This window comes from Leptopilina boulardi, unplaced genomic scaffold (genome assembly GCF_019393585.1).
Source record: "Leptopilina boulardi isolate dan_hultmark-lab unplaced genomic scaffold, ZJU_Lbou_2.1 LbouV2_280, whole genome shotgun sequence".
NCBI lineage: Eukaryota > Metazoa > Arthropoda > Insecta > Hymenoptera > Figitidae > Leptopilina > Leptopilina boulardi.
This window is the reverse complement of record NW_026137841.1, coordinates 358827-647184: the sequence shown is the minus strand read 5'-3', so window position 1 is coordinate 647184 and position 288358 is coordinate 358827. Positions and strand designations below refer to the sequence as shown.

At 30.0% G+C, this 288358-nt stretch overlaps 3 protein-coding genes across 7 annotated transcripts; 1 reads left to right on the top strand and 2 right to left on the bottom strand.

Moving 5' to 3' along the window:
- Positions 1 to 4949: 4949 nt before the first annotated feature.
- LOC127282091 (radial spoke head protein 4 homolog A) lies at positions 4950 to 58104 on the bottom strand. 2 transcript variants are annotated; one of them, XM_051306173.1, is made up of 11 exons: positions 57916 to 58104; positions 57594 to 57783; positions 57007 to 57212; positions 56557 to 56644; positions 54493 to 54765; positions 54261 to 54383; positions 42885 to 43047; positions 36310 to 36458; positions 26424 to 26641; positions 10059 to 10249; positions 4950 to 5169 (listed from the first exon to the last, which is right to left on the bottom strand). In XM_051306173.1, exons 1-11 carry the CDS (start codon positions 58032 to 58034, stop codon positions 5123 to 5125), a joined length of 1767 nt encoding a protein of 588 aa, XP_051162130.1. In that variant the 5' UTR covers positions 58035 to 58104; the 3' UTR covers positions 4950 to 5122. The 2 variants fall into 2 exon arrangements, with proteins under 2 accessions (XP_051162130.1, XP_051162131.1); XM_051306174.1 differs by lacking the exon at positions 10059 to 10249.
- Positions 58105 to 84681: 26577 nt separating this feature from the next.
- LOC127282090 (papilin) lies at positions 84682 to 217441 on the top strand. 4 transcript variants are annotated; one of them, XM_051306169.1, is made up of 39 exons: positions 84682 to 84914; positions 169009 to 169069; positions 180467 to 180654; positions 184926 to 184986; positions 190373 to 190455; positions 191232 to 191382; positions 192157 to 192280; positions 192355 to 192435; positions 192742 to 192914; positions 193004 to 193139; positions 195190 to 195527; positions 198354 to 198533; positions 198646 to 198819; positions 199008 to 199196; positions 199350 to 199491; positions 199636 to 199766; positions 199843 to 200224; positions 200303 to 200653; positions 200739 to 201224; positions 201291 to 201648; positions 201718 to 201842; positions 201913 to 202113; positions 202450 to 202848; positions 203070 to 203426; positions 203502 to 203678; positions 203799 to 203978; positions 204363 to 204533; positions 204678 to 204890; positions 204966 to 205136; positions 205207 to 205608; positions 205743 to 205955; positions 206166 to 206333; positions 206903 to 207142; positions 208459 to 208781; positions 208875 to 209025; positions 209331 to 209825; positions 210836 to 210991; positions 211092 to 211205; positions 213316 to 217441. In XM_051306169.1, the coding sequence occupies exons 1-39, from the start codon at positions 84895 to 84897 to the stop codon at positions 213510 to 213512; spliced, it is 8262 nt and encodes a 2753-aa protein (XP_051162126.1). In that variant the 5' UTR covers positions 84682 to 84894; the 3' UTR covers positions 213513 to 217441. The 4 variants fall into 4 exon arrangements, with proteins under 4 accessions (XP_051162126.1, XP_051162129.1, XP_051162128.1 ...); XM_051306172.1 differs by lacking the exon at positions 209331 to 209825; XM_051306171.1 differs by lacking the exon at positions 204363 to 204533 and having other exon boundaries at positions 84683 to 84914.
- LOC127282092 (potassium/sodium hyperpolarization-activated cyclic nucleotide-gated channel 2-like) lies at positions 216883 to 287515 on the bottom strand. Its single transcript, XM_051306175.1, has 8 exons — positions 287334 to 287515; positions 269507 to 269728; positions 260025 to 260211; positions 259820 to 259948; positions 255797 to 255989; positions 255312 to 255503; positions 254852 to 255075; positions 216883 to 217760 (listed from the first exon to the last, which is right to left on the bottom strand). Exons 1-8 carry the CDS (start codon positions 287471 to 287473, stop codon positions 217542 to 217544), a joined length of 1506 nt encoding a protein of 501 aa, XP_051162132.1. The 5' UTR covers positions 287474 to 287515; the 3' UTR covers positions 216883 to 217541.
- Between the last annotated feature and the right edge of the window lie 843 nt (positions 287516 to 288358).

Below are 288358 nucleotides of genomic sequence, written 5' to 3'. Positions count from 1 at the left end.
TTTTTTAAAGCTACGTTAAAATTATATATCTTCTCTTATTTTGTTCTAGTGTAATTCAATTGTAAAAATTAAAATTTATTTAAATGGTCATATCGTGTTGATATAACATTAAAATATTTTATTTTAAAATTTGACAATTCATTGAAAATAAATTAAAAAAATTTTAAATCTTAAATTAAATATATTCCAGATGAATATTTTTTCTATTTTATTTGCGTAAGTTAGTGTTTTTGCTTTGCTCTCATGAATAATAAATTTTCGTTATAAAACTCATCGATTTCAAGTATTTCGCAAAAAATTAATTTTTTTGTTTCAATACTCCTCTTTTAGTTAAAAGTTAAAGATGCAATGAAATGTCCGCCTATAAGAAATATTGCAGTTCCGATTGTACTAAAAATTTCAGCAAAATGTTCAGGAAATGTGAGGATGAAAAATTACTGACATATTATTTTTTAATATTTGCAAAATAAAAAAATGAAATATGTTACAAATTTTTAAGTGAAATATTTTGAAAAGATTATTCATTCAAATTCTAGAAATATCGAAAGGAAATATTTCTAAATTGTTAAAAATACATATTTAGGCAATAAGATCCGGATATATTGGTGAAAAATAAAAAAAAATGAATTACAGAAATAAATTGCGGTAGTGATTGTGAAAATAAAGGACAAAATATTTCACCGATAGTAAACCTTTGTAAAAGAAAAAAATTTTCGATAATAATGCCTTAAATTATAACTTACAAATGAATCTTAAATTTAACATATCGCAAAATGTCTTAAATCGACGTATGCCGTCTTTCCGGCGATCGGTTCATATCTACCTTTTGTCATTTGCAATTTTAGACAAATTAAATTTTAAACATTTGAATACTCTGAAAAATAGAAATGTTATCAAATGAAAATTCTGCGAAACAAATTTTTTGTTCAATAATAATTATGCAGTAAATTAAGAATTCAATTAAAAAGTTACGAATATTGAAAGTCCAGTCAAGTAAAATTTGTAACAAATTTTCTTTTATAGTATATTCTTGCGTACCTGAGCGGATCTTATTTATTTTAAGTATTCTATTTTTATACTTACTGTTCATATATATTAATCTTGTTTCGCTTGTTGCATCTTATGTGTAATAATTTCTTTATAATAAATAAATTGTCACTATTTAACTAAATACACAAATTTTGTCCTTTATTTTCACAATCACTACCGCAATTTATTTCTGTAATTCATTTTTTTTTATTTTTCACCAATATATCCGGATCTTATTGCCTAAATATGTATTTTTAACAATTTAGAAATATTTCCTTTCGATATTTCTAGAATTTGAATGAATAATCTTTTCAAAATATTTCACTTAAAAATTTGTAACATATTTCATTTTTTTATTTTGCAAATATTAAAAAATAATATGTCAGTAATTTTTCATCCTCACATTTCCTGAACATTTTGCTGAAATTTTTAGTACAATCGGAACTGCAATATTTCTTATAGGCGGACATTTCATTGCTTGCCTCAAAATCTCATGGACCTTTCATTGAAATATTTCGAAGCTTTCAATGAAATATTCAGGACAAATTCAGGAAATTTTATGTGCTGTGTGAGTACTTTCCATCAACTTCTTTTGACACTCATGAGACTACGATTAAATATGTCAATCAATCTTTGATTTTTTGGCCTGATAGGGATACTCTTCATTCTTCTATGCCGCAATTTTTTATGAAACATTCAGAAAAAACGTATTAGTAATAATTGACTGTTTTGAAGTATTTCTCCCTCTAATGCCGAGGGTGTTTTAAAGTTAGTATTTAATTTTTTTAAGGCTTAAGTTCTCTAATTGTTGGAATTGAATAAAAACGTTAAATTCACTGTTTTTTGTTATTGGATTTAAAAATCCCACCAGGTCTTTATAATCTGAAATATTTTAAATAAAATCCAACAAAAATTATTAAGCACAAATTTATTTTGTAATATCATGAATTTGAAATATGTGTAATTATTTTATCATAAAAGATATTAACACTTACTTTCTTGTATAAAAGTTATCTCATCAAACTTGATCAAATCACTTAACTTTGAAATGTATTGACAATTATGATATTTTTAATGTTAAAACAATTGAATAATGATTTTTGATGGTACAGGAACATTCTTCTTTATCTACTAAAACCTACTGTAGGTATTAGATATTTCTTTCTTCAGTAAAATTGTAAAAAAATATTTTTTAAATTCGATTTTTTATACAAGGGAAGGTGACAGCGAAATTTCATCCCATCGAAATTTATATTATGTTTTGTGGTTACAATTTTTTTCTTACAATATTTAGTATTTAAAATTTAAATATAATACGAAAAATTAAAAACAAATTCTTTCCTTAATAATTTTGTAAATATAAGTCGAGATTTTAGAAAAATTTAATTTTCAACTTACAATCTCATTAATTTATTGTAACATTGAACGATAAGACCTTGATTTCAGTACACATGTAAAATTATTGTTTTTAAATGTAACCTATTTTAAACAATTTAAAAAATTGAAATCAAATTGCCTTTTCTGAATAAAAAAATTGTTTATAGGAAAAGATCAATAATAATGGCTTGAGTTTTATCTGGATTAATGCTTAGTTTATTTTCATTCGCCCATATAATGACACTAAGTCAATGTCCCTCTGTACTAATTGAAAGAGATCACATGGAGATGACAGTGGCCCCTATAGGTAAAGTTTAAAGTCGTCAGGAAATTTGATATACTTACACGATTTGAGCTGGCGCCCGAGGTCAGCAATATGTACGTTGAAAAGAAAAGAAGTAAGAGGGGAATCCTGAGGTACTCCGCATTTGATAATTTCCCATTCGGATTGATCACCTTTGTTATTTATAATACTCTGGTATCGTTCAGTAAGATAGGATCTGATCCAGTCACATGAGATGAGAGAAAGCTTGTAAGATAACAATTTTTTTAAAAGTAAATTATGACCAACTAAATCAAAATTCATTACACTAAAACGTCAATCGAGAACAGACGAATGTTGTTGCGGACCCGGGCACCAAGATGGGTAAGGGTCCTTCAGTGGAGCTAGAAATAGTGGGGGAAAGGGACGAGGAAAAGGGACGGAAAGGATCGGGAAGTCAGTGACCGATGAAAGCCCGTTGTTGTATGATTTGCGAAGCTGAAACGTGAATAATAAAGTTGAATTATTTAATTTGATTGTTAATTTGTGTTGTATAATTTAATTTTGTGACGAACTTCAAACGGAATTGAACCATTAAATTAAATTGAGGGATCGGTAAGTTGATTTGCATTAATATCAAATAATTCTGAATACCCACGTCGTGGGTGAATCAATTGAATAACTATCCGAATATCCATGTAGTGGATGACTAAATAATTGTGTGTCCACGTGGTAGACGATCTTGATGATGGCTTGTGTGATGAGTGTTGAGTCCGTTTAGTTTTATTTAATATGTTTGATAGTTTATTGCATTACTTGATTGTTGTTAATAAAGATATTCATTCTAATATTATATGTCTATAATTCCTCATCATCATTTTCTATAAAATAAATTAAATCATTTGCGAAACAAGTAACAAAATGGTGGAGGCGCCGGGTAATGTTACAATAAGATGACGATTAAAATGATGTAAAAATATATTTCAAGAGAACGTTCCAAATAAAACGAATGAATTGAATAATAGAACAGTCATAAAAGTTGCTACCTGAGTTGACCCCTTCATAGTTTGTAAACAGTCAATAAGTGTGATATACCGAAAGTTCATCATGTTTAAATGAAATAAAAATTAAATGAAATATTATCAAAACGGTGCATCCACCCTAATAAAAATGAATACCTTTGTTTAAAATTCAGCAACTTATTGTACGCTAGTTAATTATTTACTAATAAATGTCCATTTCATTGTTTAGTATGTTTAGCATTTATTTACGTATAAATATGTACATACAGGTATTCTATTTAATATTGATAATAAAAATTCACCTCTTCAATAGATGTCGAGCATAACCGAAAGGGGGAATTCACGGAGAGTAATGGAGGGAGGTCAGGAAGTAAGACACCGGAGTAGGGAGGAATTAGACCACGAAGATTCAATCAGTGGGGGAAATTCCAATGTCGAATCGCTCTCGGAGAAGTCACTCTCGGAATGATCGTTACAGTAGAAGAGATCGCGTTGATTTTGTTCGAGATAGAAGCAGAAGTCACTCCTCTAGGAATAGTCATTGGGATAGAGAATATGAGATAAATTCAGTCAGTGTTAGGTCGAAATTAGGGATAGGGAAGAAAGCTGGCGAAACTTTTAAAATAATTCTAAAATTTCCGTATCTACTAATATGGCATGCGATTTACAAATCGATGCGGCACGTAGACGTCACGAGATTCAACTGCGGATGATTGAAGAGAAGGCACGCTTAGAAACGGAGTTGGTAAATGAAGAGTTAGCAGCGAAACTAGCGGTAAATAATGACGAGAATGAAGACCTTCGTTCGGTATTGTCTCGTAGATCTCTTTGACGTGAACAGGAGGAAATACGCATAGGAGAAAACATTTAAAGGTGGTTAGAAGGTCGATCCCCAAAAGAGCACCCAATGGATTTTTCTGGACCAACACCAAACTTTAACGAGAATATAACCCATCGATTAAAGTTTGTTGATTATTATCGCCTGACTGACGATTTCTGACGATAACTGTCTTTAGCAAAGGTAGAAAGTTAAAGTGGCCACGACTGGGTCATTCACAGAAAATTAAAAGGCATTAAAATAAGCTGGAACGCTTATTAATTTAATCCAATTTTGCTTATTTTAATACCAAAATGGATTAAAATAATAAGCGTTGCAGCTTATTTTAATACCTTATAATTTTCTGTGTTTGCCTTACGTTTATTTTTATAAATATCTATTTCAAAAAGTAATGTAGATATTAAAGCAAAAGAAGGTGAGTAAAGGGAAAACAATAATTTTTTATTTTTGTAAAATTTTCATCACTGTTTAACATAAATTCACAATAAAATAATGTTTTCTTGATGATTCCTCGCATAATTAAATTACGTTCCCACAATGTAAAATTTTGATAAACGTTATTCAGAAATCAAATTTATAAATTTGCAGATACTTTTAAATATCCTCTTCATTTTCATAATCTTGCATTTCATTGTCTTCGCCTTAAATAAAAAACAATTTTTAACTTATGATTTATCTGTAGTAATTATAAATTGGTAAAATTGGTTTGTGTAAGCATAGAGAAATATGAAAATAAAACCCTTTCACTCACACATTTTTCTTTTCACTGAATTCGTATAAAACTCGTTACTGGGGGTTTTTTGGGGTCGCTAAATACGAATTTGATGACATTTACAAAAAATTCAAAATGGTGAATACAATATGGCGGACATGAAAATTGAATTTAAAAAGAATGAATAAAATTTTTTTTGTTTTTAACCCCTTATGCTTCCTTTCTATGGTAACAGAATCCAGCTCATGTATCTTAGTGATGTTGAAAATAATTATTAACTTTTCAAATGTTTCATCTATCATTAAAACTTTTTTTTCTTATTTTTAATGTATAAATTACATTTACTGTTGGATGACTTATGTTACTGGACTATTGAGTTTATATTATTTTCTCTTTTTTATTTTTATGTCAAATATTACTGATGATGATTGATGATTTGTAAATCATAGTTTGACCACACCCAAAAAAAAGTAATCTTAAATTTAGAGGAAAATTCCTCTTCTAAAATCCTCTGAATATTTCCTCTTAAAATACGAATATTCCATTTCACTGTAGAATATTTTTATTCTTTGTTGTAATGGAACAATGACAAAAGGAGTACTTTTGCATTTTCCTCTTCAATTACGATTTTCCTGTTTAAATTTAGTATATTTGAAAAAAGGAAAAGTAAATACATGATATCAATTACATTTTTTTCCTGTTTGACATTTGCGCATTTGTTTTTCGAAACTGTCAATTTTCGTATTTTGTCATAATAGTGTTGTGTTATAAATCGAAAGACTAAAATGGAAAAGAGACTTAAAGATTTACTAAATGATTAAAATCTGGGTGGATATATTGAATGGAGGTGTAAATACAGAAAATATAACCTCTCGATTTATCTTCATTTCTTACTAATTTCCTTAAATATTTGCGTCGAACTTCTTTGATATTTGCCACTGGCTGTAGCATTTTTTATTATTATTGTAATTAAATCTAATGTATTGATGCTCAGCAAAAAGCAAGAAATTTTTTTCAGAAATGTTTAATTAATAACCAATATTTAATTCTTTATTCCAGGAATCTATTATAATTTACTTTTTTTGAATGTAAATAATTAAATCTTATTAAATATTTATTATATTATTCAAATTTAAAAAAATTATTGGTTCTCTTGACATTAATAACACTAGGAATTTTTTTTGTTGAAGTTTTGATATCAACATTTAATTCAATGTGTCAAAACTGTACTTTATTATCAATACATAACCATTATTGTCTAATAATTTATTCAAAACCTGTGTATTACGGTTATTTTCAACTTGTCAAAATATTAGAATATTATTCTTCCTTTAAGAGGATTTTTTCTAGAGGAAAATCCTTCCAAATTAAGATTATTACTTTTGATACCAAAATTAAGAGGAAAATATGCATTACATTTAGAGGAATCCTCTAGAATGAAGATTACTTTTTTTAAGGTGCATAAAACCTGTTCCCTATTAAAAATCCCTGTACAAGATCTTGTACAAGAAAATGTACATTTTCATCAGCTGTACTTGTACCTGTTCTGTTGAGAACATGTACAAGATCTTGTAAAATTTTGGCACCAGAACTTGTACTAGATTTTGTACAAGTAAATATATTTAATATTTGCATACAAGGAAATGTACATGTTATTGTACTGATTTATTTATGTCTTAGTTTAGCTAAAATTAAAAACTTTAAAGGGTGCGCAGTAGTTTTCTTAAGACTTTACAGCTGAGCAATAATTTTTAAGCATTCATAAGTAAAAAATACTAATGATTCTATATTATTAAAATTTCAAATTTTTGTTTAAATCTCTTTTTAAATGAACTTGTACAAGAACATGAACGATTTTATGTGTAAATACTTGTACATGAACCTGCACAAAAATATGTACAAGAACATGTGCATTTTTCTGTATACAAATATTAAATACCCGTGCAGAAATTTCCATACTTAGTGCTACTTTAAGTAAGACTCTCTCATGGCCCTTGCCAGTTTTTCCACAAGTCTGTCATTTCCCAGATTAAACGGCAGTTACTTGGTTATGGCATGTTTGCAATATAACCTAGAAAACTACATATCAAGACAGTGAAAAGGCTCTTGCCAGTTTGTCCACAAGTATGGCATTCCTTAGAGCAACTTGGTCTTGCCATGGTTTTATGACATAACTTCAAAGTAAAAAGTAATTTTTAACATTAAAAATAAATTATAATTTATATATAATTATTGTTTCTTTACTGTTCTGCATCCAAAGTCTTCTTTTTCCTCAGTCGCAATTTATCAAATCAATTTTGTATTTATTTTCTCACGTTAAGTTGGCGTAATGGTTAGCGCGTTAGATTACGGAGCGTTAGGTTAAGGGGTTCGATCCCAGATAGCGTTAAATATTTTTCAAAGTTTATGTAATCGATTGCGTTAAATAATAATAGGTAGGGGTAAATATAAGGTCTCCAGTAATAAATAATGTGTTAATTGTATAATTAATTCCATATTTAATTTTTTTGTTTAGTGTTGGTGTTACTACATATTTGAAGTTGGGTCGACTTTGGGATTATTGTTTGTCAGGCTAGAATTGTGCATTCTTCTGTTTTTGTTTTATTACAAGTTTTTGTTGCTTACTGATTCAATCAATTATTCATTACAACTGATTATCAGCCTGTAGTACATTTTTTACTGATTGCTTATTTTTGTCACAAAATATAGGGTAATTCTCAGGAAAACTCTCATGGCCCTGGCAAGTTCATCCCTAAGTAGGGCAAATCCTTGCAAACCGTTTCAAGCCATTACTAGGGCCTTGCCAGTTTGCCATGCCAGGCCCTTGCCAGAATCCAGGCGTACTGGGAAGGACCTTGAGAGGCCCACACCATAATTTCTGCACGGATATATTTACTTGTACAAAAAATTGTAAATTTTAAGAAATGCTGCTCAGTCGTTCCATTGGAACAACAATCAAGTATCTATTCATACAGCTGTGTGCTACTAGGTTAAAAATCTGAAAATTGAACATCATAGTATGTTAGTCCTTTCTGATGATCTCACCCATAATTCAGTAGCCGTTGCATGCATTCCAAAAAAATTCTTATAACACATATAAAGGAGCAAAATCTATCAATAAATAAAATAATATTTTTCACTGATAGAGCAGCAAAACAATATAACAATCAATTTAATTTTGCTAATTTATTGAGTGATAAGAAAGATTTTGAAGTTTATGCTGAATGTCTCTTCCATGAAACCGCACTTAGAAAAGGTATAGGTGTGATGGTATAGATGGAAATTTTAAAAGATTGGCAGCTCAAGCGAGCATACAATTACCACCTTCCAAACAAATTCTGACAGCAGAAGCTCTATTTAATTGGACAAAAGAGAAATTAGTATATTTTTAATTTTTGCGGTACGTAGTTTAAAAGTTTTGGAAATTCTGCAAAAAAAACTTTTTGGGTGTTTTAAAATTCATTCATTTTAAAGTTGTAGCGGTTTGAAAATTATTTTTCAAAAAAGTTTTACCCCTGCCAGTATGGCAACCCCGCATTACACGGACCTGAAATCATGTCTTTTATTTTAGTTTTTATATATACTAAGACATATATCTTTGCCAAAAAAAAATTTTCTTAAGTGGCTTTTTTTCCGAGAATGACTCATATGCTAATACAGATAATAAAATTCTATGAATTTTTGATGTTATAAAATCATTTTGAATTCACTATAATCGTAATTGTTATTCTTCCTTTTTACTTTTTTTATTATTCTATTGACATATGTTAGGAAAGCAAAGCATTTGCTCCGATTAAGAGTGTTGCGCTGAACTGGTTTTTAATTTATAACTGATATAATATTGCTCTGTCAAAATTCCCTTTGAATGTCACATATTACACCAACGCTACAGTCTGGCATAGATCTGACCGAGACAGTTAATAGCATTTTTGAAGGTATATATTTATAATTCAAAAATCTTATATTAGCTCTAAAAAACAATTACTATCTAAAAGCTTAAGACTTCTACAACCGCAAACTTTAAACGCGTTGTTCTTAAAATCTTGTTGCTTAAACTGACGGGATTCATATCTCCTCAAATTTTCATCCAATTTTCTTTGTTAAAAACTTAAAATAAAGATAATATAATTTATATGCGGTTGAACCTCCTATATACAATAAGGAAAATAAGTATTTTGAATTCGAATTAGTTTTCGCTTTTTGCGAAATACATGTTGGTATTTATCGACTATCGGTGATTAGTAAGTTATCGCCTTCATGAATCTGTGAGTTATACTATGTTAGGTTAGCCGTGCGCAACTCTATGCAGTACTGGTTGGGTAAATATTATACAAACCAGACTGTTGTCCAGAATCCACATAATTGTTAGTAACTAATTACATATTATATTATAGCAGTGGATGAGGTTAACCTCCTACCCATTCTCCTGGAGGAGGAGGACCCCGGGTGTTACGAACTGGACCTGTCGGATAACTACGAGGATTCTCCACCGGTCACCCCACTCAATGACTTCACCACCAAGGAAAAGTTTGATGACTCCCAATCCTGAGCCAACCAACTTATTAGTGAGTAGGGCAGGTTAGGGGCATCGTCATCATCATAACCACCACCTTTGCCACTCTCATCCCTAATATTATCTTCCCCAGGATGGTTATACCATAACTAACTGAACGGTGTTGAGGAGGGTGACAACCACGACGATGGCTTCATAACTGTTAGACTTAAATACAGTAAATTTAAAGAGATATTAATATAATATCTAGTTCTTTAAACGAATTTTACCATTTTTATACATATTCGATTAATTTGATTGCAAACCTGAATTTTCATTTGAAGACGGAGAAAATTGATCAAGGCGGTAAGCTTCCTCCTGTTGGGATGGGGGATCATTAACTTCAATCACTTCAGGTCCAATTTTATACTGATCTTGAACTTCTGGCATTAGCGATGGTATATAATGGTATGCATATTTTTTGTTACCAAAACCAATGTACAAATTAACTAATCTTCTGTTAGTATAAAAAAATTGATTAATTGTTACTCTTAAACTAGAAAAGTTATTAAATGGTAAATTTATAAAAAATCAAGTTAACTTTCTTCAAAATAAGAGAAATGATCAAGTCTTCTCGATATAACAAGTCATTGAAAAAATGAAAACTAATCAATCAGTTTGATCTACGTGTAAGTTTCCTAACATAAAATAGTTAATGAATACAAGTTAAGCCTTTCTGTTTACGTCCTCGACAAATTGATCCCTAATCAAGAAAACGTACATGTTCAACAGATGAACTTGTACCAGTTCTAGTAAAGAAAATGTGCAATTTCGGCACCTGAATTTTGGAATAATCTTGAATTAGAGGGTCAATTACGTAACTTTTTACAGATACCAGATTCCGAATCCTACATTCCAGATATTACATTCAGGATACCACATTCTGGATAACGCATTCCAGATACCACATTCCAGCTACCACATTCCAGATACCACATTCCGGTTTCCATATTCAGGATTTTAAATTTCGGTTTTTTAAAAATTTACACCCTATTGTGTATTATAAAAAAAGGAAATATTATTTTTATAAATTAATACACAAGTTATTACATCACTAAAGGCTTCGATGATGAAATTACTTTATTTCTTACATAAATTCTATGCTCAAGGAAACTATTAAAACATTTGTTCGTAAAACAAAATTAACCCTTAAAGTAGACACTGGGTACAGAACTCCTCGATGTTTTTTAAAACTGCGTGCCAAATTTAAACTCATGCATTTAAGCTCATCGTAAAAAATTAGTAGGCAATCTTAAAGTGACATCTATTTGTGTCGGCTATAAAGGAAACCTTGGAGTGGGAGTTTCGGATATAGCCGAAAGTATTCTGCGGACAAAGTCGGGTGGGAGCATAAAAGTTATTATAATAGAAAAAAGTGAAGTTTTTAAAAGTAAATATTTTAGAGAAGTTTATTAGTTATAACAATTACGGATAGAGGGGTAGGCCACAGAGTGGGGGAACGGGCCGGTACGAAATTCCATCACCGGGCAGGTATACGGGGACGAGTAGGCGGCGAATCGTGAATCGCCCTTTTTATTTTAATAATATTATATTATATCTGTTCAGTGTTGTGTTAAATCGCGTAATGGGTTTTTAAATTGCGTTCACCGCATGGTGCTTTCATCAAGCCAACCAAGCTGAGTACTCTTACGTACGCCTCACTAATTCGACGGTCGAAGTAGATATAATTAAATTCTCGAGATTACAATCTAAGTTTGTCGGTACCTTTCGCAGGCAAGACGCGGATATTCTCTAAATAATAATAATCGTTCACAAATCAAAGTGTTTTCAATTGTTTTAATTAAACTTTAAAAGGACGCTCTCAAACCCAAAGTAAATCACCACGCCGCAAATCACGTTGTACAAAGCAGTGTAATTTAAATAGATTATAAAATAAATTAAGTTAAATTTTTGTGTTAAACCTTGACATTCTCTGCACCCTTTCTCATCTCACTAATTCCCGATTTCTCATTTTAATTTAAAGAACCATCCCCTCATTAAGGCTTTTCTCAAACATTATGGTCCTTCGAGCCGGATAATCGGTTAAAAGTGAGTGAGAGTTTCAGTGCAAAACATTGTGGTGCTCATTTTAGTGCAACAGGTTCGCGTCACGTGGTAACCGGCGTGCACGCCTTGGCATTTCTCTCAGTGCTCGCCATATTGGCTTTCTCGCCCCCCACGGCACAGTCTCTCAGACGCTTCCCCTTGACTCTCTGCGCGAACGCCGTGCGTACCATCACGTACAGTGATCCGTTCCTCAGGCAGCAGTTCTCGACATCTTGGACTCTCTCTCCCTACTCTCGTGGTGCCGCCTGTACAAGTTAAGTGCGCGCTCAGCAGTAAGACTCTCTAATTGTAAGATCTCTAGTGTCCCCTCTCACGAACATTGCGCTTCTCTCTCTGGCGCGTGTGATCGGACGTCTCAACTACTCTCTCTCATGTGAAAAGTGACAGCTGAGTTTCTCAAAGTAATACAGTGTTCAATTCGGTTTCTTCTCATCAGACTTACAAATAATTAATTCTAACGGTACTCTCTCATCATGTCGACTTACGGGGATGATAGCCATTCTCACTCAGCCAACAATTCGAGTGATGAAAAGGAGGAATTCATCGACACAAAGGAAACTCCCAAAGAGCAAGAAATCAAATTGATTGTCAACCCCACCAAGCAACTGGCTATTGACATCAATCAATTGACTCAAGTTTCCACCTCACATCACACTCAACAGCAAGAACTGATTGTTCCGGTCCCATCAAGGCAAGGCTCACTCTCAAATCTCTCTGATCAAGGAATAGGCAAGGAATCTACCTCAACCAAAATGACCAGTGCTCAACTTGATCTCAAGGTGCTGTCTCAAAGAACTCGATTCAGGCAAATCGAAGAAATCTGTACTTTGGCAGAAAGTAGACATTACTGCGACGCAATGGACTACCTCGAATTGAAACTCGACACTCTAGCGGAGGTATGGGACCAATTCTACCAGACGCATGAGTTTCTCATCTCTCAAGGCTCGGCAAAACTCCTCCGTCATGCATACTTTCAAGAGGACTTGTTTGACCAAGGTTTTCGCTGTTATATCAAGGCCAAGGAATCATTGCTTGTGCAGCAAAGGCAACTCGAAAGGTCTCGTTTCGTCACTCCTGGTCCACCGATAGTTACTCAATCTCGTCAACGACTACCGGAAATCACATTGCCAACCTTCTCTGGAGATTACTCTAGCTGGGCCTCATTCAAGGATCTCTTCTCATCAATGGTGATAAGCAACGAGCAAATCACCAACGTTGAGAAGATGCATTATCTCAAAACCAGTCTCACAGGGGAGGCTGCAAGGATTATCTCAAATCTCCCGGTCTCAGGAGATTCATTTACCTCTGCCTGGAACACTTTTGTGTCCAGGTACGAGAACAAAAGACTTCTCATCTCGTCTCATCTCGATCGCTTGATGGCGACCACGGTGATCACTCCAAAGTCGGCGGATAGTCTCAACGCTCTTCTCACTTCTACTACGGAAGCACTTGATGCTCTCTCAGTTCTCGGTGCTCCTGTAACTAAGTGGGATCATATTTTGGTCCATCATATCACCAGGAGATTGGACACTCACACGAGAGAAGGGTGGGAGGTGAAATTAGGATCTAGTACTGACCCCCCCACCTACAAGCAGCTTAAGGAGTTTCTCACTGGGAGGGCTCGTGCTCTGGAGAGCATATCAAACTATTCGCAAGCAACAAAGACCACTTCATCGGCAAACACTAAGGTTTCGCAAAAAGGGTCGCCTCACAAGGCATTCACCGCATCAACTCAAGGATCAGACTCAACCGGCAATTATATCTGCTCTGCTTGTGGACAAGGGCATTACATCGTGCATTGTGAAAAGTTCCGAGATATGAGCACCAAGGCAAGAAGGACTTCGTCATCAAGCAGCGTCTCTGCTTCAATTGTCTCGGAAGGCACAATGCCAATTCTTGCCAAACAACGAAGAGATGTCAAGAGTGTGATGGTAAGCATCACACAATGATCCACTAGGCTAATCCTCTTCAACTCAAGGGCAACACCTCAACTTCTCAAGAACAAGGAACTTCTCATCATGGATCATCTCGCAACTCATCTCAACAGTCCAAGGACCAATGACAAACTCAACCTTCTCATCAGGACGATAAGGGTTTTCAAACAAGACCAGTGGTTCTCCTCGCCACTGCTCGAGCACTTTTCCTCTCTACACAAGCAACTCCTCATCCGGTACGCATATTAATTGATACGGGATCGGAGCTCTCATTCATTGCAGAATCTACGGTTCATTTTCTCAATTTAACCAAAGAAAAATCAACAATCTCAATCATCGGAATCGGAGCAACTCAATCAGGACATACTCGAGGTTCAGTATCCTTTACCCTCAAATCAATAATTTCCTCAAACTCAGTTTTCATCAAAGCCCACATCCTGCGAAAATTGTCGTCCACTCTCCCTTCCAGCAATATTCCCTCTTCCAATTGGCCTGACTTCCAAAATCTGCAACTTGCTGATCCTGAATTCTCAACACCTAGTTCGGTCAACCTCATTATCGTAGCTGGTTATTATGGGCAAATAATCAAAACTAAAATCATTAAAGGTCCTTCTTTTGCTCCCATTGCACAGCTCACCATCTTTGGATGGGTCATTTTAGGCCCTACCCAGTTGTATTCTCAACAAGGAATCAGTGTCCATCATTTGGTGGTGGATCAACAAAATGATCATCTGCAAAATTTTCTCACAAAATTCTGGATTCAGGAAGAAGTCCCTCAATCGGAAGCAACTCTACTGACCAATCAAGAGCAGGAATGCGAGGAGCATTTCAAGGTCACTCACTCAAGGGATTCAATGGGGCGATACATTGTTCGACTCCCAATCTCAACATCTCCGAGTCAACTTGGCGACTCTTATTTCAAGGCTCAACGGTGTCTACAGCGACTTCTCAAACGGTTTTCAACACAGCAAAACTACAAGGAACGCTACTTCTCATTTCTCAAGGAATATGAATCTGATGGTCATATGGTTAAGGCTTCACCAAGAGATAGTAGCCTTACAACCTACTATCTTCCTCATCATGGCATACTAAGGGAGTAAAGTACCACCACAAAATTAAGGGTTATCTTCAATGGATCAAGTCCATCAACAACAGGCGCTTTGCTCAACTCTATCTCTCATACTGGTGCGAAATTACAAAGGGACATCTCAGACATTCCCTTTGGCTGTCCCGGCGCTTCTCAATGGCAGATACATGGATGATATCTACGGTGCATAATGGCAAAGCAATCATCCAGACTTCTTCGACGCTGTAAAGGGCAAAGGTAGCACCAACCATCCTCACTTAATCGATCACTCTCAAACCAAGGTTCTGGGTCTCTCATGGTTTCCAAGGTCGGACGAATTTAAGTTTTTATTTGAGCCAACTTCTCTACCGGGTCATGGAATCTCAAAAAGGTCCATTCTTTCTGAGGTATCTCAATTATTTGATCCTTTGGGCTTCCTCTCTCCAGTCACCATCCGAGCCAAAATGTTACTGCAGGAACTTTGGCTCCACAAGTTGGGTTGGGACGACCCACTTCCAGAGACGATCTCCTCAAGGTGGATCAAATTCAAGGAAGAGCTAGCTCAACTTCCTCAACTCTCAATTCCTCGATGGCACTCACAGATATGTACGAATATGTACGAAATAGGGTTTCCTCCATCCACGATCTCGTCCCTCAAGGTCGGTGGAAATTCATCAAAGGAAAGGAAAACCCTGCTGACTGTGCATCAAGGGGCCTATGTGTTCAACATCTGGCTTCGCACTCACTGTGGTGGAACGGACCACCTTGGTTAAAGGACTGGTCGGAATTCTGGCCAACCTCACCATCAACCCCGGATTCATCATCTCTAGTCGAAGAAAAACCTGGAATGGTGTTTAAAACCACCACGGCTCACCAAGGTTGGGATCTCATACAAACATACTCATCACTCAATCGATTGTTAAGGATTACTGCCCTGTGCTGTCGATTTTTGGCTATTCTCAAAGGTACACCTCAATCCTCACTAAGGAATCCAATCAACACCAAGGACTTGGACGCAGCTATGATTTATTGAATCAAGTTTTCTCAGGCCAGCTACTTCCCAGCTGAACTGAAGGATCTCACCCGGGGAGTCAAGTTTCGAAAATCTCATCCTTTCGCAAGACTCACTGCATTCATAGATGCAGAAGGTGTTCTCAGAGTCGGAGGTTGACTCAACCATTCGGATCTTGAATTCAAAAGTAAACACCCAGCGATACTCCCCAAGGATTGTACTCTTTCGCAATTAATCATTGACAATGCTCATCGGAAACTCCTCCATGGTGGAACTCAACTCACCCTGTCCTTCATTCGAAGACATTTTTGGATTCTGGACGAAAGGCGTTTAGTAAAATCTCATATTCTACGCTGTGTAAAATGTGCTCGTCAACGTGCAGTTCGAGCTGAGCAGTTGATGGGTCAACTGCCCAAGGAACGTGTTAATCCTTCAAGGCCATTCTCTGAAACTGGAGTAGATTATGCTGGACCATTCACTCTCTTAACTTGGAAAGGAAGAGGAACAAAAACGATGAAGGGCTGGCTATGCCTATTTGTCTGCTTCTCAACTTCTGCTCTCCATCTCGAAGCAGTCTCTGATTATTCAACAGAAGGATTCATCGCAGCTTTTAGAAGGTTTACCTCAAGAAGGGGAATTCCTCAAACACTCTTCAGCGACTGTGGAACTAACTTCCAAGGTGCCAACAAGGCTCTTCAAGACCTTTTCAAAAAAGGAACTCAAGAATTCAAGGAATTAGCTCAACAATTGTCTCAAGATGGCACCAACTGGAGTTTCAACCCCCCTTCTGCTCCACACATGGGAGGAAGCGGTGCTCAATTCACGACCACTGGAACCATTATCTGATGATCCAGATGATCTTTCCGTTCTCACACCAGGGCATTTCCTCATCGGACAGGCGCTCGTCACATACCCGGAACCTACTCTATTGGATTTCTCAAGGTCAAGGTTGTCGAGATGGGAATTTGTTCAACAAAGGATGCAGTATTTCTGGCGAAGATGGTCTTCCAGTTATCTGCAACAACAACTCACTATTTCGAAATGGCACCATCCCTCTCATCAAATCAAGGTTGGTTTTCTTGTCCTTCTCTCGGACGAGCGCTTCCCACCCTCAAAATGGCCCTTAGCCAGGGTCACTGTACTACACCCTGACCAGGATGGACTCACGAGAGTTGTTACACTAAGGACCTCATCATCAACTCTGAAACGACCGATCACTAAATTAGTGCTTCTCCTAATTCCCAAGGACGACAACACTTAAGGACCTTTCACCACAAGGACATCGTCAACTCCGTCGCCGATGGGGGGGGGGAAATGTTCAGTGTTGTGTTAAATCGCGTAATGGGTTTTTAAATTACGTTTACCGCATGGTGGCAGCAGCTCGTGGTCATGTATCGGTGTCGGTGTGCCTCGTGCTTTCATCAAGCCAACCAAGCTGAGTACTCTTACGGACGCCTCACTAATTCGACGGTCGAAGTAGATATAATTAAATTCTCGAGATTACAATCTAAGTTTGTCGGTACCTTTCACAGGCAAGACGCGGATATTCTCTAAATAATAATAATCGTTCACAAATCAAAGTGTTTTCAATTGTTTTAATTAAACTTTAAAAGGACGCTCTCAAACCCAAAGTAAATCACTACGCCGCAAATCACGTTGTACAAAGCAGTGTAATTTAAATAGATTATAAAATAAATTAAGTTAAATTTTTGTGTTAAACCTTGACATTCTCTGCACCCTTTCCCATCTCACTAATTCCCGATTTCTCATTTTAATTTAAAGAACCATAATAATAAATTCTTCGCTCGAAATCGTGACTACTCTCCTCACAGCTCTGAGAACTGTGTAGAATTATTTTTTAGGATTAAAAAAGTAAAAGAATATTTAACCTTTAATAAAAAATAAATATCAATTTTAAACAAGCGTTCAAGACAATTTTAATCAATTTTAGATGTTTTCTTACATTTTTATAAAAAACAGATTATTTGACTAAAATTATTTATATTTAATTAAATAAGAAGTAATAAACTTTAATAATATTAAACAAATTACTGTTAATTAATAAACGTAAGAAATAATAATTTTTTTACTTCACGAGATAAATATTTAAAATAATAATGTTGAAATTTAATATTTTTTAATCATAATTATCTATAAATTTAGATTAGGTTGTAATTTGATATTAGCTAAGAAATCTTAAAATCTTAAAACTTATGAAATACAAGTAAATATTTTAAATTTACCTATAATAATTCATTTTAAAAATAATTATTTATTATTTCATTATTGTATAATAACTTTATTTGCTATATAACTGAAAAAATTAAAAAAAGCGATAGTTTTTAAAAAGACTTTTTGAAGTCTTCATTTCTTTATTTCTGTTATTCATTAACTGTTTATAAACATGTCAATTAAAATAAATATTTAAAAAGAAAAAATGACCATGGCTATTTTCTTTTTTATTGACGTTAAACGTTCCTTTGTTTTCTAGATTTTAAAAAATAATTCTACACAGTACTCAGAGCTGTGAGAACAGCAGTCACGACTTCGAGCAAAGTATTTATTGCTACATTTGTAGTTCTGAATAATCTGTTGTCAACTAATATGAAACAAAACTCTGTTTACTGTCAAAAAAAGTTGTGATTATTTTTTGCAGAGCATTCAGTGCTGTGTGGAGAACATTCAGAGTTTTGATACTTAATTTTTTGGTTTACACAGTAGCCAGGGCTATGAGAAAAAATACTCATTGCTTTCAGATTTTCTCCGTGCAGTTTAGTCCAAAAACTGAGGTAGCACGTTATTCACTTTTATTGTAAGATAGAACAGTTTCACACTCAGGTATCGATATAATTTAAATAAGTAAATTTTAACATATTTATTTATATTACTCATTATTATTTAATAATTATTATTGGTTATTGCGTGTACTTAATATGCGGTAGGAAAAAAAAGATTTCAAAAAATTTTTTTGTCTCTGTTTATTTCTAAAAATTTTAACAAATTATTTTTATACCAATAAAATTATTTTTTCATATTCCTGAGAAAATTTCCTATCGAATAAAAAGACAGAGTCGAATGAATTTAATTAATTTCAGCGAAAGATAAAAGCTTTAAAAATATCCTGGGGTACGTATCGCCTATGTGTGTATCGAAAGTAAGTTTTTTTAAGGAGGCACTCGCAGTTGTAACTTTCATAAAAACAATTTTTTTTTCTTGCATTTTCTTATAGTATATGTTGTCAGAAATGTGTCTACAAAATTTTAAAATGATCCGGTGAAAATTGAATGAGATATACTGTCATTTTGCCAAATATATTTTTTTAAATCCTTTGATTAAAGACTAGATAATCTTTCAATAAATGTAAAACCGTTTTAATTTTTGATTTCAGACGAACCAGATTTCCATCGTGTTAGTCACCGCAAACCATGTTTTTCAGAAGGACGTCACTTTGACGAGACATAACTTTGGAACTATTCATATACTTGTGCACACATTTTTGTAAATGAAAGTACAACTATAATTGCAATCTGATGAGTCATTTAGTAAAACTCACTACCTGACTAAAAATCAAGAGGCGTGGAGTTTTTAACAATGCGAGTAAGTAAGTAAGCTTACATAATAAAGCTAAGGTAAGCTTACACAGTAAGGTGTGTTAAGTTTGCACCGTAAGGTTGTTGTAAGCTTCCTTCCAGGAAATACAGCTGCACAGTAACTTTTATTTAACAAACCCTATTGGGTTTCGTGTACCAAATTCATCTCGCTCCTGCGGAGGGTTGGCGCGGGCGTGGGTTGGCTTGCAGTCTTGCACATGTTTAGCACTCGTAATGTTCAGGTGGCGACTGTGCCGGGATGGGTCGATCTGTGGTCGCTCTGGCGTTCTGCGGGGTCGTGATGAAGGTATCGCAAACGGAGACTCTGAGACACCAGACGAAATCTCAGTAGTATTTAGCCTTATCCTTGCATAAGGAGCTCTGTGACGATGGACCTTCTGTTCCCCTGTACTCGTGGGATCTATATTAATACTACAGACAATAAAAATAAAAGTGTTTCGCCCGAGAATACCAAACACTCTTCGAAGAGTCGGGTTTCAGGGCCGGATATTTTGCCGCAGGAAGAAAGGGCACCTTTAACGGTACCTTCAACCTCGGCAATTTCGCCTCACAACGAAATGGAATCTGAAAGAGAACCATTAAGTTCTGAGGCTCGGACGCAGAGCAGTTCGGGACCGTCCCATGGTTCCACTGTTCCTGTGGTTGAAGACCTAATGGCGAGCTTATCCGTTAAGGGTAAAAAGCTCAGTGGCAGCGCAAGAAGAAGCCGACAAGACTCAGACGCTTTTCCACAACAGGAGAAGAGAAGGAGGCAGGGACCCCTGGTAGGAACCGCCTCTTTCTCTTAAGTAGCAAGATCGTATCTTTCGGGACCAATTATTGCGGAGGGGTACCCGGAGGTTGGGCTGACTCTTGATCAGCTGGGCCTATTTAGGGTATCCGTCTTTAATGAAATCACGAGGTCCACTGCTGAGGCTGCACCTCGTTTTGGTGAAGTTTGCCTCGTAGGAGGGGCGATCTTAATCGAGTGCCTGGACTCTGACTCTAGGGAGTAGTTAAATGCCCACGTACCGGAAATCAGTCAGGCAATAGAGGGTGTGTCACTTAAAGTGACAGATCCTTCCAACCGCATTAAGAGGGTCAGGGCGAGAGCTTGGGTACAAGATCCAAGGGTGGACCAGGCTGCAGCCCTGACTAACCTTAGGAGACAGAAGGGTTAGTCCTAAACTTGACGGGCCACGGAATCCAATGTTCGCAGATTAACTTGCATCACTGTAAGAGAGCAACGGCAATTCTAGCCAAGAGCTTGGCAGCGATGCATACAGCTATTGTCTTTATTTAAGAACCTTGGGTTTAGAAGGGTAAGATTAGAGGTTTGAGTAACTGTGGGGAGGTAGTGAGTTCACCACAGGAATTGGCATCCAGAACGTGTATCGCCTATAAGGGAGAAAATGCGTTTCCTCTTTTAGAGTTAACTAGTCGAGATCTGGCAGTTATAAAAGTCATGTATAGAGATAAAAATGGAAGTAACAAAGAGGTGATTGTTGCCTCTGGTTACTTTCCAGGATCAGAAAATGAACCTTCACCACCAGAAGAGGTGTTAAGACTGGTGGAGTACTGTCATCAGGAGGGACTTTTTATGATTCTGGGTTGTGATGCCAACGCACACCATGTTATTTGAAGTAGTACAGACATCAATGATAGAGGTGTGAAACTTCTAGACTTTTTAGTTGATTCAGACCTAGATTTCCTTAATCAGGGAAACGAGCCTACCTTTGTTACTAAAACAGGAGGGAGGTTTTGGATATTACTATCTGTTCGAAGTCATTGTGGGAGGAAGTGCAGGATTGGAAAGTGTCGGATGAAGACTCACTTTCAGACCACAGACTTATAACGTTCAGAATAGAGTCAGCTGCTCGTGAATTTAGGTGGGGTCGTAATCCTAGAAGTACCAATTGGTCTTCATATAGTGAAGACCTTAGGGACCCCATGGAATGCTTTCCTACCAGTTATGGTACAGAAGAGGAGTTGGAACTTGCAGCAAATTTTCTGCAGGATTCAATTATTTCCGCTTTTGAGAGAAATTGAAACCCAAAAAGACTTGAAACTATCAGGAAAACTACTTGGTGGAATGCTGAGTTGGAAAGTCTTAGGGGTAAGGTGAGAAAGTTGCTGCATAGTGCAAAGAAAAATATGAATCAACAGGCATGGGCTTTGTTCAATAACGCTCGTAATTCCTATAAGAAAGGGAGTGACAAGGCTAGAGCATCCGGCTTAAGGGGCTTTTGCAAAGGTATTGAGAAGATACCAGAAGCATCTAGACTTCATAAAATTCTAGCCAGAGATGCCACAACTAAGCTATCTTCAATTGAGCTACCTAACGGACGATTCACCCGTGACAGAGCTGAGTGCCTGAAGCATCTTGTGGGAATTAATTTTCCAGACTTCAGAGAATCAGAGCAGAGCAATGGGGATCGGAATCCACGTAAATCTCGTCCTGGACGAGAACACTGGAAACTTGCATCCGACATTGTGACTCTGGAAAAGATTGATTTAGCTTTAGGCCGGTTTAAGCCATTTAAGGCACCAGGGGGAGACGGCATATGTCCGATTCCCTCACAAAAAGGACTGCGGTATGTTCGTTTACCTTTGGTTAAAATCATGAGAGCAAGTATAACTCTAGGTTACACTCCTGAGCCATGGAAAATGACCAGAGTAGTGTTTATTCCGAAGGCTGGGCGTGGTGGTTATACAGCAGCCAAAGACTTCAGGCCGATCAGTTTAACCTCCTTCATCCTTAAGACGTTGGAGAAACTGATAGATACTTCTATCAGACAGGAATGTCTGATGGAAGTACCATTACATCCGGGACAGCACGCGTATATAGCAGGCTGTTCTGTAGAAACAGCCCTTCATTCAGCGATTAGCAGAATTGAGGACCTGTATTTTATGGAAAAGAAGTGTCTTTTTCCGATTCGGATAAATATCTAGGAGTGATTCTGGATAAGAAGCTGATCTGGAGAAAGCACTTAGAGTATCAATATAGTAGGTTTAGCACTACATTTTGGGTTTGCAGAAGGGCTATTGGATCAGCTTGGGGTCTAAAACCGGATATGGTTCAATGGCTCTATCCTATGGTCCTGTTGCCAAGGTTTCTGCATGCATCAGTTGTTTGGTGGATTAGAAGCCAGTTGAAAACGGTGAAATTGAAACTTGAACAACTGGAAGCAATGGTATTTAGTCGGAAGGTATTGGACGAGCTAGGTTTGAAAAATAAGCTCTCATTAGTCTGGGTACGAGGACACTCGGGAATCAGAGGAAATGAAGAAGCAGATACCTTAGCCCGTAGAGAGTCTGAGATGACTATGATAGGCCCGGAGCCGGCGGTAGGCATTACGCTGCAGCGAGACATGAGTGCTGGGGCCATGCCTTTGTAGACCCAGATAGGATTCGCGACCTCTCGGTGGAAGAGTTACTAGACTTTTGGAATAAGACAGGACACTAAAGAGGGAGACTAGGTTCAAGCTTACCGGGGTTAGGTGCAAAGGGTCTTACGACTTAAGTACCAACACTCGTTCTAGGGGACTTCGGTATAAGCTTATTTTAGATCAGATTAGATTAGATTGTTAAATAAAACAAGCAGGATTACGCTTCTGTAAAAATAATTTATATATTGAAAAATCCAAATTGACAAATAAAATCCGACACGCTGTCTCTTCGATAATTGCACGTGGCATACTAAACTTAGTTAGGCATGTACAAGGAGGAAAAGGTATTGCGGGGTAATGGAAAATTACAATTTTTTGGTTCGGATAGGTAGGGTCACGTATGTACTTACATCCCCACTCTAAACTGTTTTCACTCAAGAAAGCATCTTTCAGAATCTCACAAAATACAATATTATCATTCAGAGCTCAAACTCAACACTCCCACTTATTTTGGAAGATTCAACACACCTAATTTTTCCCGCAAACTACAAAATTGCTTTTTCGGTAGGGGTGTAGTTAGAATGCCTTCCAATTGTTCTTCACTTTTAACATACAGTAATTTAATTTTTTTCTTGCTTACAATGTCGCGAACAAAATGATATTTCACTTCAATATGTTTGGAATGTTTGTGAAACTCATAGTTGTTTGCTAATTTTATTGCAGATTGGTTATCTACCATCAAGGGAATTGATTTACACACAATTTTCAAATTGCACAACATTCGGCGTAACCAAACAGCCTCTTACGTTCCATTAATTAATCTTCTGTCGCGAAGTTGCTGACCCGCAGGTGGGTTTTCGAGAATAACCTGCTGTGATTCTTCTTGATTAACCTCCTCATGTTCATCAGATTCATTTTCAATCTCGTTTTTATCAGATTAATCATCAGACTCATGCATTTCAAGATCCTCTGCATTTCTAAAATTAATCTGGAGTTGATAACTTTTTTTCACCATTTAGGTCAACGCTGTTTTTTCTTTCATTAAAATCTACATCGCTGCTGATATAGATTTTACGTGATTCTGAATCCAATAATCTATCATTTGCTGACTCACCATCGTAGGCAATAACAATCACTATCTTGCTTTTAGGATCAAATTTCTTCCTTTTCTCTTTCAGGATGTTAAGGTACGCTGGTGTACCAAAAACTTGCAGATGTTTAATTATTGATTTACGATTAAATCACTTTTCAAAAGGTGTCTTCGTTTCACCTTATTATAAGACCACTCGATTCAATATATAAGTGGCTGTGTTAATTGCTTCTGTCCATAATTGTTTATCAATGTTCCTTGCTAAGAGCATTTATCTTGCGCTTTCGACGATTGTTCTAATTTCTCGTTCGGCACTACCGTTCTGTTCGTGTATATAAGGTGAAGAAAATTCGTGAACAATATACCTCTTTCTTTGACAAATTGTTGAAAATCTTGGGAAGTATATTCTGTTTCATTATCAGAACGTAAAAACTTGATTTTATTTCCTGTTTGAGTTCTTGAAAAATGCTCAAACTCTCTGAATTTTTCATAAGTTTCTGATTTGTGTCGTAAGAAATATACTTTCCTAAAATAAGTGCAGCCATCCTTAAATAGCAAATAATATTTCGTGCCTCGCGGGGATTTAATGTTGACTGGACCACAGACATCTGTAAATATCTTTTCTCCTAGTTTGAAGTTGCTGCTTCTTTTCACAATGCTGGGCCCATAACCTGTTATATTGTTAAATAAACCAAGCAGGATTACACTTCTGTAATAATAATTTATTTATTGAAAAATCCAAATTGACCCACTCTAAGCTGTTTTCTCTCAAGAAAGCATCTTTCAGAATCTCAGAAAATACAATATTATCATTCAGAGCTCAAATACAACAATATATTATAATATAATTATTTTTAATATATTTTCATATTACTTTATGTTTACAGTAACCTTACCGTAGCTTCACAGCAAGAAGTCGTGCCATGTGGGTTTTTAATAAATAGCGATTTGCTATCTGGTGACGACTCCATTTTATTGGTTATTTTTCGTTTCGTCTCTCTTTTAATACCTACACGAAAAAAATTTCAGCACAGCAGATGCTCTGTTGACAGTGTCAGCAGCAGTACATTTCATAATGCATGTCTGCCGTGCCTTTACCACACTGAAAAAGTCTTGGGCGTTTAGAATTCCCAACGCATGTATGAGAAGCACCAAATAAAGAGATTCTGCACAACTTCATTATGGGGCTAACTGTTTCCCATCTTGGGTGCTCTGAGTGCCCAAGTCTGATGCTGCAGCATCACCAAATCTTGGTAACAATAATGTGGAACATCTGCTCGCCCAACATTTAGCATAGAGGTTGCTCAAAATCATGCTCCAGACACTCCAAAGCAAAGAGCTACTGCATTTCCACTGTTGGAACTGCTGATCGCTTAAGACTTTTTCAGTGCAGGCAGCAGACGTACAGTTTGTCACAAACGTTTTACATAACGTACGGCAGTTACGCAAAAATGGTACAGATGGCGTACAGAATAAATGTACAAAAAATTTTGACACACCGTGTGCAGCTGCGGTACTGAAATATTTTCCGTGTATGTTTAAGAAAGAAAAATAAAATACAGATGTCTGACATCACGATAGACAAAATTCTAATCAACTGATTAAGCTCTACCATGGCTTGTTAAAAATATAAATTTTTGAAGGCTTCTGTAGAAAACCTACCTAAGAAGCTATATTTAAAATTCCAAGTTAATCGAATAAAAATTATTCGACTTCTGCTGCTAGCCGTGTTTAAAAACGATTTTTCAAGAAAGAACGTGTATAAAGTTTGACAATGTGTTTTCTATGTATAATTTTAACCCACCGAGAGTGTGGGAGGAAAGTGTTACACCGAGAATGTGGTTGGATATGACATACCCAAGAATAAAACTGCCTCTAAATGTTTGTAAGTGATTGATTTCGGATAATTATATTATTAAATTATAATTTTTGATATAACTTTTTTAATATAAATTTTTTATTTTCATAAAATTTGAGAGTAAGTGCCTGGACATGAGATAGCCAACCACACTATCGCCGGGTTAAAGACACAGACTTACCAAGTTTTTTAACCTTTACTATACTATATCAGCACCATATAATTTAGATGTTACCCCTTATATTTCGTTTTTCACTACTTTTTATTATACCATATTGTGGTTGAAAAATGATTGTAAAAAGGTGAAGCGTCGGAAAGGGAGTTTTAAGAGTGGCATTAGTGTTGTATGAACGTATTTCATATTGAACGTGCATTCGGTACCCCTCTAGTCAAAATAATGCTTAAGACGGCACCCTCCGAATGATCAAAGTTTATACGGCCTTGACCGTTTATATTTTCGATCGATAAAGATCGCGACAATCGAGAACAGCACTACACATTTGCCTGTTCTCGATCTACGCGCTAGTGTACATGAATAAACATGTTAGAACTATAATGTTACTATGATCCTTTATTCAAAATTGGTTTAAGACCACTGTGATGTCAAATTAATAAGTGAACTTACTCCTGTGATGCAAATGCAAATGCTCCCGGCCAAATATTTGATCGAACAATAGCAACGGCAGAATTATTTTTAACTTTAGACGACTCTCTTGCTGACCAGGAAACCATCAACTTTGATGTTGTATCTTCTGACAAGGGAGTTAACAGCGATATACCCACTTCTGTTTCAAACTTTTCCAATTTTTCTTCTGCAATTTCCTCTTCTGTAATTTCATTCTCCTACGAAAACGATGCAGAGACAAATGTCAGTGGAATTTTATAAAAGTGCAAAATCTTTTACTCAATAATAATTTTATTTATTTATTTTATGGGCTATAATATAGTATAAGTTATACTTCAAAATAGTTATTTTCGTATCAAGGGCGCAAAATAGGTGATTGTGGCGAAGGCGAGATTAGAGAAACCAAGGGGACCCGAAGCGCCCGAGGCGAAGCCGAGGGTGCGTAGGGTCGCCGAGGTTTCTTCATAATCTCGACTGAGACACTATCACCTTTTGCGCCCGTGCTGCGAACAACATTTTTTGTCCTGTCTGCATGGAAAGTGTATTATTGAGTGCATGCAAGTCCGCTTGTTTTAATGTTCCATCAGGGTTGGGAAGATAATATACTTAAGGTAAATTACATGTAGTTGTTTACGTATATTACGTATGTTTATTATGTCACAAAAAATGAAAACAATACATTTTTTAATGGTGCGGGCGCGAATGTATTTTGCGCCCGCTTCTATGACGTCAGCGGGCGCGAATGTACTTTGCGCCCGCATCTATGACGTCAGCGGGCGCGAATGTACTTTGCGCCCGCTCACCCCATCTCTGGGCGGGAATCACTTACTTTGCGACCGCCTCAAGTGCACGAAATAACACACTTTCCGTGCAGGTAGGACAAAAAATAATTTAACCGACACATCGTAGAAGGATATAAAGATTAAAATCGTTGATCCCTACATTGTTTGAAAATGAATAGTATTCTAGAACCTACAATTATATAAACAATTCAAATAAATCAACCAAATAAACAAAATCTCTCCAATTTTTCTTTATTTAATTTAGGAACAAAGTTACTCTTGGTCACTCCACCAATTTCAATTTAACATCAAAAACTCTCAACAAAACAAAATTTCGAACTCTACCAAAAACTTCTTTATACTCTTTATTCGGTACACGCCAACAATACAATGTATAATGTCTCTGACGCGAACATGTGATCTCGGCGTCTTGTTTTCACTTTGTCCGCTAGGCGCCACCTTCTGGACACGACAAATAAGCACGTCAATTAAAAAGGGGATGCTTTGATGATCACTTCGTCACAATACCCCACTATAAGGCTCGTGTCTGACACATATTCTTCGACTTGCTCGTTAGTCTTATTTCTTCGACACCCAGCTGTTCCTATAACTGAAGCGGAGCAGTAGTGACAGTGGCTATCATCTTCTGCGAGACTTGACCACCTCTTCCAACGGCTTCCATGTGCGTCTCGCCTAACATGCCCGAGTGTGTAGGCCACCCTGGACATCGACCACAGCCTTTGGTGTTCCGAGTCGCCTTCTCCACTTAATTTTTCCAATTCTACAAATGTATTACCCTCCAAACCAAACATCGCGCCGCGCAACAGCTAAATACTACTCATATAATCTGCACTCACCAACACCTGGCCTGTCGAACCCCCAATCATTAACATCTTCAGTCTTCGTCACCAACTCCTTTTCGAAGATCCTAATCCCCACCTCAATTTATCAGTAAAGCCAGAAGTCGCGTCATCCAACAACCACCCCACCTCCACGCCCGTGTTATGCCTCATCATCGCGTACCACAACTGGGGATCATCGACCCATGGCCGAACTGCCGCCAGTAGTTGCATGACCACCTCGACGGAATGCCATCTTTGTTATATTGATATTAGTTGTTCTCCAGTCTTCCGTCCCCTGTCTTGAAGAAGTGGGACCACTTCGTATGTATCCAGCTCCTGTGTGCATTGCTCGGGGTTAGGATACCGGTCAGCGTCTGCCCTATCGACGTAACTTCGACGTTCGCAGTCTAACTCCCCGGTATTTGCTTGATAACGAACTCCCGAGCACACCAATTTACGAATGTTCTTGGTTTTCCCACCGCACCACCATCTATCATCATGCTTGTGTATGCTTAAGGTTAACAGTCCATCCAGGATCAAAATAAGTAAAAACATTCAGGAATATGTCTTGGGATCAACTTTTTTACTAAGACTAGAAATTGGAATACAAATACAAAAAAGAACATAGTAACCATCCGTTACATAGTTATGATAATGATATATTTGATTGAATGATCGATGATGGAGAATCGTTTTGGTCAATAAAATAAACAATATCTCCTAAGATTTTCTTTGTTTAATTTATGCACAAAGTTACTCTTGGTCACTCGACCAATCACTTTTAACATCAAAAACTGTCAACAAAACAAAATGTCAAACTCTGACAAAAACTTCTTTACACTCTTTATTCGGCACACACCAACAATACGATGTATAATGTCTCTGACGCGAAAATGTGATCTCGGTGTCCCAGCGACTAGTAACTCTGAATAAAATAACAGTAGGATATTTGCTAATAGCTCAAAAGATGCGTCTTAAACAACTCTACAAAATTAAAAACAAATATTCGTAGGTGTATTTATTAATATGCAATACAAGACTTTACGTATTATTCTATTTTTCAACATTTTGATTGTAAAATGTGAATATTAAACATTTTTTATATAACATGTACGTATTATTATCACATCACAGTTTTTACATAATAAAATGTATTGTACTAAGCAAATAATTTGTAAATAGTATATTTCGATACAAGGGGCCAAGCGAGCGTTTTGCTTATTACAAGTGTAACGGCGTGGCAAGAACTCAATGCGAGGCAAAGCCGAGCTTTGAGTTCGAGCCACGTCGTTACACGAGTAATGGGCATACGCTCGCGAGGCAACGAGTATCGAACCATATTTTTCTTTATAAGTGCAGGCATAACCTCATTTGACAGCTACTTGCAGCTATTCAAAATGTCCGACTCCCTCATTGTGCGCGCGGACGATGAGCAAAATGTTTTGGGCACCGCTTAACGGTGAGCAAAATACTTTGCTCATCGTCCGCGCGTACGGTGAGGGATTCGACTATTTTGGATAGCTGAAAGCGGTTGCCAAACGAGGTTTTTGCATGCACGTATAAAGAAAAAAGAATTATTAGCAGTGGCGCGATTCTGTATTACAAGTAGTAAGGTTGAAATACGGAAAACGAGAATTTACGTATTTGAAGGAGTGGGGAATGAGGAATTCAGGCAGTTGAAATACGTGAGATTTTTAATTAGAGAATAAAAATTAAAAAACGTATGAGTGATAATTAAAAGTTATACATATGTTGTGAGAGAAGCAAGTTAGAAAAATGTAAAAATACCTGTGTTTAGTGAAAATAGTGATGTTTAAAGGAATAAATAAAAGTTAAAACTTAAATATGAGGGGAAATACGTGAAGTGACGGGTTGTAATACGCGACGTGGAAAAAGTGGAAGAGCAAACTTCTTTACCAACATCGGGTATACTATGCTTTGTTGGTAATAGACTGCATCACTATAAATGATAATAACATTTAAACGAATTAAATTTATTAATTGAATTAATTAATTTTATAATTAAAATAAACATGTTTAAATAATTTTATATAAAAACTATTTGAAATTTATTAAAAGCCAATTAATATTTAACAGGTAGGTAAAAATAATAAACTTTAAACCTATTGATTCATTCTAATTTTTCGTTAAACTAATGAGTTTTTGTAAAAATAAATTTAATTTAATTTCTTTAAATTTTATTATCATTTACAGTGAATCAGTTTATTACCAACAAAGCAAAGTATACCCGATGTTGGTATAGAAGTACGCTCGTCCACTTTTTCCACGTCGCGTATTACAACCCGTCACTTCACGTATTTCCACTCATATTTAACTTTTTTTATTCCTTTAAACATTACTATTTTCACTAAACACAGATATTTTTACATTCTGCTAACTTGCTTCCCTCACTACATATAACTATTAATGATCACTCACGCGTTTTTTGATTTTTATTCACTAATTGAAAATCTCACGTATTTCAACTGACCGAATTCCTCATTCCCCATTCCTTCAAATACGTGAATTCTCGTTTTCCCCATTTCAACCGCACTACTTGTAATACGGATTCGCGTCACTGCTAATAATTCTTTTTTACAGGGATGCTGATAATAAAATATAAATTAGAATTTTAAACTTTAATATACATTACGCTTATTTCCTAAAACTTCTGTTGAATTTCGGTTTCGAAGAAATCTTTAATTTTTCAAGTAGTTTCTTGAACAGTTAATATTTTTTTAACTTTTTTTATGCAGGCGATTTTTTATTTTTGTTTTGGGTTTGATGCCCCTTGCGACTGTTTTTTTAATTTATTATTTTCTTCTTAAGTTGTTTTTTCTTGTTGAGGTGTTTTTCTTTGTTGAGTTTTCTTTTCTTGTTGAGTTGCCTTGCCTGTTTTACTGAATTTTCAATGTCATCTTTTTTTTCCATTACCTTAGAAAATTTTCTTAATTTTTGATCTTCTATTTTCGCTTCATTGTATACTTTATAATGCTGCTTACATAAAATTTTTCTTCTGTCAATAGTATAACATTGTATTGAACTTTGTGTTAAACTTTTAGCATGTTCAGTACAACCAATGAATGTTACCGATTCAGTAAGAATGTTTTGAATTATGTGCTGAAACGTGTTAAAGTTAATCTGTTCTTGGTCGACCGTTTGAAGAATTGTTCGATCTACTTCAGAGAGAAGATTAATCGTTAATCGTTAACAACAGTGTCGCAATGAAGAATATTATTAATATCAAGACTGATCTCGACTGCTGTGATTTTGTACTTATATATGAAAAAAGACTCTTGTAGTTTGTAATTTTTTTGTTATCACATAAAAATAAATACTTTTTGAATATTATTCACTTATTTGATTTTTTCTTCAGTACAGTTATTAATTCACACCACCGTGTCCACTTGGAGAAAGATCATTCACAATAGACTAAAACAAAAATTTAAATTTAGACTAATTAGCAATAAAGTAAAAGTGTTTTTAATATTAAAAATAAAACATCGATCATATTTAATTCTTATTAAAGGAATAAAATTTAAATTTTACCTTTGAAAATAATGAAGAAGAATTTCACGTGTGTTTCCATGATCGGGATCTTGAGGACCTTGATTATGAACCTCCTCATTTAAAATAATGTCCCATCGAATATTTAAAGCTTCATCATCTGGTGGCAGTGGCTCACCATTTGTAAGTGCAATGTTATGCAAAACAGCTGTTGCAACGATTATTGCAATAATACGATGTTTTGAGAAACGCATCCCAATTGCTAAGCAAGGAAATCTACGTTTCCAAACTCCAAATGTTCGTTCAACAGGGTTGCGAGTTCTTATTTGTGATTCGTTGAACAACCGTTCAGCGTCAGTTTGTGAATTTGGTAAAGGAGTTATCAAATAAGGTTTCAATGCATATCCTCAGTCTGCAAGAACTAAACCATCACCAAATTCTCCATTTTCCAAGCGAGCGCGTAATTTAGAATAATTAAAAATTGTTGAATCATGGGTAGATCCTGGCCAACGTGATACAATATTTGTAAATTTTAAATGAGCATCACATGTACATTGAACGTTCAATGAAAAGTATCCTTTCCTATTTCTATATAATTCTGCTTGATTTCCACCTGCAAGTATGAAGTAAAATAATACATAAAATAAAATCAGTTACATTTTCTCTGGTATTCGTCTTTATTGGTATAACTAAAAATTGTGTAAAGAACTCACCAAATGATTGAACCTTGATATGCGTACAATCCAATGCGAAAATAATTCGAGGGAAGCGCGAAATACTATAAAAGTCTATTTGTGCACTTGTTATTTCTTGTTGAGTAGAAGGCATCTTTATTATGTTTCGAGATAAGCGAGCAATAGCTGCACTCACTCTATGGATAATCCTAAAGGCACTTGTCTTGCTGACTCCAGAGAAGTCGCCAACAGTGATAAGAAATGATCCAGTTGCATAATATCGCAATGATAGAAGAAGTTGTATCATTGGTGAAATCGCGTGGTTCCTGTAAAAGTGTCAAAATGAAAATCTGTTTCCTATCTATATAGAAAAGTACAAAAAGAAATAAATAATCTCGCTATAATGGAAACTTGTTCAGTAAAAAATAATAATTTTAATAATTTTTTTAACTTACCGTGTAGTAGCATGTTCCAATTCATGTCGAATTTCTTGCAATATATTTTGCACTGATACTTTAGTTATACGAAAACGCACAACAAAATCCACATCGTCTAAAACATCAAAATAGTTTCGTCGCTCATGAATAATTCTTGGCCGACGATGAAGAACCATTTCTTCATCTTCGGAAGATGATGATAAAATTTCATCATAAAATTCAAACATTTCTAATTAATAAAAACCTTTTTGATTTGTAGGTTATTTTTTCATGTCAATATCATTAGTATTAATCGCTGATTAACTTATTAAACGGTCAAACTTGGGCAATTAAGTTAAACTGAGATTACTTTGCTTTAATCAACAATAAAATTATGGTGGAACTCATTCTTATAATTCTAATACTTTAATCAAGAATTCTTACATTAATTTAAGATGGTGCAATAATAGTAAATTCAAATCATTGTTTAAAATATAAACCTAATTATTTAACCACGACATTAATTCCAGTCAGTGAAATCGGCCCTAAAATACATATACTTTAACATGGATATTGTCAGGTGTCAAAGCGTTTTCAAGCTTCCTGATGTCATTGATACAATAAGATTATTTATTTTCGTTAATATGTTTATAGGTGGATTACAGTCTTGTAATAATACGTCAGTCTTTTTGTAAATCTTTAATGCACTTATTACAGGTTTATAATCGTTGTTTATAATGGCTCTAAAATGTTTTTTTTCAATTCACCTTCTAGAGTCTGCAATATAGTAAGAAAGTTACTAAGTACAGTTATAGGCAAATAAACTTATTTACATATAAAAATAGAATAATGAGACATTCTATTTCAAAATTTTATTAAACAGGAAAAATATTTATTAAAAAATTTTCTGATATCGTCCATTGTCTACTAAGGGGTTATTTTAAAATAAAATGTTTTAAGTGTGTATTGTATACATTTATCATTTGTGAATATTCTTACGTAGGTATCTTTACTGTACATCAAAAAGTTCCTCTTTTTAATGAGATGAGAAAAATCTCAGCAAAACCAGTCTTCTCTTGTCAGTTCAGCAGAATCACCTTCTTGGTCAAATGAACTCAAAAATGCTTTGCTCCCATTGTTCCATGAAAAAGTTATAATAGAAAAACAAGAGCGTGGTTTTTTTCGATTCTGGCGTATAATCACATAAATCAGTAAATCCCATTATTGACAGATTTTGTGTCGAATAAAACACCTTTGCTAATTTGCATTTCATCGAAAACAAGTACGAGCTTTCATATTACGGCGATATTTTCTGAGTCACCAAAGTTTGAAGCGGTAAAATGTAGTTGTAATAAATAACTTTTGTTGAATATTATAAAAAATTGTATTTATGATATTATAATTTTATCACTTGCACGGAGAGAAAAATAAAGCGTTTGTAGAATGAAAGTTCTACCTTTAAACGCATGAGACATCAGCATACTACGATTGCAAGAAGTTATGCTTTTTTGGTATAGTTTCATGCAACTGTAGTATAAAGCCGCGCCTCTTAAGCAGGAACGTTCATACAAAATTAACATAGAGGGCTCCCATACTACAAACACTTGATTTTTCTCTCCGTGTGCTTTATCACAAAAAAATTTTAGAGACGCGTCTCAATCACATACATACACATAAGGCAATAAAATTATACAATAAACAATGAAATATTTAAATGTGAAAAGGAATCTGAGAGTTAATTAAATATATTAAATAAAGCAAAAAGCGAATAAAATATTGGGACAAAAGACCATCGAAATTAATTGTTAAAAATCTGTCAGCCCCCCTTCGGGGGGTCGGACGCACTCTCATCGCGCGCGTATTATTCGCTCGTCGCGCAAAAGATTATTGCGATAAATTAGTGCGCAAGATTAATTGTATCGAATTTTTTATTTTCATTGATTTTAGTTTAAATTATGACCATGTAAAACCACTATACCTACATAATTTTGTTGACATATTTTTTTTGCCTTTGATTATTATTTAAGCAAATTGCGTGAACATTTTCTGGTTTTATATGAAAGATCTCTTATCTTTATCTTTGATTTAAAGAAAAAGGCAGATTAATAACAGTAAAATAAAAGTAAATTAGTTAATCTTAAAAATTTTAAGTTCTTGGAAATTACTAAATTTTATGAAATTATTTCAAAGTATTTTTTTATGAGAGAATTATTTCTTTATCAATAGTAAATTATTATAATAATTTGCCTTATATGAACTGATTTCTATTTTCTTAAAGTCACTACGACTTTAAGGATAACATTCTCCTCACGATACTCAAGTTTCACACTAGACAGTTAGTTTTTTTTCTGCATCATGTGGTCTCAAAACATAGAAATTTACAATAATTAGACAATGCTTAAAATCGCACAAATCCAAGACTTTTTCATTATGCTGAAAAACTAATTGACCAATTATGGTCATATTGCGCATAATGTGGACAGTTTTCAGCTGGTAAAAACATTGAACGATTATACCACGTTTTTTCTTTGTTTAACGAAAAAAACTGTTTTCGGCGATTTTCTTCTAATTTTTCCATTTTGTTTGTTTATTCATACTTTTCCTTGGTAAAAAAATTATAAAAGAAAGACAAGCAGAGAAGATTGGTTAGTAGAAAGCATGAAAAATGAGTTCAACGAATACACGTCACATAGTACATGTTCATGACCGAACTTGTACATTTTCTTGTACATGTTCAGGTAGTATTTTTGAACATGTTCAGCATCCGAAAATGAGACATGTTCTTGTATCCAACACAACAAAAGGATATCTTGCTGTATATCCCAGGGATATCTTATACGAGATTTCCCGCAGTTCTGAGGCGGGTTATCTCACATTGGATATCTCATATAGACTATCCAAAATAAATTGAGCTTTTTAAATTTTTAAAATTGAAATAACAAAAATATAAAATGCACAATTATAATTATAATACTGTTTTATTAAATTCTCTTTCCATCAAATATATAAATATAGCTTTACATAGCAACAAATGATTTACATTAAGTATTTTTGGAAAGACGTTCCTGAAACGTTTACACTGTATACATCTTGTCAGCTGTGTGAAACGATTGCAGGGAGTTTCCAGCACATGCGCAAAAATATATATCCCACACGGGAAATCTCAGGGATATCACGTAGGATGTCGCACAGAACGGAAATTTGGATATCCTAGAGATATCTCATGTAGTATATCCATGTACAAGTTCTGGTACGTGAACTTGTATCAGTTCAATTGGTGACTCAAGAAAATGTACATGAACTTGTACAAGAACATCTCTTAATTCCGGATGCTGAACATGTTCAAGAATATTACCTGAACATGTACAAGAAAATGTACAAGTTCGATCATGAACATGTACAAGAACTTGTACATTTTCTTGTACAAGTTTTTAAAGCCGGGACGTTAGACGTGCGTTTATATTCCTATTGTGGACACAATCTGAGACTAATGGCAGTAATTGAATGAATGTTTTGCTTTTGCCTTTCAATTTAATATTTTGAAGGAAAAGTCAAAATATTTTGTACTTATAATCAATGAATAAATAAATTTTTCATTCATTATATGATTTAATTTTTTTAAATATGTTACCATTAAAACACATATGCTTAAAAGTGAAACTCACTTCAACATTATTTCCATTATGATTCCAATGTGAAACTCGTCCTTCCTTTAAAATAAAAGGACTATGATGACACCAATTGGACATGAATGAATGAATCAATTCTTTGACAGGTTGAGGATCATAATGTGGATTTTGAAATATAATTCCATCTAGAGATTGTAAAAAGATTTTTTAACATGGCCTTAAATAATAAGCTTATATTTAAAACTATAAATAAATAACAAATCGAATAGTCTAAACTTTTATATTTATGGTCAGCCCATCTGTATCGATTCGGATGATACTACATTGAAAAAATTTAGTGTCACTGCCTCTACAATTTTTACATTCTCATCATAATGAGAAGGTATTACATTTGGGCGATTTTAAGCTTTCTCTAATTCCAGTAAATTTGGACGTTTTGAGACTTTCTAATGTTGAAAAAATGAGTCTTAAAAAATGTATACAATTTAAGTGTACCAAAATGTCGATTTTTTATAATAGAAGTTATTTTTCTTGACATAGCTGATTTGACGAGAGAGATAACAACGTTGCATTACAACGAAATCTACTGTGCCTACCCAAGCAAAAAGTTGCAGCGACACCGAATTTTTTTCAGTGCAGTATACGGGCGCGGTACGGAATAGGTTTTCGGAATCCAAATCTGCCTTTCTGTACAAGAAAATGTACATGTTTAGCAGCAGAGCTTGTACCAGTTCTGATAAAGAAAATGTATAATTTCGGCACTAGAATTTGGAATTTCTTGTATCAGAACTTATGTACAAGATATTGCACAAGATCTTGTACAAGAAAATATATTTAATATTTGCATGCAAGAAAACGTACATGTTCTTGTATGTATTATTGTACAGGTTCATGTACATTTTCTTGGACCAGATTTGAAACATCTACTTGTACATGTTCATTTATACCTTCGTTTAGTTCAAGTATGTTTTCTTGTGCAAGATCTTGTACAGGATCTAATACAAGAACTTGTTACAAATTCTGGTTCCAAATTTTTACAATTCTTTGTACAGGATCTTGTACAGAGATTTTCAATAGGGTGTGCATAATCGGACTTATTAAAGATTAGACCGGACTTATTCTAGATCACATTACCGCCCCCACAGCACCGAAACTTTCTTAAAGATTTATTTTAAATGTTCGGAATTAATTTAAAAAAATTTCATTTAAATGTTCAGGAAAGTTTCGCGCTAAAAATTTATTCAAGTGGGAATTAAATATTCCGAACATTTTAAATAAATCTTAATGAAAGTTTCGGTGCTGTGAGGGTGATTTGCTTATAAAACTGACAATTTAATTTTATATCAAGTAAGGTCCCTTTTCTCGTGGAAAGTCACATATGTTAAAATATACATAAAAATATGTATATAGGATAGTTTTTATGTATGTGTAATGCATGGTTACCATGTTATCAGGAGCTTAATTTTTTTGCAGGTTAAAATTAAATTAAATGGCAATATAACTTATACCCAAATCAATGGATTTTAAAATTATACCAACGTTTTTGGTAGAGAACTTCCTAAACGTTCAAATGAAATTATTGATTTTTTTCAAACATGCAATTTTGCACAAAAAAGCAACATTTTTTTTTAATTTTCCCACCTATTTCCCCTTTAAATTTTTTCAAAACTATCCTAAAATATTCAATATTTCATACGCCTTTCACCCTTCAAATTATTATATATTTTGAGTCAGCAATGTGCGTACAAGGTACAGATATGGTCTGAAAAACGGTGTTATGGGCCAAAAAATCGATTTTTTATAATGGTTTCTTATAGTTTAAGGTCCTGAAAATACAATCCAACTAGTCTCAAATGTTTTAAAAAAATCTGTTACATCCCGTGTGGAAAAATGGTGAGGGCCCTGCGCGGGACCCCCATGGTTTGCCCTCATCCCGTATGGAATCCATAGGGGCAACGCCTGCAGGGGCCCTTAAAGGCGTGACATGCTTTCCCTCATGGGTGCCCTCATGGAATATCCTCATGGATTCTATATGGATTTTCACGATTGCCCTCATCTTGCCCTCAAGTTTGCCTTAATGTTTTTTAATCAACAATATTAATAATAATAGTTAATATAATAATAAATAAGCTTAAAGTATGAATAAATAACATATTTATTTACTAATTCTTCCATTTCTAAATTAAATTCTTACTCAAATTGAATTTATTAATTAACATTCTAATTAATTAACTGAAATAAACATACAATAAATAAATAAATTAAAAAATATGTAATATCTGCATACTGTTAACGGATATTTTCATTTTTTAACTAATTCATACATAGAATTAATGATTAAATGCATAGCTGAGAAATAAATAAATCTAACGCATGGGGGGAATCGAACCTACGACCTACAGACTATGAGGTAATTTATAATTGTAATATAAACAAAATTTAAGATTTAAAAATTATTGCAGAAAATTTATGCGGTAATTTATAATATATAAATGAAAAACTTGGAAACTAATTTTGGAAATTTATAGGGTAATTTATGGTAATTTATGAAATATTTAAGTTAATTTATAATATATGGAAGAAAATTTTAGAAATTTATAGGGTAATTTATGGAATTTTATGTGGTAATTTAAGAAAATTTAATGGAAATATATGTTGTAATGTTGTAAATTATTTTTAAATATTTTATCGTAATTTTTAAACATCACCATTCCCGCAATACTAGCTAGTGGCTAGAATACAAAATTGTCACAAATGGGAGTAGCGCCATTACAGTGACACAGAAAGCTAGGATGGTGCCATCCTAGCGCCACGATACTTTTCTACAGGGAGTATTACGTGCTTTAATAGGTGTAGTTTTTTTATTTATTCTACATAAAAATCTTTGTTAAATACCTTAAAGTAGTCATTTTTTAACATAAGAGAACATTTTACAAAAATATTAATTTAACAAATATTTTAAGTTGAAAAATTAATTTTTCAATTTTTTTAGATTTACCAATAATTAATGTAAAATTATGTTAAAATGTGACTCAGTGACAATAAAAACATAATTACAAAAAAGTTTCCAGCAATTTAAAAAAAATTGAATAATTTGAAAATTTTCGATTTTTTGAATTTTTTGATAAAGTGACATAACTTTTGTTCTAATTAAAATTTTTCAAATCTCTAAGTTTATAAACCTAACTTGTCAATACCTACTACAGTGCCAAATTTCATGCAAATCGGTTAAGTTGTTTTTGCGTAATTGGCGTACAAAGCTTTGTGACAGACATACATACATACATACATGAAATTTTTGATGCTCATTTTTGGAATTCTTGACGTTCAAAAAGACAAATTATGTAAAAAATTTGAAATTTAAATCAATATACAGACAGACGTATGATTATATATAAAGTCCGGTAGCGAACTAAGTAAAAAAAAAGTTGATCGAATCGGGCTGCAACTTGCAGATAGTTTAACTTTTAAACAGAAAGAAGAAGAAAAATTTGTCTTGTATGTTTTCGAAAGGTTTTTTACTGCTCTTTCAATTGGTACAAAAAAAAATTTCAAAAAATTCAAATTCTGACCCTTTTTTTTGAAAATTAAACTTTTTTTCGAATTTTTTTTTAAGTTCGGTCCTTTTTATTTTTTTTATTTATTTTTTTTTGAAAGCTAAAAGTGTGTATTTTTACCACAAAAAATATTTAAATGTCCTTTTTTGTTATTTTTGAGATATTAATTAATTAATTAATTAATGTTAATCAAAAATGAAGTATTTCACAAATAAATAAAGTTATGACAATCCTGAAGGTACCAATTGAGAGCTAACGTAATTGCGCATCCAACGAGCTCTATTTGAAATACTTTGGGTTAGTGGATTGTTAATAAACAATTGGCTAACATGGCAATTGTTTATTAACAATCCACTAACCCAAAGTACTTCATATAGGGCTCGTTGGATGCGGAATTTTGTCAATTTTCATTTAGTAACGTCAGAATTACGATACCTTTATTGGTTTATAAAATATATAATTTTTTATTAACATTAATTAATTAATTAAGTAATATCTCGAAAATAACAAAAAAGGACATCTCAATATTTTTTGAGGTAAAAATGCACATTTTTAACTTTCATAAAAAAATAAAAATAAATTTAAAAAAAAGACCGAACTTAAAAAAAAATCAAAAAAATTTTTGATTTTCAGAAAAAAGAGTCAAATTTTGAATTTTTTGAAATATTTTTTCACCAATCGTAAGAGCACAAAAAAAATTTGGAAAACATATATGTCAAAATTTTTTTTGTTTACTTACATAATATTTACAATTTTTAGTTAATTAATTAACTATTAAGGACCGAACTTAAAAAAAAAGTCAAAAAAATTTTTGATTTTCAGAAAAAAGGGTTAATTTTTGAATTTTTTGAAATTTTTTTTTCACCAATCGAAAGAGCACAAAAAAACATTTGGAAAAAATTTATATTTCAACATTTTTTTTATTTACTTATATATTATTTACAATTTTTAGTTAATTAATTATCTGTTAAGGTTTATAAAAAATTATATATTTTATAAACCAATAAAGGTATCGTAATTCTGACGTTACTAAATAAAAGATGACAAAATTCCTCATCCAACGAGCTCCATATGAAATACTTTGGGTTAGTGGATTGTTAATAAACAATTGGCTAACATGGCAATTGTTTATTAACAATCCACTAACCCAAAGTACTTCATATAGGGCTCGTTGGATGCGGAATTTTGTCAATTTTTATTTAGTAACGTCAGAAATACGATCCCTTTATTGGTTTATAAAATATATAATTTTTTATTAACATTAATTAATTAATTAACTAATATATCGAAAATAAAAAAAAGGACATCTCAATATTTTTTTTGGTGAAAATACACATTTTTAGCTTTCAAAAAAAAATAAAAATAAAATAAAAAGGACCGAACTTAAAAAAAAATTCGAAAAAAAGTTTAATTTTCAAAAAAATGGGTCAATACCTATTTGAATTTAAAAATTTTTTTTGCACCAATTGAAAGAGCAGGAAAAAACTTTTCGAAAACATATGGGACAAATTTTTTTCTTCTTTCTGTATAAAAGTTACAAGTCTTCAAAAATTCACTGTTTAAATTCGATTCGATCCTGGAGATCTATGAGAAATGGAACGCATGCGTTTGACGGGACGCCGTAAAACTGCGTGCTTGTATTATATATTTTTGTCGACCTTCAGGCGACTGGCGCCCGCGGTAATTTTTCTTAAATTATTAATTTTTGACCCTTGGCGACTTTGAACCCGGCTGCGCCAAGTGAGTGTAAATCTTATTTATTTAATTTTTATATATTTTATTGAAATAAGAAATCTGCCTGTCTCAATATATATATATATATATATATATATATATATATATATATATTCTAAGACAAAAATCGCTCTTGGTATTTTTGCTTAAATTAAAAATTAAAAACTTATACATTTTTCAAAATTAACGAAAACATTGACCTAAATACTCGAAGATATACCAGGTATACCCGCAATCGACGACCTGGTTGTCCAAGTGTTAAGGATATTTTCTCAAACCTCAAATGTGAATGCCAAAACTATTTACAAAAAATTCGAGCTAAATTCTTGGCGATGATCCTTAAGTATGTATACCCATCATCGGCAACCTGGTTCTGTAGGTAAAAAATAACCATGGATTATTGTGCAGTTGTAAGTTCTGAAGGTGCATAAAAAATTTCAGACCTCTAGGACATTAGTAAATCGTTTAAATTAAAATTTAAAATCTCATATTTTGACTTTTGCAAAATAAATTGTTTATAACAATAATACTGAAGTTCAAAAAATTATTTAAGCATAAAAACCGTATTCAGCATAAAAAAATACATAAGGAACACTTATCTAGGTCCTTTGAAATTTAAATAGTTTCAAGAAATCTATTTTAATTAGTAGTAAAACTTTGAACGCGTTTTTCTCGAAAAGTTGATTTTGGTCGATAGCAGCACCGTTTTCTCAGACCCAGTCACATATATGGGAATATATTATACTTGAGCCAATAAATCAAAGAAATTATTACTATTTTCCAATATTTTTGTTCTTTTAATCTTAAATTAAAGAAAGAAAAATAATTTAAGATCACTGGTGAGCATTAGATGCAAATCGGTAAGTTGCTAATCTATATTCATCTGTAATTCGTACGCACTTTGCTGTTCCTTAATAAAATTTGGAGGGTGAAGACCTTAAGAAATAAGGAACATTTTATGGTAGTTTTGAAAACATTTGAAGGGGGGAAAGGGATGAAAAAATTTTAAAAAATAATTTTTTCTTGCTTTCTAAGTCAAAACTTCATTTTTGAAAAAAAAAAAATAATTTCATTACAAATTTTAGGAAATTTTCTACACAAAACGTTCGTAAAATTTTCAACTCCATTGATCCGCGTAAAAGTTATTGCCATTTGAAAATTATGCTGCAAAAATATTGAGCCCCAGATAACATCGCAACTACGAAAACACAGACCTAAAAACCCACCCTATTTATTTTCGTACAATTTCCAGACTAATCCGTACTGATCTGTACGAATTTAATTCTGAATCAGTCAAAAATTTTAACAAGGGTTATTTACTACTTATTGGCTCCTCTTCTTCTATTTCTTCCTCTTCTTCGATTTCGTCTTCTCTGAATGTAAAGTAACCAACTGGAGAAATTAACGTGGAAGAACTTATGCGAGCAATTTGTGCTCTAAGATAATTTGCCTCGTTTCCAGGAAAGGATGGAAATGTAAATATCTAGAACGTTTTAATTATTATTTATGAACTATATTTCAAAATTTAGTTAATTTTCCAATTTTTTCTTTCAGATATTCTCCGTTGAAAGTAAAAAGATAGAAATGGATAAAAATTGCTAGACATAGAAACGCATAACTTTTTCTATCCCTCCCAAGAAAATACTTTGCATCTTTTAAAAATTATCATTTTTAAACGACAAATGTCTATCCATTTGATTTCATTTTATCAATTTCTATCCTTCAGTTATCTTTCTTAATTTTCATCTTTATCTATGCTTATATTTATTCTTTAAAAAATAAAAAATTTTCATTTAAACAATCGCGCTTCCTTACAAAAAGTTTTTAATTCATTCAATACTTACATTTTATATTACATACTTATAAATAATGGAAATTTATAAATACGCTATACGGGGATTTGATCACAAGTCAAATAGATTCTGTAAAGGTACACTCTCATCGTCTTAACTTGTAGCTGCCTGCCTGCAGGAGTTGACATGGCAACGTACAGGAGTAATAGAGATAGTAAATTCAAATTTGAATTTTCTATCTTTCTAACTCCTTCACATTGCCATGACAACTCATGCAGGCAGGCAGACAACCACCGAGGTGTGAGTGCGTCTTAAGAAGTGTAATTCAAAACGCCACTAATTGTTGCTTCATGACAAAAGCTCATGAAGCAAAGTGATTAATACTCATCATGTAGGGAAAATAAGCGAGGGTCAAAGCGACGCGAATGTAAATTCAAATATAGCAACAATGATGTTTGTAAATATGCTTTCGAGTAAGGGTACAAACGAAAAATATTATGGACGGCAGTAAACACTACCGGCAGAAATTGTCGGCACGTTTGACATACGAGGAGTGGAAATTTGATGCTGAATTTAAAGCAAGATATTTTAAGTTGGAAAAAATTTAGAGACTTCTAACTTAGATGGTTGGAAAGCTAATAAAATTCTGCGTCTGAATGTATATAAAAAAAAAAAATTTTTCTTTTTGTCGTATTTATAACACCGAAAAGATTTCAAGAAAAAGGTATGCAATTTTCCAACTTTCGTACTAATGTTTTTGACTCCTGGCATAATCTAGAATAATGTATGGAAAAATTTGTCAATTCTACAACATAATTTTTAAGGTCTTAAGGGGCCGTTTATATACCACGTGGACAATTTTTTACTGATTTTTGACCCCCCCTCCCTTCATTGTGGATAGGAAAATACATTAAATCATGGACAATTTTAAACCCCCCCCTCCCCACAGTGGTTCCAAATTCCAACCCGGCTGAAAAAACTTGTACATGAAAATGTACAAGTTCTTGTACATGTTCATTAATGAACTTGTACATTTTCTTGTACATGTTCCAGTAATGTTCTTGAACAAGTTCAGCATCCGGAATTGACATGTTCTTTTACCAGAACTTGTACATGATCCTGGATAAGGAAATGTACTTGTACAAAAAAATGTACATGTTCTTTTACATATTTTTTGTGCAGGTTTCATGTACAAGTAATTTTACATGAACACGTTTATGTTCTTCTACAAGAACATTTGTTTAAAAACGTTTTTGAAAAAAAAATTAATTTTAATAAGTTATAATTATTAAGACTCTTCACTTATGCATGCTAAAAATTATTGCACAGCTATAAAGGCTTAAGAAAACTACTGCGCAGCCTTTAAAGTTTTTAATTTAAAAAACATAAATGAACATTTACAAGAATATGTTCCACATCTGGTACAAGGAAATGTACATGAAACCTGCACATAAAAATATATACAAGAACATGTATATTTTCTTGTCCAGGATCTTGTACAAGTTCTGGTACAAGAACATGCCTCAATTCCGGATGCTGAACTTGTTCAAGAAAATTACTTGAACATGTACAAGTTCATTAATAAACATGTACAAGAACTTGTACATATTCTTATACAAGTTTTTTCAGCCGGGAAAAACGTGGCCAAAAACGAAAAAATAGTTTTAATTTAAAGATTTTTAACAGCCCCACTTAACATCTTAGTGTTAGTTGTTAAATTAAAAAAATTTTGAATTCAAAAATGAAAAGTCAAAAATCCCACTCTGAAATAATTTTTCCCGTGTTTTATACACATTCATGTTTAATTTAAAAAAAAACTTGCTCCTATTTGCTCCTCTTTCTTTAAATGCTTATTTACTGCACCAATACGTGATTGATGTTATCCCTGGTTAAAATATCGGACTCAACGAGCAGTTAGTCCGAAACAATGCGGTTTATGGTCAGGTATTTGTCACCCGTAATTGATCCGGTTAAGTCAGAAAACAATACTGTTTGTGAATACCTAGTAAATCCAAATATAGTTTGGTCTAATCCGGAATTAGTCCGATTGTACGCAACTAGTGAATCTGAGATTGGTCCGGTCAAATCCGGAACTAATCAGTTATTTGTTACTAGTAAATCCAAAACAATTCCAAAATAATCCGATTTATGATCAGGTTTTTGTCATCCGGAATGAGTCCGGTTAAAACTGAAATCAATATGATTTAAGTATAAGTATTGAATCCGAAATAACTTTGATCGAATCCTGAGTTAGTCCGATTGTATGCAACTATTGAATCAACGGTTAGTCCGGACAAATACGGAGATAATCCGTTTCTTACTATTAAATCAAGAATTATTCCGAACTAATCCGCTTTATGGTCAAGTTCAGGTAATCTGGAATAAGTCCGGTTGAAACTGAAATCAATTCGGTATAAGTATAATTAGTGAATCCGGAATCAGTTTAACCCAATCTGGACTTATTCTGATTGTATACAACTATTGAATAAGGGATTAGTCCGATCAAGTACGAAAATAATCGGATTTCTTACTTTTATATCGAGAATTATTGCAAAATAATCTCTTTTATAATCAAGTTTCCATATTATTTCACTGTTATGTCGGATTAAGTTTTTTGTACGTATTGAATTCGAAATGAAGCGGATTATTATGTTATTTTTCTTACACAATGTTCGTATTTTTCCTTATTAATTGCTGATTAGTTTTTTTCGGTTTTGTATTTGGATTGTTTCGGTCTGATTGCAGTCTGATTTCATAGTCAGTTCAGATTAATGCGATCCGATTTTGGATTTGTCGTTGTGTTCAGTCTGATTCCAAACTAATGCGGATCACTTGCGTAATTATTTCGTACAGTTTTCCCACTTATCCAGTCCAATCTCTCTGAATTTGATACGAAATCAATCTGACTTTTTTATCAGGGAATAATGCAATATAGTAACTGTCTCCTTGGTTGATATCAACTCAACAGAATACAACTTCCAATGCTAAATTAATTAAATTTTTATACTTTATCCATGTTTAAGGATTGTCGCAGAGGTGGTGCAGAATAAAGGCGATTGTTCCCATTACCTCCATGTAAAAGTTCGCAAGTTTACAACCAAAAAAAATTTCCTTTTAATTTTATTGAAATAATCAATTACTTATATTATAAATAGAAAAATACGTTTAAATAAAGTGTAAAAATAGATGATAATTTTTTCTCATTACACGAATAATATAAATTCTGTTTAATTCATTTTTTAAAAATCTGTCATAATTCATGGCAACGTCGTAAACTTTACGCACAGTTAATAGGACTTGTATTGTTATGTATAACAAACTTCAAACACATTGTGTGACAATTTGACAAGTTAACCTATAATTTTTCGTTTTTTAATTGATTTGAAATTTAAACCATGGAAGTTCTGATAAATAAAAAGGAAATAAAGTTGCGTTACAAATAAGAAACCGATTTCTAAAGGTTAAAGTATACTCCTTTTTTCTAAAAATAGTGTGGTGTCAAGGGTTTGAAATAATATTAGATATGGCCACAAGAGGGCTTATAATAATTAGCGTTATGGGGCCTACGGTTTTTTTTTCGTAACACCATATCTCTCTCGACTGGCGAGAGCTGTACCACGCGACACAAAGTTATCTCGTTATCAATATTAACAAAATTAATAAGTTCCTTATCCCTATTTATTATAATTATTATTAGAAGCATAACTCTACATGGTGGCAGCGCGGGATAAATTTATTTTTAATTTTGAAGAAGTAAAAAGTGCGCGAATCAAAATCGTCTGGAAAGTTTTCCGACGGAAATGTAAACGCCATTAACCACTCTCGAGTGGGATAAAACTAAAAGTATATCCTCGGTGGAAAAATGGCTGACAAGGAAGCACCAGAAAACGGGCATCCTGGAGCCGTGCAACCTTGTGCTGGTGGTGGTGCAGAAGGAGTACAACCGATTCTATTAGTTGTGCCGATAAGACCAAGTGTGGTACCCCCAGATCAGTTCAACTTCAAGAATTCGGCATCATGGACAAATTGGAAGAAAAAATTCACGAGGTACATGTCGGTGTCGGGCATGGGTGACCGAGGAGAAGCCGAAAAAATTGATACTTTGATATACATAATGGGAGAAAAAAGTGAGGATATTTATCTCTAGTTCCAGCCGATGCCTGAGCCAACCCAGTGGGCAAAAAACCATGTTCGTTCTAAAAACGTTTTAAGAACGTTTTTAGAGCGTTTCATGTCTGCCAAATAATGTTTTGGAACATTATTCGAACATCCATGTTCTTAAAATGTTCCAGAACATTATTTGTCGGATACGAAACGTTCTAAAAACGTCCTTAAAACGTTTTTAGAACGAACATGGTTTTTTGCCCACTGGGAGTAACATACAACGTCGTGCTGCATGCATTAGAAGACTATTTAATAGAACAGGGGATTCGTTCATCACGAATTTGCACGCACTAGCAGAACAGTGTGAATTCGATGTTTTCAAAGACGTGTGGGCATGTTAGATGCTAAATTGAGTGAACGTTTGCAACTGAAACTAAATTTTACGTTGCAAGATACTATCACGGCAGCCAAACAGTAAGAAATTCAACAAAAACAAAATATGATCATTCGAGAAAAGGAACGAGTGGAACATCACGTCAACGAAGTAAATCGGAATCCAAAACAAGGGAAATCAAGAAAAGGCAATTTCTACAAAGGTGGAAGGCAGAATCAACAATCTTATTCGTCGTAAGGGGCTCAAAGTACAGCGGACGTGGTTGTGGATGTTAGTATTGTGGATCAAAGCAGCCTCATCCTCAAAACATGTGCCCGGCAAGAACCGTGAAAAGCTTCAAGTGTAAATTAAAAGGTCATTTCAGCAAGGTTTGTAAAACAAAATCAGTTCGTATGACAGAGAATGTAGACGACGAAGAGACGAATGACATGTTTGTCGGATGTGTGGAGGTGAGTAAAGAAAGAAACATGTTTACGTAAAATTGAAATTAATGAAATAAATAAAAATATTGATTTTCTCGCCGATACAAGTGCAGACTGCGTGTGTCTGCTTTATGATGTAATTAATTAAAATTAATTAATTAATTAATTAAGCCTCACTTTAAAAGTAAACAAGACTGGTTAAAATATTAAGGGTTTGAACACACGAAAATTGGATGTGATCGGGGCAGTTAACATAACCTTAAGATACAGGGGATCGAGGTGTCAAACGACAGGTTATGTACTCAAGGGTCTTTGTAAACCACTGTTGGGCCACGTTAAATGCGATAAACTGGGAATAGTTAAAATTTTGAAAGAGAAAGCAACAGTTGCATCGATTATTGTGATAAATGGATACTTTTCGAAAATAAATTTCTTGCAGAATTTCCTAAACTCGGTAAAGTACTGGGTGTGCTTCCAGAAAAAATGCCTTTCGCGCAATCAGTCCCTCGCCCAGTAACTTTGGCTATTAAGCCCAAACTAGAAAAAAAATGGGTACACTAGTGGGGATGGAAATACTTAAAAATGTAACAGATGTCACTGATAAGGTTGCTCCGATTGAATGTGTTCCTAGAGGAACGGACGAAATTCGTGTTTTTTGGGGAGATTATTTTCTTGTAAATAAATGCATTTGTCGTACATTTTACTCAATCCCAAAAGTTAAATTAACATTAATTTCACAGCTAGATACATCGAAGATCGCTTAACGAATCTTGAACCTCTCCACAGTTTGCTAAAAAATAACGTAGAATTTATTTGAGGTCCAAGTCAGAAACAAGCTTTTAACGTGTTTAAAAAAGCTCTAATGTTAGCATTTTTCGATCCAACAGAAAAAATTATTATTAGCGCGGATGCTAGTTCGTACGGTATTGGAGGGTGTTTATTTCAAGTGGATTCTAACGAAAATCGCGAATTTGTAGCTTACGCTTGTAAAACACTAACAGTGGCGGAAAAAAGATACGCTCAAATCGAAACTCTTGTACGCGATTGTCAGAAATGTATCGAAGAGCGTTGTAACCCGAAGAAAAATTTTTATGCGACGATTTGCCTACCAGACCTTGGCAAAAAATTTCAGCGGATTTGTTTAAACATTTGTGTTGGTATTTAATAGTGGTAAACTATTTTTCGAGATATATTGAAATTGGAAAGCTCGAAAGCTTCACAGAAAATTAAAAGGCATTAAAATAAGCTGCAACGCTTATTATTTTAATCCAATTTTGCTTAAAATAATCCATTTTGGTATTAAAATAAGCAAAATTGGATTAAAAAAATAAGCGTTGCAGTTTATTTTAATGCCTTTTAATTTTCTGTGTTAGATACAAATGCAGTTATCGAGAAGATAGCAGGCATGTTTTCACGTTTTGGAATTTGCGAGGAACTTCGGTCAGATAATGGTCCTTAATTCAGAGACAAATTCGATCAATTTTGCGAAAGAATTCCATTTCCGTCATGTAACGAGTTCTTCTTATTACAGTCAATCAAGCGGTGAGGTTGAAAATGCCGTAAAGGTAGTAAAAAATTTAATTAAAAAAAATTGTCAAAGTCACTTAGAATTCAAAAATGCCTTGTTATCTTATCGAGCAACTCCACTGGTGAACGGTTATTCTCCAGGTGAATTAATGATGAATCGAAAATTGCGAACAACGTTACCGATATTGTTAAGTAAATTAAAAGAAAGGGAAATTAAGTAAGATGCGTATAAAATAATTTATTGTTGAAAGAAAAACAAGCGCAGGATTATAATTAACTACACAGGTCTAGAGATCTTCCAAAGCTTTGTGTAGGTGATAAAGTTTGGATCACAGACATGAGGCAATACGAAGAAATAGTTAAAAAGCTGAAAGAGCATAGATCTTATTTAGTAAAATCCGAGAACTTAGAATACAGACGTAATCGCGGGCATTTAATTCCTGGACCGTTTTCGAAAAAAAAGGATCGCGGTAAAATTCATCCCGACATGTCTGTGATTGAAACTCCTGCGAATGATAAAAATGTAAAAAGCAGCAAATAATTAACAGTACAATCAGGTCGAAGAAAATTGCTAACTCGAGCTAGGAACAAACCGGAATGGTTGAGATTCTAATGTATTTATAATCGAATTTTTTTCAAGTGGTTTGTGAGTGATTTGATTAAAATAATTTTATAAAAAAAAGGTTTTGTATAGAATCAATGTAACTTTTATTGCTAATAATTAAACGGAAGTTTAGCATCAAAAGAAGGGGGATGTGGTGTCAAGGGTTTGAAATAATATTAGATATGGCCACAAGAGGGCTTATAATAATTAGCGTTATGGGGCGACAATCCTTAAGATATGTGCAGTATATAAATTATTTTTATTTGTTTAATCAATTTATTATTTTTAACTTATTATAACTATTACAATGGGTTAGACTAACCCAGTAATAACTGTATTTTGAACTTTAATTAATCAATAAAAACAATTTTATTTTAAATCAATCGGACATTTTCTAAGAAAAGTGATGGTTTTGTCAGATTTGTGATATTTTTTAATTACTAAAGTTACAGTGGAAAATATACACGGTTTTATTAGAAATTACTTACAAACTTCGCCTGGGTTATGCTAATCCAGTCAGCACCCTGAGGGTTATAATGAAAAGGTCTATGTTAAGAAGATAATTTTGTGATATTTTTATATGCGCAAAGAAGGAATATACGTGAAAACAGTTTGTCCTATGCAAGGTGCGTTTTTTGATTTCGGAAGTATCATAAAATAACCTCAAATAAGTAAGTAATAGTATTTTTTTTCTGTATATGTGAATGTAAATATGTTTCTTTAAGTTTAGTTTATATTAAAATTGCTTTCTTAATTTTTTAAACAAATTTTAATTGAATAAGTTATATATTTTCGAAACATTGAACAATATTATTTAATTTTGAGGTTATATTGTTGATAAAACAACGTAGTTCGTTCTTCTTTGAAATTGAATTTATTTTTAGTTTTATAAAAAAAATGTAATTATATTTGACTTTTTAGATTACTCCAGATAATTTAAATAAATGTCCCTCCTCAGAAGAGAAATTTTTAATATTATTAAAAATAGTATTAACGATTAAAATAACATTCTTTTCCAATAATTAATCAACATTTGACTCATGAAAATGCATTTTGCTTATGTACTAAAATAAAGGTTGATTTAAGAAAGTTATTCATTAAATTTCGTCAAAAGTATAAAGAGAGCAAAATAATTTCAGAAAGATTTTTAAAACAAAATAAATCATGGCTGGCAATAGAAGTTAATTTATGTGAAAAACTTAAGGAGATAAAATCCACCGAAAATACGCAACTGTCTTTGATTACAAAAATCCAAGGACGACCATCTATAAGTTTTGAACATTGTAACGAGAGAAGTAAGCGAAGAAGAACACGGAACCTTCGAGAGCAACACAGCATAAATAAACTAGCATAAATTGGAAAATTGGATGCCGCAAAATTAGTCAAAGACATTTCTGAAGGAAGTCCAACAAAAGTCAGGTCAAAACTGTTCAAGCAAAAATTTTTCCATGATATTAATGCTAATAAAACAGACGGGAATATATTTTTTACATCTCTTGTGCCCTTTCAACTTATATCTGACGATCAATCAGGCAAAACAGTAATTCGGAAAAATCCTAGGCCTTCGTCCCCACGATATTGTCGACCAATTAAAATCGAAATTTTACATGAAACTCCTGAATCTACCCAACTTTCAGTTGATAGCATTAAAGAACAAGAGCAAATTAATTAAAGTTGTTGTGAGATCTTCATCTTCAACATTCTACAACCCTTTAAATGTATTTTCACTAATCTTAAAATTATATTTTGAAAACGATTAAAACTGATAAGTTATTTGGTTTTTAATCGCTTTATGAAAAACAACTGTCAGCTGACTGTTGTTGTCATTCACTGATCACATGTAGACAGAATGCGCAGAAACCAAAAGTCCTTTTAATGCAGCATAGGTTTCAATACAGTCCCACCCAAGCGGTCTTACGATGCAACTTCAAGCTCCCTGTCGAGTAATAGCGAAGTTGACACTTCTGTCTCTAGTCTTCTTGGAACTCCTATATTTTTCCCTTATATAAATCCATATAAAATCCTATGTTGATATTTCAGAATCTACATGAAATCCCATATGATTTCTTATGTTTAATTCTATGTGAAATCATATGTAAGAATCCACATGAAATCCCATATGGTTGTCTACATTAATACATTTATGTAAAATTTTATATAAGGAATTCTTTAGGATTTCATATGATATTTTTTGTAAGATTTAATATGGGTAATTATGAAGGAAACGGACATGGGAATTTGATAAAAAAAATGTAAGAAATTATATAAGAATCCACATGAATTCCTATGTAGAAACACAAATGCAAATTCCCACATGAATTCTTACTCAAAATCGTGTCCCAATTTTACATACGGTTTTTTATGGATTTCCATATAGTTTCCTATAATCAACGTGGGATTTCAGGTGGGGTTTTTAATAGGATTCCATATAGGATCCCATGTAAGATCTTATATAGGAATTTTCAGTAGGGTCAGCCAACCTGAAATCATGTGGCCTAATCAACGACCTGAAATAGTTGAGATGCTAGAAACTCATTCAAACATTATAATGAACAATTTGATTGTCCATAAATGGACCATTTGGAATCGATACTCCTCCTTGACGAAACTGACACGCGTAGTTGCATATTGTTTGCGCTTTTTGCATATTCTATGTAAGAAAATAAAATTAACGGATCCATTGTCTGTGGATCAAATACAAAATTCAATGAAATAAATCATCAAGGTTATACAAAGTAAAGAGTGTCCATCTGAAATACTCAATAACAAGAGCGATTTACCTAAAACATCGAAAATTCTAAGGTTGAATCCTATTATTGAAAATGGATTAATGAGAGTAGAAGGGAGAATAAAGAATTCTGATCTGAATTACAAACACAAGCATCCCATTATCACAAGGAATCATACATGCTTGCATAAAATGTACTCAGGCAAAACCTAAGGAATTATTATATCAGATGGATGATCTTCCCAAGGTCAGAGTCACCGACGCCCTTCCCTTTGAGAATTGTAGGGTAGATTACTGTGGACATTTTTTATAAAGGTCCTATTTTCCAAAAATGTTTGATTTTTTTGTGCAAACTAATGCAGTGATATTTTCACTTCATTTTAAATCTTAGCTAGCTCCATCAGTAAAATTTAACTAATTTTCACAACTAGTCAGTGAACACTGATTATATGACGCAGGCATTGCAGATTAAAGGTATATCCATTAAATCATAACTAAAACTTTAAACGCGTTTTTCTCAAAACTACTTTTTTTTAAATGACCGGAGACATAACTTTCACAAATCTTAACCGATTTTTTAATGATCATTTTTAAAAAACGGTGCAATTGTTCAGAAATTCCAATGATGCAGATTTTAAGAATTATTTTCTAAATAAAATCAGCCATGATTTATTTATTTGTACCAAAGAATACAGCCATTGAAATACCATTATTTAAATCGGTTTATTTTTAAAAAAATTTAAGAAAGGGAAATGATATGATATTAACCCTTAAAGTACACACTTAAAAATTTACGTTTAATACACATATGGCCTTTTACCCCGGGATTCTTTGAAAGTTTATATCTTCAGCTCAAATTGTTGAAATTGAGCCGATAATTTTAATTAGGAAATTTTCTCGGGAATATGAAAAATATAGTTTTATTAATATAAAATTATTTAATTAAAAAAATTAAACAATGATATGTTTTCAAAGAAGGACCACAATTTTAAAAAACACATGGGCAATTTATATTCAGTGTGTAATTTAAGGGTTAAAATTTTGAATTTTTTCGCTTCTTACCAGAAAGGTATGCTTTTATCAAATTTTTTTAATATATTATTTTTTAGTTTTTCTTTACTCACTTCTGTCTTCAAATTTCCTGTAAACATTCTTACAATAGAACGGGATGCAACTATTTGTTGTGGAGTTATGGTAGGTAATTCAATCCATTCATCTAATCCGGGAGAATTGCATACAAAATAAACCTAAGTACAATTTTACTTAAGTGAACAATTTTAAATCTTTAATACGTTGTAGTTATAAATATTTGTTATATTATATGTATAATGTCAAAATTATAATTTTTGTATGTACCATTTTATTGAGACCTGTACCAATTGGTTCTGAAGGAACCTGGACAGGAGATTGCCATACATTTTTTGGAAAATCTGGAAAAAATAACTGCAATCTTTTCTCTGCAGATTTTCCTTCTCGTGGAAGTTCAGTTTGTGAAACTACATCTAAAGCTTTTTTAACAATTGTTTCCTTTAATGTATTAATAGATGTTTCTTTATCTAATAATTCAGTGGCTTTATTAGATACATTATTTTCTTTGTTCTTCAATTTTTCTTCGTCTGCTACAGATTTCTAAAAATAAAAATATTTTATTTTTCAATAATTAAAAATTGTTTTTGAAAACTGAAAAATAATGTTTAATATTTAAAATATTAGTGAAGATAAAGATTTTATAACGGGGGTAAAATTCCTATGGCGAAATAAGTGAAAAAAAAGTTGATCGGATCGGGCTGTAACTTGCACATAGTTTAGCCCTAGGGGTGAGTAATTTAACCACGAAGTATTGTTAGGTTTTTTCAAAAACTGTCGAAGAGGGAGGGGGTTGAATTTTTTTGATAAATTTAAACAGTGAATATTTGAAGACTTGTAACTTTTAAACAGAAAGAAGAAGAAAAATTTGTCGTACGTTTTCGAAAGGTTTTTTCCTGCTCTTTCAAATGGTGTAAAAAAATTTTCAAAAATTTCAAATTTTGATCCTTTCTATTGAAAATTAAACATTTTTTCGAATTTTTTTTTAATTTCCGTACTTTTTATTTATTTTATTTATTTTTTTTTTGATAGCAAAAAATGTGTATTTTCACCACAAAAAATATTGAAATGTCCTTTTTTGTTATTTTCGAGATATTAATTAATTAATTAATTAATGTTAATAAAAAATGAAATATTTCACAAATAAATAAAGTAATTGCAATCCTGAAGGTACCAATTGAAAGCTGAAGTTATGCCGCATCCAACGAGCCCTATATGGACTATTTTGGATTAGAGGATTTCCTATAAACAATTGCCATGTTAGCCAATTGTTTATTAACAATCCACTAACCCAAAGTACTTCATATAGGGCTCGTTAAATGCGGAATTATGTCAACTTTCATTTAGTAACGTCAGAATTACGATACCTTTATTTGTTTGTAAAATATATCATTTTTTATTAACCTTAATAGTTAATTAATTAACTAAAAATTGTAAATATTATGTAAGTAAACAAAAAAAATTTTGACATATATGTTTTCCAAATTTTTTTTGTGCTCTTACGATTGGTGAAAAAATATTTCAAAAAATTCAAAATTTGACTCTTTTTTCTGAAAATCAAAAATTTTTTTGACTTTTTTTTTAAGTTCGGTCTTTTTTTTTAATTTATTTTTATTTTTTTATGAAAGTTAAAAATGTGCATTTTTAACTCAAAAAATATTGAGATGTCCTTTTTTGTTATTTTCGAGATATTAGTTAATTAATTAATTAATGTTAATAAAAAATTTAATATTTTATAAAAGAATAAAGGTATCGTAATTCTGACGTCACTTAATAAAAGTTAAAATAATTCCGCATTCAACGAGCCTTATATGAAGTACTTTAGGTTAATAAACAATTGGCTAACATTAATTAATTAATATCTCAAAAATAACAAAAAAGGACATCTCAATATTTTTTGTGGTGAAAATACACATTTTTTGCTATCAAAAAAAAAAAAATAAAATAAATAAAAAGTACCGAAATTAAAAAAAAATTCGAAAAAATGTTTAATTTTCAATAGAAAGGATCAAAATTTGAATTTTTTGAAAATTTCTTTACACCATTTGAAAGAGCAGGAAAAAACCTTTCGAAAACGTACGACAAATTTATCCTCTTCTTCTTTCTGTTTAAAAGTTACAAGTCTTCAAATATTCACTGTTTAAATTTTTTAAAAAAATTCAACCCCCTCCCTCTTCGACAGTTTTTGAAAAAACCTAACAATACTTCGTGGTTAAATTACTCACCCCTAGGGCTAAACTATGTGCAAGTTACAGCCCGATCCGATCAACTTTTTTTTCACTTAGTTCGCTACAGGAATTTTACCCCCAGTTATAAAATAAGAAAAATAATTACTTTTTGTCTTTTAGTGAGTTCTTCTTCTTTCAAATCTGCTTCAAGAACATAATAATTTTTTGGATTACCCAAAATTTTCCCCCAAAATCTACAATTTTAAAAATATGTTAATTTGTTAGTTAAAATTATCAAACTAAGCACTAACTGAAATACAATTTTATATCAATCTGTATAGCTCAGCACATTAATTGAGGTTACTAAAAGATAACAAAAAATACTAGAAAACAAAATAAATAATTTAATACCAAAAATGTATTCAATTTATATTTTATTCAGGTTAGAGAGTATTTGAACAAATATTATTATATCTGACTTTACAGTATAGTGCATGTAATATAAGACAAATATAATACAGCAAAATAAAAAAATTATAAAGGCAAAAAATAATTGTCATTGTTAATTTATTATTGAAATTAGATAACGGGAGTGAATTTAATAGAAACAACTTACCGGACATTTTCAATTGGAGCCTCAAAAATTAATTTTTGTATACTCAAATTTAATATTGATATTTCAGATCGAGGTAAACCTACATCAGCTTTTTCAATAAAATATAATAGATTCAGTAAATTTTCTCCACTATTTTTAACATTAATTTCTTTCTCTTGTTCTTGATACAATTCTGCTTCTTCTGTTTTCTTTTGAATTTCTGACGTCTATCCAGAAAAAATTAAAAATGTATTTTTCTAAACTACAGCAAGATGCATGAAATAAAAAATGACACATAGAAACTTCAATTGACAAAAAACATCAAATTTTCGTATTTTGATTTATAAATTTTCAATTTCGCCTGTACACACGAAAGTTCATAAAGTTATCATAAAATTTTTGATGACTGAAATTTTAGATTTAAATAAATAAAATAATTATTTTTAATTTTGATTGTCATTTATATCATGTATTATTATAAGTGACTTCATTTTAACAATGTGTTATTTGCAATACTAAAATTAAGAAATTATTTTATTAAATCAATCACTACTTTTTAAATAAGGAAAACAAATTATATAAGTTATAAAAATATTTTGAAACAACACCTTAAAAAGTTTGATTAGTTTTTTTGCATTTTCGTATTGTAATGGAGGAACATAAATATTTCGAAGATGATCAGTTTGAGTTTTAAATCTTTTTTCCTTTAAATTTTTACTATATTCTTCAAAAACATCTAGAGCATTTTCTGGTCTCTCAGAAAGTATTTTATTTATTAATTCACTCAAGTGGTCATATCTAAAAAGTTATTAAAATTTAAATACAATAATTTAAATTATTATTATTATTATTATTATTATTTATAATAAGTAGATTTATAAATTTATATTTTGTTTTGTTATTTTTAATAAACGTAATTAATTAACTTACAAACTGTCACCAGATTCTGGATTGTGTTTCTGTAGATATTCTTTCGCTTTACGTAATTCATGTGAAAGAGAATTGTCTTCTGGTGATGAAATCTCGTCAATATTATACAAACAATTCATATTCAAATTTTTTTTACTATTTTATTCTACTTTATAAAACCATGTGATAACCTTTTGATTTTTATTATCTTTGAAAACAAAAAAGCTGATAGTTAATATGAAACAATTGAAAATCATATAATGGGTAATTTTCAAAATAAATTTTGTAACTCTTGGTATTGTGAAAATGGACATTCAGAAACAATTTTTTGTTTATAATATTTTATTATTATTGATTCATTGGGAAATTAAATCATTCTGAAAATTCACCTATGCAAAAAAATAAAAATTCTGAATTATTTTCAATTACATACTCGCTTCTACCGAGAGTGTAAAGAATATTTCATATTATTTATAATTTTGTTGATTTTATCATTTTAGTTCAAAAAAAAATACTTTTTTAAAATTAAAATTTAATAAAAGAGTTATATGATTAAATAATTAATACGCATCATTTCCATATAATATAACTCATTTCTCAAAAGTGATCCAACTGCGAAAATTTTTTTCTCAAAACGGCCTGTAATTTGAACACGTACTACGAGTGATTTAGTTTAGTATTTAGTACTTCCCCAAAAAACTATTATTAATTTTTATCAAAAAATATAGAAGGGTGAAGAAAATTAAACTTTTTGTCAAATGTGAACAATGAAGTTTTTGATAAATCATAACTATCATATTAAGGAGTGAAAAAAATGTTTACCTATATATGTTTTCGAAAACTTTTTTCCTGTTCTTTCGAACGGTGCAATTTTTTTTAAATAATTCAAAATTTAACCCTTTTTTGAAATTCAAAAATATTTTTGAATTTTTTTTAGAAGGGAATCTTCATTTTCTTTTATTTTCCAATCAAAAATGCGTTACTACGTAATCCGTGAGTTATTGTACGAGATAAGAAAATATCTGCTGTCGGTAAAATTTAAAAAAAATTTAAAATTTTATCGACAGCCGAAATGCAGTTATATTCTTCCTTACCTGTTGTACGTATTCATATAGCATGTTAGTTAGACTTTTTAAAGTGGGAGCTGCTCGTACGCTCTTTGCAGTCCTAAACTAAAATTTGGAGGGTGAAAAGCTTATGAAATAAGGAGAATTTAAGGGTTGATTTAAAAAAATTTGAAAGGGGTAAAAAATAAAAATTTTTTTTTTGCTTTTTTGGGCAAAACTACATTTTTGAAAAAAATCGATATTTTTATTTGAAAGTTCAGGAAATTCTCTATAAAAAAAATTGGTAAAATTTTCAAATCCATTGATTTTTTTTATTTGTATTAGAAAATTAGTTTAAAAAAAATTCAAAATTTTAATTTTTTTGTTAAAAATAAAAATAGCGATCAATTTTATAAATATTGGTAAAATGTAAATTTTATATATATATCAATCGATTTTTTTTGATGCCAGGAATATAACTCTGACAAAATTTATTAAGAATTTTTATGAAGAAAAAAGTTATTTCAAAAAATACGAAAAACGATTTTCTTGAATAATTAAAAAATGATTTAATTTAACAAATAAAAAGAATTAGTATTTACTTAGTATTTTCATCAAGATTGTATGTAAATTGCTCAGAATTCATTTAGATTGCTTAAAAATTATATAAATATTTGATTGTTATTTAAGAAATGCAATGTCAATAAAAACTTATATGTTCCTTAAACTTAAATTCTGATTTAAACTTAATTTTACCAAATTAAATTTTTGTTTTATTAAATTTAAACATTTCAAAGATATTGTTTCCAAGATGCACCACGTAGAGGTAACCAATCATACATCTAACCCACACAGCAACAAAAAATTATCGAATGTTCCATCCCAAAAATACATATTTATATACTCAATAGAATACTATTATTATAAACGACAATATACTGAATTTTCTATGGCTCTTCTATAATATTCGTCGAATTTTTGCTGCTGTATGGGTACAAATCTATAATTTATAATTTCAGATTTGTACAAACAAAATAATTAGGGACGCATAAATTCAATTATTTCCATTATTTACTATTCGATTTTTTTATTCTCAAATTTTTGAATTTTTGAGTCTTTGAATTTGGAATTTTATTATTTTGACGTGAAAATCTTAATCAGAGATCCTAAAAATACCCCTTAATTAAGTTTGAAAGCAATTGGTTACAATAATAGTTCTTTCAATTTTTTAACCCCAAAAACAGTTTTATAGCTATATCTCAGTTTTAGCATGTAATTTTTGTAAAATTATGCTAAAATGTGACTTAATACCCAAGTATAAAAGTTTACAAAACAATCTATTAAGAAATGAATAATTAAAATTTTTTTATTTTTCGAATTTTTAAAAAAGTAGCATATCTTCCATACAAATTAATATTTTTTAATCAGGTATGGTTAAGATTTTAAAGACTGACAAGTTTCACTTCAGTCAGTCAAACAGTTCTTACGTGATGCTGGAATAAAATATTGCTGACATATATACATACATACATACACCAATTTTTTATGAACATTTTTGGACTACTTGTTATTCATAACGACAAACTATGTCAAAATATTTTTATTTTGAGCAATGTACAGGCAAAAGTTTGCGATTTTATTAATATAGATAAATTATTGGTTCAAGTACAGTTTAATTAATTCAAATAAAAATTATTTGGTCCAAGTAAATATTTATTTGGTAATAGGTTTTACAGTTTGGTTTTACAGTTTGGTTTTACAGTTTCCCATATAATTTCGTATATTATAATTTCGCATATTATTTATTATAATTTCAATATAGATGTAGATCATTATAGTTCCACACTTACGCCGTCAGATGGTGATAATATTTTGTCTCTCACAGTTGAGATCAGTCTTGAATACTATTAAAGTTGAGACTCTAACTTAGAAGGTGTATTGCAAATCACAAATTTTTTTCTTTTTAGATGAATTATAATAATATTATTTGATTTTTAATTAAATAATTTTTAATTTTTGAAAACCGCCGTCTGCTTAAAGTATTCAACTGAAAATTCCCATATGTAATCTTATATTGTGTTCTTTAAATCAATGTATCTTCGACAATTATTAATGAATTTGATTCAAATTTGATATGTACATGTATTATTGTCTACTAAGGAGACAAAATAATAAAAAATTATTAATTGTTTAAATTGTTTTTAATAAAAATTGAGACCAGTTGATAATAACGTTTTCTTACTTTCATCGACAAAATGTCTGCGGGGAACTTTGTAGTTCAGAAAACTTCCAGTGAGACATTTGTTTATTTCTATATAAGGAAATTTTCTGTAAAATATTAAATGAATTCATTGAAAACTTTTAAAGTTATTGAAGTTTTAAGAAAGCGCTGTTAGAGCGCTCGCACAAGAAAAGACGGAGCAGTGTGCAGGATGTGTTTCAAATGAGGTAGAAAAGGAAGGAGCGATATTTCTTTTCTTTTCTAACTCATTTTAATCATATCCTGCACACTGCTCCGTCTTTTCTTGTTCGAGCGCTCTTAGCGCGCAAGTAAGTTCAACGCTACTCGCACAGTCAGCTGTTGCGTGCATGAAATATAATTAGTTTTTCACATTGAAATTTAAATATCTACATATATTATTATTATTATTTACTATTCAAAATTAACATTTGTTTACAGTTAATATTGCAATGTTTAATCCAAAATTTCCAATGTTATTTTATTAAAGAGATACATGGAGAGAAATAGATGGTAAGAAATTATGATCTTAAGATGGTATCCGGTACAATCTATATGCTACTCGGTACCATCTAGATGATAAAAAAGTGAGGTTATGTTACCCACTTTACAATCAAGATTATACTCCGTACAATATGTATAGTATCCCGTATAATCTAGATTCCTGTCCGTATATGTAAGATCAAATATGATACCTGATACTATCTAGATAGTACCCCGTACCATCCATTTCTCTCCGTGTATAGGTATAATTTACATATTTTTTGTCATTTTCAATAAATGGTAAAATATATATATATATGTCTCAAATATTACACAAATCATATTTATTTTCTAAAGTTTATAAACCTGGTAAAATCATAAAACCAAAATTTTACAATATTTTATTTTATACTCACCAAATTTGAATATGTCAAAACTCGTCCACGTAAAAAAACAAGTCCATATAAATTTTAAATAAATGAATATACACTTATTTTTTTACATGGGCGATTTTAGAGTTACAATAAGTAAATATTAACCTTTATGGGACTGACGAGGTACCTGGGTACCTTTTGTATTTTCAAATTGGTTTTTTCCGTATTTTTTTTTTTCGTAATTTTCCATATAAAGCGTTTTAATATTATTTATAATGTACCTTTTTTATTTATTTATTCGGAAATAATAAACAAAGTTTTTTCATCCTTAAAAGGCAGACAAGGTACCCGGGTACCTCAGTACATTTTATGCAGATAAATGTAGAACTGTCTATTAAAAAATTATGAAAAATTACATTAAACAATTTTTTTTAATTTTTATAGTAATGCACATAATTTTTTTTATAAAATATGTAAGTTAGTTACTATAGTTAAATAATAATATTCATAAAAAATCGTCAGTTTTTAACTTAAAAATTACCATAAAAATGAAGTTTGAATAGAATTAATTTGTATTAAAAATGAATTTTAAATAATAAAAAATAAATTTCTTACATTTTTATATTTGATTTCATAAATAATCTGCCTAAATATCGATGGCTGGGTGTAAAAACATGATACATCGAATTGGCGTTGAAAAACATGATACGTCGGATTAGCGTTAAAAAACATGATACATCGTCGTTTGATTTGAAGAACATGACACGTCGAAAACGAAATTTTTTTTTCAAATTTCTGTTGGTACCACTGACTGTGAAATTTAAAATGTGTCAAATCTTTGAAACTGTTTTATGAAACAAATGATTTTGCTTCATAATATATCAGTTCAAAGAAAAATTAGGTTAAATAGCTTTTTATAAAGTTTATATTTAGATTCATATAATCTGTGATTTTATAAATAATTCTATTTTATTATAAATATTTATATTGTAAATATTCTATTGCAATTGGTGTTGGTTTAAATATTTGTTTAAAGAGTCAATCATGCATGGAGAGTAAGTAAAGTATATTTTTTAAAACACAATTATTAAATAAATTAAATTAACTTAGGTAAATTTTTTCTAGTAAATCCTCCAATTATTCATTTCCTGGAAGATTTGTCACCCATGACGTTATCATACAGCTGTAAAAGTAATTAATAATACAGACGACCATTTAAATACAGTATTGTAATCCCGTTGATTTAAAACAAATTTCATGTAAAATATTCAAAATTATATGTGTATAGTGCAAGATTTTACTTCTATTATTTTAATATCATCATATATTCTTAAAAAATGTAATATATAACAAACCATTTTAAATTTCGCGGTCAGTGGTACCAACAGAAATTTGAAAAGAAAAATTTCGTTTTCGACGTGTCATGTTTTCCAACGCTAATCCGACGTATCATGTTTTTCAACGCCAATTCGATGTATCATGTTTTTACACCCAGCCATCGATATGTACCTGTTTTGCAATCTAGCAAATATTATATACACGGATACTATTCAATGAAAGATCAATGAAATTGTGAATATATATACAAAATACTTAATACGTAATGGACAGTTTTTTAATAATCAACTAATAATGATAATTTTTTATTAGCAAAAAGAAAATCTTATTTTAAGATAATTCTTAGAATTAGCGCTAGTAGTTGTAATGGAAATTGCATTGCGTAAATTCATCAAAGCTCCCTTAAAAATGTTGCATCTTAAGGAGGGCGCATTGAAATAAATTGATACGAGTTTTTGTGGATGTTTTCTTATATATTTACACCTTCAAAATATAATTTTTTTATTGAAAAAAATAAAATTTAATAATAAAATAAACGTCATATAGGGTAATTGACCCAGTCATTGGCACCTTAAGGCTAAATTTTGATTTCAAGAATTAATTTAAAATATAAAATTAATATAATTCAACAATAATTGTGACATATGTATTCAAAATTTAATGCAGAATACAATGCAGTAATTAATTTAATATGAAAATACACTGCAACTTTATAATTGTTAAATAATTATATGCTAACACAAATTTCCAGTTATTGGCACTGCAAGCACCAGTCATAGGAACTTATGTTCCAGTTATTGGCACCCCTCTAGATAACCTTCAAATTTACTAAATTTTTTATACCTACAAGTAAATAAAAAGCTATTTTTTATGTATTTTTAAAAATAATTCAAATCAACGTAGTAATATTTTGCATAAACTTTAATTAAAACACTTTACATAAAACATAAATATAATTTTATATTATGCATTCATATGTACATATCTTAAATAATTTTTAATTTGTCATGTCATTTCCAGAATTTTGCAGAAACGAAAAAAGAAAATATATCTGACATAAACGTACATTTTCTTAATAACTTTAATTGAACTTCATGTATATAAAAGGTTATATACGACGCATCATATTTTTTAATATATATGTTAGGCTCAAAGACCGAAAACGCTCATTGAGCGAAAAAATCGACCACAACGCGTTGTGGCATAACCAAAAATGCACAGAACGCGTTATGGCAATTCAAAAAGGGTCACAAAGCGAAATTCGTGTTGTGTCTCTTTTAATAATCGACCAAAACGCGTTGTGGCAATCAAGAAATGCCACAACGCGTATTGGCTCTTTTCATATTAAACCACAACGTGTTGTGCTAATTAAGACATGCCACAACGCGGTCTGCCTCTTTTAATATTAAACTACTACGCGTTGTAGTAGTAAATGATACAATTTTTTTTTGCTTATTGATGAACTTTATTTATGATGACAATTATTTATTTTTACATGAGCTATTATTATGACATTTTGAATTGCACGTTACATTATTAAGACTTTTTTTTCAACTGGCATTGTTCGCATAAACTCAAGTACACGTTTATGATTTGTCGAGTAACGTTGGTATATTTTTTTTTAAGTTCGGCTTCCATAACTAGAGATGTCTAATTTTTTTAAGCAATTTTTGGTATACGTAATGTTAAATTTATAAGAAATATAAAACTTACCGTTAAAATCTTACACAGTTTGGTCAATTAAAGATAGTCACAGAACTAACTTGTCAAGTGTTAAATTCAAACTAAAAATATTTTCAAACAAATCTACGTATATATGTATAATATCGTTATTAATACTATTCTATTAATTAAGTATGAAAGTGTGAGATAGGTAATTAAGGATTACCTTGTTTACAAACGACAAAAATTCTATTCTCATTTCTATTAGACGATGAGAGAGCAAATTTTTATTTACAACGCGTTGTGGCATTTCTTGATTGCCACAACGCGTTGTGGTCGATTATTAAAAGAGGCACAACACGAATTTCGCTTTGTGGCCCTTTTTGAATTGCCACAACGCGTTCTGTGCATTTTTGGTCATGCCACAACACGAATTTCGCGTTGTGGCTGAATTGAAACGGCCACAACGCGTTGTGGTCGATTTTTTCGCTCAATGAGCGTTTTCGGTCTTTGAGCCTATAACATATACAAATTATAACTTTTGTATCAAGTCCATATGTATTATTAACAGTCACTCCAAAATTAAGTAGAAATATATTAATTCTAATATATAAATGTTAAAATTACTTACTTTATTTACACCTTTTCTACATATGTGACATTACTATCTTAACGTAAACATCGAATCTAACCACACTTTTCTCCGGAAAACAAAGGGTGCCAATGACTGGAACATGAATGAAATTTGCTTATCTAGTTATTGGCACGGGGATGCCAATGACTAGCGCAATTGCTTTTTTGTACAATTTTATTGGCACCCCCCAAAAAATAAATAAATAATTTTCAAGACTTGGCATCTTATATTATCAATATTTAAGTATTCCCGTATTATATTCGCAAAAAAAAGTAAACATATTAACTTAGAATAGTGGAGAGTATCAAGTTTCAAAATTCTTGTTTCCTTAAGATTTTTTTTAGAAAAACAGAAAAATGCTTGACACTCTGGGAATGATATTTAATTTAATTTTTTAAATACTTAAAATATAATAAATATAAATTATATATATACTACATTTATGTAAAAAATTATGCAGAATTTAATAAACCTATGCAAAAAAGGCTAAAATTTTATTGTTTCTTGTTTTTGTAAGAAAACTAAGAAGGGTGCCAATAACTGGCACAGTGCCAATGACTGGGTCAATTACCCTACTCGCTGCTGAAATTTTACCATTTCGTCCAATCTAGGGTCCACAATTATTCTTATCAAAAACAAAAAATCGGACAAGTGCGAATTACACTCGCATTTAAACCGAGGGTTCCGTACCCTTAAACCTAAAAATTTGAGAGGGTTAAAGTGTGAAGGCCGATGGAAAAATTCCAATTTTGCTTAATTTTTCCTGTAATGTGAGCATGAAAAAAATAGATAGACACATAGATCGAAAATTATCAGTTTTTCCTTGAAAACGCTATGATAATTAACTCCAATCGTTCTCGATAAATTTTTTTTGTAATCTACACGTAAAAATACGTAAAAATAAATTCGTGTGGCCGCTAGGGGGGGGGGTACATGCCTTGCTTTACTAGTCTCATTAATAGGGTTCCCCTTTCGGGTACGAAACCCTAAAAAACATAATTTTTTCTTTAATCGCACATTAGTGCCTTCTGTATGAATAAAATTTTTTTTTAAAGTCGAATTTAAAATTTTGGTTTAAGAAAAAGTAAGTTTTTTTTTGGCGAAAATTAAAATTTTTTTTTAAAGTCATGTAAAATTTTTAATTTTCACTTTCTATCGAAATATTTTAATTAATATAGAAGGTAATAATGTATTCGTGCACCTTAAAAAAAGTAATCTTCATTCTAGAGGATTCCTCTAAATGTAATGCATATTTTCCTCTTAATTTTGGTATCAAAAGTAATAATCTTAATTTGGAAGGATTTTCCTCTAGAAAAAATCCTCTTAAAGGAAGAATAATATTCTAATATTTTGACAAGTTGAAAATAACCGTAATACACAGGTTTTGAATAAATTATTTGACAATAATGGTTATGTATTGATAATAAAGTACAGTTTTGACACATTGAATTAAATGTTGATATCAAAACTTCAACAAAAAAAAATTCCTAGTGTTATTAATGTCAAGAGAACCAATAATTTTTTTAAATTTGAATAATATAATAAATATTTAATAAGATTTAATTATTTACATTCAAAAAAGGTAAATTATAATAGATTCCTGGAATAAAGAATTAAATATTGGTTATTAATTAAACATTTCTGAAAAAAATTTCTTGCTTTTTGCTGAGCATCAATACATTAGATTTAATTACAATAATAATAAAAAATGCTACAGCCAGTTGCAAATATCAAAGAAGTTCGACGCAAATATTTAAGGAAATTAGTAAGAAATGAAGATTAATCGAGAGGTTATATTTTCTGTATTTACACCTCCATTCAATATATCCACCCAGATTTTAATCATTTAGTAAATCTTCAAGTCTCTTTTCCATTTTGGTCTTTCGATTTATAACACAACACTATTATGACAAAATATGAAAATTGACAGTTTCGAAAAACAAATGCGCAAATGTCAAACAGGAAAAAAATGTAATCGATATCATGTATTTACTTTTCCTTTTTTCAAATATACTAAATTTAAACAGGAAAATCGTAATTGAAGAGGAAAATGCAAAAGTACTCCTTTTGTCATTGTTCCATTACAACAAAGAATAAAAATATTCTACAGTGAAATGGAATATTCGTATTTTAAGAGGAAATATTCAGAGGATTTTAGAAGAGGAATTTTCCTCTAAATTTAAGATTACTTTTTTTTGGGTGTGTTATGTGATTATTTCTTTCATTGAAACTTCCACGACACTGAAAGTTAATTGAACTACTTATTTTAATACAAAATCTTCAATGAATGTAACATAGGTACCAGGATGCCTCGTCCGTCCATAGAAGGTGTTTTTTTCCTCAGTCGCATAAAGGTTAACTTATTCAGATTTAGAGAGTATAATTAAAACATACATAAAACAAAAAATTTTAAAGAGCGATATTTTACCATTTATTCAATATGGCAAAAAAACTGTAAATGATGATTGTGAATAGAAAATAATAATAATATAGAAATTTATATTTCAATGTGAAAAACTGCAACAGCTGACTGTGCGAATAGCGTTAAGCTTACTTGCGCGCCAACCGCGCTTTCTTAAAACTTCAATAACTTTAAAAGTTTTCAATGAATTGATTTAATATTTTACAGAAAACTTCCTTATATAGTGATAAACAAATGTCTCACTGGAAGTTTTCTGAACTACAAAGTTCCCCGCAGACATTTTGTCGATAAAAGTAAGAAAACGTTATTATCAACTGGTCTCAATTTTTATTAAAAACAATTTAAAAAATTAATAATTTTTTATCATTTTGTCGCCTTCAGTAGACAATAATACGTGTACATATCAAATTTGAATCAAATTCATTAATAATTGTCGAAGATACGATGATTTATGAAGTTTTAAAACTTAATTAAATTTAACAATTTAAATTTCTCAGTTTTTGGTCTCTAGAAACTAAATTATTCGTTTTATTAAAAAATTTAAAAGAGAAAAAAGATGCGCCTTTTAATTTCCTACGGTGTAGTATTTTTCAAAATTCAAAATTTTGAATTTCAATTTTTATCATTTTTTCGAACGTTTGACTGGCTCTACGGAATTCAACCGAGCGGAGAGCGAGTTCTAATATCCAGCTTCTCATATATGATAACTCCTATGTCATTTCCTACATTAAATCCTGTTTCACTTTCCTATACGAATTTATATGGGATCCTATAAAAATTCCTTTAAAATTGAAGGATTTTATATAGTTTTCTTTCTGGGAAATTTTATCGGATCCTTTATAGGATCCTACATGGGAATTTTCAATAGGGTTTAACACTTAAATTTTTATGACACATCGTTTCAAAAGAGTTAGGGTAAATGTGGGTATTTCTGCGGGTGTACCAATTGCTGCAGTTTTTATAAAGTTATTATTATTTATCATTTAGGAATATATGATTTGTTCAAAATGACTGCAAAAATTATTCTACATCTTACTTGATGAAATAGCCAAGAACACCTATCAGAAAACGTTTATGTTTTCAACATTTTCAATATTATATACAATTTAGTGTTACTATTCAATAAAGTAGGCTTTATTGTTTTAAATAAATATTTAGTTACCCATTTATTATTTGTTTATAATTAATATTCCTTAAAACTGTATTACTAGCAGTATTTTCATTGCTTGTGGGTATTCCTGCGATTTTTAAATGCGTTCACTGCGCAACTTTTCGCAAAGACATAATCTAACTTCTTTGTTGACGTTACCGGTCACTCAGATCATTGTGTCATGCGCAGCCTGATTTTCTGCAGTTATACCCGCACAGTAATTGGTGTTTCGTTAGTAAATGTCACACAGGAATACCGACATCTCAACAGCAATCTCATTTACAATTATTTTTTAATTGATATTTTTAAATGCAGGGAGTGCCCAATAAACCTAACTTTAATTTACAATTAGCAAAATTTAATAATAAAACTTTCATTTGTAATTGAAATAACGACATTTGGTTTAAATATGAGCTCAGACAAGCTTTGCAAAGTTAACCTACACTGAAAATCAGCAGAATTACCCACAGTTACCCTATATTATTTTGAGCAGTGTAGAAAAAGCAAAGTTTAAAAAATTCGCTTATGAAAAAGACAAAATAAATCGGGGACAAATAGGAACAGATTTTAATTTGTTATAAATAAAAGTATAAAACTACTGTTATTATTTATCTCTTTATATTTTTATTTGCCCTTTCAATTACATCCTGAAAAAGTAAACTTCTATTTTTGACCTCTCTCATATGTTTCTTCATTTCCAAAATATAGTCTATTATCGCAACTTGTGGACAGAAATTAAAATAAATTTTAGATAACGATAAGTCCGTCATTTCCTGCATTTGTTTCTAATGAATTCGTTTCCTGCTTCCGGAAGTTTATTTGTAAAAAGTCGTTCTGTTGACCAAAAATCTATTTTTCATTCTTGAAACAAAAATGAAGACAAAATTTTGAAGATTAAAAGAAGTTATTTATGTATTAAAATTGTTTTTTTTTATTACGAATTTATACTTGAATAAATAAGGACGCTCTGTTTTATATCAGCTAGCATCCTGAATTCTGTATATCGGGTGTCCTAAATAAAACCAAAGCTTGGAGGTCGCATGCCATTTCCTTCAACGCCCACCTTTTCAGAAAAAACAGGCATTTGCGACTAGTGCAAAAATTAATTCGACTCTGAAGTTGTCTGATAAGACAATTACAATGAAATAAACAATAAACGGAAGTAGTCGAGGAAAGTTGGACAGTCCACTGATAGCATAACAGTATTATTAAACGCAGGTCCTACGATTTCATAATATGTATTTTAATTAGAAAGCTAGATAATTTTTAATATATATGTTACACACACTATACTTAAAATGATGTTGGGTAATTTTAAGTAATCTATCTGTACAGGAACTGTGTCACTCATGTAAAAAATTTTTTAATTAAATTCATTTCTTAACACTGTTAGAAAAGGTAAAATTAATCCTCTCAACTTCAAATTCTTTTGCATACAACTATATATACGATATACGAAATAATATGCTATCTCCCTAACCCCTTAAAAGCATGCATCTATTTAGAGAGTCGCTGATTAGGAATCTGATATCAGATTTTCAAAATTCAAAATGACGCATTAACAAAAAATGTCGCCTTATTGGATCCGACATTTTGGATTTTGAATATCTGACTTCGAATTCGTAATCAGCGACCTTTCTCTTAAATATTAGAATCAACAAAAAAAATAAAAATCGATTTTTTTTATCGTAAATATCTTTTTTCCAGACGTTGTTACATTTGGCTCCATGAAAATTATACTGAATTTAATAACAAATATTTGTAAATTATGATCAGAAAAAAAGAAAAGCCAAAGTACTAGCTATCTCTCCAGGATATTCCAAGAGTGATATTGGTCAATTGCCTTAATCAAAATACATTAATTTTGCGATTGTTTGCATAACAATATTTTATATTTTTTTTATAGTTTCTTCAAAGTTGATTGTTTACTATTTAATTAACTATAAAAATTCAAACAAAATCTGCTTTGATTTTAATTATTTAATTTAAACTATGCCCCTTTCTGCCGGTTTTATCATGTGAAAAAACACAGAGATGGTGGGTAATGGGAGCTTCTAAATTTCAAGCACTTTGAATTTCGCGGAAATAACTGGGAAAACTTGGACAATCTTCCTGTATGTCATACGAAGACAATCGGTCACATTTCTGATAGATTTATAGAAACTACAAGAAAAAATCAAGTTTTCAAATTCTTCTTCTTAGATGGAATATATTTCTGGAGATTAAAGTAAATATAGTTAAAATTTTATTATTTAATTATGTTTTGTGATTTTATTAGAGATAAATATATGTAAATTTGGAAACAAAACCTTTTTTCCAAACATAGAGAGAAATTCGATTTGAAATATTAGACTTTAATACTAGTAATTTAAGTATCATTCCTAAAGTAGTCTACCTTTCCCGCTCCACGATGAAAAATTTAAAATGAATGATAATAGGGGAAAAACACGTTAATAGACTTTACGTATTAAGGTTCATATGCTTGCTTATAGGCGGTACAAAGCAGATGAACATATCGGTAGGCGCTTCTGGAATAAGTTCTACTCGAGTCTAGTACTGAGTCCTGAACGGACTATAATGTGAGCAAAGCAGTGTGGATCCTGTTATTTTAAACTTAATGCAATAACTAAAATCTTTTTGTAACCTAAATTATTATATTTATTAATCAACACATTCATATTTCTTGCAATTATTAATATACTAACTATTTATCATTATTATTGATTTATATTTCTATCAGAAATGTATATTTACTTTTATTAGAATATTCAATTTGAAATTCAATAAAAAATCTAGAATCAAATAAATAAAACTGTTAGAATATTTTTAATTTTAAAAAACTTTTCAAGATTTTTATTATATCTTTAAAATATTTAAACATCGAATCTCTTTAAAAATTAAATCCATGTTTTTTATAGCATTTTCACTAAAGGCTTTTCTTAAACAGTTTAAAGAAAGATTACATTTTTAAATATATTTATAAAGGTACACAAAAATTTCATATTTTTAAAATTCAAACTGTTCTAACATTTTTATTTATTTGATTTTAGATTTTTTATTGAATTTCCAATTGAACATTCCAAAAAAATGATAATTGCTTTCTCATGAAAGAAGATTCATCCATTTTAGAACAATGAAGCACGCACACTGCACACACTTTTCACAATTTATATAACTACACGAGGACATATATAGACATATATGCGACGTAAGGCCCGTTCCGGTAAGGGTAAGCAACACACGGACGTGAGAGCATAACACAATGCCGGCGCGTCACAGATTTATTCTTGTGCCTATGATTGAACCCTTAACTGCTTAGAAATGAATCTAAAGACTAATCTACTCATTGAAAAACTAAATTAAAATAAATGTAAATGCAATAACTGTATTCAATTTTTTGCAACTTATAATTCATTGCTTTTTAAAAGTACTAAAATGTACACAATTAATGTGACCGCTAATATGAACTTCAATTAAGATTACATTTCACTCTAGAACACAATCATAAAATTTATTTCATAGCAATTCCTTTATGAGTTAAAACAAATCACAAAAACTGATAGCACTCACTTAAAGGAAAATATTAGCGTTTTCTAAGATGTTTAGAATTCCTTTTACTTGATAATCATTACTAAACTTTTTGGGATAGAAACCTAAAATTTTCTATTTATTCCTACGGTAATAGAAATTATTCCAATTGTTCTATACTCAGTCCGAAATTTCAATTTTCATTTTTCTCCGTGAAGGATAAATAATAATTTCTGTTCTTCTATAGAAAAATTATTTCGCCTCATACTTTCGAAAATATTTCCTACCAATATTGATACAGCCCAACCTCTTTATAAGCTTCAAGGTCAGTTGAGTTCTCGACGAGTCCCCCACTCGAGGCCAAAACAAATAAAATCAACAACCTCTTTATAAGCTTTCGATAATTTTTGGCGTTCGCTTGCGTTTGCTTAATAGGAAAGTATCGCAGTAAAGCTTATAAAGAGTTCCAAGCCGTAATACACATACACGTCGTATAGTGAGGGCCCCCTACATTTATTAACTTCTTCCCCTAACCGCCCTTCGAACAGTTATAAAGAGGTTGAGCTGTACAAATATACATTATTTTCGAAAAATGTTCCTAAGTTTGAAGAATAATATCCGTTTTTTGTGGAAAAACTATTTTTCCTACTATATTTTCGTAAATATTTCGTATTATTTAAAAAAAAACAATTTTACCTCTAAATTTAAAAAAAAATGAAATTAATTTTCTTATTATTTTTCACCTATAGAGATTTTTGTGGTCTCTGAAAATATCTATATTTACAGAAAAATTGATCAATCACGTCAGAAATTCAAGAGGTTAAAAAAAAATTTTTTTAAGTTTTTTTGCATAAATTGTGCAAAAATCAGAATCTAAGTCGACTGACATGATAAATAATAAAACGTTGTTACTTATGTCTGTCAAATCATATTTTTAATCCGATTTGTTTACTTAATTTAAGAAATTCAAAAAATTTACAATAAATATTTCATTTTTTCAAAGTGCATTGAGTTTGTTCGTTTGAAGCGATAATTTTAATTCACATTTTCAGAAATTATTATTTGATAACAATTGTCATTTTATTTTTTAATATATTGATTATTTTACTATGTTTAAATATGAATTTCTGACCATACTTAATCTTTAAGACAATTAAAAGTCCGACTGCATTATCTTTTACGCAATGTAAACTTTAATTATTGAACTAAACGATCAATTACAATGTCAACTTACAATATTTTTAAAAATGATTTTTAGACTTCTTGATCTTGTAAACAATTAAATCTTTAGTAGATATTAAGTCCCCTGTGGTGCATACTTTTTAAATTTCCATATGTCGGTAAGAACGTGCTCCTACGATAAACACAAAAAAATCGGACAAGTGCGAGTGTAACTCGCACTGAAATCAAGGGTTCCGTACTCGAAGCGAACTTATTTGGTATAGAAACAAATGTTTAAAAAATATGTGTAGTATGACAAATAATATAACTGATACAAAAAGGAACAATTTTGTAAAATTCAAGAAAATTGTTCCTCTTTGTATCACTTATATTATTTCGATGGCTGGGTGTAAAAACATGATACATCGAATTGGCGTTGAAAAACATGATACGTCGGATTAGCGTTGGAAAACATGACATATCGTCGTTTGATTTGAAGAACATGACACGTCGAAAACGAAATTTTTCTTTTCAAATTTCTGTTGGTACCACTGACCGCGAAATTTAAAATGGTTTGTTATATATTACATTTTTTAAGAATATATGATGATATTAAAATAATAGAAGTAAAATATTGCACTATACACATATAATTTTGAATATTTTACATAAAATTCGTTTTAAATCAACGGGATTACAATACTGTATTTAAATGGTCGTCTATATTATTAATTACTTTTACAGCTGTATGATAACGTCATGGGTGACAAATCTTCCAGGAAATGAATAATTGGAGGATTTACTAGAAAAAATTTACCTAAGTTAATTTAATTTATTTAATAATTGTGTTTTAAAAAATATACTTTACTTACTCTCCATGATTGACTCTTTAAACAAATATTTAAACCAACACCAATTGCAATAGAATATTTACAATATAAATATTTATAATAAAATAGAATTATTTATAAAATCACAGATTATATGAATCTAAATATAAACTTTATAAAAAGCTATTTAACCTAATTTTTCTTTGAACTGATATATTATGAAGCAAAATCATTTGTTTCATAAAACAGTTTCAAAGATTTGACAAATTTTAAATTTCACAGTCAGTGGTACCAACAGAAATTTGAAAAAAAAATTTCGTTTTCGACGTGTCATGTTCTTCAAATCAAACGACGATGTATCATGTTTTTTAACGCTAATCCGACGTATCATGTTTTTCAACGCCAATTCGATGTATCATGTTTTTACACCCTGCCATCGATTTGTCATACAACACATATTTTTTAAACATTTGTTTCTATACCAAATAAGTTCGCTTCGAGTACGGAACCCTTGATTTCAGTGCGAGTGTAACTCGCACTTGTCCGATTTTATTTTCAATTAAAATAAACTTTTTCTTTAAAAAAAAAATGTGAAAAGAATATCGAATTAAAAAAGGAAGAATAGGAGGAAGGGAAAAAAATTAGAAAAAAATAAATAGTACAGAGAAACGAATGAAAAACTTATGGGAAAAGTCCACTTTTTTCAAAAAAATTTTCTGCTTCGAAAAAAACTTAATTAAAACAACTTCTTGTCATGTTTTTTAAATTATTTCTATAATCTACACCCAAAAATGTGTGAAAATGAATAAATTTTTAGCCCTTTAGATAAAATTTTCTTCTTTTTTGGGAGAAAATTCATGATTTTTTCTGTTATTATCAGTTCTTTTCTAACAGCACCAGGACCATTAACTCCAATTGTCCTCGCTATATTTTTTTTGTAATCTACACTTAAAAATATATAAATTTGAATTACTTTAAATAAAATTTTCTTAGTTTTTGGTCGAAAAATACATTTCTTTCCCTAAAATTATGATTTTTCTTTAAAAATTTGATAAAAATTAATCATTAACTCCAATCGTGATAACATCTTTTTCCCTCAAATTTTTACGCAAAAATAAATTTACACACTAAATATGAACTATCTGGGTTGAATATTGTGTGCGCTAGAAGGAAAAAACCGTTTTTTCGAAATTTTTTATTTTTCCTTGACAACGCTATGTAAATCGATCTGAATCAACTTCGGTATATATTTCCTGTAATTTTAAAGGAAAAATACATAAGTGTACCAAATTTGAGCTCTTTATGTCAAAAGATGTATGTAGCCACTAGGGGGGAGGTACATAGTCATTTTTAGATATTTTTCGTAAAAATTCATGGTTTTTCCTTGACAACGCTATGATAATCAACTCCAATCATGCTCGTTATATTTTATTTGTAATCTACATACGTAAAAATACGTCAAAATATATCAATTTGAATTCCTTTATATAAAATTTTCTTCGTTTTTGGTGAAAAAATACATTTTGTTCCTAAAATTGTCATTTTTTCTTGAAAAACTTGATAAAAAGTTAATCATCAACTCTAATCGTGACCGTTTTTTTTCTCCTGTATTTTTCCCGTAAAAATACATTTGTATACTAAATATGAACTGTCTGGGTTGAATATTGTGTGCACTAGGGAGAATAAACCATTTTTTTTGAAATTTTTGATTTTTCCTTGACAACGCTATGTAAATTGATTAAATTAAATTGATTGATTAAATGTATATGTGTACCAAATTTCAACCCTCCAGATAAATTCGTGTGGCCGCTAGGGCGGGTACACGGTTTAAAAAAAACCGATATTAATATTAAACGACTATACGTATACATGTCTGCGTCAAACGTGCCTACACGAAGAAGATAAGAGAACGACTATACGTTTCTATGTGTCTACGTCTAATGTGCCTGTAAGACAAAGACGACGAATATAACTTTGACCAATGGTATACGCGTCTCAGTGACAACCGACCAATGAGATAGGCGTCACTGGGACAGAACTTCGAGAGTTAAGCGTCACCGTGACAAAACTTCGAGAGATTATCGTTTAGAGATTTCTTATGTAGGATATATTATTATACTAATTGTAAGTTTCATAAAAATATAATAAATAAAAAAATACGCCATGTTGGCTCCGCCATATTGAATTTTGAAAAACTAACTTCAGATTCGGGATCAGTGTTAGATAGAAATCACTAAGAGAAATAATGTTTTTAAGATATTTTCGCATGTAAAAAGGGAGTAACAATGAATATAGGTTTACATTGATTATAAATGCTTGAACAATGTAATTAATAATCATCGTAAATAATTATATTAAAATTAATTGAACACGTGCTTTGAATTTCATTTGAATGCATAATAATGTTTACAAGCTATTGGGATCTGACATGGGGGCGGGGCCTAAAGCAATATGGCGTAAATTGGGTAACACTTTTAGTGAATTTACATGGGAATAACATGGGATGCATGTTTAAAAATCGTTTAAAAAATATTGCTTAATTTAATAAATGTATAAGTGAATTTTTTTAATACAAAATTATTATTTACATTCCTATTTACAAACATGAATAAAAATATAAAAGAAATCTTATTTTTATACAAATTATTTTCTCAAATCCAGCGATACATGTGCAAGAAAAGTATAGTATTTTCCTTTATATTTCATGTAATTATATGAAAATTTATAAATGTATGTATTTCATTTTTCATTGTAAAAGTCTGTTAACAAGAAGTGAAAAAAAAATTTATTTATCCGTTTTTACAGTGATAAATTAACTTTCAAAATGTTCACATGCACGGGTAATATGAAAGATTATATAACCTCCAAATTTAAAAATCTTAAACTTACATGGCAAAATGTAATCACTTCTTTTGAAAGGCAGAGAACATACTCTCATAGAAGGCTTTATACTGTTTATTTTTAAAGCATTTTTCCAGGCCTTTAATTGATCGACTTTTTCAAAATTATCGAACGTATATTTCACATCCACTACTCGTTGTTTTGGTTTCGGTTTATGGAAAATTACGCTTAAATTTTTCGCTACAGTACTGCCACAGCCTCTCAGAGAACACTTAATTCTGCAGGAAGATTTCTCACGCGGTAAAAATGTAGCTTCATTCATAATGATAAAATAATTAACAATGACAGCGAAACTACAATTGCAAGTGACACAAACAGTTATCCAAAACTAGTTACATTTTCCAACACCAGATGGCATGTGTACGAATGTCAGATCCCAATACCTATACTTAATTTTATGGAATCAAACAGATACGAAGAGGAAATAGTGAATATTCTAAAATTACGAAACGCATGTTCATCAATATACCGTAGTCGCTTAGGAGGAAAACTATGCCGTTTCAAAAAAATTGTGAATACAACCAACTTCACTGCAAACGTCATTTGAACTGATATTGTTTTCATAACTTTTATTTTTGCTATAATTTTTTATTGTTATTAATAATTAATTAGATAAATAGTTTTATTAATTAAATACTTTCTGTCAGTTAGACCATTAATTATTTAATTACCTTAATAAATAACTAATTCATTTGTCACTTAATAATCTTAAGGGGGAGTGACACCTTTGAGGTCTTTTTTGAACCTGTTTTTCAGGAATTTTTTTAAGTCACAGGAATAAAGTAAACAAAATTTGGTTTCAAGGACTTTATTTGTTAACTTTTTAAGTTTACGAAAATATATTTATACTTAAAAAAAGCATTAGTAAATGACGATCAAAAAAATTTTTTTCCGAAGTCAATCCGATCAAAACTGTTCAAGCTAGACTGCCCACCATTTTGAAAAATGTCATTTCGAGAAAAACGAGTTTAAAGTTTTGACATATGAAAACTTATAAAAAAATGAACTCAACGTTAATCTGCGATGCCTGCACCGTATAATTGGCCTTCTACATTAATATTAGCTTCATCTTTAGTCTTTCGAGCGGTTGTGAGCGTGAAAGAACACAATTTTTACCACAGTAAAAGAGAAAATAACCGATAGAAACTGAGATCAACCAGTGCGCATTATTTAAGTTAAAAATTTCCAAAATATTTCACTGAAATATTTATACAATAAATGCTACTGAAATATTTCTTCAAATTAGGATATTTTCCTGATTTTAGCAATATTTCATGGACTTTGCATTGAAAATTTTCAAATTTTTCAATGAAAGAAATATTTAGGAAACATCTGCTATGTGGGTGATATTTTAGTATACATTAAATACTAAAATATTGAAAATTGGTCAAATTGGAATTGATTATGATAACTTAAAATTCAAAATTAGAGGAATAGAAACTGAATTTATAGAATTGAAAATTACAGAAATTAAAAGTGATTCTAAAATTACATAATTGACCCCCTATTTGAGAATTCTGTTTGCATTGGTTATTGGCGGCTTTTTTAGGGTTCGGTACTCGGTTCGGAACCCTATATTAATATCGGTTTTTTGAAATTTATCTAGAGAGCTGAAATTTGGTACACATGTATTTTCGCGTGTAGATTACAGGAAAAATATAGCCAACCTGATTGGAGTTGATTATCATAGCGTTGTCAAGGAAACACCATGAATTTTTACGAAAAATACCTAAAAATGACTATGTACCTCTCCCCTAGTGGCTACATACATCTTTTGACATAGAGAGCTCAAATTTGGTACACTTATGTATTTTTCCTTTAAAATTATAGTAAATATATGGCGAACTTGATTCGTATTGATTTACATACCGTTGTCAAGGTAAAATAAAAAATTTCGAAAAAAAGGGTTTAATCTCTTTAGTGTAGTTCATATTTGGTGTTTAAATGTATTTTTTTTGTAAAAATTACAAGGAAAAAAATGTGAGCACGATTGGAGATGATGATCAATTTTTATAAAATTTAAAAAAAAAAAATAATTTTAAGAATAAAATGTATTTTTCCAAGATAAACGAAGAAAATTTTATCTAAAGTGATTGAAATTAAACATTTTTACGTATTTTTAAGTGTAGATTACAAAAAAATATGGCGAGGACGATTGGAATTGACGGTCCTTGTGCTGTCAAGAAAAAACTGATAATTATAAAAATTCATGAATTTTCTCCCAATAACGAAGAAAATTTTATCTAAAGGGCTTCAAATTTATTCATTTTTACGTATTTTTATATGAAGAGGAGAGGGCCCCAAGATGGACATTTGATATAAAATTTTCGTATAAGTAAATATCGCCTCGTGATTTTTTTTTTACTGATTTAGTTTGTTTAGATGAAGCTTTTTATATAAACACGGATCGGAAAGAATTATTTTTCTTCCTGTAATACATATCACGTTGATTTTTCGTTTTAAAAAGTTTTTTAACACTGAAATAAAAACTAGTTTTTATTTCAGTGGGTAAAATTATCTATATTTTTTATTCCGAATAGGTGCATATCGTAATAACCTCATTTATTTATCGTATAATAGTATTCTAAAATGATTCGGTTGACACTATGTTTGTAAATAATTTTTATTTACGCCAAAAAATAAGGTCATTGGTCCTAAGATTAAACAATTAGTAAAATTTAACTAATTTTAAAGCATAAAGTGAGTATATCTTAAATTTTACTAATTGTTAGTAAAAGTTACTAATAATTAGTAAAATTTTACTAATTCATAAGCAAAAAGTGAGTCACTAATTTAAATTAGTAAACATTTTTACTAATTCAGATTTAGAGAGTAAACGAAACAATTATTCAAATAATTTTTTACAACTTTTATTTCATTTTCATTTTATAAGGTGTTTTTTAAAATGCAGATTCATAAAATAAAATAATATTGATTAATTTTATTGTTTTATTTATCAATTAGAGATAAATAATTATTATTTATTGAAAATTACAATTACTATAAAGTCGAGCAAAGTACCATGGCCCAGGTCGGGTCCCGACCAGGATTCCAGATCGGACAAAATGGCGAGTGAAACTTCAAAAGAAGTTTATTTCAGCTGAACATTAATTTACATAAAAATCACAATTATCATTAAAAGAACAAGCACAATATAATAGTAATTAAAAGTAAACAAAGATTTAAAAAGAAAAAAAACATATATCAGTCCTATACTTTTATATTACAGTTTTTAAAAAATGATACAACAAGCCCACAGGCCGCAATATTTGGTTCAGTAATTATTGTTTCTATATTTAGTGGTAATTGAAGCTTAATTTTATTAACTCTTGTATCAGACGCTTTCTTTGGAATTCGAAATTTTCACACTGCCATATAATATGATTTAAATCCTCAGAATCGTAGTCACATTTACAATTTGAATTGTTAACAATACCTATTCGAAAAAGGGAAGCAGCCAAGTGATAGTGATTCGTTCTGCACTGGTTTATAGTAGTAACTATATTTCCCGTTTCAATTTTTTGCGTGAGAACCATGGATTGTGTTTTTCATTATTGTAGGAGTCGAAATATTCTTTACCTTTAAAAAGACCCTGTTCTTTAATTACAGATCTAGTACAATACATAGTTTCCTTTTTAAAACATTCATACAAGTCCGTAAAGGGAATTTGCCCTACGTCCATGGTGTTACCAACTGTAGCTGCCTTAGCCAATCTGTCAACCTCCTCATTTCCCCGGATTCCCATGTGAGATGGGATCCAGTAGAATTTAATAAAGTTTAATTTTTTCTTAATGATTTGTAAGTACTTTTTTTTATCTCTAGAACATATGGGTTAGTCTTAACTGTTGTAATATTAGAATGCAAACTTTGTAATAAACTTAAGGAATCCGTGAAAATCAGGCAGCTACAATTCTCATAAGTCAATACAATATGTCAAAAGCATCATTAAGAGCGATACATTCTGCCGTAAAAGTAGAGGCATCACAATGAACAGACTTTTTTAGAATAATGTTGAGTTCGGGACATATACAAGCTGATCCTACATAATCAGAACCTGTCATTTTACTGCCATCAGTATATATAGAGTAAGTCACGGAATTTTTCACTATATCGTTAATTATAATGTTCGGATCATATATACTTTTTAAATTTTCACCCATATCACTCTTAAAGGGAATTGACGTTATCAGAGTTCTGTAATCATGACTATACATACTAAAATTTTATTGAACCTTTATTTCTTTAATAAAAGATTCAATAATCGATATTAAGTTTAAATTGAGGATTCGTTTTGATTTTATAATTTTCTTTTTATGCTTTTGATAAAATTTTGTCATTATATTGCTAGTAAAGGAGCCGCTATTGGATAGTGCTTTAGTTATGAAACATTTACTCAGAAATTTAACACGATCTTCTATTTGTCGAAGCTTTGATTCTGCCAATAAGACATTCGTGGGAGTACTCAGCCTGTATCCAAGAGCGGCTCTTATAGCAGCATATTAAATTTTTTCAAGCTTCTCCCGAACTTTTTTCCTATTTGGGAAATATACAAATCATCCATAGTCAATAATGGGACGAACATAACTTTTGAATAGATACAGCAGCGTTTCCGGGTCAGATCCCCACCATGTTCCACATAGAAATTTTATAATATTTAAAGAGTTCATACATTTTTGCTGGATATAGTTTACGTGATTTGTAAATAACATTCTATAGTCAAAAATTATACCCAAGAAACGGACTGATTATCGCTATAGATCTAATAGAACAGTAATCGATTTTAATATTTACATTTCCTGGCGCAACTTTTTTATTATTAAAATGCATTAAAACTGTTTTACAGGGAGGAAGTTTCAGTCCAATATATAAGAGATTATTTTTAATAATATTTATAGCCCTTTCTAATATTGCTTTGCCTCTTTTTAGGGAAGCAGACTTTAAGTATACGGCTAAATCGTCAGCAAACTGGGAAATCGATATTGATCTGTGCAAATCTTTTGCAACATCTGCAGTGTACAGAATATACAGTAAGGGACTTAGTACCCCTCCCTGGGGGACTCCTTTAAATGCTAATCTTGGAGCACTTTTAGTGAAATTAGTAAATAGAAATCTTTCATATGTTATAAATTTAACAAACTTTAGTATACTATAAGAAACACCCATAGACCCGAGCTTCAATAGCAATATGTTACTGTCAACATTATCAAATGCCCCCTCCACATCCAAAAAGGCTTCTTCCACTTTCAATATTAAGTTTGTCAAGTTGTCAGTACAAGCTCTACCCTTTGTAAATCCTTGTTGATTATCAGGAATAAGGTTATTAGTCTCCGCCCACCATTGAAGTCTATTCTTATGATAAGAGTTTCAAAAAGTTTACAGAGACAGGAAGATAAGGAATGTGGCCTAAAACTATTGCGATCTTCTTTCTCAACAATGTGAATAAAAGTTTGTTTCCATGCATATGGATAATCGTTTTGAAATATCTAAAAGAATTAATTTATTTTTAATGGGTAATTGTTTTAAAATTTCAAAATCAATTCCGTCAATTCCAGGGGCAGATTTTGTGTCCTTGGATTTTAGAGCGATGTTAAATTCTGTGAAATCAAATAAAGAATCAAGAAATATATTATTTTGACAAGTGGGGAAATAACTAGGTTCAGTTTGTACCTAAGGGGGACTGATTTGATTAAGGGCATTATTTAATTTATCAACTGACTGCAGATTTTTATTAGAAGATGGTGCAACAATTTTAGTCCAACTATTTTTAAAAATTTTACACTTATTCCAAACGTAGATTGGAGATCTTTTAAAAAATATAATAAAGAAACAGAAAATTAGTTTAAAAATCCTTACTTAATATTTTATTTTTATTTTACCCGTTTTTTAATGCATTTTATTAAGGAGTCCATCTTGGGGCCACTTTTTTCAAATCGAAATTCACAACAATTTGAAAAAATTCTTTAAAAAATGTTTGTTTTCAAATTAAAATTTTTTCTTTATGGCCAAAGGATACCTTATTTATTGTACTTTCATACGGTATGCACCATTTTTAAATATCCTAAAACGTTTGGATTCTAGAGCACAAAATCAAAACTATGTCCATCTTGGGGCCCTCTCCCCTAGATTATATAGAAATAATTTAACAAACATTATAAGAAGTTGTTTTAATTAAGTTTTTTTCGAAAAGAAAATTTTTTGAAAAAGTGGACTTTTTTTATAACTTTTTATTTGTTTCTCTGTTCCATTTAATTTTTTAAATTTTTTTTCTCTTGCTTCTATTCTTCCTTTTTTAATTCGATATTCTATTCACATATTTTTTAAAGAAAATGTTTATTTTAATTAAAAAAAAAAAATTGGACAAATGCGAGTTACACTCGCACTGAAATCGAGGGTTTCGTACACGAAGCGAATTTATTTGGTTTAACAACAAATGTTAAAAAAATATAAGTTTTGTATGTCAAATAATGTAAGTGATAAGAAGAGGAACAATTTTCTTAAATGTTTTTAAAAAATTGTTTCGCTTTGTATCACTTATATTATTTGACATACAAAACTTATATTTTTTAAACATTTGTTTTTATACCAAATAAGTTCGCTTCGTGTACGGAATCCTCGATTTCAGGGGTTCATCCGTTTTTTTTTAAATATAATATCAATTTGACAGAATATTTATTTTAATAAATAGTTTTAAAATATATTTTTCAGAAAAATATAAATAAAAATTAAATGTTCTCCACTTGTTGAATATTCAAGGAGATATTGATCTTTTAATAATATGTGGAGATGAATTAAAATAAGAATTTGACTGAAAATAGAATTTGTGAAATGTGGAACAGTTTAGCAGGAAAGTGTTATCAGTATATGAAAAGGGTTGAGGGGAGATGGATCGCGGTTGTGGGGGCGTTGGGAACCATGAATGAGAGAGATGTCCCCACCAGATTTTGTTCCTCTCTTTATCACTCTTTCGTTGATTCTCGGTTTTCTCGTTTCCTCGTGGAGCATCGGTATCCTTCGGGGTTCGCTTTTCTCTTGGTGCTCCATGCATCTTTCGGTCAGTTTCTCGTGGGTTGCCGCGCGCGCATTTTCGAACGCCTCGTAAAGGCTTCGTGTATAGGTTTTATTCGCTCGTGAATATTCGAAGGAAGAGACATCATACAGGACCTTGAAATCTCGACACGCCTGTCCCATTGGATATACCAACGATTTTGCGAAGGGATTTTTGATCTCTCAACATGCGCCGGCGATCTATTCGGTTAGTTTTGCAAAAATTTTTATATTTTTTTCTTAATTGCTATCAACCCTTTCCTCAGAAATCTATTTTTACTATTAAATAATTCGTGTCAAATTTCATTAATTTTTTTTAACTACAAAAAAAATTAAACTTTTTTTTACTTATATTTTATTGCATCTTAATTTTTCAAATTTTTTGTCAAATTATTGTTTTACTGTGAAAATTAATAAATATTTATTATTAATTTAAATCTAATGTCGGAGTTCACAGTAAACATTGAAATTTTTCACATAACGTTTTTTCGCAGAAGTGATTTGCCACAGAGGAAAGAGAACATTAATTGAGAAAAAAGTGGAGTAAAAGTTGCGCTTTTGAAACGAAAAAACGTGCGAAACGTTATTCGCTTTACCTTTCATTCACTCACTTTTCATTACGCACCGTCGCATACGAATGAATGAACTTAAGTCCTTACATATTAATGAGTTGCAAGTTCATTCTTTTCTTATAAGTATTCAGCTCACTTATTTTTGTTTTGAAAAAATATATACAGGCATTTATTTTTGCCTTAGGATTACAAACCGAAATTCATTAATATTAATCATTTTTCTCTCATGATTTTAATTTTAATATGAAACATTTAAGAAGAAACGAAAAAATATGTTTAGTAAAGAAAAATACTAAAAGTTTTTTGAAACTTTATTAACAAGACTTGTAACCTCACTCCCTGAAGTGAATATACATTTTTCCCATGTAAGGGTTGGTAATAAAAAAATTGTTTTTTATTTTTATTAGTTGGAATTTTTTTATAAGTGGAAGACATTAAATTATTGTTGATTGTTTTCTCACAAGAAGACAAGTTCTCAGTTACAGATCATATTGTGCAAGGCCAGCTGATTTATTGAAATTATATCCGTATCAATTTAAATTCTAAAGTATCGTTAAAAAATACGAATAACTAAAAAAGTTTCATTTATACTCAATTCATATTAAGAATTTTATTTAGTTAAAAAATAAATATCATTGTTAATGAAAAAGTTCATCAATAAAAATATATAAAAGTATAACATAATCTTTTAATCTGTGACTATTGTTTGAACTAATAATAATAATTTTAAAAATCAATAATATTTTAATAACCAATAATAATAAAAATAAAAAATAGGGAGAAATTTAAATAGAAGAATTTATTTTTTAATTATTACATTTCTGATTCTTTCACACAAGTGAAACTATTGTGAATAATTTAAATTTCGCGCTATTTTTTTGCAGACCTACTATTTAAGTGGGATGCCCGGCTCAAGAGTCCATTGAAGATGACTTTCTATGTGTTATACACGTTATATTTATTGATAAATGCTTTTTTAAAAGAATGAGCCAATAAATTTTTTTCTAAATTTTTCGAAGTTGTGTATTTAAAATAAATAACTTTTAATTGAGTCAAAAATTATTTTTTTATACAAAATTATTTATTTGATAATAGTCAAGTAACCGATTTTTTAAATTAAATTTTTTTTCAATATTGTAAAATTTTAATACTTAAAAAAAAAATTTCATTGATTTAACAGATTTAAAGTAAATTCTTATTTTCATACTAACATTACAAAAACATGTTGAAAACAATTTTACATTAAAAAAATACTCTAGAAGTTGATTCACTTAACTGAAAAAATAATTGCTACTTTTTCACATTCTATTTTTGTTAAATAGAAAGAATTTTTTAAAAGAACTAGTTTAATAATAATTATTATTTAATATTTTTACTATAATTTAAACATTGATTTAGGTAAGTATAAAAAATAAAATTAATTTATATATTTTTAGAGTAATGTTATCATTGCCCAAACTAAAATGTATTAATTCTCTGTACGAAAAAATTTTCACGCCATATGGGGATAATTTATAATAAATGTGAGAACGTGTTCAAAATTATCGTTTCACGCGTTTCGATCAGTAATCGGAAATTCCGGCGTCCTTCTAAGGATCTTCTCACGAGGATCGTCTTCAGGCGAGAAACTTGAACGCTCCATCTTCCTCTTCTCCCACTATACATATATATATATATATATATATATATATTTATATGTTGAAGAGAACGAAAGAAACACGTGCGGTATATCCTGGGTAGGAACTTTAGCCGCTCTAGAGTCCCATCGGGATCCTCGTTAGCCCGTCATTCTCCATTCGCGATTCCTTAGCGAAAATTCATTTAACGTCAAGTTTGATATTGCAGTCGTAAACCTTTAGGATCCCCAAGGGAATATCCTTGAAACATCCGGAATATGACATAAGAAATTAATATGCACTAACGACTTACTATATAAACTGATTACTTTTTTCTTGTGTCATAAATTTAAGTTTAGATTTTCTCATAAATATCCAATTATTGTTAAATCTTCCAATTTTCCACAAAATTACTTCTTTTTATCTAAAGTTTCAAAAAAAATTTCCTCTTACTAAATTTTGTCTTCTTTTTAGTAAATATTATTAATTTAATTAAATACTAATTAATTATAATTGAATACTATTAGAGAAATGTGACAAAAATAAAATATTATTAATAAAGATTCAATGTTTGAGAATTTTTTTAAAAATAATGTTAATAAATAAACTTACAATTAGTAAGTTTGAAGATATACTTTTTTCGACTACATTTTCTAGGAATTGTGTTATATAAGGAAAAAGGGAGCGTTGATTCGGAAGTGGGAAAAAGACTCTTGTAAAATTTGGATAACATGTGCTCCCTTTCTCAGTAGCCTCATCTGTCATAACAACGCCCTTTTAAGAAAAAGGGCTTCATTTCCTTTTGGAATTCAAAGAGAAATATTTTAATTCTTGGTAATATACTAAAATAGTTTTGAAGAAGGTCATTAAGGTCAGCATAAACGAACCTTTTGATTAGATTATAAAACTCTATAACTGCCTTATCTGTAAAAAAATATTTTTTTAGCTTTAGGTATACTTTCATTTATATTCAAATACATGAAATTTAAATGCAAGTTTGAAAATACTGCAGTAAAATTATTTATAAAAGTTCACAATTATTTACACTAAAATAGGAAGTTTTAACTGCCAACGTGATTGTATAAAAATCCCACCCTTTCAGAGTTAAACGTGAAGTTAATGCTAAGATGATTTTCATTTTTGGAGTTAAGTTTTAACTGGAAAATTTTACCCATAACTCATCCGACTGCCATAAAATTCTTTAGTTAGTGATTTAAAAAGTTAAAAACTTACTTTTTAAAAAACAGTGCCTGAATTTTCAAAGAATTTCCAGTACATAGGTCGCTGAAATAGATGAAATTAGAAAATTCTATAAGTGAAAAATATGTGATGGAGTTATATTTGACGAAAATTAAAATTTAAAAGCGGGTTTTAATGGACCGTTGATTTTAATGAACTTGACAGGCTTGAAAGTGTATAGTACATCACCTGTGGAGGATAAAGGTTCATTGTTGAAGCTTTCTCGAGGCTTGGCACGACAATAGCGTATGTTAATTTTCCAGGCTTCCAGCTCCAAGCTAAACGTAGAATATATGTACCATCTTTTCTGTTCATGATGCACATATGTGTGTAAGTGCCCGTACCTCAAGAATGTTGGATTTCAGTCTCCCAACCAATAACGTCTCAATGGTGGTCTAAAGCTTTACGAGAAACTCACCTAACTTTAATTAACGCCTACATATTGCCCTTAACTAATATATGACCAACTCAAACACACACACACTTGAAATTGAAGATCCTTAAATTGCGTATACACAATATGAAATAATATAAAGAAAAAATATCCACATGCCGTTAGAAATTTTTTACAACCTAAATTTGCATGAAATTTCTTTCGTAATCGATTACATATTTCAAAAAATGTGTTTCTGATAATAATGTTTCGAAATAACATGTTTGCTGCATCTGAACACAGAAAAAACCTGGACCAAAAATGAGTCAGGTTGGTGGTGCCACTGTCTATGTCTTTGATGTTAGTTTTTCAAAATTCAAAATGGTGAATCCAAATATGAGTCGCCGGAAAGTAAAACCACACATAAAATTCTGACGGCCATGTTAATTCAATGGGAGTCAGAATTTTATGTGTGGTTTTACTTTCTGGCGACTCATATGTCAAATAGGAAAATTAAAAATCAATAAAATTTACTAATATCAGATTCATACTCAGCGACCTTGAAAACTCCGCGAGTAACATCAAGCAAATCCTTCGAATTTAAAAAAAATATGTCCGCCATATTGGATCCGCCATTTTTCATTTTTGAAAACGGACTTCAGATTCATTAATCAGCGACCTCGAAAACCTAAGTGCATACAGTTCTAAAAATTTTTGTGGTATAAAAGTTTCTTAACATTTTAGACCTATACATTTAAGATTTTGCTCCTCACAGCGAAGGGGTTAACATTTGTTGGATAATTCTTTCACAAATATAAAATTTTATTGTTTATTGCGAAAAAAATCATATTATCAATATTAAAGAGGTATTTTTAAAATAATCCCGAATTTTTAAACTGTAATTTAATGTTGTATTATAAGTTAAAAACTGAATATCAATTTTAAACTAAAAATTTTCTGTTTCAAAAAGGTACTATATAAAAAATGGAATATTTTGATTTATTAGATAAGTTGTTTTTGTAAATGGAAAAAAATATTTTTCCACTGCTATTTTTTTGCTATTTTTTATTAACAAACTATAAGAAGTGCCTGCTTAACTTTTTAAGTAAAAATTTTAAAAATGATAATGATAATTTTTTAGCAACGATTGTCAAGTATAGAAAAACAGTAACAATTGAAACTGCTTAAATAAATACTTTGTTGTATGTTTTAAATTTCTTACAAAATAAAATATATAGAATGTATGAGTAATAGTTTTACAGAAATTTTAATTTAAAAATAAGTCCCTATCTGTTAGCATAATTCTTTTGAAGGGGACGACTTATGTATTCCTACAATCATGTTAACCCTATCTTTGTATGCATTAAGTTAATCAACACGCGTGTCTTTAAAGTGAAGAGCAGTCAGTCAAGTCAAAGTTCATCGTATTATGAAACGAAAAATTGGTCGAAAATTCAGTGACTCAATTTCTCTGAAATGAATTAGTTTCTTTAAGCTATAATTTATAAATTTAATAGCAGTATTCATATATAAATTCTTGTGTTAATGAAATGTTTTCTAATTGTAAGTTATTGTTTCCGATAATAATGAATTTGAATAATATTTTAATAATTATAATTCATTAAGAGCAACTAACAAGAATTTGTATATACTTAAACTTTTAAATAGTTCTCAAAGTTGGTTAAATATTAAAAACGTTAAAAAATAATTTTTTCCTCAATAGCAAACTCTGACGGGATAATTGACGTTAACTTCAAAGAAAAGAGTTTTTGTCTGTTTTAATTACTGTGCGCCATAGCGGCAGGTTCACTGAAAGGTGGACGTCTCGTAAACTGCAATTTAATATGAAATTATTAATTACTTTAGCAGACTACTCTTTACTCATACCCTCTTTTCTTTGTTCATCCTGCTTCCTACACCTACATCCGCAACTTTGGAAACTCCCGGTCTCTCGTCGAAATGCCCATAGTTTTTCTCAAAGAGTCGTTTCCTCGAATAGAAGGGCATATCTCTAATTTCAAGTGATAATTACTCTAAGTCAAGCCAATTTTCCAAATCTTCATCTTTATACGTTTGCCTGCTACACACACCCTCGTGCTTCTCTGCGCAACACATGTGGTGAAACAGTGAAATGAGCCTTCAAGTTTTACTGAGTTTCCTTTTACCAACTAAAGGCGGGCCAATTTTCCACGTCTCGTCCTATATATTAACGAGCTTTTAACTTCTTTAAAATATTCAATTTATGCTTAAGAATATCCGGAAATAGTTAATGCACTGAGAAAACGATATTTCTAGTTCAACCATATTATGTTTGATTCAAACTTATTATATCTTTGCTATACAGTCAAACATATGTTTATAATTCAATAATACATTTCTTTTTATTTTGAGGATAAAATATATATTTCATTTAAACAGAAATTGTGTTTGATTCAAAGTTAGTATAGAGTCAAAGCACGTCAACCGTGAGTAAAAATTTTGTAAATTTTTGGAAAAGTAAAAGCATTTATGAAAACTTTTTACTTTGAATAACCAAATGTGAAGTTGTCATTATACATAAATCTAATCATTTTAATTATCATCATCTAATCATTAAGAGTTTAGATTTTCGTTAAAAAATTCTTTGTGTAATCTGATAAATATTATTAAGATTAAATTGAAGTGAATTAAAGTGAAGTGTTAATTAAAATCAACATACTAACGGAAGTATTATTCACATATTATCTGTTGGTCATTTCTGTCACAACTAACGCAAATTTAACAAAAGTTTGACATATATGATTTCTGTATCAGTTCACCAAGCAAACAGTTCAGTATGTGACAAGCATATAGGGCTTTGGCGTCATCCGCCACCACCAGAGAATAAATATTATGGCTAGAGTTTGAAGTCTTGGAATAATGAATTGATGTAAAGGCTTTAAAATAAACAAAGTTTCATTCAATGAAATATGGACACACACTATCTCATGCTCAAGAGTTTGATTGGTCAAAAATACGCACGCTGATTTAGAAAGCTTATCTGGCCTCAACTGTGCTTCCCAAAGTTGCAGGCAAACCATATTCAAAACCCACTTACAAGTTAGCACTTCCGATAAATAATCTATTGCAAAAATTTATTTTTCAACTAATCTTAAAAAAGGAGATGCATGAATAAGCTCTAAAATTAATTTGTTATCATTTGACAAAATTTCATTACCTGGAATTTATTTTAAGCCGAATTTTTATTTCTTTAAATTATTATACATATTTAAAAGAAATTTTATTTAACCGAATTTCTATGCTACAGAATTGTTAATTAAACGAATTTTCATTTTACATCCTTTTTACTTTATCAAAGATAGAAATATTATTTGCTCGAAGTTTTATTAGACAGAATAGTCGATTTAAAAACCATGAAATCCCAGGTTGATTACACAAAAAAAACTTAACTCAGAATGAGTCGTGCAGGCGGCTAATTTTGATGTGCAACAAAAATGAACCAGGTTGGTGGCGCCACTTTCTATGTCATTTAGCATTGACTCATTATAGGAATCCATGTATAAAACCATAAAAAATCGTATATGAAATTGGGACACGATTTTGAGTATATGAATTTGTGTTTCTACATAGGAATTTAGGTGGATTCTTATGTAATTTCTTAGTTTTTTGTCAATTTCCTTCATATTCATTAAATCTTACAAAAAATATTATATGAAATCCTTACCACTTTCATATATATAAAATCTTACATAAATGTTATTAATATAACTGTAATTCTACAACAACACGGCTTTATGAAGAAACGTTCAATAATTACAAATCTAACATGTTTTACTGAATTTTTATTTGAAAATGTTGGGGATGGCAAACAAGTTGATGTAATATACACTGATTTCTCTAAGGCATTTGATAAAGTTGATCATTGCATACTACTAGATATACTAGACACATTTGGATTCACTCGCGGGTTTATATTGTGGTTCGGTAGTTATCTTAAAGATCGTTACTTGTCTGTACGTGTAAATAGCGAATACGCGTTACCATTTATAGCTACTTCTGGTGTTCCCCAAGGATCTCACCTAGGACCTCTTCTCTTTTTGTTATACATTAATAATGTAGATAAGTCAATATTGCATTGCAATTTTTCACTATTTGCGGATGATCTAAAAATCTATAAAGTTATTACGTGTAATGATGATTGTTCTAATGTACAAAATGATCTTAATAATCTCGTGAGATGGTCTGCCGATATAAGGCTAACTCTTAACGTTAAGAAATGTAGTGTAATATCTTTCTTTAGACATGAAAATCCAATTTTGTATAACTATGTTGTGGGCGGTGAACAATTGAATAGGGTTTCCAACCTGAGTGACTTGGGGGTCACTTTTTCATCTAATCTAAGGTTTGATACTCATATTGCTAATACTGTTAACGCGGCACTTAAAGTGTTTGGCTCAATCCAAAGAAATGCGTGTCATTTTAAGAACATAGTGGTCTTAAAGTCATTATTTTTTGCTTTAGCCAGATCAAAATTAGAATTTGCAATAGCAATATGGGTCCCATACCAAGAGTACCAATTATTAAAACTAGAGCGTGTTCAAAATAAATTTCTCCGTTTTGCAGCAAGACAAGTTGGTGTATATTACAACATACTCAGTCACGATTATACAGATTTAAGAAATAAACTAATGGTTCCAAAATTCTACGACAGAATTATTTTTTTGGACCTACTATTATTGTTCAAAATTATTAACGGATTAATCGATTGTCCATCAATATTGTCAAAAATAAATTTTATTATTCCTTCAAAAGGTTTAAGAAATCAAAAACTGTTCAGAGTTAAATTTAATAAATCTAACTATTTAGACAACAGTGTTATCAACAGAATTTGTACTAGAGGTAACGAGTACTGTCACGCGTTAGACTTTTTTGGTATATCTTTAGGAAAATTCACAAACGACTTATGAAAATTAATTTTGTATTAGTCGATAAGTCACCTACATGATTTCGTCATTCTGTGATTATATTCATTATATATTTTTATATTATTAAGTGCTTTTGCACTAAAGGGCATTTTTAACTTTTTACTTGTAAGCCCGTACATTGTAATTAAATAAATAAATAAATAATATAGTAAACCATTATATATGGGATTTATGTGGATTTTTATACATTTGATTTCATATGGACTTGAACATAGGAAATCATATAAGATTTCATGTGATTCTTAAATATGAATGATGGATTAATATAAAGGAAACTAGAAATTCAAATCATTTTCTCTATTTTCTTAAATTGAAAGGGAACTCCGATATTAAATTTTCAAACAAAAAGTCTCATCTTGTTTTCTTTCTGCATTATGTTACCTCTTTCATTCTTTGTAATTACGATTATCAAACAATGCCGTAAGGAATGGTATATTCGCGTGTATATGATGTCATATATACATGCACACATACGTATACAGATCTCGAATCGCATGCCTTGTTAAGCACTAAAGAGACAACAAGGCATGCCAGGACCGACCGCCAGTAAACACTGGTCACTGAAGGGCCCAGATTGATTGTGGTCGCACGCCGGTCTATGAGCCGTAGATTATAATTTACAAACGAAAAGGGACGTGTACCATAAATGGCTGGTTGTCGTCCGCCTGTCATTGAAATCAACGAATGTGCTTTCATTAGCAACTCAAGCTTGTAATCAACATCTCCTCTACAAATTGTATATACTATAAATATTCTCATAAAAATTTTTTCTCATCGTAATGAAATATTTCAAATTAAAATAATCAATATGAGTGTTATTTAATTGTAATTAATGAAGAGAATCTAGTACCCTATCTTCGTACTTTTAAAAACTTGAAAATAAAATTGCTCTCTTTATATAATCTATAGATTGAATAAAATACACAGTCTTCATTTAGATTTGAAAATTATTCATTCAGCATTCCATTTCATAATTTTGAAATTGTTAATGATACAATTTGAATATACTATATAGTATAAATACTAATATACTAACTGAATATAATAAATAATAATAATAAATCAAAATATATAATATATATATAGTTATTTTTTTGCATCATGTGATCTTGAGCAATTAAATATATGATTCGGCAAATCAGATCCAGACCGGAAATCATTTATTACCCTAATGACGATATTTATCGACAATCAGGCATTTCCTGTTCACTCTCCGAGGTCATAAAACCTTATCGATCCCTTAACTTTAGGTTCTATGGTAGGAAGAAAATGAAACCATTTTTTATAGAAATTATATCTATATTTGGGGAATATTCCTCATATAATCGCCCCAGTCAGAAATTGAAAATTGTTTGTTCGGCGCGGCTTGATACTTTGCTAATATTGCTGTTCTATAAGAAAGTAAAAAATCTCTAAAACACTAACACATTCAGAACAAAATTTGTGGACACATGATTATCCCATAAAAATCAATAGGTTGCAATTTTCATTTTAAATAATTCTATTATATATAATTATTTTTTTTGCCGAATTTTCATTATAAAAATTTTGTAAAATTTATTTTAAAACGAATTTGTAGGCACTAAATTTTTATTTTGGTAGAATTTGTCATTACAAAACTTTTTATTTAAAAGCATTCTAATTAAATTGAATTTTAATGTAGCATAATTCTCATTTAATAGAATTTTAAGTGCTTCTAATTTTTAAATGCTATAGAATTTTCAATTCATCGAATATTAATTTTTCCAAATTTTTATTTGCATATTTGATAGAATTCTTAAAACGTCGAATTTTCATTTATCGGAAATTGCAAATGACCAAACAAATAATCGACAGAAAGATTTTGGCACTGTTTTTAAAATTTATTAATCACGATTTTTTTGGTAATTTCTGATTGATCAATTTTAAAATTCAAGCCGAAATCAAAAATAAAGATTCGTCGTTTTAAGGGGGGATCCTACTTTACACAGTCAAAAAAATCAAAAAAATTTTTTTTGCATAAACCTTTAGGTAACTAAGATAAGACTTTATGGATTTTAATTTTTAAATAGGGGTTTTAAAGGATTTTTTATGTATGTATACCAAAAAGTTTTTTCAAAAAAAAATTTTTAACCCCCTTTTTCAGGAAAAAATAAATTTTCCAATCCTGATTTTTACATTTTCTCAAAAACCTATGTATATTGTTGTTCCATTTTCATATTTACAAGTGTTTATTGGAAAAAACCTCACCTTTCGAATGAAATTAAAAATTAAATGAGGATTAAAAAGGAGAGGAGCTATTGTGAAATAACAAATAATTTTGAACAAATACATGAAATATAATGATTACCTAACGTAAAAAAACATGCTAATTGACTATTATAAAATGAATATTTACTTTTATCAAATAATTTTTATTCGATTGTATTGGAATTGTATTGGAACCAATAATTTCTGTATTTGAAACAAATGCATAATTTAATTAGAAAACTTAAATATTAATGAATCTCCTCTTAAATTTAGAAGCATATAAAATAAAAATATTCTTAATTGAGGAAGAAAGTGTAAAAATAATTTAGAAGTGAAATATTCATTTCAATTTAAGAATTTTTTCCAGCAATTTTTTTTTTGGTTACGAACTATACATTTATTTTTTACAGTGTTATTTAAACATAAAAACTATTACTTTCTATAAAATATATAGTAGATGGTAAATTCAATAAAAGTTGTATATTTTATAAAGTTAATATATTTTTTCATTCTAAATTATTTTAAGAATTTATAGAATGTTTTCAAGATATCTGTATCTCACGTTTTGGACCCATGGGGAATCAGAGGTCATTTTTAAGAGATTTCTTGTGTGAATGTGGATGCGATGAGTTGGGATTGAAACGTCATGGCGAGATTGGATTATAAGTTTAGGTATGTGTATATATATATATATATATATATATAGATGAGGCATTTTACGTGTAATGTCCTAAGTTAAAAAATTGATTTCTTGAAAAAAAGTGAAACTTGGGGAAATTGTTGTCCTATCTGATAGTAAAATATCCCCAAAAAAATTTTTGACTTTTTTGAAATTTTGGGGGAGATAGAGGGGGGTCAACTTTATCAGTTTTCCCTGACACCGCCTACTATTTGAATTTTTTCTGTCTATAAATGCAATATAAAAAATTTTGGCAGGTATGTTTTTTGAAGGTTTTCCAATGGTGAATTTCGTTTTTTTAAATTTTTGAATTTTGACCTTTATTTTCTATAATTAAACATAAATTTGCTATTTTCACTAAAATCGATGCGATTTTTTTTTAAATAAATAATTGCAAACGAAAGCTGAGGTTTTTTCCGATCTGTATATAAATTTTCAGAATGCTGATTTTTTTTGTTTTCGAGATATTAAATGTCAAAGTTTTTATGTTGGCGCATTTATAGACAGAAAAAATATAAATAGTAGGCGGTGTCAGGGAAAACTGATAAAATTAACCCCCCTCTATCTCCCCCAAAATTTCAAAAAAGTCAAAAATTTTTTTGGGGATATTTTACTATCAGGTAGGACAACAATTTCCCCAAGTTTCACTTTTTTCGAGAAATTAATTTTTTAACTCAGGACATTATACGTAAAATGCCTCAGATGTGAAAATATAGGTGTTGGAATTTTTCGAAGATATGATTCTAATTCGACAGATCGTCAAAAAGTTTACATTTCATTTTACAAGCTTTAGACAATGTACATTTTATAGGTGAGGTTATGATCTATGAAAAATTTGTTCTCTTATGGCTTTTCAATATGTTTTATGAAGCAAGCATGCGATGCGGTAAAAAAAACTTTGATAGGGATTGATTTTACTTAGATTTTACCATTCCTAAATTTAGAATCAATTTTAACGGAATTCGAGAAATATAAGAAAAGGCTAATAAAAAAAAATAATAAAGAAAAGAGCTTCGTTGTGAAATTCTAAATGTTTCTTCAGCTTATAGAATTTATCAGACTGAATCCATCTAATAATAGGTATAATTTTAAAGATTTTAAAACATATATCATGTTTTTCCTATATCAAAAAACTAATTCTTCGTATTAAATAAATGCAGTCAAAGAAAAGGAGTTTTTCAAAATGGCAAAACATTTTTCTGAATGCTAATCGATCATAATTCTTGTATTTTCAAGGTCACTGATTAAGAATTTTATGTTATTTGTAATCAACGACCTATAAATTTCGTAATAAATAAAATAATATAAAAAGTGTTATAATTTGCCCCTAGCTCCCCATGTATCTTTATGAAATCACAAAAATAGCAAATTGTAAAAAATATCTTCTATAATTTTGAAAGACAAAAAGTTTGTGCGTGATAAAATCTGGTGGGGTCGCATTGTGTAGACACATTGGTAAGCCAGACAAGCAACCTGTTGCATCTACTTCACCTCTTCTTCTGAAGTTCTCTCTCTTTCCCTCATTTTCTAATTCGCTATTTCCATCTTCTTTGTTCTTTGTCATTCCTTCTCTAACTCTGCTTTCTATCCTCTTCCCTCTATCTGTCTTTTCCTTCTTTTCTCTCTATTCTTCGTTTATCTCTTTCCTTTAATACTCTTCCCTCTTTCTACTCGTATTTCTCTCCTTCTCCTTTCCTCTTTCTCTCTCTGGCACTCTCTAGTTTATTCCCCCCTCTCTTTCTCTTTCTCTCCTTCTGTAATCGCATCCTTTTCTCACCCATTCTTACTCGGTTCCACCTCTTCTATAAATCGCGACTTTGCACTTCGTCTCTTTTACTCTTTACCATCTGGATAGATCTCACTTTGTCAGCTACGTTTTCCCAGCTCATGTTCTCCTGATGCCTCGAAGGCCTTAAAAGTTGCACTCTGTTGCTCTTCCTTCGATTTGCCTCTTTATTGCTCTTATGTTGACACCAATGAGCTTCTCTCTTCCTGTCTGGATCAACTCCGTCTCTTCCTGTCTCTCCTGAGTCGAGACAGCATTCTCTCTTCACAATGACTTTCTCTTTCTCTGAGGCGCTCTTTCTCTATTTTTCTCTTCTCTTTAGTCGCAAGTTCTATCCGTCATTCTCTTCTCTGTTATGTTTAGTTGCTCACATATTCTTCTTCCTTTATTACTCTAACTACTGTGAAGTCTCGAGTTCCTCCATCTAGTTACTGATCTCTTGATCCCATCCCGATTTTCATAGAAGAGTGCGGTCATAGACGTTGCTATAATTTTTTTTTCTCTTTTTCGAGCAGTTTCTCTAAATAATAATAGTTTCGGAAATTTTCTATGAAATTTTCAGTTTTGTTATATATTTTGTATTTTGCAAACCTCCACTTCTTAATTGAGCAATAAAATACATTAATTGTAATTTTTTTCGATTTTTATTTTTAGCAGGTATTAAAATAAAACATAATTTATGTTTTATATTTTCTGAAATAATGTTATTAAATAATAATATTTTTAATTATTTTATTAATGCAGATCTTATACAATTATAACAAATAAAATCAGTAGTCTGTTTAAATTTGTTTGTTTGTAACAAATACTGTTCAAAGAATTAGCATCAATTTTACGTTTTATAGTTTATAATATAAAATTAATTCAATTTTTAGCAGAAATGTGCTACTGCGAAAAGATGCAATGAAAATTTTCAAAAGATGCTACAATTGTTTAAACAATTACGATTGTCACTAAAGTTTTATCACCATATAACCCTAAAAACATCTTCAATATACACGGAGAAAAATGGAAAAACGAATAAAGTAACTTTTACTACTTTAAAAGTAAAATTGGACCTGTCCGAAGTTTCTGCGCATCTCTGGCAACTTTTACTCGAAAAATAGTAAAATTGACTATTTCTGTAGTAAATTTTACTGTTTCCGTAGTAATTTTTACTATTTCTGAAGTAAATTTTACTATTTTTGGAGTAAAAGTTGCCAGAGATGCGCAGAAACTTCGGACAGGTCCAATTTTACTTTTAAAGTAGTAAAAGTTACTTTTTCTTTTTTTCCGTGTAGTAATTCCATTATATTTCAACTAAAGTCGTTTCCCACCCTCACAGCACCGAAACTTTCCTAAAGATTTCCTAAAGATTTATTTGAAATGTTCGGAATATTTAATTGCAATGTTTAGTGAAAATTGTGTAAAGATTTAAATGTCCCACTTGAATAAATGTTCATGAAAGTTTCACAAAGTTTTACACTAAACATTTATTTAATCGGGACATTTAAATCTTTACACAATTTTCACTAAACATTGCAATTAAATATTCCGAACATTTCAAATAAATCTTTAGGAAAGTTTCGGTGCTGTGGGGGACTCATTTTAAAAAATTATAATACTTTAGAAGAATGATTTTAAAGGTATCAAGATCACAATGAAAAGAATTTTACTAAAAGTTTTATTATTTATTGTAAAATATGCATTTAAAGTATATGTGACCGGGTCTGAGAAAACGGTGTTATCGACCAAAAAATTTATTTTTTTATGACGGTTTCTTATAGTTTAAGGTCCTAAAAATACAACGCAACTAGTCTAAAATGTTTTAAAAAAATTTGTTACATTTGTTTAAATAAATTTTAAAAAAAATTTTATTCAAACAAATTTTTTAAGGAAAATATAAGTAATTCTAAGACAGAAATCATTCTTGGTATTTTTTCTTAAAATAAAAAATTATAAACTTATAAATTTTTATAATTATTATTATTTTACAAATGAATTTAAAAATAATATATATTATGAATTATTTCATATCTCTAATTGCTTTTATCAATTTATAAAAATAAATTTAATCATTCTTAATAAATTCCAATATTTGTTTTACATTTCCATGGTAAATTAAATGTTTTCTTTAATATTTTCTATTAAATGAAAAAGTGTCAGTTTTCAGAACCTCATATACTTTAAATGCTTATTTTACAATAAATAATAAAATTTTTAATAAAATTCTTTTCATTTCGTGATCTTGAATTATGTTCCCTAATAACGACTTCGGAACATCTTATAGTAATTGCAGCCATTCGCTTTTTGGTCTTGCGCGCAATGACAAAAAGTTAAATATCTCAGAAAGTTTGAGACATACCCTCGATTTTTTGATCTCAAAATACTCATGAAATCGTAAGGAATCGAAATATCAACATTTAAAAAATAAATCAAAAACACGCTTTTGAACAAAAAATTTGTTTAAACAATTATTTTTTAATTTTTTTTTGTTTAAACAATTTTTTTTGATGGTCAAATAATTTTTTCATTTGTTTCTCCTTTCTTAAAAAAAACAGTGGTACACTGAACTTGATAAATCTCGAAATACGGAACTCGAAAAATATCGAAATAAGGAATGAGCATTGAGAATGTGAAATCTTAATAAAAAGGCGAAACGTATATCAAGATTAGAAATTTATAGGTGGAGCTGCAGTCGCTTCTTTCATAAATGAAAAATGAGAGCTATTACTAGAATTTATCAGCTTATTTGTTTCTGAACACGTCAAAATTATTTATATTAATAGATAGTTTTTAATCAACAGATTGAAATGAAAAATTACTCATTTCAATATAAGTTAATATATTGCGTTTTTGTTCATTTTTCATTAAAAAGATAATATCAAAATTATTATTACTCTTCCTATGACAAATGAATTACAGAATAACTCTAATAATTTAAATTTTTTAATTGTTCAAAATAGTAATTTCATTAAATAAAATTTTTAAAATATAAATAAATTGAAATATAATTTTTTCGTTAATTTTGCGTGCGAAGAATTATGAATATTAATCATTAAGTTTGATTTAAGGGGGTAGTCTGGTGTTTAGGCCTTCTTTTAGGAGCTTATTTCAGAATTTATTTTTATTATAAAATAAAATATAATCACACCAAATCTTTTTACATCGTTTTATTCTCCTTTTGAAGTGTTAAAAAAAATTATAATCGATTTTTTTTTACTAGACATTGTTATTTATATTTAATATTAATGTTTATATAAAAAAATGCTGACGCAGGTGATTTACAAAAATCTGTTCAACCGATTGCTCCAATTTTTTTTTTAGCTTATTTTACACAAGTATGGCTGTGGCCCGTACTAGAATTACGCAATTTTAATGATAACTTTTTTTTATTTTTAACTTTTTGTCAATAAAAAAGAGACAATTTTTGAATCTTTTTGCTTATATAGTCCGCTATTTTGTTATTTATTAACAAAAATGTTTTATTCTAGTACGGGCCAGAGCCATGCTTGTGTAGAATAAGCTGTAAAAAATTGGAGCAATCGGTCGGATAGATTTTTGTAAATCATCTGCGCCAGCATTTTTTTGTTATAAACATTAATATTAAATATAAATAACAAAATCTAGTAAAAAATAATCGATTATAATTTTTTTCAACACTTCATGATTAGAATAAAACGAAGTAAAAAGATTTGGTGTGATTATATTTTATTTTATAATAAAAAAAAATCCTGAAATAAGCTCCCAAAAAGGCATCGAAACACCAGACTACCCCCTTAACAATTGAATAAATAGCTCACAAAATTTCAAAATTAATCAATAGTCAGTTTTTTGTAAAAAAAAAAAAAAGAAAAAATGAACCACTGTTCTTTTTACAAGTTGAAAATGAAAAAATAAAATATAAAATTGAAAAATAAATTAATTTTATGGTTCAACAATTTTTAACGTGAATTATTATTCAATTTAAAAATTGATTTAATTGAAGTTGGAGATCCATTTTTTTTCAAAATATAAAAATATTGAACACTTTTTCATGAATACAAATTAATTGCATAAAAATTGAATTGATTATTTAAAATTTATTATATAATATATATTATTCAAGTTGGAAATTATATTAGAAGGTAAATTATTATTTTCATTAATTAAAAAATTTGAAAATAAACTTAAATTCAATATTTTGAAATTAAGAATGGGAGCATGGAAGCAACGTAGTCGACCGCAAAGCTAGTATATGTATAATAAGTAACGTATGTAAAAATGATTAAAATTCATTTATTTTTGTCGGAGAAACGTTTTTAAAAATTTTGAAAATCCAAAAATTTTCAATATTTTCAAAAATTACTTTTAGACATTTCATTTACACACTGTAAAAATTCCATTGTAAATTTACAACGTCGGACGTTGGAAATTATTTGCTTCACGTCGTGTCGTGTAATTTGACAATCTGCGTGTTATTATATAACCTAAAAGTAAAGACAAGTTGTGTTAAAAAACACCATGAGTAAATATATGAAAAAATTTGATTTTCGTACAATTCGTATAAATTAATAAGCTTTTCGCGTGTGAATATACAAAAATTTTAACTTATTTCTATTTTTGTAGGTTTGTTTAAACTTTTTTTTTCTAAAAACTTATGGAAAAATTCTATTACATATTAAAATGCAGGAAATAAAATTTCCAATGGGCAAACAACCATTATATTCGTTCCAAAAACGTTTTTAGAACGTTTCATGCAGTGCATGTATTTTCTTACCATTTATTTTACTAAGTTTCATTGAAATCGTTAAATAGTTAAATGTAATAAGTATAAATAAAAAATAATTTTCACTTTGCATACACGGACAAAAATACCTAGTAAATTTAATACATACAGAATAAATTTGAACTTAAAATCATCTCCGAACGATATACACGAAAAATAATATTTTAGGTTAAGAATCATGTCAAAATCTCATTGACAAAAAATATAAAATATAATCAGTGGAACTTCTGAATTGTGAAACTTTGCAGGGAATGGGAACTTTTTTCGATACATGGCGGGGGAGATACAGGTTTCTATCTCAAAACGAAAAAAACGAATGACTATAAAGTCAAATTCACAAATTTCAAATGACCAGTTTCCCTACTCTCTATTCATACGAATTGTAAGAACGAAAAATTATTATTTCGAAAGAGCATTTGATCTAACTTGAAATTGTGAGAATTATATTTTAATCGAATTCTTATTTTCTACAATGTGAAATTACCGTAATTTCTATATGCCAGAATCACCACTTAACCTAACTTTCAGCTGATTGAATTATCAAATTCTATATAATGTAGAAATAACCGAAATTCCAATTCATGGAATGATAATTTTTATTACATACAATGTTTCATAAACTTTAATTATCCGATTTATATTATAAAATAAACAGCATGTTTCATAATTCTTATTTATCATACCCACATAGCACCATATTTTGCAGGAAGCTAACAGATAACTAACAGTGTTAAGTTCGGAAATTAAGACGGTTAGTTTCCCGTTAGCTTCCCTGTAGCTCTATATGTCCCCCGCTATTAACTTATCCGTGGTAGCTTCCAAAAAGTTATCATAGTAAGTTTTCTAAAAGAGTGCAAAGAAAAGTTTGTGAAATATTGAATTGTTATTTAACAAGAAGTTTGCTTATTAAGTTTCTTTAAAACTATTTCCGGTAAGTATTCTAAAGATTTTAATGCAAATTTCCATGTAATTAAAAAAGAAAGTTTCTATTGAATTTCATTCAGTACAATTAAAAAAAAATTATTTATTTCTACAACTGTGCTTCTGTCACCCTGCTTTTATTAAATCTCTAATAATAACGGAGAAATTTTTGGAAATAAATTTAGAGGGACTGGGGATTGAACCCGGGTTCGCCGCGCAGAAACTCAGACCCTAACCACTAACCTAATCGACCAACTGAGGGGAAATAAGTTTTGTGTCCTCTTGAGGTGCAAGTGATTTCATTGGTTGACACATGGTTGCCAACCTAAATGGCGGGTGAATTTAAATTTTTTAAAAAAATGAAAAAACAACTCAATTTATTAAAAAAATATTAATTATTGAAATTTTATTTCTATTTATTAAATTACCAATTTGATAAAATTTAAAATTTACTGTATTTTTGTTATTAATATTAATTTTATTATTTATTTCAAATAATAATTATAATAATAATAAAATTAATTTATTATTATTAATAATATTGATATTAACAATAAACAATAATATTATTATTATAAACTAAATTTATTATTAATATTTTTTTAATAATGAAAAGTTTTAAAATTAATTTTTTTTAATCATCAATTTTTAAATAATAAACCATGTTTAAGAAGTTAAATAATTTTTTAAAAATAGAAATTGTATATTTTTGTCGAGAAATATTAAATTTTATCAAATTGTTAATTTAATAAATAGAAATAAAATTTCAATAATTAATATTTTTTTAATAAATTGAGTTGTTTTTTCATTTTTTTAAAAAATTTAAATTCACCCGCCATTTAGGTTGACAACCACGTGGCAACCAATGAGATCACTTGCACCTCAAGAGGACACAAAACTTATTTCCCCTCAGTTGGTCGATTAGGTTAGTGGTTAGGGTCTGAGTTTCTGCGCGGCGAACCTGGGTTCAATCCCCAGTCCCTCTAAATTTATTTCGAAAAATTTCTCCGTTATTATTAGAGATTTAATAAAAACAGGGTGACAGAAGCACAGGTGTAGAAATAAATAATTTTTTTTAATTGTACTGAATGAAATTCAATAGAAAGTTTCTTTTTTAATTACATGGAAATTTGCATTAAAATCTTTAGAATACTTACCGGAAATAGTTTTAAAGAAACTTAATAAGCAAACTTCTTGATAAATAACAATTCAATATTTCACAAACTTTTCTTTGCACTCTTTTAGAAAACTTACTACGATAACTTTTTGGAAGCTATCACGGATAAGTTAATAGCGGGAGACATATAGAGCTACAGGGAAGCTAACGGGAAACTAACCGTCTTAATTTCCGAACTTAACACTGTTAGTTATCTGTTAGCTTCCTGCAAAATAAGGTGCTATGTGGGTAAACTTAATAGGTTGTAATTATTATTTTAGCAGAATTTCATTTATTTCATTTCATATCTTAACCTAAAGTGTAAATTTATGAATTGTAATTTAACCTAAACGAAGTTTAAACGAAAATGAATTTGAACTAATTTCCAATACACAAAATTCTTACACGATATAATTGTTAAATCTCCGACTTTGTTTTTTGTATAATTCACATTACATCGAATTCTTGAATCTTGGCGCGCTAGAATTGTGAATCGTCCACCTAAATATAGAAATTACGGTAATTTCACATTGTAGCAAATAAGAATTCGATTAAAATATAATTCTCACAATTTCAAGTTAGATCAAATGCTCTTTCGAAATAATAATTTTTCGTTCAATTTACAATTCGTATGAATAGAGAGTAGGGAAACTGGTCATTTGAAATTTGTGAATTCGACTTTATAGTCATTCGCTTTTTTCCAGTGATGGGTACGTATAATACATGACGTATAATACGTGGTTTTCTATGTGTATAATACTACGTATATTACGTGCCAAGTTTTCTACACGATGTATATTACATTTGATCACGTGATTTAAGAGCGGCAATTTTAAATTCTTCATTAAAATACATCATTCATTACTTTACACTATTGAAAGAGAAAGTTGTTAATATAAACAAAATTTAGATAATTATTAATTATTTTAACAATTATAAAACAAAATTTTTAATTATTGAAATGTTTTTATATCGGTTTTATTTCTAAGTTGGTTTCACAGATAAGAGTGAACACCGGGCCACGTGCATAATAACATAACCTATATTCTAAGTATTATATTGTCAGTCTAGTAGTTTGGTATCTCCCAAAATAAACAATTTTTAAATAAAAACTTTATAAACAATAACAAAGCTCTTAAATGAGCATTCTTGAATTTTTTATTGATTAATTATAAAAAGAGACGTTTACATTTACATACCTGTGTGCCATAATACGCTTATAGCCAGTGTTTTTCATAATGTTTTGACAAATTAAACATTTAGCAACATTTTTATCAGTGCCTAGCTCTTTCATTCGCTCAAATTCCATTTTTTCCCAGGGCAAACCCTCTTTAAAAGATTTTCTTTTACTTTTTCTGACCATTTCTATTTTATTTTAAGACTTTAATTTAAATAGAATGATAAGAAGTCAGTGGTTTTCTACATGGTTTTATACATTTTATACGTATATTACGTCGAAAACGTATTATACGTACAAAACTTCGCGTGACGCGTCACAACCCATCACTGCTTTTTTCGTTTTGAGATAGAAACCTGCATCTCATGGCGGGGAAGTAGAATAGAGAAAAGCATAGTGAAGCAAGTGTCAAAAATATATAGATATGGCATATTTCGGACGTTCTACTAGAATTCCAATGAAAATTTACATGCCAACCAACAAACCATATTTTTATACGAAAGTAAAAGATATTTTCCAAAATAAAACTTGCAAACTGAGTTAAATTATACAAAATCGTTCAAACTGATCTCTATATTTAAATTAAGAATTCTTTTTTTAAAGTGTGGTCTTGAAATTGAATCAATTTAGAATAAAAATAACCAATTATTTATTATTAATATCGATGCATTTCGTCAAAAATGTTTCTCTTCAGGACAAAACTACAATGTTAGGTATTGCATGAGAATCGAAGCGGAAAAAGTTTTCTTTTGCTTTTTAAGTTAAATATAACATAAAACACGTACCACAACGAATTTTTTTTTAGAATAAATATACAAATAAAAGAAATTTGTTTTAAAAATATGTAAACAAGTAATGTTAGAGGTTGATGACACTTTTATTTTTATCATTTTTATATGTTCTATAGGTTAGAAAGTCGAAAAATAAAAACTACATAATCTTTTATAACATTTTTTTTATTGGCGATTCAAACAGCTACACTAGCGCCACAGTTGAACTAATTTAGGCGTGACTCGCTCTAAAGCAGTCTCTGTTTTGACAGTTTATTTCAAATTATTTAATTATTCTGATATTTTTATTGCGTTTGTAAAATTATTTTTAAGCGTTAAATAAAAAAAAATAATTTAAAACACATGGAGTGCTACAGAGCGAGTCACGCCTAAATTAGTTCAACTGTGGCGCTAGTGTAGCTGTTTGAATCGCCAATTAAATTTTTATTTTAAAGTTTGTAGTTTTAAGTATGAAAAACAATAATAATTACTATAAAAATAATAACACAAAAAAAAATTTTTTTGTCCGGCGAACTAGACTATAGTCGACTTGTTACGTATTTTGGGTCGCTGAATCCGAATCCGGGGTCAGAATTCACAAGTTGGTTCGTTTTTTCTTTTTAACATCAATGAACTTACTTTTTCGGTATATTTTGTGAGACTGAAAAAGCGTGAGCTAGTTTTGAAATTACGACTATGGATTACAATTTAGAAGTTAAATTTACTTACCACTTAAATAGATTCTTTCAATTATCCGCTATTTTTGGTCCGCCATATTGGATCCGCCATTTTTCATTTGAAGAATCTATTTAAGGGTACGGTCACACCTCGATATATAGCGAGGCTACCTATCTATCATATAATATAACGTATAAGAGTGAGAGAAATAAAAAATATTCTTATTTCTCTCACTCTTATACGTTATATTATATATGATAGATAGGTAGCCTCGCTATCTACTGAGGTGTGACCGTACCCTAAAGTGGTAAGTAAATTTAACTTCTAAATTGTAATCCATGGTCATAATTTGAAAACTAGCTCACGTTTTTTTATTATCTCACAAAATGTACCAAAAAAGTAAATTTTTTGAGGTTAGAAAGAAAAAACGAACCATTTTGTGAATTTTGACCCCGGATTCGGATTCAGCGACCCAAAATATACGTAAGAAATGACTAGTCTAATTCGCCAGGCAAATTTTTTTTTTATGGGGCTGTAATATTGAAATAAATTTTCAGGTTTGAATTGAATAATATACAATATTTAGAAACTAATACAATTGACACAAAATTTTGTGTACTCATATTTTCCACAATATTTTACTACCTTGAAAACTATAACCTCAAAAATGTTACTTTTCTAATAACAAATTTTTTAAATATAAAGAAATTGTATTACATATTAAATGCAAATTTTTGTACATTAAATCTAAATAATAAAATTTTTGATAATACATATTAGGTAATAACATGTTAATTAACTATAGTTTAAATATTGTTCACTTATTATAAAAAGTTGTTAACCATATTCTTACAATTCATTTTTAAATTAGCATTATAAACTTTTATAGAAGTGTTGAATAATTTTTTTAACTGTTAAAAATTTAAAACACATTTTGAAAATTTTCTGTAGGAAAGAAAAGACAATAAAATATTTATCCGAATTTTATCTTTACTAAGAAGCCTTTATGCAACTTAACATTCCATTCTCTTGTGCTATATGGTTAGGTAACTTTTGTTCAGTTTTTGAAGACCCTTGAAGTCATGATAAGGATACATCTTTTAGAACTTTGTGGAGATAATTTTGTGGTTATATAGTAAACTACAGAAGCTTCTAAACTCTTCAAATAATTGCGTCATTTCAACAGAGTGCAGACCTTCCACTTAAAATAAAAAAAAATAAAAACTTAAACTTTTCTTTCAAGAGATGATATTTATCAGCACTATTTTTTGTCTAAAACATGTTTTATATTTCTTACTAGAAAAACTTTGTAATTTATTGAAAGAACGAAAATAATGTCTGTTTATTTAAATAATAATGATTGATATTGTATCAAATTTAAAGTTTTATTATAATTATATTAGTATTATTTCTTATTATGATATAGTTATTTATATTAAATCTTCTCATTAGTCCAAAAAGTGAAATTCATAAAAATATTTTTGTTACAGGTGAGTTTTTTATTTTGGACCACACGTTATCAAAAGATCAGAAAGATTTGAAGTCAGCAAGGTTATTTATATAATTTTTCGTATTTTATTAGAAATTAATTATTTTTTTTATGCAAATTTCAATTTACGCTCATAATAATTATCTTTTTCGAATATATTTAGTTATTTATACATGCTTATGAAAATCTAGTCGGTAATTTTTTTCAAAAATAGTTTCTCGTCATCAAAACATATATGTATATCTCGATTTGATCCCTGTTGTGCAATTTGGTTATTTAATTCTTTCTAAAAATATAGAGAACACACATTTATTATTTCAAGCTTTTGTATAAACTATGATTCGCATTTTTTGCACGTGTTTTTTAACATTCTTTAGTGAAATCAATGTTATCTAGTTTTCTTAAAATAATTTTTTTCTTTAAACAATTCGCAGTCAACGCTATTAGAACTTTTATACACGGAAATAAAATTAAAATGGCAATTTAAATTCTATGTGATACAGAATTTTTTAAATTTTCTTTGAAATTTGAAGATATTTTGGTTTTTTATCAAACGTTGCAATTCTATGTTTTGATGTTTGCAAAAAAAATATACTGAATTCAATAATTTGGTGAGTCGAATTAAAAAGTTCGAAAAAGTAGAAATTCTTCGAATATTCTCACCCTCCATTACCTCGACCGGTTTAGATTCTTCTTCTCCTTTAACTCTTCTAATCTGCGACTTATTCTTATGCAACCTAACTTAAAATATACATATTAGGAATAAAAGTAAAAAAACTTTTTTCTAGCTCTTTTGATTTTTTTGCATTTTTCCTTAATATTTCTGATCCTCCTGATACTATAATTGATTCTCTTTTGGTCCTGTGCGTACTTTCTCTAATTATTTTCAATCCTCCGTTGCTGCTACTTTTTCTCTTTTGATCCTCTCAATAATGTTTTCAATATTTTAAATGGTCATTTGATCCTCTCTGCAATTCAAGTGATATTTTTGACTCTCTTGATACTCGCTTGAAGTTTATCACAAAGTTTTTGACTAGAATTGCTTTATGTCAACAATTAATGTATTTTACTAACAAAATTTAAAAGATCAAAAATTTATTTTTCCAAAGTACAAAATTTCCAAATTAAAATTTCACAGGCACACAAAAAAAAGTGTTTTGGTCGAGACACTACACTAGTGTATTCCGATGTATTTTTTGCTGCTGAATCCGAATCCGAAGTCAGAATAGTCAGATTGGCTCTTGTTTTTGAGCTATACTCAAAAAATAGTTATTTATGATACAAGTGCGTAAAGTGAGTGATTATACGAGTGTCACATTTGCTGCACGAGGCGAATCACACGAATATAATCATATTTACGCACGTGTATCATACAACATTTTTTGCAACACACTTTTATGTCACTACAATAGTATAATCTCATGTATTTTCTCCCGCTGAATCCGAATTCGAAGTCAAAATTGTCCGATTGGTTAAAAATTTTGAGATAGATTCAAAAAAATGCTCAAAAAAAAGAATTAAAATCCAAAAAAAGGAAAATTTGTTTGGCCAAGACACTACACTAGTGTATTCCCATGTATTTTTTCCCGATGAATTCGAATTCGCAGTCAGAGTTGTCAGATTAGCTCAAAATTTTAAGCAAAACTCAAAAAATGTTAAAAAATGCAAATGTAAAATAGAATTTTTTTGGTCGAAACTTTATTCTATTACAAAGATATCATTTTCCTATTAAGTTCGAATCTAGATTTTAAATTTATACCTCCTTTAAATAAACATGGTATCAAAATGAGTATGAAATTCATATTCAATTTCATACGCCTTAAAAATGAGCCAAACAGATTCTATGTCATGTAACATGGATTTATTTTGAGATGCAACAAAAATGAGACTATTTTTTTCTATCTTAAGCTTTTTTTTTGAGCAGTTTTTTGAGTTAATCTCAAAATTTTGAGCGAAACGGGCAATTCTGACTTCAAATTCGGAATCAGCGGGAAAAAATACATGGGAATATACTATTCTAATGACATAAAAAATTTTTTTATTATTTTAATTAGTTTTTTTGAGTATAACTCAAAAACAAGATCCAATCTGACTAATCTGACTTCGGATTTGGATTCAGCAACGAAAAATATATGGGAATACACTAGTGTAGTGTCTCGGCCAAAACACTTTTTTGTGTGTCTATGTAATTTTAACCCTATAACGCAACCGAGCAAAAATCGCAATTTTTATTCAATTGTTATAAACTGTAGCTTATTTAACTCAATGAAACATTCTCTACAATCATGGACTTTTTCAGTTATTAAAAAATATGGTGTTAAAATATAATTAAATAAATAAAATTTATTTCGTTTATAATTTTTTATCAACATACCTTTAACGATTGAAAAAATTACGAATGCGTAGAGAATGTTTTACTGAATAAAGTAAGCTATAATTTATAAAAATGTAATAAATTTACGATTTTTGTCTGCTTTGAAAGAAAAACGACAAAATGTTAAAAAAAAAAATTATTTAAAAAAAGATTTTAATTTAACATAATTTTTTCCGAAAAGTGTATATAATCATTCAAAGAAATGATAATTGAACTAGGCGAAATAATGGACGCGTAAATTTGAAGCTGATTTATGAATAGAACAATCAATTAAAGTGGATAATATGAGAGATATTAATCATCATTATTTTTTTATCCTATTCAGAAATTGAATTTTTTACAGTATCATAATTTTTACCTTTATTAGAATAGTTTAATTATTAAATTTTGTAATCCTTCAATCATTTGTTATTCTTTTTATATAATTACTTTGATGAAATATACAGATAGATTTTTAATCGGTTAGATATATGAATATAATTTGAGAGTTTTATTTTTTGCCAGTGATTTAAAGGTATAAAAAATGAGTCGCCGATTTTGTTTCACCGTGTACGGAGTTTTTCCGTCCCATAATGGATATCCATTTATTACCCACTACTCTGACCCTGACCATCATTAATTCTGTCCTTATGTTTTCTTTTCTTTCCTCATTTTTCTCTGGAAATAAATAAAGCAGTAAGTGAGTCTCCGAGATGTTTCGTAATGTCGAATATGCGGTTTGCTGGGATATTCGATCTCCCTGTAACATTTAGGAATCTCGAGTGATGATCTGTGGTCCTCAAATCTCATGTCTGGTCCATTCTATCAGTGATTCTCATCCGAAATAGAAGATCTCTTTTTTTGAAAAGACCTTTTAGAATTAAAAGAGATATTAATTAAAATAATTAATAACTGGCTTCAGATATCAATTATTTTCAAGAAATATAATGACTTAAAATTTAATTATTAAATGTTGGTTTTTAAAATAATGTTTTTAAATTTTATGTATCATTCTGTATGCACTATTACTATTATTTCATGTGACGGGCTCTGAAGAAAGGTACCTAAGAAGCAAATAATTGTAGGTTATGTTTGCAATTTTTGAAAATACACAAAGAGAACCAACTCTCAATACAAACCATTGAGTCTTCATTACATTGAAAATATTCAATAAAAACTGAGTTTTATTTTACATAATTAAAAAAGAACTTTTAATCAAAGTAAAACTTTCACAAATTTAACCTGAAATTTCTTTGCTTCTTACGTATACGATCTTCAGTGTCTGTTACATGTTAGAAAGAAATTTTTATCAAAAAAATTATAAGTAAACTTTATTCTGTATTTCTATGCAATATTTATAGATATAATAAATTATTTACCTAGTGAAATTTCGATTATGGCGCGAAATTAAAAATGTAGATTTCATATCTAATTTCTTTTATATGAAAAGAAAGAAATAAAATCTATCAGCTCGAAGAACTTTAACTATATGAATATTTGAATTATGATTAAATCATTTGATTTGAAATGAAAATTCTTTGCAATTTTTATATCCTAAGATTTCTTAAAATTACACTATAAAGATGTAATAAAGAGTAAATCGCTGAGTACTGAAGTGAATGAAAAGTTTAGAATTGAATAGCGTGTAAAGAGTTGGCAAGAAGTAGTTGTCGATCGAGAATCTGGAACAGTAGGACCTGTTTCACGAGGAATGCAAAAAGTTCTATTATAGTGATCCCTCACGTGTCCAGTATATTCATCCCCAAGGGCTGAGCCTCCTACATTGTGATCATTACCCACTGAGCACTATACCGGGTGATCTTACATCTTACAACTGGCTCTGTACTCCTCTTAACAACACAAACTTTTTTTACTATGTTGTTGAACCTTCTTTCCATCTGGACCACCCATGGTATTTGTTCCTTTGTTTGCCTTTTGTGCCGGAACAATTGTAAAAATAGAGATTGTAATTTAGATATATTCCATTGTACTTTAACATTCATATCCAATCAAATATTACAAAATAGAATAGTGTATCATTTTTTCTCAATACAAGAACACTCATATTTTTCTCTTCTTAATAAAAACTCTTCTTATTCTTTTACATATCGAAATTTTAGATATATAAATAATAAAGAATATAAATAAACATACACTCAACATATTTATTAATTTTAAAATAAACTATAACTAAATTCCCTATTTTAACATTGCCTTTGTTATAATAAATTATTATATTATAATATAATATACCTTTCTGCGTCACTAGCAGTCCATTTGACAACTGTAAAAATATCAATATGAGATGAAACTCGTAATCAGCGATTCCAAAAACCTTCCTTCTGTCCACGCTATTGTCATTTTCATTTAAAATAATTACATTTTGACAAGGTTTACAGTTGATTTAACATCAGATTCATAAACAGTCACCTCGAAAACCCCTAAAACGGTATTGCTTTATAGTTTATATCTATACTCCCAATTTTGCTCAGTTGCGTTATAGGGTTAAAATTACACAGACACACAAAAAAGTGTTTTGACCGAGACACTCAACTAGTGTATTCCCATGTATTTTTCGTTGCTGAATCCGAATCCGAAGTCAGAATTGTCCAATTCGCTCAAAATTTGAAGAGAACTCAATAATTTGCTAAAAAAACACGAATTAAAGTAAAAAAAAGTCAATTTTTTTTCTGTTACACTAATTTAGTGTTTTCGCATACATTTTTTTTTCCACTGAATTCGAATTTGAAGTCAGAATTGTCTCATTGGCTCAAAATTTTTGAGAATTTAAAAAACTGCTCAAAAAACGAATTAAAGTCAAAAGCGGAAAATTTGTGTATAATGACACTACGGTAGTGTATTGACTTATTTAAATTGTTTGTCTGTGGTATCGGAAGTAAATTTCCGACAAGGATATCCAAAGCTTAAGATAGAAAAAAATAGTCTCATTTTTGTTGCATCTCAAAATAAATCCATGTTACATGACATAGAATCTGTTTGGCTCATTTTTGAGGCGTATGAAATTGAATATGAATTTTATACTCATTTTGATACCATGTTTTTTTAAAGGAGGTATAAATTTAAAATCTAGATTCGAACTTAATAGGAAAATGATATCTTTGTAATAGAATAAAGTTTCGACCAAAAAATTCTATTTTACATTTGCATTTTTTAACATTTTTTGAGTTTTGCTTAAAATTTTGAGCTAATCTGACAACTCTGACTGCGAATTCGAATTCATCGGGAAAAAATACATGGGAATACACTAGTGTAGTGTCTCGGCCGAAACACTTTTTTTTGTGTGCCTGTCATATTAAAAAATTTTTAAATTTTTTTTTAACAATTAAGTTTATTGAAAAGAGTGGATATTCACTGACTACCAACAAAATCGCCAATAATTTCTAGCAAAAAAAATTTGAGTTATTAATTTTTTTTTTAAATAGTGATGCTAAAAATTGTTACTTATAAAAAAAGGTTCTAACAATTTTAAATTTTCAAAAACGGTTGAAAGTGTTTTTTGGTTCGTTGTGAGATACAAATTTTCATAATTGCTTTTATATTTCCTAAAATCTACAAAATTTTTACTCACGGTTGACGTGATTTTACTTAAATGTATTTTTCACTCTTTTTATAAGAACGATTTTCTTTGCAAAAACGATTAAAAAATCAAATATGAAAATGTAGAGAAAATCACGTTTGACATCTATAAAAATTACTTTGGTTAAATTTTTCTTATTTTTCTCTTTTATCATACTTATTCCTCGCTTACAAATCCATAATGACTTTTCATTATATATGTTCTCCTAATCTCGTATGATAAGCGTTTCAGAGCACACCCTCCCATCACTTATGTAAATAATCGCCTTAATTCTTTAAAAAAACATTATCCAGTTTTTACTTCAAAAGGATCGCAAATTATTATAGAAAACAACCGATGTTATATAAAATAAACTACAAATAGTAATTAATACTTTTTAATTTTTTTCTAATAAACAAAAATTGTAAATACTACATTTATTTTACAATGAAAAAATTAAAGTAAGTAATAAAATAATGTTTTTTTTTAAATTTAAAAAGAATAATTTATAATTTTAGAAAAATATAAAGAAAAATATATTAAAAACTAATTTCTGTTACTTTAATTTTTCGTATAAGCAAATATAGTTGAAAGTATTACATAAAATATTTCCATAGTGTAAATTTTTATGAAAGACAATTGTTGCGAAAAAGTTAGATACCGCCTGCAGGGTTGAGCGCTGGTTGTGGTTAATTAATCTGGCCAATTAAAGGTTCCTAATGAATGCACTTAACTAAGTGGAATCCACCCGATTATTCTGATGGCCACAGCGGTGCTTTTAGACTTTAAACTTATCTGGAAGTTCTTAGAGTTCACGAGTTTATATACGAAATATCTACATCTTCCCTCTAGACCAGGTTTTCCTTCTTTAGAACAAAGTTCAGCTAGTTTGAAAATTTGATTTTTCATAAAGATATAGATATGTAACCTTTTTTTATATTCATGGCGAATTTTTTATCAGATGACACTTAGGTTTTCAAAAATATTTTTTGTGATTAAATGCTTTAAACAGGAAACATTAAAATGTACTTATTTTTCAAAGATAAAAAAACTCGAAAAAATATCTTAGAAGTAAAATTTGAACCAATAAGTATCATTTTTAAGGATGGTTCCACAATAGCTAAATTGCATCGTGACGGCAACTGTTAACAAAAAATTTATTTTACGTGTTCCATTATTCCTACAATTTCAGCTTGTAAATATTATTGAAATTATAAAAAAATTTGTTTTGTTAAAGAAAATAAAAATTTTATATCCTCCTAGGTTAATTTTTTTTTAATTTTTAGGAAATAAATTTTTTGTCGACAGTTATGACGATGGATGCGCATCGTCGATTTAGCTATATTGAGAAACAGCCTAAATTAATGGTATAAATTAAAGTTAAACATCTATTAATTACATTAATCTATAAATAAAATTAATTTATATAATTCTTATATGAGTTTATACTTATATATTTAAAAATATCAATGAATAATGGAAACTGTTTTTAAGACACATTATTTTCATAATAATCTTTTTTTTTCTCTATTCCAACCCTTTCGGTCGATTAGTTTATAAAATTGTCAAAGCTTATTTCAATTTGAAGCAAAATCTTACTTAAGAAGGCACTTTAAAAAAGTATTGTTTTATTCTTACTCCGAAAATGAGAACCTTTGAATGACAAAGCACCATGAAAATAGGATTCTCATGCTCTTTTCTTATTATTGTTCGCAAGAATATATATATATATATATATAATCGTAGATATAGCATTCAGGATTACGAGTGTCTCATATATGTAACATCGATTCCTTCCCAAGATTTAAGCGTTGATCGAATCTATAAAAAGAAAGAAAATAAAAACGGATAAATGAGAAGAAAAGAATTGGCTTCATGTGAAATCAAGAAAAGTTCTTTTTTTTCAAGACTAAATGAGAACGATAATTGTTCCAAGAATTTATCCTTAAGTTCATGAGAGTATAATTGAACCGTCGTGTCGTATGTATGTGTATTTCCTTTTGCGAATTAATTAAACGATTGAATTAATCCAAATACTTTTCTATTCGTATTTTTAAGAAACAAAAAATGACTTCAAATTTATTAATCAATTTGAATTAATATTATACAGAATTAGAAAAATATTTAAATTAAATCCAATTAGATAATTTATACTCGACTTAGAAATTTCGAATGAAGGATTACACAGGACCACAAAAAAATCGAACTTTATCCAAAGCAGACCGGAATATGATTTTCCGACGTATTTTGATGAGCTGAACACGAATCTAAAGTCCGATTTGCTCTATCATGTCAGGATTTTTTTCTAACCTCAAAAAACATGTCTAATCAAACAAACTAAAATGCTTGTGGGTTTGGTTTATGAAGGATAATTTTAAAAAAATTGCATCCGCCATTTTGAATTTTGAAAATTTGAGATCAGATTCGTAATTAGCAACCCTGAAAACCACTAGAACCCAAGCCCACAAGAATTTTGAGTTACTTGTTTGATTAGATATATTTTTCGAGGTTAGAAAAAAATCCTGACATGATAGAGCAAATCGGACTTCAGATTCGTGTAATTTTTCGGAAGTGTGAATTAAAGGGTTAATCATTACTGTAGATTGCCTTTTGTGGATTGAGTACCGCTTGGCAATTCTCTAATCGTAACAGATATAATTTTCTCCATGCATTTTGTAAGGTACAAAACACTTCTGTCGGAGTTCACTTATTGCAAGCTAGATTTTTGAGCATGATTGCTTCCTAATCTGTAATAGAATCGCTTCTCTCTTCTCACTAACTGGAAAAAGAGCAAGAAATAGGAAAAACTCAAAATATCGAGTCTTATCTAACAACGATTTAACATTTATCATAAGGTGTCGTTTGACATTATTTACAGATGTTTGAAAAATCAAAGACAATCATTTTTTGAAGAAACAAGACTTTAAGTATATGAGAAATATCAAAATTTTCGATAATCGAATCATATTTCTATTGCCAATTTTAACACATTGTGAGAAATTTTTTTCTTTTAAATGTTTATGCCATTTTTTATAGGTCATTTCATCCTACGTGATTCTTTAAACATCCTGAGATCAATGGGGCAGTGAAATCGTAATATTTATCTACTATTTTTAAATGGTATCCGGCACTACTTTTGTGTATTCGTTGCATTAGCAGTTATATTCTGTGAAAACTTCGTTCATATGTAAAATTCATATAGTCCTGTACTATTTTCACATATTTTGAGATTCTTGTCACTGTTTGGAGTCGATAATAATTTATTTTTAACCTATGAGTTCATTTTTAACATATTGATAATCTTGATACACTCACAAATTCTTCTTTTTAATTAAATGCAATGTTTTTGAGTACAACAAATATTTTTGAATGTAAAATGCTAAAAGAATTAAAAAACCAGAAACCTTGTGAATGACTTTAAATTTACTTAATCAAATAGGAAAACATTTGCCTTCTTACATAAGTCTTTTATATAGAGTAAAAATGCGTCCGCTTTAATTTCTTAAAGGAACGTCACTCAAGGAAAATGTTTGTAAATCTATTTCACTTTGATCAGCTAAATTGCCAACTGAAAAATTAAAATTAACAATGACAAAGTTGACATAGTATGAAGTAAAATAATAAACAGTACGGTATATGAAAGCTATTAATTAAACTGCGAAAGTATTTTATGAAAGAGCATCAATATTAAAAGTTTGTAACATTTTTTAATGAATACCCATAAAACAAGTGAAGTTGAAAAATAAACAAACTAGGATCGAGCTCGTTTTAAATCAACGTATCCACAATCAATCATTGACCGATGAAAGGTTGTGAAAAAAGTCATTAACGCGCACATTTTTTAATTTCCATCTCACTACTGTAGAATATTTTTGTGAAACAGAAGAGAGGAATGTGTAAAAATATATAAAATTACTTTGGTTCATACAAATATTCGGTTTATTTTGACAAAGAATTAATTGGGATATTTGTGATGCATCAAAGAAAATTAATTTATGTCTTCATGATATAGTAATGGTTAAATATATCGCGTAAATGAAATCAGTTCACTAAACGCTTTAGATAAATGGGTAATAATTATTAAGAATTGCGCCGGGAGCAATTCATTGCATTTAAATTCAATGAGTATATCGCTCGTGACGAACGAACATGTCTTTCTGCCTAACTGCCACCTGTCACTTTTATTATGCTTTTTAAGAATTCAAATTGTAAATTACCTATACGGAATTTCAATAATGATAAGGAAATTGTTAATCGCTCACAAGTTTATAATATTTCTTATTGTTATAATTATAACCAATGGTAATTACAATTGAAACTAATTAAACTAGCCATAATTTAATATTAAAAAATATTATCTATTTCGTTTTTGATATAAATTTTCTGGAATAAGGAATAATTTGTATGGAAAATATCGTCCAAAAAAGGTCTAATACAAACTTATGGTGGCACTACTTTTAAAAAAGTAAATAAGTCCTTGGCACGTTCGTATGCCACTTTTGTGTACTAAGTAAACCGACAAATGGTAAATGTAAATAAATCTTCAGCTTATTTCAAATATTGGACAAAAACTCACTAAGCTCTCTATGGAATCAATAACAATAGCCCAGAAAGTCATCTATGTGAAGGTATCCTCCATATTTCTCTTCCCTAAAAACTTATAGAGAGAATAAAAAAGAAATACACAAAAGTTTGAAGAAAGGAGAAAGGGAATGAGAAAAACGGATAAAAAAAATCTGTCACGTGATTCATACATATTATCACCTAGATATGTTATTTAGAAAGACTGCCTTCTTCTTTTGAGACAAATACAACTGTAGAATATATTCTAAAAGTTAATACACGCTTAAGGGTAGATTAATATGATTTAGATTATTTTCCAGAGGCAACAGTTTTTAATTTCAGTCTTTCTGAGGCCATACAAATTCCAGATGTCAGAGATTTTAAAAGTGGATTAACATACTTAAGAAGAAATTTATGTGGGGTTTTCTTCTTAAGATGAACTAAATCTGGTTTATGAATGAAATTTCTATTTGGCTAATTCAATAAAAGTGACTTTTAATATACAATGAAATATATTTTTTTAGAAAAGAAAAAATAAAAATAATTTCACAATTTTATGTTATAATTTACTGCGTTAAAAAAATTACTTAACCTCTTGTACTATGGATATTAAACAAATTGATAAAAAAAAGTAAGTTTCCAGCAAACACGTACCTCACTTTATAAAATTAAAAATTACTGTCGATCATTTTACGTAAATATTTCGGTTAAATTGTAACAGCAGAGGTAATAAGTTGTGGAACTAACTATATCACTGTTAATTTAAAAGTATCAAATTGATATACAAATTTTATCAATTTGGATCAATTTGATACTGTTAGTATTAATTTGATACTTTCAAGTTAATTGTGATATAGTAAGAGATAAAGAGAAACAACTTTTTTAATAAGTAGTTATAAATTAAAGTAAATATTCAATTAAATTGTCGTTCGCATTAATTGAATGAATAGTAATTAAAGAAAACTTAACTTTGTTATAGATAATACAATTTTTTAAATATATTTTCTCTTCTTTATAAATTAGTTAAAAATTAGAAGTTGACCAATAAATGGAAAATAAAACATACAGGTGTAGGAAGTAGCGACAGGTATAACTTTTGTTAACAATATGAGTCATTCAAGTTTCTGAACGTGTGCCTTATATGTGCCATTCACAGTACTTCTGTACCTTGAACTTCCAAGATCCACTTGCTTTTCCATTCATCTCAGATTTAACCTATATATCTTCCAACATATTCAGGAATTTTCACCCTTATCAGAAAAAGTAGATATTTGAAAAAATCGAATTTAAAAATTTCTGATATTAGGTAGGTACAATAATTTCTCTATATGGTGTAGCAAAAAATTTTAAATTCTAACAAAATTTGAATGTAAGTATCATTAAAATATATATTTTAATGATTTTTTTCCATTTTTCCAAAAAAATACCAGTTTTTCAGATGTTGGAATTTATACAACGTCGACCTAACCAGGTATAGAAAATTAATTTTGATATCCCTTTCAATTTTGTTTTCCATTTCCCAATTTTCCTGTATGCCATAGATCTAAAAAGGGAATAGTTTTTTTTTCTTTTTTTGGTTTTCAATATAAAAATAATAAAATTTTCGGATAATATAACAAGGGAGTAAAGAAAATAAATAAAGGGTGTGAAGAAATGAGGAAAGTAAACAAATTTTTTTGTGGACTAAAGAAAGAAAAGAATATAGTACAAATTGGTCTCGCATCGATAGTAATAAGACATCTGAAACCTAATAATCTTCTCGGAAGGGATATTTGACCCACACCACTAAAGAAAAGAACAAAAAATTTCAAGGCTTCTTGATCATATATAAACACACATATATCTTTAACACAATTTCTCTCCACTTGTTTCCTCGTCTATTATCATTTTTTTTGTAAAAAAAACTCTCCCTTGATTTCTCTAACAAAGAAAAGATTCATATTTTCGATTCAATTAAAATTAAACCCAGCGAAGCGTAACTTATTTATTTTTAAGGGAGGTAGCCTTTACCTTAATTAAATTATCTAATAATTAAAATATTATAATTACTTTGTTAGTTATTTGTGTAAAATATATTCTTCTTGTTTTTCTAATTTATTTATAAAGATAAAAAAATTTTTCTTTGAAACATTAAAATTTAAAGTTAACTAAATTTTAAAATTTGAATATTTAAGTAAAAAATAAGGTAAAAGTAACGTGTTTCTAATTAAAACATTTTATCAATGAAAATCACGTGACATACATATTTCAGTGACTGTAATAGACAATGGAGTCCCATGAGTAATCGCAACTGTGAGAGGTAATGAACTTCGTATAAAATTATGATACTTTCATGCAACGTTTATGATAAGATAAGATTTGTTATGAAACTCTTCATTGAAGAGAATTACACTCATTGTATTTATCAGTTAAATGAAACAGCGAAACGGATTTCTTTATCAGGAATAAAGTCACTATTTCTATATGATTAAAAATTTAGATCAATGACGGCTTTTTGTCATGAATTTGTACAATTATAATAATTTACAATGTTGTCTATAGGACTCTTTTTTTAAGTAAAAACATTTCTGCAATTTGATTGCGATAATGATTGTGAGTTTATTCAGTAATTCTCCGAGGGTAAGAGTCTGAGATGAAATCACTTAAATTATGAGGTACTTTTATAGCAAAAAACAAAAATTCTCTAGCGTACGCCACCCAAAACCGGTTTTTAGTGAAGTGGCAAAGAAAAGAAAATTACATCATGTAATTTCAACTTCTTTCTAGTTGACGAGCGATTTTAGAAGTTTTCCTCTTTGTTGGACAAGCAAATATTGCAAAAATTAAAATTTAATTTTTAGAATTCGACCATTAACTGAAGTATCAAAATTTTGGGACGCATATATCTAAAATCAATTGTTAAAATTTTCATTTGTCTAAAATTGCAATTGGCCGAACGAATTTTAATTTTGTTGGATAAAACAAAAACAGATTAGAGGGTATTGGATTGTGAAAGCATTATTATTATTATAGAGGTTTATTATTTTATTATGATATATGTATTGTGAAAATCTCTAGAAACGGTTGATTAGGTGTATACAAAATAGTCATTAATAACAGCTTAAGTGCTTTTGACATTTCTCGTCTCGGCATTCAGTGGAACGCACATATAGGCTCAAACAAAATTTCGAACCAATGGTAATGGCACGAGTAATTAATCTAATTGATGTCGCTTCTCGTGATGTCCCATGCGACCCAGGTCATGAAACACGTTCACAGGTGTAGATGACGTTTATGCATGAGTTGTGTCGCAACTGTCTTCATTAATTAGTATTTTGCCTCCAATGCGTAAAGCAGCGTAAATCTCCTAAATTTGTCAGCTTTATTTTTTCTTTTTCTAATTTGTAGTTCGGATATAAGTATTACAATTATAATGATGTAGTATTTTTTAAGACACCTAATACTTAATCTTCGTCCCGTGGGTTACTCGCGCGGGATATACTAAACTATGAAAATTTAATTATTGCAACAAATAAAAGTGAATGCTTTTTTCATTAAAAAATCCACAAAAAAAACAACATATTTATTTTGAAATTATTTTTTTAAATAAAATTTTTATTTATAAATATACTGCACAATTTTGATGAAACAAAACATTTTCCGATACGCATAACCTGAAATTGTTTCTTCTTTAGAAAAATTTTCAACCGAATTGAGAATATGTAAAATTGCTTTATAAAAAATAAAAACAAAACACTACGCAAAAGAAACAATGTGTTTATTTGTTATAATTGTTCACGGAATTAATATTATACTTGAAGTTGCTGAGAAAATAATAGACACACAAGAGCACTATTGCGTTATTAATATCACTTATATGTAACGAACCAAGAGTGGTATAAACTATTACCTTATAATAATTTAGATATTTCTTGTTGTAAATTAATGTGTGATAATTTGGAATAATAAATATGTTAAATTAAGCTACCTTTACTTATTTTTCTTTTAACTGAAAGATAAACCGTATAGGAGAGGGAAAGCCGATCCCATATTTGTAAACCGATTGTTTTTATTAACTTTTGACTTTCGGACTATTTGAGGGGCTGATAGTAAAAATGGTTTAAAATAACATTGGGAGCAAAAGTGGGATAAGTGACTTGGGAGCAAAAACGGGTTAAAATGATTCTTTTAATTTATTGATAAATTCATTATATTATCGATTAAAAAATATTAACAATAGGAAAAAATGCATATTTTATTATAATTAATATTTTTTAATCGATAATATAATGAATTTATCAATAAATTACACGAATCATTTTAACCCGTTTTTGCTCCCAAGTCACTTATCCCACTTTTGCTCCCAATGTTATTTTAAACCATTTTTACTATCAGCCCCTCATTTGTGATTCGAAGAGGGAAATTTAATTAAATAATTTCTAAAACATCCCGGCTGAAAAAACTTGTACAAGAAAATGTACAAGTTCTTGTACATGTTCATTAATGAACTTGTACATTTTCTTGTACATGTTCGAGTAATGTTCTTGAACAAGTTCAGCATCCGGAATTGAGACATGTTCTTGTACCAGAACTTGTACAAGATCTTGGATAAGAAAATATACTTGTACAAGAAAATGTACATGTTCTTGTACATATTTTTTGTGCAGGTTTCATGTACAAGTACTTTTACATGAACAAGTTTATGTTCTTGTACAAGAACATTTGTTTAAAAATGTTTTTGAAAAAAATTTGAAATTTTAATAAGTTATAATTATTAAGAATCTTCACTTATGCATGCTAAAAATTATTGCGCAGCTTTAAAGGCTTAAAAAACTACTGCGCAGCCTTTAAAGTTTTTAATTTTTAATTTAAAAGACATAAGTGAACATGTACAAGAACATGTTCCACATCTGGTACAAGAAAATGTATATGAAACCTGCACAAAAAAATATGTACAAGAATATGTACATTTTCTTGTACAAGTATATTTTCTTATCCAAGATCTTGTACAAGTTCTGGTACAAGAACATGTCTCAATTCCGGATGCTGAACTTGTTCAAGTTCATTAACACAGGCACACAAAAAAAAAAAAGTTGTCTGTTTCTTGAACTACACATATATTTCCTATAGTATTTTGGCCCGCTGAAACCGAATCTGAGCTCAGAATTGCTCCATCACCCTCAGTTTTTTTTTAAATCGACCAAAACCACCCTTAAACGGACAAATTCACACTTCGGAGATAAAAAATAAATCAACTTATTTTTTAAAAAAACCAAATTTTACATCTACGAAACTTTGCTCCACTAACTCAAAAACAAAGCCAGCATTGATCCAGCACCCCCTGAATTTTTTTAATCGAAAAAACTACCCCTAATCTGAAGAATCAAATTCAGGAGATAAAACAACAAAATAACTGATTGACAAATTTTATAAGCAGATATTTTTACTCCAGCAATGCAGAAACAAAGCCAGAAATGCTCCCTCACCCTCTAAATTTTTTTTAAATCGAAAAAACCACCCTTAAATAGAAAAATTCAAATTTAAGAAGTAAAAAAATATTAAATTACTGGCTTTTTTTAAAAACAGAACCTTACATGTATGTAGTTTTGCTTTACTAACTTAAAAAAATAAAGCCAGCATTGATCCATCACCCTCTGAATTTTTTTAAATAAAAAAAACTACCCTTAATATGAAGAATCAAACTTAGGAGGTACAACAAAAAAATAACTAATTAAAAAAGTTTATAACCAGGTATTTTTACTCCAGCAATGCGGAAACATACCTGGCTGTAAAATTTTTCAATCAGTTATTATATTGTATTACCTCCTGAATTTGATTCTTCAGATTAGGGGTAGTTTTTTCGATTAAACAAATTCAGAGGTTGATGAATCAATTCTGGCTTTGTTTTTGAGTTAGTGGAGCGGAAATACATAGATGTAGTAAGGTTCTGTTTTAAAAAAGTCAGTTATTTAATTTTTAATCTCCTAAATTTGAATTTTTCTATTTAAGGGTGGTTTTTTCGATTTAAAAAAATTTTAGAGGGTGAGGGAGCATTTCTGGCTTTTCTGCATTGCTGGAGTAAAAATATCGGGTTATAAAATTTTTTAATCAGTTATTGTATTGTTTTACCTCCTAAGTTTGATTCTTCATATTAAGGGTAGTTTTTTTTATTTAAAAAAATTCAGAGGGTGATGGATCAATGCTGGCTTTATTTTTTTGAGTTAGTAGAGCAAAACTACAAACATGTAAGGTTCTGTTTTTAAAAAAAGCCGGTAATTTAATATTTTTTTACTTCTTAAATTTGATTTTTTCTATTTAAGGGTGGTTTTTTCGATTTAAAAAAAATTTAGAGGGTGAGGGAGCATTTCTGGCTTTGTTTCTGCCTTGCTGGAGTAAAAATACCTGGTTATAAAATTTTTTAATCAGTTATTTTATTGTTTTATCTCCTGAATTTTATTCTTCAGATTAGGGGTAGTTTTTTCGATTAAAAAAATTCAGGGGGTGCTGGATCAATGCTGGCTTTGTTTTTGAGTTAGTGGAGCAAAGTTTCGTAGATGTAAAATTTGGTTTTTTTAAAAAATAAGTTGATTTATTTTTTATCTCCGAAGTGTGAATTTGTCCGTTTAAGGGTGGTTTTGGTCGATTTAAAAAAAAACTGAGGGTGATGGAGCAATTCTGAGCTCAGATTCGGTTTCAGCGGGCCAAAATACTATAGGAAATATATGTGTAGTTCAAGAAACAGACAACTTTTTTTTTTTGTGTGCCTGTGTAATGAACATGTACAAGAAGTTGTACATTTTCTTGTACAAGTTTTTTCAGCCGGGATAACAATAATATCACGAAAAACATTAACAACTTTAATGATTTTTATGTTATTTATTACAAAAACCAAAGCACAATAGAAAATAACGTTATTTAGACTGAAATTCACTCAAAAATAAATATTTTGGATGTAATGAAGACTTAAATATCAATTATTTCTCTTGAGAGTTGAAACTCTTCTTTGTGTATTTTTAATTAAAAATTTAAAAACATAACCTATATTTTTTTGCTTCTAAAGTCTCCTTCCTCGACTTAAAAAATAGACAAGACTTTTTGTTTATAGAAATTTATTAAAATACAATTTTCAAAACGTTTAAAAAAATCGAAAAAAAATTGTGAAAAATAATTAAATAATTCTTTTATTTTTGTTCAGTGCGACGAATAAATCAATTTCATTAGAAATTTAATAATGAGGTACCAAAATAAATACAAGTTGCAAGTTAAGTTTGACGAATTCGGCGTAAAACTTGCGGAAATCAAGAGAATAGAGATAGCATTCATAAAAGTAAATAAAACAATTATATCAAACTGAACTGTGCTTCTATTTCTATTTTCCTTTACTTGTCTTCTATTTAATTCCCTATCTTGAATTGTAATTGCAATTTAGATTTATATGTAAATGTTAATTAGTATTTAAACTGAAAGTTAAGAGATTTTGCTGACTCCTTAAAGTTTATATTTACATTTTGTTTATCTGTAAATGTACGAGTCCATAAGTTATATTTGCGTTTGACTGTTATTAATTTATTGTTCCATAATATTTCACTACTTTATGAATATTAATTATTTTCTGCAAACTTTTCTAAAAACAAAATTATTTTTGGAAAACAATGAATCTTTGAAAATTGTTCAGAACATTTTTAATTTTTGTAAACTTGAAGCAACTTAGATTAATAATTATTCCGAAATTCAATCCGATATATTTAAAGGACATTACATTTCAAGTTGAAAACCGCATTTTAATTAAATTTCACAAACGACCAGTAGGATTTATATTTTAATCTACGTGAACTTTAAACTCAATCTATCCAATTTTCTTGCTGATTTTAATTTCTAAAAAAAATTTTATTTAATTATTAATTCTTTTTATTAAATATACAATTTTTTTTGTAAAGTTTAATAAGTATTTAATGAATTTTAAATTTGAAGTAATTTTTATTATGAGAGTAAACGACAAATAATTTTGAAATTCGTATCTTATCAAATAGTATAGTGAGGTCCAGAGGTGTGAAAAAGATCAAAGTTGTGTCATAAATTCAAGTTAGTGATGTGGAATTTCCTCTATAGAGAGAGACGAATCTTCTTTATCGTCGTGGGAGTGGAACGGATCGGTCGATGAAAAAGGATATAATATATCGTGCGATGCTTGAATTTTTCTTTTTCTCCATTTCTATAGTCAAGTTTTCGATTTTATATCTGGGAAATAAATTGAAAATTTAATCCTTTTTTAAAAGCAAAAACCTATAAGTGCACAATTAAAAGATGTCGTCATTGAAAATCTTTTATCACTTTAATACATTGATACCTATTTTCAAAATATTGCTTATAAGTTTTCTCTTTGTTTAGGTAGCTAGTACCTAAATGTGAAACCCGCTTTTTAAGACGTGCAAATTGAGAATGATTTTTTAAACAAATAAATTAACTCTACTGATGTTTTTCATAAAATTACGATATAAAACCCTTTAGTTCCCACTAAACCTATAGGTCGTAAAGTAGGTCATTAGTAAATTCTTAAATATAGATTTATAACTGCTTGACATTCAGTATTTCATTTTAGTAAAATAAATGTTGCGTTTGCTTTCCCATATGGAAGACAACTTTTTTTTAACCACAGAAGCCTAAACTGTAAGCTACTTAGAATCGGTTTTAGAAAAACAAACTTTGGCTCCATCTGTTAAACTTGAGACTAATGGTTTTAGTCACCTCTAATTTTAAATCACAATTTCATTATCCTTTCATTTTTATTAATAAAAAGTTTAAGTTCAATTTAATCTTCATTGTAACATTTTATAACTTTTTTTTTATTATACAATCGTCAATTTTAAAAATTAAATTTTCAAAAATGTTTACATTTTAGTACAAAATTTTTCTTCATGCTGATGCGATAATGTTCATGCAGTTTTATTTTTTCCGGAAGACTAATTTTCTAAATACTTTTTATGAATTTTCTCAACGAAAAATGTTTTCTCGAATATTTAAAAAAAATTTAAAGATTATTTTTACATACCTACCAACAAAAATTGTTGTGAAAATTTTTAAGTGTACATTTTTATGTTTTATTTATTTGATCTGTTGCGTTAGTATAAGTTTTCAAGTGACTGACTTTATTCGCTATATTATTATATTCATGTTCAGCTGCTTTTTCCGCGACGTGACTCTTTCGGAATGCTTCTTCCACCTAGGTCAATTTCTTCACCAACAAATTCAGTTTGACGGTTTGCAACAGGCCTACAACGATCCAACAAACCGCAACTTAAAAATGAACACATATTGGCTCTGGCTTTTATACCACCATTGGATTTGAAAAATATGCATCAAGTAAATTACAAAAGGAGAATGAAAAATGTAATTTTCATCCCGATTTTCACATTTGGTATACGAAGCAGAGTACTTCGTATACTTCTCTCATCGAACAAATAACATCTGTGAAAGATGGCAAGCCGATACAGAGAGTATATAATATGTATATACTTGCGGAATTATGCTTGGGCAGAACCGTGAACAATTCGCCGAAAAAGAAATGAATTACTCTAAAAAATCGACTGTGGACAATAACTCAATCATTCGAGACTTATATTTTATATTATTTACGTGCAGCCGGCAGCAACATTGTGAAATCTTTTAAAGAGTTATACTACACTTCATACGAACCACCTTGTGGATTTTTTTTCTCTATTTTAGTGAAATGTTTTTTAAATGATATAAAAAACATTCTATCTTACTAATAGGAAACTGTAGAAAGTAGAAATTATAAATTTATAACTTTTTTGTCACTTGAAATACATGTATTTCAGAACTTTTGACATGGATCCTGAAAAATACAAGAGAATCTGACCTGACTGACTGAGATTTTACAAAACGTGATCGTGATTACTATGCCAACGCGCTAATAACAAGTCGGCGTCTCGAGTACGCTTTACGCTTGCGGGTGTTCTTTGTTCTGAAAGAGAGAACATGCTGAAGAAAAAAAATTTTTAATGAAAAGTGGAGAACAGGACAACTAGAGGACGACGAACCACCAAAAACCTATTGAGCTTAAATAACCTGTTATTTCCAAGTAAAATTTAAGACCACAGGTGAACTAGCTTTGATGAGCGCACCATATTTTCAACCAGGAAGTTTATTGAAAACTGCGAAATACCCTTCTTCGGTAGTCGAATTTTCATTATTACTCAGCCGTATTTATCCGTATTTATCTGCATTTTTCAATACCTATCAGAAACCTACTAAAGTTTAGCATTATATAAGTAAGGAAACTTAAGGAAATTTTTACAGGAGAAAAGCAATTTTAAATTATTACAATTGTTTAATTTTTATTTTGCTTATTGTTTAATGAAAAAATAACCAAGGTACAGTTGGAAATTTTTAATTAAAAAGTATTGTATAGTAAAAAAAAGACAGGATTTGATGAAAGATTGAAAACCTTTCACCTATTGTAAAAATCATGAAGAACTGTTGATTTAGGATAAATTTAAATTTATTCAACGCTCTTGTCGATCTCATCGTTATTTCAAGGCTACATATCCAGTGTCAAATGTTAATAATGATTATGCGAAATATCTCCGTAAATTCAATTATGTGTGGTTCCAAGTGCATGTTCAAACACTTCCTTTCTAAGTATTGAGCTATACACGTTTGTACTTTTTATTTTTCACAATGTTTTGCTTCCTAATCGAGTAATTTTGCCTATATGTATAATAATAATATAACCCCTGGACTATAACTGATATTTGTAGTCAACATTTACTGCAGCAACTAAAATTTTTGCTAGGACAACTAGCTACCACAGCAAACTTCATCTATCCATGTGAGGAAAATAAATTTTCTTATTAGGGATCGTCCATAAATTACGTCGCGACGGTTGAAGTTGCCCACAATTGAACTGCAAACTGTTAAACTGCATACAAAAAAACTGCACACGAATTAAAATATTAATATTTTATTTAAAAAATTATTACCGATTAAACTGCATACCGTAAAAGTGCATACAGTAAAAGATCCCAGAAATTAAATTGATTCAATTTTATTAAAAAATTATACGATTAAATTGCAAACCGTTAAACTGCATATAAAAAATGTATGCAATTTAATTTAAAAATGAATTAAAAAAAATGACTTAAATTGCACAACTTTAAAGTGCACATAAATCAACTGTATACATATAGCCAAATCTAATCTAATTTAATTTGTGGGATCTTTTGCTGTATGCAGTTTAATCGGTAATAATTTTTTAAATAAAATATTATAATATTTTAATTCAAGTGTAGTTTTTTTGTACGCAGTTTAACAGTATGCATTTTAACCGTATACTGTTTTTAATTCATTTTTACAAATTTATCTACATTAATAAATTTGTAAGCATTTTTCTGTATGCAGTTTAACGGTCTGCAGTTCAGTCGTAAATAATTTTTTAATTCAAAAAATATTAATTTAATTCTTATACAGTTTTGCCGTATGCAGTTTAACGGTGCGCATTTTAATTGTATTTACTCTCTAAATTTGAATCAGCGATAAGTATACCACTGTTACCAATTAGCGTATATACGCTGAAAAATCAATGAATTTTCACTCATTTATCAGTGCATATACGCTGATTGGAATCAGTGGTATACTTATAGCTGAGAATCAGCGAGATTCCGCTGATTCAAATTTAGAGAGTAGTTTATAATTTTAATTCAAAAAAATTTTTTTTTACATAACTCGTTTGCACTTTTATTGTATGCAGTTTAGTGTGTGCAGTTCAATTGTGTGCAACTACAACCGCCCCATTACGTCACACCTTAAGGGGGAGGGGGGGAGTCAAGCAATTTGTGACAACCAGCAGAAAAAATGGCGCTAATGTATGCAAAAAGTGTGACATGGGGTGGGGGGGATCTAAAATAGTCAAAAATAGTATGACGTAATTTATGGACGGCCCCTTATAACTTTATTAAAAAAAAAATGATTTTAATGTCTCGAGTAGTCTTGGTATGCAGTAATGGAAGCTTATTAAAACGAAAACTCTTTTTAAAAACTCGTACTATTATTAGAAGTTCCAGACTTTACTTAAAATTATCGAACTTTTATCGAAATTCGCTTCAGTTGTCGGCCTAGAGAATTTTAGACTTTCGGGCTAATAACTTTTAATGTCACGTGTCATTTTCTTTCATTCCGCTATGCTATCTTCCATTTCCTTTGCTCAGCTCTCCAGACCAGATGGTCGCGGTGTTCTTCAAAAAAAGGAATATAGAGAAAGGTTGTCGAACTCATTGCAAACATCTGAGATCTGACTAAGTCATGAAATGTCTATGACGTCACTTTTGAGCAACTTCCCAGACATGTTAATTTATATACTGATGCGGATATGTTAGGGAAATGTATAAGAAATTGTCTTTTTGAGACATAAAAAATTGTTCCAGACTTTTTTTTTAATTGGTTATTGAAATAATAATAATACTTGCATTGCATATTGTAAAATAGACTGATCCTAATTGTAAATGAATGTAAAGTGTTGAAAAATAATAATTGAAAATAAAAATTCAATAATTTTTATTCATAAATGTGGACTTTTTTCAAATCAGCAAGCATTTATAACGATTGAAATTATTATTATCTAATTAATAGATAAATAATGTAAATATGTCATTACTGAAGGTTTATCATGATTTGAATGATTCCGCGGTATGAATTTCGAAAAGTTATAGATGGCGCTTTCAGCTCGCGTCCGAGCAGACGACAAATGCACGTTTTTCGCTAGTCGGTAAATAGACAAAAAAAACCACTCAGAGCGAAGCGATTCGTTACATTCACCGGTCCTAATTGTATAGCATCGTTATATCCTGCAGAATAATTGTAGTAGAATCAGCGATTATGATTCAAGATTTATTATAAAGTTATTATGTCGTTTTATATGAATTGTTTTATTAATATTTTGAACAAATTGAACTAGAAAATTATTGGATTATGGCGCACTCACACCTTTTTGGCAGCCTGCCTGCCTGCAGGTTACCATGGCAACGCACGAGTGTGAGTGAGTCAGAAAATTTGAATATTCAAATTTTTAAATTTTCTGTCGCACTCACTCTCATGCGTTACCATTGTAACCTGCAGGCAGCAGGTGTGAGAGCGCCTTAACACAAATAACAATTCTGAGAGCATTGTGGGATCTTTGTAACACGAGGCGAAGCCGAGTGATGCAAATCACACGAGTATAATCAGATTTACGCGTGTATCATACAACATTTTTTGCAACACCCACCTCTAAAGCAAGAAGACTAGAACCAGGAGGTGAAACTTCCACGCTTTACCGCAGTGAGTAGTGGCATGGTAAGCGTGCACACGGTGGGCGTGTCGTTTAAGTTCGTGCACTGCTAATAGAACGAATTTACGAATTCTGCGCATACTATCCATGTAGGTTTTGAAGGGGAAATTTCGTAGCAAGCAGCTGCAAATGTTTGCGTCTGCTTGGTTAGGTAAATTATATAATAATAAAATGCTTGGTCTGTCCTTCTGTCCTAACTTGAAGTTGGCCTTTTCTGATTTCACGTGTTTTTTTGAATAGTAATCTTATGACGTGTCAAATTTTGACAATTCTTTTTCTTATTTTTGCCAAAGTTGTATAATTGTGTTTCCAAATTTCGGAATAAGTTTCTTTAAAATTCCAAATTCGAAAATTCAATTCACGAAGCTGAAGTACACAACGTTTACCAACGAAATTCTTTTTAAAGTTGTATATTGATTCAAAAATTGTACAAAAAATGTATGATGAGAAAAAAGATGCGCCAGGAAATTTCGTATAAGATAGTAATTTGAAAAACATTTATTTTTAAAAATTAATTTTTAAGGTACCAGGTGCCAACGAATACCTATTAAATATTAATTATAAAAACACAGGCCTCGAATCAACTTAAAGACACAAAAAAGTCGTTTTAGTCGATTTATATTCCAAAAAAAAGTGGATTTGTTTTTTATTTTAACAAAAATATTTTACAGATTTTTAAATAAAATTTTTTTTTTTTTAATAATAATCCTTTTCGAAGGGTTAAAATTGAAATTTTTAGAAATAATTAAATTTCAAAGATATTGTTAATTTTCAAACAATTATTAAATTTTCCAGAACTGAAAATAATTTATCAAACAATTTTTGGAAAACATTTTTTAAATTTAATTGAATTTTCAAAGATTTAAAATTGAGATTTTTGAAATTAATTGAAACTTTAAGTGTTTTGTAATTAAAATTTTAGATGATTTCACTAAAAATTTATTAGAAAATGCGGACAAAATACAATAATTTGAAAAATGGTTTCAGATAGTTGAATTTTCAAAGAATATTATTAAAATAGTTAAAAATAATTGAATTTCCTTAGAGTTATAATTGAAATTATTAAATTTCAAAAAAAAAAAAATTTCGATGTAAAATTTTAGAAATAATTAAATTTTAGATGCTTTTAAATTCAAATTATTGAAAATTCAATTAATTTTGAATTCCAATTTTTGAGAATAATGAAATTATATTTGATTTTAAATTGAAAATTTTTGGGAAATAATTGAATTTTAATTGAAATTTTGGATAATAATTTAATTGAAGTTCATTTTTGATTGAAAATTTGGATAATTAATTTTGAATAGAAATTTTAGAAAATAATTGAACTTTATTTCATTTTAAATTGAAAACTTGGTAAATAATTAAATTTTAATTGAAATTTTGGATAATAATTTAATTTAAGTTCATTTTTGATTGAAAATTTGGTTAATTAATTTTGAATAGAAATTTTAGAAAATAATTGAATTTTATTTCATTTTAAATTGAAAACTTGGTAAATAATTAAATTTTAAATTGAAAATTTTGTATAATTATTGGATTTTTAATTGATTTTGAATTAAAATTTTGGGTAATAATTGAATTTTAGTTTATTTTGAATTGAAATTTTTAAAAAATAATTAAATTTTATTGTGATATTTTTTTTTTTAAATTATAAACAATTGTTAAATTTCATAAAAATTTTAATTAAAAAATAATTTTGATATAATTGAATTTGTGATGTATTTCATTAAAATTATTAAAATTAATTAATGTAGTGAAGAATCATTTTAGTTTAAAATTTGTTAAATAATTTAATTGAAGAAGATATGATGAAGATCTACATTTTATACTAGAAAAATGTATTTTATTTACATTTTTTTCAAATGTTAAAAAAAATGTCGCATTTTATTAAAAGAAGTCGATAAAAGTCTTATTTTTGAAAAAAGTCAGAAAAAGTCGTATAATCCGAGGCTTGTAAACATATAATTTTCATTATTATCATTTAATATGTAATAATATTCTAATAAATTAAATTATTATTGATAATATTAATCTTTAATTTCTTTATAACAAACAATTAAACACTCAATTTGGCGCGCTTGCGCGCGTTTAATTTTGCTAGTTACATATAATTAATTAAATATAATCGCATCAAAAAATTTATGGGTAAACCATTTGCCATAACCGCATAAACAGAAACTTAAAAACAGCGTCTGCTACATTTCAAATATCAGTGTCAAGAAAGTATGCGCAGAACACTGAAATTCGTCTGAATAGCAATGCACGAACGATAAGCCACGCCTTCTAGTGGCTTGTTTGTCACGCCGCATCTTTACAACGGAGTTTCCCCTCCTGGTTCTAGTCTTCTTGCTCTAAAGTTAAGTACCTATTATGAGGAATTCCAACTCTCTATTAGAATAATTTCGATTGTATAGAATTAAAAAAATCAATCGAAGATCAGGAAAAATATTAGGTTAGTGTTGCAAAAAATAAATGAATCTTGGATTGGGGTTTGTCACACATTATAATAATAATGATGTAATTTTAAATGAAAGTGAACATTTTTTATAAATAATCATTTGTGAAATATAAAATCCTTTATTTTATTTTACTGTGCATTTTTTCATGAAAACAAATTCTATTTTTATAAATTTTAATTCAAGAAGTATAATTTAAATTTATTGTTCCCTTATGTTAAATTGAAATTAAGGGAGAAAAAAAAGTAATTAATTTGCATTCACATTTCCAATGAAAATCGTATTTCCTTCAGATGATGTAAAGTTTATTTTGGGCATGAATAAGGAAAATATAATTAAATCGTTCATAGAAGTTGAAGGTTAAGGATACATATATATAGACATATGTAATAATTTAGCGTTAATTGTTCATGAAGAAATGGATGGATAAAATGATATGAATCATGAATCAAAGTTTGTTGCTTTGTGAGTCAACTCAGTACTTATTGCAACAAGTGCAATCAAGCCGAAGCCGTCTTGCAGACTCGTCGGAGCAGACAGCGCGGCGCTGCACATTTATGAAAGGATTACGTAATCATTTGGAAAGCTGGCATTGCTCCGCACTACAAATGAATTTCTCGCTTCTTCATGATCACACATATGTGACACGAGCAAAATGAAAAATTACATACTCTCAGCATTATTTCCAGCGCATAAAAATTTCTCTAATTATCACGTTTGATATGAGAATTTTTTTTCAATGTTATTAAATTATTAGAATGAATCATATATATATATACAAAAATCAAGCAAAATTAATAGTAACAAGAATTTAATATTTAATAATTTTTTAACGTTCTTTCATTAAATAAAATATAATTAAAAATGGAATTTAGTATAGAATTAAAATAAATCCCTGGAGCGTTTTAAATTATACATAATTATAAAAAAAAACTCGAGGCATTGATTTGAAAGTTCGTGGAACGTTGGAATTATGACTCTTCCTTGCTGCGTCTTTTGAATTAATCTCATTGTGAGTCTGCACTCGTATTTTTTTATAACTTTATCTCACGGCCCTTAGGACTTGGCTGACGTTTTTCTCAGTAGATCCCATAAAATATATTTTCCATAGTCTGCTCGTTAATTGACGTCGTTCTAATTGAGAAAAAATTGTCCTTTTCTTTTTAAACGTAACTATAATGACTTTTATTTCTTTTTTTAGCAATATATAGATATTTCTCAGAATTTTACTGATTCCTAGACAATAAAATTTATATTTCGTCGAATGAAATTTTATTTTCATTTTTTCCTAAAAAAAACTACACAATCCTGCGAGTTTCGTCTTCAAGATAATCATCAGAAATGATTCTTGATGATTTTTTTGCTGTAAAAAGGAATATAGCCTTCAAAATGTTCTAACACTTTGGTTTTTTTTAGTAATCTTTGCACTTAAATCGACCAAATCGACTATTTTAGTCATTTTAATGAATTTTTTAGGTAAGCAAATTTTTTTCATTTCACACGAAAGCAATCATAAAGTACTAATTCTGATTACGAATAGTGCGAATATTCATGCGAATTTCAAAAAATTGAAAAACTTTAATTCACAATTGGTACGCATTTTGCACGAATTTTAATACACGGAAAGAAAAGGTATCGTTATCCCAACCATAAAAATATTGTTGGTCATAATATTGTTGAGGCATCCATACATATAGCTGAAGCAGCTTTCAGTATGGATACATTGACAAAAAAGAATGGTTGTGGCAACCATATAATATTTGTACCTATGATATGGATATATCAACCATAGCTTTAGTTGAGGTAACAATATTGGTTTGGATTTTAACAATTTTGTTATCCTATCCATTTTTGAATTGCTAAGGCCCCTATAGACGCCTGCGCACCTTGTCTGCGCGGTGATGCAATATATTACGTCTATATTACATCCATATTATCATTTGTATGTTTTCCAAATATATGGTTCCCACAGCCATATATTCTAGTTGTGCTAACAATTTAAAGCTAGCTGTTTAATATGGCTGGAGCAACCGGAGGTATGGTTGGGACGTATTTTTCAAAATAATATGGTTGAGACAACCAAAGGTATGGCTGTGGCAACCATTGATTTTTTTCCGTGTACGAAAAAACTTTGAAAATCCCACACGAATCTGACATTAAAATTGTTATCAGGAACCTTGAAAGCCCTCGTATAACAAATTGCAAGCAAATGCGATAAATTATTATAAAATTTTTCGCCATATTGGATTTATTATTTTTAATTCTGATAAATTAATATAAAATTTGTATTCAGAAATTCCAAAAACCCATGAGTAGCATAAGTTTAAATCATATCAGGTGAATGCAACTTTTAATGACTCATTTTTTGAAAAACAAAATTAATCATACGTTCAGTATCATGTTGTATTCATAGAAAATCATTAAGTAATTCACATTATAAATAAAATAAATAACAGAAGACTTCCGCATTTCAACACAGAAAAAACCTAGTCTCATTTTTGTTGCATCTCAAACTGAGCCAATGCTAAACTACATAGACAGTGGCGCCACCAACCCGGCTCATTTGAAGTAGGTTTTTTCTGTGAAAGCATCCAGTGACAAACACGAGTAATACGATACTTTTCTGTTCCGATTATAAATCTGGTGAGTCTCTTTAAATAATTGTCTTTAATGAAACAGTTCTTCTTAAAGAAATCAAACATACATTTACACAAAACACACAAACATTTCATAACAAATAGAAATTGTAATTTAGAAATAGAATCTTTCTTGTTTCTATTTGTGAGACTTGACGTAAGTCAAGTAGCTTAGTTGATTTGATTATTGAATTGTGAAATAAACCCCCGTGTGGAAAAAGCCACGATCATGCCCTGAAACTTCAGGGCCCCCGACAGGGGCGTACGTGGAAATAAACATTAATTCACTTTTTTAAAAAAACGAACCACGAAGTTGTGGAACTACACGAGGGCACCTTGCAGGGCCCCCACTTTTTGCCCTCACGGTTGCATTACTCAAAAAAATTTTCTAAGTCAAAAAAAAAATGTTGTTATCACCAAAAAATTAATGTTTAAAATGGTTCAAAACAACGGAAAACGCGTTTTAATAAAAATATATTAAATTTTTTTGAAAAAAACACTCACTATGGCAACATACATGAGGGCCAACGTAAGGGCCCGCATGGATCGCTCTCATGATCGATTAGCAAAATTTTCTACGTCCAAAAGTCTAATATTTTTTTAGCACCAAAAAATTAATATTTACAATGATTCAGAACAATGAAAAACGCGTTTTTAAGAAAAATATATTTTCACTTTTTTTGAAAGTTCACCTAGGTATTTTGCAAGTTTAATCATTAATTCTATGTATGAATTAGTTGTAAAATGAAAATATCCATTAATAGTATGCAAAAATGACATATTTTTTAATTAATTTATTTATTGTATGTTTATTTCAGTTAATTAATTAGAACGTTAATTAATAAATTCAATTTGAGTAAGAATTTAATTTAGAAATGGAAGAATTAGTAAATAAATATGTTATTTATTCATAATTTAAGCTTATTTATTATTAATTAACTATTATTATTATTAATATTGTTGATTTAAAAACATTAAGGCAAACTTGAGGGCAATCGTGAAAATCCATATAGAATCCATGAGGATATTCCATGAGGGCACCCATAAGAGAAAACATGTCACGCCTTTAAGGGCCCCCGCAGGGGTTGCCCCTATGGATTCCATACGGGATGAGGGAAATCCATGGGGGACCCTCGCGGGGCCCTCACCATTTTTCTACACTGGCGTTTATATTCTTTTCATATATTAAAGTAATTATATTGGAAATATATTGTAATGCTTTTGAGGTATATGTAATAAACAGAGTATTATTTTAAATTGACTCCATTTATTTAATTCACTTTGAAATACTTTTGTCTTATGTTTCTTTTCGACATTCTGTCATAAATACCGTCTATCCGGGTTAGTTGAATTAATAATTTATTGAGAGGTAGTCCACTACCTTATTTTAAACATTGTTTAGCGAAGAGCATTTACGCTTTACCTATGAGCGGAATTGTTAATAATAACATTTAAATTTGCAACTTAAATATTATTATTATTCTAAAATTTTCTTTTGTTAATTAACCCCCTGACTGTCGATGGCCCATATATGTCCAAAAAAAGTCGTGCCACCATTGTGATTTTGGACATTTACATGTCCACATTTGAAAAAAATACTAAACGTAATTAGAATTGAGTGTCAATGTGTATACTAAGGTTTTTGGGGTCGCTGAATCCGAATTTGAGGTCAGATTTTAAAAATTCAAAATAGCGGACCCAATATGGCGGAAAAAATATAAAGTTAATTCGATTCGTTCAAAATTTAGTACTCGGGGGGTTTTTTGGGTCGCTAAATCCAAATTTGATGTCAGATTCGGATTCAGCGACCCCAAAAACCTTTAATATGATGATATAAAATTTTTTTGTAAACTTTTTTTTTGGACCGTTTTGGGCCCACAAACGATTTTTCTACTCGACTGCGATGGGGTTAACTTCCGTCTGGTCTCTCGTCTCTCTCCGTTTTTACGTGAAGTCAGAAATACAGTATGCGTAATCTGCAGCGCGAAATTCAAATTTAAAATAGATAACAGAGATTTAAATTCAACAATAAAATATATATACCTGAAATTTTAGCCTCGGTTTCCGAATACCGTCAAAATCAAATATTTTTATTTTCAAATTTAGAGGCCACCTGGAAAGCGAGGCTCAGGGCAGTTACCCCTTTTGCCTCCCCCTTAATCCGGCACTGGGTCGAGGGCATAACGACAGAGCCAAAAAAATCAATGTACAATAATTACTGCCTTTAGCTCCTTGTTACTTAATATAATACTAGTTCATATATATAAAATTGTATACTTCTTTCAGATATTGCAAGTAACGTGAATTGTATTTTTAAAAAATCTTAGGTTAGTTTTACTTATCCATTCGAATATAATCTCTTTAAGACTCGAAATATACATATATAGAGGATAATTCAAATATGAAAATAATATGTTGAATAAAAGATGTGAGAGTAGAATCTATGGTGAATATAAAGTAGTGTCTTCTTGCGGGAAACAATGAGATGAGAATGAGAAAGACGAAAGAATGGTATTGTATTCTTTATAGAAAAGCCGACACGAGAAATGGCTACCGTGTGGAATTGTCGCTGAGTATCTTGCAGAAGCCTTAAAACGAGTCTCGAATATCCTTATGGATGAATAAAAAAAAGTTTTCACTACTAGAAGAATAAAAATCTTAGGCCGCCTAATTATTGTCTAAATTTTTTTAAATGGTTTAAAAATCCATCGAATACCAATTTACAATTAATTTATAATTTTATCCAACTGATACCAAAAGTATCAAATTGGTATAAAAATTTGGATCAATTTGAGAATTAGAACTTTTAGAATTAATTTGATACACAATTTAAAACTAATGATCTAATTCTAATGTTTAGGAAAAATAAGTGCCTTGCCCATATTTTCATTTTACAGTCTAGTTGTAAAATGCACAAATGCAATAAATATATAGATGAAGCACCATGAAAGTGGAATTGAATCAAAATTAGGGGAAGTGGTTATATTGTAATGGATAAAATATTGAAGTAGGAGTGCTTTTATTACTTTCATGAGTGAAACTTTTAAATTTTAGAAAATTGTCATAAATTACAGAAAATTTCAAAAATTGATTATGTTTATTCCAATGCATCTATTTATTTATATTTTTTTAACTTTTACATTTTAAATTTTTATTTACTTTCCCATTAAATTATAAAGTAATGATAAAAGACTGAACATTTATTTAAAAAGAATTAATTTTTAAGTTTATAAATAAAATATTTTTGTATACAAAGATCTAAAATTAATTGAATAGAATGCATCCCAAGTCTACTATATCTACTATATATACCTACATATACGATTTTAAATCCTCTTCATTTCATCTGACTCGCTTACTTTTTAATCCCGTAAGAGAAAAGGATTTAGTCTATATGACACTAGTATTATGAAATTGCTCATGTTCTGAATTAATTTAAAAATTTACTTAAAATCCTTTTTATTCTTTCTGAATTTACATTCTTAATTTTGGAATAATATCAAGTACATTAGTTTTAAAACTGATGCATGGTATAGACGGAGGCTCTTAAAATTGCCAAATACATTATCTCTATTTCTGATTTACATTTATTATAAACTCAATTTTATTTTAACTTCGTATTTAACTATAAATTATTTTTTTTAAATTAATTAAACTTATGTTATACTTTGTTAGAATACACTGTTAGAAAAATCTGTATTAAATTTAATATATTGTATATGAAGCAAATATGCAAGTACTGAAATTTAATATACAGTTTCATTTAATTTAATATACATTTACATTCAATCTAATACACTTTACATTAAATGTAACATAAAGTGTATTAAATTTAAAGTAAATGCATATTAAATTTAATGAAACTGTATATTAAATTTCAGTTCAAGTATTGCATATTTGCTTCATATATATATACAATATATGAAATATAATATGGCAGGTGATTTTTTAAAAAAATATCGAATTTGCATGAAACTCGTTCCTAGGGGGTTTTTGGGGTCGCTAATTAGTTTTTCAAAATTTTCAAAATTCAAAATGTCGGATCCAATATGGCGAACGATTTCAAAAAAAAATTATCGGATGTGCGATGGCTGTTTAGAAATCCAGGGTCAATTTTTTTCATTTGGCTACATACTTGTAGTTACCAGGATCAACCACGGGGAGGTTACAGAACACTGATCCCATTTTTTTTTTGATTTTTTTTTTTAAAACTAACATTAGATTTGTAATCAGAGACCCCAAAAACCCCTGAGTAGTCATTTTTGTTAACTTATATTGAATTTCTCTTTATAATTTGTTATGTTTTAAAAATCTTAAAAAAACATATTTGTGTTTATATTGTTATAAACAAAAAATTGTTATTAATTAAAATTTGTATAAAATTTTCCCATAATGTTGAATAAATTTGCAGGTCACTCCCGTTTAGAAAACAAGATTTTCTTATTTTTTGACAAAGTTATAAATTTTTGAATTCAAAGTGGTTTCGATCGAAACCGCTGGGCGTTGAAGGGTTAAAGTTAAATTTTAAAAAATTTTGATATTATAACAAAGGATTTGTGTAATTAATTTAACCATTTCTTATAGAGTTAATAACACAGGCACACAAAAAAGAGTATTTATACACTAGTGTATTCCCATGTATATTTCGCTGCTGAATCCGAATCCAAAGTCAGAATAGTCAGATTGTCTTTTGTTTTTGAGTTATACTCAAAAAACGACTCAAAAAAACTAATTAAAATCAATTATAAAAAAAAAATTTTTAAGTCACTACAATAGTATATCCCCTTTTATTTTTTCCCGCTGAATCTGAATTCGAAGTCAGAATTGTCCGATTGACTCAAAATTTGGAGAAAACTCAATAATTTGCTGAAAAACACGAATTAAAGAAAAAAAGTAAATTTTTTCTGTTACACTAATTTAGTGTTTTCGCATACCTACATTTTTTCCCACTGAATTCGAATTTGAAGTTAGAATTGTCTCATTGGCTCAAAATTTTTGAGAATTTAAAAAACTGCTCAAAGAACGAATTAAAGTCGAAAGCGGAAAATTTTTGTCCAATGACACTTGACACTACGCTAGTGTATTGACTTATTTAAATTATTTGTCTGTGGTATCGAAAGTAAATTTCCGGCAAGGATATCCAAAGCTTAATATAGAAAAAAATAGTCTCATTTTTGTTGCATCTCAAAATAAATCCATGTTACATGACATAGAATCTGTTTGGCTCATTTTTGATGCGTATGAAATTGAATATGAATTTCATACTCATTTTGATACCAGGTTTTTGTAAAGAAGGTAAATTTAAAATCTAGATTTGAATTAAATAGAAAAATGATATCATTGTAATATAATAGAATAAGGTTTCGACCAAAAAATTCTCTTTTACATTTGCATTTTTTAACATTTTTTTAGTTTATCTCAAAATTTTGAGCCAATCGGACAATTTTGACTTTGAATTAGGATTTATCGGGAAAAAATACATGAGAATATACTATTGTAGTGACATAAAAATTTGTTTTTTATTTTAATTAGTTTTTTTGAGTTGTTTTTTGAGTATAACTCAAAAACAAGAACCAATCAGACTATTCTGATTTTGGATTCGGATTCATCGGCGAAAAATACATGGGAATTAGTTATTAGCAGATCAGTTTACAAAAAAATGTAGTTGAATTAAACACATAATTTAATTGATTTATTTCTTTGATTCTCTGAAAACTGAAAACTTTTTTTGCCTCACTCACTCTTAGGTAAATATTATAATTGAAGGTCGAGCTGAAGGTGAATGTTGCATTGAATATGAAATTGGTATTTCCGCAAATGTGAACTGTAAAATACAACAGAAAAAAGAAAATTAACGCAATGTGCATGCTTTTGTGTGTGACAAATAATCAACTGAATTATTATGTGTTTGTCTTCTTTAAATATAGTCTTCATTTAATTGATAGTATTTTGCTGCATTAACTTTAGTATTCGGTGTATATCGAATAGGAAACGGACGCGACTCGTTTACCAGATCGTGTAAACTATATAGTCTAAGCTCGAATTTCCTATTGCAATTGAAGGGCGGTCAAAGCCACCAAACGGGAAATTCAATTATTTAAGAGCGCTCTTGACCATACTATGAAATTACACAAATGAATGAATCTTAAATAATGTACGTAATTTACAAGTGTTTATTCTATATGCAGAAACACTTAGTAATTTTAACTGTCAGTAAATAAAATTTCTTACACTTAGTATTATTTCTGAAAATTTACTCTCTAAATCTGAATAAGTGAAATTTCACTTAAAATGTGTCAAAAGTCTTCCACGTAGAAAAATAAGTGTATATGCACTTTTAAATAAGTGGTTTTCACTCAAAAATAAGTGAAGTTTCACTTATTTTTAAGTGCATATACACTTATTTTTCTACGTGGAAGACTTTTGACACATTTTAAGTGAAATTTCACTTATTCAGATTTAGAGAGTAACCGACGAAAATTACCTATTTTTATAAAAAATAATGTTGAAAGAAACAAAATTTCTTTTTTAACGAATTTTTGCTTAACAGAATTTTTAGGTGCCGAATTTTTATTTGGCAGAATCTCTCTTTATTCAACTATTTATTTAAAATAATTGTAATTTAACCAAATTTTAATTTAGCATAATTCTCATTCAAAATAATTTTAAATGATTCGAATCTTTAAATGTTAGAATTTTCAATTTATCGAATTTCCATTAGTCCAAAACGATAACTCTTCAAATAATTCTCATAAATATTCAATTCTTTACAACATGTACAGTTATTAATAATAAATCTAGCATAAAAATGTAGCAATCGTATTATATTACTATAAAAATAACTCTGAATAATTTTTTAAATATTTTTCTTCCTGACATTCTATTTTTCAAAAATTTTGCATAAAATTCTTGACAAAATTTTGTTAGGAATGTCTCGTAAAATTAGTAATGACTTTTGTTTCTATTCATATGTGACCTCTGTTTTTTGTAGGTTTACAGTTCTAAGTTTATGGATAACTTGAATTTCACTTACAACTAGAATAAAATTCGTCTGCCAACAATATAGGTTAGTAAGGAAGAGTGTGCAATGATAGAGGGTGCTATAACAAAACCTTTCAGGAAAGGGGATTTATGATATTCTGCTTTTGGCATCTTTAAACCAAACAGAATATTTGTTATAAATACTTGAAGAATTTTTATAACTTTCAAAAAATATATATTTTTTTTAATTTTAATTTTACAAAACCACTTTTGGTTTCAGTTTTATTCTTAAAATTTTTAATTTCGCTGCTGCCTATTCGGAACTAAAAATTAGTTTGGATAATTAGTTTGACAGTAGAAATTTAAAAAAAAAATGCTAATTTAGAAAATTATAGTAATAAATAAAAATAATGAAATAAATAAATATTTTATTCAATTTTTTAATAATTTTTCTGCAAATAAAACAGTTTTAAACAAATCAAATGCGTCTGCGCGTACAATTTTCAAGTGCAATGTACATATTTGTTCCCATTGCTGGCCTGGAAGCGATTCAAGTGCACTTAAGCAACTACAATGATTACAATTTAGTGTAGACGTAAATAAACCTTTCTCTCAAAAAAGTAAACAACATTGCGCATCTGTACATTTAGAGGACAACTGTTAAAATAATTTTTCTACATCAACAATAATTCAATTTATTAGAAATTTATAATTTTCGTATGAATATTACATAAAACTCTTGACTACTTTCCACTTAGTAAGTAAATTAATTTTCTCAAATAGAAAATGTAGGTATGTTAAAACATCTTATAAATCGTTTTTAATTTAAAGTAACAAAATTTTAAAAAATTAATTGTAAGACTTTAGAACTATACGGAATAAAGATGCCAAATCTCTCTTGGCATAAATCTCATTTAACATGAATCTTATTTGGCATAAAACACATAAATTTGTAATAAATCTCTTAACACAAAAATTATTTGCCGTAAATCTCATTTAAATTAAAACTTATTTTTCATAAATCTCTTGCCATAAATCGCAATTATACTGAAAAAGACTTGGGTTCAAAATAAGTTCAAAAATAAATCTCATAGATGGCGCCACGTTACTTTCCATTTATTTGTCAAATGAGACTTATGTAAAAAGTGTTTTATGCCAAATAATATTTATGGCAAATGATATTTATGTCAAGTGTAATTTAAGAAATATTCATGCTTCTCAAATGGTTTTCAACTTTTGAAACGGAATATACATTGATGTCAACAGTAAATACTAAAAATATCATTAAATGAGTACATGTGATAAAGAGTTGATTGCAATTAAGAAATGAAATCCCCCATTTAAATTTTTTTTGCCTTGCTAAAAGTAATTCTCATTTCATTTTACGACTTTCATCATTTACGACGAACACGTTAATTTTCTTTGACTTGTAATCAATTCTGTTCAAATATTTGCACTTGATTATCCCACTAAGTGCGACACTATTGGTGAAATCATGTTTTTTCTGTTTCTATGATAATTCTTACGTTGTGCTTTATAGTGCTTTAAGTTACAGTCTGTTATATACAAGGAAAGATTTAATAATATCCAATAATTAATTATGAGCATTTGTATGATATCAAACTAAAAATAATTTTTCCCCTCACTTAAAACCCTATTTAAATCTACCAAAGAAAATATATGAAAAATTTAAATTCAATTGTTGAAATTTTTTTCATGGTAAGTGAGAAAAAATTTATTAACTCCCTTAAAGATTTTTGTAATAATTTCCTTGTCCGTTCGTATTCGCGACAGCATATAAGGAATGAAAAGTCAGTCGACATAATATGAATACCATTCTCATTGGAGTGACATGAATTTATTATCATGATACCAAACACATCATGCGCATAATTTATTGAATACATTGACAACACGAGACGACAAGCTGTGCAACGAAACATCAATTAGTCTCTCTATACGCAATACACGTAATCTATCATTCATTTCATCTTATCATTGAGATGGTAAAAAATCGTTCTAATAATAACCCCTTTTTAAAGGGGGTTAAAGTTCATTTCCTTTACATTATAAAAACGAGTTTCTTTGTTTAAGACATTCGTAAATATCTCTGAATGTCTTTTAATGAGACATTTGGGAGACGCTTATTTTTACAGTGTAAATGTCGACGACTCCCTTTCATAAAATTCTTATGAAAATAATAAAATATAAGACAATTTTTATTTTTGGTGCAATATCATTTCAATCCAAATTTCAGTGTAAGATAATGCTTATGCAAAATAGCATGCAAAACAATTCTTTTAGTATTTATTCTTTAAAAATTTATATCGCACATTCTCTTAAATATTAAGTACAATCAATTGGGTGATTGGAAAAATTTAGGTTTCCAAAATTTTTGTGAAAAGACAACAAATTACTTAGCGACCTGACCTCGCGTGGGTTGAGATACTAGCTGGTGTCCGTTTTGATAGAGTTTAGCATCCGGGATGTTAGTTGCGATAAAATCTCTCATCCCCCGCATTTCCTTACATGTTAAATGCGCTTTGCCTGGAAAAATCACGTTTTCATTAAACTATCTTCGATTTTATTTTTCCTTGAAAAACTTGACACGTTCCATTTATCTCTTAGCCCTTTTATACCCGTTCAGAAATTGACACTTTTCATCCCGATTACCGGCCTGGCCCCGATCCGATTTCCTGTTCTGGCCCCGTGTTTTTAAATTTCTATGGGCCCAACCAGGGTCAGGCCTGGTTGCCATATTTAAAATTTTTTAAAAACTAGTGAAAATACATTTATAGCATTTTATGACATTTTTTACTCTCTAAATCTGAATTAGTAAAAATGTTTACTAATTTGAATTAGTGACTCGCTTTTTGCTTATGAATTAGAAAAATTTTACTAATTATTTGTAAGTTTTACTAACAATTAGTAAAATTTAACTAATTCTAAAGCAAAAAGTGAGTCTCTCTTAAATTTTACTAATTGTTAGTAAAAGTTACTAATAATTAGTAAAATTTTACTAAGTCATAAGCAAAAAGTGAGTCACTAATTTAAATTAGTAAACATTTTTAATAATTCAGATTTAGAGAGTAAACGAAACTTTAAATTTTGCCTAAAATACTTTTAATAATAGAGTACAGTAGATGAGATCGAAAACCTAACGATCGACTCTAAGCTCCTGTAAATCAAACCTTGTTAAAAAAGTGCTTGATGTGAAAAAGAATAGTGAAGCAAAGAATGCCGTAATATAAGAGCAGAATTTACTTTTATGACGATCAATAGATATAAGATATAGATATCTCAGTTATTTCTTAGAGAATTAAAATGAAAAAATTTTACTAATTTTTACTATTTTCATTCTTATATTATAGAATTCAATAAAATCTATTATGTCACGAGTAGTTAAAGTCTAAAATAAAATAGGTAATTTGCAAAACAAAATGAATTTGCTTTTAAAATTGAATTTCTAATAATCAATTCAGTGTTTTCGAGAAGAGTCAAGAAGATGAGTGTTTTATAGAAAAGCCTCTCATCTTGCTCTATGCTTTCAGTTTGGGCAGCTTATGGCTTTAGTTATACCGCAGGATCAATTATTAATCAAGGATTAACTAGAAAGTTATATAACTTGCAAATACATGACTAGCAGCTCTGACCTGTTCAAGTCGAAATCAGTTTACAGAGGAGTTTAATCTCTGCTCACGTTTTGTCACCGTTCTGTATCCCCATGTCAGGTGACCTGTAATATTGCCCCTACTTCTTGACTACGTTATCTAGTGCAGCAGAGAGAGAGTCTGTGCCATAAACAATAGAGTCAACTAGGCGGAACATTGCCAACTTCACGGGAAACTTGTTTCTAATCCTCAAACTGATATATCATTTCATGAAGTAGTGCACGCATCTCATGTGTACATATCTGTTATTTTTTTAAAAAAAGAATTAATTTTAATTTATTTTTTGAGATATTGTAATGTGTCATCAACAATCGAGAGGTTAAATTATGTAAACGCTGTAAATGAAGTTAAATGTATAAAAAACAAGAAGGCACGTAATCTGCGATTAACTTTTTATGGCTAGCAATTATTCTTTTCATCATCCCCTTTCCCCGGTTTTACTAACACTTGTTCCGGAATTGGATCTATTAACACCCTGGGAAAAATACTATTATACCAAGCTTCCGTCTGGTCCGAATCATTTCCCACGAAATAGACTTACATTTTCATCAAGTTAAGAAAACAATTAGACAAATTGTTGTTACAATCAATTAAAGGGAGACTTGCGATTAAAATATCTGCTATAAGAAGTATTAGGGTTGCGTACACGGTTCGGAACCCAATTACTATCGGTTTTTTTGAAATCGTGTAACCCCCCCCCCCCTTGTGGCCACACGAATTTATCTGGAGGGCTGAAATTTGGTACACATATGTATTTTTGCGTGTAGATTACAGAAAAAATATAGCGAACTTAATTGGAATTGATTATAACACAGGCACACAAAAAAAAAAAAAAGTCAGGTCCCAAAAAGCACAACCCCATATTCCTATGTTTTTGGGGTCGCTGAAACCGAATATGACCATGAAAAATTTTTTTGCCGACCCATTTTCCCGCAACCACCCCCTTGCACCTACTCACGGGGGTTGGAGTTTCAAATTAAAAAAAAAGTCAAGTTCGGTGTCTAATCCTACGTTTTTTGGGGCGCTGAAACCGAAAAACGCCACCAAAAACAAATTCTTTACCCCCTTAACCCCCTACAACCCTCTGGGAGGGGGTTAAAATTTTAAATTTCACAAAAAGTCAAGTTCGGTGTCTAATCCTACGTTTTTTGGGGCGCTGAAATCAAAAAACACCACCAAAAACAAATTCTTTACCCCCTTAACCCCCTACAACCCCTGGGAGGGGGTTGGAATTTCATTTTTCACGAAAAGTCGAGTACGGTGTCTAATCCTATGTTTTTTGGGTCGCTGAAACCAAAAAACATCACCAAAAATAAAGTTTTCTAGAAAGTAACCTATGATTACACAAATACGCACCTATACAAAGTCTTTTATGGAAATTTATTTTTCTACACTTAGCGCCGTGAAAAATGAAATTCCAACCCCTTTCCCAGGGGTTGTAGGGGGTTAAGGGGGTAAAGAATTTGTTTTTGGTGGTGTTTTTTGATTTCAGCGCCCCAAAAAACGTAGGATTAGACACCGAACTTGACTTTTTGTGAAATTTAAAATTTTAACCCCCTCCCAGAGGGTTGTAGGGGGTTAAGGGGGTAAAGAATTTGTTTTTGGTGGCGTTTTTCGGTTTCAGCGCCCCAAAAAACGTAGGATTAGACACCGAACTTGACTTTTTTTTTAATTTGAAACTCCAACCCCCGTGAGTAGGTGCAAGGGGGTGGTTGCGGGAAAATGGGTCGGCAAAAAAATTTTTCATGGTCATATTCGGTTTCAGCGACCCCAAAAACATAGGAATATGGGGTTGTGCTTTTTGGGACCTGACTTTTTTTTTTTTTTGTGTGCCTGTGTTATCGTAACGTAAAGGAAAAACCATGAATTTTTAAGAAAAATACCTATAAATATGACAATGGCCCCTAGCAGCCACATCTTTTGACATAAAGAGCTCAAATTTGGTAAACTTATGTTTTTTTACGTGAAAATTACGTGAAAATTAAAATTTTTATTTATTTTTTTTGAAAGCTAAAAATGTGTATTTTCACCACAAAAAATATTGAGATGTCCTTTTTTGTTATTTTCGAGATATTAATTAATTAATTAATGTTAATAAAAAATGAAATACTTCACAAATAAATAAAGTTATGGCAATCCTGAAGGTACCAATTGAAAGCTGACGTAATTCCGCATCCAACGAGCCCTATATGAAGTACTTTGGGTTAGTGGATTGTTAATAAACAATTGGCTAACATGGCAATACGATACCTTACTTGGTTTATAAAATATATAATTTTTTATTAACATTAATTAATTAATTAATTAATATTTCAAAAATAGCAAAAAAGGACATCTCAATATTTTTTGTGGTGAAAATACACATTTTTAGCTTTCAAAAAAAATAAATAAATAAAAAAAATAAAAAGGACCGAACATAAAAAAAATTCGAAAAAAAGTTTAATTTTCAAAAAAATGGGTCAAAATTTGAATTTTTTGAAATTTTTTTTGCACCATTCGAAAGAGCAGGAAAAAACATTTCGAAAACATATAGAAAAAATTATTTTTCTTCTTTCTGTTTATAAGTTACAAGTCTTCAAAAATTCACTGTTTAAATTTTTCAAAAAAATTCAACCCTCTCCCTCTCCGACAGTTTTTGAAAAAACCTAACTATACTTCGTGGTTAAATTACTTACCCCTAGGGCTAAACTATGTGCAAGTTACAGCCCGATTCGATCAACTTTTTTTTACTTAGTTTGCTACAGAAATTTTACCCCATATATAAATGTATTTTTTAGTGAAAAATTACAGGGAAAAAAATGTGAGCACGATTAGAGATGATGACCAATTTTTATCAAATTTTTAAAGAATAATGATAATTTTACGAATAAAATGTATTTTTCCACCATAAACGAAGAAAATTTTATCTACAGTGATTCAAATTTATACATTTTTACGTATTTTTACGTATAGATTACAAAAAAAATATAGCGAGGACGATTGGAGTTGATGGTCCTGGTGCTGTCAAGAAAAAACTGCTAATTTTAGAAAAAATCATTAATTTATTCTCAATAACGAGGAAAATGTTATCTAAAAGGCTTCAAATTTATTCATTTTTACGTATTTTTATATGTAGATTATAGAAATAATTTAACAAACATTATAAGAAGTTTTTTTCGAAAAAGAAAATTTTTTGAAAAAGTGGACTTTTCCCATAAGTTTTTTATTCGTTTCTCTGATCCATTTAATTTTTTCAATTTTTTTTCTCTTGCTCCTATTCTTTCCTTTTTAATTTGATATTCATTTCACATATTTTTTAAAGAAAATGTTTATTTTAAGGGGACATTCCAGTTCAAAATGGGGAAAAAGAAGGCTTTTTTAGGATGTATTTCTAGAAAAACCATGACATTTATTCAGAAATTTTTGCTTACATGTTATAAATAACTTATTGAAGAATATGAAAAAAAATTTTTTTTTCACTTGTACTCCAAGATGGCGGCGATGTACAACATTTTCAAAAATGTTCATTTTTCGTGGGGGGATTGATTCCGAGATTTCTACAACAGATAGTAACATAAAATAAAAAACATTTTCTTCGTTAGATATTTCTCTATGGATGGAACCTCAAAAAAGTGGAATTTTTGTTCCCTTTTTTTTAGGGTACGTTTTTCCCAAAACTTGAAAAAACACATGTTTTTATTCAGAATTTCTGTTATAGAAAAAAAGTGAAAAAGAAATTTTCTAGTTTTTGAGGTTTCATCCATAGAGAATTATCTAACGAAGAAAATGTTTTTTATTTTATGTCTCTATCTGTTGTAGAAATCTCGGAATCGAACCCTCATGAAAAAATGAACATTTTTTGAAAATGTTGTACATCGCCGCCATCTTGGACTACAAGTGAGAATTTTTTTTTTCAAATTCTTCAATAAGTTATTTATAATATGTAAACAAAAATTTCTGAATAAATGTCATGGTTTTTTTAGAAATACATTCTAAAAAAGCCTTCTTTTTCCCCATTTTGAACTGGAATGTCCCCTCAATTGAAAATAAAATCGGACAAGTGCGAGTGTAACGTGTTCCGTACACGAAGCGAACTTATTTGTTATAAAAACAAATGTTTAAAAAATATATGTTTTGTATGTCAAATAATATAAGTGATACAAAAAAGAACAATTTTCTTGAATTTTACAAAATTGTTCCTTTTTGTATCAGTTATATTATTTGTCAAACAACACATATTTTTTAAACATTTGTTTAAACTTTTCCGATTTTATTTTTGATATAGGATCAAACTAATAAAAAATAATCTCCAAATGGCAAGAGAAATTGGACAGTTATAGATTTCGAAAATCGGTCTATTGCATAATTGAAACGAGAATATCTGCAAATTGGCATATACATAACACTAGACAAACGAATTATGAGAAAGGTCACATCTTCTTCATTTGAAACTGAGCGAGAGGTTAATAGCGTCTGGGTGACCGTCACTTTATACGCGTTAATTGAAAAGCCCTTTCATGACAGACTAAAGAACAATCATACAATGGACTTCGTTTCCCCGTAATGTTATCGTGCATGTACATGGAGTGTAAGTAAGTGCCTTTAAACTCCATGGGTGGTGCGAGATGGTGCATACCAATAGACGAGCAAAATGAACCACTCCACGTGACCAGATTTCACTTAGGATTTAATGAAGATGTGTCTGCAACTAATCCCTTCATTCCATATTCCCTATGCGATCTTTTGCTGTTTCATAAGCTATTTTTGCCACTCCATAAACAATCATGTAATTAAAGATAATCTTTAAAAAAAAGAAGAATAGAATAAGAATAAATAAATGAAGAAATTCTAAATTATAGAAGAATAGATGTTAAAATGATTAAGACTCACATAAATACCTTTATGTCTACATCTTTGTATAAAGAATTCGATATTAATTAAACTGCTGAAGAAGTCAAAGCAGTAGAACGACTTTTTTCTCTATTGACCACCAAATGAATTTATTTCCCCATTATTTTTTTCTGAATAGTCATCCGCGGAATGCCGACAGGAAGATGTGACATGACCACTTTACGATGTACGAACAGCGTCACGAGAATCGAGTTTCTGGACCAAAGAAAACAGTGACTGAACATCAATTAAGCATTATCCTAGAATGAGATTATTTTACTTAAATTGAGCATTCTCCCACAAATTTAAAAAAAAATAAAATTAAAGTATTCTCAAGATAAAAATAAATTCTAAATGTAAATTAAAACATTATTTGAAATTGTATTGAAACGTTAGTTGCACATTTAACAATCCCTTATCTCGCAGTTCCCTTGAATTTATAAATATTGAAGAAGTTTCTATCAAACAAAAAAAATAAAATCCTCAAGAATAATGGATAAGGCGTAGCAATCTCTTTCTGAGATTGGCTCCTCGACCACGAAAATTTAGTATTTTCACACATCATCCTTCGGTTTACGAAGCTTCATCCTCTCCTTCTCTTCTGCTTCTTCTTTCTCCCTTTTCTTTCTTGCCTTGGGAAATGTCTCTGGAGGCTGGAGACGTTTTAGCGACCAATTCGAAGCCACCGAGTTGAGAATCCCGAAGGGCCAAAGAAAGGCGTGACTCAACCAACTCTCAGTAATGAATTGCCAGCGAGATGATAGAAGAGTGAAATGCAAGAGGGACAGAGATAAAAAGAAATAAATGGAAAAAGGGGGAAAAAGTATTTCAAATGTCAGTTTACGACTAGTATACATTGAAACAAAAATAATTCAAACTCCACACATATATTTTATAGTCGAAGTGGAAGAAAGAAATTAACTTTTTTAATAAATTTTAATAGTTTTATTAATTAAAGTTAAATTAAGTTTAAGTACTTACAGGGTAAGGAAAGGTTACTGTTCTCGATGGTGAAAAATGCATGAACTTTGGGAATTCTTTTTTCATATTATAAAGCAAATACTTTTGTAAGTGGGTTTTTTATGTGCTGTACATTTTCCAATAAATTTTTGAGGCTTTATAATTTTAAGGGTAAAGTTCCCAACAATATTAACATTATCAATCACATGCTGTTAATGCTTTTACGCAGCAAACAAATAATTTCAAAACTTTCAAAGTATATGGTCGTTGATTACGAATCTGATCAGATTTCAAAAAATCAAAATGGCGGATCCAACATGGCGGATGAATTAATAAATATTAATTGGATTCGTTTGAAACTCGTTACTCGGGGCTTTTCGAGAACGCTGATTATGAATGTTTTTTTTTAGTTTTTCAAAATTCAAAATGGCGGATGAAATTTTAAAAATTGATTAGATTTGCTTGAAAATGGTTAATGGTAAATAAAAAACAAATGGTAAATAGACTTGTTTAAAAAAATTGTTTTCAATTAACTGAACATATAATGTACCTTAAATACATAGTTGGGAATAAATTTAAGTCCTAAAGATAATGTAAAGATGCTCATAAATCAAGTATATGAAGCTTCCTCATCAAAGGATTTACTAGTTTATCTATTTGAATATACACTTTTTCTTTAAAAATTACTTCCACCTTATAAATCTCATTAATTTCAATCAACATGTATAGCGATTGACTCATCAAATAAGAAACTAAGATTTTCTTAAAATCTGCGAAATTAAATGATAGAAGAGAGTTGCTTCGTTCAAACTTGAAAAGTTCCAACAGAAATCACAATAAAACTTTGCAAGTATTAGAGAGAAATTTTTTTTGCTTTAAACTTTGTACTTTATTATGAAAATAGAAAGTATTAGAAAATTTCTGATGGAAGTAAATCATAATGAGTTATGATTTTAAAATAGACTTTTGATAAATTAAAAAGTTCATCGACATTTTGAAAAAATATTAAAATTTAAATACCTTAAATTCGAAATCCTGCAAATTAATCTATTTTTATAGTTTCTTGAATTATTAAGTCATTCAATTAACAAATTTTCATCATTTAATAATTAAACTGTGGACGCAAAGTGAAAATTACTGTCAATGATCCTGTATCCTTGAACTAAAGGTCAGGTTGTGAAAAGTAACAATTACGTACCGTTAATTATCTGTTGTTTAAAGAGAAAATAACTGTATATTTAAAGCTGGTTATGAATCTTCTCTGGACATTTCGTTTATCAGTTCTTACTGCTATTTTTTGCAGATGGATTAAATCTGAAAAAAATCAATGGGTCCATTTTTTATGAACACGTTTTTAAAATTATATGCCCGTGTCACAATTTTGCAGCAAAAATATGCTTTTAAATTTTCACTATTAAAAATTAATTTCTCTTTTAAACATTTCGCAATCGTGAAAATAAAGAAATTTTAAAAGCGAAAATAAAGTGATAAAAGGCGTGTGAAGTATTTTCAAGATAAAAAGCCTATTGTTCCCTATGGAATTACATAAATACAGTGATTAAACTAATTTAATTATTTATCAGCTGAGTAATGTAATGTTAAACGACCATAAAGGAAAGTTTCACGCAAGAGAAAAACACTGAAGACATAAATTTTATGACTTGGAAGTTTTTTGAGGTTGAGAGAGCAGTAACGGCCGATACCACAAGCCAATAATGATTTAAACGGAGGCCATTTGTTTTTCGCTATTGAGCAAAAGCTCCAACACGAAGCACCTATTCATTGTCAGGACGTGTGTACAACAGAAAGGAGGTGCACTTTGTAGGTTCCGATCGTTTGGATCCAATGGTATATATTTTTATGTTTTCTGCTTCCTTTTTCTTTCATTTCTAAAATCAAAGAATTTCCTACTGTTCATATTTACACTTTTTATTTAAACAATATAAAAAAACAGATAATTATTCATACATATTTCAAACATTTACACGAGGAAATTTCATTACAAATTATCTTGCTATAATATTTTTAATAATGATTTTAAATGTTTTAATTGGAACGACACAAGTACTTTAGTTTCAAAAATAAGTTTAATTTGTAATTTTTAAAAAATTTAATGTCTCTAGTAGAAAAAATTTACAGGGTAATTGAACACGTGCGAGACGTGATAATTTATAATCATGACTTTCAGAGAATTTTTTTTTGAAGCAAGAATGATCAATCGGTGAGTCGAGCATTTCACTTCGTACTCGTTTATCAGGTGTAATTATTGACGACGTGAAATTGAAAACCTCCTACGACCGCCCTCTGGGAATTTAATGCTGATCGGTTGAATTTATACATTTTAATTTATTAAAATACTTTCGATTTAATTAGTTCTGACACTTAAAAATATACTTTATTAAAAAAATGAAAAATTAATAATAATCATTTAATTTTAAAATAATTTATATAAAATTTATATTATATTAAAATAGTATCAATTAAAATGTTCAACATTAACAAACATTCCGGGGTGTTATGGAATACTTTTCACTGTTTGTTGATTATCTTCGTTCTTTTCACATTAATTAAAAATTTATCATATATAGAAAAGTAACTCTAATAGCTCAGCTTTAATTTGAAAAAAGAACGTTCCGATATTCCTTATAGTTTTTTTTATAAAACGATTTTTTTAAATTGCATATATCAAAAGTACATACTCCCGGCCAAAGTTTTCCCAAAATTTCATCAAAACCGGAGCATTAGAACCAAAGTTATGGCTGTTTTAATCCGCTATTTCTCAAAGAAGAGTATATACGCTTGAAACTTTAAAGGCTATTATCACGGAATCGTGATTTTTGAGAACTACGGTTTCGCTAACTGCGATTTTTTTTAAAACCGCTAAACCCATAGGACTGAAATTTTCAGGGGTTCTTTATACATACAATAGCTTGAGCGTGAATGAAGGAATTTAAATTTGAACCAAAATTAATATTTTTTTGTCAAAAAGCCAAATTTGAAAGCCCTGAAATCACGATTTTTTAGGAAAAATCATCGCCATTTCTAGAAAAATTATTTTCAAATCCTTCATTCACGCACGAGGTTATATATTATACTAACGAAATTTCCATTTTTTTTTTAAATTTTACAGTCTTCTTCTTCAAAGAAAAATTTATATTTGATAGTTGTGGCTTCGAATTTTCAAGCCAATTCACAGAACCATTTATATTTCAAGAATTTCCCAATGTTTCAGAGTTTAATTGTAGAATATAATTTCCAAGACGTATGTTATGAGATTCTTTGTTGAATCACTGACATGAAGGAACATAGACTGTTTCTCTTCTTTTGGGTTGAGCAGAGCCGCGTGAGACTCTATTCGTTGGACTAGTGGAACCAAGTGGAATGGAACTTGGACAAGGTAATATCGTGACACAATTGTAAACACGTTGTTTATGCTTTTTGGGTTTTATAAAATACAAAAAGTTACAAGATCACCAGAATGATGACTTCCAACTTGTATCAACTCAAGAACCCGAGCCGAGCAAACTCTATTGGAGAAAAAGTTGCCAAGTTCCTGAGCGCTTTCCATGCCAAGGTGAAAGATCAGATGTTCCAGTATTTCCTCGTGATTCCTTAGTGAACCAGCTCTTTTATGAAAAAATCTAAATAGGGCCTCTCGACCCTCTGAAAACAGCTCACATTCTCTCGTATAATGAGAGATTGAGGTGTTTGATTTTTTACATTTACATTGGAGAGGAGTATTTCAGTGGAATCTTTCGAAAAGTGAACTAACACAAATGTGACCAGATATGTTGTCACCTCGATTGGTAATTATTTTAGTCATTTTTACTATGTTGTAAATAATTGGATCTAACGCAAAGTTGTTGAACCTATCTCTTATGGAAATGAGAGCGCTCAGAGAGTCAGTGCAAATTCTGACTCCAGAAAAGTATTAAAGAATGCCTCAGGGTTATTTGACCTGCTGATATCGTAACCGATTACCAAGTTCATTCTGGCTTCCTTTTTAAAGTGCAATTCCTGCCACTCCCTATCATAGAACCCTGGGCGTTTAGGTTTGTGCTCTTTCCCCAGAATTTCGTCCACAGGGTTTAGGTGTTGCAGGATGGCTAGATTTGAAGCGTATTTGGGAAGCTTGGATGAGTTTGTGTTTTTGTTTTGTAAATAGATCAAACGAGGTACGATAGGGTTATCACTCCATGCATTCATTCTGAGTGCGTTTCTCTCCAGGATCAGTCTGCCTCTGAGGTGGCTCTTTAGCTTCAGAAAGGAGTGGATGACATGCATCCCAGCGATGTTCTAATGGATCTGTACTGAATTTTATTCAGCTTGGATAAAACGGTTTTTCCCGCTCCCGCAAACAGAACCGCTCCCCATTCCAAGTGAGCTCTAATCAAACCCTTGAATACGGATATTAGAGTTACTGGATTCGCTCCCCTGGTAACTCTTGAGAGGACTCTTAGAATGTTTGCAGCAGCCAGAGCTGGAAGAAATTAAATTAATGTGGTCCTACCACGATAACTTGGTATCTAGTAAGATACCTAGGTACAATATGTTACTACTATTTTCTATTCTGGTCTCCCCTAGGGGCAGAACTACATTTTTAATCTCCATATTTTTCCTTTTTTCGAAGATACACATCTGGCTCTTCTGGTGTGTGATGCTGAGTCCTATATCCTGTAACCAAGGTGATAGATTAGAAATCGATTGTTGCAGAAGTTCTATTGCTTTTCCTATTTCTTCATATCTGACATACAACAGGATATCATCAGCATATTGGAGGATACGGACTCCAGGTGGGAGTAGAGAAGCGATGTCGCGCAAAATCAGGTTAAAAAGAATTGGAGAGAGTACACCTCCCTCTGGGACACCTACTCCACAAACAAATTTTTCAGGGTTATCCTCGCTAAATGAAACATATCGTTTTGAAATCATAAATGCTATGAAATTGTGGATTTTTGCAGGGGTGCGACATCTATCTAGTTGTTCAAGGATTTTAGATGGTAAGACAGCATTGAAGGGCCTCTTCAGTTCCAGAGCCAGCGAGATAGTTCCCTTTGTCTGTGTGAAACCTTGGATTATGTCGGTTACCAACACAGATACACAGTCTGTCGCGTATCTACATTTTCGAAATCCAAATTGATGTCTCGGAATCATTCTGTTTCTTTCAACGTAGTGATCGAACCTGGACTGTATGAGACGTTCCATAAGCTTTCCTGGCGCTGATGTAAGCGAAATCGGTCTGTATCCTTTTTCTCCCGGTTTGGGAATCAGTTTCACCAATGAAGAAGTCCAACTTTCTGGGAATGTAGACTGGAGAAACATTTGATTATAAATGTCTAGTAGTTCATCACGAGCTGAGTTTGGCAATTTTCTTAACACTTCATTTGTAATGTTGTCGAAACATTAATTCCTTTCTTGAGAAAAGAAGGTTGTAAGGATCGTTAGAATGGAAGGGTTGCTTCACAGAAGCATTAAAAGCAATAATATCCTCCCTGATAAGCTCTTCTTTAAGAGAGTCAAATTCTTCCGCATCAGAGTTGTTGGAAACGTTCATCATAGGTTTTTTTTCCTTGAAATGCTATTGCTATTGCTTTCATAACATTTAACCACATACCTTTCAGATTTAGCTTTTCAACAGTGAGAGGACTCCTGGTTAAAATCATTGTACTTCCTCCTATGTTGTCTTCGGAGCGATCACATCTAAATGAATTGTAACCTCTAATATTCCATTTTTGATTAGTGTTTCCAAGCCAAGTTTCTGTAATCGAGAGCAGGTCCAAGTTTTGTTGATGCAGCAGAGTCTCAACATTGACTTTTTTTGTTGATGACGCTTCTGGTGTTCCATGTGGCGCCACGGAATGATGAATGAGTAGATATCTTATGAGCCATTCTGAAGATTAGTCAACTAATTATTAAATTTGACCAGTTGGAACAAAGGAAATATCCTTTTTATATATATATATATATATATATATATATTTACTCCAGCTATAAGCAAATTAATCGACAGAATTGGTTCTACTTCTTAAAGACCCTCTGCGAATCTCGAAGTACCCAGTAAAAAAACTAATTCAGATGAATTGAAATGAATTCACTTTTTTGGCATGGTCCAATTCGTATTTGTCGCTAAGCAAGATTTAGTGAAGCCCTTTGTATATTCAATTCAATTCGTACCAATGAATTTTCATCTGTTGAGAATTCCACGGAGTAGTAATAAGGAGGTGGATCTTGAAAAGAAAAAGTGTGTTGTGTTTTTTGCAAGAGTAATGAGTTCGGGGTCCTCTCGCCACAGTGGCGTCCCTCACGGGTAATTGTATAAATGTTATGGAAACAGGGGAAATATTTTGTTTTCTGCTGCTGGAGTCAGCTGCAAATCAATTTTTATCACATTGTTTTTCACATAATTAAAATTTTTTTTTAAATTGCAACTGTTATAAAATATTTAATTAAAGAAAAAAAATTAATGCAAGAAATTTATAAAAAATTACTTCATTTTATTATATAATCTTAGATTTCAAATTTTCTTAACCTTTATGGGACTGACGAGGTACCCGGGTACCTTTTGCATTTTCAAATTGATTTTTTTTATAATTTTTAAAATCGTACTGACCTTAGGTTTTTTGACATCTCAAATTTAACCATACAAAGTGTTTTAAAATTGTTTATAATGTACCTTTTTTATTTATTTATTCAAATGTAATAAATAAAGTTTCTTCACCCTTAAAAGGCGGACAAGGTACCTGGGTACCTCTATATATTTCATGCAGATAAATGTAGAAATTTCTATTAAAAAATTATAAAAAATTACATTAAACAATTTTTATTAATTTTTATAGTAATGGACATAATTTTTTTTGAAATATGTAATTTACTTACTATAGTTAAATAATAATATTCATAAGAAATCGTCAGTTTTTAACTTAAAAATTACCATAAAATAGTTATTTATGATACAAGTGCGTAAAGTGAGTGATTATACGAGTGTGACGTTTGCAGCACGAGGCGAAGCCGAGTGATGCAAATCACACGAGTATAATCAGATTTACGCACGTGTATCATACAACATTTTTTGCAACACCCACCTCTAAAGTTAAGTACCTATTATGAGGAATTCCAACTCTCTATTAGAATAATTTCGATTGTATAGAATTAAAAAAATCAATCGAAGATCAGGAAAAATATCATTAAGCAGGAGTGTATAAATTTAATAGTAAAGTTCGTTTTTTAATTTTGTGGTTTTGTATGGTCTAAAACAATCTTTATATTATGTGAGAGAAATTTCGGTGCGTAAAGTAAATTTCAGTGCGTAAAGTGAATCACTTTACACACTGTTTGAAAAAGAGCTTCTTTACACACACTTTTCAGTGTGTAAAATTTAACTTTAGAGGTTAGTGTTGCAAAAATGAAGTTTGAATAGCATTAATTTGTATAAAAAATGTATTTTAAATAATAAAAAATAAATTTCTTATATTTTTATATTTGATTTGATAAATAATCTGCCTAAATATGTACCTGTTTTGCAATCTAACAAATAGTATATACACGGATACTATTTAATGAAAGATCAATGAAATTGTGAATATATACAAAATACTTAATACGTAATAAATAGTTTTTTTAATAATCAACTAATAATGATAATTTTTTATTAGCAAAAAGAAAATCTTATTTTAAGATGAGTCTTAAAATCAGTGCTAGTAGTTATAATGGAAATTTCATTGCTTTAATTTAGCAAAGCTGCCTTATAAATGTTGCCTCTTAAAATAAGACCTCTTTTCGGCCTTAAAATAAGACTTCTTTTTACAGTGTATTCATATTATGCACTGAGGAAACTGTTTGGTATCATCTACTGAAGTTTGGTTCTCCAAACCAAATTTTTTATTTGATATATGTGCAACTAATCCGTTTGGTTCGGGCTACTAAATTTTTTCGTTGAATCATTTTGTTCGGTCTACCAAATTTTTTGTTTTGCACAACTAACTTATTGTTTTTAAGCAAACAAAAAATTTAGTTAAATGAAAACATTTTTTTCTTTTCTCAACCAAATTATTTTTTGGCTCACACTTATATTTTTTATTTTTCACTTAATTTTATCACTTTTGTTATCCTCTTTTATTACCCTATGTCTACTTAAATTAATTTCTATTGCGGAAAAACCTAACACTGCTGGGGATCGAACCCTCAGACTACGCAACGCAAATCAAGAACGCTGACCACTACACTAACAATAAGAATCCTAGTGACAATGTGAGTGTAAATTATTTTCATAAAGTATACAGGCTGGAGAAAAACTTCCGTTCTTTTAACAAGCTTTATTCTCTCTGTTCGATATGCATCACTACACACACTTTTTTACCGAATTTCTGAAACACATAAAAATCCCGAAAACACTTGAATAAAACTGGACGACACGAAGAGCGAAGCATGGTTAACGTGTGACATCCGTAAACAGAGAAATAAACCATATTTACGAGAACAGCGCATGCGCAATTGAGCATTCAGACGGTTTGGTTTGGAGAACCAAATTATTCAGTTAACAGACGCAAAAGCTTGAACGAAATTTTTGGTACAGCCAACTAAATTTCTCGATTGATTGCTTCTTTCGTTACTGTTATGTCAACTAAATTTTTGTAATCTTAACTAAAAGTGCTCAACCAAATTATTTTATTAACATTACATTATTATTTTTCTCAGTGTGTGATTATTGAAACTTCCATTACACTTAAAGTTAATTGAACTGCTCATTTTGATATAAAATCTTCAATAAATTAAACATAGATACCCGGGTACCTCGTCTGCCCATAGGTGTTTTTTTCCTCAGTCCCATAAAGGTTAAAGTTATTAAAAATATTTATTTAATTTTTTTGTAATAATTTAAATTTATTTTTTTATTACTATTTCATTTTTATTTATTTTAATAATTTGCCTATTTATTGTTTGAAATATTTATTAATGTAATTTAAAATATTTAATTTAATTTCTTGTTTAATTAATTTAAAAGTACAGTAATACCCCGGACTTACGCGATAGGTGGGACCGAGCGAAGACCGTGTAAGTCGAATTCGCGTAATAAAGCGGGGTTTCAGTTTTCATATAAAATAAATACAATAATTTAGAATTTAGAAGAAATATGTTTAATAAAATATCAAGCAATAAAACTATTTACATTTTTATGAAAAAAACAACGTAAAAATCAACAATAAATTATTTATTAATTAATTACGAGTTAATTCGCGCGGCCATTAAAAAACCGCGTATCTCCGAATTCGCGTAAAACGGGGTAGCGTAAGTCGGGGTTTTACTGTATCAAATGTTATTTAAGAAATTACTATAAAATTTTTTTAAAAATTAATATTACTTATGACCTTCCGGAATATTACACAAATTAAAAATATTATCTTACATTTTGAAGTTATTAGCCTCAAATTATTTAAGGGGTTACGCCACCCTGAAGGCAAAAAATTTTTACCGTTTTAAATTATTTTTTTTTACCAAACTGTTAATGATACAACTTTTTCATGCATTAATGAAATAAAGTACATGTATTCAAGTTTTTAGGGTTTTTTAATCGGTTAATTTAAATAAAATTTATGAACTTTTTTAACTGACTACTTTGATTCCGAAAACAAATTTTATTTTTCAAAGTGTTATTATTTGCATGAAAATTTTTTTTAATAAAAACGGCTATGTCACTCTATAAAGAATATATTAAAGAAATTTGTGTTTCAATTTTTATGTCAATCGGTCAAATATTTTTTGAGTTATCAATATCAAATGCCATGCAAAAAGCATAGCTACACATGAATCGACATATCTCCGCCATTAAAATTTTTTTTTTGATGTTCTTTGATTTTTGAAAACTTAAATATATAAACTTTATTTGATTAATACATGAAAAAGTTGTATCATTAAAAGTTTCGCCAAAAAAATCATTTAAAACCGTAAAAATTGTTTGCGTCAGTTGGGGTAAATGGGGACAAAATCTCTATTTTTCACAAATTACGAAAGTTTTAACCTTTAAAAGGTAACATTTGCGGGTTTTTTTTTAAGTTGTTGTTATAATAAATAAACAAACCACGTGTTTTTTTTTATTAGCACGTGCTCGAAGCAGAAGGATTTTTAAATTCAAACACCATTCGTTTGCACAATTACTGCAAGTGGCGCTACTGTTGCTAAGGGACTCAGAACATTACTCTTGCAAAAAAAAAGACAGACTTTCCGTTAGAGCCATGTATAGGAGATCCACCTCCTTATTACTACTCCGTGGAGAATTCAAACAAAATGATCAACTCATCTATTGAGTTTGTGTTGGCGAATTGAAAAAAATTAAAGCTCAAAAGTTTCTTCATTGAATTAGTATATACGAATAGAGAGTTTGGAAGTTTAATACAGCTTTGTCGAATTCAGGAGAATTGCAACATAGCTCAATACTCAATACTCAATACTTTCAAGAGAAATAAATGTATTTCCCATTTAACAAATTATGATGTGCATAATAATGGAATATTTTCACAAAGTGGCTGCACTTCATGTAACGTCCGGATACTTCGTGAAGTGCCATATTTCACATATAAATAAATTTACTCAAATAAATCCTGCAAACATAACTATTATTCGGTGAAAGGGGCCTTCTTGACTTTCGTTCTTTATGGCGTTTCTTTTATTTTTGTCAGTTCATTGTTAATTATTTTCTAAACGCACATAATGCTTAATTTACATTTAGATCTTAATTATCACATCATTTACTTTTTTTAGACCACTTGAATGTTCCCTTTTAATGAAATCTCGTGATAGTACCCGCATATTTACCCTATTATTGCCATGTATTTTTTAACTACACCCATTTGTGTTCCGCATTAGAATTATTAAAATTTTGCTGCACGTTATCAAAAAGTCTAAACACTTTAAGAATGCATACAACATATTGAATGGTTTGTTTTAAGTGTCTGGAAATTACTTTAATAATCATACTCAATATATAAAATGTATAGTCTGCCATCTTGTTTTTCTCTTACTATTACGAGTAAAATGTTAAATGTTATTTAAAGTGATAAACCGCAATGTTTATAACATAGTTGATAGTAACCGATAAACCAATTAAGTTGTTATCGAATCTCCGTTACCAACAAAAAGCCAACATAAAGGCTTTAAAGTTTCCTAGCCACAGACAAGATACAAGAAGTAGCCATTCCCGCAGTCTGGCCTACGTTTAAATCACAATAGAGATCTATTTTCTATACATAATAATCAACTCATATTACAAGTTATAAAATGTTGCATAATTCCATTGTGTTATTATAATGATTTTATTAGGTATTTAAACTTTTTATTAAGCTTAATACGTCATCGGACTGCTCAAATCTTGGAATCATCATGAACAGTAATTTAGTCCGAAGAGCGTCACTTGGTATCTTTCTCCAATAATAATAAGTTTGTCTCTCTCCCGGAAATAAGAGTTGGGTAAATCAGGGTTCATAGTTTTCTTCAGATAACCGCTAAGGTCCCACGTTGAGCGTCAAAACTGATGCCGTCAACTTTGTTCTAATTTTAATTTCGAAATGAAAAGTCAAGATAAAGATGAATCATATTTTTGACTCTCATGAAGTTTCGAAAACTTCTGTAAAAAGAAAAAAATAAACAAAACGAAAAAATTTCTGACTCTAGAGTTTCCAAAAATTCTTGAAAAAAGGTGATGTATATATATAGGTATATATATATATATATATATATGGGCAGCTTTAATTAATTTGTAGAATTAAAATTCAGGTATTCACAATAAAAAGAATAAAAAATGTCTATTAAATTGATTAGTTAAAAATCTAGATTCAAACTAAATAGGAAAATGATATCACTGTAATAGAATAAGGTTTCGACCAAAAAATTCTCTTTTACATTTGCATTTTTTAACATTTTTTGAGTTTTGCTTAAAATTTTGAGCAAAACCCTTTTTTTGTGTGTGTTATTTATTACTAGAGGTTCTGATAAAGAAAATGTGTTCGTGTTTTTTTTTCGTCAGAATTATGGGTGTACGAAGAATTGTAAATAAGTGAGAATAATATTGTGCACCCAAAAAAATAAATTGTAACAACGAATGAAATCAAATACTACATTTTCAAGTTTCTGCAATAGACTGTTGCAAGTCCTGAGTACTAAATCCTCTCAAGTGTTGGGCATGGTTCCAAAACTGAATGATACTCACACCCAACGCGCTTTTCGTGCCAATGTACCTAGTAAAGACCGTTTATGACCTACTCATTCTTAAACATAATTAATTATTATAAAACTCGCATAGTTGCTTATTATTTTCTTATAAACAGAAAATGAAATGACTGAAAAAAATTAAATTGATTTATAAAATTGAATAATATTTATATATTTCAGTTAATAAAATATAATTTTTCTTTCTAGTTTTTATTGCCTTTCTTCATGTTGGAGAAAAAAATAAACCTAATATTTTATTTATTTTAGTGTTCAAGACAAACACAATTATAAATTATAAAAGTTTGCAAAAAAAAAGTTCGACATTCACTGAAAAAAGTCGTTCACTTTTAGAATATTAAAATAAAATCTGGTATCTGATGCAACGTGCGCGTTAGTCATGCTTGACCCGGTGATCCATTGCCTCGATCTCCTATATGGAAGAAACAAGATCCAAGCAGGCAGTCAACAGCTTTTAGATTCCCTTTCATCAGGTAGAATTAAAATGTGAAGTAAACATGTTTGAAAGATAGTATGATTTGTCTTCTTCTTGAACTTGAACATTGATTGGAAATTTCCTCTATAAAACGTATATTTCTTAAACGAAATAGCAATTCAAAAAAAAAATTAATACAAAATAATTTTTTATTTTTCTGTTTTAAAAATTGTTTTAAAAACAGTATCTATTTCAAATAATTTATCAGTTGTTTCCTTTTAAAATTATATATAGTTTTTGTTTGCTACTGTGAGATTTTAAATATCGACTGTAAAAAATTTAACCGACCCTGAAATAAGTAACCGTAACAGACAGTATTGTGCTGTTTGACGTAATACTCATGAAACCACTTCGAAGCAAAACTTGTTTTACAAGTAAGTTTTATGAAAGTTCAAAGACATTGTTAACTATATTCAAATAATTTTTACAATTATATAATTTTCAAGCTTACTATTTAGAGGTTTTTCTGATCGCCGAATACGAATCTATAATATCAAATTTTTTTAAATTTAAAACGGCAAATCTAATTTTACGAATAAATTTTTAAAAAATCCGATAAATATTTAAAACTTCTTCAGCTGTATTAGATTCGCCATTTTGAATTTTAAAAACTGATGTCTGATTTGGATTCAGCAACCAAAAAATGTGTACCACCTTACTACTACATCGTTCCTACAGCTCACACTTACGACAAGTATACTAGTAGTAGTAGTGGTGGGGATGGTTTCTGTAGTCCGTGCTGGAACGCGATTAACATGGTCATGATTAATGCTTTATAACAAAAAAACTAAATAGAAAAGTACAATTTTTAACTTTTGTATCTGAAAGAGCAACTCAAGATCTATCGACTGATATCAAAAACTCAATTTTCATTTTTTTGCAGCTAAGGTCCCTTTCCTCATGGAACGTCACATATGCACATTAAAGTTTGAGATTAATATGTACAATCTCTAAAATTGAATCAGTGAGATTTCACTGATGAAATAGTTGGAATTTAGCAACTAAGTCACTTCAGTAAAATTTCTACTGAATTTCAGTCATATTTCACTGATAATGTAGGATTCTTAAGAGCATTTGAACCTTCGTGACGTCACAAATCATGGCGCATGACACGCAAACTTCTCAGGTATGTGAAAAGCACAATTTTGAATATTTTTTAAAAAAACCTTTTGGAAAATGTTCAGAGAAACATAGACTATGTCTGTTATGTGCGAAAAATTCAAAATTTTGCGTATAAAACGTTTTTTAAACAATGTTTAAGTTGGTTGTCACAAGTAAGGAAAAATACACGAATTGCTTATATGTAGGCATTGTTTAAAAAACGTTTTAAACGCAAAATTTTGAATTTTCCGCACATAACAGACAGAGTCTATGTTATTCTGAACATTTTCCAAAAGGTTTTTTTAAAAAATATTCAAAATTGTGCTTTTCACATACCTGAGAAGTTTGCGTGTCATGCGCCATGATTTGTGACGTCACGAAGGTTCAAATGCTCTTAAATGTTTAAATCAGTAATAATTGTACTGATTTTTAGTGAAATGTGACTGAATTTCAGTGGAAATCTTACTGAAGTGATTCAGTTGCTAAATTCCAACTATTTCATCAGTGAAATCTCACTGATTCAAATATAGAGAATAACCTGACATTATCTAAATTTACTAATTTTCCTAAAGTATTTAAGGTTTGAGGATATGTTCAGCCCAGATAACCTAAATTAACCATAATTTTTTCTTGTCACGGAAAAAAGAAATTTCCCTTTATATATATTAAATATTTTTTAATATCATCAGAAGAAATATAAATTTTATTTTTCTGATTTCAGGTCGTTGGTGCTTCTTATATTTATTTGTGCAACATATACAACTGATGTCTCAGCTAGTCCTGTAAGTATTTTTCTTATACTCCACTAATTCAAAAAAAGGACATTCCATTATAGATAAATTATTATTATTTATTTAAAAAGAAAGAGAAAAATCAGAGAAATGAAAAAATCAAATAATTAATTTTATATTAGTTTCTGAGGCAAATTTTTTTTTATTTTATTTTATTACAGATTGTAAAAAATGGTACTTTGGATGATGTTGGTAAAAAATATCAAATTATGTTCCTATCCCTGATTAAAATTTGAGACTGATTCCGGATTAAATTCAGACAGATAAGTCTAAATTATTATATGAAAACAATGATCCGCATTAGTCCAGACGAAAAGATGGATCAAAAGTAAGTCTTGAATAGTCTGGAATTTACATGAAATCAATCTGTAATTAATCCGCAACAATACGAATTTGGTCTGATCAAAAATCTATTCCGAAATTAATTCAGAAAATTTGGGATTTATATATCTAAGGATTTAGTCCGACCTAAAATCTTAATCCAAAAAGAGATCGAAATATTCTGAAATCTATATGTAAAGAATCCTGATTTCATAAAGAATATTGAGTCATAAAGGATCCAGAATAATCCAAAATTTTTTTATGTAAAATCTGCAGTTAGTTAAAAATTTCTATCAGATTTAGTATTTTCTACAATGTTTTTAAAAGTGAAAAAATAATAATTTGTTAAAATTTTAAGTATTTGTTTCTGCGATCGAACATTATTTGCGAATTTATGCCTCTAAAATAAGTAATTTCCTTTTGTGGTTTTGTAACTGAAACGTAACAATGAGGACTTTATAGCTATCAATTCGATATATGAGAAGGTAAGCGATCCTAGGATTTGGTTTAAAATCGCGAAGGTCTTGAAGGTGGACGCCTTGACCTTGAAAGTGTAGGTAAAACCAGGTTGAACTGCAGGGGCTTGGACGGAACGAGCCTTGGCGGCATTCCTGTATGTTTTATTACCTTCTCGCTTTGACGGTGGTTCAGGTTTCAATACTCTCGTCGTAGCCAGACACCATCTTCTCGTCCAATTTGCCTTTGTATTGCTGCAATCACTACGTCTACTTTTTGCAATCTCCAATCACTCCTTACAATCTGATAAAAGCCCATTATCGACACTTTTCATTCTTATCCTTCCATATTTCAACTTGGAATTACAATTTTGAGTTACATTATTTTTTCTTTTTCAAATGGGAACTTTAATCATTCCAAAAATTACTGTGGCATAATTTTCTAACAGAAGTATTTTGTTTAAATTTATTTTTTACATTGAAAAAAATTTGCTTCGCATTAATGACTATCAACCATAACAACTTTAAATCTAGTCAGCGTAATCTAGCATCCTAGTCAATTTAGTTATGTAGCTTGGTTAATATTATCAAAGTCGATTTAGTAGAATTGACCCCTTGTTTCCTAGTTATATTAACTAAGGTGTTTGGTTAATATCACATGTATATATAGTCAATTTTGCTAAAGTTTAATTAGTCAAAGTGATTCTAGCCAATGTAACTAAGATACCTGGTTATTCTGATAAGCTTCCCTAGTCATTCCGACTATTTGTCGAAATCAACTTTGACCAAGATTGCCTTGTGGTATACGGGGGTTAGGAATTTTTTTAAGTGTATTTATCAAAAGTATTCTTTGTAATTACTTCTCTTTGTATAATTTTAATCGATCTAATTTCAAAAATAGAAAAACTTTTTTTTTAAGTTAAATATCAATAATGAAAATTTGATTAGATTTTATTTCTTGCAATTAATGGAAATCATTTTATGTGATTCATAAAATCATTGCAACTATTAAAAAAATAGTTAACATTAAAATAAAACATAAATAATTTGTCATTTCAAGAACATTTAGCTTCCATTTATGTTTCCAAGATGATTTTATGACTCACTATAAAATGGCAAAAAGTTTAAGTAAAAATGTAAATGAAACATCTATTTAAAGTTTGATAAAGTGGTGGCAGTAAAGATTTGTGCAAAAATTGGAAAGAATTCCTTGACATCTTCCCATTTTCTCTCTCTTCACGACATAACGACCACTTAACTTGGATTAGCTATGGTGTCTGTATAGAAGATCTTTGATGAGGGTAAAAAGCCTCGCTGGAAAGTTATCCTTTTTTATCCCATAATAATCTCGTTGCGAAACGATACGAGAAACCACAAAGCTTCGTCCACGATGGAAAAACAAATAGGAGGATTTCTTGCAGGATAATATTAACATTGAGATTTTTTTTCTTCTGCGGCGGTGCGGTTTACAAATCAACACATTGCACAGTGTGATGAACCATGATAAAAGAACGAAAAAAAATTTACTTTAATTCTATGTAATTATTCGTTTTTCCTTAGTCATTAGCTACTATTAGATTATTCATTAACAAGATTCTGACAAACTATAATAACTTTTAATTTCTTTATTTAAACGTTGATTAATGATTTGAATATTTAAAAATCGATAGGGGAACTGTGAAATTGTACCAAAATATGAAAGTAATACATTTTTATTGACACAAGTCAAATGAATCGGGAACTTGTACGATTATATATAAATCCATTTCAATTTCCAATTCCATTTCCACTACCACTTTTACTAATTTTCACTCTCACTACCTTTCTTTGGGGGGGGGGTCTATGGGGCTTCCCCATCCACTTCCACTTTTTCCGATTTCGATTCCCATTTCCGTGTGCACTTCCACTTTCATAATACTTCAACTTTTTCAATTTCAATTCTCATTTCTACTTTTTCTAATTTCTACTACCACTTCCATTTCTACTTATCTCAATTTTTACTCTCATTCCCACTAAACAATTTTCAATTCCATTTCCTGTTTTTCAAATTTCTATTCCCACTTCCCCTTTTTCTATTTCCCAAATTTCTACTCCCATTTCCTCTTTTTCAGATTCCCATTCCCACTTGAACTTTTCCAATTTCCACTTCCATGACAACTTCCCCTTTTTCTAATTTCTACTATCTCTTCCATTTTCTCTTCCACTTTTCCAATCCCACTTACATTTCCATAGAAAAAATGAAAATAGAAGTGGGAATGGAAATTGAAAAAGTTGAAGTTGTCATGGAAGTGGGAATTAGAAAAGTGAATGTGGACATGGAAGTGGGAATGGAAATTGGAAAAAGTGGAAATGGAAGTGGGAGTAGAAACTAGGAAAAGTGGAAGTAGGAATGGAAATTGGAACAGTGGAAGTTGTCATGGAAGTGGGAGTGAAAATTGGAAATGAAATTAGGAATGAAGTGGAGGAGAAATAGGAAAATTTGGAAGTGGAAATAAAATTTGAAGTGGGAATGGAAATAGGAAAAAGAAGAAATAGGTGTAGTACATAATTGGAAAAAGGGGAAGTGAGAATGGAAATTTGAAAAACAGGAAATGGAATTGAAAATTGATTAGTGGGAGTGGGAGTAAAAATTGAAATAAGTGGGAAGTGGAAATTGAAAAAGTGGATATGATAGTGGAATTGAGAGTAAAAATGGGAAAAAATGGAAATAGATATGAAATTGGGAATGGACATTGGAAAAAGTGGAGATGGAAGTTCGAAGTGGGAATTAAAATTGGAAAAAGTTTTATTGAATAAAGTGTAAATGGAAGTGGGAATCAAAATAGATTTATATAATCGACCCCCCGGTTGTAACAATGTGTTAATTACTTAAAACTTGTTCACTTCCTACTCTGTATTTAAGATTCTACCTCTACTTACTATTTATTCTAAAACAATCAATTAGTCATGCTGCAAAAAATCTTGCTGGTACTTTCCAGTTGCTTGGACAAATTGCATGATTGCGCACGAGCAAGTCTTGATTATACTCATTTCACCCATTAACTTGTTACTAAAACTGTAAGAATATTTAGAAAATTGAGTAATTAAAGATTACATTCTATAAAAATTCGATCAAATGGAAAACAAATAATTTAATTTTTCTTTCACGCAAAGATTTTTAGTTTTCGTTTTGAATGAATATATTTGATCTTAGAATATCAAATATATAAAAGAAAGTAGCATAAATTCTATTTTAGGAATTATAAGTTGTTTTTGCCTTGAGATTAACGGAAAATGGTATGAAGAAAAGAAAGAACATTGCACTTCCTAAACACGTGACCCGTTTTAATATGAGCGTGAATTAGTTCTACAAGTCTTCAGAAGTCATAAACCTTTATATATTGTAAGGTCAGTTATTTCGTTCTAGTCGTCTACCCAGTTACTAATTCAAGCTTTAAAAAAACGAAGAACATAATTGAGGGGCCGGAAACAATAACAACCAGTACGCTCGGCCGGTCGCTTTGAAGCCAATCAACACCTCAAAATTGAAACTCAAAATTCGGATTTTTCAGAAGCACTACTTTATAGAAGATAAAAAAACATATCTTTTTTCTCTTAAAAACTTTTTTTTAAATCTAATATTTTTGATAATAAAAGCAAAAAGCCCAAAAAAAATTTTATCAAATGTAATGAAATTTTAAAATGTAAACGATTATTTCTTTCACAAATAGTAATAAATTTGTTTACAACTTGGTATACATACTAAATTAGGTCTAATAAAGCCATTAAAACATTAGAAAAGGCAAAAAAAATTATTGTTTTATTATTTTTAATTAAAAATTGAAAGAGGTCGATATTCACATTTTCTAACTTTTGACGATAAAATGTCTGCAGGGAATTTCAAAACTGTAAGAACTTCTCTTATAATATTTATTCACTACTATTTCAGGAAGTTTTCTGCAAAATTCCAAATCAATTCCTGTTATAGTTATTGAAAAAATTAATTTTCAAGAAAAAGCGGATAGCCCATCGCGTTCACTTAACCCGCTGGAGACTCTTTCTTGAAGTATGTGAAATTATTTCGGCTCGAATAATAACAAATTAGTGAAATAAGAAGAAAGTTATGTTTATTTTTTGTGATCAGTATCTTATATGTATGTACATTAGTATTAGAATTGTTAACAATATTAATATTAGTAACATTTATAATTCATACTTGATATTTTGTAAATATTTAAAATACGCATATTATAAATATAATATAAATAAATATAAATATTATAAGAGAAGTTCTTACAGTTTTGAAATTCCCTGCAGACATTTTATCGTCAAAAGTTAGAAAATGTGAATATCGACCTCTTTCAATTTTTAATTAAAAATAATAAAACAATAATTTTTTTTGCCTTTTCTAATGTTTTAATGGCTTTATTAGACCTAATTTAGTATGTATACCAAGTTGTAAACAAATTTATTACTATTTGTGAAAGAAATAATCGTTTATATTTCAAAATTTAATTAAATTTGAGAAAAATTTTTTTTGGGTTTTTTGCTTTTATTATCAAAAATATTGGATTAAGAAAAAAATTTCTGAGAGAAAAAAGATGCATTTTTTTATCTTCTATAAAGTAAAGCTTTTGAAGAATCCGAATTTTGAGTTTCAATTTTTTCACCTTTTTGACGTGTTGACTGGCTTCAAAGCGACCGGCCGAGCGTACTGGTTGTTATTGTTTCCAGCCCCTCAATTATTCTCAGAATTAAAAGAATTTTGGAAAATTTTCTTTTCTATCACACAATTTATTCTGTTATCTCTTGTATTTATAAAATATTTTTGATAAAATTTTATCAATTTTTAAAAAATAGAACACTATAAATTCTAGTCAATATTTATTGTGCATTCAAATATGTTTTTCATAGATTGCAGAAGGAGTAGTCTCATAAATTTAGATAAACCAACGTTTAGAATTGCATATAATATAGAAATAAAGAAATTAGCTGTAATTGAGAGTACTTGATCCTTGGTGTAAATTTTTTCGGCCATCACTAGTTTATTTTAACAATAAACAATAAAACATGACGTAATTCTGTTGTGTGTCAAATAACCTTTTTTATTATGAAAGATTTTAGAAAACATTTTAGGAAAAATGAAATTGACCCAAAAACAAGACGTTTTTTATTTCTTCTGCAGTGTTATGGAAAATTAAAATTAAATTAGTAGCAGTTGACGTAAAATCAATATGGCACTCAAGTGAACGATTAAAACCCGTTAGTGTAAAAATTTTTCATTAAATTATCCTACATATATCTGTCAATATTCATTTTACTTATTTTAGATGTCCAATGTCAGATTACATTTACATTCTAAAGATTTTTTTTAATTATATTGACAACGATTCTATTTGTTTTAATTTTTATTTTCTGTTAAAAATTATAAAAAGTCTATAACGGCGTCTCCCGTTCATATAATGTATAATTGAAATAACAAAACAAGACAATACTTACTGAAACTAGCGGACAATATGATGCTTATTCAAATGTTAGTGCAAGATATTTCTTATTTCTATTAAAATCATTCTTATCCAAGAGAATTTCTATTTAGATATTACTGGCGCACAAGGTAAATATTTATTAACATTCTCTTGTTTGCCAGTAACATCTAAATAGGAATTCTCTTGGATAATAATGAATTTAAAAGAAATTTTGAGTTATAATTATCTTGTACTAACATTTGAATAAGCATCATATGTGGTTTATGAACGCTCCCCAATGTGATTTAAAACAAATTTCACAAAAATGTTTATCCCTCTGCTTTAAAATAAATTATATTTCCCGCATAATTAAATTGCTTTAATAAAAAAATTGCCTTAAATGTAAAAAGTGAATTTTGTTGGAACAAGGTAGGATGAAAAAGGGACAAGAATTAAATGCTGGAAGTCTCGAAAAAAATTGTCCTCAACCCTTTGACGTTCGCGAGAAAAAGAAAGGAAAAACGAGTAATGAAATGAGAAAAAAATAGTCGTGCTTGAAAGGAGCGCACTTTTATTACACGGAAATGCACATACGGTACATGTGGAAGCCAGTACAGAGAGTCCCACGGTCGATAAAAATCACCGCAGCTGTTACTTGGAGCTCACGAGCGCAAACACGAGACCAACGCAAAACTAACGCCTATAGGGCATCAGAGATATTTACATCTCATTTATTTGTTGTCCCAGTCTTTAAACTCGTCACAGGGAACATTTCCTTTTGAACCCTGCTGTCCGGCTTGAATTACATTCATCCAATGAGGCACTAAAATATATGCAACATATAGAAATCTTGAGTGACTGCAGATTAACGAGGTTGTTGAGAGTTTACCAAACTTTTTGCAAACGTGACGTACTATTTTCCTTCCTGATGAAACAAATTAGTTTTCCATGAAAAAAGCATTCCTATGTCATTCATAAAAGGTAATGAACTTTAAATAGAAAGAAATATTCTTGAAACGTGTTATTAAGACGATGAAAAATTATTTTCAAAATAAATAACTTTAAACTCCTTTGAATTTTCTAAATTCTCTATAAAACTTAATTAGAAACTATTTAGATTTAAAGAACATAATATAATAATGTGAAAATTTTATAAAATCAGTGTGTGATTATGATCTGAACTTTGTGGAGGAGTTGACAATAAATGGGGTGTTCCATAGATATAATTCTTGTAATTATATCTTTTTGTAGTTTGTAAATTATTTTTCTCTCGGGAATAGTAACTTTACCCGTTTTTCAACAGATTTTAGTCTGAACTTATTCTGTCGAATCAAAATTGAAAATGACTTCTTTACAAAATATGTATAAATAATTTTGTTATCTAGAGCAGTAGTCTTTGCCGTCCATGATAAAAATTCCGGACTGTTTCCACACTAATTTGGAATTATTCCAAAACAGTCAGGTTTTTGTCATCCGGAATTAGTCCGGATAAATCCGAAATTTGTCCGATTTGTTTAACTAGTGAATACGGAATTAATCTGGTCTAATACGAAGTCAGTTTGATCAAACGTAACTACTGAATGCAGATTCTAGATTTACTGATTACACAGGCCGGGTTAATTTCGGATTCAATATAAAAGTAATTTTGCATTTCTTAGTTGTGTATGCTCCGATTAATTTCGGATTAGACCGGATTAAATAGTTACATAAATAATACTAATTTTGGACTTAACCAGACTAATTCCGGATAATAGAAACCCGACTCTAAAGCGGACTATTTCGGACTAATTCCACATTTCGAAATATTAACCAAAGTAGAGACAATTGGTCAGAAAGCAGCATGTCTTTTACGCTGACAGTGAACAGTACTTATAGTACTTTTTAGACTCATCTCAACTGTGAGAGAACTGCACTTGGCGGCATGAGTAGGAACTGTAATAAAAGCAGCAAAACTTAACTAAATCTATATTATTGAGAACTAATTCCGGATATAATACATACAGAATGTCGGATTATACCAGACTAATTTCGGATTCAGATTTTTAAACGGACTGAATCTATCTAGATTGTACGAAAACAGTCCAAAAATGATATGAAATATTCCAAAATTAGTGCGGACAAAAAAATAAATATGAGATATGTATAGGTAGTCCGAAACTTATATGAAATCAGTCAGTAAAAATTAGATTCTAGGTCGATCAAAAAACTTAATCTAAAGTGAGTCTGGAATAATTCGAAGTTTGTATGTAAGAAATTCGTTATTCGTCAGCAACAATCCGACATTAATCTGGTTTAACATCTTAGTCCGAAATGGAGCCGGAAAAATCCGGAATTTATATGTACAAAATCATCATTGTTGTGGACTAATTCCAAATTTTTTACATACAGATTTTCAATTCAGATTTAAGAACTAACAAAATCCGGATTCGTTACACACAGATTGCCTACTAATTTGGACTCCTTTCTGATTAAGATTTTTGTTCAAACTGCGACTGTTGATTTTGTACATATTAATTCCGAATTTTTCCAAGCTCATTTCGGATTAGGATTTTTAACCAGATTAAATCAGGATTACTGTGGACTAATACCGGATTTTCCACATAAAGAATTCAGATTATTACGGACTCATTTTGGATTCATGTTTTTAACAGTACATACAGATTCTGAATTATTCTGGACTCATTTTGGATTGTTTTTTGATCTAACTAAAATCAAATTATTGCGAACTAATTGCGGATTCATTTCATGTCAATTTCGGACTATTCTGAACTGATCTTGGATTTATCTTTGCATCCAGACTGATTGCTCATTAATACGGATAATTTTCGGATTGTTTTCGTATAATTTGTGGACTAATCCGGACTGATTTGTCTGTATTCAATCTGAAATCAGTCTGAAATTTTAACCAGTGGTACGAATACTTTTGTGGCCGAAAGTTAGACACAGTTTTAAATATTAAAAGATTTTGTAAAACCAAATTAGTGGCGTACGAATATATATTGAAGCCACTCTGTGTAGCGAAATTTCGCCAATTTCTTACATATCTGCTTAGATAAAATCTATTAACTAGAAGTGTCGCGAAATTTAAATTCATACACATTGTCATTAAAGATATATATATATATACGTAACTTTCAAATGGAATACAAAATGCATCTAAGAAATCTCATCTGTGATATAACCATTAGCTTTTGGTACACATAACCAACTGGCATTACATCCAAGGGTGTAAGGGGAAGCAATAATTTTATTGGAAACCACCACACCTTGCATTTTACAACCAAGGAATGCAAACTACCTTGGACATGTGCCAGGAGATCCTGCCCATTGAGATGTTATACGACCACGAACCTCTTTGCAAACAACTCGAACGCTCCATTTACCTCAAAATTAGTTTTAAGACCATTTTTCCGTCACAAACGACTTCGACTGAATTTTTAAAAAGACTTTAACCACAGTAAGAGAAGTAATATAATTGTTTTAGGGTAAAAAGGACATGACGAAGAATCGAAAATAGAAAAGTTTCATGTCCTCCATTTTGAATTTTTAAAAACTGACATCGAATCTGGTAATTAACGATTCCAAAAATTTCCAAGTAACCATTTTCACTATCTTGGAATAACTTAATTTCATAGTTTATTATTTTGTTGCAAATCTTACAAAAAACAAATTATTGTTTTTCTTGTTATAATTAAAAAATGGTTAATAATGTATTGCTGTATAAGTTTTGTTTGCAAAGTATTATAAATTTGTGGATCACTAACGTTTAGAAAACAAAAATATTACAATTTTTGACAAAATTATGAAGTTTTGAATGCTAAATTGTTTTCGATCGAAGCCACTGGCGTTAAAGGGTTAAACCCAAGCAAAAATTTACAACTGGCACAGTGTTGCACCAGTACTGGCAATTACTGGCAAAGTACTGACCGCCAATATTGAACCAATACTGGCATATGTTTGGAATGATAACGTTTATTAGTACTGGTCATTAGTAATGGCTTAGTACTGGCGTTTACTACTGGTTCAATACTGGAATTTAGCTGTAATTCTGTATTTTGCCAGTACGGGCAAAATTATAGTAACCAGTAATAAGCCAGCACTGGTAGATATTCAAAATTCAGGGTTCTTTTTGCTTTTTACATTAACTGAGCAGCTGGATCGAAGAACCGACTCTTCGCTCGAACCGCACGCGCTCATACAATCAACTATTAATAATAATAAATTATTATAATAACTTTTAAATTGTATATTTTTATATATTAACATTTTATTCTTTATTTTATTATTCAAATTATTTCTTCAATTATTATAAAATATATATTTATTTGTATTTCTTTAAATTACCGAAATTGAATAAAATTATTGGTTAAAATAGAGTTTATTTGATTCAAATATATTTTTTCAGTGTAAGAAAAATAATTTGAGAACTTCATTAATTATGTATTTTTTTTTATTAAAAAGTTTTAATATTAAATTAAAATTTCATAATTCCGTTAACGAATGCATTTCAGTAATCGAAAAGAAGTATTAAAATAATTTTAAAAAAATATGTATGTAAATTTAATTTTTAACCAACAATAATACACAATTTTCATGTCTATTTTTACGTCGACGCTCAACGTCGAAAATTATTTTTCACGGGACCAAAAATAACAAATCATTTTTAAAAAAAGTTTTGGGTTCACATAATACCTTAAAAAGTATTTCTTAAGGCATTACATATTTGTACCGAAAATCTTTAAAAAAAAAAAATAATTTGACATTTTTGGTCCTGTGAAAAATAATTTTTGGCGCTGAGCGTCAACGCCAACTTCATGTAGGTTAATTTTCATAATTTTCCTGGATACTGGCATTCGGTATTGAATTAATACTGACCGAGTACTGGTTTGCCATTACTGTCTCAATAATACTGGCACAGTATTGGAAAATACTGGCATGCCGGTATTCGCTTGCAGTATTGGCATAGTACAGAATTTAATCCATATCAGTACTGAACCAATACTGGTAAGCCAACTGTCGGCCAGCCAGTATTGGTGCATGATTGCGCCTGTTGTCAATATCGACGTTTGACAGAAATTTTTGCTTTGGATAAGGTAGTTTTATTTATATACTTACAATAATTTTTTACATATGTATGTACGTTTATTAAAATGTAATCTCATTTTCAGCGTCATATAAAATTGAGACATGGAAGGCATAGACGACAACATGGGAATAGTCACTTACCTAAAACATACGTATTGGATCCAGATGAACCTGAGAGAGGGATTTGGGGGCCATGGTCTGATCCCAGTTCTTGTTCTCGCACCTGTGGGGGTGGAGTTCAATATCAGCAAAGGGATTGTTTAGACATAGAGTAAGTTGATTGATTACTGAAATATTATTTATTTCTATATTTGCTAAAGGATATTTAATTTTAATATACCCAAGTGGAAAGATTTTAAAAGCGGAAATAAGTAAAATAAATAAAATAGGAATCTACTGAAAAAAACAACTGTTAACTGATAAAAAAATTTTAATATTTGAAATAATAATAGTGATTTTAATTTTTGACGCAAAATAATTTATCCTCCGTATACAAAATATCGCCTAGAAAATTATACAAACTTGATTATAATCTCGGCAGACGTTTGAAGCTCGTTAAACGCTTTTTAAGATTCTATAAGTTTTTAAAAGTTCCCTTCGTTGGATAAGAAACTGTAGTAAAGAAGAGTTTAAAAAAGGTGAAACAGTTTTCGCGAGAAAGCTCATTAACTTATAATAAATACTGCACAAACCGAAAGCTAAACTTTTTCGCTAAATAAATAATTTTGACTTATATATATATTTTTTTTTTAAAGTAGCAAACATATAAACGTTACGCTTGGATTTTATTGAGTCTATAATAAGAAATTTAAATATATTTCTTTAAGTTTAATGATTTTTCTATTTATTCTAAAAAAATAGTTTTTTGACATTAAAAAAACTCTTCTTAACAATAATATTAATGTAATAATTTTTTCTTGCTTTTGAAAAAAAATTTTCTATCAATCTACTGTTTAAAAATCATTCTTTCTGCAACTCAAATAAGAAAGTCTAGAAACTTGAATATGATTTATTTATGACAGAGAAACGGTGCATAGGAATGTAATAAAAGAGACATTTTTTAAGTTAATAAAACTATTTTTAGAATAATTATTTCTATATCTCTCCATCATATTGTATATTTTTTATCGAATATATTTATAGCTTTTTTGTCAGAAATATCCAATTAAAATTTTTAGTGACTTAAGAGTAACAAATTAAATTCTTTTTAAAATAAAATCAGAAAAACAAGGTCGATATGAAAGAGAATTTTCCTTCCATCCAAAGAGAGTCGTCATATCAATATATATATATATATATATATACCGGCACTGAAAATTCAAAAGAGAGCGATTATTTTTCTGCTCGTAGATCGGATTTCTGCTCTCGCGCGTATCGCCGAAAATGATTTACGAGCGAAAAAACAAACTCGTGGGTGGTTGGACGGCGGCTTTTAAAAAAACGGTAGTCCGGCATTGCTAAAGACGCGTCATTCTTGCATCTATATTGGTGAAAGCCTCAGTTGGAATTCAGAATTTTTCGCAGTAAAAGATAGTAGATGCAAATTTTTACCTTATTTCTTTATACTTCAACTTTATTTTGTACGAATTCGTGATTCTTAAGGTCGGCCTTTTCTAAAGTCTGAAAAAGGTTTGTTCCACTTTCCGGGAAGCTGATTCACACCTTTAGAAAAGAAGGACGTTAAGAGTATTACCCATCCCTTAAACTTAACGGGGTGTAAACGTAGATTACGTAATCCAACCTGAGGATCAAAGTTCAGTATATATATATATATATATAGTTTCTTCCCAGATAACCATATATATATTCAGTTGAGTAAATCAATATTGAATTTATTTTCAGTTTTTCAAAAATATTCATTTTTACCATTTTACATAAGAAGAAAATTTTCTCAGTAATGTTTTTCGAAAAAAACATTTATGACGAAGAGTGACTAATTTTTGAAAATTAGTCTGAATTGAAATTGTTTCAATTGATGCAAGCCCCGATTAGAAATAATCCGACTATTCAATGAGAAGGTGTCAGCCAATCGCTATCCTAATCGTTCATGTCTATCCTCATAGATTGTGCAATCCACACGAACACGTCTTTCATTATCGGCTTTCCGAGGATTCGCTTTGATCCTTGGGATCAACTATTCCTGTCATCCATATGACCAAAAGTACGATTATAATTATACTTTTGTCAATTTCTACAATATACGTTGCTAGTGTGGTCATATAAATAAATAAATAATCACAGGCACACAAAAAAAAGTGTTTTGGCCGAGACACTACACTAGTGTATTCCCATGTATTTTTTTCCGATGAATCCGAATTCGAAGTCAGAATTGTCCGATTGGTTCAAAATTTTGAGCTAAACTTCAAAAAACTGCTTAAAAACACGAATTAAAGTCAAATAAGTCCATTTTTTTTCTGTTACACTAATTTAGTGTTTTCGCATACATTTTCTCCCACTGAATTCGAATTTGAAGTCAGAATTGTCACATTGGTTCAAAATTTTTGAGAATTTAAAAAACTGCTCAAAGAACGAATTAAAGTCAAAAGCGGAAAATTTTTGGGCAATGACACTACGCTAGTGTATTGACTTATTTAAATTGTTTGTCGGTGGTATCGGAAGTAAATTTCCGACAAGGATATCCAAAGCTTAAGATAGAAAAAAATAGTCTTATTTTTTTTTGTAAAAATATTTGACCAAAAGTTTCGGAGTTACAGTCAATTAAAAAAAAGAAAAAATATTAGTCAGGGTTGAGCCACTGTAGAAAATTAATGAAATATGCAGATAAATGATTTTAAATACCTTCAAATAATAGAATAGCGCTCAAATACACTTGGAAATGTGTAAAGGAACCACGAAATTGAAATAAGAAACCCTTATTATGTAATTTTCAGATTTTCGCTTGTATCGCGAAGCTGGTCTGAAAAGTGAAAAAAAATATCAAACTTTGTATTTTCTTTCTTTCCAATGGAAATGAAGTTTTTGACACCTCTGTTAGTCGACAAATGAATTTCCATTGCAAGAACCCTTCATAATTGCAAAATTTTTGGGTGGCTCAACCCTGACTCAAGCGTCGTTTAGCGTCACATCACACACAAAAATATGTGCGTTATCCAAACACCATATTACGTTCCACATTTTCATATACTATAGTGGCTCCGTCGGCCTTTGGCAGTCTCTGTTGCTTCTATTCTTTGTCCATTCAATTTAATTTTCAATTTATGTTTCATAATTTATTACAATTATTTTATTAAATATTTAATAATATTGTTAACAAAATGCAAAAAGGCATGTAATTATAGAGAAAGTTTCAAACAGAAAAATAATAATCTATTATATTTGTAAAAGTTGTCTGTAAATAATAATAATTGTTGAATAATTATTTTTTTAAACTGAAAACACTTTTTTATTCAAGGTAATATTATTTTCATAATAATTTAATTTATTACAATTATTTTATTATAATTTAATAAATTTCATTATTTTAAAAAAGCGCGCGCTATTTTGTCTTGGGCTAATGAAGTGATTTGAACTAAATGTAGGTTATGTTCGTGTCTGATTCATGACAGCTGCAAATATTTACAACAAATAAATACTTTGCAAGTGTATATTTATTGCAATTAAGTAAGTTACTTTGTCTTTGACATATTTTTCTGCACTTAATTGTCTTCTTTTGAAACAAGAAAAAAGTTTTTGTTGAGCGTACAGCACTGACTCGCATAATACTTCTTTATTGTTCGCATACTTCACTATAACGTATGTGAAAAGTTCGCTGACATTGCTAACAAATACTTACATACAAAGACAGATGGATCTAGTGTGATAAAAACAAAATAAACGCAATGGCTCAACCCTGACTACTCTCCCCTACTCATTTTGATACCATGTTTTTTTAAAGGAGGTAAATTTAAAATCTATATTCGAACTAAATAGGAAAATGATATCATTGTACCTAATAGAATAAGGTTTCGACCAAAATTCTAATTCAGCGGGGAAAAAATGGGAATACACTAGTGTAGTGTCTTGGCCAAAAAACTTTCCTTTTTTTTTTATTTTAATTCTTTTTTTTGAGCAGTTTTTTGAGTTTATCTCAAAAACAAGAGCCAATCTGACTATTCTGGATTCGGATTAAGATTCAACAGAGAAAAATACATGGGAATACACTAGTGTAGTGTCTCGGCCAAAACACTTTTTTTGTGTGCCTGTGTAATATAGAAAATATTTAACTCGAAAATAATGATGTTTTATTTAACCGGTTGGTGTAGAAGCAGCATAAGTCCACAAATCAAAATTGTTCAGGAATCAATAAAAATTGTTTTCCTTGTTAATATAAGAATTTTTTCCAATTTTTCTTTTTGCATTACTTTCTATTAACCTATAAGTTTAAAAAATACCTATGACTGATTTATTTTATTATTTATATAAGGTGTAAAAAAATTAAATAAACTTTTGGTCTTAAACTGTTTTTGCACCAAATGAAAAAGTCCTCCGAAAATCTTAATATTATCATTATTATTCTATTTAAATATCATTTCTTATTTTTAGCGCAAATGGATACGTCAGGTGCACAGGTCCTTCGAAAAGATTTTTTTCTTGCAACGTTCAGGTGAGTTTCATTGATTATTATTACCATTGTTAATTAATTTTAATTTGTTTTTTTGAAAGAATTTCTTTCGACTTTTTTTCTTTCGACATGCACGGAGAAAAAAAATTTAGCTACCTTAGCTAACCCCAATTGCTATTATATGGATAGCAATCATTGGTTAAGCTAATAATTAGCTTCCGTAGCTAAGATGTTTTGCTGTGGCAGCTAAATATTAGCTATCAAAGCTAAAAATTAGTTATCCATATAAATTCATTTTTCTCCGTGTGTATATTTAAATAAAATAAAAAGAATCCATTTGTCATATTTTACTAATCATTATTTCGATGTTAGGCAAGTTTTGCGAATGAAGAAAGAATATCAAATGCAGATTTAAACAAGGAATCTTGAATGATGATGACGAATATTATGACCCCTTGTACATATCTAAAATTCTTGACACGCCCCACAGAGACAGTCGAATAAAAGCAGATGTAAAAAAGTAAGCGACACGAGTCAACACTGATTGATATCATCTTTTTTTTCTTCAAATTTTTGTCATGTGGTGATGACAACTTGAAATTCTTTACAATAATAACCTACTCCCCCCCCTCTCTCTCTCTTATGATTATCACAATCTAATGAGAGATTCTTTTAAATGGCGTGGTCAAAATTTTCCAAAAATGAAATTTAATCCTCTCTTTTCTTTAAAACATCCAAAAAATTAAAGTTTTCTGCATGTAAAATTTTTTTATTGCAATTCTTTGTCTTTTATCGATTTCTACGTAACGTTTATGCTTTGAGAAACGTGTTCCTAATTTTAAACATATGTATTCGAATTTTTAATTTTTTTTAAAGTTTTTTATTCATAATAGTTATTAAGTAAATATTTACTTATTAAATAAATAAATAAATAAATAATGGCGCCTGAAAGCCAAAAAAATTTCAAAAATTACGTATGAAATTTTTTTTCTTTAAAATTTTACGACATTGAAATCCAAGTCGAAAAGTATAACATTTTGGCGTTAAAGCATGAACGTTTTTGGATTTTAATTTTTGAGAATCGATTTTTTATTTTTTAACCACGAAATAATTACCAATAGGCGCCAAGTTACCATAGTTTATAAATTTTTCATTTTGCGCAATCATTGATGCATTGTTTTAGGGGTTTAAGAAAATGAAGTGCTGTACGAATTATTTTATGTTCACCCTACGTGGATGCCATTCATTTGAACTGAATTAATTTCCAACTTACTCGAACAAAATAAACATTAATTAAAGAGAAACTGTTTATAAATCTTCACCCTACTTTTTGATTTTCACACTCGACACTTTCCCCAGAAAATCCATAATTCAATTTCTCCTATATAGCTGATTACATTTTCCCTGTTAAGATATGGCCCCTTTCGCCAACTAATATCAACACGATGAAGTATTTCACACACAATCGAAATTCAGTTAGAGGAATTCGGATTCATTTCAACACAGAATATGAGGAGTAAATTATTTTTCCGTTTGTAGCAATATATTCTATATAGAAATGAATGATATGGGGTTGTTAAGGAGGTGAACACTATGGGTAAAGGAAGAGAGACAGGGGTGCACATCCCTATACGATATGCTTTGAACAAGGTATCAAGATTCCATGAAGCAAGATATATTACATTGGGGGCTTGGTTCTAAGCCATAGATGTAAATAAACATCGTCTCCCTATGAAAATAGAAGAAATTCGATGGAGCCTCTACCAAGCGTGTAATAAATAATTCACTGCCTGGACGAACTATCTTGCACTCAAAAAACAGGTGTCCTGAAGGGAGACACTTTTATTACTTTCACGACAAATTCATTTTTGTCTTCTAGGGGTCGATTATGTAATTCCATTTCCATTCCCACTTCCAGTAAAATTTTTATCATATTTTGCATTACAATTTACATTACATTACATTATACAATAGTATAATTTTATTAAAAATGTAAAAAATTTTATTTTAAAATAGCTAAAATTCTTTTACAAAATAAAGTAAGACAATATTCGCTTACGAGATATTTATTTACATTTAATCAAGCATTCTCAATTCAGTTGATTTTAATATCATTGATTTTATAATTGAATACCCGGATCAAATAACTCGACCGACGCTCGGACGAACGCTCTATTACCAGTCAAGTAGCAGTGACAGCCTGTGGGCGGCTCACTGCTACCCGACTACCATTAGAGCGTGCGTCCGAGCGTCGGTCGAGTTATTTGATCCGGGTATTCAATTGTGTTATTTTATTAAAAAACAGATTAAAAATATAAATAGTAAATAAATTCATTTAGTTTAAAAAGTGTTTTTTCTGAAAATAATGAAATTTAAAACAAGATTTTTTGTTTCTTATTCAAGTTTAGGGACGCATGATTATGTTCTAAAAATCATTGGTTAGAATTTTCATTTTTCATAATTATTTTTGAGCCGAACTTTTATTTGTTCGAATTAGTATTTTGCAGAATTTTCATCAAAACGTTTTTCTTTATTACGGAATTTTTATATAACCGAAAATTCACTTCACAGAATATTTATTTGCTCGAATCTGGGTAGAATTTTATTGTATAGAATTTTCTTTCAGATGAATTTTCATTTATTTCAAATTATTATTTGATATAATTTCCATATAACCGATTTTTCATACTACAGAATTTCTATTTAACCGAAAAATCATTTAATAGAATTTCTAATTGATAGAATTTTCATTTATCCGAAATTGCAAATGGCCGAACAAACAATAGACAGAAAGATTTCGGCGCGATTTTTAAATTCATCCAATCTTAATTTTATGGATAATTTTTGATTGGTTAATTTTAAAAATCGCGCCAAAATCTTTCTGTCGATTGTTTGTTCGGTCATTTGCAATTTTGGACAAATGAAAATTTTATCAATTAGAAATTCTGTTAAATGATTTTTCAGTTAAGTAAAAATTCTGTAGTATGAAATATCGGTTATATGGAAATTGTATCAAATAATAATTCGAACAAATGAAAATTCATCTGAAAGAAAATTCTATGCAATGAAATTCTACCCAATAAAAATTCTTTAAAATGCCTATTATGTTAAATAAAAATTCGAGCAAATAAAAATTCTGTGAAGTGAATTTTCGGTTATATAAAAATTCCGTAATATAAAAAATCGTTTTGATGAAAATTCTGCAAAATACTAATTCGAACAAATAAAAATTCAACTCAAAAATAATTATGACAAATGAAATTCCACAAAATGAAAATTCTAACTAATGATTTTTAGAACATAATCATGCGTCCCAAAAATAGAAAGTGAGATATGAAATTAGAAAAAAGAGTAAATGAGAGTGGAAATTAGAAAAAGTGGAAGTGGAAATGGAATTTAAAAAGCGGAAAAAAAATTTTTAAAGTGAAAATGGAAATGGAAATGGGAATGAAAATTAAAAAAGTGGAAGTGAAAATGACAGTGGGAGTGAAACTTAGAAAAAGTGGAAATGGAAGTGGGAATGAAAATTAAAAAAAGTGGAAATGGAATTGAGAATGAAAATTAGAAAAAGTAGAAGTGGAAATGGAATTACTTATCGACCTCCAGATTCAAGAGTGAACATTTGATTCTAATATTGCTAGATAATTTTAATAATTAAATGTATTTAACAAAAAAATTATTCATTACTTTGGGAAAATAGTGAATAGATACCGATTTTTTATACCAAAATATCATTTTAAAAATTGCAAAATTATGTTTTGAAAAAAAATTTATCAAATTTACGGTTTTACTTTATTATATTTGAATATCAAAAATTAAAAATATTAAAATTATTTTTAAATCAGTTTTATAGTGTACCTTAATATATTAGTTGATATACTGACATAATATCTTGAGCGATGGAACCTTACAATAAGGATAAGCCTATAAGATTTAAAGAGGGGATTATCAGGGTCTAACATAAACATTTATTGAATGTCGGAAGCTACACGAAAAGTTCAGAAACAACTTTTTTTCTTGGCAGCATGAAATTTGTCCTTGTAACGCAGACTTACCATTATGATGTGTACGTTTCTACCATAAATCGCTTTTTTTACTGTCGTTTCCATTTTTTCTTCTTTTATTGATTATATCTTTCAAGTTATTTTTGACAAAAACATTTTACATATCTGCCCTTATAAAAAGGATCTCATCCATAAATTTAGTTCGATTTTTAACAGTTTAAAACGTAAAAATTTTCTAGTATATTTTTATAAGTAAATATAATGTAATCAAAAGATTAAGGAGAATGGAGATCCTCACATAATCTCTAAACTGAAAAATAATTTTTAACGCAACCAAAAATTTAACAAAAATTAATTTCATGCATTTTTCGAAGCTGTAGACTTTTTGGAAAAAATTATGTTGAGTTAAAGTCTTTTGTTAAATAATTATTTTTTTTATATTTTGACTTTTTTCTTTTATTTATATATATTTATAATATTTTTTGAAAATATTAAAAAAAATTTAATGTAAAAAAGATATTATATACTTATATACCTATATTTCTTTTTAAATGTTGGATGAAAAATTGGTTGTCATAAATCCTCATTTCGTGATGTCTGCGTCCCAGTGGGATATTGTTTCTTCGTTTTCTCTCTGGCCTCCCTCGATTTATCGATATTATCCTCTCCGATTGAACTTTATTATCTTGAACACGCAAAGTGATGGTTCTCGCTTGTTAATACATTCATTTCTTCACATAAAATAAGTGCCAATAAACATTTATAATATATATAAATACTTTAAAACTATATTTTGGAATTAGATTACAATTTATAATCTCAAAAACCCTTGTATTTGTGTCCTTACACAGAGCTAAATTTTCCACATTTTTTTTCGTTAGAGTCGGCAACCTATAAGCAATTCTAATTTTTTAAAAAAGCAAAATCCTAATGTATATATAAATATTTTATTTAAAAATTAATTAATTTTCATCCTTATTAAAAAAAGAAACAAGATTTTATATCTGCTTTTGCCAATTATTTACAATGTAAATTTGCCTCTCAATTTTTAATTATCTTCAGCTTCATATTATACATACATTTATATAAAGAGTTTCTTCTTTGTTTTATTTCAACTAATTTTACATCCCAGTATAAAGTAACTTTTTTATCCAGTGAGGACAGTTAAAAAACTAATGATGCTCGACCTCTGTTCAACAGAGATATAAAAAGACTTTCGTTAAATACATATTAAAGTAATTAAAATATTGGATTTTTTAAAAATTACATTTGGCCCACGTTATAAAATGTCTGTTTTTAGAAGCGATTTTTAAATATTTAGGTTTTATAATTACAAATATAAATTTTTAATTTTGAAAGGATTTTATAAAATGTTTTTTTTTTAAATTAAGAAACTAATCATTTTTATTGTTGTTTAATTTCAGGAATGTCCTGGAGAGTCAACCGATTTTCGAGCTGAACAATGTGCAGTTTTTAACAACATACCTTTTGAGGGGATTCATTACGAGTAATATTTTGTTTCATTTTTTTTTAAGAATTATAAATAATAAAATTATAATAATACTTAAGAGGATGAACCACCCTAAATTTTGAAACATTTAAATTTAAATTATTAAACGAGGTTTTTTTTTCTTGCATCATTTGTGTCCTAAAAACATACATAGAATGGTCAAAAAAATAAAATTTTAATTTTTGACCATTTTAGAAATTAAAGTTTTAAAAAAATTAATACCTATTTTAAATATCTATCTTCTTTCACAATTTTGACTTTTTTCCACGGTTTTTTAATGATTCTTAAGAATATGGATGGATTTTCAAAAATATCAATTTTTTCAAAAAATAAAAATTCTAAAGTGGTTAAAAATTAAAATTTTCTTTTTTAACCACCTTATATGTTTTTAGGACCCAAATGATGCAAGAAAAAAAATATAATCTCGTTCAATAATTTAAATTTTAGTGGGTCAAAATTGGGGGTGGTACCTCATCCCCTTATTAAGTTTCAGAAAGTTATTTATATTCTAATTACATATAGGTAATTATTTAATAACAAAACAAAAACTAAATAGTTATTCTTGAGAAGGAAGTTAGAAATGTTGTACAACTTATCTGAAAAATTTTCTTCCTTACAACACATTTTTTAATTTTATTTTATAAGATTTATTATTTAATTATATATATGTATATATATTGTGTGTTTTTAATTCTGTAAATTTTTATGCAGCTTCGTATAATTGAATAGTTGGCAAAAGAAAATAGTTATTAACTAACTGCTTTATTTTATAGCTGGATTCCATATACAGGAAGCCCCAATAAGTGTGACTTGAATTGCATGCCACGAGGAGAGCGCTTTTTTTACAGACATAAACCGAGTGTTACAGACGGTACTTTATGTGACATTGAGAAAAAAGATGTTTGTGTCGAGGGAAAATGTATGGTAAGGACAAAAATGATGAACTAAAAATTATTATTTTAATTATTATACATTTTTAAATAAATTCATTTATTTTAATATATTTAATAATAAAAATTAAATTTAAATAGAATTATTATTATTATTAGTGCTAACTATAGCTATATCCGACAAAAGTTTTTCACTTAAAAATAAATAAAAATTTTTTATTTTGGTAATAAGAGTAGCATATAAATACAAAATTGACATTTTTTAAGAGAAACTCTAATAAATTAATTTGTTTTTATTGTAAAACTTTTTGTGAATGATAAATAATGAAAGGATACACATGAAAGATAGGACAGAGGATTTTGGAAAAATTTTGAACTTTATATGAAATTTTTGGATTAATGATCAATCAATTTTAATAAATACTGCTCGGTGACATTTCGAAATCAGTTTTTATCCGAATCGAAATTTTAATGTAACTAAAAAAAAATTTTCCTAGTAATTACGAATCAATTAGTTTAATTCCGAAACAAAATTTTAATCCTTTCTAATCCTGTTATGGAATGAAAAAAATAAGATTCAAATGAATTCAAATTCAGCTTCGGAATAAAACTGATTGGTTTAAAATGAATTGAAAAGAATATTTTATTGAGTTACATTAAAATTTAGATAGAAACAGATTGGTTCGGAATGCCTCGAAATAATAATAATTATTAAAACTGTTTGAAATACAATCCGAAACTTTCGTCAAGGATATAAATAATATATTACCATTAAAATAAAGGTGTACAATTTAATTGTGTTTTTTAGCCAGTTGGATGTGATTTATTGTTGGGAAGCGACGCCAAAGAAGATGCTTGTAGAGTATGTGGTGGAAATGGAACTGATTGTAATACAGTAAAGGGACTTTTCGATACAGATGACTTACAAGCAGGCGAGTTGAAAAGCACAAAAACGTTAATATTCATGAGAAAAAATTTTACCGAAATATTAATTTTAATTTAACAGGTTACGTGGATATATTGTTAATTCCTGAGGGAGCTACAAATATTATTGTAAAAGAAGTCCAACCATCAAATAATTATTTAGGTAATCAAACATTTTTTGTTCTTTTAATACTTACCTATCTATGATAAAAATTAGAACTTTAAATAAAATATTAATTTTAACAAGACAGTTCGTTTACAAAAAGCAAACTTTTTATAAAAATCTACTGAACCTTTTTTCCGTGCATACAAAAAAATACAAAACCATTTGTTATATTAGATAATTTCCTAAATAAAGTTAATAATTAAAAGTTTTATGATATTTAGAAAACATAATTTTATCTTAATAAATATTGAAAAAAAGTATCATTGAAAATTTAAAAGATGTTCTCGCGAAATATGTTTTCAGCTGTTAGAAATACAAGTGGCCATTACTACTTAAATGGAAACTGGAGGATAGACTTTCCTAGAAGCTTGAGATTTGCAGGAACTATTTTTCATTATTCTCGAGATCCTCAAGGTTTTTCTGCTCCTGACACAATTACAGCTCTGGGACCAACGACTGAACCAATTTACGTCGTGGTGAGTATATAGTTGAAAATATTTGCCGCTTTCGCCCTGTAGTCATTTTAGTTACAGTATGAAATGAGTGGTAAATTTCATATTTTCAGTTGCTTTACCAAGATAGAAACGTTGGAGTCAATTACGAATATAGCGTTCCATCAAAAATATCACAACAAGGAGATCCAGATGGTTACGTTTGGATAGCGGATGAGTTTTCTGCTTGCAGTACAACTTGTGGAGGAGGTGAAAAAATTAATTTTTTTGGAAAATATTAAATTATGTTATGTTATATTAAAACTGGAAAAAATAACATTTTTTATATAATTGGAAGCTAGGTATTCTTTTTGTAAGCACTACTTATTAATTCTTCAACACTGAAATTATTTAATTATTAATTAATTAATAATTAATTGGAAGTATTAGCATAATTGTTGATCTCTTGGAAGTAGTACTGTATACTGTTGCTACAATATTTTTTAAAAACATATTTAATCTAATCTACAATTTTCTAAAAACAATTATTTGTTCCTTTATAATAAATGGACGAAACGAAAGTTTTAAATAATTCAGAATCTAAATTTTCCTTCAAATAAATAAACAAATAAATAAATAATTTCTAAGTGATGAATTCTCTCTTACAAAAAATAATTACTGGAATAATTACTCAACATAATTACTGAAAATAATTATTGGCACAATTATTGGGATAATTACTGGAATAACTACCGGATTAATTACTGGAGTTTCCAGTAATTTTTCTTCGCACATATGTTAAAAATTTATTTGTTGCGCACTATAAGTTTCTATAGCTATTCTATTTCTATATATTAAATGAATAGGAATATATTTAACAGAAAATTATGATTCTATTGAAATTTAAAAAAATAATTTCGTTGTAGTAAAAAAATACATCTCGCGAAAAAATTACTGGAATTTCCACTAATTAATCCAATAGTTATTTCAGTAATTATCACAGTAGTTATCCCAATAATTATGCCAGTAATTATTTTTCATAAGGGATCTCTGGCTAAAATTTCAGAATGATTTCAAATTAAATACAAACAGATCAGTCCGGATTTGTTCAGAAATTGTACGAAAACAATTCGAAAATTATCCGTATTAATGAGCAACCAGTCTGGATGTAAAGATAAATCCGAGATAAGTTCAGAATAGTCCGAAATTGACATGAAATAAATCCGCAATTAGCCCGCAACAATTTGATTTTAGTTAGATCAAAAAACAATCCAAAATGAGTCTAGAATAATTCAGAATTTGTATGTACTGTTAAAAACATGAATCCAAAATGAGTCCGTAATAATCTGAAACCTTCATGTGAAAAATCCGGTATTAGCCCACAGTAATCCTGATTTAAATCTATTGTTAAAAATCCTAATCCGAAATGAGCCTGGAAAAATTCGGAATTAATATGTACAAAATCAACAGTCGCAGTTTGAACAAAAATCTTAATCAGAAAGGAGTCCAAATTAGTAGGCAATCTGTGTGTAACGAATCCGTATTTTGTTAGATCTAAAATGTGAATTGAAAATCTATATGTAAAAAATCTGGAATTTGTCTTTTTGTCCGCACTAATTTTGGAATATTTCATATCATTTTCGGACTGTTTTCGTATAATCTAGATAGATTCAGTCCGTTTAAAAATCTGAATCCGAAATTAGTCTGGTATAATCCGACATTCTGTATGTATTATTATTATGTATGTATTATGTATGTATTATATTATACCGCCAGGTGCAGTTCTCTCACAGTTGAGATGAGTCTCAAGTTCAATAAGAACTGTTTACTGTCGGCGTAAAAGACATGTTGCCTTCTGACCAATTGTCACTACTTTGGTTAATATTTCGAAATGTGGAATTAATCCGAAACAGTCCGCTTTAGAGTCGGGTTTCTATTATCCGGAATTAGTCCGAAATTAGTATTATTTGTGTAACTAGTTAATCCGGTCTAATCGGAAATTAATCGGAGCATACACAACTAATAAATGCAAAATTAATTATATTGAATACGAAATAAATCCGGCCTGTCTAATCAGTAAATCTAGAATCTGCATTCAGGAGTTACGTTTGATCAAACTGACTTCGGATTAGACCTGATAAATTCCAGATTCAGTAGTTACACAAACGGAGCAAATTTTGGATTTTTCCAGACTAAGTCTGGATGACAAAAACCGGATGGTTTCGGACTAATTTCAGATTAGTCTAAAATTTTTACCAAGGTTATATTTTTGAAATTTTAATTAATTTTTATTGTAATTATATCATTTAATGAATTATAGGATATCAGTCAAGACGAGTAAATTGTGTTCGTCGAAGGAACTCGGAACCGGTAGACGAACAGCTTTGTGATCCTCTTCTCGAGCCAACAGATACGAAAGCTTGCAATGAGGAGGCTTGCCCACCCCAGTGGGTGTCAGGTGAATGGAGTCCTTGTAGTAAGCCGTGTGGTGTGGGTGGCGAGCAAACTAGACAAGTTAAATGCGAGCAGGTGGTTGCAGGGGGGATCCCCTCAATCGTCGATGATTCTCAGTGTCTCAAACTTCCTAAGCCTGAACCAAAGCAGGAATGTAATAAGGAACTTGACTGCCCTCAATGGCATGTGGGACCATGGAAACCAGTGAGTTAAACATTGTACATAAGATTGTATCTATTTGATTATAAACTATTTCGATGGAATTGCAGCAAGTACTAAACTGGCAACTATAAAAGATCTTTTATCAATAGACGATATTTCATTAAATTACACTAACATTTTTTTCTTTAATGATGAATTGGATACAAATTAAAAATTTTCACATTTAGATTTTTTTGGATATTTTATTATAAAAATATAATATAATATATAAAGAAGTTCTTCAAATTAGAGGATTTTTCACTACATAGTTTAAAAGTTATAAAATTAATTTAACATGGTCTCTTGTAGAGAAACCAAGTAATTGGATCTAAATGAGAAAATACTATTTAAAATTCTCAATTAAGGGGTTAGTACCACATCTTTTTCAAGAAAATCAATTTTTTAAAAACTGCATATAAGGCATTTTACGTGTAATGTCCTAAGTTGAAAAATTGATTTCTTGAAAAAAAGTGAAACTTGGGGAAATTGTTGTCCTACCTGATAGTAAAATATCCCCAAAAAATTTTTTTGACTTTTTCGAAATTTTTGGGGAGATAGAGGGGGTCAATTTTATCAGTTTTCCTTGACAACGCCTACTATTTGAATTTTTGCTGTCTATAAATGCAATCAAAAAAATTTTGTCAGGTATGTTTTTTGAAGGTTTTTTCATCCTCTTTCAAATGGTGAATTTTTTTTTTTTAATTTTTGAATTTTGACCTTGATTGTCTATAATTAAACATGATATTTTCACTAAAATCGGTCCGTTTTTTAAAATAAATAATTGCAAACGAAAGCTGAGGTTTTTTCCGATCTGTATATAAATTTTCAGAATGCCAATTTTTTTTGTTTTCGAGATATTAAATATCAAAGATTTTATGTCGGCGCGCAAATAAAAATTAAAATTAAACTGATAAAATTGACCCCCCCTCTATTTCCCCCAAAATTTCGAAAAAGTCAAAAAAAATTTTGGGGATATTTTACTATCAGGTAGGACAACAATTTCCCCAAGTTTCACTTTCTTTCAAGAAATCAATTTTTCAACTTTGGACATTACACGTAAAATGCCTCATATTCTTGTACTAGATATAATATGTAGAAATGCTATAGAAACTATTATTTTGGTTGGTAACTACGATAACATATTGAAAAACGGAGTACAATGTAAAACTCACGTGCTCATTGAGCGTACTTTTCGCAAGTACAATGCATGCTTTTATAAATATATACCTATATAAATATAAATATATATCAAATTACACATATATGTATATAAATATGTATATAAAAGCATATATACATGTATATAATGTATCCTGTCGTGTAAGGGGGTATTTTCTTGAAAAAGGACATGTTTTCGTAAATTCGCTTTTTCTCAAAACAACGTTTTTTGACATGGCGGACGTCATAAAAGAAAAACTATTGCACTGATTAAGCTCAAATTTTTATAGCTTATTCTACACATATACCGTTATCGTCGGAACTAGAATCATAATTTTTTATTAATATTTAACCATTTTCTTAAACAATTTAAGTTGAAAAAACAAGGTCAAGAATGAAAAAAGTCTGCCATTTTGTTTTTTTTTCATCGAAAATAGTGGATTGTAGTTCCGACGATAGCGACGAGCTTACTTTTCAAGAAAATATCAAAAATTTAATTTTTGATGACCTGAATTGGAGATATCGTGTCCGCCAATCACAAGTAGGGGTATTTTCAAGCGGCCACGACAGCAAGATAATCCATAATAAATAAGGGATCAAAATTTTTTTCAATAGTTTAAAACCCCTTCTTTTAGGTATAAAAAGTTTAAAGTAAATAAAATAAATTTTGTAATAAAAAAAAAATATTTAAGAAAAGTCACTGAGATGTGGTACTAACCCCTTAAAAAAATACATATAAACTAAGCATGTCAGCAGCTTTAATAAATTATTAATTTTGTGTTTTTTGACAAGCTAGTTTTAAAGAAAATAATAAAAATACGAAGAAAAGCACAAGTATTTCCAAAATTGATAATAGAAACGAGGCAAAATCTTTTTAAACGAATTTTTACTAAACATCATTTTTAGGTATTGAATTTTTGTTTGCAAATTTTTATTTTACACAATTTCTCTTTGCCCAACATTTTATTTAAAAAATTCTAAGTTAGCCGAATATTAATTAGCAGAATTCTCATTCAACAGAATTTTAAATGTTTCTATATTTTAAATGCCCGAATTTTCAATTCATCGAATCTTCATTTATCCGAATTTTTAAAACGCCGATTTTCCATTAGTTTAAAAATTTGAATCATTTAAAATTATGTCGAATGAACTAAAATTTGGTTAAATTAGAATTTTTCAAATAAACAGTTGGGTAAAGAGAAAATCTGTAAATTAAAAATTTGGTATCTAAACCTTGCGTTTAGTACACCCAGAGAAATGATTTATTTGAACCAAATAAAATATATTTGATTTAAATAAACGTATATTTGTCTCAGAGTCTACTAACTTATTTATTCTGCGTAAATAAAAATTTTGTTTGTCAGAAATAAATTTTTCTTCGGCTGAAATAAAATATATTTGCAACAAATAAATGAGTTAGTAGGCTCGGAGACAAATTTCGTCTAAATGTATAGAAATAAATAAATAAAGAAATAATTATATTTAATAAAATTCCTCAAAATGAAATTTTTAATTAATGATTATTATGGGAAATTCACGCTCCCCTTGATTGATAATATTTTTACTAAAATATTTTTTATTCTATTTTTAAAATTAATTTCAATCTACTTGATTGATAATATTTTTACTAAGATCTGTTTAATTTAATTAGTTATTTTTAATCCTTCGCAGTGTGATCACTTGTGTGGAAAAGGTAAAATGTCGAGAAAAGTGACATGTTACCGAAAAACGGATGGAAAAATTCATGTGTTAGAGGATTCAGCATGTCCAGAAAAAATGCCTGAAAAAGAAAAGCCCTGCGAATTGAGACCATGTGCCGGAGTTGATTGGATTACATCCGAGTGGAGCGGAGTGAGTCTTTTTAGCTTTTGTAAATCTTTAAAAAGAACATTTTTATTATACTTTAATAAATTTAATTTTATAACTTTATTAACAATTAAAAGTTTTGTAAATAAATTTTTAGTGCACAGATAAATGTGGATTAACTCATGAAACAAGAACGACACAATGTGCCACTCAGGAAGGTACAATTTATCCTGATGACAATTGCGACATTGAAAAGAAGCCTGAACTAAAACGAGATTGTGAAACTGCACAAACGTGCGAGTATGAATGGGTCACGTCTCAATGGAGTGACGTAAGGGCATTTCTTAAAAATATATTCTCCAAAATAAATTATAAAATAAAATTAATAAATTATTATTATTATCGTAAATTTAAGTAGTAATAATATAATTAACCATTAAGTAGTATATAATTATAAGTATTAATAAAAGATCAATAATATATCAAAGTTACAAATTAATGTGCAAACAATTATTTTAGTGTTCAGCTAAATGTGGTTCTGGAATACAGAACAGACAAGTGTTTTGTGCGACATTTGAAAATGAAGATACTCTTAAAAAAGTACCTGAAGAAAAATGTGATGCTGAGAAGAAATATAACGATACACGAAATTGCACAGGTGAAGCGGAAGAATGCAAAGGGGAATGGTTCGCTGGTCCTTGGAGTAAGGTATAAACAATATTTAACAAAAATTAAATTTTTGAAACAATGATTTAATAGTAAATAATTATTATTTTAAATAATTTATGTTTGTCTATTTAATCATAAAGTAAATCCAAAGTAAATGTAATTTTAAAAAAATATTCTCTACATAAATTTTAGTGTTCAAAACCATGCGGTGGTGGAGATATGACTCGCAAAGTGATTTGTATGAAAGATAGTATGTTAGTACCTTCAAGTAACTGTGACGTAGAAACGATAATGTTCAGTCAAGAAAGTTGTAACGAACAGCCATGTGGAGAAGGTAAAAGCAACATATTTATCTACATTTATTCAGATTTATGTACGCTAGTTTAATATTATTCTTTGTCAATCCTATATTTTATGAAAACATAAATTTTTTATTTTCTTAATCATATCTTACCGAATGAAATTTTTTATTTTCAAGACGAAGTGATATCAGTGACTCCTGATAAAGAAAAGACTACACCTGATGTGAGTGAAGAAGAGGAATGTGAAGAAGGTGAAGAAGAGGAGGGTGAAAATTATGTCACTATAAAGACTAGCTTCGGCTCGAGTGTAAGTTGACAACTTTTATTCAGAAAATAAAAATATAATTGTCTAAAGTTATCTGTGTTGTTAAACTTTTATCTAGGAAGGAGAAGTGACAGAAGTCTCACCTCTGAGTTCGCCAATGAGTACTGAAAGCAGTGGAAAGACCGTTTCATTTTTCGATGATATGATGATGAGTGACGCGGGTTACAGTAGAGGAGATATTGAAATTTCTACGGAATCTGGAAGTGGAGAAGGCAGTGGTACTGATGAAGATGAACTTTCACTCTTCACGCAAACAGGCTTTTCTAAATTTGGATCAACCTTTGAGGGAAGCGGTACTTCACCTGATGAAAATACAAAAGTAACAGTTTCTGGCACAACAGAATCTGCGGTTACTGCAGGATCCACTGAAGGAGTTTCTGAAGGATTAACGAAAGAAGTTTCTGAAGTATCAACAGAGTCTGGAGTTACTGACGAATCTTGTAAGTAATCTTGTAAGATAATTTTTAAACTTTCTGGAAATTAATATATGGTTATTTTATTACACTTTGTATTTGTAGCCATATCCACTGAATCTGTTTCTGGAACAATTGCAATTTCTACGGAGGCTTCAGTGACAGTTTCAACACAGTCATCATTAGAGCCTTCTTCTACTGATTCTTCAGTTACATCCTCTGATAACACTGAAATATCGAGTTCTGAAAGTTCAGCCCAAACAGAAACATCTACTAATTTATCTGAAAGTACTGTATCATCTTCTTCAGAATCTACCGAAACAGAAACAACAGAACCTACTTCTACAATATCAACCTCAGAAACATCAAGTTCCAGTTCAGTTTCAGAAGAAACTAGTTCCTCTGAAATGAGTACTTCAGAATCTAATACTTCTGAATCTAGTTCTTCAAGTGAAGGTTAGTACTTTTTTAATTATAATTTCACTATATGTACTAACAAAATTAACTGCAATGTCAATTTTATAAATGTTCATGATTTTAGAGACATCAAGCGAAAGCACTTCAAGTTCAGGAGAAACTACAGTTTCAGAAACATCAATTAGTGGCCAAACTACAGAATCTGGAGCGACAACAGAGTCTGGTGCAACAACGGAATCTGGAGAGACAACAGTATCTGGGGCAACAACGGAATCTGGACTAACGAGTATATCAGGATTGACAACGGAATCGGGAATGACAACTGAATCTGGCTTAACAACTGGATCAGGCTTAACAACTGGATCAGGCTTAACAACGGAATCTGGCTTAACCACGGAATCAGGATTGACAACTGATTCTGGCGTAACAACAGCATCAGATTTATCGACAGAATCTGGCCTGACAACTGAATCTGGACAGACGACCGAATCCGGTTTATCAACAATTTCTGGAGAGACTACAGTGAGTGGTTTAACAACAGAGAGTGGAATGACTGAAGGAACTACTGCATCTGAAAAAGAAGATACAGATTTAACGGAGCAGACTCACGGTAATATTTGAAAGTTATCTCTCTTTCTATTATTTGCAGCATATAATCATAAAATATTGATTGCAGTCTCAGAGTTTTGGACAACCGTTAGTTCAGTACAAACTGCATTGAAGAAAGAAGGCAAGATGAAGAAATGTAAGCCAAAGAAGAAGAAGACGTGTAAAACAACAGAATTTGGTTGCTGTTATGATGGAGTCACACCTGCAGAAGGTCCCTTCGGAAAAGGATGTCCAAATCCTGAAACGTGTGCTGAAACTAAATACGGTTGTTGTCCGGATGGTGTTTCGGCAGCTAAAGGACCAAAGAACGAAGAATGTCCAGATCAACACTGTAATGAAACACTCTTTGGTTGTTGTCAAGATGAAATTACTCCAGCTGAAGGAAATGATTACGAAGGTTGCAAGAAACCTTGCAACGAAACTGAGTTAGTGTCTTAATTATCTTGTCTGACATTTAAAAAATATTTTTAACTTCAATTTTTATTATGATACAGATTTGGATGTTGTCCTGATAAAGAAACTCCAGCAAGTGGGAAGAATAATTTGGGATGCTGTAATGTTACAAAACACGGCTGTTGTCCAGATGGAATTAAAGTAGCTTCTGGACCAGACGGTGAAGGTAGTTTAATTTCATTATTAATAAACAAATATTGTTGTGCGGATATAAAGAAATTAAATATTTGATTCAGGCTGCGAAGAAGAAGTATCAGAAACACCTGAATTTGAAACAACAACACCAATGGAAGGCGACTGCGCTAATTCAACCTACGGTTGTTGTCCAGATGGGGAAAAGACGGCCAGTGGAGAAAACTTTAAAGGTTGTGGAATCATTAATACTGCAAATTGCACTGCTTCTTACTTCAGTTGTTGTCCTGATGGAGTAACAGCAGGTAATAATAACTTATTTAAAAAGAGTTCAGTGAAGCAGATTAATTAATCAATTCACTTTCCCTGCATCAAGAAGATTTCGAGAATCCATTTAAAAAATCTTATTAAAATTATTTTTTTAACATGCGTAACAATATAGAATTTTAATTCAAACAAGGTATTGATTTTAGTAAATATTAAATTTAATTTTAAAATTATGTCAAAAAATAATATAATAAAAAATCAAATTTAAAAAAATTTATAGATAACATGAATATAGAATTGTATACTTTTTTCGTATGTCAAAGTTAAATATAAAAAATTAGTTCCTTTCACATGTGGATATTTTTATTGTCTAGCTCTTGGTCCACGGTATCAGGGATGCCATATGTCATGTGAAAATTCAACTTATGGATGCTGTGATGATGGAATAACTTCAGCTCATGGACCAAACCGTGATGGATGTTGTCTCTCATCTTCCTTTAAATGTTGCCCTGATAATATCACACCAGCTCGAGGTCCCGATTTTTACGGTTGTGGATGCCAATATTCTAGATTCGGATGTTGTCCTGATAATGTAACTGCAGCACGTGGATCACACAATGAAGGATGCGGTTGTCAATACACACAACATAGTTGTTGTCCAAATAGATTTACTCCTGCAAACGGACCCAACTTTGAGGGATGTCCCTGCTACACTTATCAGTTTGGCTGTTGTCCTGATGGAGTTACTGTAGCTAAGGGTCCTAACAGTCAAGGTATATTTTAGAACAATTTCAGATGTTTTAACTATTCCTTTAAATTAAATACATGTATTTCAATTTATTGCATACATTCAAAAAAATTAAAAATTAATCAGGACATTCTGCATCCCTTGTCCTAAGAAAATTTCTAAAGAGTAATTTTTAAGCCTTAACATTTTGGGACATCACATTACTGATTACTAGCAATGATGAAGAGTATAATTTTATTTTTCTAGGATGTGGATGTGAAAACACTGAATTCAAGTGTTGCTCCGATGGAAGAACGCCAGCTAAGGGTCCAAATTTTGCAGGTTGTGCTTGCGATGCTTCGAAATATGGTTGTTGTCCTGACGGAATAGAGGAAGCTCAAGGTGATAACTTCCAAGGTTGTCTTAGCGTTCCCTCGATTCCGGGATCTGCTTGTAGTTTAGAAAGAGATAGAGGTCCCTGTCGAGACTTTACTGTCAAGTGGTTCTATGACACGGAATACGGTGGATGCTCAAGATTCTGGTATGGTGGTTGCGAGGGAAATGAGAATAGATTCAAGTCTCAGGAGGAATGTAAAGAAATCTGCGTGCAACCCAAAGGGAAAAGTATGTTGATATACATTTTTTAATTAAAGTAACGAACTGCGAATATGAAGACTAAATAAAAATTATTTTTTTAAGACGCTTGTTACTTACCCAAAATCTCTGGAGCTTGCGAAGGATATTTCCCAACTTGGTATTATGACGTGGATAGAAAACAATGTGGACAATTCATTTACGGTGGTTGTCTCGGAAATGCCAACAACTTTAAAACGAGAGAGGAGTGCGAGGGTCTTTGTTCCGAATCTGATGATGTTGGTAAGTAATTTATAAATTAGAAACAATTATTATCATATTCGTTATAAGTATGTAAATTGACATATTATAAAGAAGTGTCATTTAAAAAGTACAATTAATGTTTATATTTCTGGGTTTCAGATCCATGTCAACTGGAGAAGGAAACTGGTCCTTGTGCTGGAAATTTCACCAGATATTATTTCAACAAAGAAGCACAAACTTGCGAACAATTCCAATATGGTGGATGTAAATCAAATCAAAACAACTTCCTTACCGAAATTTCCTGCCAAGAAAGATGTCTTCATCCAGGACGTACTCGAGGTAAGTTTTTTCTATTATTATATTTAATTATAAGGTTTTTTTTAAAGTAATTAACTTTTAAAAATGAACTAAAGCAGTTTTGAAATGCGAATGTTTTTTTTAAAATGAATGTTGTTTCTCAAAATCCGAATGATATTTTTTGAAAACATGAATGCAATTTTTAAAATAATGGTTTGTAGCAAAATAGTACTTTTGTAACTTCGGTGTTGGTCTACTGTTAAATATTTACTTTCATGAATTAATTAAAAGGATTTTGGTGCTTGTTAATTTTATAAACGCAACAACTCATTATTAAAATTCAGTGAATTTAGCAATTAACAAGAACTATTTGAGAAAAAAATATTTTCACACTAACTTTGCATGATAACATAAAATTGGAAACAGATTCTTGCTTGCTGCCTCGAACTGAAGGTAACTGCACAGAGAAGATTCCTCGGTGGTACTCTGATCAAACTGAAAATCGCTGCATGCCATTTTATTACACAGGATGCGGTGGTAATAAAAATAACTTTGACTCTAGAGAAGCATGTGAGTCCATTTGTCCATCTAAGATCGGTAAGATTGTGTCATTATCTAAATATTTTCAAAATAAAATTTTGAAAACAAAAATCTAGAGCTTAGTATGTGAATGTTTGTTCTTAGTTTACAATGAAAACTATTATCACACATTAAAATAATTAAATTTTTTTTATTAATTAGAACAAGATTCCTGCTTACTTCCTGCTGTTATGGGTGATTGTCATAATTACACTCAACGGTGGTTCTATGATTCCTATGAGCAACAATGTAGACAGTTCTATTATGGTGGCTGTGGAGGAAACGAAAACAATTTCCAGACTGAACGCGATTGTATCAATAGATGTGAAGCGTCTTTCAATACAAAAGCGCCTCCTGCTCAAGAATTTAGAACCGGTATGTGAAAATAGATTGAAACTCATTTGAAAATAATTTCAATTTGTAGGTGATCTAACACAATTGTATCCTTAGAATTTTGCTTCTTACCCGATGAGCGAGGACCATGTTCTGACAATGAAGTTAAATGGTTCTACGATTCTCGAATTGGAATGTGTAAAACTTTCAGTTACGGCGGTTGTGGAAGCAATGGAAATAATTTCAATTCTCGCGAGGAATGTGAATATAGATGTGGTGAAGTTCAAGGTATGAAAAATCGTGAAATACAATTTTTGGAAAAATTTTGTAAAATTGATTTGTGAATTTTAATTTTTAGACCCATGTACATTGCCGGTTCTCGTTGGTCCTTGTAATGGATCTGTCACTCAATATTATTACGATAGAAGATACGATGGCTGCTTCCCATTCGACTACAGTGGCTGTCAAGGAAACAAAAACCGCTTCCAGGATATGGAAACATGTAGCGAAAGATGCGTCAGACAACCGGAAGTTGAAGTTCAACGAGATACAACACCTCACACTGATTATGAATCACCGAGTGCAATTTGCGTTGCTCCTGTTGATGCTGGTCCTTGTACCAAACAAATCACGGCCTATTTTTATAACGTTGACGCTAGAAGTTGCCAGGCCTTCATTTATGGTGGCTGTGAAGGAAATGCCAACAGGTTCCAAACTCAAGAACAATGTGAACGTCTTTGTGGTACTTTCCATAAACAAGGTGAGAATTTCTTTTTACTATTTTATCTACATTACATGTTTTTATAGTTCTTTATTTTCGCCTTCCTTTGAGTATAAGAGGCAAATGAAAAATATTAGTACGATCCTCAAGATATCGTAAAATTAATTTTACAGATATTTGCAATTTATCTGTCGATCCTGGTCCTTGTCGAGGAGCGTTTACTAAATTCTTTTACGATAGATCGTCGCGAACTTGTCGCGAATTTGTCTACGGTGGATGTGATGGTAATGCTAATCGATTTAGTACTATCCCCGAATGCGAATCGGTATGCATTCATCATGAAGAACCCACATCCAGTGGAAACGAAACTTCTGTTTCTCATCTTGGTAAGAAACTAAACTTATAATTGTTAAATTATTTTTAATTCTACTTCAGAATTAATCCACAATATTCTTATTCGAAAAATAATGAAAACTGTATTAGCAAAGTTTTGTTGATTGGAAATTTTTCAAAAAAATTTAATTGTATAGTTTATAATATTAGTTAAAAGAAAGTTTTAAAGTTGACTGCAATGAACGAGTTTCTCTGGTACTTAGAAATCTGCAGAGAACCAGTTGACACCGGTTACTGCACTGCTGGATATTATAAACGATTCTATTATGACGAGGAATTTCAAACATGCAGAGCATTTATTTACACTGGTTGTGGTGGCAATCGTAACAATTTCAAGACTTTTGAATCCTGTATTGCCACTTGCTTTAGATGTAAGTGACGGTTTCCGGATCCGTTACTCACTTTTAATATTTTTTTCCAGATAAATGGCTACAATATTTATTTTTTCGCAAAATCCAAAATTTACCTTTCCTCGAGGGGGAATTTACTAGTTAAAAACGTGTACACTTGACTACCGGTATTACACCTCATATTACCCTTATTACTAAGTTATTACACGTTATTACAGAGTATTACACATTATTACAGAGATATTACAGATTTTTTGCGTTATTACAGCACCGTAATAACGCATTTTTACACGTTATTACACAAGTATTACAGGAAGAGTGTACACTTGACTACCTGAGTAAATTCCCCCTCGCCTTTCCTGCTTCATGTGGTACATTTTTCTTTATTATTTTTAATTATTATACTTTTTATGTTTTTTCAGATACATGTTTTTTATTCATTTTTTTAGCACGCTGTATATAAAAAATGCTGAAATTTGCCTCTAAAAAAATATAAATTTGAAAAATTTGTTTTAATTTTATGAACTCTTGATTTTATGTGTATTTAATGAAGACTAAAATATTGAAAAACATTTCTATTTTTCATCTAGCAAATGAAATTGATGTCGGCGGACCAATAGAATCAAAGGACCCTTGTGAAGAAGCGAAAGAGGAATGTAGACTTATTCGCTGTCCTTATGGCAAGGAAGCGTTTGTCAATGATCAAGACTGTGAACGCTGTCGATGTGTTGACCCATGTGCTTCTCAATCTTGTCCAGAAGGAACCAAGTGCACTATTATTTTTGATAATTTCAATGCTGAAACAATTTATAGAGGAGTTTGTAGATCTGGTAAATAAAATTTCAATATAATGATAAAGTTTAACAGCGTTGTCACACAAGTTAGGAAAATCATGGAAGTAAGAAAAATGTCAGGAAATTTAAAAAAAATGTGTTGAAAAAATTCTATAAACCTAGATTTGCTATTAATAATGTTATTTCCAACAACAAATCGACACATTTTTTTACCATTATTAGCAAACAAATACGTACAAAATTTTTTAATAATCTATTAAATTAATTAAATTTTTGAAGATTAACAGGTTATATTTTTAGAAATAATTGCAATTTTAAATTGAAATTTTTTTGTAAATTCATGCTTCTAAATTTTTTTATACAAATTTCAGACAATAATTAAATTTTAGAAAACTTTTGACTTAAAATTTTTTTAAATAATTTAATTTTTGAAAAACTATTACAATTATTAAAAATTATTGATTTAACGAAGAATTATAGATAAACATATATTAATACTTAAATTTTCGAATAGTTCCTATTAACCCCTTCGCAGTCCAGTTAAAAATCGCTGGTGGGCCTAAAACGGTCCGAAAAAAAAGTTTCCAAAAAAATATGACTTCTTCATATTTAAGGTTTTTGTGGTCGCTGAATTCGAATTTGAGGTCAGTTTTTCAAAATTCAAAATGGCGGATCCAATATGGCGGACAAATTTAAAAAAAAAATTTTAAAAATTTGTCCGCCATATTGGATCCGCCATTTTGAATTTTGAAAAACTGACCTCAAATTCGAATTCAGCGACTACGAAAACCCCCGAGTAACAATTTGTGGTCAAAACGCATTAATTTTTAAATTATCCGCCATATTGGGTTGCCATATTGGATCCGCCATTTTGAATTTTGAAAAACCGACCTCAGATTCGTAATCAGAGACCCCGAAAACCCCAGAGCAACGAGTTTCATGTAAATCTGATAAATTTTAAGTTTTCATGGTCGCCATTTTGGGTCCGCCATTTTGTTTTTTTGAAATCTGACTTCAAATTTGGATTCAGCGACCCCAAAAACCCCCGAGTAACAAATTTCAGGCGAATCAAATTAAATTTAGTATTATTTTTTTGCGATGGCCATATATGGCCACTTGCACAAAGGTGGCACGACTTTTTCTGGCCACATATGGGCCCTGGACTGTCAAGGGGTTAAGATTTTTAAAATTAAAATTTAATTTCAGAAGATTTGAACTTGGAAAAATTGTAAAAAATGTTTTGTGGCAACCCTGTTTAAAAATTCTTTTGTATTTTTGAAACTTTGAAATAGAAAAAATTTATTTAATTTACTGTTTTTGGTGAAATTAATTCATTTTTATCCATTATCCAGCTGTCAAACCTGGCAGATGTCCTTCTATATCCAATAGCACTAGATGTGAGCAAGAGTGTTCAACCGATGCAGATTGTGCAAACGATTGGAAATGTTGTGATAACGGTTGTGGCACTTCTTGCTTGGAACCGGCATCCGAAGAACGATACACGCCTATTCCAATTGTAAATGTCACCGCTCCAACCTACGGATCTGAACCCGCTGCTATTCAACAACCAGACGATCCTCAAGTTTCAGGAGAAGAAGGCTTCTTTGTGACAATGAAGTGTTTAGCTACTGGATTACCTAAACCAACAATTAGCTGGCGAAAAGATACTGAATTGGTATGATAAAAAATAGATGATTAAAAAAAATATTTTTACATTTCGTTATTTAATATAAAAAAAATTAAAAACTATATTTGCTTATATTTCTAGATAAACGCAACGGAAAAGAGACGACGAATTTTGAACGATGGATCCTTGCAAATCATCAATCTGTACACCTATGACAGAGGTACCTACATATGTACAGCTGACAACGGTCTTGGACCACCAGTTAGAATTGAATATCAACTGCAAGTAACAGGTAAGTCATAAATTATAAATACAAAAATATCCTCTAAAATTAAATAATATATAATTGGTAATGGGTTTAACAAAAAGTATTGCACATTAAATTTAAAAAAGGTTTGGAATATTTATTAACAGTAATGTTGATTATCATTTGAAATATAACTAACAAAATAATAAGAACGTATTTTTATCATGATAGTAACAGAATGAATATAACTTTTTATTAATAAAATATAATGTAATGAAAACTAAAACTAAGGTTTTGGCTTGTTAATCTCTAATTTGATGCAATACGCATGTTTGTCTTGCAAACTCCAGAACCACACAATCGTTCCGCTGACATTGTTGGTGAACCAACCGCATCTGTCACTGTGACGATTAATTCACCGACAACCCTTTATTGCTACGCAATGGGTTGGCCGAGGCCCTTTGTTACTTGGTGGCGTGGAGACCGCATGCTGCCTCTATCTTCAGAAGACTATGAACAGGATTCAGACTATACTCTCCTTATTAGATCAGTTACCATTAGTAACCTTGGGGTCTACGAGTGTCAGGCTTACAATGGAATTGAGAGACCAGCATCGTGGTCCGTGACCCTTTTTGCTTTGGGACCAGTCCACAATGTTTCCAGTCCTTATATTATTCCACCACCAGAGAGACCCACTGTTCCAAGACCCAATTATCCATTTAGACCGCAAAGAACTCAAATTCCTGATTACCAAACACGTGCACCTAACTACCGCAGACCTGATTATCATGTTCCTGGAGTCGTTCCCCTTGATCCGAGTCAAAATGCAACATCTCGGTATCAAGGTGAGACTAATGAATTAACCTTATTTTCGAGTATTATTCAATGTCCAAAATTTATAAAGAGTAAGGGGTACCCGCTCTGAGTGTTCTAAGATAATTGAATTTCCAAATTTTTCAAAATTAAATCACGTTTTCAAAAAATTCACTATTTTACCTTTTCGATCTATTATTAAAAAAATATAGTTTGTCTGACCATATAGCGTCGGATTGACATGAAACGGGACGCATGAAGAAGTTCTAAAAATCAATTGTTACAATTTTCTTTTGAAAGAATTTCATTAGATATAATTTTCATTAAACCGAATGTTATTTGTTCGAATTATTATTTTGCAGAATTTTCATATAAACGATTTTTCATATTACAGAATTTATACTTAACCAAAAAATCATTTAACAGAATTTCTAATTAATAGAATCGCATGGAAGGATTTTTAGTAGGAAATCTTATCTTTAAACATCTATTATAATAACAATCTTGTTTGTTATTATAAAGTTTAAATAAATGTGAATTAGAAAATTCAGTGTGAGGTTTACTTTTATTTTTTTTAATTATTTGTTTCCAAAAATGAAATTGTAATTGTATTATATACATAATTCTTATTCTTACTAATATAAAAAACAAAAATCCGCATTCAGCATTCATTGGATATTGAATATCGCTCTGTTTATTTATTTTTATTTTTTCGCATTTCCGCATAAATATTTCACCGCATGTTTGACATGAATATATTTATTGCTTACACTTTTTTATAAATACGCTTTTAGAAAATTAATTTTATCATTTTAGCATTAAGGAACAGTTTTAAAGGCAATCATGGAATTTAAATTTGAAATGTTTAAAATTAAAAAAAAGTTATTTATTCAGAAATCATTTCTATTGCTTTCTATTTTTCGCTAATGTCCAAAAATAATTTTTTAAATGTAAATTGAACATACATGAGCATTTTTTATATTTTTTCTTGAAACCTTTCAATTGAATGTATTTATAATTGATTTTTTTCATGTTTTAAAAGTTCCTTTAAAAGTCAACGTTTCCGTGGAACAAGAGCAATGGCCAGAGGGAAGCGATATAAGCATTTCCTGTCATGTTGATGGCTATCCCATTGAAAAAGTTCAATGGTACAAAGATGAAGTACCGCTTGAAACTAATAATCACATCAGGGTTTCTGGTAAATAAAAAGAAAAATTTTATTCTTGATGTATTTTTATACTTTAACTATAAAATATACTATAATTTGATAGTTAAAAAATTAATAATGATTGTTATAGATGCGAATAAGTTGGAAATTTTCGACTCAAATAGAAACGATTCTGGACAGTATCGATGCGAAGCTGCTAATCAATTTTCAAGTAGCACTCAAAGTGTAAACATAAATGTTGATGGTAAGCTAAAATAATACAAAATTTTAATATTTCTTAAATGGCTAATATATATATATATATGTATTATATATTCTTTTAAAAAAATCGAAGTAGAACCATTAAAATCACAAGAAAAAAGTATTTTTAGTTTACAATGCAGATCTTCTTTATTTCTACTATGTAACAAATTTTTAACTAAAATACTTCTTTTAATTAATTATTTTCAATAATTTTAATGAAATTCTTCACAAATTCAATTACCTTAAATTATTTTTCAATTAAAAATTTTACGAAATTAAATAGGGTCAGTTGGGGTAAATGGGGACAAAATCGCTATTTTTCACAAATTTCGTAAGTTTCTTCCTTTAAAAGGTAATATTTGCGGGTTTATTTTTTTTAAGTTGTTATTTAGGTACATTCCCAGGATTAATTTTATGCAGCAGAAAAAAATTTAGATAAACTTTAAACGCATGAAACTGACTGTTCCCATTTACCCCAAAATTTAGAAAATTGCATAAAATTTGGAGTGAATGGGGACAGCATAGTTTCTAAGAAAGTTTTAAGAAAAAAATTTCCTTAAGTATATTACTGTATTAAAGGATGAAAAAACTTGAAAAAAATTTGTAGTAGATATATAATAGTTGAACCAATTGAAAATTTTTTATTTTTTTTATTTCAATATTTTGTCTCGCATTTGAAAAAAAACAGACTTAAAAATCATACCAAATTTTTTTCTTATTCCTTATGACTCCCATAACAGAAATTCACTTGAATTTTTGATTTTTGTTAATTTGGTTAATAATAACAAGCTGTTCCCATTTATCCAAGTGAATTTCTGTTATAGGAGTCATAAGGAATAAGAAAAAAATTTGGTAAGATTTTTAAGTCTGTTTTCTTTGAAATGCGAGACAAAATACAGAAACAGTTTGACTTTGATTTTCAAGTTTTTATGCATTGAGCGATAACTTTTTTTATCTTGCTGCCAATTGTCAAGATAAAAGCTTGGCAATACTCAAAACCTCTTGCTGGTGATCTGAGGTTAAAATATTGACGTTGAACTTAATTTTAAAACTGTAAATTAAGCTCCAAAACGTCTTGTCCCCATTTACCCCAACTGACCCTAATTGTTTGAAATTTAAATAAAAATCAGCAAATAAAATTACCAAAATTGAAAATCACTTGAAATTCAATTATTTTCAAAAATTTAAATTTAAAACCTTCTATAATTTAATTATTTCTATAATTTTACACCTTAAACTTTCTGAAATTTAATAATTTTTCAATTATGACTCTTCCGATATTCAATTATTTTTAATGATTTTTTAATTATCTGAAAACATTTTTCAATCAAAAACTTTTGAAATAAAATTTTTGTCCGTAATTTCTAATAAATTTTTCAGCAACATAAATCACTCAAAATTTCAATCAAAAATCACTTGAAGTTCAATTATTTCCAAAAATCTGAATTGTAAATCTTTTAAAATTCAATTACTTTTATAAAATGTTATTTAAAATTATTTGAGAAATTCAATTATTACTAAAAATTTCAATTGTAACTCTTTCAAAATTCAATTATTTAAATTTATTTATTTATATTATTCAAATTAAAACTCTAAAATTAAATTGTTGAGAGAAATTTAAAAAAAAAAACTACAGAAGTTTAAATTTTATTTCAAATTTAAAATCTGCAATTCAATTATTTAAAAAACTGTAAAACTTAATTATTTTCCGAAATTTTTTTTACCATTAAAACTAAAAAAATATGCTAAAATTTTAAATTCAAATAAATTGCCTAAATTCTGAAATATTCGAAATAAATCTTCACTATATTCTTTGGATCCTTATTACGGAATCAATAAAATTAACTTAATATCTTAGTATCTTAATATCTTATCTAATATCTTATTAGTCATTTGAAGTAAAATATTTATTAATTAATTAAATTTAATTGAAATAAAAAAAGCCTTTTTCGACTTTTTTTGAAATGTAAATCGACTAAAACGACTTTTTTTGCGCTTTAAAGTTGATCCGAGGGCCTGCCTGCTAAATTTTTTTTTAATATCCTAAGATATTAAGTTGATATAATTAATTTAAAAAAAATAAATAATTTTAAATCGTTTTCAACTTTCAGGAATATTTATACATCCAAATTGCAAGGACAACGACTTTTTCGCCAAATGTGATTTAATCGTACTTGCAAATTACTGTCAGCATAAATATTATGCCAAATTTTGTTGTCGATCGTGTACACAAGCTGGCAAATTGCCAGTGAGAGGGTCTCATCTGGATAGGAGAAGAAGAAGAAGAGCTGCCTCTCTCATCTACTAAGAATCTTTTGAATCAATTCTCGATCGTTCGGACCAATGGGACACAAAATTTTCTAACTATTTTAAAGTGATTCATATATTTTATTAATTAAGTATTATGAAGGAAAATATTAAGAATAATCGATATTTAAATTTCTTCTCACTGCGCCGAATGCGTCGAATAATCGAGTCTTGTTCACTGCCAAAGCCTTAGAACGTCTATACATAGATAGCGATAGATAACTAAAAAAAATAAATCTTTTCTAGCGCGTCTTTTTTTTTATTTCGTATTTTTTCGATACAACGATCATCAAGCGCAGATTCCATGTATATACGATCTGAAGCTAAATCCTAGTCCGACGGAGTCATTATAGAAAGATGTATTTAAATAACGCCATGAATGGCATTCTACACTTTCATAAGACGATTTGCGACATCGTCGATCTCTGTCCTTCTTGATTGACTCGAAAGTAAAAATAAGAAAATATTTTTTTATTTTTTTGTCAATCGAAGCCACTAGATATTGATGTAAGAGTATATGCAACGTTTAAACTTTTGAGATTACTTTCTAGTTAGTATATAAAATATTCCAAAGAAGACAAATAATCGATTAACTTTTTATAAAATTTTTTATATACACAATAATTCAATTTTTTATGAAAATATTTTTAAGTTCTTTTGTCTTCTTAGGATTTTAAAAAATTTACTTTGTAAAATATAGTTTTATATCAAATCTCTATTTCTTTGGGGTGTCTGAATTTTTTTAAAAAATTTCTTTTTCTTTTATCAAAAAACTAATATCTAAAAAAAAACAAATTAAATAATTTTATTATTTCATAAAACATATGTATTTCAATCAGTCCAAACATATCATAAATTTTAAATGTTTATAAATTTTATTTAATAAAATAAGTCCAATTATTTGACGATTATTATTTATTAAAATCATTGTTTAAATGAATTTTATTTTTATAATTTTTAGATGATTTTTCTTCTCTAAAATATTATATAATTTATAATTTTTTTTTTCATTAAATTTTTATTTATTAAATAAATAATTTAGACAAATGTAATTTTTGATAAATGAAAATTATAACATGTAAAAAGACAATTATGAATAAAAAAAAGTTATCATAAATAGAAACTTGGTTATTCAGAATTTAAATTTACAGAAAAAAATACTTTAAATTGATAATTCAAATAAATAAAGAACATTATGAACAAGTAAAATGAAAATTAAAAATTTATTAAACTGTCTATTTGGGAAAAATTCAGGCGCCTTTATTTCTCTTACGTTATGATGACTATTGTATTAGTTCTTTCAATTCATTGCTGCAAATACTCATATAACAGTATACATAAATCACCAACAGTTATCATTGGAAAAACGTTAGGTTTCTCTTAATTACAGATTCTATATAAGTTCTCCAAGTCCTGAAAATGCAACATTTTTCATTTAGTTGAGTTAAGCAAGTAGATCCGAATAAAATGGTGCCAAGCGTTGCATTTTCAAAAGAGACGGAGTGTCTTTAAGTGTACAGTTTGTATTTTATACAGTGTTGAAAAAAATAAGTCCTTGAGAAAGTATTTTAGTGTTCCAAGTATTTTTTTCCTAATGATTTATAAGATCATTTCAATATAAAGATAAATAATACTTATATGTAAATATTATTCAAATATATTTTTATATATTCGAATTGACAAAGAAAGTAAAACATGAATGAAAAGATTTTAGCAAAAATATTAAATATTAATTTAGCAAAGCACATTCATTTTTCACTTTTTTTTGAACAAGGTTCTTTTGTTAATTCAAATATATAAATAAATATTCAAAAATTTTTACACAGATATTGTTTGTCCACATTTTGAAAAAAGCCATGAAAATCAGTATGAACAAGTACACAAGACGCTAAAGCACCCCTTTAATCTTTATAAATCATGATTGTATTCTAGTGTTTAATCGAAAAAATTTCATTTTATTCAAAGTAGACAAATTAAATAAATTTGACGATATCTTTTCAAAGAACACGTTAAGTTTGCCTCCAAACTGGTGGAAGGAACTTCTGTTTTGAACAAGAGTATATTTTGTCTACTCTATAAAACGAAGTCATGAAAATTAGATTAATAATAATTGTTATTATTGTTTCAACATTATTTCTCTGTGTTAGTTTAATCTGTAGTGTTTGACTTCAATCATGAATCATGTGCCTTACTAGATGTTGTAAAAGTATTTTTAAGAAGTGTATTCGAATCAGAGATTTTCCCAATGTAAATGGTTGAATCAAAATTTTTAAAATTCCTTTCCCAAAATTTAAGAAAAACTGATTGATTAATACCAAAAAGTTCCTGTGCATATTGTTTTCTAATGTTACTGATGTATTTAAATTTTAAATTGAACTTTTTAAAATCTTTTCTACTCTGTTCTGTATTAAAATTTCAAGCACTCTTTTGTCAACACTGTTTAGTTGTATTACGTGTAACTGAGCGGTAACAAAGATTATATATTCATCATTTCAAACGTGTCAGATTTTTTGACAATATTGTACATAATCAACAATCAATCCAAGTCGTTTTTATATCTTTTCTATGTATAACATTTCAAGGCATTTTTGTGAACATTATTGAAATTTTTAATAAGTTTAAATTTTCATATCAGCAACAAAATCGACTGCTTAATTTTCAAAAATACTATTGATAGAAAACCACAAAAATTCTTAAACATAAAAATCTATCTTAAAACATCATATCTAGAATTTTATATAAAAAACATTCACACTTTTATAATATTTATAAATTGTTTATATTCAATTGTGGTGAAGAAATCCTATGAAATTTTGTCTCATATTGATCAATATTTATATAACAATAAATGTTTATGAAATAAAATATAAAACGATAATTTAAATAAAAAAAATATATCGTAAATATTATATTAGTAGTTAATAAATTCTATAATAAGATATATATGTAAAAATGATAAAAGAATAGAAAAAAGATAAAAATTTTCAGGTAATTTTATCACCACATTAAATTATTAATGAATCATTTATATGTTATCCAGAACTTACACCCAAAATCTTTTTATATTAATGTTATGTCATGGATATGTGGGCAAAGAACGTTTTTTTGTAGTTTAAAACTTTCTTTGAAATAAAAAAAGATTTTGGATTAAAATTTTGGAGGGTACTAGGAATCTCGCTGTTCTACTCATTTACTATAACTTAACGCAAAAATAATAAAAATAACGCAATAAATAGTAAAATAATGCATATTATCATAATTTATTCATCGGCCACTAGCTAAAATTGGCGCTGCCTTCTAGAACACTGACTGATAATTTTTAATTATTTAATGCAAAATGATGTATTTTTCGGATAACAGCGAGATGCATTGTATACCTTTTTCTCTAATCTCTCAAAATTTTAGAGAAAAATCTTTTCTTATTTTAGAGTAAGATGGATACTTGCAAAATACATCTTCCCATACTAGATCACGTGGGAGGTTTCCACACACCCTTAAATTGATTACTATAAGAAATGTGTAATACAACAAATGAACGAAAAAATCTGCAAAGCAGACTTGGTTTTATTATAGGTAAAATTATACAACTATTTTAGGCATCTCTTAGACTAGTGTAATATTTTTTTTACCGTCGGTACTGTGGAATAAAATTTCTTTCTAATTTTCTCTTATTTCAAAAAAATGTTATTAAAAAAATAGAGATTTTTAAGAAGAATCATATCTGTAGTTTGACATTGTTAAATGTGCAAACACGTCATATCTAAGCGCTATCCTGACGCACTAGGAAATATAATTGTAACTGTAAGTATTTTTTAGGAATAAGAATATATATACGGATTATAAATGATTATAAGAAAAAGAGATTAGATAACGATGAATGCCATACTACGAATATTGTACGGACAATAATAATATTTAAGGTTTAAGACAGTTTGTTCAATTAATTTTAGTTGAAACCTTGAACCTCACACTTTTAGAACTTGATAATTTGGAACAAGAAGGAACTTTAATTGACTCCATTAAAAATAGCTTATGCTTCAATTAACATTGTTCTCTCTATTCTTTCAGTAGCTAATCTCTCAATTTCAGCAAATAACTCGCTATGGATTGCGATTACTTTTCGAAAATCGGTTCTATCTAAGCGATATACTTCGCAAACGTCGACTGCAACTACACTTGCAACTCTTTTTTGGTCTTGAATTAACAGAGCAACTTCTCCAAAATGAGCGCCATCCTCCAAATGACAAATCTGCATTTTAAATAGTTATTTTTAGTAAAATTATACACAAATAATCCCCCACAGCACCGAAAATTTCCTAAAGATTTATTTGCAAACTTCGGAAACTTTAATTGCAAAGTTTAGAGAAAATTGTATAAAGATTTAAATGTCCAAAATGAGTAAATGTTTGGCGTAAAACTTGACGGAAGATTTAAATTAAATTTTCCAGAAATTTTCGACGCGAAAATTGAGTGAAGATTTAAATTAAAGTTTCGTGAAATGTTTGGCGTAAAAGTTGACTAAAAATTTAAATTAAATATTTATTAAAAATTTATACCGAAAGTTGAGTGAAAATGTAATTTAAATATTTAGTCAATTTTTGTGACGAACATTTCCTAAAAATTTAAATTAAATTTTCAGAAAAGGTTGGACGAAAATATTTGTAAAAAATACAAAAATAATATTTAAGAAGTATTAATATTATTATTAATATTAATAATAATAATAGATAGATAGATAGATAGATAGATCTTTATTATTATTATTATTAATTCTATTTCATTTTCCTTTTTTATTCGGCCCAATTGTTTATTAGTACCGGGCCAGTACTAATAAACAACCGTTGCGGTACCAGACCGGTTAAACTAAAAAAAAACTTTATTATTGTTTATTTTATTATTAACATATTTATATTAATTAATTCATTATTATTTCTTAATTAGAAACAGTAAATAGAATGCTGAAACAGAGTTACAATTAAAAACATTATAAAAAATTAATTAAAATTTGACTAACCACTAACCTGAACCTGCTTATGCATATTCGACCCAGCTGGGGCGAATCTAAGTCGAATTTGGGTAATTAAAAAAAAAAAAGCTTTTAATTGATGAAAAATTTTTAAAATAAGTATTGGGAGGGTAAATGAACATTTATAGAGTTAGTTTTTGCAAGAATTTCAATTATTAAAGTGATAAATAGTATATAATCACCTGATATGTACAAGTGGTACATATCTGTAGATTTTAACTCGTCAGTTTTCACCATATTTTCAAGAAATTAAAGTAAACTGTGTGAAAAAATAATTTATATTTAATATAAATTGCAAATTTTAATAAATTATTTTATTATTTAACGAGCACAGTTCATAATTTAACTAAAAAAATAACAGTTTTCTTAAAAGTGACAAGAACTCTATTGTACCGACCACACACGGTAAAAGTGCGCGAATATGAATGCGCATGATCTTCTAGCTCGAAAATTCAAATTGTATTTTACAACTTTTTGATATTATAAATAAAAATTAATATTTAAACTCCTCCTCTCTGCAGAATGAAAGATTTCTACTCGAGGATTAAAAAATTCGAAATGAAAAAAAAACAAATTTTAATTAAACAATATTTAGTCCCATCCCATTAATAAAAAATGGTGAATTTTTTTCATTAAAAATTAAGATTTAAACTCCTTTCCTTTGCCGAAAGAAAAATATCTGCTCGTGGTATAAAAAATTTTAAATTGACAAAATATTTAATTTTTTAAATTGACATTATTTGATTGTCGTACCATATGAGGCAAAATTCCTGAAATGTCCGAACAAAAATCCGGCAGCTAAAAATATCGGGTCAAAAATGTTTCAATACGCCATTTTGAATATTTAAAAACTGACTTCAGAATCGTAATGAGCGAACTAAAAAACCAAGGAGTAGAAAGATTTATTTAAATTTGTTAAAAGATTGTTGAAAAATGAATTTTCTCTTAAAAAATAGCAATGTTTATACTTAGTTAATTTATAATTCTTTATAATTTTGCCTGCTACACTTATTATTTTTGTTTCACTTCACAATGCTTTCGTTATAGTGGAAAAAATGTTTTATGAATACTGCTTCAAAAACTTTAAATCTATAGAGAGGAAAGTTGCTAAAAGAAAAAGTGTCAAAATAGGTTAAAACTGTGCCGCAAAAAATTAATGAGTAAAATAACACATCGAAAAAAATTAAAAAATTTTGTTACCTTAAACGTAATAGAACATAACTTTTTTAACTTTTTTGTTTTAATCTGTATCGAAAAGGGTTAAAGAAAAAAAAGTTTACTTTTGGGAGTATTTTAAGAGAAAATTAAAAAAAAAATTTTTCAAGAAGAATTGAATTTTTTAAAAATTTAAAATTTGAATAATTTTTGAATTTTTGGGCGGATTAGTCTGTCCAACGAACTCAGGCTTCATTTTTACATGTTGAAAGCGTGTACCAAATATCAAAGCGATTCGTTAAGATATGTTCAAGTTATCGTGGGGACAAAATGAGTCCACAGACAGACTACAGACAACAAACAGACGGACAGGATTTCAAAACATACTTTTTTGGCATCAAGAGGTCTCAAAACGTACAGATTCACTAAAATTTGAAAAAAGTCAAAATCGACCAAAATGAATACTTTCTAACTTATGATGAGAATTTAAAAAATCTACAAATAAATGAATTTAAACCAATTCAAAAGTAAATAATCGAAAAAATACGAAATTGTGGTATAAACAACGCAATATAAACTATTTTAAAATAGAGGAATTTTTGAAAACAATTGCAATGTTTGGAAATGGAAAACAACAGTTGGAGTTATAAAAAAAAAAACGTCGAGATTCACTGGAATTAGAGAATGCTCAAAATCGCCCAAATGTAATTCCTTCTCATTATGATGAGAATGTAAAAAAACCACTGCAAAGTTGAAGTTTACTTCCTAAACGCTTGTAATAAAACCTTAGTCTTGAATTTTGAAACATACTTACAATTAGTTAAAAATTCCTGTATATAATCCTTAAAGGATTTCTAGAGGTTACTATATAGGATTCTTATAGGTTCCCTGAGGAATCCTGTTAAGAATTCTACACAGGATCACACTAGGATCACTTGCAGGATATTGGAACAGGGATCCTGTACAGGAACTTTTGCAGGAACATTAGTTACTAAATTTCCTTTGCAAATTTCTGTACAAGAAAAATTATTAAAAGAATATATATATTTTCCATTTAAAGAAATTTCTGCATTAAAATAAATTAAGCTACCAAGGAAATTAAAAGCTATTTAATATTTTTGAATCAGTCGGAAACTGTATTGAATTCGCATTATTAAAAATAAATCTCTAATTGAGTTTGATTCAAATCATATTTACATTTTTCAAGCTATTCTTCCTGATTACCTGTAAGTTGAGATACAGTGGTATGTTTCTTTTCAATTTTAAAGGCAGCAAATCTAACACTTCAGCGTAAAATTTATTTACAAAGTTCGTTTATTAAAAATTATTAAATTTTGTGTGAAATATGACAATATAACTTAAAATTTTTCGATATAATTCAAAATTGTCTGAACAGATGCATTACATTTTTTATTAATAGCAAATTATTCATTGAAATGATTTTTTATTTAAAATCTTACATTCCAATTCAAAAAGTTAAAATAATGAATCCGCATTCTTAAAATTCCTGATTCACTAGACGGTGCATTTAATAATCATTTCTTTAATGACTAGTTATGTTAGATAAAAGATTGTACATAGAATTTTAATTAGAAATTTATGATATATGTATTTCAACGAAAATTGCCTTGCAAATAGGTCAATTAATGTGTTTTTAAATTTTCTTTAAGTATGTCATATTAGTTCTAAAGTAAAATTAAGATTTTTTAATATAAAATTAGAATTGGAATTCTATAAATGGCAGCAATCTAGCATAAAAATCGTTTGTGGGCTCAAAACGGTCCAAAAAAAGTTTCCACAGAAATATCATATAATTGTATTAAAAGTTTTTGGGGTCATTGAATTCAAAAAGGTCAGATTTAAAAAAATCTAAAATAGCGGACCTAATATGGCTACCCAATATGACGGAAAAATTTCAAATTGATTCCATTCATTTAAAATTCGGTGCTAGGGGGTTTTTGGGGTCGTTGAATCAATTTTGGGGATAGATTTAACAGATTCAAAATTTGGACTCATAGACGCCAAAAAAACACCAATACCGAATTTTGAACGAATCGAATCAATTTTAAAATTTCCTCCATATTGGTATGCAATTTTGAATTTTTTAAATTTTACTTTAAATTTGGATTCAGCGACTCCAAAAACTCCTAAGTACAAAATTTTAAACGAAACAAATCAATTTGAAATTATTCTGCCATATTGGGTTCGCCATTTTGAAATATTTAATTTGAACACAAATTCCGATTCAGCGAGTTAGTAATCGAAAACATAAGAAATTCTGGTATAAACAACGCAATATAAACTATTTTGGAATAGAGGATTTTTTAAAAAACAATTGCAATGTTAGGAAATGGATAACAATGGTTGGACTTAAAAAAAAAAAAAAAAAAAAATTCGGTATTTTATGAGTAAGTTACTTTAATTTATGTTAATTTAAGGTGGTTTAAAGAGAAATAATACATAGTTGCTCATATTTTCTCAAAATAAAGTAATTTTGCCCTGCATTTTACCCATTTTTCATCCGTTTTTGTCATTTTTTGTCTTTTTTTAAAAAAGTGGTATAACTTTTTTGTTTTAATCGCTATTAAAAATTGTCAAAGGAAAAAAGTGTTTATTTTTAGTCGTAATTTTCGAAAAAAAATTGAAAAAATTTTTTTTTTGAAAAATGCGAATTTTAGAATTTTTTAAAAACTAAAAATTTGAATTATTTTGTTGTTTTTCAACGAAATCATCTGGCCAACGAACTCAGGCGAGATTTTGGTACACTTAAGGTGTATACCAAATTTGAAGTCGATTCATTAAAATTTGTTCGAGTTATCGTCGGACTAAATTTTGTCTACAGACATACAGACAGACAGACATTTTTTTAGGACCCATTTTTTCGGCATCAGAAAGTCTCAAAACGTCGAGATTTACTAAAATTAGAGAATGCTCAAAATCGCCCAAATGTAATACCTTCTCATTATGATGAGAATGTAAAAAATTAAAAGTTCTCGAATTTAATCCATACTTTTCTAAAATGTTGTTATTGTTGGTGAAAGTCTAAAAATTAATTATTATTGAATTTAATAAAATAGTTTTTGAATTACAACGTTTTTAATTTTTGACTTTTGAAAAAAAAAATTTTTTTCAATGTACAATATTTATAAGTAGAATGCATAAAAGTTAACATATATATAATGATTTTTAAAGCTTTTTTGACGGGCTACACGCTGTTAATAAATTTTTTTTTTAAATAACATTTCACCTTGAAATTCAAGGTCAAAATGTTAATTTACGTTTATCTCAAAATCGGATTTTTTAAAATTATTTTTAGCTATCTCAATGGAAAGCTTGACTAATTTCCTACAAAACATGTAATTTTCAGAGTGGGATCTTTTAAAGTTTTTGAGATATTAATTAATTAATTAATTAATTAATGTTTATAACAAATCAAATATTTAACAAACGAATAAAGTTACCGTAATTCTGAAGTTAGCAATTGAAACTTAACGTAATTCCGCATCCAACGAGCCCTGTATGAAGTATTTTGGATAAGTAGATTGTTAATAAACAATTAGTTGTTGGTGTGCTGGTGTGCTACACGTGAAAAATCATAACAAACCCGCCTAAATCCGAATTCTCATAAATTACAATTTCATTTTTAATGAATTTAATAAAAATTTTGATACTCAGCGTAACAAATTTTGATTTGAAATACATCTTGAATTTTGAAACTACTATTGACTCAAAATACTTCAATCAACTAACAGACTGTTTTAAAAATTTTAAAACGCATATGCAGTGAATGTGGCCTTTATTTTGCCGCAAAGTCGCACTTAACTACTCACGTTAAAATATTATATAAAAATCAATGTAAAAGAAATACAGAGGATTGGGATGAAGAAACGGAACTTGTTGAAGTGTCTTGTGTAGAGATGGAAAATAATGTAACTTCAGAGAGCTCCATTGATTTTTTCGCAACTGATAATCTTGCCGAATGGTTAACACAACCATGGATCAGCAATGATAATATAGATGACGATTAGTAGATTTGTGGTTTTTTCGATATTATTTTAAGATTTGTTACCTTAAAGATTTACCTACTTTTATTTTATACGATAATTTTCAGATATTCCTGGCATAAATATTTTAATTCTACCATACATTGTATTTTTAGCTATAGTGATCGATAATTTAAGATTTGTTGCCAAAAAGATTTATGTATTTTTGGTTTGTAGAGTAATTTGAAATATTTTTGCCAAAAATATCTTCACGATACCAAAAAATAATAGTATTTAGTTGGTAAACGTTATTCTAAGATGTGTTACCAATGTGATTGTTATGTGATTCAACCAAAAATGTTACTTTGCTTAGCAAAATTTTAAGTTTACTAGCATTAAACTTGAAAATTATTTTTATAATTAAAAGAAACAGTGACTAAATGTTTTCTAATAACTATTAAATATCTATTTATTTACCATTTTAAAATAAGAAACATACAAACAAAAAATTTTCACCAAAAAAAGTCCACGTGGACATTTAGGGGGGGTGGGGGGGTTCGTCAAAAGTCCACAATTGTCCATGAGGGGGGAGGGGGGTCAAAAAGTGATGAAAAATTGTCCACGTGGTATCTGGACGGCCCCTTAAAAATATTGTACATTGAAAAAATTTTTTTTTTCAAAAGTCAAAAATTAAAAACGTTGTAATTCAAAAACTATTTTATTAAATTCAATAATAATTAATTTTTAGACTTTCACCAACAATAACAACATTTTAGAAAAGTATGGATTAAATTCGAGAACTTTTAATTTTTTGTTCGGACATTTCAGGAATTTTGCCTCATATCTGTGTGCACCTTTTTCGTCAATAATTGAGGACCCCGATTCTATAATAGTCCAGACACTGGGGCGTTTAAAAGGGGATTTAAAGACATTAATTCCAACATGGAAATTTTTTTATTTAATCGAAGGGGGATAATTTCCAATGTTTAAATCCGAGTTTTCGACCTCGGGGGGTGGTAACTTTTTCCGCCATATTGAAAAAAGAGGTGATTTTTTGTTTTGCAAATATCTTGCAAAATATGGTTAATATGAAAAAAATTGTAATGAACAATTTCATAGAGAATAAAATTCTCTACAATATTTGTACAGAAATTTTTTTAAAAAAATTATTATTTTCAAAGTTATGTTGAAAAATGTTGTTAATTTGGAGGGTGAAAAATTGCATTTTTGAAATTTCAGCGAACCTGATGCAAATTATGAAAACTATTCCCTAATAAAACTTAAAGAGCCAAGAAAAATACACATATAAATTTTAAATAATTATTATTTTCAATGTTTTATTGCAATATATATATATATATATATATATATATATACTAGGGGGCCATGCCCCCTGCGCGCTTCGCGCGCCAACCCCCATCCCCCCTCCTCTCTTCCCCTCCCCACCCTAAATTTAAAGGTTAAGATCGTTTAGAGACTATGAATATAGCCGCAAGTCCCCCCTTCTCTTCTACCCCCCTTCTCTTGACTTGCGGCTATATTCAGAGTCTTGAAACAGCGGCTTCGCGCGCCAACCCCCATCCCCCCTCCTCTCTTCCCCTCCCCCACCCTAAATTTAAAGGTTAAGATCGTTTAGAGACTATGAATATAGCCGCAAGTCCCCCCCCTTCTCTTCTACCCCCCTTCTCTTGACTTGCGGCTATAGTCAGAGTCTTGGAACAGCGGCGGCGGCGGCGTTGGCGGCGATATCTTTTTGTAATATAGGTAGATATATATATAAATTGTAGCAATATATATATATATATATTTCGGATGCTTGTAACTATTACAACTGTAATAATTATAAAAATATTAAAAAAAAAAAAAAAAACTCATTTCCACACCACCTTCGAGGTATAGTTTTTGGCGCGTTTTTTTAATGTGGTTTCTCCAATAGGCCTATTCCACGAAGAATAAATTATACTTGATTAAAAAAAAATTATTTTCATTTTATTTATTGTTGTTTACTTCGCTTTTGTGGTCCTGGTTCGTCAAATTCATCGTTTAATGACTGATGCTTATCACGTTCAGAGTCTGTTATGTTTGCTTGATCGTCATGTGTAAAGTTTTGGTCTGTGTCAGTTGTTAATTCGTCATCGTCGAGAAATCTTAAAACTCGTGTAACATTGTCACAAGTGTCACCGTTACAATTAAGGCAGATCTGTGAGCATTTTAAGCCGGCTTTACGGCATCCACAAGTTGAACCACAATTTGTCTTGCATTTGCAAGAAATTAATTTTAAAATAGATGATGGTGCAGGCTCTGCAGTATTAATAGTTGGTTCCAACCCCCATTTTTCTTGTCGCCAGCCCCAATCAAGTGGGTCCAGGTGATTGCTAAGCCAAGATTGAACTTGGAAGTATGTTCTAAAAGTATGTTGACGCAAAGCTGCTTCTGTTTCTGGCAAATTACAAAGTTTAAATTTAGGTTTCGATATCGCTTTTTTAAAATTCTTATACCGGATTACGTTTATTGATGATTCATTCTTGTCACCACTGAACAATGTGACCATAAAGCGTTCTCCAATAGAAGCAAGAATGTTGTTATCCATTTTTTTCCTTTGAATAATTCTATTGATTTTAATGCTTCTTGATTACGTACGAAAGTTGTTATAAATTTTTCTTTTCCAACATTAAATATTGCAGAGGTTGTATCGCATCCACTAAAAGCATGCAGAAAAAGAATATTTTCCATGTCTAATATCTTATGCTTTAAACTTCTAGCAGTAAACAGTTGCTCTTCAGATTGCCTTCTTCCAGGTTTCCTGAGATAAACATTAAAAGTATTTTCTCCTAATCCTGTAAGAAGAACCAAAAGATCGGTTATGACAATTGAATCATAGGAGGCGGCATGTTGAAGAGCAACATTGACTATAAGCGTATCTGCATCTTCAATGGCTTCCTGAACTTGTATATTACTTTCATAAAAAAAATTATTTAAACATCGAGATAAGTCGACTTCTTATTCAAACAAAATATCAGGAGAACGTAAATTTTTTGCTCTTCTCAACCGCTCAAATGTTTTGGTGCCAGAAATATTCGCGTCGTTTGTGTAACCATCAAAAACAATTATAACATTTGATGAAAAGTGTCGTTGGACGTAATTTACGTAACGAATGCAAATTTGTTCAAATGTGACATTACGCTGCCATAGTATTACTATTAGAAACTGCAGATATGGGTCAGACTTTTTCTTTACGCTTGAAGGTAAGAGAATCAAAAGTAAAATCAATCATTTTTGAAATCATGGTATTTCCAATTTCTTGAGCAAGATGACAATTTGAACTATCAGTTGCAACGACTCCACTGCTCAAAGACACCAGTTCTGACTGCTCTAGAAAAGGTGTAAGGGCTGCAAACTAATTATAAGGTTAAGGAACTGGGATGTATCCCACATAATCAAACGGGCTTTACGAGAGGTATGGGGACAATGGTTTCCCCTCGGTTAATAGAGGAATCCTATGGCGAGTGCTAAAAGACAGAGGGATTGAGGAAGGTCTAATTAAAAGAATTAACGAAATGTATCAGGATACGAAAGAGAGAGTCAAGATAGGCGAAAAGTTAGGGGAGGAATTTTGGCTAGGGAGGGGATTAAGGCAGGGTTGTCCGCTAAGTCCGATTTTATTCAACCTACTAATTGCTGATTTGGAGGAGAGATTAGAGGCTAGGGGAAAAGGTGGTGTGATTTTAGGGAGGAAGAGGGTATATACATTAGCTTATGCGGACGATCTGGTACTTATGGCAGATGAGGAAAGTGGGATGAGGTTGATATTGTCGGAATTTTCAAAGTATGTGCATGAAAGGGATCTGTGTGTGAATGTGAATAAAACCAAAGTAGTAAGATTTAGAAAGAGAAGGAGGGTTGAAAAAGAGGTGTGGATGTTAAATAAAAAGGAAGTTGAGGAAGTGGAGGAATTCTGTTATCTAGGGTATTGGTTTAAATACAACGGGAGGCAGAAATTGAATGTGGGTAGAAGATTGGAAAGAGCTGGAAAAGTCATGAGGCAAGTGTGGAGTATAGGTATGAGAAGATTTAGGAATGACTGGAGAAGCAGAGTATTGTTATTTGATGTGCTGATGTGGTCGGGGTTATGCTATGGTGTGGAAGTGTGGGGATGGAATGAGATTAGAAGAATAGAGGCGTTACATGAGAGATATTTAAGATGAGCGTTGGGAGTAAGCAAGAGATGTCCGGGTTATATGCTGAGAGAGGAAGTGAATAGAGAGAAGATGAGTGTGAGACAGAGAAAGAGAGCGCTAGGTATGGAGTTGAGATTGGAGGAAGGGAAAGGTAGCAGTTTGGCGAGAGAATGTCTGAGGTTAGTGAAGTGGGAGGAAAGTGTGAGTGGAAAAAGTATGTCAGTTTGGGAAAAAGAGAGGATGAGGGCATTAAAAGAAGCAGGGACGGAGGATAAAAGTGAGAAAGGTAGAGTGGAGGGATGGTCGAAAAAGGATAAGGAGAGTAGATGGAGAAGAATAAGAGAATCGAGGTATAATAAATAGTATAAGATGATTAAAGGAGTGGAATTATTAACTTACCTCGTAAAATTAAGGATGAATGCAAGATAAATAGAATGTTGAGATTCAGACTGGGTGAGGGTATGAAGGAATGTATGTATTGGATGGATGAACAAGAAAGATTGTGTAGAGTGTTTGGTTATGAATGTGAAAGATGGGAGTATGTCTTGGATAGGTGCGTGAAAGCGAAGGATGAAGAAATGCAGGGAGTGGGCGAAAGAGTGTGTATGATCTTGGATGAAAATGGCTCGGGTGAGAGGTGGATGAGAGAGTTGGAGATTAGAAGGGAAGGGGTAATGAAGGTCACGCTATAGTTTCTATGATTTTTTATGGAATTCTTTGTTTTCTAGCTAGTATTAATTTATTGTAGATAATGCCAGGAATGGGCAAATATAAAGAACTGGAAACGGAAGCCCTGGCACTTGGCGATTTTCTTTTTAGTTTTTAGATTTGTAACTGTAATTTCTAGAGTTAAGTTCAAGTAAAGAGGTATGGGTTATGTTAGTTTATAAGGTTTTTGTAATTGGATGTTGGTTCCTCGAACCCTACGGCTTGTGCAGGGAGAAAGTATTAATAAAGAAAAATACTGTCGGTTATTCCACGTCCTTGCGTAAGTCCTCCAGATGTCTTCATAGACCTCATCAGTGTTTGCTCAATTGTCATGTCGGACATGATGCCGGACCAAAATTTGTCAGAATGTCTTATCGTAAAATAACCATGAGTTAAGAACTTTTCAAATTCAGTAGTTGACATTTTCTCCTTTAAGTAGCGCATATCTTGTAAATACTAGTGAGCCGACTTTGCATAGAGAAAATGTCCTGATGCATGAAAAAATGGTAACATTCGTTGGATTGTGTCCAAATGAAGATACCAGTTTCCTGATTTTTCAGCCTCTATATAGTTTTTCAAAAGTGTAACCATACGAATGTACTGAATCCACAATTTGGCAGTTGGTCCCGTTAATTCAAATTGTTTTAAAATTAATCTGTACTTCTCAACTGCGGATACAATTATAAAATTGTCCTTAGCATTAAGGATGACTGATCGATTTAAATTATTCAAAAACAAATCAAATTCATCTCGTTCTTCATCAGAAAAGTCACAATCGTCCATGATTAATTTTACTATTGAAAGATGGACCAAAATATGTCCACGTACAGCCCTGACATATACGTGACCTGACAGAATTTTATCCACAAATCATCGGCATAAATAAGTTTCAACAAATCTTCAAGTCCACTACCAGACATAATATATCCTATAGCAGCTAAATACGACATTAATAAATGAAACCCACCCAGTCTAACTACTACGTTATTAAACTCATGTGACAAATCAACATTTCCGACAATGTCGCGAGCTTTCCAATATAGAGGTTGATCAAATGTTACAAAGCAGATTCTTTGATTAGATTTTTTTGCTTCTTGCACTGCAAACGATAGTGTAGTATATATAGTGTCATAATTTGAAGGAAGTGAGTTAATGAAAGGAAGAGAAATTACTTTTGATTGTTCAAACAGTTTATTTTTTGTAACTTCCTCCATGAAGCCATTCCATCCAGGTATATTTTTTTCACACAACCATTTACCATAGAGCCACATAAAATCGTATACTGTTGGTAAAATTTCTTCTGAAATTGGATGAATTTTTTGAACATCAGCAATTACAAGTTGTTTTAACCCTGCAGATTTATCCTTGAAGTAGGATTTAATAGGAATCGCTCCCAATTCTGCAATACTTGCTGCTGATTTCACTTCAGAAAGACGAGGAATAAAGAAATCAGCTGCCATTGCTTGAATGGGAGTAATGCATTGGATTCCCCCCATTGCGTGGAAAGTACCATGACCATCAAGTGTATTGACGTTAAAATCTGCGTTGTCAAACACAAATTATGAGAAAGCTCTGTCGTTAATTAAATGGGGTGGACGTTGTATGCAAGACGTTTTAAACTTTGTGACTTCGGAATATGAGGACGAAAAACCTAATTTAGATAGAACATTTATTAAATTTTTCGACCCAAATTTTTTATACAAAAAGCCACCAATCCCAACTAACAGGTGAAATAAAAGAACGAGGTCTGACTGCCGATATAATTGAGTGCGCGATAGAAGTACATTTCCTCTCCAAATGGTTCACATAACCGCGTTTAGGTTTTACAATCAATTGATTTAGGAATATACTTAATGTTTCTGGTTTATCAAAATTCATATTTTTCATAAATATATTAGAAGGAGGATAGGAAGCAGTTTCATAATCTGCTGAATAAATATCGTCAAGAATAATGTCCGCTGCTTCTCGAATAACTTTAATTTTGTCATCAAATGTATTCGAATCGTTCTCAATACACCAACTTTTCCCAAGAATTTTGTAACTCATATTTACAAAACAGACGAAAGTAATATTTTTACGTGATTTAAATATTAAAATCTTATCCCCGTATTTAGCCTTTAAATGGGCTATTACTGTACGTTCATCAGGTTTAAAATCTCCTATAATTATGTTCATTAATTCCGGCAAAGAAAATTGGCATTCCTCTTTATTTGTTGATAAAAAAGAATAGATATCGTTCATTGAACTTTCAATATTGCTAGAAATACGTCTACCTACTTTGACACCACTGGGCTCTCTATTATAAACACGTCTGTAACATTGAGTATGATATTTAACACCAACAGCAGCTAAATCTGAAACGGTACAAATACGCGAAATAATCTTAATAGCGAATTCATATTTTCGAGAACTCAAGTTCTTTAAAATTGTACCACGTACTGTGGATTTTGTAACATACAAAACTTTATTTTTATACTGTGGTCTACATTTTAAATCTTTTTGTATGGACTCTGCATTGAGATATTCGCTGCACAAAAACAATAATCTTGAAAATTAAAAGCTCTTTCATTTGGAAAATTACATATCGACTCATCATGGATTAGTGCTGTCGAAAATGATTGGCGACGACAAGCAGCCATGATTAGTTTATCATTAGTATAATTCTTGCGACATGAAGCATGTACCATTACTTCCTCCAATTCTTGTAACATTTCAGCATGGTGCTGAAGGCTTCTTTTTTCACTAGCATCTAACATAATTAACATTTTCATTAATAAACTGCAAAGGGATATCCCCCTTTAAATTAGAATTGTTATTATTAGAATTATATTTATTTCTAAATATATATATGGGTGATTCTACAAACGAAGGACGAAAATGAAGTATTTTTTTAAAAAAAGATAGAAACAACATTAAATAAAAAAAATAAGCAATTCTATCCGATAGAGAATTCAAATTTGCAATACATAAGCCTATAAAAGGACCTAAAAATAATATTTTTTTCAAAAAAATGGATGCCAGACGAATGAGAATTTATCTGGTCACAACGCAATCTTCGTCACAAATTGAGAAATCTTGGTTAATAGAATAACAGATTAAATAAAACGCGCGTGGTATCACATTTAGTTTACTTTAATTAACAACAATAACGAACTGTAACTTCATTCGAATGTTGATTTTTAATAATTTTAACGTGTTTTCAACTGCCAGACGAATGATAATAAAATCCAGGGACAAAATTCAAGAAGATATTTTATAAATAAGGTATAGAGTAATGTCATAATTATTTCCATATTAATAATCTACAACTATTCAAAATTACAAATCCAGTATGAATTTTCCGCTAAACCCTTGAAAAATAATATTTTTTTACAATATGAACTGTCAATTACACTGCGGGACATGCCAGACGAATGAGAATTTAGCACTTTGATGTGTATTTTTTGCAAGAAATATTTTTTTTTCATCGTCTGCTTTTTAGTGCCACAATAGAAACCATTTAGATTTACAATTTTCATTAAAAAAATTTTTTTTTTCAAAATTAATATACAAAATAAGCTTGACAGCTCATAATTCCCTCGTTTGTAGAATCACACATATAGGGATTATTTTTCCGTATACGTTCACGGAGAAATAAGCCTAACGCATTTGTCGCGGTAGGTATATATATATATACCTATATATATACAGGGTGTTCCAAAAGTATGGAAACTTGCAAATATCTCGAAAAGTGAGCCATATGGTTTCCTATACAAAATCGTATACGTAATTGGAACAGGAATTTGAATAGGAAATTAAGTAGGAATTATCATATGAGTGCACATTATATCTTAATATCATGCGCAGTAGTTTTCTTCAACTTTTTCGGCTGCGCAATAAATTTTTTTCATCTGTGTAGTCTATCAGGAACCTCTACTATTGAAAGATATATATCTTAGAGTTGAAAAAAAATTCATATTATAGGAATTGAAATAGGAATATACATAGGAATGTACATTCCTGTGTGGATGTGGATTCATATGATAATTCCGACTTACTTTCCTATTCAAATTCCTGTTCCAATTACATATACGATTTTGTATAGGAAATCATATGGCTTTCTACATAGGGACCCATGTGGTTTCCCATATGAGAGCCTATGTGGGAATTTTCAGTGGGGGTTCCGGGACCAATTTTTTGGCTTCAAAACTGTAGATCTTTTTTTTGAGAACAACTTTTGTTTTGCATATTTTTCCATAATTTTGGAACACCCTGTATATATATATATATATATATATATATATATAACAAATCAATTCTTATAATAACAATTCTAATTTTATATTCCCTGGCGGATTGGGAAAACCGAGTAGTAACCGAATTGGGTTACGATTCGGTTACGTTTCGGTTCATTGTGAAATATTATCGTTAATCGACGAAATATGTAGTAAATAACTATTGGGAATGGTTAATATACATTTAGAGTACTTATTTATGCAATAATAATAATAAATTAAGATATAATTAATTAATAATAAGTGTTTTAAGTGTACAGTGCAAGAAGACTAGAATAAGGAGGTCTAACTCAGGTAGTGGGGTACGTAAAGAATTGGTTTTCGAGGAAGGCCGAAAGGCAGAGTGTGCGGTAGACTTCTGCGCACACCAATACATATACATTTTTGTTGCCTTGTCAAGAATTACTGAAACTTGTATGTATTGGTATGCGCAGAAGTCTACCGCACACTCTGCCTTTCTCGAAAATCCGCCTACAGCAACTACCAATTTCATACGTATACTTACCATACCCCCACTACCTGAGTTAGACCTTCTTATTCTAGTCTTCTTGGTACAGTGCATAAAGTTGTTGAATTACCATATATATGTATATTACCATCAGCGGCAGCTGTGATACGCGCGTTAAACTCTAAATGGCGTTACGGATTACTTTGTGAATGAATTTCTAAAATTAAGCCCTTGAGTGTCAAATATGTAAGTTAATATATAAGTTTTAAAAAAATAGATCAATTTATTAAAACAACTTTTTTGATTTGTACAAATATAAAAAAAAAAATTTTATAACGAACAAAAATTTTTTTAATGAGAAAAAGTTGTTTTTGTATCAAAATTAATCTTTCTCATTTTATTGAGAAAAAAAATTTTTTTATTCAAAAATTCAAAAAAAATTTATTCAAAAAAAGAAAAATGAGAAAGATTAATTTTGACACAAAAACAACATTTTCTCATTAAAAAAATTTTTGTTCGTTATAAAAATTTTTTTTATATTTGTACAAATCAAAAAAGTTGTTTTAATAAATTGATCTATTTTTTTAAAACTTATATATTCACTTACACATTTGACACTCAAGGGCTTAATTTTAGAAATTCATTCACAAAGTAATCCGTAACGCCATTTAGAGTTTAACGCGCGTATCACAGCTGCCGCTGATGGTAATATACATATATATGGTAATTGAACAACTGTATGCACTGTACACTTAAAACACTTATTATTAATTAATTATATTTTAATTTATTATTATTATTGCATAAATAAGCACTCTAAATGTATATTAACCATTCCCAATAGTTATTTACTACATATTTCGTCGATTAACGGTAATATTTCACAATGAACCGAATCGTAACCCAATTCGGTTACAACTCGGTTTTTCCAATCCGCCAGGGTTCCTAAAAAAAAAGATTTTTTACCTATAAGCGTTTTAATGCCTTTACTTTGAACTTTATTACAATCTTCGTTATCAACGAATGATTGATCACAAATGAAACACTTTGTCATTTTCGTAATTTAACACTAAGAACACAACAATAGAAAACAAAGTTTCGTATGCACAGCACTTCACAAAACATAAACGCTTTGGACAGAGTGTTTATTGAACAGACATATTTTTAAAACCGAAAAAGTTTAAAAAATTAATTTAAAATTTTACTTTCTAGCACAGGTGTAATTTTGTACTAAAAATGTAAGTGAAACTACTAGCTCGAAGGTCTAGCTGTGAATAAAACTGCAACTTATGTATAGAAAACTTATATATACCTACGAAAAAAATTAATTAAAAACTAATTTTAAATCATTCTATAAATAATACTTAAAATATCATTAAAAAATAATTATAACAATTTCTAAGAGCGTACGTATAGCGTCAGATTCTATCTTTCACCTGTTCAGAACCAAAATTTCACAAATTTTTTGTTTATTAGCAAAAATTGAAATATTGCATTACTTTAAATGTTGTTAGAAAATAACATGGAAAATGATTATTTTTTTAAAAAAAAATTTTCTCTATAAATGTTGTGCAGATTTTTATACCCTAGAAAATTGTTATTTATAATTTTTTTCGTATTGACTATATTTTACAAGATAATTGTATAACAAAATTTAACCCCTTTTTTATATGTGTATAGTACAACGCGAGTGTACATAGTGTACATCCGGTATTGCGCAATTTGCAACGTTCCGCACGCGTACCAAATTAATGAATCAAGAAAATGTTTAAATAAAAGTTGCTTATTTTTCTTGGCTCTTTAAGTTTTATTAGGGAATATTCTTCATAATTTGCATCAGGTTCGCTGAAATTGCAAAAATGCAATTTTCCACCCTCCAAATTAACAACATTTTTCAACATAACTTTGAAAATAATAATTTAAAAAAAAAATTTCTGTACAAATATTGTAGATAATTTTATTCTCTTTGAAATTGTTCATTACAATTTTTTTCATATTAACCATATTTTGCAAGATATTTGCAAAAAAAATCACCCCTTTTTTCAATATGGCGGAAAAAGTTACCACTCCCCGAGGTTAAAAACTCGGATTTAAACATTGGAAATTATCCGCTTTTGATTAAAAAAAAAATTTTCCATGTTGGAATTTTTGCGAGTAAAAATGTTCTATTTGACTGGACTATAAGGAGACTTACGCATGAGGCAGCCGCCTTGCGTCCAGTCAGGTGGTCCAAAAAATGAAAAAAAAAATTCAAAATTTTTTAAAAACGCTATCCTGTAGGAAATGAAAATCCGCACCTTTTTTCCTTTGAGATTTTATTATAAAACGAATATTGAAATGAATAGAGGTAAAAAAGCAGAAAATTTTTTTACGATAATTTAATGGACTTTTAAAACATAACTTGTCGTAATTTTGCCAAATATTAATGAATTTTTTTGAAATTTGATGCATTTTATTTAGTTTATACTATTAAAGGCGACAATCATAAAAAAATCAAGAAAATTGTTATTATTTAATATTAAATGATAATAAAGTTTTAATTTTGAAAATATGTGTTTTTCAACCTTCTACTGAAAAAGTTATCGAGGGAATTATCATTCTGGAAAAACTTCTCGCGACAAAGTTTTTCCTTTCATATTAAAGAAGTTTTTCTAAATGTTTGGAATTAATTCTATAAAAAATAAAGAAGTTATAAGGAAAATAGTGAAAAACTATTTTTCCTTATACTGCAGCAGTAGCCATGACACCTCACGGCTTAATTTCTTCAGGGGCGTTCTAATTATATAATTCGCCCTACACTCGAACATCAAAAAATAATTATTTATTTGTTATAAAAAATATATTTCTTAAATTAAATAATAAATTATTATTTCGTATTGTATAAGAAAATTATTATTTTTCCTATTCAAAATGTATAAATACTGATTTCAAATATAATTATAATTCTTAATATGTATTTTGGATATATTTTTGTTTATTAACATAAATAGAATACAAAAATATTTCATCATTAGTAAAATCAAAAATTTGTATGCCAAATTATTTAGCATGATCGAGTGTAGGATGAATTATAAAGTAAGAACGCCCCTGAAGTTGTAAAATACAATTTGAATTTTCGGGCTAGAAGATCATGCGCATTCATATTCGCACACTTTTACCGTGTTTGGTCGGTATAATAGAGTTCTTGTCACTTTTAAGAAAACTGTTATTTTTTTAGTTAAATTGCAATTATTATAAACTGTGCTCGTTAAATAATAAAATAATTTATTAAAATTTGCAATTTATATTAAATATAAATTATTTTTTCACACAGTTTACTTTAAGGGGTTAAACCACTCTAGAGCGTCAAAAAAAGGCCTAACTTTAGAAATTTTTTTCAAGAAAAGTTTAAATGTACTGAAAAATATGTTTACATATCTTTATTAGGTAAACTTTAAAAAGAAAAAAAATATACTTCATTAATTATTTTTTTTTTAAATATCAAATTTACAGGTACGTGATGAATTAAAAGCTTTTTTTTATAATTACCCAAATTCGACTTAGATACGCCCCAGCTGGGTCGACTATGCATAAGCAGGTTCAGGTTAGTGGTTAGTCAAGTTTTAATTAATTGTTTACAATGTTTTTAATTGTAACTCTGTTTCAGCATTTTATTTACTGTTTCTAATTAAGAAATAATAATGAATTAATTAATATAAATATGTCAATAATAAAATAAACAAATTCACCAATTCAATAACTTTTGGGTAAATATGTTAATTTTATTATTTACTTAAAAACGTAATATATTCATCTTGTGTACTATATTTTTATTTAAATTTAGATCCAAGTGAAAATATTATTAGTGATTTATTACAGTCAGCCGATTTAAGAATGGTAAATTACTAGATAATAATAATAATAATATTCATAATAATAAACCAAAATAATGTCTAACATGTTAAATAATATTTATAATTTTATATTAATTCTAATATTAATATCAACTTAATTTGCATATAAAAATTTTTCGAATTCACTAATTTAAGTTTTGACAATTTAAAGTAATAAGTTTAAAACTGTTTATATTTTTATTCATTCTGATCACATGTATTTTATTATTTTTAATATTCTTTGAAATTAAAGAATACTAATTCAATATCTAGTACAATATGTCAATACATTCAAATAAAAAACGTTCTGTATTTTAAGGAACGGGAAGAAGAGGATGCCAATTTCACTAAAAGTTTAACAAAAGAAGATCTAAGTTTGGGAATGTTTTTTTTGGATGCAATATTTCATTCACGGTCGTCGAATCTGATTTCTTTAAAAAATTTGTTCCGACTTTAAATTCTTATTATTTGCCACCAACAAGAAAGACACTTAGCAACTCGATTTTAAAAAAAATATATAATAAAATGTTAAGTGAGCACTTTTCGATCCAAACAGAACACAGTGTGCTATTATTAGACGGCTGGAGAAACAAATCTAAAAATGAGAAATATGTGGTTGGCATCATTTATAATGCTGCTGATAAAAAATTATTTCTTCACTGTTGGGATTTCACTGAAAAAAGTAAAACGGCTGCAGCGTTGAAAGAAGTTGTGGATGAAGCTATGCTGTATGCAAAAAAATGTATAACACTAATATTTATGCTGTAGTCACTGACAACGCATCACCTACGAAATGCATGGGTATAGAACTATTGTTCATTACGTGCAGTTGCCATAGTGGAAATTTGCTTGCAAAAGCAATGGTCGATACTTATGAATCTCTTCTTAAGTATAGATTAAAAAAAGTAATTCAGCCGATAAATTTAGCTGCTAACATTTTGCATCCCGTTTATAGAGGCGTGGTGTTTCTTGAAAATGAAGAGTATTGACAAATGGCTAAAACTTTTTTAATGATACTTTAACTGAAGCGGGTTTAGAAGATTTAAAAGCTTATGAAGAAGAAACAGGAATTTTTCAAACTCTTCGATCGAAAAACATACAGACCCCTGAAACATTTTGGTTTTTTGCTAAAAGTAAGCATCCAACTTTATCCAAATTAGCGCGACTATTACTCAATATCCCAAGCTCAACTGCAGAACTTGAACGATTATTTTCTCAGTGGTCATATGTGCACAGTAAGATAAGAAATCGATTGACTCCTGAGAACTCAACAATGTTAATCTATATATATTATACGTTAAAACTATCAGATTCAAATGTTAGTGACGAATACTGATCAAGCATTATATTTATGTGTTGCCTACACGGAGAGAAAAATCTGCCTTTTATAGTATGAAATAGATTGCTGCTATTTTTCTTTAAACTTTTCATACTAATAGAGCAAAGATTTGAGAATTTTTAGGATAGTATTTGTCCGTACTAGAAAAGCATAGTATATATGCTTCTATAGTACGAAACATGTAGTTTAATAGCAACAACGCCATGCGAAGATCGCACATAACATCATCCTACTATGTTTGCATAAGTTCTATGCTTTTTCGGGGATAGACTCTTGCAACTGGCGATTAGGCCACGCCCACCTTTACTTAATTGGAACTGCCCTAATCGCCAGTTGCAAGAGTCTATCCCCGAAAAAGCATAGAACTTATGCAAACATAGTAAGATGATGTTATGTGCGATCTTCGCATGGCGCCGTTGGATTAAAAGTATAATAAGTATGTAATAAGAGGCTATATGACAAACTTTATTAGCATAGACAAGTTTCATGCTAAAAAGACATACGATTGTACTATAATTACTCAAATTTCATGTCTATATAGCATAGAAAATTTCTGTGCATTAAATGTAAACCTTTCTATACTATAAAAGGCAGATTTTTCTCTCCGTGTACTATAAAAGTTTTTTCTTTCCATTACTGAAATTTAGTTTTTTGTTATTGTAAAATAGGTAAAACAGGAAATAAATAAAAACAAATTATGTGAAACATATTTTATTTATAAAATATAATACAAAATTTATATTTAAAATAAATATCTCTTTTTACTAACCATTTTTAAGTTAGCTTTTAAAATACTTTTATGCTTTAATTAAAATTATTTTTATTTTAAGAGATCATGAATATTAATCTTTAATAAAATTAACAAATGCTTTATACTTTTTAACTTTACTCGGTAGTACAAACTCTTAAATTGTAAAATACAAATTATTGCGTTTTTCCATTATATCCTAGGCTAAAGAATCGTGACTAATAAAGTAGCTTTTTAAGTCAATAATGGAAGCTGGAATATGAAGAATTTTTTTTTGCAAACGTGGATAATTTAGAATATTCCTCCTCTGCCAAGGATAAAAATACAACAGGCATTATCACATTCTTTTGAAGCAGTTTACAAAAGATACCTATTTTCTTCTTGTACGATACTAATTGATCTAACGCCTTATTGTCTAAGTTTTCTATCACAAAATCATTGACTGTTTTAAGATGCTCCGAATCTAGTCGACGTCCTTCATAATCTGGATGTAGAAAATTCGCCGCCAAGGAAACCGGTTGAATTATATCACTTAAGTGATCATTAATTGCAAAATCGAAGATTTAAATTTTCAGTATCAGCTTTAATTTTTAGCCATTCTTCAATAGAATCAGCAATAAAAAAATTTGCTTTCTTAAATTGATTAATTAATGCATTTAGCAACACATATTTTTTATGTTTTTCCACATCGCTCTTAAATGCATAATTAAATACTAAAGTTGTAATTTTCTGATCAAAGCTGATTTTTCCTTCTACTAACAATTGTCTGAATTTTTGTAAATTTGACATAAATAATTGCATAAGAGGTATTCTGTTTTCCAAGAGACTGAACCTGTTAAGGGGATTTCTTTGACAATGACTTGTAATATATTTTTCAATGTTTGATTACTTTTGTACTCGTTTAACAATAGAGAAATCATTTCGTAGATCTCTTCATTTTTCAAAGTTTCTGCTATAGAATTGACGATTTTTACATTGCATTTTAAAAACCAAACAGCTGAATTAATATTCAGATACAATACATCTTTAGATAGTATCACAAAGATAACCTTTTCACATGACCTTCAGTCATGGTTTTACAGTATTATTTCGATACACTTTTAATTTTTATATTCACCTGCAATGTGAATATTCAGAATATTCAAATGTCTCCGTGAAAAACATTTTCAAATGAGCCCGCTCTTTTAGGTCGATAAGTAGGATTACTTGTCTATCAGCAAGTTGTAGAGCCTGTGGAAGATTTTTTTTCTGTCAGATATCTGTAGTGTAGTGGTTAGGGTCTTTAGCTAGCGCGCGGCGAACGTTGGTTCAATCCCCAGCACCCCAAAATTTGTTTTCAAAAGTTCTTGCTCAATCAAGCATGCAGTGCTTGATTCAATGTGAAACAAAGCATTAAAGCAGAGCAACAATGTTTGTATATTATTTATTTTATTTTTATTCCCAGATAGAAAATTTTTTTGTTGATAATAATAATAATAAAGATCTATCTATCTATTATTATTATTATTATTATTATTAATATTATTATTAATAATAATAATATTCATACTTCTTAAATATTATTTTTGTATTTTTTACAGATATTTCCGTCCAACATTTCCTGAAAATTTCATTTAAATTTTTGCGACGAACATTTCCTGAAAATTTCATTTAAATTTTTAGTCAACTTTTACGCCAAATATTTATTTTGGTGGGACATTTAAATCTTTATGCAATTTTTATTAAACTTTTCAATTAAATATTCCCAATATTTCAAGGAAATCTTTACGAAATTTTTAGTAAAGATTGGCTGCCGTGGGGGTAGAGGCTACTGCATATTATGCTTATATTGATTACAATAAAAATTTTAACCATATTTCTTAAATAATATATTACATGACATTTATAACCATCCCATGGTTTATACTATCCCACTGCAAAATCAAAATAATTTTTCTGGTTTTATGGATTCAATAGATTTAAATAGTATGCATTTCTCCAGGGAGGAAATATTATCCAAACTGAAAAATCTTGATATAAGTAAGGGGGCGGGACCAGATAAAATTCCTGCGTTATTTCTTCGTTCTTTTTGTTATTCCTTGGTTGAGCCTTTATATATTTTATTTAATCTTTCATTGCGTTGTTGTTTATTTCCTTATGAATGGAAAAAGGGCATTATTGTACCGGTTTATAAAAGTGGTAGCAAAAATGACATTACAAACTACCGACCTATTACAATTCTTAGTGCTGTGCCTAAGATATTTGAGAATTTAATACACGATTCTCTCTATTTGGCTGTATTAAATATTATTATTGATGAACAGCATGGTTTTGTTAGAGGTAGATCATCGATTACTAACCTTGCGTTGTTTACGAATTCGCTTACTTTAAATCTTGAAATGGGCAAACAGGTTGACGCAATATATGTCGATTTCTCTAAAGCTTTTGATAAGGTGGATCACAACATACTTTTGCGCAAGTTGGGAATCATGGGCATGTCTGAAAATTTAATCAAATTTTTTAAGAGTTATTTTACAGATAGGCCTCATTTAGTAAGAGTTGAACATTACTATTCTGATGCGTTTCAAACTACTTCTGGAGTTCCACAAGGCTCTCATCTAGGTCCTTTGTTATTTATATTATATATTAATGATATTAAATTCAATTTTAAATATTCTAAATTTTTGTTATATGCAGATGATTTAAAATTTTTTAAAACTATCGATGAAAACAACTCTTGTCGAGATTTTCGACAACTTAAATCGGATCTTAAACGACTTATAAGATGGTGTAAAAATAATCATTTGACCTTCAATTTAAATAAAAGTGTAGTAATTTCTTTTGCGAGACAAAGAACATTTGTATATTGTTATGCTGTAGGTATAAATGAATTGACTAGAGTAAATCAGGTTAGAGACTTAGGTGTATTAATTAATTATAATCTCAATTATAATGACCATGTTTCTGACGTTATTTCTAAAGCACTGAGATCTCTGGGATTTGTAATGAGGAATTCATCTGATTTTTATAATTTATTAGCGTTAAAAACTTTATATTTTTCATTGGTTCGATCCATATTAGAGTATGCTTTAGTGATTTGGGTACCATATTACACTTTTAATATTATAAGACTTGAACGTATTCAGAATAGATTTCTTCGTTTTGTTGCGCGTCAACTTAAGATACCATTTGACTTCCATGCTCATGACTATTGTAGCTTGCGTTCAGTGTTCAATATACCACGAGTTGCTTTGAGATTTCTTTATATTGATTTATCATTTTTATATAAACTGGTTAATGGTCTATATAATTCTCAATCACTTATATCACTGATTAATTTACGCGTACCAGTAAAGCCTAGTAGGCATTTCTCGTTATTCTCTGTTCCGTTTCATAGAACGAATTATGGAAATCACTCTTTGATGAGTAGATTGGGTAAAGAAGGAAATGACTTTTATAATGACATTGACTTTTTTGATTGTAATTCGATGAGATTTCACATACTTTTGCGTCGACTTGTTTTTAGACATATGTAATTAACTGTTTCAATATTTAGCCGCTTATGTATTACATTTGATAAGATTTAGTATTTTGCTTTGTGCACATAATTTAGTATTAAGAGTACTTTGTACGAAAGGGCATTGTCCCGTTTACTACTTAAATAAATAAATAAATAAAAAAAAATCCCAAATGCGAATTTTTTTCCAAATTTTCCAATTTTCTTCAGATTTTAACAAATAAATACAATACGTATTTTATAAAAAAAATTTTTAAAAAAGATAAAGCACATAAAGTAGTATCACTTCGTGTAATAATAATTATTTTTTAATCTATACTTAATTTAAGGAGGTTCATCCCTTCAAGCGGTACTCATTCTATTAGGGGTTTTCCGTAAGTTTAAAACCGACAGCTATAGTCCATAAAAGTTGAGCTCCACTGGCCAATTTAGAGGTTATGTTGCCGTTTCTCCTCTTTTTTCTTTTATTTACATGGGATAAGTTCAAAAGTTGCTAATTTTGATTAACATTTACTTCACAACCAAACGGTAAAAAAATTTCATATTTTTGTAAAAATTGTTAAAACTCATAATTTAAAACATATTAGTTTTTTAAAAAAATCTGTAGAACCGTTTTTTTTTAATTAATGAAAACATGGTCATTTTTCATGTTTTTTCACTGTTCCCATGTAAAACTTCAAACTTTATCAATTTTTATCTTGAAAATGATACGGTAAAATTCAATAAAATTTGAACAACACATGTAAAGTGATGTCAATAATACATCTTAAAAATTTTTTAAAAATCTGTAGAAAATCGATTTTGGGATGAACCTCCTTAAATTTGAAATATAAAATGCAAGAATTTTTCAAAAATAATGTGTCATTATTAATATGCATTAGTAATTTTAATTTTATAGTTTAATTAAAAATATGTAAACGAAATTTTAGGAATTAAAGATAATTTAAAGTTTAGGTTTTCTAGAAAATAATATTTATTAATATAATTTATTATTGATCGAATAATACTCAAATCAGTAATATATACATATACTATTTAGTAGAATTTATTTATTAAATTTTTAAAAATTAGGTTAAAAATACTTACTGTGTTATTATTTGTTAAATTTAATTTAGAAACTGACATGACACTATTATTTTGACTGATGTCCATGTGAATAGTTTCACACTCATAGGGAAAACTGGATCAATCATTGTTTCTGATAAAGTCAGTATACACTTTTTTTCTAAAAAGTAATATTGTAATCAAAAAAATTATATTACAAGTTTAGAATTTACCTGTGTGATTTTAATCTTTCTCCTGCAGTGTTGTTTAAAACTTTATTGCAATGCTGACAAAGAACACCTGTTCTGCCAGACTTTAACTTGGATGTAAATCCAAGTTTTTTAAAAAGTTCCTTATTAAGTGGTCGTCCGTCTCGATTCATGTTATACTAATAATATAATTTCGACAACAAAAAAATGATAACACGCCGGTTTTACCACTACCGAAGAATTTGAGGTTATATTATTGTCTGACTGACTGCCTTTAGTTTCCTTGTGTTAAGTACACAAGCTGTACGTTGCCCTACTAGGCGTTCACTAGGAGTTCGTAGACGAAACGATTCGAGTGAAATACAACGAGTGGTCTTAACCACTCGAAGCAACAGTTTCGTGTTCAAATTTTGGTACTGCTCATGCGCAGTAGTATTATTTAATAATATTATGTACACATATTAAAAGGGATTCAAAGTTTCGAATTGTTATAAGTGTAAGAAGTGTAAATAATTATAAGTTAAATTTCATTTCATTTCTAAATATAAGGTAAGTTTGACGTGGACGTTAATATTTGATCCGATAGTAGATAAAAAAAAATTTAAACCTACATAACCACAAAAAACTTAAATAAAGGTAAAAGGAATTTGAACTAATAATTAAAAAGTAATAAAATTAAAAATTGGAAATAAATTTTTCATTAATTATTTTTATCAAAAACTGAAATGATATTTATATTGATTAATTTTTCTTTCGTTTATGCGTACTATATGTAAAATCAATTATAGAGTTTCATTCATAATAATAATAATAATAATAATAATAATAATAATAATAAAACATCATGTCGAAGTAATTTCATTGGTTCAAAAAAATTACACTGGAAAGTCACTAGAAATAAACGACGGCAACACTGTACAACCTATTCGTCTACGAACGATCGTCGAACGAAGTTTCGAATGGTGCTCGAGAATACGGTTGTTGCTTCGTGCACGAAACTTACCCATCGAATTTGCTCGCATACGAACAATATTCGAATGATTTCGAGAATAGGACCCATGGTTTCCTATACAAAATCGTATACGTAATTGGAACAGGAATTTGAATAGGAAATTAAGTAGGAATTATCATATGAATGTACATTATATCTTAATATCATGCACAGTAGTTTTCTTCAACTTTTTTGGCTGCGCAATAAATTTTTTTCATCTCTGTAGTCTATCAAGAACCTCTACTATTGAAAGATATATATCTTAGAGTTGAAAAAAAATTCATATTATAGGAATTGAAATAGGAGTATACATAGTAATGTACATTCCTGTGTGGATGTGGATTCATATGATAATTCCGACTTAATTTCCTATTCAAATTCCTGTTCCAATTACGTATACGATTTTGTATAGGAAACCATATGGCTTCCTATATAGGGACCCATGTGGTTTCCCATATGGGAGCCTATGTGGGAATTTTCAGTGGGGTGGCACTGTACTGTCCATTAAGGTTTGTACACATAGCCATCACCCGGTAAAGTTTGTATTTAAATTTTGAAATTTAATAAATTTTTTTTTTTAGATTTGAAAATTGTACTTTTTAAGAAACCGAAAAACGTGAGAGCATATACAGGGTAAGGGATTCGAAAGAAACTGAATACTGCTAAACGGTAGGGGACATTTAATTGATCTAGAGAATGATTTAACTAGATTTCTGCGTTCATGGTCATAAAGGGGACATGCCCAAAGGATATGATCAAGATCTTGATCGATATTAGGATCACAGGTGCATTTTGCTGAGTCGATGATGTTTTTCCTGGCTAAACTCCAATTGAGAGAGTAATGGTTACTTCTGATTCTGCGAATGCTGACTATCCATTGTCTTCTTGCGGTAAATGAAGTAAACCAAGGTTTAGTTTGTTGTTTGTAGAATAAATCTGTATAATGCTTTTCTTTAATTTCTCCTTCTAATTCGTGACAACTTGTGTTCAATTCTGATCGACATAAAGAGAATATTCAGGAGATAGCTGTTTGTTGCTGCGTCTTTGGCAGCAGCATCTGCCAATTCATTTCCCATAATTCCTTTATGTCCGGGTATCCAAACAAGTGTAACTTGTCTATTCATCATGGAGATAGTGTAAAGGCGATTTCTGATGAGAAAAATTAAATATGATTTAATAGTGCTTGGGTTTTTCGAAGCTGTGCTTATTAAAACATTTAATGAGTCTGTAAATATGACACATTTTGAGAGATTGTGTTCTAATATAATGTCTAATGTCCGTAAAATAGCTATTGCTTCAATGGAGAAAATAGAAGCGTGTTTTGGAATTTTCCAAGATTTTATTTCTAATTTATTTTAGGTGCATACCGATGAGCAACCTGCTGTATCATTAATTTTATTTTTTGAACCATCAGTATAAAATCGTGTATAATCATTATATTTCTCGAGTTGAAACGCTGTGTTAGGGTGTTGGTTGTCTTGTATAGATAATCCAGTAGATATGTCCGTTGTTGGTGAAAACATGTGGTCTTCATAGGGAAATTAGTAGAAGGGTTGTCGATTTGATTTACGAATTTGATGTTTGAAGTTCACGACTTTTTCAAAAGAAGTAATAAGAATAAAAGTGTCTCGGATTAAATAAGTATTTTTTCCATGTATCGTGTTGCATAGGTTGTTAAATGAGTCTGATAGAGGATGATTGTAATTGGAGAATACTTTAATGATATACTTTTTTGCTAAGAAACAAAAACGTTTTCTTAGTGGTGGTTCGCATGATTCTGCAAGCATGACGTTGATAGGGGTACTTTTCCTGTAACCGACAGATATTCTAAGTGCTTGATTTCTAATTTTTTTTAATTTGTCAAAGTATTTTAAGCGTTTAAATGTATAACAATGGGATCCAAAATCATAGCAGCTTCTTATCATGGAGTCGAAAATTTTTAAGAGTATAGAAGGTTCTGCTCCCCACCAGGTTGTAGTGAGGACTTTCGTTATATTAAGTATTTTGCGTGTTTTTTCTGCAAGGTAAATAAAATGTTGATCAAAGGTAAATTTGTCATCAAATCTTATTCCCAAGAAAGTTGCTGTACGGGAAGGTTGGATAATAGTATTATTGAGCGTTAATGAGAATTGACGATTTTCAAGGCAATATTTTGTTTAGCAAAAGTTAAGAGTTGAGATTTCATTGGACAAAGTTCTAGATTTTTACTGAGTAAGTATTCTGAAATAATATTAAGACAATTTTGTATCAATTCAATGCATTTAGCAGGATCCATTCCTCTACAGATAACACATAAGTCGTCTGCAAATTCGACCAAGATGCGACCAGGCGGTATAAGTGATTGAAGGCCTTTAGTATATATAGAATAGCGGATAGGGCTGCGGATGCTTCCTTGGGGTAAGCCAACCGTACTAATTCGAGGGCCTATTATTTCACCGACAATTTTGAAAAATAGGTTCTTACATGCTGTTGAATTATATATGAATTTCGTGATGGACCAAGGAATACCTAAATTTCGAAGGTCTTCGGATAGTAACTGAGGTGATACACTTGGAAAAGCTCCGTGAATATCTAAAAAAAACACCAATTGTAACTTCCTTGTTAACAAAACTCGTCCATACTTCTGTAGCAAGAATAGCCAGATTATCAGCACAAGACCTTCCTTTTCTGAAACCAAATCGTGAATTTGATAAGATAGAATTGTGTTCTAAATACCAAACCAATCTGGCTTGAATTAATTTTTCGAGTAGTTTAAATTAGCATGAAGCTAAAGATATTGGTCTGAATGAGTTTGGTTTCGATTTTGGTATAAAGAAAATGAGAAAATTATTCCACGATAAAGGAATGGAAACCTGTAGATATTATTTTATTGTAAATATGTAAAAGAACTATTTTTGCATTTTGTGGAAGTTGTTGAATGATATTGTAGTCTATTTTGTCTAAACCAGGTGATGATTTTATTTTTAGTATAGAGATTGCTATGTTTAATTCTTTTTCCGAGAATGGTGATTCGAAAAATTCGTTTTGTTGAAAGTTATCGGGAAAGCAGTCATTGTAAACAGTTGGATGACAAGTTTCATCAATAAGATCATGCAATTTATTATTAACTACATTTTGGTCAGATGAGCATGAGGCCGTTGCCGGTTGTAAAAATCTATTTTTAAAACACTTTATGGTTTTCCAAATTTTGGTAATGGACGTATGTCTGTTTAAGGTTTCACAAAAGGATTTAAAGTAATTTTTTCTAGTTTCTGATAATGTTCTTTTAGTGGAGGCTTCTATTTTTTTTGAGGTTAATGTAATTTTGAATATTGCACGAATTTCTGTATAATTTAAGATCTTCTCTCCTCTCAGTTACAGCTTTATTGCAGGACTCGTTCCACCAAGGTGCTGGAATAAATTTTCTTTTGTTATTTCTGTTGAGTGGCTGTTGATTATTCCTTGTATTGGTGTTGTTTTTACGGTGGGTAGTTGAGGAGATAACTGCTTCATCTATGCATTTAACAAATAAATCATATGTTTCTAAAACATTGGAGTTATCAGAAAGTAACGTACATTTATTGTCTTCGATGAAGTTTGAAATTGATGTAGAAAAATCTGGCCATGAAATATTTTTTAAATTGTATTTATGAGATTTGTAATTGGAAATGGGAATGTTGGCTCCGATTGTGGTGATAACAGGAAAATGGTCACTTCCCAGATTATCTTCCCAAACGTTTCAGGTTGCAGACGGGAAAAATCTTGGTGATATAAAAGTAAGATCCAGCATGGAGTGTTTATTATTAGGACGATGGCGATAAGTTGCAGAACCATTGTTGAGGCATATAAGATCGGCTGTATCTAAAGTATCACACAATTGTGAACCATTATAACAGTTAGTTGAGCTTCCCCATAAAGTGTTGTGGCAATTGAAATCACCTGCAACGATAACATCATTGATATTTAGGTTGAATATGGAATCGAAAAGGTTAGACCAAATTGTATGCGAGATATTATTGTTGTTGGAAGGGACTCGATATAATGAAGTAATGAGAATCGTACCTACGGTTGATTGAACCGAGATAAAAAGTGTCTTAAGACTATTTTCAATGTTTATGACCGAATTTATTCTTGAAAATCTAATACCTTGTTTGATGAGGATGGCTAGTCCGCCCCCTCTATTTACGGTTCTGTCAGATCTGATAATATTAAAGTTTTTTAAATATAAATCTTTGAGAAGGTTTGAGGAAAGTTTCTGATAAAAGTAAAATATCAAAATGGGTTGATAAGTTATCTAATTCTCCATATTTGTTCTTAATGCCTTGGCAATTCCACTGCATAATTCTTAGATTATTTATCGTTAGATTCATTTTGATTGCAAATTTGGGGAGAGTTGGCAAGCAAGGCGATTAAAGATGAGAGATTACTTAGCAATTTTCGGCTTTCGTTAATAGCCATTGGAGAACTATTCGATAATGTTGAAATTAAAAAACTAATCGATGTTTGCAGATTGTTATTCAACATTTGAGGTAGAGCTATGTCTTGAGGAGGAAGAGCATCATTGAAAGATGTTACTGATTTTGAATACAAGGCAAATCCATTTGGTAATCCAATTTCTGATCTACCATTGTCAAAGTGACTTGAGTGCAAAAGTACTGTTATTGTTTTTGTGTTTAAGTTTATTTTGTAAAGCAATGTTACTGTGGGGTTAATTTTTGATGATCTGGTAGCAGTAGTTCCAGATCTGATTGATTTGCAAAGTTAAAATGTGCTTGAGATTGGTGGTTTTCTGTTTGGACGTCATTTGAAGGTTTTTCTTTTTTGGTCTGAGAACCTTTTTCGCTTCTGTGAATGTTACATTATTAATGGCAGCATATGATCTGAATTGTTTTTAAAAAACATATTCAGGGCAATCTTTAGAATCGGATCGATGAGGTTTCTTAGGAATTGTTGGATCTTGCTCCGGACAGTGGACACATTTTGGATCTTTATCCAAATTGGGACAAGGAGTGGAGGCAGAATGAGTGTGCTTTTCACTGCAATGAACAGCGCTCATCTGAGCGACATTGGGAAGCAATGTGGCCGTATCGTGGACACTTGTGACACATGCGAACTTGTTGAGTATAGGGAGAAACTGTTGAAGATGCCTTATAAAGCGCGACTTTATCCGGCAGTTCTGTTCCTGTGAAAGTCATCAGGACGGAAAGGGATTCTTTGTATTTAATTGCACCAGTTTTCTTGTTTTGGAATTTTCGGTTTAGACGTCTGACATCAGAGACGGAGGTTTTCCCTCACATGTGACCTAGTATTTCAAGGTTTAGTTTGATTTCGTCGTTTGAAATGCCTAATGGGACATCGCGAATTACACCTTGACACCTGCAGAGGGTGGCTGGGATGAATGCTAAAAAGCCTTTATTTTTCATGAGTTTATTATCATTTAAGAGATTGTTGGCATCTACGGCAGATTTCATCAAAACACAAAGCTTACCTATACCATCTGATTTAATATCCACTACAGACTTGTTGTGGATTGAATCGCGAGCATGTAGGAGTCGACCGAATGACACTTTGTGTAGTTTTTCATTGTTCGTAGCGTTGTCTCGTTGAGGATTTAATTGAATTAAAACTTTACATTGACCCTTTACTGTTAAGGGATATCGAAAGTTTGTGTTAGGTCCTGATGACCGAACTGCAGTTTTATCAGTTGGGATTGACGCAATGTTTGTTGTTTTATTTTTCCCTTTGTTGGGAGGTTGGTAAGAACCAGATTCTCCGTCATTCGAATGATTGTGATCTTGTGATAGATTCATTTTTGATCTTTTGGGATCGTGGTTTAAATCTTTGTTTTTAAAATTCAATAAAGTACATGCAGCATCTTCAATTTCCATATTATCAGGAATGTCATCGTTGTGAACAGAATGAATTTCTTTATCATTTTCGTCTATTGGCGACATGTTTTGGCGAAAAAATTGGATCGCTTTAATTAGTAATCTGTTTTTATAATTTGTTTATAACAAATTACATGTGTTCTACTAGAACATAATTTTACAAATCACAAATCTGTAAGAGTACTTAAAGTGTCTAATAATAAAAAATATTTTGATTTTATTGTGATATTCATACGATTCACAGGAAAAAAGTACTTTTCATTTGTTTATTTATATTAATATAATTATATATACAAAATGAAAATTAAAGATTGAGGTTTAGCAATATCTTAAAAATTTAGTGAGGATTATTTTAAGTCAAGAAAATCGAAAATTGTTAAAAAATTAGTAGTTTTACGCTGTTTTTAGTGCTTAATTCATATCCTGTCTGAAAAGTGCCAGACGAATGAGAATTTGGCAGTTTTTTTTAAAAAAAGGTAGAAATAACATTAAATAAAAAATAAGTAATTCTATTCGATGGAGAATTCAAATTTGCAATATATAAGCCTATAAAAGGACCTAAAAATAATATTTTTTTTACAAAATGGATGCCAGACGAATGAGAATTTGTAAACACTCGAAAAATAATATTTTTTCACAATATGAACTTTCATTTACACTGCGGGACATGTCAGACGAATGAGAATTTATCAATTTGATGTGTGTTTTTTGCAAGTAATATTTTTTTCAGCGGCTTCTTTTTAGTGCCACAATAGAAACCATTTAGATTTACAATTTTCATCAAAAATTAAATTATTTTTTTCAAAATTAATATACAAAATAAGCTTGACCGCTCATAATTCCCTCGTTTGTAGATTCACCCATATCTGGATTAAGTAGAGTCAAAAAACTGAATCCGAAATGAGTCTCCCTTACAATCTTTTTGATTATAAGTGAATGAGGAGGTGGGAATTTTAGAATCAAAGAACACCTTTTATTCTAGAAATATGAGTGTTTATATTTCCAAGGTTTCCAAAATACTGACTGACTAAATACATAATGAAAAAGGCACGAAGTTACAATTCGGTGTTGCCAAATATTATTTTAAGTAAAAGAGGGCTGTTGCCATATTCACGAAAGATTTTCAATAAATTTGAAATCTTTATGTGAAAAATTCGGTATTAGTACACAATAATACTGATTTAATGTGGTAAAAAATCTTAGTTTGAAATGAGTCTGGAAAAATTCGGTATTTATTTGTTCAAAATCAGCAGTCGCATTCTGATCAAAAATCTTAATCAGAAAGAAGTTTGAATTAGTAGGCAATCCCTACTGAAAATCCCTGTATAAGATCTTGTACAGCTGTAAAGGTTAAAGTAAACTATTGCGCAGCCTTTGAAGTTTTTAATTTTTAGTAAAGAAAAACATGAATTAACATGTGCAAGAACATGGACGTGTTCATGTACAAGTACTTGTACATGATAATGTACAAGTATCTTTCTTGTACAAGATCTTACACCAGATCTTGTACAAGATCTCACACATGAACTTGTTCCAAATTCGTATGCATTTTCCTGTACAGGAACTGGTCAGAACTTGTACAAGTTCAGTTGCTGATTCTGTACAGGAAATTGTACAAGATCTTGTTCAGGGATTTTCAGTAGGGATCTGTGTGTAACGAATCCGGATTTTGTTCGGTCTAAAGTATGTATGTAAAAAATCGGGAATTAATCCAAAACAATGATGATTTTGTAAATATAAATTCCGGATTTTCCCGAATGTATTTCTGCTTAAGATGTTATACCAGATTAACACCAGATAGTTGATGACTAATACCGAATTTCTTACATATACACTCTGCACTGTAAAAAAAGTCCGTGTTATTTTACAACTTCCGACGTGGGAAATTTTGTGCACACGTTAAACGTGTGGATTTACATGAAGCGTGTAATCGAACATAACCTCCATGTTTTTTCACATCCCTCAAATATAACCATCGGAAAACCATCAGTTAAATTACACACTGCATGTTTTTCCAAGTGAATATATATTTTTGGAAAACATGCAGCGTGTAATTCAACTTATGCATGTAATATAACCAACAAATGTTGTATTTATACCATTTGCTTGTAAATTTTTTTTCTTTCTCTTTTTTTAACAATAATTATATTATAATCAAAGGAAACTAAATCTGATAAATCGATCAAATAAGTTTTTATTTTTTTCTTACAGAACTAAATTATTATTTAAAAATTTTCTTACAGAACTTTTTTTATAAAAATATTACAATGCAATATAATAAAACATTTAGAGCAGAACTTAATAGTCTCTGCAGATTCGCAGATAACAAAATGTCTACCTAATAGCGCGCCATGTTCTGTCTGTGGCCCCATTAATCGGACGACGTGCCGGCTAGAATGCAGCACAATGTGCGTGCCATAGCTGTCAAAATAGCCCGCCCGTTTGTGTGGCACACGCGTTCAGGCAATATGTGTGTCAATGATGCCGATATTATAGGAATATATTAAATTGATTGAAATAAGTGGAATAATAAAATGTAATACTTTCTCATTATGATGAGAATGTAAAAAATTCAACAGTTAAAATTGAAACACATTTGAGGTTGGAACAAAAATAATTTTTTTTGTATTTATTATATGTGTTTTTACCTGCTTTAAGTCTAGAACAAATATTAAATTTTGCCCACAGGGTCTTAATGCCTCATTTAGTATATTTTTATAATTCTATTTTATACTTTTTTAAAGAACATTTTGTATTTTATATATATTTTGTCACTTGCAACATTAAATTGATCAATTTTAATTGTTGAAAAAAATTGAAATCTTGTAGAATTTATCTCCACGTGGTTGGGAAATGTGTAACATTTTAATTACAGTCAAAGACATACCTTTGCTAAAGTATTTAACTGAATAACTATTAAAGAAAATATAATATTAAGATTTATATATTTACTTACTTTTGTGTTTGAGTGTTTGGCACAATATTTAAACAAACAAAATCAGAAAAACCACTTGAAAAACAAACGAACGCCAGAGATAACATAGTGCAAATGGCCGAAGTGAAGAGTTTTGCGCATGGTACATAACGTTGAATATGAAAAACCTTAATTACATTGCCAAGGTAGAATAACACGCCACATGGAGTAAACATGCAGTGTGTAATTTAACTAATGGGTTGCCGATTGTTATGAGGCCTAATCAGAATAGCTTCGCGAACGTGAAATATGAGTTAGAAAAAGACAGAGATATATTTGTATTGTTTTCTATCTCATGCATATCGTTAACGAACGACTTTCGCGAATCTATTGTGCGTTGGCCTATATTTGAAGATGTGAAAAAACATACAGGTTGTGTTATATTACACGCTACATGTAAATTCCCTTAACACGCTGTAAGTAAATTCACACGTCTAACGTGTGCACAAAATTTCCCACGTCGGACGTTGTACAATAACACGGACTTCTTTACAGTGTGGATTATTCCGGACTCATTTTAGATTAAGTTTTTTGATCGACCTAGAATCGAATTTTTACGGACTGATTTCATATAAGTTTCGGACTACTTCGGACTTATCTCATATTTATCGTTTTGTTCGCACTAATTTTGGAATATTTCATATCATTTTCGGACTGTTTTCGTACAATCTAGATTCTAGACATAGATTCAGTTCATTTAAAAATCTGAATCCGAAATTAGTCTGGAATAATCCGACATTCTGTATGTATTAAATCCATAATTAATCCGCGACAATCTGGATTTAGTTAGGTTTTGTTGCTTTTATCACTCATACTGCCAGGTGCAGTTCTCTCACAGTTGAAATGAGTGACTATTTTTGTTAATGTGGAATTAATGTGAAATAGTCCGCTTTAGAGTCGGGTTACTATTATCCGGAATTATTCCGGTTACGTTCGAAAATAAAATAAAATTAATTAAAATTCAATTATAATTTATGTTATATTATAATTGAGGCGAAAAAAGTCTATTTTTAGCTATTTCTACAAACCTCTTTTCCGGCTGCAGTTAAGATTGCAACAGTACCTCGTGCAAGAAAGTACATACAGTCACCACGTGTTCCTGCCTTTAAAATGACATCATTTTCAAGATGTAATTCAGGTTTCAGAATTACAGCAATTGATGTTAATATGGTTTTTGGAAGGTTATGAAACATCACTACATTCTGAATAAGTCGTCGACAAGAATTCAAAATGACCTCTTCACAAAGCTCATCTAAAGGAATCTCTAACTTAATATATATATATATATATATATATTTATATATATATTCTTTGATTAAAATCATTTAAGAGTATGATCCTTGCTTATCCATTTATGAAAATTGAACACGGATTTTTAAAAATTTCCAATTAACAAGAACATTTCAAACAAGTATCAATGTACCCTTAGCCCTACAAAATCTACACGCTTTGCGGAAGAAATTAATTTTCGAATTATAATTTTCTTACCTGTAAATTTTGAGAAAATTTCATTTTGTCGAAAATAATTATTCTGAAAACGATAATGATAATAAGACAAAATTCTTTTTTTCATATTTATTGAAAGCTGTTTTTGATTCGCATAAGTAGAAACTTGATCGATAATTTCTAACGCCTTAGATTTCGTTGCATTTGCCTCGTTGCGTATTTGAAAAACCAGAACTATCAAAAATATATACATTAGTAAAAACAATTAGATATATTCAAAAAAGTACCAGTAACATCTGAAACCTCTAAAATTTATTCTTAATTATGGTATATATGAAAACTACTGCCAGGAAGCAAATTCAACATTTCTTTATGTTTTCAGACATTCACTACCCAGTTGAAAATTCCTCTACAAGTTCCAGTACAAAGTCCTATACAGGTTTTTTTACATCTACATCAAAAACTCTACTCCTGTTTACATACAATTCAGAGGTTTAAGGCGTTAATTATTTATATTAAATATATACCTATTAAATAACACTCAAATAACCTTCCAAATATCATTAAAACTGTACAAATTATGAGATGGGTTTCAGATTTTGATTCTTTTAAACCATATCCACTTGCGGTAAAATTATCCAAGACTATGTAAAGGGCACTGCGGAAAAAATCAACACTTTCGTTTCCATCCACTTGAGATATCCAAAGATCATTATATTCCTGTAAAAAGTATTTTAATAATTTTATACTCCACCTCGCGGCACTAGAAATTTTAGGATATCCTGCGGACATTCTAAGCCCTACTGAAAATTGTCACATAGGCCTCTGCATAACAACCCGTATGGCTTTGAATGTAGGAAACCATATGGAAGTCTATGTGGTAATTTGCAGGAGTTTTAGTATTCATAGAATGGGTAAAAGATATCCGTGTATATCTAAACCTCCAAAAAATGTCAGATATCCTTAGAACATTCTAAAGGGTAAGACGTGGAGAGATGTATTACTGCCTGCTATTTTGAGCCTTTTTAGTCAATTGATGTGTTTGTTTGCCAGTAAGTGTGTCATAACGCATAGACAAAAACTTCAAAAGGTCTTGTCATTATCACGTTTATTTACGAAACTATTTTGGGTGACTTGAACCTAATTTTTTTATTTTGCGAATATTAGTCTTAAAGTGTACGATCTAGGCTTTAATATAAGCCTATGTAGAAGTCTCTATCACACTAGGTTAAGGAGAAAAAAAGTACTAAAAACCCTCAAATACAAGGATTTTGGAGAATTTACCCCCACTTCCCAGTGAGAAATGAAAGGTCTAATCGACGTCTATTTAACGACTAGACCAAGATCAACATAATGTCTAAATCAAGATCTACCTAGATGTCGAAATGGGACGCCATAAGACATCTACAGACGTATAGGTTGTAGACGTCGAAATTGGAGTCTATTGGACGTCTAACACGTAGATAAAATTGAACCCTATTGAAAATTCCTTTAGGATTCCTTAAAGGTTACATATATAGGGAACTTTATAAGACGTCTATTATGCTGATTTTGGTAGTCCCCCCCCGCGGTAAGAAATTAGTATACTACCCAGTAGGCACACTTCCTCAGAAGACGTTCTAAGGATGTCATTTTGCGGACGTCTTAAAGACATCTTTAATTTGTCCCCGTATGGTATATCTTAAAAACGTGAATTATACGTCTCAGGTACGTCCAAAAAAGATTCTATATCTGTTCATAAATATGTCTCTATCATGTCTAAACGTCTTTTTCAGATTTTAAAAATAGAAAATTTTTAATAAAAATAACTTTTATATTTTATTTTCTAAGTTCAACCTAAACATCGAAACTGTTTAAGATAAATCTTATAGAAATTTGTTAAGTTCGATTCATTTCATTGACAAATAAGTTCGTAAACTTTGTAAAGGAATTTATCTGTCTCCGATAGCTCAGACGCTTAAGGCGTAGAGTTTCAACCCAACGTATCGCGGGTTCGATGTCAGGTTCGGGAGGATTTTTTCATTCCTGATTTCTGTATAAGCGTGTAGAAAAAAAACATAAAAAAGTTAAAATTTAAATAAGATAATAATTAATGTGTTAAACTTAGAAAAAACTTTGACTATATTCTATATCGTCCAAAAGACATCTTTCGGCCACGACATAGAACATGTTAAAAACGTCCATTGGATGTCTTCGAGACATTTTATCATCAAAATCCCCAGAATGTCCGCGGACAAAAAAGACGTCTTTAGGACGTCTTTTAGATGTACTGGTGCCCACTGGGTAATTAATGTCGTAGACCATCTATTCGATTTCTAATTCGACAAAAAGTGTTTATTAGACAACACTTATTTCACAGTGGAAGGTAGATAGATTATTCCTTTGCCCAACTAGCACGTAATATTACTGTAATATTACAGTAACATTACCCGGTAATATTACTGGAATATTACAGTAATATTAAAATGTCCGCCTGATGGTGATATTACCGAGTAATATTACTGTAATATAACGGTAATGTTCCAGTAATATTACAGATTGATTTCAGTTACTCATAAAGCATTATAATCATAAGTATATTGTAAGTCAGTGTGGATTGTTGGTAAAACTCTGGACTTGTGTGCCTTGAGTTCGGGGTTTGATTACCCGGTTAGGTACATTTTTTTCGGGAAATAATATTCTTCTAATATTAGTGCAATATTCTTGTGTACTATTACCTTAATATTACGATATAATATTACAGTAATGTTACTGTAATATTACAGTAATAATGCCTTAATATTACCGTGTAATAGTACCATGAGGTGGACATTTTAATATCACTGTAATATTACAGTAATGTTACCGGGTAATATTGCTGTAATATTACGTGCTACTTGGGTGGCGTATTATATTGAAGGTAAGAATATAAGAGCAATATCGCACATACGTCGGTAAATCCTTAGTGCTGAGACAATATGACACTATCAGTATTGTCTATATTATAAAGCCGTCATTTTAAATTTTTTGATTTTGTTTGTAGGTAAATGGTGGATTCAGTAAATCAAAAAACCTTAGAATACCCATGAATTAATGATTGTCTTAGTCCCTCACAGCACCAGATATTTCAGGATGTCCGAGGGACGTCCTAAGGATATCAGGCGGTTTGTATATCCTCAGAATATTCAAACCGCCGGAAGAAAATATATATCCGTAGGACGTTCCAGGTATATTTTAGAATATCTAGTTCTGTGAGGAGTAATATAAGTTTGCATCGTACTTCGGTTTTTTCTTAAATGCTTGAAAAAAGTTTTAAAAGATTTAAAAAAATTGTGTTTGGACAAGAGGTCGGTTTTATATGTTTAAGGTTCTGTTTAAGAGCATTTGAACCTTCGTGACGTCACAAATCATGGCGCATGACACGCAAACTTTTCAGGTATGTGAAAAGCACAATTTTGAATATTTTTTAAAAAAACCTTTTGGAAAATGTTCAGAATAACATAGACTCTGTCTGTTATGTGCGGAAAATTCAAAATTTTGCGTTTAAAACGTTTTTTAAACAATGTTAAGGTCACAAATCATGGCGCATGACACGCAAACTTCTCAGGTATGTGAAAAACACAATTTTGAATATTTTTTAAAAAAACCTTTTGGAAAATGTTCAGAGAAACATAGACTATGTCTGTTATGTGCGAAAAATTCAAAATTTTGCGTTTAAAACGTTTTTTAAACAATGCCTACATATAAGCAATTCGTGTATTTTTCCTTACTTGTGACAACCAACTTAAACATTGTTTAAAAAACGTTTTATACGCAAAATTTTGAATTTTTCGCACATAACAGACATAGTCTATGTTTCTCTGAACATTTTCCAAAAGGTTTTTTTAAAAAATATTCAAAATTGTGTTTTTCACATACCTGAGAAGTTTGCGTGTCATGCGCCATGATTTGTGACCTTAACATTGTTTAAAAAATGTTTTAAACGCAAAATTTTGAATTTTCCGCACATAACAGACAGAGTCTATGTTATTCTGAACATTTTCCAAAAGGTTTTTTTAAAAAATATTCAAAATTGTGCTTTTCACATACCTGAGAAGTTTGCGTGTCATGCGCCATGATTTGTGACGTCACGAAGGTTCAAATGCTCTTAAACAATTTTCTACTTCTTAAAAACACATTTAAATTAACATCTATTTTTAATTAATTTAGATCAAATTTAGACCTAGACACTGTTCTCAACGTTTTAGATGTCGGATAGACGTCGATTAAACATTTAATTTCTCGTTTACTCAAAATCCTGACGTGATACGCAATTTAGGAACATGGGATTGTGGTCGACGCACAAAAATACAATGGAAACCACTCTGATATCTCAAAAAAATCTTGTAGACCTGTGTTATTAACTCCCTTTTTGAGTTGATTTTTAACTCAAAAAATTTAACTCCCGGTGCCGTTAACTCCCTAATTTTTTACAGTGTAGTAGAGTGTTATGGAAGATTAAAATAAATGAAATTGGTAAGTACATGTTTTTTTATATTTCATGAAAAATAAATATTGAAATTCTTTTTTACCGTTTCAGGAAAAGCTTTCATTATAAGTACAGGAATAACATAACAAAAGCAAGCAGTCCAGTATGTAACAAATAAGAAAAGTAACAAGATTGTAAAAATTTGATATAAAAAGTTTTTGATGTCAAAATTCTGAAACACAAAATAAATATAATAATATACTAGTGTAAAAAAATTAAATACTTACTAAAGGAAGAAATAAACTTACTATGAAAAGATAAAAGATATACTTATTGAAAGTAGAATATCTCAAAAGCTTGAGCATTGGTAACAAATTGATCATATCAATCAATATCGAACTGTCTATGCCTGGTAACTTTCTCCATGTGAAAGTAATACGATCGTAAGGGATAGATGTTATAACATCTATGAGTAAATATCCTTTAATGTAATACCTGTAAATTTTTAAAATTTAGTTGAATCTTTCTGATTGTTTCGGTGTTTGGCTATCTTCTTGTTAAAAGATATTTTATTAGGGGAAGGGGTTAGAAATGGAAAGGTATATCTTGTTTACTACTTCACACGGTACAAAAATAAAATGCGCGTAAACCAGAGGATCCAATCGCACCCTAATGAGCAACACCCAGGGGTTCTATCATTTCACGAGATCAATGATCAAGCATATCTTTAGCAGGGAGAATAAAGCTCAGAACTATGGTCCAAAATCTACGTTGTTATTTGCGCCCATCCATAATGTATGAACTTCATAATGAATAAGTTAACGCTAAAACCATTAATATGAACAGGCTTAAAAACGACTCTAAGTCAGGGTGATAGCTACACAACTACTACATCAGCCTTATTATGTTTGCCAAACTTCCTCACGGTCCGCACGCGTGGTGCCTGCGCCGCCCGAGCCCGTTGGACCCGTAAAAGTGCTTTTCGCGCGCTACCTTGCCAAAAAGTGCAAAAAAATAAGAACATTATATATAAGGACTGTTTTTTTGTGTGTGGAAGTTTTCGTTTTGCCCGATGAGAAACGATAATAAAATTGTACAACTCATCGCTACCCAAGAAGCACGTAATATATCCTCAATATCAAGGTAATATTACATGTAAGATTCGTAATATAACGTTGTAATATTACAGTAATCTTACAGTGATCTTAAAATGTCCGCATCAAGGTAATATTACCGGTAATGTTACTGTAATATTACGCGCTACTATTAAGGTAATATTACAGTAATATTATACCGTAATATTAAGGTAATATTACAAGAGAATATTACAGTAATATTATGGGAACATTTCTTTACGAAAAAAATCTACCCATCTAGGGAATCGAACCCCGAACTCAAAGCACACGAGTCCAGAGTTTTACCAACAAGCCAAATTGACTTATAATATATTTCCGTTTTTTATGCTTTATGAATAACTCAAATCAGTCTGTAATATTACTGTAATATTACCGTTAATATTACAGTAATATTCCCGGTAATATTACCTTGAGGCGGACATTTTAAGATCACTGTAAGATTACTGTAATATTACAGCGTTATATTACGAATCTCACGTGTAATATTACCTTGATATTGAGGATAGATTACGTGCTTCTTGGGTAATTGTAAGGAGTGTATTGAGTAAGAAAATTAGGTTTTATAGACTAATCCGAGGAGCAAAAAAAATGATAAATAATTATCATATATAAATAAATGATTAATTTTTTATAACATGTATTTAAAAAAGAATTTCATTAAAGAATTGTGAATATGAAATAAAAATTCTACAACTTTTTTTTAAAAAAAAGAATTTTGTTAAAAAATTGTGATTGTTAAATAAATTTTAATCTAAATTTTTCTTATTTTTATGTCTAAAAAATTATAAATTTTTTTTAAATTATGGTGTCAAAATACAAATTTAACTAAATTTTTTGATCTTTTATTTAAGAATTGTTTAAAAAGTTATAAGTAAAAATTTATGAAAAATATATCAGCTTCATTTTTATTATTTTAGCAAAATTCTAAAGTTCTTTTTTATAAATACAGAAAAAAATTACATATTTTCTATTTGATGAATGTTTAAATTTTTTAACTCTTTTCAAATCTTGGCGCGCGTTTGGAATTGAAACATTATTTGCTGTAGGTATCGTGCATATCTAAAGTGACAGATTTCACTATTTTTCCTTAATAATTATATAACTCTCAATTAATTTAACATAAACAATGCAGAAGTGAACTCTTAAGAAGTCAATCTCTCAATTACAATATGTTTTTTGAACAATTTTAGCTTATTTATCAATTTTTTTACGTTATTCCTAATGTGGACCCAATATCTACCCATGTGGGTGGATATTGGGTAAATTAAATCCACCAGGGTCATTGTATCTTTAAAGGCAATAGAGCAAAAAAATTAGTTTTGACGGCTAAAAATAGCAAAAAAATCTCATAACTGATTTTTTATTTTTCGGAAATGGCCCAGCTGAGTTGTTTCACCTTTTCTCATTGTTTTCTTTATTTGTATCTCACTCTTTATGAGTGAGGTTATGAGTCTCGAGATTACTTTATTAATTGTAATTTTCTAAAAACAATTTTTTTATTAAATAGTGTACTAAAAAGTGTTGAATTTTATTGTTGTTTTGCCATTGGTCAAAATCCTAAATGTCGATTTTTGTATACACAAGTGCAAGGCTTGGCAGATACGTCATTTAAATTGGATAAACGACCCCACATAAATTAAACAGGATTGATTAAGATTTTCTTTTCTCTTTTGCGCATTTATTTTTATCTTATGAAAATTCTGGCAGCTTGGTGCCTTCTCTAACAAAAAAAATTATTTTTGTTTCAAAGGATCACTATTTTAAATTAATTGAATTTTACCGTTTAATAATTTTTAATAACAATTTCCTGGGTTCGTAACACAAAATACTTTTTTCTTAATTTTAAGGGGTTAGTTTTTGAATTTAGGGGTGATTTTTAAAAAATTATTTTTATGGTATTAAAGAGCCCTAAATTCCTGTAGAAAAATTTTTGAAAAATATTGACAATTAATTTAAAAAGGGTAGTTTTGGAATATAGGATTGTTTTTTGAACATTAATTTGTATGGATTTTAAGAACCCTGAAAGAGCTTAAAATTTCTGTGGAGAAATTTTTTGAAAATATTGACATTTAATTTAAAGAGATAGTTTTAGGATAGATCGGTAGTTTTTTGAAAATTAATTTTTATGAATCTTAAAAGCCCTAAATGAGCTCTAAATTACTGTGGAGAAATTTTCAGAAAATATTATTATTTAATTTTAAAGGTCAGTTTTCGGATATATCAATTAGCCCTAAATTTCTATGGAATCACTTTTGGAAAACATTAAGTTGTAGTGGTATGGTACTTCTAGCTTGACGTCAAGCTTTTAGTCCAAGGGTTTTTATAAAAAGTTAAAGGACTCTAAATTTCTGTATGTGGTATTAAATTAACCCTAAATTGTAACCTAAAAAAACCATTTTTTGAAAGTGGTACTTCCAGGTTTACCTACCTTCAGAACAGGAATTGTTCGTTCATATGCATTTAACACTAGAACTACCGATGGTACAAATTGTCCCGTCGCACACGTTTGCACTAGTGTATCTTCCGTTAATGACTAGCTAGAGAGCTGATATTTTCTGACTTTTATTTTTTTATTGAGTTTAATTAGTACACCAAATTTCAGATTTTTATCATTATTAGAACCTGCGATCTGAACTGACATACCTAGAACTACTAATGGGACATTTTGTTTCATGGTTATTAAGAATAATAAAAACAATTATTATTAAAAATTGAAAAATAATCATGACGTACAGTTATTAGAAAGTATTATCAATGATAATATATGTAGAATCATGCTTATTTTGTATTGTAATTGCCTATATTATTATTTACAAGACAAGCATTTTTAATACAAATCTAAATAGGAAGCAGTGCAGCAGACGGTCAGTGTACGAAACTACTGGTGAAACGCGCTTATTGCAAAAATCGTTTTTGGCAAAATCTTAATTAAACATTTGGGTTTTCGATATACATAATTTATTGTTGGAGGTTTATTTATTATTTTAAGGCCAACCCGAAGTTTGCAACTTTTCGGGATAATTTTCTATATTACTTTAAAGTTAACATAAAAAGGCCGTTTTTTATGATTGAAACCTATTTTTTAATGAAAAATTAAAATGCTGGAGTATTTCCAACTTTGGATTCGAAATCTACGTGAAAAAACCTATGAAAATCATGAATCATTTTATTTTTCTAACTTGTAAATGTTAATAAAAAAACATAAATGAATCATAAGACAAAATGTCCCGTGGTAGATCTAGGTATGCAGGATCTTTGGTAGTTCTTATCCGAAGTAGCACGGAATATTGGTTGAATTATTCCTATGACATTCGCACTATACTGAGGGAATATTCCCGTGAAATTTGTGTGATATTGAGGGGGTATCGCTGTGATATAGAGTGGAATATTCCTGTGATATTGAGGTAATATTCCTCTAAAATTAAGAGAATAACCCTGTAATATTGATGAAATAATTTATAAAATTCTAAAAAAAAAAATTTTCTATATTTTTCCATTTATTAATTTTTTTATTTAAATATTCAAAACAATCAAAACAAACAACATTTTAGAATTTTATAAGTTTCAGGAATATTCTCTCAATATTACAGGTATATTCCCTCAATATTACATGAATTTCACGAGAATATTCCGTCAGAATCATACGAATGTCATGCAAATGTCAGGAATATCACCATAGAATGTCCCCATGAAGCGGAAATTATGACATCGCTTGATTTTTACAAGAATATTCCCGTTTGGTATCAGCTTGACATTCAAGTAATATTGCGCGCTACTTGGGGTGTTAAAAAGAACAATCTAGTTTTGTTCAGACGAAATCTAAATCGTAAAGATCTTTCGCTTAACAGCTGTAATTTTGGAGAGAGTGGGTTATCGCCCACCTATAGTTCCTGAAGAGAAATGTGTTGGTAAGAAAAGTTCTTTTAAGGGCAAGTGGAGGTTCTCCAGCTTCTAATTGGAAGACTGGGATTGGGGTAGATCTCATGTAACCTAGAGAGATTCTTAGAGCAGAGTTTTGAATTCTGTCCAAAATCTTTAAATTAGAAGGGGCAACATCTGCAGATAAAGGAGCTCCCCAATCCAGGATGGTTCGAATGAGTCCCTCGTAGACCATTAAAGCAAGAATTGGAGGCCAGTTCCGGATCTATAAATCGGAAATAAATGAGTAGGTCATCGGTGTACATTGCGTACTTCATGTTTTCAAGAAGAATTCGAGTAATGCCCCGCAATTAAAGATTGACTAGCAAAGAGGAGAGGACACCTCCTTGAGGGACGCCAACTTGGCAAAACCTTCCATCCGATCCATCATGGGAAAAAGAGATGCGCCTTTTAGTAGTAATAAATGTAATAAAGTTTATAATGTTAGGTTGGAATCCAAGATTAACAAGTATTCTGTTCAGGATCGAGGGACAAACGCTGTTGAAGGCACCTTTAATGTCTATTGATATGGCCAAGGTGTGAGCCGATTCCGAAAAACCATTCAGAATATCTGATACAAATATGGCCACACAATCCATAGACAACCTCTCTTTTTTAAAGCCAAACTAGGGATGAGGCGACGTGATTCGACCTCATGATCCATTCATCGCTGAATAAGTTTCTCAAAAATTTTCGAGGAAACAGAAGTAAGGGCTATCGGCCTGTATCCCTGTTCTCCAGGTTTAGTTATAACAAGAACATGTGTCTCTAGCCAGGATTTAGGAAAGGAAGAATGGAGGCAAATCCTCTCTTATAAGATCATCTGTAGTTTTCTCTTCTATATTTCAGCGCATTATCATATTCCACTACAGGGGTTTAGCTCGCTTCGGGATAGAGGAGCCAGATGGGATGAATGCTCCCGATTCTAGAATACATCGTCTGAGGACAGCTATTAAATGGTCATGAGTTAGTGGTAGAGGAATATTCGTAGCAAGATGTCACGAAAGTTCAAGTTCATTCACCAGGTCATGTACAAGAGCAGCAAGTGAACATGTAAAAAGAATTGGAACAACGATCTTGTACTAGAACATGCACATGTTCATATTTTTGTCAACTAAAGGCGCTTGTATACCTCACCGATTCCGAGTATACTAGCGTCTTGTACCATTGGAGTAAAAGAGACGGAAATATCTTTTGTTTCTTTTACTCCAATGGTACACGACAGAAGTATACTCGGGATTGGTGAGGTATACAAGCGCCTTAATGGAATCCACTATACGAGTCCGTGCTCGTGTACTCGAACAAGATCGTGTGTAAGATCATGTACAAGTTTCTGCAAGAATTAATCCATTTAAATATGTTAAAATACTAATTTTGTTAAAAATTGATGGAAAAAGATGGTTTTTCAAAGGTTTTTTGAAATTAGCTAGTATGTTAGGCACTTCATATTAATATCGTTAAAGGTGAATTAAGGTACTATAACGTGATTTTTGCTTGACTAATCATTTTTCTATTATTTTTACTCTAATTTCACCCAAACTATTAATTTTAAATTTTATTATCTCACGTTACTTTATTTTTAATTTATTATTTTTTTTATAAAGACGCCAAGTTATTTTTATGGAAAATAACTAAGCCATTCTATTATTATTTGAATTTAATATAATATTCGCCTGCTGGCTCAGCACGTCATTGTAGTATACCAATAACCCGCGGAGAGTGGGGGGAAAGGATAAAGACACAAGTAAAACACTTCACTTAATTTGTTTCATAATAATTTTTAATTTAATGAATAATTTTGTTAATAAGGTATTCGGCAGAAGGCCGAATAATATCCACATGTGATTTATTATGCAAGAAATTTTATACCAATAGTAAATTTTATTATACAAAATAAATTGTTTTTAATAATATGCCGATCTGGCTGACAACTTAATTAATACACTCGGGACTCACCGTCTATATGACGCCGACCCCTCAATGACCCTCGTCTTGACATGATTTGTTTTAATTTTTTTTACACACAATTATATTTTATTTTATCAAAAAGGGCTTGTTGCCTATTACACTTCCAGAATGAGAATGACTAAAAATGGCTGACCTGTCACGCTAGTCGGCGTCTCTTTGTGCGCTTTCTTTTTAGAAGTGAGTCCCGGTGAAAGTAATTATTAAAACTTTCTCTTTATCGATAATCAATATATCACTAGTCCATATTTTGCATGATTCCGGACGGTAAAGTAGAACGCTACCGTGCCACGGCGCATCGTAGCGCTCTCTATCCAAAATGGCCGCTCCCATTGTTGTGACAGCTGACTATACCAATGTATTTTCGTTTTCCCGGTGCTCTTGAATATTCGGGAATCTCTTCCGAATATATACACCGGGAAACACATCCCTTGTGGTAAGCATCAAATTCATATTGTTATATGGAAACGTCCACTTATTTTGTTTAGTCGGAGAATTACTCCGCTCGAATTGGTCAAATTTCATGAAAGGTAAAAAAAATAAACAATCATGATGTGAACAACATAATTGTTTTTCCTTTGTACGATCTGACGAGTTAGCAGGTTCCAGTACCATTTTTATTTAATTATCATTTAATTCAATTTTTACATTTTTATATTATTTATAATAATTTTAATTTATTTTTCAGGAATAAGGTGATTCGCACTCTGGAACTTATTCCCCTTACAAAAAAATATTCCCTACTACTATAAAAAAAACAAAAGAAAAACAATATTGTGACTGGCATAGAATGCCACGTCACAGTACATAAAATTTTCTGTAAAATTAAAAAAATTGATTGCTGTACGATTTACCGATTCATAAATATGACACTTTAAACTCTATATTTAATGTAGAATACGAATTTAGGAGACCAGTTTTTATCATTTTTTTCTTTAATGCCCTAAATATAAATTATATAATATGTTTAAGGGGGGGGGCTTATTTTCGAAAAATTTTATATAGATAAAATTAATTCAACTCTGGAGGCATAAAAATTACCAGGCTTTCAAAAACAAAATTCTAATGATTGGAAGTTTAACATTTATTATTAAAATTTAACAAAATTATATTAATAAGAATTACAAAGTAAATAATTCATCAAATTTGCAATATGTGCAAACTATTATATTCATAAATGGCTTGAAGTAGTCGTTTCGGGTAGTTATTGAGATATTGAGGGAGAGGAGTTGAGATTTAGGACAGTGGAGACGAACGAGTTCATATAGAAGTTATCACAAGGGATTGGAGGAGCAGAAGCAGAGAAAGAATCTTTAGAAAGATCTAATGAATTTGACTCCATTCCAGTCGAGGCCGTTTCTGTTTATTCAGTTTGTTCCTGGTCGCAAGAAGCCCTGATAGAGTATAATTTCGTCAGCCTATTCATACGAAACATTGTTTAAGAGTCTCGCCGTCAGGACTTAATTTTGTGCTGATTTCTAATGGAGATAAGGTTGTGTCGATGTTATCAACTAGGAATTTCCTACTGTCCAAAAATTGGGAGATATATAATTTATATTCCTCAGAACGTAAGACACTATTGTCTAAGAGAGCGTTAGCAAGTTGCCACGAAGAAGAAGTGACAATAATCTGGTTTTTGTCGTTAGCAACAATGATGCACAGAGGATCGCTTACCAGTTTCTCAAGATGCTCAGCGAAAGCCGCACGATTTTCTTTTTTTAGTTTTTCTTCAGAAGTGGAAGATCTACCCAAGTAGCACGTAATATTACTGTAATATTAAAATGTCCGCCTCATGGTAATATTACAAAAAATTTCAAAAAATACTTAAAAATATTTTACAGATTAATTCTTATCTTTTTGTATTTTATTATAAAAACTTTGAAATTTTTATGTATTTCAAATAAACGTGTAGTAATATTATCCGGTAATATTACCATGAGGCGGACATTTTAATATTTCTGTAATATTACGTGCTACTTTGGTATTAGAATTTTAAAAGATTCTGTTGAATGAGGATCGAATCTGGCTTCATTGGAATAGGATTTATTAATCCATAATAGATTGTAAGGAAGACTTTTCTTCTTCTTTTCTTTTTTTTTATTTTAATTTGAAGAACTATTTTGGTTTTGTAACCAAAGTTCTAAATCTTTAATTTGTTTGGCTAAGGTTAAATTCGTGTTTTTGTTTGCGTATAGATTAGAAGAAGAGGGGGGAAATCCTTATGTGTGGTTAAGGGATCAATTATACCCGAGATGTAGGATTGAGGAGACGCTTGGCATTGAGTTGGCAGAGAAGTCCAAGAATCTAGTGGGGCTTTGGTTTTTGTACTTATAGGGCTGTCACCGCTATTAGAAAGCGCGGGGGATGTATTGTCGTGAAATCTTTTTCCTGAGATAGGAGATGTAGTTTGAGGTTCATTTTTATTTTTGTTTTTATTACTGGGAGATGACATCATTGAAGGCCCCGGTTTAGGAGGCGATATTCTGGCTCCATGTAATCCTCTGCCATAAGAAAATTTAAAAAATCGGGTAGGTATAGAAAAAAGAGGAAATTTTTTTTTTTAAAAAAGGTTTATTATTATTTATTTTTAAAAAAGAGATAAAATAATTTGTATAATAATTAATAATAAATCAATTATTAAATTAATAATAATTAATTAATTAATAATTTCTTTTTTATGATAATTTTCAGAAGCGCTTAACCTCGGACTTTAGATACATAATAACAATGGGTGAATAATTTATTAGATCATACTTATACAAAAGAATTACATGAGAATTTTTCCTTGGTGTAATTCTATTTTTCTCTTCTTCTTACAGGAAAATCCAGTAACACAATTGAATATTATATCGATCCAATAAATAGGATATAATCCAAGATTGACATTGTCGAAGTAAATATTCATATAATCTTGAATAACAAAGCAATTTATAAAAGGAATCATTATAAACGAAAAACTGTAAACTAACAGCATGAAAATTTCCCAAGCAAATCTGTTGATTAAAATTCTATATTAGTAATTTGTATTTAAATTAAGATATAATTTTGACTTTACCGGTAAAATTAGTAAGTTATGCTTCAGTTTTAAAGTACATGTAAAATTAGGTAAAGTTCCTAATCTAAATTAGCCTATACTGTAAATATTTTAGAAATACATATTCATTAAGGGGGTAAACCACATTAGATGGTTCAAATAATGGAATTTTTTACATAAATAGTCAGCTTATGTATTTAAAAATATGCTGAATAAGTTTTTACAGCGATATTCGATGTACAGTCCGTGCTACAGGCAATGAATGAAGCTCACCCCGAGTAGCGAAGCAAGTTGTTAACGGCATCGCTGAGGAATGTCCTTTGTGAATTTATGATTTGACTTTTGAAGAAGAGGAAGGACTAATTTATAATGGTGCAGGACTAGCAGATTAAAATGTAAGCACTTTAAATGGTTTTTTCTTATCATAATTTTCAAAGGAGGAGGGTCAATAAGGTCGGTTTTTGGGCCAAGCTCGTTTTAAGCTCAATATACCCTCATTCGTTTGTATAAGTGTAACTCATAAGACCATGAAGTAGTTTTTCCTAAATAATATTTTACTTGGATTTACCAAGTACTTTTAAAATTGAATTTTACATGGGTTTTTGAACATTTTAGCTTACAAGTCAATATTTTCAAGGTTCCTTTGGCGGTCGCACCGCTATACTTTTCTAAAAACAGTAGGCATATTAGAGCTATAAAAATATGCAAAAATATATGATATTTTTTGCGTGCGCTCTATTTCAAAATGGCGCTAAAATAAACACAGTAACAATAATTGTCCAAGTACAAAAAACCACATAATTCTTGTAATTATGAGTAATTGTCAATGGATATTGGTATAGTATAGTTTTTAAGGTCGCTGATTACGAAATTGATGTCAGTTTTTAAAAATTCAAAATGGTGGATCCAATACGGCGGATGACATTTTAAAAAATTGATCAGATTCAGATGAAACATTTTACACTGGTGTTTTTGTAGACGCTGATTATGAATTTGGTGTTAGTTTTTAAAAATTCAAAATGTCGGATCCAATATAGCGGATGACATTTTTAAAAATTTATCAGATTCACTTGAAACCTTTTACACAGGGTTTTTGAGGTCGCAGATTACGAATTTGATGCCAGTTTTTAAAAATTCAAAATGTCGGATCCAATATGGTGTTACGTAATGTAACATAAATTATATTTTATAAATTTTTATAACAAATAATAATAATTTAATTTTTATATTTTATATTAAAATTATAGTTATAAAAATTTTATTACAATTTTAAGCCTGGATTCTCATCTAATAGCTTGGGAATTGATTTTGGTTATTTTATCTCTATTGAATTTTCTTATAGATAATTGAAAAATAAAGGGAATACATAAAATAAGGAGTAAAATTTGTTAGTCACAACTATATAAAGTGACGTTAACAAATTTTAGAATTAAAGGTTGAAATAATTTGGAATCACATAGGTAAAAATAATACAATTATAAAGAATAACCGCCAGCTTTAATACGGCAGTATTCTTTGGAATTAGAAAATTGTGAAAGATTTTTAGAAAGTGAAAGAAGTTTTCAAAAAGAAATAAAGTAAAGATAGTAAATATAATTTTAAAACTTACTTTTTATTTATCAAAGATAATTTTCCCTGAAAATGCAAAATATGTCGGTAATAATCGTAGAAATCTCACTGAACTTTTGAGAATTTGAAAATATAAAATTTGAATAAATTTAGAATTTGGAGATCTTTTATATTTTGCATCTTTTTACAATTAGATTAATTTTTTGTTATAAACAATAATAATTTTTATTATAATTTGTTATTAACCAATATTATTTGACCTAATTTACATAACTTTTTTTGAATTTTGGTTCTACGACGATTTTTAAGAATAATTCATTTCTTAGATTTAATTTATTTATAATTTTCTATAATTATTATTGTTAATTTTAAGTAATTTGTATAATAACTTAACCTAACCTACAAATTATAGTTGTAATTATTTAAAATTTTTATTATTTATAATTATTTCTTCTTAAATATCAATATAATTTAATTATTGTTAAATTGTATTAAATTTTAATTGTTTATTTATTAATTTTATATTTTTTATAATTTTTATTATTAATTTTACTTATATTAATAATTTTAAACAATAATTAATTATAAATTTCAACAATTACTAGGTTTTATTAAAATTTAATATAAATTGTTGAAAAATAACATTTTAATTATTTTATAATAATAATAATGAAATTAATTATTAAAGTTAATTGTTATTAAAAATTTATATTATTTCTAAAATATTTTATGCATTCATTCATACTATATGTGTGTGTGTGAATTTTAGCATAATATATATTTTCGGAACCTAGACAAATTTTATTACAAACAGAAGGAAATCTTGGCGACCGGGACTCTCGGACCTGTCGTAAGAAAAACGAAAATGAAAGGAAAAGGACCCCAGCGGTCGACATCTAGAGGATGCACTTGTAGAGTTCCGAAAAGATTTTTATGGTTGTATTTTATAATTTTATTGCTTACGGATGTTTCAGTTTCTTAGATTTTTGGAAAAAGTGCATTCTGTTTATGTTGACCACTAAGGTTTCACGCTTCATTATCTGCTTAAATAAAGAAATAAGAGAAAAAACAGATACATTATGAGTCGGTGAATAAAAGAAATAACATGATTTTTTAAATAAACGGATGTTGTTTTTTCTTAAGAAGATAAGAAACGTGGAAAAAATTAAATATAGAGAAAAAAAATAAAGTCGGAAAAAATGACCAGATGTAACAATGGCTAACTAACTATAAAAAATTCATCGAATTCATTCATTCATTCAAATTTGTTGCTTTGGGGTTTTTGATGTCGCTGATTACAAATCTGATGTCAGAATTTCAAAATACAAAATGTAGAATTTAAAAAATCTAACATTATTATTGTCTTATGAGTTACACTTATACAAACGAATGAGGGTATATTGAGCTTAATCCGAGCTTAACCCAAAAACCGGCCTTATTAACCCTGCTCCTTTCAATATTTTTGAGAAATTCTTATTGACATCGTTTGGTGGTACTTTTTAATGTTTAGTGGTAATTCGCTAAATTAATATTCACATTTAAACAATTTTTTTTTAAACACTGTTCACATGTGTAGACGTTTTAATACCTATTACAATGGCGCCAAATTTTAAATCAATTATTAAATAGATTTCGTAGATTTAAAACTTTTTCGTAGACATAAAATCTTTAATTTAACGTACATTTTTGCACGTTTTATATATGTTCCAAAACTTTTAAACTTAACAATCTAAATATAAGCTGTCTTAAAAAAGATTTATAATACTGCTCGTACAATACGTATTCAAATATCAAATTTATTATCTTTTAATTTTTTCGATATTATTTCTAATCACTTTAATTGTTTTCTGCTTTTATGTACATGGTTGCTATTTGTGTTACTTCCCTATTATTAAATTTGGTTTTTTCTTGACATGTATCATTATGCTCTTGCCAGTAATATTTTCGTGATTACAAGAGGACCTTTGTTTCTATAATGCAATTTTTTGATTTACCAGTCGCAGCTTTAGACGCTTTTATTACAATAATATCTCCGACGTTAAACTTTCCATTTTTCAATCTATTTCGGTCATATCGCTCTTTTGTTTTAAGTTCTTCGTGTTCAATTTAAGTTTTGATTTCATGTCGAATTTCATCGAGTATTCGATAACTTTCTGACTTTTCTGTCAGCTCTCTAGCGAGTCCTGCTTTAAAACGAGGGATATATCCATACAAGGACTCAAAAGGAGTCTCTCTCTAACTTTACTAAATTGTCATCCCAATGACGACCTTCAAAATCAGCAAGACTCGCTTGCAAAGCCGGCAGAATTGTTTGATTAAGTCGTTCGACTTGTCCGTTCGCTGGCGCATGTTTCGACGAATTAAACGTTATTTTTATGCCATGACAATTAGAAAATTTCTTAAATGTGTTAGCGGTAAAACTTCTGCTTCTATTATTGATAAAATAATATTATTGATAAAAGTATTTCCACGAGCCGAGGTTACGAAAACACCTAAGTGATCCAAATGTACAATTTCAAATGGTCGTCTGCCTACCGGAATCGGATTCAACTTGCCTAGCTGCCTACTTGCCCGATGTTTGGTGAATAAACATTCGACACAAGACGCTATGTGTCTTCGCACGTAGCTTCGCATTTTGGGGAAGTAGTAATTTTCATTTATTCTCGTAACGGTTCTGTTTACCACAAAATGATTCGAGAAGTCATGATTTTTTATAATTAAGGTTTTTCTCATCGCGCGAGGCACTACGTATAATTCTTTATTCAGGTCGGTTAAACTCTTTTATATAAAATTCCATTTTGCAGAAGATAACCATTAATTTCACCATTTTTTCGTCGTGTACGTAATCTCTCGTTTTTTCTAAAATATTTATTTTACGCGATAAAGAAGCATCACTACGCTGATACATAACAATTACATATTCAAACACTGAGGCATTATATACAGTACTCGACTCTAACGTTTCGTCCGGATTTTCAACAGGCGCGCGAGATAGAGCATCAACGTGTTTCATTTGCTCTCCCGATCTATGATGAATTTCAAAGTTAAAATCAGTAATCGAATTAAGCCAGCGCACTATCTGCGGATTTTTAGTTTTCATCGTGTTTATGTGTACTGACGCTTGACAATCCGTAATAACGTGAAAATGCAATCCGATCAAAAGGGTTTGCAATCTTTCCATTGCCCAAATTATTGCAATTAATACCAACTTTGAGGAGTAATAATTTCTCTCAGTTTCCGAAGTTCTTCTGCTAATTGCATAAACTAGACACAATGTTCCTTTCGAATCAGTTTGAAATAGCATGGCGCCTAAACCGTCAGCACACGCTCCTATTGAAAATCCCTGTACAAGATCTTGTACAAGAAAATGTACATGTTCAGCAGCTGAACTTGTACCTGTTCTGGTAAGAACATGTACAAGATCTTGTACAATTTCCGCACCAGAATTTGGAACAAGTTCTTGTATTAGAACTTGTACACGATATTGTGCAAGATCTTGTACAAAAATATATTTATATTTGTATACAAGAAAATGCACAAGAACATGTACATTTTCTCGTACAGGTTCATTTATGTCTTCGTTTAATAAAAATTAAAAACTTTAAAGGCTGCGCAGTAGTTTTCTTAGGACTTTACAGCTGCGCAATAATTTTTGGCATGCTTAAGTGAAAGGTTATAATAATAATAAGTTATTAAAATCTCCAATTTTTTCAAAAAAAATTTTTTTTAATGAACTTGTACAAGATAATGTACAAGAAAATGTACATTTTCTTGTATACAAATATTAAATATATTTACTTGTACAAGATCTTGTACAAGTTCTCGTACAAGAACTTGTTCCAAATTCTGGTGCCGAAATTGTACAAGATCTTGTACTAGATCTTGTACAGGGTTTTTCAATAGGGGCGTCTGTATGTAATTCAGTACGGAGAGCTTTGGGATTGTAATATGCTAACGTCGGATCAGAGCTTATCAATTTTTTAATTTCGCGAAACGCGTTATCTCGATCTTCGGTCCATTTAAACTTTACGTCTTTTTTAAATAATTCGATAACAGGTGCGGCTAATTTCGCAAATTCGGGAATAAATCGACGGAAAAAGGTGGCTAATCCGTGAAAACTGCGATCTTGATGTACCGTCTTTGGAAATCACTGATTCCTCTAACTTTATTCGCTCTAGGAATAAGTCCATTTTTCCCGAATGAATATCCCAGATAATCAACCTGCTCAACTCCGAATTTATATTTTTTTAAGTTTAGCGTTAAACCTGCATCTCTTAATAATTTAAAGATCGTTTCTAATTTTGTTAACAACTACTTCCACGATTTTGCATGTACCAGAATGTCATCAAAGTTGAGGCTAATTTACTACCGTACGGTCTGAAAATAATTTTCATTAATGTAGCGAAATAAAAAGGCTCATTCATCAAACCAAACATGGCCCTTTCGAAATGACCAGTTTCAATTCCTCTATTCCGTCTTCTATATTCGGTAATGGAAAGTTCAATCTCACAGTGTTCGCATTCAACTTCCGATAATCGATGACTAATCGAAAGGTACCATCAGACTTCGATATCAAAATACACGGGCTAGCATAAGATGACATAGTTTCAGAGGCCAGTTTGTTTTTCTTACACTCGGCAAGTTTTTCTCTAATTATATTTCTTTTTTCATTATTAGTAGGATACGGTTTCGCGTGTGTCAATTCTGTACCGGGTTTTTCTACAATGTTTATCTCTATGAGATGTGTACATCGTAATTCAATTATATCTAATGCGACGCACATTTTATAATTATTGAGAAGAGTCAACAACTCGTCAAATTGCTCTTTGTTTAACGCAAAACCATCAATAGTTATTGACTTTTTATTCGGTTTAATTTCAGGCACGCTCTCATTAATAGTTATCGCGGTATTAAGTACGACACCTTTTTCAAGTATTTTTTCCTTTTCACTTGAGTTCTCATACGGTAAACACGTTTCTATATCATTTATTTTTACGTTAATGAAATTAATCGATACTGTTGGAATTTTGACAGATTCGGATACAATAGGGGATTCTAAACGTTGTTCACGTGATTCAATTTCGGGATACGATTCAAATGGAAAAACATTTCTGTTTACAAATTCCAATTTTTCATCACAACGATAATATGCAATTTGTGGTAAATCAGTTTAATTGCGACCAATAATGAGGTCATAATTAATAGCGTCATTTTTCACTACATGAAAACGCACTTTTTCTGCCTCACATCCTTCAACAATTAAACTTTCCATGATAACCCACGTAACACGGAATATTGGTTGAATGTCAAAGTGAAATCAAGCGAGAATATTCTTGTGACATTCAGGCGATATCATAATGTCCGCTTCATGGGGACATTGCACGGTGATATTCCTGTGACATTCGCGTGATATTTGCATAATACTGAGGGAATATTCCCGTAAAATCCATGTAATATTGAGTGGATATCCCTGTAATATTGAGAGAATATTCCTGTTATATATAAAATACTAAAATGTTGTTTGTTTTGATTGTTTAGAATATTTAAATAAAAAAATAAATAAATAAAAAAAAAATTGAAAATTTTTTTTTTTAGAATTTTTTAAATTATCTTATCAATATTACTGGCATATTCCCTCAATATCACAGGAATATTCCGCTCAATATCACTGGGATATCCCCTCAATATTACATGAATTTCCCGTGAATATTCCCTCAATATCATACGAATATCACGCGAATGTCACAGGAATATCACCGTGGAATTTCCCCATGAAGCGGACATTATGATATCGCCTGAATGTCACAGGAATATTCCCACTTGATATCACCGTGACATTCAACCAATATTCCGTGCTACTTGGGTACCTTCTAACACTGAATTACCACCACCAAAACCTTCAATTTTTGTACAATGCTTAGTAAAAAGAAATCCATTTATTAAAACAATTGATTCTTTAATGAGCCAAACGAAGCTACCTGAGTCAATAAAAGCTAACAGATCAATTTTAACGAGATATGTCCGATCTCATTACAATTAAAACATTCTAATTTAGGTTGAACATGACAATCGCGAACAATGTGACCTTTTTCATTACAACGATAACATTCTCGCGTTAAAGGATACCTATCTTTGTTTGATGATTTCGATGACGTAGATGATGATGACGACGAGGTTGACGGTGACGACCCTTGAGGATTCGATTACGCTGTTGTACTTCGTTGATCTGCATTCGTTTTCCGATGCTCAACTTGTCCTTTTGTTTTATCTCTGTTTGTACTTCTCCACTGTTTCCTTGCTCGTTCCAACGATTCAAATTCAGTAATATTACGTTACAAATTATCCAAGTAATAATGTGATCTGCTCATAATAGCCGTGCTCAATTCTTTAGATCATAGTCCAATAGCTATTGAGTTTTTATTTCGTCGAGTTCAAACTTTAAAGTCTTACAAAGACTTATTCAAGAAATACTCTTGAGTACTTTCATTTTGTCCGTGACAACGTGATTGCATCTCTTCAAATTTTTCAGTTAACGACTTTTCTGACATAAAAGTACTGGCGAAAGCTTTTCGAAATTTTGGCCAATCTCGAATTTCGTCTATATTTGCTAAATACCAGTTCTTAGCCGCCTTTACCAAGTGACTACGAGCTGTCTCGAACGCAACGGCTTCAGAAAATATTTGAAGGGTGGCAGTAGATTCTATTTTCTTAATCCATACTTTGGCTGATGATGGCCCAGACAATCCATTAAACTTCGGACTATTGTATGACAGGTCCGGTAAAACATTATAATAATGAGTCGGTGGTATCGAATTTGTAGATGCTTGTTCAATGAACCATGTGGCAAATCATCGTTGATACCAAAAAAATTTGGATTGTTTTGATACGACTTATGAATGTACTAAGTTGAAGTTCGTCAGCTGATCACACTTGCGCACTACTAACGCGCCAAAACAGGAATGGATTTGCACGCTGCTATCTTTGTCGTGACCACGACGTTATTAGAATTTTTTAACTACACTCTTAATTCAACAAAATTAATTATTATCTTTGATTCTACACACTCAGGAACCTCATCAAACACTGATTTTCCTTTTAGGTTCAATTCGACCCCTCACTTACACCACAGACCACGAGAACACGGAGACGCTATCAACGTGCTCACGACCCATCATGTTTCTCGATCAAATTTTTTTTACTTATTCCGGACACTTTTCTCAAGTCCCACTACTTAGATGTTAAATAAATTGTTTATTTTCACATTTAAACTGTTTATTACAGAAATAATTTTTTGCAATTAAAACCGACGATACCAGCGGAAAACCGCATGAAATTGTAAAACGCCAATTAAAATTTAGTGAGCCTAAAAAAAATTAGGAAGGGAAGTGGTTTTTGAAGGTGCAGCTTTGCAAAAAAATTGCTCGGGAGGAAATGCAGTTAGGAGATACCAGCGCTCCAGTTGTGTATGAAGGGAACAGGGATTTGATTTTTTCATTAATTTTAAATTAATTTATTATACTTATTTTAAGTTTAGTACTGTTTATTTTTTTTCATCATAGGTTATGTGCCTCATCTGAAAGTCGTCTCAATGAATTGAAGAATTAAATTTAAAAAGGGGCTTTGTTGCTTGATGTTCATAAATTATTTATCATTTATTGGCGTTCAATGCAATGTAGCATCATGCTTGGTTCCAGTAAACAAATTGTAACCAAATCAGAAAAAAAAGAAAAAGCATTAGAAACTATTGCAATTGAAATGGAATGTATTAATTCTAAAACTAGTCCAAGTTAAACAAAGTCAGTAGATAAAGCGGTTGAAAATTTTGATATTCAAGAAATTGATACTGATAACATAGTTCAATTAGAGAACAATTAAAGTGATTAGAAATAATATCGAAAAAATTAAAAATATTATAAATTTGATATTTAAATAGGTGTTGTACGAGCAGTATTATAAATATTTTTTAAGACAGCTTATATTTAGGTTCTAGATTGTTAAGTTTAAAAGTTTTGGAACACATATAAAACGTGCAAAACATGTACATATTCTCATACCTACATTTAAGTTTTTCTTAAAAAAATGTATCGGCTTATCAGAAAGCACATAATTGTTCAATTACTATTCTTAGAAAAACATTTTATTTAAAGTTATTTTTATATAAATATGTTATGTAAAAAAGTACTTAATTACTAAAAATATTTTTTCTTAATGGTTAAAATTATTTAAACAACCAATGTACAGTTGTATATAAATAAAAATTCAATATAAAAATAATAAATACTACATAATAAATCTTTCCTATCATGTATTAAATATTCATTAGTTAATAAATGCTATAAATAAAGGATATAAACATTTAATATGTTAAACTATAAACAAAAAAGTTTTAAATCTACAAGTTTAAATTTTCGCGCCTCTGTAAATTGCGCAGTAACACCTACGCAACTTAAAGAAACTTCTTTTAGAAATTATTTATTTTTAACAATTTTGACCACCAAACTAACTTGAAATCTTTTACTGCTGCGGTAATTCCCCTTTAAAATATATATTTTATATCTTTTTTAATAACGTGTATACTGGATATTGTTTAATAATGTTGTTACAATGTAAATGTGATTAGTAAACAAACACCCATAACCTCAAAATTTATATTTTATCACGAATGCAGAGAATATATCAATGCAATTGAATCAAATATATAACAAAATTAATTATCAACACACATTTTAATTTTATTATATGTCAACAAGCGTTTTCTATGTTTAAAATATGAATAAAAATGATGAAAGTGGAAACAAATTTTCTTTCCCATAAGAATAACATTGTGTCGTCTGTTTCTTGTCCCTGCAGGCCTCTGACGTCATATCTTGCACTCGAAATATCTCGATGAACTGACACAGCCTAATAATATTTATACATGAAAATGGCAAGTGTGAAGTTAGCACTCTAATAGATTTTTTTAAGTATTTGTTAACTGTCATCTACGATATATTAAATACGAATTAACGTAGAAACATTGTTAAAATGGTGTAAAATTAAAGATTTAATGTACATTTACGAAATCTATATAATAATTGATTTAAAAGTTGGCTCCATTTTAATATGTCTTATTGAAACGTCTGTGTATATAAATAAGTTTTCTTTAAAATGTTAATAATAATTTAACCAATGAACTTCTGTAGGCAAGCAGACCAAACAGGCTGTAGAAATCTGAACGCACCTTCAAAGTGCTAACTTCACACATGTTATTTTCATGTATAAATATTATTTTTTTTTCGAAAAAGTTACATCAATCGCAGAGTTGCCAATGACCCTACCTAAACGCTACTGCGCTTGCGCTACGACAACTCTCTTATAGGTCGAAAAAAGCGCGCTTATATAAAATTCTTAATAATAAAAAAACGTTAATAAAGCAATATAAAATTATTTTCACTATTGAATTTATTTTTTTTTGTTAATTATATTGCTCTTAATAAAAAAAATATTAATTTACCTAATATACTTAAGTATGTAAAAATAATAATTATAATATTAATAAATTTATTATATTTATATTATTATTTTTTTATAAAATATATAATCTATTATTATTATCATCAATTTAATATTTAATAATTAATTATGTAATATATTATTTATTTTTGTTATTAATTAAAAAGTACTACGAAACGATTGATGGAAATTTCTTTAAAAAATATTTATATCTTTATAGGAAAAAATGCAAATGTGTTGTTAATACTCCAATACATATATATATATATATATATGTATTGATAAAAATAATATAAAAGAAATTTTTGATACTGGGTTGTAACAGTATTCACCCCCCACAGCACCGAAACTTTCCTAAAGATTTTCTAAAGATTTATTTGATATGTTCGGAATATTTAATTGCAATGTTTAGTGAAAATTGTGTAAAGATTTAAATGTACCGATTAAATAAATGTTTGGTGTGAAACTTTCCTGAACATTTAAATGAAATTTTACGCCTAATTATAATTAAGCTCCTTGGAATTGTTTCAAATGAAAAAAAAGAGACCCCTATATTTTTTTTAATTGGTTAATAATTAATGGTGCCGCCAGGCCCTTGAAGTTTTCCGTGTATTTTATATGGGAAAAAGCTGCTTTTTCGTAAAATTGCAATAATTTCGTTAAAACTTAATATTTTTTAATCGGCCAACGATATTTCTCTTCAGGAGTGTTTAAATTATGAAGTTTTAATAATTATTTAAAAAAATTAAATTAACTATTTTTTACAAGGCAGCAAAAAACTCCATAAATGCAAAAAAATGTAAAATACATGTTTAAAAGTGTTTTAATTGATTTTATCGATATTTTTCATATAGGTTATATTTTGTACTAAGGAAAAATTTGTTAAAAAAAATTTATTAAAAAAATTGTTTAAAAAATTATTGTTTTTTTTTCAAAATAAAGCTGGCCCCGACCCACTAAAACCAGTCAACATTTCTTGGGAGCCCTTTATCCATCCTCGGAACTGTCGTGTGAAGACTTTTGCCTTCGAGAATAGCGCTCCTTCTCTGTCGCAAAGCGACTTCGTCCAGTCCTGCGGACATCCTGCGTTATAATTTTAAAATAATAAAAAATTTTCAATATCAAGGGGGAATTAACAGCACACCAGAAAAAGTAAAACACTTAAAAGTCAATATATAAAATAAAATGTCCAAAAAAATTGTAAAAAGACAAAAGAACCAAATAAAACATAAATATAAATAAAATTGTAAAAAGACAAACAATTAAAGAAAACATAAAAAAATTGTAAAAAGACAATAAAGATCAAAATAAATAATAAATGAATAAGTAAAAATAAAATAAATAAATAATTATATAAATAACTATATAGGAGGCTTTTGCCTTTTCCAGTCTGGAAAGAACTCTCCTCTCTCTAGGCAGCGATTGAAGATGTCTAGCAAAATCAGGGGGGAGCAACAATTATCTTTTTAGGATCTTGTTGCTTATCCCATCGATTCCAGGCCCCCTGCCTGTCTTCACTCTTTTGCCTGCTGCTTCTAATTCTTCAAGAGTAAAGAGTTCTTTCTCTTTGACTTCGCAAGAACTCCAGTCCTTCCTAAGTCATGGTTCTGCAGGAGGAAACATGGCTTTTAATACCTTCCTGACCCAATCGGGATTGTCCAGGCCGGGGGTCTTTTGCCTCATTACTAATTTTTTAGTAACGATTTTAAAAGCCAGACCCCATAGGTCCTTCTCGACGTCCTCGATTAGGTCCTTCCAACTACGGCGTCGCGACGCGCGGATCTCTTTGCTGAGGTTCTTTTTGGCCTCCTTGTATGCTTCCTTGAGCAAAGGATCTCCCTTACAGGGGTTCTACATGGGAGCGAAATCGCAAAGTCGTTGGGAGCATTGTAACACCTCCTTCCCATCTACTCTGTGCACTCCCCTCCGTGACGTCAGAAGGGGAAAGCATTAGGTAGGTGGCGCAGTGGGATTGCGACGATCGCAACGACTCTGAGATTTCGCTTTCATGTAGAACCCCTGTTAGAACGGGTATATGTCCTTCTTGCTCTGAAACATGCCTTTCGCAAGGAGGACATCCTTTTTGACCACCAGTGCAAGGATTTCCTTCTGAAAGAGGCGCGTTTGCGACGCGGCATTGAAGCATCGCACACGTTATCTTACCGTGTAAGCTTACCAAAAACCTTACCATGTAAACTTACCACGACCTTACTGTGTAAGCTTACTGTAAGGCGGAAGTTTTAAGATGTCCTCAAGTTTACTGCAGGCTTACACGGTAACCTTATAAACCCTACAGATATCATTACAGTAACCTCCCAGCAAGAAGTCGTGCTATGTGGAGGCATTAATCCACCCAATGTGGATTTTGCCCAACTTAAGCAAGGTACCACAATCCGCGTCAGAAAGCCGGATTAATGCCATTATCACTCCTCCAAAGCGTGGTAAAAGTCGACACTCCACAGCCAGGTCAGACTTTTCCAACTTACCCCTCAAGGCAGAAGCCACATCCCCTCGGTTGTGGTCTCATCGAGATCTCCGATCTCGATTCTCTTTTTGTTTACCAGAGCCCTAACCTCGGCTCTATTAGACAGAGCCGAGGTAAGTGTCCGGGCGAACTTGGAGGTCTCTCCTCCTTTCTTAACCACAACGAGGACTTCGTTGTTAAGGGTCCTCCTTACTTTTAAAACCTCGGTACCGGTTTCTTCCGGTTTATCCGAGGTTTTCATGACTTTCAAGATTTCGGCGTAAGAATCTTTATCTATCGCCGAAATCCTGACTGCCTCCGTGTTCTTAGGCCTTAAAGAGCGCTTGGGGGACTCTGCTCGTTTTTGGGCTTTCTTTTTCAGAGCCCTCTTTTTTTATTGACAGAAAACTGGAAGCCGTCACCGTCCTTTTTGACGAACTTTTTCATCTGTCCCACCTCCGGTCTCTTCCGCACGCATAACAACATTTCCCTGCACTTGTGAGATAAGGGTATTGTTTGGAGCATCCTTGCTCTTTTAGCTTCCTTCGGAGGATGCCGAACATTTACAGCTTGTAATGTCAGCAAAGATGTCTGGATATTTCCTTTGGGCGACTTGGAGACCTTAAAGGTCCAGTCCTGCAGTCTTGTTGTTGCATGATGCCGATACTTGGGAGCCAACAAGCCCACCCCCAGCAGCGCCGTTGTTGAGGGATCCGACCACCTCAACGACCATATTTTCCATGGTTTGCATATTCATTATTTTTTTCGTTCTGGTTTATTTGAGCTGGGGACCACCCTGGTTATAGGTTCTTTTTAAGTGTTATTTTAAATAATAAATAAATAAAAACAATAATTTGTTTAAACAAATATTTCTCCTCCGCTTGGAGAATTTTTAATCACTAATAACCGCATCCGGCTACGAAAATTGTAAAATTGAGAGAAAACTCCAAGTTCATAAGTTTATGTTTAAAAGATTAATAAATAACAATAACCACTTTCAAACATGTATTTTACCTTTTTTGCATTTATGGGGTTTTTTGCTGCCTTGTAAAAAATAGTTAATTTAATTTTTTTTTAATAATTATTAAAATTTCATAATTTGAACACTCTTGAAGAGAAATATCGTTGGCCGATTAAAAAATATTAAGTTTTAACGAAATTATTGCATTTTTACGAAAAAGCAGCTTTTCCCACATAAAATACATGGGAAACTTCAAGGGCTTGGTGGCACCATTAAATATTAACTGATTTTAAAATAAAAATTTGGGGTCCCTTTTTTCCAATTGGAACAATTGTACCGGGCGGCAGCATGACTTTTTGTTGGGCCACCTTAATTCACATATGGATAAGACTCCGTCATATATCCTAAAATTTACACCACTGATATTTATAAGTATAGCCTAAACTATACGCCGGTTAAAGTTGTATATTTGGCGAATTACTCTGTGATATAAGTTTAAATATAATTGCTTTCATTGCAAAAAAAATTTCCCAGTTCATGGGCGATTTCCATATCGGGATGGAGTATCAAGTATTCTAGAGTTTCCTTAGGATTTCTTGCTGAACCGAATCTTCTCTAGAAAAATCTAAATAGAGCCAGTCGGCCCTCGGCGAACAGTTCGCATCCTCTCATATAGTGAGAAATTGAGCTGTTTGCTTTCCCACATTTGCATTGGGAAGAAATGTTCAATGAAATCTTTCGAATAGTGTGCTAACGTAGAGATGGCCCGATTTTAGACGCGTTATAAGGTTGATGTATTGTCTAGGTAGATCAAATCCTCCTAACCATGGTCTACTCGTTTTATGGTTTACAAATCTAAAGTACTTTTGTGTGCATTTGTCAAGGTTGAAATAAGGCCAGTCCAAATTACAATGAGAAGTATAATTCTTTTTAACTAGCTGCCCCACTTCGTCCAGAAGGGGACGAATAGTCGTTCCGAGGTCAACACGATTTAATCCAATTCTTTCAATTTTTAGAGAGGAAGAGAGGACCGCAAGCTGGTCCACCCTTTCGTAACCTTTAATTCCAACGTGGGCAGGAATCCAAATGAACAAAATACTGTCTCTGCGATTGCTGATTATTGAAGTTAGTTTAGCTATATCGTGTAAAATTAGATCTGAAGCAAAGTTGATAAAACTATCTCTTATTGATATAAGTGCACCCAATGAGTCGGTACAAATCACGGGTATTTTCAGCATTTTCAAGTTACTGTGTTTTACTGCCATAAATATGGCCATGATTTCAGCCGATAGAGAGGAAAAGCACCCTATCAAACGTGAACCATACTTGTAACCCGATGATGGAACATAATAGCTTGAACCTGCAGAGTCATTTTGATTATTGTAGGATCCATCTGTGAAGATTGCAACGGAATTATGATTCTACTACCCCATAAAATTGTTCCACGGAAGTTAAATAATAACTCAATACACAAAAAACCAAAAGTATTGCGTTTTAAAAGAAAAAACCTTATATAATTGGTGAAACTTTGCAAATCTTTTTTTATTTACCCCAACTGATTATATAGTTTTTTTATTTTTCACTGACAAATTTCAAAAGAAGCACTAAACGACCACCTAACCATAGCACTAGTAAATAATTACATTGCATACTGAGAGTGCTAACTTCACGTACATATCATTTTGTCATATGGACTGCCGTTCGACAAAATAGTTGCCTTCTTTCGCATAATATACAAAATATATTATTACAGGCGTTCATTTTACTTATTTAGAAATGAATTTTCCTAAAATAATTATTTTTAATGTTGTACCGGTTGTACCAGAATAGAGTCTGCAAATACTGGATTTATAGTTTTAGACACTTTTCTTTTAAAATAATTAATAAAAAGTTAGCCCATCGACTATATATTCTCATAACAAAATTTTAAAGATGTACCTTCAATATTTTTGACCCTAACTTTCGTGAATTTTATTATTGGTATAGATTTTCACAAAACTTGACAATTTCAACAAAATTTATTTATTTTTATAAATTTTTTCGGATTGCTAAAAATTTTACAGTTACATTGTTGCCAAAATTTCACTCTACAATTGAGGGTCCCGATCAAATAACTCGACCAACGCTCGGACGAACGCTCTATTACCAGTTAAGTAGCAGTGACAGCTTGTGGGCGGCTCACTGCTACCCGACTACCATTAGAGCGTTCGTCCGAGCGTCGGTCAAGTTATTTGATCGGGACCCTCAATTACAGTTAGGTGTTAAATTTAATATTTTTAAATGAATATTTTACAAATTTAAAACTAGCTTGTACCATTATAACCCCTGGTGTACCAGAATAGTCCCGGTTACACATAAATTTTTGTATTAAAAAAAAATTTTTCGATATTAACACACTTAAGAAATACTAATTTTTATTGATATGCAAAATATGTTATTTCACATTCGCGGAAATGGGACACCAGTGACATTTTGCAAGTAATTTTTTTGGCAAATTTTTTCAGAGTATTTCTGGTGGCTAAAAAAATTTAAACAAAATGAATAATAAATAAAATTAACAAACTGACAAAAGTTTGATATAGTAATTTGGATTCGAATTTTTTAGACAAGACAGCAAAATCACATTTCAAAATTAATCATCCATATATTCTAGATCTTGTAAATGTTTTTAAAAATTGTAAATTAGTGGAAAACTGATAATTTACTTAAAAACATGTAAAATTAATTAAAAAAATTTTAAATGAGAAATAAGGAGAACTGGAATATTTAATTACAATAATAATGTTGTGCTTTATCTATTAAATAACATCTCTGTAAAAAATAATAAAGATTTACGAAACCATTAAAAATTAAATGTTTAACTAAAAAGTTTAATTTACGATGATTAACTTCAAATTAATAATTAATTTAAAATAAACATTTATAGGTATAATTATTTTGTTGAAAATTAGCAGAAAAACTGCTCTAAAAAATTTCCAATTAAAGTCTGACAATCGTATTTAAAATAATTATGGATTAACACTTCCTTTTACTAATTTAGTAAGAAAATATTTTCAGAATTCAAAAACTTTTATTAACCTTGTTTTACTGTAAGGATGAATAATCCACCAATGTTTTGATTCAATTTGTCTCTTTTTTTCTCTTTCAATTGAAGATAAACTAATAGCAGAAATTTTACATTTAGGATGGTTTTTGTATATTGTCGTTAAAGCTTTCATTTTTTTTGAACTAAATAAACATGACTTTTCCTGATCTTGTAAACTAGTTTCCGAAAAAGAGATTTCACATTTATGGTCAAATAATTTCATTTTTGAAGAAATTTTGAAAATAAGGTTAAAATGTAATTTATAAATCGTTAATGTTGACTATATTTAAAAAGGCACAGGTTATAAACTCAGAGGAACCAAACTGTCATGTATACATCGAATATATTGTTTCGCTTTGTCTCGTTACCAAGGCGACTTCATATTTCCAATTGAAAATATAGTGTGACCAATAAATATGAATTAATTTAACATTTTTAAGGGGGAAGTCTACTGTGACAAAGGGAAAAACAAGCCGATTTTCTGGATTTTTTTTCTAACAAAATATGACTCGTACATTAAATTAATCAACCAGACGTGAGATTTCATTTACACCGTTTGAGCACCTAAAAAAACGGACCTGCACTTGAAGGAGTGCAACAACGGCAATTTTGAATATTTCGACTTTAAATTTTTTTACAAATACTTGTATATATAATAAAGATGATGGTTTAATTTAATGTACGAGTCATATTTTGTTAGAAAAAAATCTAGAAAATCGGCCTGTTTTTTCCCTTGTCACAGTAGACTTCCCCCTTAATGTCAAGCTCAAAATTTAGAGCCTATAAAACTTTTCAAAACGGAATCGAAACTTTTTAATTTTTCTGTTTTTAAATAGTGTTATAGCTGGAATTTAATAAGGAAAAAGTTTTTTTTATAGTTTTAAAGAAACCAGTTAATGAAAATGCAAAATGATCTTTAAACTTGTTTCAAATTGTAGTGACCTAAAAACATATATGAACATATATTATAAACTCAAAAGAATAAATTGGGAAGTGTGGGGAGTTGTGCCTCGTGGGG

Coding starts and splice junctions, on each gene's coding strand:
- LOC127282091 (XM_051306173.1), bottom strand. CDS start 58,034: ATGAATTGTTTGTATAATATTGACGAGATTTCATCACCAGAAGACAAT. Junction 56,645..57,006: donor GCTCCAATTGAAAATGTCCG/GTAAGTTGTTTC, acceptor TTAAAATTGTAG/ATTTTGGGGGAAAATTTTGG. Junction 36,459..42,884: donor AGAAGAGGAGCCAATAAGTA/GTAAATAACCCT, acceptor TACAATCTCTAG/ATGGAATTATATTTCAAAAT.
- LOC127282092 (XM_051306175.1), bottom strand. CDS start 287,473: ATGAAAGCTTTAACGACAATATACAAAAACCATCCTAAATGTAAAATT. Junction 259,949..260,024: donor ATATCTTTTATCTTTTCATA/GTAAGTTTATTT, acceptor TTTGTGTTTCAG/AATTTTGACATCAAAAACTT. Junction 255,504..255,796: donor ATTTGAGTGTTATTTAATAG/GTATATATTTAA, acceptor TATTTTTGATAG/TTCTGGTTTTTCAAATACGC.
- LOC127282090 (XM_051306169.1), top strand. CDS start 84,895: ATGCGCCGGCGATCTATTCG. Junction 169,070..180,466: donor CTGATGTCTCAGCTAGTCCT/GTAAGTATTTTT, acceptor TCTCATTTTCAG/CGTCATATAAAATTGAGACA. Junction 195,528..198,353: donor ATGTGGGACCATGGAAACCA/GTGAGTTAAACA, acceptor AATCCTTCGCAG/TGTGATCACTTGTGTGGAAA.